Below are 288,358 nucleotides of genomic sequence, written 5' to 3'. Positions count from 1 at the left end.
CTGACTCAGGGAACCAGCTTGGCCACCACCTTAATTAACATTAGCCCAGTTAGGCTGACTGGATTCTCAGCCTCAGAACTATAAGATAATATGTTTTTGTTATTCCAAGCCACTAAGTTTATGGTGGTTTGTTTACAGGAGCAATGGGAAAATAACCCAATTGTTAAGATGGTAATTTTTCCAAAATTGATTTCCAGATTCAACAAAATCCCAACATGATTTTCCTTTTTCTTTTCTTTTTCTTTTTTTTTAAGGAAACTGGCAAGCTGATCCTAACTTTGATTTCATGGAAATTCAAAGATCCTAAAATACACTGAAAATGACAGGGAATTTGGAGAGATGATGAATATGCTCTAAAACCTGAGTTTGGAGATAGCTTCACAACTTTATAAATGACTAAAAATTATTGATTTGTAGTCATTTACAAAATCTCAAGAAAACAAGTTTATGAAGGATTGAGAACAAGGTCCTCACTCAGAAACATAGCCCTATTTTATAACATGGATCCTATTTAAAAAAAAAAAAAAAAAAAAGGAAGCTTTATTCTTATGATACTTTGGGCTTCCTCTCTGGGAAAATAACCTGCCGGGAATATATTCACTTTCTAAATTTGTTCACATATATCAGCTTTTTTTGTTTGTTTTTTCACCAACAACCTTTAAGAGCTTTTATAAAAATCCACTATGGAAACATTCACTTTAAATATCCTTTATTATTAATGAAGTATCATCTCAGTGTTTTCATGTTCACAGTTTAGATTGGTGTCCCCTATATTATGTCTTCTTAGAGTCATAATATCCCAGACATTGAAGGATAAAGATGTTTTTTGGTTACTTGACAGAAAACCCATGACATAAAAGTAGATACATTTCTATGCTATAGTCTACACACTGGTAAGTAAATTTTATTTTCACTCATATTCACAACTATTTTATGGTAACACATTCTATTTTTAAAAGTAAATATATTTTTTCACTATTGCTTTATTTATTGAAACATTGTCAAACTAGGGTCATAAATGTCATGATACTACGATGTCTTTCATTAGTTAAGATCAGCAGTCTCATCATATGTACATTTAAGTTAACTGAATTAAATAATATAGCCTAGAAAAAATAATACTTTTAGAAATTAAAATACTATGAAATATCATTTGTGACTTATTATATACTTTACACTACCAGAGACATTTTACATGTATATAGATACACAGGGTCTGACACAAACGCCTGTTTTTTATTTCAAAATCATAAGCAGGTAATTCTGTAACATAACAATATCACACTGAAGCATACTATATGACATTTTAAGCAAAGTGTTCAAATTAAAACTATAAATTATTACACCTATATTATTACCCTACCAACCACACTTAAGCAGGCGTTGCTTCTGCCAGACCCTATATATTGACACAGGGTTTATTCTATATATACTTACTTATAGGCAATCAGAGATTTTTCAAGGATAATTGGGCCCTATACCTACTTGGTTTTTTCTTGCCTCACTCGCTGACTTTGGTACCTAAAGCCCAAATGCAGAGCATAGAGAAGGTAAAGATACAAGGTCACACTAGCAGGAAAACCTCCTTTGACATGCCTTCCCCAGGGGCCTCAGTGCCCTCTCTGTGCCCCTCAGACCGCTGCATACTGCTCACACATGCTGCTTCCCTGGGGATGCAGCTGTCTCTCCACCTGTCTGCCTCCCTGAATAACATGTGCTTCTTTTTCATGCTCCTCTTTCATTTTATTTATCTTTGTATTCCCAGTGCCTGGGGCACTCCCGACTCTCAGTAAATATAGCCTTTGAATAGCAGCTAGTCAGAATTCAGATTATTCCAGGTCATAATTTATTGAGCATGTGGTGTTCAATAAATGCTCCAAAGAAATGCGGAACTCAAGAATGAGTGGATCCACTTCTACTGATCTCAAGGAACTTGAAGTGTGTCATAATTTAAAAATAAACTTTGTGTTTATAAGACTTTCACATTTTTTTAATTTATTTTATTTTTTTATTGTTGTTCAGTTACATTCATCCCCATTTTTCTCTCCATTGCTTTCCCCTGCCCCATCCAACCCCCACTCCCAAAGACAATCCGACAATCTCCCTCCTCATTGTCCTTGTCCATGGATCCTTTGTACATGTTCCCCTTCTTTACCCAGTTATTCCTTTCCCCACTCCCCTCACGTCCCTATCGGTTTGTTTTTCATTTCCGTGTCTCTAGTTCTTTCTTGCTCATTTGTTTGTTTTGTTGATTAGGTTCCACTTATAGGTGAGATCATACGGTATTTCTCTTTCACTGCCTGGCTTATTTCACTTAGCATAATACTCTCCAGTTCCATCTATGCTGTCATGAAGGGTAGGAGCTCCTTTTTCTTTCTGCTGTGTAGTATTCAATTGTGTAAATGTACAACAGCTTTTTGAACCATTCATTTACTGATGGGCACTTAGCTTGCTTCCAGCACTTGGCTATTGTAAATTGTGCTGCTATGAACATTGGGGTGTATCGGTTCTTTGGATTGGTGTTTTGGGATTCTTAGGGTATAATCCCAGCAGTGGAATTGCCAGGTCAAAATGCAGCTCCATTTTTAGTTTTTTGAGGAAATTCCAAAATGTTCTCCACAGTGGCTGCACTAATCTGAGTTCCCACCAACAGTGTACTAGAGTTCCCTTTTCTCCACAACCTCCCCAGCACTTACTGTTTGTTGATTTATTTATGATGGCCATTCTGACCTGTGTGAAGTAGCATCTCATTGTGGTTTTAATTTGCATTTCTCTGATGGCTAGTGATGTTGAGCATCCTTTCACATGTCTCTGGGCCCTCTGTATGTCCTCCTTGGAGAAGTGTCTGTTCAGGTCTTTGCCCATTTTTTAATTAGATTGTTTGTCTTCCTGGTGTGGAGTTATTTGAGTCCTTTATATATTTTGGAGATCAAACCCTGTTCTGAGGTATCAGTGGCAAATATTTTTTCCCATACAGTTGGTTCTCTTTTTATTTTGCTGATTGTTTTTAGCCATGCAGAATCTTTTTAATTTAATGTAGTCTCATTTGTTTATTCTCTCCTTCATATCCCTTGCCCTAAGGGACATATCAGTGAAAATATAGTTGCATGGGAAAAAGTGAAATTTTCCTGCCTATGTTCTCCTCTAGGAATTTTATGGTATCACAATTTATATTTAAGGACTTTCACTTTTTTTATCACACTTACTGTCCTTTAAGTAAAATTGTATGTGGCATATTTAGAAAGTAATTTTTTAAATATCAGTAATGCTTATTATATTTAATTTTGCATTTATAGTTCTAAAATATTAATAATAGCTAACTCTTGCCTGAGACCATCATAAGTGTTTTACATATAATACTATATATCATTTTCACACAGTACTTTGTTTACATATGCTACAATAAGTACTGTATATACACATTATATATATATGCTATAAGTACTGTATATACACATTATATTATATATACATATATATAATATAATGTGTATATAGTAGTACTCCCTTATCCATGGAGGATACATTTCAAGATGCCTAGTGGATGCCTGAAGCTGCAGATAGTAGCAAACCCAAGATACATAGGTAGATAAATAGATAGATACAGAGATATATATAGATGTATATATAAAATGTTTTTCCTAAAAATATGCACCTATGATAAAATTTAATTTATGTACTAGACACAGTAAGAGGTTAAAAACAATAATAATAAAATAGAACAACTATAACAATATACTCCAATAGAAATTATGTGAATGTGCTCTCCCTCTTTCTGATAACTGATTTGATCATCAAGACAGCTACTAAGTGACTAAGGGGAAGGTAGCATATGCAGCATAAATACTGTAAACAAAGAGATGATTCACATCCCAGGAAGGATGGAGTAGAATGGCAGAAGATTTCATTACCCTACTGGAACAGTAGGCAATTTAAAACTCATAAGTTGTTTATTTCTGGAATTTACCATTTATTATTTTCAGAATGCTATTGACTGCAGGTAACAAACTATGGAAAATAAAATGGCAGATGGGAGTGGGGGGCTACTACACATATATACAATTTATATCATATGTAAAATACTTACCCACACTCCTATATATCATTTGTTTTCCACACAAATGCTTCATTTTGCCCATTTATAGATAAGGACAGAAGCACAGGGAAGTTAGATAACTTGCACAAGTCATTTAACATAGAGGATGATATAGCCTAAATTTTATCCCACTTGTTTTCTGCCCTGAGTTTTGGCATAAAATTTTCAGCAAATCTATCATTTAAATTCCTCTGTACAAGTGGAAAGTTTAATATTATCAAGTTAACTTCCATCTAAATTCAGAAATGTCCATTTGTTCTGAGTAATTTAAATAGCAAGGGATTATAACTCAATCTGATCCCCCCAAGAACTGCAGTCACAAGAGTTGCTGATAATTGTCACATTTGAACTGCAGCTTCCCACTGAAAAAGCAAAGTCCTTTGAGGCTCAGATTCAAAACAGGGATCAAGCTCTACAGCCCACCCTTGAGTTTCTTCCATCCAAACATAAAATGACCAAATAATTAGGAGAGACCCTGTGAACTCTCCATCTATTTGTTTTGAGCAAATTAGGCCACTTGTTCACTAGTGTGAAGAAGAAAAAAAGGAATTACTTAAAATAAATTCGTGGGGATTAGGATGGTGTGCAAATACTGACATGGACCCACAAAATAGGCATCGTGCTTGCCTTCTGTATAAACGCTGCGGTTTTTGATCAATGTGGACAGTTCTATTTACTGGTGATGTATTTATTATTTTACCTTTCCTACTCTTTACAAGTAATTGAGACAAGCTACCTTAAGAACACATGTATGTAAGGTCAGTTTTTAAATATCTGAGAGAGAGATAATAATCAGAGAAAGAAGGGAGAGATTTCAATCAGCAACTACTAAGAAGATAGGTTAATGCAATTGGGAGTTACATTTAGCACTGAACTTCTTGGCAGCCAAGGCTAAAAGAGACACGTTACAAATTACGTAGTTCACGTTATCTGATCAAAGAATGGAATTTGTTCTTTGGAACACATGCAGTTTTTCCTAACATTAAATTCTAAGAGAAACTTCTCTCAAGGATTTATAAGTAATGGACAATATTAAATTAACAGACGGATAGAAGTTTTGTAAAAGATGTGGAAATTTATGCTGTTTCTTACCTTCTGAATCATTCTCTATTTTCTCACATATTTATTTGCAACTGTGTAGCATTAGCCCCTTCCCAAATAACCCAATATAACCCATTATAAACACATCTTAAACCACTATTCTTCATAAAACATTGTATCAATGGTGTATCAAGTGTGCACTATTTTTTATACTTTGGGGTTTATGGAAGATTATAATCCCTCACATTTGAAGGGATAGACATAGAGCTTCTGATTTTTTAATTCTATCAAAAAAAGTTTTCAGAAAACACTACCATCTATTATTACTGCAATTCTAAAAAAAGGGGGGGGGGAAGAAAGAAAGAAAGAAAGGAAAGAAACATATCAACACAAGGAAGGTAAGAAGGGCATAACTTCAAAATAAAGAACAGTCCCCTAACTTGAATATATGAGCTTTTTAAAAACCTGGCTACGTAATTCTTTTTTTTTCTTCTTTGCAGCAGACTGCTGACAGCAACCACATATCTCTTCCCCAATCTCCTTGTCACCAATACCCCAGTCCTGTCCAGTGCTCTCTATTGGCAAAGCTTCAGTGTGAGCTGTAGAGGAAAAAGAAAATATTTAAAGGGCACAGATCTGATTTCACAAAGCAGGCCAAAAAGGGTGAACTCAGAGCTAAGAGGGAATAAATTGGTAATGACATATCATCCTTCATATAAGCCCTCTTCCAAATTCATTATCTCTTACTGATCCCTGCAAGACTCACTTCTCTTATGCACGTGGAATACACCAGGTACACTCCTGCCTCAAGGCTTTGCCTTCCTCTCTCTTACCTGGAACGCTTGCTCCTCACCTCTTTTCAGGTCTTCGCTCAAGACCTGAGCAGGTCTTTGCTCAGGTCGTTGGCTACCTTAACACCCCCATCTCCCTCCTCTGCCTTATTTTACTCCATAACACTTACTGACATATACTAAAATACATATATAGTTAATTCACTTATTTATTTTGCTTTTTTTAGTCTCCTTTCTAGAAAATGACCTTTATAAGAATAGTGATTCTGTCTGCTTTGTTCCTGTTGCATGCTCAGCACTCAACAGTACCTGTCTCAGAGTATGTACATGACAAATATATGTTTAATAAATGGTCTTTAAAAACTTTGTTTACATAGATTTAAGTCAAGAATAATGAAAAATGTATGGTTCAAAAAATTAAATCATGTGTCCATGCAAAGACTTGTATAAGAATGTTTACTGCTTTATTTATAATAGAAAAAAACCTGTATACCATCTTTTGTCTATCAACAAAAGAATTGATGTATATTCCTAAAATGGAATATTACTCATCAATAAAAATGAATTAACTACTGATATGCAGAGCAGCATGGATAATTCTCAAAAACGTATTGAGCAAAAAAAGCCAAATGCCTTTTGGTACATACTATATGATTCCATTTATATGAATTCCATAACTGGTAAAACTAATCTTTGATAACAGAAATAAGACAGTATTTGCTTAGGGAGAAGAGAAAGGAGTACAAGGGTACTTTCTGGGTCTAGAAATGTTCTATATCTCAATTGGAGTGAAAGTTGCACAGAAGTATACACTTATCAAAACCCATCAAACAACACACTTAAAATGAGTATATTTTATCCTATGTAAATTTTACCTCAATGAAAAATTCAGTTATAATTTCAATTCAAAATTAAGTCACAAAACAATCTGCTATCCCAATTTGATGATAATCTATTAAATAAACCAGAGGCTGATGACTTTCACATTCATCAAAAAAGACTAAAGCAAAAACATAAGTTTGAATTTATAGGAGACAAGATTTGATTTCATTTAACCAGGTTAAATTCATGTATAGCTAAACAGAGACATGAGAAATGTAATTGTTTCCCAAAATCATTAAAATTTAAAGGACGTATAGTTCCCCTTTCCTCTTCCAGTGTGGCTCTTCCAGTCCTGTTATTTCTCATCATGGCTACTGCTGTTCAAGGCTGAGTACAAATACCATATGATTTACATGTGGAATCTAATTTTAAAAAAAACAACTGATGAACAAAATAGAAACAGAGGCATGGATACATGGAACAGACTGACAGCTGTTAGAGGAGAATAGAGTTGGGGGACTGGATGGAAGACCATGAAGGGATTAACAAAAATAAATTTATAGATAACACATAGACACAGATAGCAGTGTAGTGATAGTCAGAGGGAAAGGGAGGAGGGGGTAATTGGAGTTGGCTAAAGGTGGAGAAATGGGGATGAAAAGAGACTGCCTGAGATAATGGGCACATGATGCAGTATGCAGATGTTTTATTGAGATGTACATCTCAATATCACACTGTATGGTGTGATAAACCAATGGCATCCCATTTATTTATTCAATAAAGAAATAATTAAAAGACCTATAATTCTTTTTTCCTTTTCCGGTGTGGTTTTTGCAGTCTTGTTATTTCTAATGATGGCTACTGCTATTTAAGTCTGGGTACTGGTTTAATTTTTGAAAGGGTCACAGTTTTAAGGATCATGAATTACTGAAATAGGTTACCTAGGAAAATGATGGAGTTTCCCTCCACTACTTTTACAGAAAATGGTGCATGGATGAGTAATGTTACAAAAGTATGGATGACTACAGTTGGTCTCTCTGTGTACATTCAATTCTGCTTTAAGTTCCTATGATTTTACCATGTATTTGTTTTTCATTCTATTTTGCCATTTTAAAAATGATATACTCTAATTTCTTGGAATTATTATGCTTTAGATCCTTATGTAAAAATTTTTACCAATTGTAGTTAAGTTCCTAAGTTGCCTGGTCTTTCTCCATCAATATCCACCAGTCCAGATTTTGACCCATTCTTTAAGCAATTGTGACTCATTGTTCTTCTCTCCTAAATTGCATGATCAACCTACTCACTACACAGTAGAATTTGTCAGGCAGTTCCACAAAGAAAAACAAAGAGAAAAAAAAAGGAATCTAGGCTACACTTGCCTACTGGCATTACCTGGAAAGAATAAAAATGAAGAAAGCACTTTGCCACTATGCCTAATAGAAATCATCCTTGTCTCTGAGCATATTGCTATAAAACAGGAATAACAAAAAGGAAATGGAAAATTAAGATGGCCCTCAGGTAACTGGTGATAAGCAAAAAGATCAGGCTCGTTGAAATCAGTAAGAAATCTGTGCCTGCCTGCACCACCTTTTGGGCATAAGTCAATGAGAGTGTCTAAATATAGGCTCTCATAACCCCTTCTTTCAAACATGAAGGATTGATTAGATACAGGCTTGGTTATCACTTAGTCTATATGTGTACTGGTATAGACATCCTACACTAAAAATTCTATTTACCTGCATTTCACACGGTATTGCTCAAGCTTAGAGGGTCATGGAATTTTTTTTTAAAGAACCATCTTCTAACATCCTAATGAACTGATATTGCACTAAATTCCCTTTGGAAATTTCTTGTCTATGCAACATGACTTAGTCAATCATTTTGACAGAATCAGTTACTAAGTGCTTCTTAAACTCACAACTCACTTATAACAATGTTTAAATAGGTTTGTGTATTGAATGATAACCTTCCTCTGATATAAATTGGAAAAGTTAGTAGCTTAACATCGGCCAAGTGATTTTAAAGACAGAGGTTACGGGCTCCCTGGTGAACTTCAAGTAGTAAAGGTGTTTGAGGTTGCAGCTGGAATATTCCGCTCCTGAGACCAAATCTGGAATTTCCTCTTTTTCTGCACCAACTGGATTCTGCCTGTTCTGAAACCAGTATCCCTGACCCTGCTTTGGCATTTAATCAATGAATTGTGGGAATGATTGGGTAAGACAGTGCATGCAGGCATAGGTATGATGTAAATATATCCAACTGCTTAAAAAAAGTCATCACAAACAAAAAAATATGCAACTGATAATGAATTGGCAATGCTGTCTTTTTCATAATACTATAATATTTTTAATTTGAAGTATATCATGGGTAAAACGCTTGCTTCTAGAATTGCTAATGCTTTAATGCATACAATCTTTCATACTAAGTTTAGCAAAAAAGAACAATTATAATCTGAATGGCATAACTTAGCTGTAAATGGTTTCCTTATTTAAAAATCAATAACTTTGTTTCAGATCAGAAAATAAATATTTGGCATGATGATGGTCTGAGATTGTTTTCTCACTGCCAGAAGTCTTTGTCCCCCCTTTTTTTGTTTTATGAACCACTGAAAAAATTTTAAGACAACACTGTATCTTCTGATTAAAAATCATTTTTAGAATTCAGTTGGAAAAATAAAAGCCTATGAAGCAAATGTAATTGAGAATCCAATGTCATTTGTAGTACTACAATTGTTCAAATTGATTTGATTTCAAATTTATTTGGGGACATGTTCTAAAAATGCGAGCCTTTTTTTTTCCTTCAAGTTTCAACGTAGCTTATAAATGGCTCTATTTTACGGTCTAGCAGAGAGGAAGATATTTCAGATAGGACAGTGAGAGTGTGAGAATGGTGGAGGAATTTTAAAAGAGGCATTAAAAAAATAACAATGGACTTGGTTTTTCATTCAGACCTATAGGTGAGAGATAGGACAAGGCTAAGTGATCCTCTTCTTAGAATGGTTCTTTTCCTAGACAACCAGACTAAAATATATAAATATACTTGATATAACTGTTGACTAGAATTCATACAGTTAAGTATATGCCAGCCATCCAATATCCTGTGCTTGGCTCTTTGGCTCATGGGTCAATATCAAATTCTCCATACTCCCTTCAATATCCAGTTAGGAGTCTGGAGTCCACTGGGTCTAATAACCACCCCATTGCAGAACTGCTCAGATGAAACTTTTGAGACTCAGTGGCCTGCAGAACTGTAGACTCCTAGGAGGGGCACTCATTTCATTCCATCCTGAGAGATCCAGACTCTGGGGGTTGAAGTTTCAAATGGATAATTCAGGGCCCAACTCTTAGTTGTGTAATTTGGGGCAAGTTATTTAACCTTTTCTAAAAGTCAGCTTCTTGATTTGTAAATTGCACCTATTAATACTTATCTCACAGTGTCATGGTGAGAATCTAATGAACCAATGCTTGTCAAAACCCAGCACAATGACCCATGACAACACATAGAAAGTGTTATTGTAAAAAATACATTAATTATTTTAGTCCTCAGAATACTCAAGGCCTACATAACAGTGCTGGTGAGGTGGGCACCCTATTGGAAAACTACTAAATAAACTCATCCGATTCCATCATAGACTTGCTCCCTCAACAGTCATCCATTCACCCCTTCCCCTAGGTTGCTAAGGGAGCCAATCAGGCCACTATTTTATATATAGAAGTCTGTCCAGAACATTTATTGAAGAAGATATAAGATACAAGAAACATTGTACATAAGAAAATGATGCCCCAGTCTCCGTAAAAGTAGGAACCTTGAGATGTCACACAGTTCTCCCAATCACCATCAGGTGCCCCATAGTATTTTCCTCAATCTCATGAACAGTCCGAAATCTCTTCCCTTTCAAAGGTGATTTTAGTTTGGGGAATAGCCAGAAGTCACAGGACACCAAATCTGGGCTGTAGGGGGGCTGAGTCACCTGGGTGATTTGATGTTTCACCAAAATATTCTGCATGAGATGTGGTACATGAGGGGGCACATTGTCATGATGAAGCTGTCACTCACAAGTTGCCCATAGCTGTGGCCTTCTGAATCATCTGAATATTTTCCACAAATTAACACAAAATTTGATGCAGATTTGTTACTCTGCTTGCTCAGTTGTTTTGAATGCAACAGCCACACAGTAAGCATGGTCACTCAACAGGGTCAACCAGCCCCACTGACTACTTCAGTAAAGTCATCATTGTTCACACATGTGCATTCCAGTCCACTCTCCTCTCCTTGGCTGCCAGGTTACATCCATGTCGCACAAACTGTTCTCGTCATGTTAACAATGGCTGCACTTTTTCCGGACAGACACTATATATACATATATTATATATATTATATATATTTATATATACACATATATAATATATTATATATATTTACATATACACACATATATATAATACACATAAAGAGAGAGAGAGACAAACTGTGGAAAATCTAGATACAATAAAACTCCAAACTTTCAGTACTAAAGAGACAATGGAAAACAATAATCATACTAAAAAAATTAAAGAAAAATTGTTATACTTTTACAAAAAAGAGAGGAAAGAAAGAGAGAGAAAGAAAGAAAGAAAGAAAGAAAGAAAGAAAGAAAGAAAGAAAGAAAGAAAGAAAAGAAAGAGAGAGAGAAGGAAAGAATGAAAGAGAGGGGAGGAGGGAGGGAGATAAAGGAAAGGAGGAAGGAAGGAAGGAAGGAAGGAAGGAAGGAAGGAAGGAAGGAAGGAAGGAAGGAAGGAAGGGAGGAAGGAAGGGAGGGAGGAGGAAGGGAGGGAGGGAGAGAGGAAGGGAGGAAGGAAGGGAAGGAGAAAGGGAACAGAAGAAAAGAAGGGGGAGGAAGGAAGAGAAGAAAGACAGACGCTGAGCTTTCTAACAGCCACGACAAAGTGGGAAAACTAAAGATTTAAATCTCATTCTCTGCTTTAAAAACATTGACCAAGTCATCAAAGAAAATAAACATTTTTCTGGCCTCATGTTCTAAGACTTGTTTATTGGGTAAATGTCAAAATAATAAATATTGAACAACATAATGTATGGCCACTTAATATCATGTTTAGAGTTATTTTTCATTGAAATGGTATGCTGTATTGCACATATAGCTCTTCTTTGTCCCTATTCAGTCTACATTAAAAGCAAAAGACAGTGTCATAAATATAACTTTATAAATCTAGGGTCATGGAGAGTTGAAGTCCACATGGAGATCATCAAAGAAAGAGTCAGAGTTCAAGGTCTTGCAGGGGTTTAAGCTGTTCAAAATGAAGGTAATTAAAATAGAGGATATAAAGAAGTGTGGAGCCTGGTAACTGGGGAGGCCATCAGTTTGGATGTTGAAATACCTAACCAATTCACAGACCAGATTAAAGTCATCTAGTTGTCAGATATTAAAAGGTTTTCTAGGAATTATGTAGATGACAGAATCAAGAATAGAGGAGGGAGGGTAAGAGAGAAAGTAAACTAAAGAAATATACTGAGTGCTTGCTACATGCCAGGCCCTCTGCTAGATGCTTTTCAGCAGTGACTCATTCATCTTCACAACCACCCAGAATAGTCTTACAGTGGTGAAGGCCAGTGTCAAACACATTTGTGCTCCAAACTGCTCTCTCTGCACCCTTTCAAGTGGATCATGAAAATGACCCGTATGAGCTGCCCAGGAGAGTCTCAAGAGAAAGTACCACAGAGGAACAAGAGCTATGCAAACCTTTATATTCTATGAATTTCAGGCACATGAAGAAAGTGTGGACTCTACAATAAGAGTTTTATGGGGAATGTGAGATTTCAGTTTTTTGTGTAAAGACCAAAAAATGTGAGAAAAGACATGAAGATGAAAAGGTAAGTAAAAGAGCAAAGGGAGAAGAGGGCAGGCACTGTGGGGATTAGCTGGCAACGGAGGAAAGGGCTGTTGGAGATCCATTAGTAATCTGGAAGGATAACTGTTGAATTTGTTAAAATAAGCCCACCCAGAATGTTGGTGAAGAGCAAATAGAATGTTGGTATAGAGCCAAGACTTTTCTGGTCCTGAGCAGCAGACCCTCGCCTCTTGTTCATGCTACCTTGCTTCCCCTAATTCAGCAAAGCAGCTGGTTGGTGCTGGGTTACCTGCCAACATCCTGTCCCTTCCACATACTCAGCCTCTCAGGAGAAGTGTCCTCTTTTGACACATATTCCCTTTTTCAAATTCCTTGCACCTGTCCAATCTGTACATTTCAATTAGATTATATCCGTTTTTTAAAACTCAGGAAAAATTGAAGACAGGGATAAGATATTTGCCCAGCTCCCAGATGAATCTAGATATAAGCCCCCACTTATTCATGTATTTATAGTCATAATTCTAGGAAAACAACCTTATATTTTATTTTTAAAATACTTAATTCATATTCTGCATAGTGGGGGATAAACAAAGCCATCTACCAAAGTGCTTCTACTTCTACTTGTAATTGCATCATCATAGGACCTTTTCTGTATAATAGAAATAATAACCATCATAAAAAGTAGTCGTGTTTTATTTTTTATATTTTATTTAATCTTTATTGTATTTTTCTCCATTACCATTTAGTACCCTTATATCCCTTCCCTCCAGCAATCACCACAGTGTTGTCCATGCCCGTGAGTTTTCTTTTCTCTTTGCTCAATACCTCCACCTCTTAACCCTGCCCTCACCAGCTGTCTTCTGTGAGTCTACCTTTGTTTTGCTTGTTAGTTCAGTTTGTTCATTAGATTCCACACATGAGTGAAATCATATACTATTTGTCTTTCTCAGGCTGGCTTATTTCACTTAGCATAATGTTCTCTAGGTCTATCTATACTGTTGCATAGGGTAAAATTTTCTTCTTTTCGACAGCTAAGTAGAATTCCCTTCTGTAAATATCCCGTAAGTTGTTTTATCCACTCAATCTACTGATGAATATTTGAGCTGCTTCCATATTTGTGTGATTGTAAATAACACTGCAATGAACATAAGAGTGTTTATGTTCTTTTGCATTAGTGTTTTGGGTTCCTTCAGATACATTTCCAGAAGTGGGATTGCTGGGTCAAAAGATAGATCCATTTTTAATTTTTTGAGGTATCTCCACACTGCTTTCCACAGTGGCTGCACAAATCTGCATTCCCACCAACAGTGCAAAAGGGTTCCCCTTCCTCCACATCCTCGCCAGCACTTGTTTGTTGATTTATTGATGATATCCATTCTGACAGGTGTGACATGGTATCTCATTGTAGTTTTAATTAGCATTTCTTTGATCATTAGTGATGTTGAGCATCTTATATATGTCTATCAGCCACCTGTATCTCCTCTTTAGAGAAGTGTCTGTTGAGGTCATTTGCACATTTTTAAATTGGGTTATTTGTTTCTTAGGTGTTGAGTTTTATAAGTTCTTTATAAATTTTGGATATTAGCTCCTTATCAGATGTATTGGCGAATATGTTCTCCCATTCTTGGGGTTGTCTTTTTATTTTGTTGATGATTTCCTTTGCTGTGGAAAAACTTTTTTGTTTGATGTATTCCCATTTGTTTATTTTTTCTGTTGTTCCCCTTGCCTGGGGAGATATACTGGACAAAAAATTTCTACAAGCAATGTCCTAGATATTGCTGATTATGTTTTCTTCTAGGATTTTTATGGTTTCAGGTCTAACATTTAAGTCTTTCATCCATTTCGAATTTATTCTTGTGTGCGGTATAAAAAGGTGGCTTAGATTAATTTTTCTGCATATATCTGTCCAATTTCTCCAACACCATTTATTGAATAAACTATCTTTAACCCATTGTATGTGCTTGCTGCCTCTAATGAATATTAATTGACTATAAAGGTGTGGGTTTATTTCTGAGCACTCTTTTCTGTTCCATTGATATATGTGTCTGTTTTTATGCTCTTTTGAATACTATGGCCTTGTAGTATAGTTTGATATTAAGTAGTATTATTCCTCCAACTTTGTTCTTCTTTCTCAGGATCATTGTTGCTATGTGGGGCCTTTTGTGGTTCCATATAAATTTTTGGAATATTTATTCTAGTTCTGTGAAATACATCATTGGAAAATTGATAAGAACTGCATTGAATTTATAGATCGTTTTGGGAAATATGGACATGTTAATGATGTTAATTCTCCCTATCCATGAACACAGTATGTGCTTCCACTTACTTGTATCTTTTACAATTTCTTTTTTCGGTGTCTTACAATTTTCTGAGTACAGGTCTTTTACATTTCTAGGTTAGGCTTGTTCCTAGGTACTTTATTCTTTTTGAAGCAATTGTGAATGGGATTGTTTTCTTAATTTCCCTTTCTGTTAGTTCATTATTGGCATATAAAAATGCAACTGAATATTAATTTTTGTAACCTGCTACTTTGCTGAATTCATTTATCTGTGTTAGTTTCTTGGTGGAATCTCTGGGGTTCTCTAGATACAGAATCATGTCATCTGTAAATGAAGACAGTTTTACTTCTTCCTTTCCAATTTGGATGCCTTTTATTTCTTCTTCTTGTCTGATTGCTATGGTTAGGACTTCCAGTACTGTGTCAAATGAGAGAGGTAAAAGCAGACAACCGTGTCTTGTTCCCCATCTTAATGGGAATGCTTATAGTTTTTGCCCATTGAGTATGACTCTAGCAGTGGGTTTATCATATATGGCCTTTATTATATGTAGGTATGTTCCCTCTAATCCCACTTTGCTGAGAGTTTTGATCATAAATGGATGCTGGATTTTATCAAATGTTTTTCTGCATCTATTGATATGATCATATGATTTTTATCCTTCATTTTGTTTATGTGGTGAATCACATTTATTGCATTGTAAATGTTGTACAAACCTTACATTCCCAGAATAAATCCCCCCTTCATCATGGTTTATGATCTTTTTGCTGCATTGTTGTATTCATTTTGCTAATATTTTGTTGAGGATTTTAGCATCCAAATTCATCAGAGTTATTGGCCTACAATTTTCTTTCTTTGTAGTGTCTTTATCTGATTTTGGAATTAGGATAATGCTGGCCTCAGAAAATGAGTTTGGGAGCCTTTCCTCCTCTTGAATTTTAGGAAATAGTTTGAGAAGGAAAGGTGTTAGTTCTTCTTGGAACATTTGGTAAAATTCACCTGTGAAGCCATCTAGCATAGGGCTTTTGTTTGTTGGGAGTTTTTTGATTACTGCTTCAATTTCATTAGGTGTAATTTATCTATTCAGATTCCCTGATTCTTCCTGATTTATTTTTGGAAGATTGTATGATTCCAGGAATTTATCCATTTCATCCAGGTTGTCCAGTTCATTGTCATATGATTGTTTATAATATTACAATCTTTTGTATTTCTTTGGTGTCAGTTAAAGAAGAACTAAAGAAGAAACATTCATCCAGATTGGTAGGAGGGGCAGACTGGCAGCTGGGGTGGAGAGAATACATGGCAAGGTGGCAGCTGGCAGATGTGGCGGGCAAGGCAGCAGCGGGTAGACCAGGCAGTCCCACATTCGCGTTCAGACAAACAGGGAGGAGCAAATGGGGAGCCAGACATACAGCTGCAACCCCCAGTTCCAATGTGGGAAACTAAAGCCTCAAAACCTCTGGCTGTAAAAATCCATGGGAGTTGCAGCAGCCAGAAAAACTCTCAGTCTCATAGAAACATCCATTGGACAGACACACATGGTCCTAGTACATACCCACCCACCCAGGAATCAGCACCAGAAGAGCCCGATTCACTTGTGTGTAGAGGGGGAAGTGACTGAAAACAGGGTGAGAGCCGAGCAAGTGACCCTTCCCCTACATACAATGCCACAGCACAGCCCTTTCCTGGCAATACCTAAAGCCCCACCCCTTATGATGTAACAGGTGCATTGAGACAAAGAAGTCTCAAATGAAAGAACAGGTCAAAACTCCAGAAAAAGAACTAAGTGACAAGGACATAGCCAACCTCTCAGGTGCAGAGTTCAAAACACTGGTAATCAGGATGCTCACAGAAATGATTATGGCCACAAAATAAAAGAAATGAAGCATATACAAAATGTAACAAAGAAAAATATACAGGGAACCAAGAATGAAGGGAAGGAAATTGGGACTCAAATCAACAATTTGGAACAAAAGGAAGAAATAAACATTCAACTGGAACAGAATGAAGAAACAAGAATTCACAAAAAATGAGGAGAGGCTTAGGAACCTCTGGGATGACTTTAAATGTTCCAATATCTAAATCATAGGTGTGCCAGAAGGAGAAGAGGAAGAGCAAGAAATTGAAAACTTAGTTGAAAAAATAATGAAAGAAAAATTTCCCAATCTGGCGAAGGAATAGACATACAAGTCCAGGAAGTTCAGAGAGTCCCAAATAAATTGGACCCAAAGAGGACCACTCCAAGATATATCATAATTACATTACCCAAGATTAAAGATAAGGAGGGAATCTTAATAGCAGCAAGAGAAAAGCACAGAATTGCCTGCAAAGGAGTTCCCATAAGACTGCCAGCTGAGTTCTCATAAGAAACCTTACAGGTAAGAGGGGGCTGGAAAGAAGTATTCAAAGTCATGAAAAGCAACGACCTACATCCAAGATTACTCTATCCAGCAAAGCTATCATTTAGAAAGGAAGGGCAAATAAAGTGCTCCCCAAGCAAGGTAAAGCTAAAGGAGTTCATCACCACCAAGCTCTTATTATATGAAATGTTAAAGAGACTTATCTAAGAAAAAGACCAAAACTACGAACAGTAAAGTGACAACAAACTCACAACTATCAACAACTGAATCTAAAATAACAAAAGCAAAAACAAACTAAGCAAACAACTAGAACAGGAACAGAATCATAGAACTGGGGATCACATGGAGAGTTGTCAGTGGGGAGGTAAAGGGGGGAGAATAGGGGAACAGGTTTGGGGAATAAGAAACATAATTGGTAGGTACAAAATAGACATGGGGAGGTTAAGAATAGTATAGGAAATGGAGAAGCCAAAGAGCTTATATGTATGACCCCTGAACATGAACTAAGGGGGGTGGGGGGAAAGTTGGATGAAATGGGGGTACCAGACATAGGGGGATACAGGGGAAAAAAATAATAGTACAATTATAATAGTATAACCAATAAAATATACTTTTTAAAAATTGAAAAAATAAGAGAAATAATTTAAACAATGGTGGTAATTCAAACCTCCATGGTCACATGCCTAGAGAGCGTGAGTGAGCACAGCCAGTAGAACCACCCACAGAAGGTTTCCATTTTCCTGTGAGACTCTTACCAAGATAAGTTTAATTCTGGCATTTGAAAATACTATTTATTAGACACTATGTTCCCCATAAGCAAAATGACCACTTCATCTGCTGATTAATCTAAGAAATTGTCTGTTCCAGTGCAGAAGACAAAATCTAACTGTTCTGGTTTATTATAGGGCAGGATGTGAGACAGCCACTGAGCAACTTTCACCTTCCATACTGAAGCTGGACCCTATTCCCCACAGGGGATGAGCTCCCAGTGAACCTCCCCACATACCACACTGCAAGCCTCACTCATACACCAGTAACCAGTGTGTCCACTTCCTGGAGTAGATATGAGCTCTTCAGGCACAGGCCTCTCCCCAACCTGAGTCTTGTCAGTTTTTGCCTGATACTTAGTAGACACTTACTAGTTATTCATAAAATTACATTTCAGGCAAAGTAGAAAGGAAGACTCTAATGCCTGATCTATGATTTTTTTTACTGGTATAAAAGATACTACAGATACAATGAAAAAGATCTTTTAAATAATAGAATTCTTATTATCTAATAGAATTAAATCAATGTTAATTCTCTGGCTGAAAGTTATACTCTACATAAGAAAATTCCTTATTTTTAGGGAAAACACATTGAAATATTTCATGGTCAAGAAACATCATGCCTGCATCTTTCTCTTAAAAGATTCAGAAAAAATTTGTGTGTGCTTTAACAGTTTATGCAAGGGAACCTGCATAAAGATATTCAGAAATTCTTTGTACTATACTTGCAACTTTCATGTAAAGCTGAAGTCATGTAAAAAGAAAAAGTAGTGTGTGGGGAGGAGGCTTTTTTGGATGGCCAAGGGTCTCTGAGTTCCTCTGCCCACTCATGCTGTAGCCTCAGTGGGTAAGAGAGATTTTCAATAGTTCTTGTCCAAGTACAAAGGGCACAAAAACCCAACAGAAAGGAAAACCCTACTGCAGGCAGCTATAATAAACTTGGATTATGATCAACCTGGGATTCTGAGAGGTTTCTTTCCCAACCATATTTGGGAATCTGGGGCTTCTCTGAGTAAGCCTTCACTGAGCAGATAATTCCAAAAGCATGAAGAATGGTAATAATAATAATAAAAACAATTATTTTTTATTGACAACTCACCTTGTGCCAATAACTGTGCTTAGAATTTTTCATTCATTTTCAAAATTCCTCACGTAGAACATGTAGGACTTAAATACTATTATTTTACCCATGTCACTGCTGAGAAAGCCCAAGTTTTTAAGGATTAATCCCAGCTACTAAGTGGTGTGTCGATTCGGGTCCTCTGAGGAACAAATGCCAAGTGGAGATTAAACATGGAAGTGCTTTTATAGGGAAAAAAACATAAAAGATAAATGGAAAACAAACAGGGGTAGGCAGGTTGAGCCTTCAAAACACAGTGCTCACAGGTCTGACTCCCTCATTCTCAGATTAAGGTTCTGAGGTTTTTACATGAATGGAAATAAGCTTATCATTTTAATGTGTTAAGAAACTAGGACATGATGGAACCTTTCCTCTGTCTGGAGAGTACTCCCTTCCATCCTGGAATGTAGTTCTTGTAAACTGCAGTCTTATTTTTAAATTCCTAGTTTGTGCTCTTATTTTCCATAAGCATATACAATTACATTATTTCAGAGATACTGCAAAATAATCTGTAGTTCAGCAGATTACCTAATTAATGAATCAGGCCTGATATCTTTCCTAGCAAATTCCTTGGTGCTACACATCAGTCTTTAATCATAAATTCATGGAGAGGAGTGTGATTCTAGCAATGATAAGGCATTAGATCCACACAGGATTACTAGAGGTCCCACTTAACATCAGGAAAAGGTCAAGCTTCATGGAGGTAAATAAGACCAAGGAGCAGGCATGGCCTTAAAAGAAAAGATTATACTCAATGCTTTCAGGCCTTTGTCAAGAATAAATTTTCATAAAAATTCAAGAAGATGTCCATCAATTATACATTTTTATTCTAAACCAATACTTTCTGATCTGGTCTTGTAGCCCTAGAAAGGTCTAAAAGTTTATATGAAGGCTGAGCATCAATGGCATAAGTAACATGCCCCTCAAACACAGGCTTTCTTTTTTATAAAAACATACTGAAGTTATAATGATTAAAAACATGAGAATATATCTTAAAACATGACTAAACTGAAGAATTGGTGATATCACTAGGTTATTTCTCAATTCATAGATACTAAAAGTGCAGCTTCCAGCATGCAACAGCCTGTGATGCATTTCTGAGTTTCAAAAAGAGATTTATATACAAAAAGATTAGGAATCTGTGCCATAGAAACAATTCCCTGGACTATTAATAACTGAACACTACATAAAGTCCCCTAGTGTCCTTGGGCCAGGCCTTCCTTTAAAGTGATATTATATTCTCACTAGATTATTTTAGGTACTTCCAAATCCACCATCAAAATGCAGAAAATCAATGCATTTACAATCTGTGAGATAAATAGCAATATGGAACAGCACCACCAGCCTGTTTATGAATGAAACAAAAAAAAAGAACTGTGTATTTATTTGTGTATTCTAGAAGCACAATCTAGAGTAAAAATTCTGTGTGGACACATCTCATTTTGGTGATCAAATCTGATTTAGTACCAGTCTATTCCACTGTTTATGAATCCTCATAGTGCAGTATAGATTGGCAGCACTTGAAGGGATACAGAAGTGTGGACAGTTAGTCTTTTTCACATGTAATGCAATCATTCAGAAAACATCCAGTACAAAAAAAAAACAAACAAACACATAAGCCAAAGCTGTTCAGAGAGCATCTAATGTTTTGAAATAACTAAAAGTACTTTTCCAAAAATATAACATCTGAGAAAAAAATTCTTGGTTATTCAGTAGAGACTTTATGCAAACGTAAGACTGGGGTCTAACCTGTGCTCACATCTACATCATAATGAAGCTGCTCCTTCTCCAAACTCTGTGCACCAGATATGAAATTGTTATATTACTGCTCATCACAAAATATTTCAAACAACTGCATTTATTCTACAAATATTTATTGAATGCCGACTAAAGGTTTGCCATTGTGTTAGATACCAGTGGTACTGTGATGTGGCAGGGATAGACAGAGGCCCCCCAAAATTCATACTCCTTCTTCCAGTGTTGAGGTGTACCTAGGAAGTGGCTTCCAAGCCAGGAGTTACAGTTCCCAACCCCCCTGACACCTTAGGTGTCACCATGTCAGTAGTTCTTATCAGAATACGTTTGAAATAATGTATGTCACTTCTGGGTGAAGGTGATTGCTTATAAGTGGGTCTCTTCTCTACCCTCTCCCCTACTAGAATCAGAGGACTCTGAGAATCCTAGAGGACAGCAGAGCCGCAAGATGGAAAAAGCCTGGGATCTGAATACCCATGTGGAGAAAAGCCATTCACCAACCAGGTGAGAATAAGGAGGATTTAGCTAAGCAGAGAGGGAAAGAAAGGCAGAGGACAATGCATATATAGGATGCTCCTGCTAGAAAAGTATACAGGTAAGGGACTAAAAGAGACTACCAGGCTTCTGTCAATTTCTCAGCAAGTTGCCACAAACCGTGCAAGACTGGGGTAAAATCATCAGAGCCATCAAAAAACAACAAATTCATATTAAGATAAAAAGAAGGGCAAAAAATAAATGTATAGTAACATCTGTTGCAACATGGAAGTCTTTGGTATTTTTACTCCATTGCTCATTACATTGGTTACCATTGTTTTGTATATTTACGTTTTTATCTAGTATGACCTTGCAAACTTGAGATTTCAAAAAGTTAAATGTTCAAAAGTAGGGCTACAAAGGAGCCTAATTGTTTACAAAATATTCAAAATCTAATAAATATATATTAGAAAAAAATTTAAATATGTCTTACCTCCTTTAATTTAGAAGTTATAAAATTAGTCTTTGCATGGGCTCCAAGGAGTCTATGAACCTCCTGAAACTACAGGAAAAAGTCTATGGGTTTCTGCATACATGAATTTTTCTAGGATGGATATCACAGCAAAAATCCAATCCTACGCGATTAAGAATTAAATAGACTAGTGTCAAGAAATATTTAAGAGGACGAAAAAAGGAAAAAGAACCAAACACTCCAAATGATGCAAAAAAGAAACATTAATAAAATGCTAAATTTTAAGTGAGGAGTAATTAAGCAAGAACAGGTTTTAGAGACATTGGCCCATCCAATAAAGTCAGGATCCTTCTAGTTATTATTTCATTAATATAAACAATATATCCTCAAAGGCCAGATTTTATTTTTCTTAACAGATTGGTAAAGGAAGAAATTAGAGTTAAAAAATTAAGTGCCTTTTTCAGAATTTGTAGGAAAATCCCAAAGACCTCTCCAGTTACTATTTTTTCCTTTTAATTGTCTGATTATTCCTTTAACATTGAAATAGGTGCCAAGAGAGCCCTTTCCCTCAGATTTTAGAGCTCTTCTGTGTATTAGAGTCCAATGTTTGCCGTGATTAACTTAATGAGGTAGTTCTTTCACAGTAGCCAATATCCACATTCTGCTCTACCTTGAAAAAAAACAAACAAACATTTTTTATAGCCCCCAAATTGCAGACCAACCAGTCTGAGGGATAATCTTTTAGAATTCTCTGTGATACTCTTTTCACCAAATTTCGGGATCACATTTTCCAACTGTGTATCTGACATAAGCAGAAAATAGTTTTCAGACATGACCTTTCCACTGTTATAATTCATCTCTTTATTGAAAACTTAGATATAGTTTGCAAGATCTTTCTAAACAGAAGATTCATCTTTTATTCCACACACAGGAACCTGTTGCTAAATTTAGAAAGAGATGCTTACTGTCTAAATGTTGACAGTGCTTAATCAAATTCCAGTAAGTCAAGAAACTACATTTTGTCATTTTATCCATGGCAAAGTGGGCTTAAGAAGACTAGTTCATCGTACAGGTCATGACATTGCTTTTTATTATCTACCTTGAGAAATGTAACTGCCAAACTAATTGGCAGATTCGTACTTGCTGATTAGTACACTCTTTCTGAGCCTCTAAGAAACAGGCAAATCATTACCTTAAGGTTGTTTGCTGACATGGATCCAAACACAGGGAGATGAATGATTTTGATAACTGGTATTAATCAACCTATGGCTGTTTTATGGGTTCAGCTAAAGTCACAGGTATGTTTGACAATCCAGAGCCCATTATATGGGTGGACTACTTTTCATCTCAACCTGGAATGTTAACTGGTTTCCACCACCCACTTCGGAACAGAGAACAGAGAGCTAGTTGCTTACCCCAACACCGATTTTTCTCATCTTTCCTAGGAAGAGAATCCTGATTTTTAGTTGGGCATATTGTCACTCAGAATTTTAAAAATTACCTTTCACCATATGGGATGTGACCATATGACTAAGTATAAACAATGATGGATATGATGGAATGAATGGTTTATAGCAGACCAACATTCTCACTGAGAACAGTTAGAAAAGTCAAATAAAATGACAAAATAAGTAAATATGAATTTATGTTTAAAGCCATCATTATAGGACTACTAAAACAACCAGAATTAGAAGAGCCAAGATTTTGGAGACGGAGAAACAATGGAAAGGTGAGCTGATCATTTGCAACTGCTTTTTCCCTGAGGGTATTTGTCCATTCCAAGCTAGGGCAAGAGGCTGAGAATCTAAGCCTTGCACACACAGATGGCAGCTGAAGGCTGGCAGATTAACCAGTAGAGATTCTGGTAGTTCCATGGGGCCACATAGTGAAAATTGGAAATGTCATGGACCAAGGCAGAGCGTGGTGGGAGAACGTACCATTCACCAAATTCTGAAACTAGACAGATTGCAGACTGAAATCCCTGTGATGACCTCTGAAAAAACTAATGAAAAAATGTAAAGAAAAAAATTAATAGAAGGGAAAATGGAATGATTAAAATTGCTCAATGCAAAAGGACTCAAGAAAAGAAAAATGTTAAATAGATATGTCAAATAGAAGTCTGATATATTAAAGCCAAGTATAATAATAATTATAAATTTGCAATGAATCCATTACAAATTTAAATTCAATAATGTAAATGAAGTGAATACTCCAACAATTTGGAAAGATATACAGCAAACTGCTAACCTGACACCTTTGAGGAGTGAACAGTGTTTGGGAAAGAATAAGAAAAAAAATTATTTTCCAAAATTGGTTATTAGAAACATTCCCAGTAAGTATAAGAGATCTATCTGGAAAAAAAATCCAACCACTGTTAATATAACGAGTCTGTATGACATCAATGTAACCTGGCAGTTAAGGAGAGTGGACTGGAATGCACATGCATCAACAATGATGACTCCACTGTACTAGTCAGTGGAGGGGGTAGACACTGTTGAGTGAGTGTGTACTGTGTGATTGTTGCATTCAAAATGACTGAACGAGTAGAGCAACAGATCTGCATCAAATTTTGTGTTAAGCTTGAACATTCCTCCATGGAAACTATTCAGATAATTCAGAAGGCCGCAGCTATGGGCAACTGGTGATTGACAGCTTCATCACAACACACCTGCTCATTCATCATATCTCATGCCGTTTTTGGTGAAACATCAAATCACCAGGTAACTCAGCTCCCCTACAGCCAAGATTTGGTGCCCTATGACTTCTGGCTTTTCCCAAAACTAAAATCACCTTTCGTTTTTTTAGGAAAAGGAAAGAGATTTCAGACCTTCGATGAGATTCAAGAAAATGCAATGCGGCAGCTGATGGCGACTGAGAGAACTATGTGAGGTCCCAACATGCCTACTCTGAACGGGACAAACTATGGACATTGAACATAAGAGAACTATGTAGAATGTTCCTTGTATTTTGTATCTTCTTCAATAAATGTCTCTATTTTTCATAGTACATGGCTGGATTCCTTCTGGACAGACTTTGTATTTCACTTTGAATTTAAAAGAAGAGAAAGTGATAAAATATTTTATCTATCTATTCATCTAGCCAAGTATTCTATAAGTTTTATCCACTTCTTCCTATGGGCCTCACACATTTCATGTTAAGGTTATTATATGGTTTTAAAAATTATTATTATGTTAAGATTCCACCATTCACTTCGTTTTCTAACAAGTTACTGCTTGTATACGACAGAGGTATGAATTTCGTCATGGTTTTTCTTGTAACCATCTACTTTCCTGGAATCATTAACTGAACTAGCACTCTTTCAGACATTAGGATGCTTCATTGTCTTGGGCATAGTGGTGCACCTGTCTTTCTACTTGGTTATGAATATGTGCGATTCTGATGAACTGTTGGAACCCATTTCTACCTGAGACTGTTAGAGCTGATTACTTTTTCATGTTCTTGACATGGGTCTATTGTTTCTGGGATTGCTTGTCTTAACTATAGTTCCCTGAGTTCTTTTCTATTTACACAGATTTTTAAAAATCTAGTCTTTATAAATAGACACTTTATTAACAGATCAATTAAAATGTCCACATATATGCACTTCATCCACCAGGTGCTCACTCTCATGCTCTGAGGTCCTTCTGCTCTGGACATCCAAGCTCTCTCTGGTTGGTGCTTGCTCTCCTGACACCGTGCCTCAACTGGCCACAAAGGGGCCTAGACCACATGCAACAATGCTGGGTTGGAGTGTTCAAGCCAACCGCACCTAGTAGCTGGAACAATCTTTCTATTCGGGCCTTCATTAGGATGCATTACTCATTCAGGGCTAAATTTCTCCTTGCTGCTTCCTATGGTTCCAGGCAACAATCTGATCAGTAATAATCTGGTTTCCATGATCCTGGGGCTCCATCAGATCTGGTTTCATTGCTCCAGGGGCTCCCTGAGAGTTTCCCAAGCTGCAAAATATTCTGGAGACGGCTTATTGGTGTGCTGACAAAATAATCTTCTGCCAGGTATGTAAGTTTTCAAAATCCTTATAATTCTAAAGTTTTTATTTCTTACTATTCTGTTACATCTTGGAGCATTTAGTCTGTTCCTATGAGATACAGGAAAATCCAATACAGTTCAGTATTTCTTAAAAATATATTGTTGACTGATTTTTTAAAAAAAATTTTATTGTTGTTCAGTTACAGTTGTTCCCATTTTCCCCCCATTGAAAAGGAAACCAAAAACTAGCCTACCATTCTAAGTCCCAGGTAACTTATATGGACATTTTTAAAAATTAGAGTAATACATGTAATAATTTGAAAGTAAATAACTGAAGAACAAAACAAAAGATGAAGGGTATATTCATTAATTCATGTATTTGCAAATATGTAACCGTAGTGACTGCTGTGACCGGACCAGAAGTAAATCCCAGATGCTGCAGCCATTGGCAGTCTGTGGCCCTCCACAGTAAGTCCTTGTGATCTGAACGGAAAAGCCTTATTAAGTAATCTTGAAATGTTTATTTCCTACATTGTATCAAAAAAAAAAAAAAAACCCTCTTGTTCTTAGACTTGTCAATCATTAGTCCAAAGACTGATAGTAGTTTGGTTTCCTTCATGTCAAATGCTCTTTATGTAAATGTCATCCATTTCTTCCATGGGATATAAAGTGAGTTCCAATTTTATTACTCACATGCCTTTTAAAAACAATATATTTTTGTCCTTTAAACTTAGCAGAGATGAGAAAGAACACTACATTAGATTCTAGAACATCTGTATACATCTGGTAATGCTGACCCTGTCTTGGTGTTTTTATTTCAGGCACCTTCCGGTATAATCTATATTTAACTCCAAGAAATGGTGGCTATTTTTTTTTTAGGAGCCAGAAACAAGATCTGGGAAGAACCCAAAAAATTACTCAGTATAACTCCCCATATATAGGGAGTCCTTGGGGAGCAGAATCCAAATCTACCTGAATTTTGCCCATAGTGCCTAGCATTTAGAATTTGCTCTATAAATGTTCTGTGAATTGATTGAAAAGTCATGACCATTCATAAGGGATTACTTACACCTCAAAGATTTTTCAGGTGGATCATCACGCTCTTCATGACAAAAAGAGGGGTCCCCAGGCCCTGGCCGTGTAGATCAGTTGGTTAAAGCATTGTCCTAATATGCCAAGGTTGTGGGTTCAGTCACCAGCCAGGGCACATATAAGAAGCAAACAGAGCATGCATAAGTAAGTGAAACAACAAATCAGTGTTTCTTTCTCTCCCTCCCTCCCTCTCCCTAAAAATCAATAAATAAAAAATGTTTAAAAGATATTTTTTAAAGGGTCACTAGGCTCTGATTCAACAAATGAAGAATCAGTCACAATGTTGGAACCGTTGTAAAGTAGCACACAAGAGAACTCAGCTAAAGTACTTTGCAATGTCACAGGGCAATAGTTGTGTTTAAAGGATATGCCATTCAGAAGGCACAAAGTATAAGAGAAAGTGGGGGGGACAGTCTGCAGTTTGAAATGACAGACTTCCTCCAATGACAATTACCATTTAAAAGACTTTCATATCCATTTTTATTCAAATATACTACCTTTGTAGTCATAGTAACCCTTTTACATTTAAATTTGGTTGCAGCTGCAAGTCTACTTGAGCCATTCACTTTATTCTCCCTTCCTAATGTACCAGGTTTCTTTCCTCTTTGCTCTTTCTAATGGAATCCACTGTTGCACTTTTTTTCTTCTAACATATTGGTGCTCCCTAAAAGATGTTAAGAAATATAAATATAGTATTATATGAATAATAAAATTAGAAAAGAGTTTCCTGGGCTAATAGGAAAGGCTAGCAGATGTTGCTACATTCAAATATATGGCAGGCATCGAGTTCTTACATAAACTTCAAACCTATTGCCTTCCTTTTTTCCTTATTACTGGAAAGGAACACCACTTCACTGACTTAAATTCCTGAAATTATAAATGGTCCCATTTAGGGTATAAAATTTGAGAATCAGGCCAGCAAGGTTGTCCCCAAAAGAGGACAGAATACAAATGCTAGAGAGACTTTAATTTTTTTCCCTTTCATCTCATGTATAAAAGAAAATCTCAAATGAGATACAAGGCATTATAAAAAACTAACATTTTCCTCTGTATTTTCTCTTTTAGGATCTGTTTTGACATCTGATTTTGTGATTACAGAAATGGATTTTCAAATCTGTTCTTTTTAGAAAGAGGCATCAAAATTCAGAGCAAAAATAAACCTCAGAGTTTGCCTAGTCCAGAGTCTTCATTGTGCAGGTAAGAAATGAGCCTACAAAGAAATGAGGAACCTACTCAAGGTTGCACATGTAGTTAACGACTTTAAGTGAAAACCCCAGTTCTTGATCTGTATGTTATTTCCATGCTATGTCTAGTCTTCACACTAGGCTGATGCCACTAAATTCCTTAAAACCTTAAATTTCAAGACTTTGGTTTTTGCATTATTTTTTTGGATAATTAAATTAAATAATATTCTTTATTCTGAACTATCCTAATCCTTAGTAAATAGCATGCTCTTTCTAATTTCATATGGTTCAGCATCCAAAGCCAGAGTGAAATGAGGAAATTAAAAAGTCGGGTTTAATATTTAGGAAGAAAAATTATTGATTTTTTCATTCAGTATACTAGCATTAATCCATAGCAACATTTTAGGACAGGCACTTTATTGGGAAGCTGGTAAAAGGAAGCTAATAAAGCTGATGCCTCAGTGACCCACACTTGCCCAGGCCCCTTCCAAGGCCCTATTAGTAAGTTTGCTTTTTGAGAAAGGAGGCATGAAAGTGTTTGAACTTAAGTCCACACAAACTCTGGACCTACCAAGGAAAAAACTGACAAGTTAATAATCTGGATGCACTTGAAGACAGGGGTTCACCAAAAACTAATCATGTTAACCTAATTTCTTACTCTTTTTTTTTTTTTTTTGGTTGCTTACTAGGTTAGTACACCAAAGTATTGAATTTGTTCAGTCATGTAACTGATGTTTATTAAGAGCCTTCTATGTGTCAGGCACGGTTCTGGGTTTGGGAATAATACAGTAACACCGTACCTGTCCTCACAGAGCATAGTACCATGGAACTCACCATATATATCTTCATTTAGAGTACATATCCTAAGATGTATTTTTGAATAAAATAAATTAACATGCTTTACCTGATAGCATTCTTGGCTAGATTTCTTGTTAAAGGAATGACCAAGCATTAAAATATTCATTCATGATTCACATAAACTTGGACAGCAATCTCTAGAAAAATAGCACAGGGAGCATCACTCTATGGCATTATCTTGTTCATTTATTTAACTAACTGCTGAATGTAAAACACAAGCATTCTTTTTTTTATTGTTGTTGTTCAAGTACAGTTGTCTCCATTTTCCCACCACCACTTTCTCCAGCCCCACCTACCACCCCCCCACCTCCCACCCTCCACCCTCAGTCCCCACGTTGGCTTTGTCCAAGGGTCCCTTACACATGTTCCTTGATGACCCTTCCCCTTAATTCCTCCTTTATCCCCCTCCCACCTCCCTTCTGGTTACTGTCAGTTTGTTCTTTATTTCAATGTCTCTGGTTATATTTTGCTTGCTGTTTTGTTTTGTTGATTAGGTTCCACTTATAGGTGAGATCATATGGTATTTCTCTTTCACTGCCTGGCTTATTTCACTTAGCATAATGCTCTCCTGTTCCATCCATGCTGTCATGACAGGTAGGAGCTCCTTCTTTCTGCTATGTAGTATTCCATTGTATAAATGTACCACAGTGTTTTGAACCACTCATTTACTGATGGGCACTTAGGTTGCTTCCAGCACTTCACTACTGTAAATTGTGCTGCTATGAACATTGGGGTGCATAGGTTCTTTTGAATTGGTGTTTCAGGATTCTTAGGGTATAATCCCAGCAATGGAATCGCTGGGTCAAAATGCAGCTCCATTTTTAGTTTTTTGAGGAAATTCCAAAATGTTTTCCACAGTGGCTGCACTAGTCTGCATTCCCACCAACAATGTACTAGGGTTACCTTTTCTCCAAAACCTCCCCAACACTTACTGTTTGTTGATTTATTTATGATGGCCATTCTGACCTGTATGAAGTGGTATCTCATTGTTTTAATTTGCATCTCTCTGATGGTTAATGATGCTGAATATCCTTTCATATGTCTCTGGGCCCTCTGCATGTCCTTGTTGGAGAAGTGTCTGTTCAGGTCCTTTCCCCATTTTTCAACTGGATTGTTTGTCTTCCTGGAGTAATCATGTGAGTTCTTCATTTATTTTTAAGATCAAACCCTTGTCTGAGGAATCTTGGAGAATATATTTACCCATATGGTTGGTTCCCTTTTCATTTTGCTGATAAAACACAAGCATCTTTATTAAATGTATAAATGGAGATGATAAGTCAATATGATGAAAGAGAAGGTGAAGACTTGTCAATATTTTCCATAAAATGTAGTGGGCTTTCATGAAAGGCTATTCCATTATTAACAATACTATACCCCTTTGCAATGTTGTGTTGACAGGTCTCAAGAATAATATGATAGTATGTGTTCAATTCACTCTGATAGTTTGTCAAATTAATATGTCAGCTTTAGTAATTGAAGTATTTCTTTTTTGTAAAGTTAAAGACTGACATCTGTGTTAGAATATCATTTATTAAAACCAAATCTCCAAACATCTGAAAATCATTTATATAATATACCCATATCAATAGAATAAAGGACAAAAACAATATTATTATCTTAATATATGCAAAAAAAGCATTTGACAAAATCCAACAATTCTTCATGATAAAGAGCACTCAGTAAACTAGGAATATTAGGGAACTTCTTCAACCTGATAAAGGTTATCTATGAAAAACACAAAACCAGCATCATATTTAATGATGAAAGATTGAATGTTTTCCCTTTGAGATCAGAGCAAGACAGTTCTTGCCACTTCAATTCAACATAGTACAATATTGGCTGTTCAGTCCCAGGCAATTAGGAAAGAAAATGAAAGGCATCATGATTAAAAAAAAGGAAGTAAAACTCTCTACTTCAGAATGACATGATCTTGTATATAAAATAATCTAAGGCATCCACTAAAAAACTATTAGAATTAATAAACAAGTTCAGCAAGGTTGCAGGATGTATGATAATATACAAGTTAATTGTATTTCTATACACTAGCAATGAACAATCCCAAAATTAAATTAAGAAAATAATTCCATTTCTAATAACTTTGAAAAGAATAAAATGCTCATGATTAAACTCAACAGAAGAGTATTAAACATGTACTCTGAAAAGCTACAAACAAAACATGTTGAACTAAATGAAAGAAAACCTAAGTAAATGGAAAGAATTCCCCATTCACAGATTGAAACACAATATTGTTAAGATAGCAATACTCTACACATTCAAACACAACCCCTGTTGAAATTCTTCCCTGTAGAATTCTACAAGCTGGTCCTTCAATACCTATGGAAATGCAAGGGACCTTGAAAAACCAAAACACACTGAAAAAGAGCATCTTCCAGAACTCACACTTCTCTATTATTTTACATTAGAAGATGTTTCAAATCACAGTCCATTGTCAATGTCATTTTTTCTTCACTAAATATCATTTTTCATCACTAAAAACAATTGAATTGTACCTTTTAAAAAGATGAATTTAATGGTATATGAATTACATATTGATAAAGATTTTTTAATCTCAATTCTTTAATTCATGATAATTCTTCTCATTTCTTAAATGTTAAACTACCCCCTTTCATAATTTCTAATAATAGCATAATTTCCACACTACTTTTCAGCTCTAGCACTATAAGCTGCCAATTGAGATGCAAATATTTTTCTAATTTTCATTATTTCATTTCCCATATCTTCCAAAATATTGGGTAATTCTCTCTAATGTTTATTTGATGAGTAATAATAAATATAGTTATCAAGAAAGCATTTCTTTTATATCTTTAAATTCATCATCCAGAAATGATTTTAATATGGTGGCTAATTACCAAATTAAAACATCCAGATTTTTTTTAATTATGGTTAAAACTCCAGACTTTCTCTCTAACATTACTCTGGCATGTCTGTATGAAGCTCAGTAAAGTTTTCATGTCAATATATTTCACTAAAGTCATTTTTGTCTGGTGCCACCAACATAAACCTTTATAGCATTTCAGATCTTATTGATGTTAGCTCCCCAAAATTAAGAAAGAAATCCAATTCTCTTCAAAGTATTAAATTTTTCATTTAAAGGAAATTATTCTACTATATTTTCATAGAGTAAATGTTTAATCAATAATGATTGAAATTTTAGTGTCTTAATTTATGATTTCCAAGAACTAGTGTTCTTATTATAGTAGATAGATGTTTTTAACAAGCCATAACTACAAATATAGATTGTACTTAAGTATTCATATTATATTATTATTTTTTGAAGTTCTATTAAATATTCATGTCTAAAATTGTCTGTTATTTTTAAGAATTTTCAAGTAAATTTATTTACTTTTTCAAGAATTTGATGTTTAAAAATTTTTTTCTTAATGATAATTGTAAATTTACTTGTTTAAATTATGAAATTTAGCACATGATTCTTAATCCAAAAAATATTTACATTTAACATTTTTACTTTTTAATAATATAATTTTATATAATTTCTTATACTCCCACAGATCTAAATTATTCTTGTTAATTATATTTAACAGAAATTTTGAAAAACATATTTTATTGTACCTTCATTCCAAGTGTTTGTGTTCAACGTTTTGTTATAAATCCTTATATTTCAAAATATTAAAATGTACATTTACACATGAATTACAACACAGCAACTAAAAAAGAAAAATAAAAAACAATTTTGGATGGCAGTAGCAACTATAATTTCAGGATGAAAATAAACTGGAGATCCTCCCAAAGCACAGAATGTTTTATAAAGAATATGCAATCTATCTGCACTGTTTACTGGACATAGGCCAACTGGCTGTAGAGTTACAACTATTTCTCAGATGTTGTTATGACAGGTGGCCATTTATCAAGGGTTATTGAGATATTCTACAATATTTCCCTAGAATTTGTAAATTTATATTATTGTTTATGTTATAAATTAACTTTACTGCTTACCACTGTTACTAAAATAAAACTTACCAAGTGGCATAAAGAATTTCCATATTTTAACAACAAATCTAGCATTAACTATCTGCTCTAAGTCTGCTTTGGCCTCTCCATTTAGGTGACAACAGAATTACCCTTAGTAAAGGAATTATCTCCATTATAGTCTGATGTGTGTTTGGTACAGAAGACTGACAAAACAGGAAATATTTAAGGGAAAACAGTGAGCTTTCCCCAATACTTTTGCTAAGAACTTTGACTAAGACATGGCTGAAGGCTCATTGGTCCTCCCTGTGGATTGATCCTAAGGAAGAATCATCACTGATTGTGAAGAAGTGAAAACATTCATAGAAGAGCATCATCAGAGAAGACTTATCCTCCCCATCCAACCTGTGAGAGAAAGATACACATTAATTCCCAGAGTTTCCAACAGCAAGAAATACAAAGAAAGATAAACAAGGGACTCATTCCACTCTGAGTCACATGTGCAATGATGTGTATTGCAGTGTTTATTTATCATTGGGAATCAACAGAAGAGTGACAGAGGAATTGTTAAATAGACTTATCCATGTATAATAAAATGTTCTGTAGGCCTTTAAAAAAAACTAGTCTTTCAGTTGGGTAGTAATATAAATGCATATGTTCTTCATTTGCCTGACTGAAATTTCTCCAAATCAATAATAAAACAAAAGACACAGACAATACTATGGTGATTACCAAAGGGGAAAGGGGGTGAGGGAAGGTAGAAGAGGATAAGGCAGGGGATAAATGGTGATGGAAGGAGACTTTACTTAGATAATAAATTATAGAATTGTATATCTGAAACTGATATAATTTTATTAACCAATGTCATTCCCATAAATTCACAAATAATAAAACAAAATCATATAGTCAAGGGAATTCCATCTACAATGAAGCCAGTATATGGCTCCATTGAAAACTACCAATTATAAAATAAAATATGGTGATATTTGAACAAATTAAGAGAGGGTTCCAAAAAAGTAATACATAATATTCCAGAGCTCAATGATATTTCCTCAAAATAAGTGACAAAGCCTGAGAGATCTTACCTCTTGCTTGGAATAACAAATATTGAAGATATAGGCTCCTGGAAGAGAAGCTGATATATCTTGGTGCTGCAGTTTCTCATCATACACTGGCAAGGCTGGAATGGTCAAAAGGTGAGGAAATATTATTTTCTCACACTTCAACTCTAATTTCACAAGTAGTAACTTGACTAATGTTCCCCCGCCCCAAATTCATGTCCACCTGAAACCTCAGAATATGATCTTTTTTTGGAAACAGAGTCATTGCAAATGATATTAGTTAGGTAAGGATCTCAAGATGAAATCATCCGCGATTTAGAATGGGTCCTAAATCCAATGGCTAATGTCCTCATAAGAAAAGGAGAGGACATAGAGAGACACACAGAGATGAAAGCCATGTGAAGAAAAGAGACAGAGGATGAAGTGATATGGCTCCAAACCAAGGAATGTCAAGAGGTGTAGGGACCCACCAGAAAATAGCTAGGAAGAGGTAAGGAAAGGCCCTCCACTGGAGCCTTCAGAGGTACCACGGACTTGCCAACACCATGATTTGACTTCTAAGCTCCAGGACTGTGAGAAAATTAATTTCTGCTGTTTTAAGCCACCAAATTTGTACTAATTTCTTTTGTGAAACAGAGGTAACTATTATATCACATCATATGGATTGTGATGAAGAAGAGAAGGGGGATTTTTTTTATAAACTTAGTTTTATTCAGTTGATCAAACTTCAATAACTTTCATTCTTTGCTTTTCTTACACTCTAGTTTTATGGAAAAAGGCTTTAAACCTGTTCTGGGAGCTCTCACTATATTACAGTACCTTTTAGTTTTCTGACACACAGTAGGTACTTTAAAAATACTGAAATATTGAATAGCTACATTAATTTTTTAATAGGCTGAAAGTGATATGCATGGTATGCTTTTTACAAAAGACATTTTTAAATTTTTAAATCATGTTTATTCTATTAGTTGTCTCAATTTTTCCCCCTTTGCCCCACTCCACCCATCCCACCCCACCCCCCACTTCCACAGTCAATTCCCACACTGTTGATCATGTCCACGGGGCATTCATACATGTTCTTTGTCTAGTCTCTTCCCCTTCATTCCACCATTGTCCTTCCCCATCCCTTGTGGTCACTTTCAATCTGCTCCATGTTTCCTTGCCTGTTCGTTAGTTTATTTTGTTCGTTAGTTTATTTTGTTTACTAGATTCCACTTATAGGTGAGATCATATGGTATTTGTCTTTCACCAACTGGCTTACTTCACTTAGCATAATATTCTCCATTTCCATCCATGTTATCTCAAAAAGTAGGAGTTTCTTTCTCTTTCTTTCTTTCTCTTTTTCTTTCCTTCCTTCTTTCTTTCTTTCTTTCTTTCTTTCTTTCTTTCTTTCTTTCTTTCTTTCTTTCTTTCTTCCTTCCTTTCTTCCTTTCATCCTTTCTTTTTCTCTCCTTACTTCTTTCTTTCTTCCTTAAATGCATATTGATTTTATTTATTTTTTAAGTGTCAAAATCCATTTTAAAATACTAAAAAAGTTAAATCCATTGTAAGTCTCAGCAATTAAAACAACATGACACCAGCACAGAAATAATCAAGTAGATCCATGAAATAAAATGAACATTCTAGAAACAAAGTATACATATGTCCAACAATGTAATATATGATTAAAATGATATTTCAGATCAATGGGGAAAATAAGGCTTATTCAATAAATAAGGTGCATGGACTACTATTACTTGAAATAAAATAAATATAGAGCCCTATTTCGCACATTATACAGAAAATATTAAGGTGAGTTAAAAATCAATATGTAAAATCTAAGGAGTTTTAGGAGAAAATACAAACTAATTTTTTCTTACCCTTAAGTAAAATATACAAACCCAGAAACTATAAAGTAAAATATTGACAATATGGCTATACTGGACATTTAAGACTACAGTAAGTAATATACATATAAAAAAGTTAAACGACAAATAATAGAATGAGAATAAGAGATGTATTGGCCACACATCTAAACAAGGGTTAATGGGGGTTTTTTCAGAGAAAAAATTCTACAAACATTTAATCAAAAAATGGATAAAGAATACCTAAAAGTCATTTAAAGCTTTTTAAAAATAATAGAAATAGGCAAGAAATATATAAACACAGGTTTAATTTCAACAAATACAAAAGTAATGATTAAAATAACACATCACTGTTACAGATTAATAAGTATTAAAAATATTGGTAATATCAAGTATTGGTGACTGTAAAAGGAACTGGGTATTCATAGACTCTTTTTCTTCATCTTCTTAAAACAGTCCCTTTAGCATATTTTGCAATGCTGGTTATGTGGAGGTATATTCTTTTGGCCTTCTTTTGTCTAGGAAACTCCTTATTTCACCTTCCATTTCAATTAAGAGCCTTGCTAGGTAGAGCAGCCTTGGTTGCAGGCCTTTGCTTTTCATTCCTTGGAATATTTCTTGCCATTCCCTTCTGGCTTGTAGTGTTTCTGTTCAGAAGTCAGCTGCTCGCCATACCAGGGCTCCCTTATATGTCACTACCTGTTTCCCTCTTGCTGCCTTTGGGATTCTCTGTTTGTCTTTGATATTGCCATTTTAATTATTATGTGTCTTGGACTAGACCTCATTGGGCTCCTCTTAAATGGGACCCTCTCTGCTTCCTGGACTTGTGTGACTTTTTCTCTCCTCAAGTTAGGGAAGTTTTCCATCATGACTTTTTCAAACAGGTTCTCTATCCCTTGCTCCTCATCTTCTCCTTCTGATATCCCTATTTTACAAATATTATTACATTTCAGTTTGTCCTGCATTTCCCTAAACGCCTCTTCATTCTCCTTTTTGAGTCTTTTTTTATTTTCTTGCTCTTTCTGGGAGCTTTTTTCTACTTTATCCTCCAGCTCACTGATTTGATCCTCTGCTTCATCTAGCCTGCTTTTGATTCCTTCTACTGTGTTCTTCAATTCGGAAATTATATTCTTCATTTCTTCTTGTCTCTTATTCATAGTTTCTATGTCCTTTTTCCTGCTAATATAGTTTGTAGTAAGTTCCTTGTAGTTTCCCTGTAAATGTTTGTAATTCTCTCTTAGCTCACTGAGCTTCCTTAGAAGTGCTGTTTTGAACTCAATATCTGATAGTTTCCTTGCCTCTATTTCATTTAGTTCTCTTTCTGAGGATTCCTCCTTTCCCTTTGACTGGGGCGGGGGAGAGGTATGTTTCTTTGTCTTCCATTATTTGTGAGTCTCTTCTTTTTTGCTTCTGCTTCTTAAATTGGTCTGTCTTGATTTCCTGACTTTGTGATGTGAACTTCTATGGTAGGAGACCCCTGTTTTTTCTTTCTGGATATGCCTTGTATAATGTCAGATGTTGACCCTGTCTGACTCTAGGCAGTCTGTTTGAGACTTCCAGGAAGTCTCTTCTGTCTGTGGTTGTCTCCTTCAGCTGTTAATCTAGTCACTCTGCACTCAGCAGGTCAGCTTAGACACTACAGGACGGGATGAGTTCCTCCTGAGGGCAGGGTTATTGGGTCCTCTCATGCTGCTGCCACTCAGGGGAGTGGTCTGCCTGAGCAAGATGGTTACTGCTATATAGGGGAGGAGTCAGCACCGGGATCCTGCCAGCCACTCCCTCTGTTCTCTCCCCAAAGCCTCCCTCTCCTGTCTTTCCTCAAGCATCTCTAGACCACTCTGTGCCCCTTTTAGCCAGGGATCTACTACCCATGGCTGCCACTCTGCAATTAGTAGTCAGGTTTTAGCACTACTGGGCGAGGGCTGAGTCCCTCCTGGGGGCAGGGATATTGTGTCCTTTCATGCTGTTGCCACTAAGGGGAGTGGTCTGCCCGAGCAAGATAGCTGCTGCCATCTGGGGGATGAGTCAGCACCGAGATCCTGCCAGCTGCTCTCTCAGTTCTGTCCCCAAAGCCTCCTTCTCCAGTCTCTCCAGGCGTCTCTAGTGTACTCTGCAAGAGGGGTAATATTAAGCAGATTTGCTATGCTGATAAAGTTGACTGAATAGAAATAAATATCAAATGATTAAACACAACATGTCTGGAATCTATTACCCCTCACTATGAGCCCCAGAGAGAGATGAACCTGCCCCCAGCTGACAGCCAGAAAGGAGAGACCACAGTTATGTAACTGCATGGAACTGAATCCTGCCAACACCTGAATAAGCAGGAAACATATTTTCCCCTAGAGTCTCCAGAAAAAGTGCCTTGCTAACACCTTGATTTTAATCAAGTAAGACTAGACAGGACTTCTAACCTATAGAAATGTAAGATAATAAATGTATATTGTTTTAAGGCACTAAGTTTGTGCATGTGTGTTATAGAAACAATAGAAAACCAAAAAATCAGGGGTACAAGATGGGGCTTAAAATAGGAAACTTGGTTGAAAGTCTTAAAGTAGCAATTAGATCTCCAAACACCCTTGCCCATCCTTCTACCCTGACAGAAGACTGGAGGATGACCCTTTGAGGATGCTCAACAAGAGTTGTTCTAGAACATTGGTTCAAGTGTGAGTGACCTTAAAGTCTATAAATTGAATAATGAAACTCTCTCAACCTCTTTCCTTGCTCAAATATCTTAATGCTGACAGGAGTTTGTAGAAATCCCCTATGGAAAAATAGATCAGCCCACGAAAAGTTACATAGAAATATTGATGCCTGTGTTTCCTGCAGTGAAATAGTTAGGTCTCCACTTGATTACTTAATAGTACAGCCCTCTACTTGACAGTTCTCATCCAAGAAGGAGCCTTTGTTACCGTAGGAAGTTAACTAGTTATTAATAGGAGAACAAAGGGAATTAGACATTGAGTTTAATAAAATGGGGAGTATAAGCCTGCTTGCTTAGCTAAGAAGCAATAACATTTACAAATTCATTCACACACTCCAGGGAACTGCCTCCAAGGAAACTTAATCCTAGGAGTACAGGAAATCTCTCCAGGAATACTGTCTGCCCTCTCGTACCATATTGTTGGGAATAGGGGGTGCAAACCATAGAGGTCTGTCAGTCTAGCCTAGGGAACAATAGATTGGCTAGGAGGTGGACCCATTACCATTAGAAGCCTGCAAAATCCTGGAAAGCTGATTGGTTATTTTGAAAAAGCTCCTGGTTAAAAATCCAGGGGAATCAAAGAACTCGCTCTCTCTCTCTTGCTCGTGACCTGCACTCACCCCATGTTCTCGCACATTCTCTCTCCATAGCTAGTAGGCTTTAAAAGCCATGTGGCCAAATAGCCTCACAGACTTTAAGACCAGGCTCCAGGTGGGAGCCTGGATACCTCAGCACAGCAACAGATTGCAGCCAGAAACACAAGCTAAACTAGCCAGATGCTGGACTGGACTGAGCTTTAATATGGCACAAGATATTTGGACATTGACTCTATTTCTTGCTCTGATTTTCCATTTTAGGACTTTGAATTAGCATTTTAGCGCCTCACTCTTAATTATTAATATAAACCAAAGTACACCAGATATTTTAGAAAGGCTGTGATATGAAAACTAGGCCAGATAAAACAGCAAAGGTAACTTGTAGGAAACCAAAACTTCAGGGAGAAGAAGAAATTGTGCAATAAGCTATAGTAAGTATTCTCATTCATTCAAAGATATTCGTTGAACACCTAATATACTAGGTACTCATTGTTCTAGATGTTGAACATAAAGTAACGAACAAAGAAGAAAAGTCCCTGGCCTCATGAAGCCTATATTATATTAGAGATAGAAGAAAAGGTACTAGACCTAAGATATAGAAACAGAAAACTATATATAAAAGCAACATGCAAAGAACAAGATAAAGCTTTTAAAAATTAAGAATATAATAAGCTGAAATTTTTTAACTCAAAATGTTTTAATTGCAGAATCAGCATGAAAGATCAAAATCAAAACAATGAGACTCCAGAAAACATAGAGCTAATGAAGAGAAGATAAATATTTTTTAACATAAACAAAAGTAATCTTCTGGCCTTGGCTGATGTGGCTCAGTGGATTGAGCACCAGCCTGCAAATAGAAGGGTTGCTGGTTCAATTCCCAATCAGGGAACATGCCTGGGTTGCAGGCCAAGTCCCCAGTTGCAGGTGCATGGAAAACAACCCATGTTTCTCTCCCTCTCTTTCTACTCTCTCTAAAAGCATATAAATAAAACCTTTTTTTTTTATTAACCTTCCCAAATGTATATGAGTTTCTAGGGCAGAAAATAATGAATGGGAAAAGACCCACTCCAAGCCTCATCATTGTGAAGTTTTAGAACACTACGAATAAAGGAAAGGTTCTAAAAATCATCTTAAAAGATAAACCAGATCCCATCAGAAAGGAATGGGAATCTGAATGGCATCATGTGTCTCTATAGCAATAATGGAACACCAAAGACAGGAAAGAAATAGATGGCTTAAAAATTCAGAGGAAAGACAATCTCTAACCTAGAAATGTACAAAAGCCATACTTTGAACAGAATGTGGGGGTAGGATAAAGGTATACAGACACAGCATTCAAAAAGTCTTCTCCCATGCCTTCTTCTGAGGAAGGTACTGGAGGCTGTTCCTTGATGAACAAAGGCAGAAAGAGGATTTGGGAAACAGAGCTTTAAACAAAAAACAGAAGGCAAAGGGAATTCCTAGGAAGCCATCCACACAGCAGGCCTACAGAACTATCAGTACATAAGACAACAACCAGGAGTGATGTCTCCTGAGGGAAACAATGAAACTGGTAGGTCACCTGATAGTTTGGAAATTCTGTCAGAGAGTTTGGGGTGAAGTACTATACTATGCAGCTCACCTAACGATTATGCTTGCATAATTGAAAGAATATATTATTAAGTATAAGTTGTTTATATTAATTTATTCAAAATGGTGACACAGCTACATTGAAAGGATGAAGAGAAGGTTGAGATGAGGACTTCAGAGAGGGAGTGAGTGGGGGAATATTGTTAAGTGGAAGAAATCCTTTTCTGCCATACTAGGAATTCAATAACCAACATCCGAATCAGAAAAATCAGGAGATAACAAAATGAGCCTACCATTTTGAAAGATAGTGATAAGTACCAGATAGAAAAAAATAACTGAAGAGCTAAAACCTTTGAAAATGATTATTCCTGGGACCAGGAAGCAGGAGTTATAGAGAGAAAAAAAAATTTAGTTTTTCAATATAAAGTTTGTGGTAATATTTGGAGTATTTGAAAACTCAGTATGTTTCACCTATCTTCCATCTTGATTCCAAACAAATTAAGAAATAAGCAAAAAGGAGTGACAGGTAGAAGAGAAACTATTGTTACCATAGGTAGTTAACTAGTTACTAATTTTAAAAAAAAGAAGAGAGAAAAGAAATTAGACATTGAACTTAATAAACTAGGGAACATGAGCCTGTTTGCTTCACCAGGAAGCTGTAGCTTCACACCCCAGGGGATCATAGCATTGTTCAGCCAAGGGGATTAATGCTCCTCCCTACCTTCCTGCAGTACCAGACCTTTGGGAAGCACAAGGTGCTTGACCATAGAGGCCTGTCAGTCTAACTAGGAGGTAGACCCATAAAAAAACATGCAAAAACTTGGGAAATTAGTTATTTTTTTAAAAGCACCCAATCTATCCCAACTCCAAGCTAATATAACCCCAGGGGGGAAAGGACCTCACTCTCTGTCCCTGGCTCTCCCTCCCACCTGGTGACACACTTGACCCATTCACTCATGCGCTTGCGCTCTTTCTCTCTCTCTCTCTCTCTCTCTCACACACACACACACACACACACACACACACACACACACTCACCTGCAATCATATGGGTCTAGCAGCTACCAGGACCCACAGCAGATGGCATGGGCTCCAAAGGACTAAACTTTAATATGAAGCAGAAACTCTGGGCACTGACTTTTGGTTTGGCCTTGCTGAGGACACAATTGGACTTTTTCTATGGGGGGAAGGAGGAAGATGGGAAATTGAAGACTCCAAGGGCAGCTTCTATTCCCACTCAAATAAATTTTCCCATGCCATAATCTTCCATTCATGGGTCCTTGGAATGCTTTCCTTGTGATTCCATGGAACAGATTCATTTCCACCAATAATACTATCACCAATATTACCAATACAAGCTAATTTAAGGAGATGGTGAGCATGAGCACCAGACTTATTAACGGAACCCCAGTGTTGGGCCAGGGGAGGCTTAAGGTATCAGGAGCCCACCATCACACAGGTATACTTTATTTGGAGGGGGGAAGGATAATTGCTGAACTAAACAGCTTGAGGCCCCTGAGCTGGGAAAATGACTTGTGATGCATTGATTTCATTTTTATGAATTGAATATAACTGAGTAATTTATTTCGGTGTTCAAAACCAAAGGTACAGTACTACATTCCTTATCTCACAGTTGAGGATCAAGACAAACATCTCTTCTTCCCCATTATTTTAAACTATATTTCATATTGAAATTCTGAGCCATACATAGATGCAGAGAGAATGTAATTAAGAAGTAAGCCAGCAGGAGCACAATTTTTTTTGAGCTCTTAGAAAGAAGTCCTCTTGCTTGTCCTCTGAATGGGTTGTTCTGACTCTGTGCCTCTTTCCCAGCTAGTCTCTCTTGCCCATATTATTTACCCTTATTTCCTTGCTGATGTGGCTCTGAAAGGCAGAGGGGCCACCCTCAAGGTCACTCAGGAAGTCTTTGCTGGAATCAGGGAGACAGACAGTGTTTTAGATTCCAGGTCCATGGATGAAATCAATAGACTGCTCTCTCCCTCTCTCCTCCCAGCCCTGCCTTAGTACTGTTTCTACCTTGGTGCTTAGGAGCCCTGAGCTGAGCTGGTATTGCAAAAATAAACTTAATTTTGTGCTTCCTGAGCATTTCAGCCTGATAAAATTTGTCTCTAACATAAAAATCACAGGCATTCATCATTTCTCATCTCTTAAATAGATAGAAAAGAAAAAAGAATAAAGAGCCATAATTTGGGTGTGTTGCTTTAACTGCTGTTGCTGAAACCACTGTCGAAAGCAAAGTAGCCTTTGCTTGCATCCCTCAACCCCAAAGAAATTTCTTTCTGCTTTTATGATTCTCATTAAACTGGAATGGGGATTCATTTTTTTTTTTTTAATGAGCCAAATGCAAAGGAAAACAGAGTTAACCCAAGGTTGGGGGCCTGAGGAGGACAATTTTTAGAAAACACCAGGATTTTATTTTGATATTTACACTTGTGATTTTTAAATAAGGAAAATGGATCCTCTTAGGAAGTAGATAATTATCCTAGATTGTAGACCAGTTGGTGGTAGAAAAAATCCACAGGAATCACCTAAGCATGTAATCCCAACAGGAAAAATGCAACTACTTCTTGGTTAGGCAGGGACTAAACACTTTAGTCATATACAACGAGGATTAGTATAAAGAATTTGACCTTTGGAGCGAATATTGGGTACAAATGACAGCTACTTGATATTGGGCAAACTCCTTACCTTACTGAGCCTCAGTTTTCCATCTGTAAAATGGGAATAATAATAGTGATACAAGTTATGAGATTGAAGAGATAAGTAAAAACTTCTTGTTCATGGTAGGTATATAACATGTGAGTTCTCTATTTTGTTGCTTCTATGGTCTACTGTGGTAGTCATTAGTGCTGGCCACCAAATCTTTTCAGTCTTTCCCAAGCACGCAGCAATTACATTTTCTTTCTCCTTGAAGATAAATATGACCATGCAATTTGCTTTAGCAAATGATATTTGAGCAGCCATGATGTATCACTTCCAAGGTGAAGCTTTAAAAGCAAGTATAAGATTTTCCATGCATTTTTTTCTCTCTAGACAGCAACTGGCAATGTTGCAGACAGTGACCAGCTTGGGGTCAGGAATGAGGATGACACAGCAAAATTCACAAAGGGCAAGTATTGTGAGTGAGAAATAAAAACCTTTGTTGTTTTAAGCCACCGTGGTTATTGAGCTCTTTGTTACTGCAGCATAACCTGCACCCTCATGTTGACTCACTAAACTTTAAGTAACTGCATTTATCAGCAACTTAATAATTCATTCCATAGATATGTGTTATACAAATCCCAAGCACTGTGCTACGTGCTGAGAAATGCGTGATACTGATTTCTACCCTCAAGGAGCTCATGGTAAGGGGAAAAGAAGAGGGTTATTCAAGGGAATCTTTTAAAAATATCCCCTGTTGATTCTAATGTTTAACTAGAGTCAAGATTGGGAAATACTGCTTCATGTATGCTCTGACTGCCTGCAGAAATTGATAACAGAGAAGCTGGAGATTATAATAAAAAGGCAGTAGTGTGTGAAAGGAGAATGAAAAAAACAAGCACTTAAACTGACAAGGTAAAAACCGAATATTTCATCTTGTCCCTTAGATGTCTTCAACTGGATCAGCTATCTCTCTTCCACCTTCCCCTCATAAAAACTTACTAGAATTGTTGTTTCCTTTAGGCTAAAAGTCAAGTCAAAACAATGTAAAATTACTTAGTATTATTACTACAACTACTCCTCCTCCTCTAGAGCCATTTATTTTTTTAAAAAATCCCAAAGATGTAAAGGAAAAGGCCAAAACAATATATTTTCAATGATGGAATTGTAAAGCACAGTGCCAGTTGGGTATATCATTTTGGACGGGGGGAGGGGACCTTCCAAAACCTATCTTAAACTATGTCATCCTATGTTTCAATGTGATAAGGATACGAGTGCTTAGTAAATTATTAATGAGTATCCCTTTGGCAGTTTTCATTAAGGCTTCCTCGCCTACCCCGACCCCTGAGGTTTTGGTTCTTTACTGGTTTGGGACATATTCCTTTGCTTCCTCATTTTGCTTGACTCTGTTGATTTCTGGGCACGAGATAGAAGAGCCACCTTCCCTGTCTTGAAGGAGTGGCCTCCTGCAGGAGATGAACTCTATCCGTTCACTTTGCCCCTAGCTCTTGACTGCCTCTCAAATCTTTGCATTTGTCTAAATAACCCATTTTCTTTTTAATGGCTCCCAATAGGCAAAGATGTGCCAACACCTGTCATTGTCCCAAAGGGCAAGGTCTCAGTCAGCACCTAGATTCAGGCTAACTGGAAGCCAGATCCTCAGGCAGCAGTTTTTAAAGTATGCAAATATGTACTGTCCTATGAGAAGGCAAGCATTAGTCCCACTGGCCACAGTGTCGGTCAATCTAGAGGCATCCCCTGGGCAGCCGTCCCAAAACTCGGGCCGCACCCCTAGTTATAAAGCCTTGTCTGGGAGATAGTAAGGGGCTGTAGCGAAGCCGAGGGAGAGCGCCGAGCTGTCGTACAGTGGCCAATGTTCCCTGACGGTCCATCCGACTGTAGGCCCGAAGATGTCCCAAACCTGAAGCCAGCCCCTCAGGCCGAAGCGGCAGGACAAGTAAATAGGCCTCTTCCACAGACAGACCAGGGTGTGTTTTAGTCTGCTGTCCGTACCGTGGCCTGGGGTCGCGGCCTGCCATGAACCCTCTCTCCGATTGTTTCAGTACCAAGAAACAGGAACACAAGTCCCCCCTGGCCACCAGGGCCTGGAGATCCACGGGCACCCCCTGGACGGGCCACCCCCTGGGCGGGGCACCAGAGGTATTGTAGAAGCTCCTGTCTGGGACTGGCTTTCTGGAGCGGCCGAGGGAAAGCCCAAAGCTGGCACTGCCAGTTTCTGTTCGCAAGAGCACCCAGCAGGCCCCCAAACATATGACCATTAGACGCCTATTCCCCAGGGCAAAGCTCCAAGTCCCCCAAAGTCTCCTCTCCCACACAAACTCCGGGAGCACCTCCGTGAGCACCTCCTCGAGTGCTTCTGCGCTGGGCCCTCAGGCGGCGGAATCCCACACAAGCGGAGCACTTAAGCAGCTGTTTGTCGGATTGTTGTAGCTATGGGTCTCAAAGCTAATTGTTTTCCAGGCCCATCCCTCAAGTGCAGGACTTAAAAGATCGAGGTGCACAAAGTCGGGTTCAAACCCTTTGTTCCTAAGGAGAAGCTCCACATTTGGGCTTCACTGCCGACCACGTGCTGCTACACTGAATGGAGTGTTCATGGTGAGATTGTGTCCCAGCATCTGCTACCTAATGGTTAGGAGTCTCTCTCTCAGCCAGTGTTTTGGTGTTTTTTTCACAGGAAGATGCTTCTTCTATAGTGTATATTTGTTGTTTTCTTGGAACAAGGTGAGTTCCTTGCGTCGCCATCTTGAATGAAAACCTGGTTCTCTTTTACTATTCAGTTTTCTATTCAAATTCCTTTATTAGCTTAAATATGACCGCCATGCTTTTTAAAATTTGTTTGTTTGTTTTTTAAATCTCTTCTCCAGAATTACAAAAAGAACCAAACATTCTTAACTGGTCATTACCAATGGCTCCCATAAACTCTACATTCAAATGAATCATACAGTTAATAGAAGGGTAAACATGATGCTACCTAATGTTTATACTTATGCAGGTATCTAAAAATAAAAAAGAATTTGGCTCTTTAACAATAACAATATATACAGAGAAATCCATTGATTATTTAAATCTCTTAGCAAAGGACTTGGTCAAGGTTACTGTTTGACAACTTATCATTTGGTTCCTGTTTTCTTTACCACCAGACAATGAGGTCTTTGTACCTGGGAGACCTACAGGTGTTGGTCAATTCTACTGTTTTCATATTGTATGACTTGGACAAATGATAAGCCATGCTTTTCTCCATTGCTATGATGATGGCAGTTTTGGCTTTCTCCACTATCTTGGAAGTAGACTACCAAATTCAGCTGTCAACTCTTCCGTTCAATGTGGATCTCACTGAGATACTATGGAACTCTGTATCAAATATTGCCAGTTGCGTACCCAACATTTGTTTTACCCTTCTCTATCACAAAGAGAACACTGATTTTCTAAATGGTGACTAATAGTCCAGTTAAAATATTCTTCATACTCCCTTGCAGCTAAGTATGGCCATGTGACCATGTTGTGGTTAATGAAATGTAAGGGAAGTTTTGATAGTGCCCCTTCCTTAACAAAAGCAAAGCCCAGCAAGGAGACCTTCTGTTTTTCACTCTTCATTCTTTCCCTTCTTCCTGCCTGGAACACAATGTAATGTCTGAAAGAGGAAACTATTTTGTGGCTAGGAGGATAAAAGACATACATTACGAAAGACAGATCAAAAGATTTGAGTTTCTTGATGGTATTGTTGAGTTATTGTAGAATACCCTGGAAAGTCTGCATTCAGACTTCTTGTTACATGAAACAAATAAACTCTTATTTGGTTAAATCACTACAGATGAGTTTGTATTATATGCAGCCAAGTACAAACCCCAACCAATACAACCTGCAAATCTAATAAGGTCTTCATCTAGGACTCATCTGGACCTCAGTCCCCTTCCCATCAGTGGAGACTCCAGGTCATTTTTGGGGTATAGGAGGAAACAGCTGGATAACATTTATAAAGATCCTAGTAGGAGGAATGTTACATGATTATAGGGATATATTTTTAAAAATATATTACGATCTTTTTCTTTTATTATTTATTTACTCCTCATCCAAGGATATGTTTATTGATTTTAGAAAGAGGGGGGAGAGAGAGAGAAACATTGATGTGAGAAAGAAACATCCACTCGTTGCCTCCCATATATACCCTGACTGGGATCAAACTCTGCAGCCTAGGTATGTGCCCTGACTGGGAACCGAACTCACAAGTTTTTGGTGTGTGGGACAATGTTTCATCCAACTGAGCCACCCATCCAGGGCACAATCTTTTTCTTTTAAGCAGAACCCTGTATACAACATCTCTCCTGCCCTACCCCACCCCTACATAGCCAGAAGCATCCATTGCATCAGGGAAGATTAGAATTGTTAGACCAAGAAAGCAAAGACAAAGGCAAGTTAAAAGTAAAGCTTAACTGATTACCATGAGGTCCAGTTTGTACAAGAAGGACAGAATAAATGCATGATTTTTAAACAAACAAAAAAAATTCAAAATAATGAGTTTATTCTCTAATCCATCAGCAGTGACCAATCATTATGAACTTGTAGATATAATCATATTTGATGTATTTGCAACATTGTAATTACCAATTTTTGGTGCTCGAATTGACCCATCCTTGCCTAGTGGGAGCTTATTTGAATTGGTTTTTAGTCTTTTTGACAACCCTAGTGTCTGATACTTTCCTTGATTTCTATAAATATTTACAAACAAAATGATACGATGTCTGGGATTTGCTTTAAAATGATGGCGTGAGAAAAAGGGAGTATAGATGAAACAATTGGCCATGAGGTTCAAGCTGAGTGGTGGCCACATGTAGGTTCATTGGGCTCTCTTCTTACATTTGTATATGTCTGAAATTTTTCAAAATAAAAAGTAAAGATAAGGTTCAGCCTATAACTTCCAAAAGAGGACCTCGAAATCCTTAGCAAGATAATGGTCTTAAGTTCCGGACTTTGATGGGAGAAAAAGATTTAAGGCTTTTCTTGTATCGAGGGTAAGTGTAGACGAGGTCTAAGTATAGAATTGTACTCAAATTCATAGGGTATGAGCTTTCTGTGTATGACCCACATTCCCCCCAGTCCCAGAAAGGCATTTTAAAAAACTTTAAACAAGTGGAAAGCAAATACGAGTGTGGAGGGTAAGGAGGATAGAAAATCTTCATTGAAAGTTCCAAAGGTTTCTCAGGAGTTACTGTTGGCAGTTTTGGTGGTGGTCACAGGGCTGGGTGTCCCTCAGGAAATGGTTTGTCTCATCTGCCTCCACTCTTAAGCCCAGATTCTTGCCTCTAATCTCCAAAAACTCATTCATTTTCTTGTGGTCAACGGGTTCTTGCTTTACAAACAGAGCAGGAAAGAGCAGTGAGCTGGGAGGCCAGAAGCCAGCAGCTTATGAACCCTGTAACTCAAGATGGCACTGTGTCTTGGGTCTGTTGCATTACACATGAAATAATCCTTCAGTGTTCCAACCACCCAAACCCGAGACTCCAGGAACAGACAGCCCTGCAGGCCTTCATGCCTTTTCACCCAACATCTTTTCCACCTTTACACATTACATCACCTTCTAAAGAAATATATGACTGTTGTCACTTTTTGCAGATAACTAGGGAAGCGGTAACCCGGCATAGATGACACCAAAGTTAGCAGCACACTCAGGCTTTGGGAATCAGGTGCGACACCGACCTGTACGATTTCTCATCTCTGTCCTTGCCCGCCTGCAAATCCTGACCCCAGTTCCCACTGCGGAGAAATCTCCTAAGAGACGGCTGCCGGCGTCGCCTCTGCTCCCAGGGGGCGTGGAGGACAGGACGCGGGAGCTGGGCGCGCTGTGGCCACGCTCCCCGCGCAGAGCCGAGAGGGAGGGGCCGGAGGGGGCCGGGCAGCACCAGAGGCGGCGCGCCGGGCTCGCCGCGGCTCAGTCTCTTTCCGAACCCTGCCCCGGCCGGTAGGAGCGGGGGCGAGCGCCAGCAGAAGCCGGAGCCCGGGCCTCGGAGTGGTAGAGGGCTGGGGAAGGCGGTGGACCGGAGCGCGGACAGCGCTAGGACCCCTGCCGCGTGCGCGTCCTCCTGTCGATTCCGGTAAGTGTGGGAGGCCGAGCCTCTGCCAGGCTTGGTAGCTGCATTGGTCGTTGTCCCTGGAGCCTGGTTGCGCGCATCCCGTTGCCGCGTCGCAGGCTCACAGGTGGCTCCGGGGTGGACCTGGGTGCCCCAGGCCCCACAAGGAGTTAGTCAACTCTCTCCGTTCTGGGGCGCGGTTTCCGAGCCCCAGCTTCTCCCAACCAACTGCCCTTGTTTCCGGCTCGGGGTGGGGGGCGCACGGAGCGGTGCTTCTTTTCCCCACCTATACCCACAAACGATTCGGGGAGATGCGGGCCAAGCAACGCTCCAAGCGGCATCTCAGCTCCTGGCTTGCTAATGGGACGTCTGTCCTTTAGTTTTATTTTCCTATTAACCCACCAGGGAAAGTTTGGGACCACACAAGGCGAAGTTGGGGCGCAGCCAGGGGCGCTCTTCGCCGGCAGAGGCCGCTCCCATGGAGCGAAGCGGTGGGTTTGCAGGTCCAGCCTGGCGCTGGCTGGAGCCGATAGTGCACCCTGGGAGTTGAGTCAGTCTATGCCCGTTGCCCCGGCTGGCTGGCTCAGCACTGTCTGTGACAGTCCCCGGAGAGCTGTGAGTCGTTTAATCATTCGTGCTATAAGTATAGACATCTGCCGGCCAGCCGGGAATCTCTTTGACAGGCGCGGTTTATCTCAGCAATAAGAGCATGTCCTCCTGGTTTGACTTGTGCTCTTGCTCTGCAAACCTGAGCTCTAGCTAATCTCAGTGTTTAACTGGTATGTGTTTAATTAGCTTATTTTACACCTGCGGTGATCTCAGCGAACGTCTCTAAAGTGAAATCGTTGATAATGAAAAACAAAAAATGTTTTTAAAGAAAGGGAGAGAAACCTTGAGAATATCAGCTGTGTGTCTGATGGTTATTTTACCCATCTCCTCTGTGGGATAGAGAATGAAAACTGCTTGGATATCTATCCTACTAGAAGAATCAGTGCTGGACTATTTTGGGCAGATCTTGTGGATGGAGGTATTGCTGCAATTTGCATATTGTTTATGAAGTACACATTTAGTTTCTTGAAATAGCCTACTTGCTAAGAGTTATTTCATTTACTAAGTTGTCTGTTTCAAATATGACTAAAGATTGTTTTTAGAAATGAGCTTTAGCTGAAAGCATTGTCTAGATGTTCCAGGAAGACAGTTTGTTCATGTCGAAAATTCTATTGTAAACTTAAATTTTTCAAGGGCTACTTTTCTGCAACTGTTATAGGAGAAGCTTTTCATGAAAAAAATAAGATCCTGATATCTTTATGTGTTCAGGAAAAGATTGCTCTCTCCTCCAACACTCAACCCTTTCCAAATGACAGATTACATCAGAAAGGTGTACCTGCATCTGGAATTACGTAAATGGACTAAAAGAAAACAGTGAATAATTGTTGTCAAGTAGGTATGTAGTTCTAAAAGAAGTGATATCTTTCTAGCACTGGAGGAGGAGGGTTATTTATTATATGACTTAAGGTGGAATCAACTGATAGATGTTCATCTATAAAATTTTTATACGTAACGCACACATCTACATTTTCTACACCAAATATTGAATTTTACCCAAGTGTTTGAGTTTGTATATACATTATTGTAAGTACCTATAGTATGTTCCACATTGTATTCTTAGTGTTTCGTGTGCTTTAACTCATTCTTAAAGCAATCTTTGGTGTTAGACATTGTAAGTGTCCTAATTTTTTAAATGGGAAAACTGAGGCATAAAAGAGTTAACTCACACCGCTATAGGATAGGACTTTATCATATCTACAAAGTTCTTTTTGTAAAAAAAAAAAAAAAAAAAGAAAAAAGAAAGGAAGGAAGGAAGGAAAAGACATAGTTTATGATTTACTTAAACTTGTTTTGTTTTTTTTTTTAAGTGTAAATGTCAAAAGTATTCCCCGTGAAGCACAGGAATCCCTGACTGTGGAAGTGCCTCACAAACACCATTGACTATAAAGCAAGGCAGAGTATGAAAGAACCATCTGGTTGATCTTACAATTGGAAGACCACCACATCACCAGAAGACCCAGGATGGATCTCCACCAAAGCACCACCATCACTTTCCTAGAGAAATGGTGTTCAGATAAGTCACCATCTGGCTGCAGGAAACATTATAATGTCAGGAAGAAACTGAAGTTAGTTCGAATCTTAGGTCTTTTCATGGGCCTGGTAGCCATCAGCACTGTCCCATTTTCAATCAGTGCCTTTTCTGAGACAGAGACACAGAGTACAGGAGAGGCCAGAGGTGCAAAGGGCCCTAAGGTAGCACATGGTTACCTTCAGAGAACTCTCTTAGATTTAAATGACAAGATTCGGGATTATACTCCACAGCCACCTCCTTCTCAGGAAGACAAAGATGAGAATAGCACAGATCATGACCAAGGAAACTACCCAAGAGACATCTTTTCCCTCGAGCAGCGAAGAAAAGGCGCCATTGTTCTCCATATCATTGGTATGATCTACATGTTCATAGCCTTAGCCATTGTCTGCGATGAGTTCTTTGTTCCTTCTCTGACTGTCATCACTGAAAAACTGGGCATCTCTGATGATGTTGCTGGAGCCACCTTTATGGCTGCGGGCGGCTCAGCCCCAGAACTTTTCACATCTCTCATAGGGGTGTTTATTGCCCATAGCAATGTGGGCATAGGCACCATTGTGGGCTCAGCAGTGTTCAATATCCTCTTTGTTATCGGCATGTGTGCTCTGTTTTCTAGAGAAATCTTGAATCTGACATGGTGGCCACTCTTTCGGGATGTGTCCTTCTACATCATTGACTTGATCATGCTGATCATATTTTTCCTGGATAATGTCATCATGTGGTGGGAAAGCTTGCTTCTCTTAACAGCTTACTTTGCCTATGTGGTTTTCATGAAATTCAACGTCCAAGTAGAAAGATGGGTGAAGCAAATGATAAATTGCAATAAAGTCGTCAAGGTGACAGCACCAGAGGCCCAAGCAAAGGTTGGTGGTGGTGGTTACTTATTTAATGTTCTGAATTATTATGTTTTTGAGATCTGCCATTTTTTAAACATGGTGTTTTCGGCTGCAGTATTAGGGTATTAGGCTGCTTTCTACAGTTCTCTTATAGCCGGGCTAACATGGCAGTGAGAAAAATAGAGTGGGAAGGGAAGTCTTGTGGATATTTACTAAATTCTCAACATATTTATTTCAGAGTAAAACACTTGTAAATATAGATAACGTAAGTATCCCAGAGCAGACTCAGAAAACACAATAATTTATCTCTTCTTTTCTGAAAGTAATGTAGTGATTTTGTGAGCAATTTAATTTTCACGGGAAAGCATGTGTGTGCGCACACGCCTAGTGAGTTGTACAGCTTTTTCATTTTAAATGCACACATGGCAATTACTATGAATCATTTCTTTAAAGATGGGTAAGGAAAATATTTTGTTTGTGTCACCTCTATCTTTCATTCAACAGCCTAAGGCCTAGCAGAAATGGTCATTGGAGTGCATCATGTCTGTCCTTGATCCACTCAATAATGCTTCAGCTCATTCAGCAAGGAGCTGATTGGGATCCATTAAAGAGAGTCATTGGCAAGCCGTGCTGCCTGCCTCTGTAGCTCCATGGCCCATTTTGCATGCCATGATAAACATCACCCAAAATATTTTTATGATTAATTTTGAGGGATTTTTAGTGACAGTAGCGGCCATGCTACCACTTAGATGGTGAGCGAATTGGTAGAGAGCATAAAAGAAATTGTTCTGCAAAAATGTGACTTCTAACATTGGAATGTTGTCTCTGAATGTGATTTTAAACAGAAAACTAAAATACATATGCACACTTCGTACTAACATCTGGGAAAATTCCCATGTATGCAAAATGTTGAGTGGAAGGTGAGATATTTTGTTCAGCGTGGAAAGAAAAACACTATACTAATTTAGTATAATTCCTTTATGGTCAAGTTTGATGACCCATCCATCATTTCTGTAGCACCCATGAAATGGAAGCAAAGTGCAGCAAAGAAACCACCAGTAATATTTCTATTTATTACATGCAAAAGAGAACTGTGTATTTTCTAACGTTTCACTCAGGATATGGTTGTTTGTTAGAAACTATAGCAAGAAAAAGTAACTTTGCAATATACTTGCCAATTAGTATTCAAATGTGATAACTTAGTATATATCCTTGAGGGCTTAAGACGGGGTCATCACTGAAGCCCCTGTCCCTTCTCTAATTTTGTAGCCAAAAAGATGACCCCTCAAGTCCTCTCCTCAAGCCTGATTAGTAGTTTGAGTGGTTTGCATTAACAGTCTGTGTTTATCCCAACGAGAGTACTGAACAAATGCCAAGGGAAAAGCATATCTTTTAGAGGCAAGGAAATGATTTGGTGTCTTATAAATATCCTGGGCATATCAAGGGTAAAATGTCTTTTTGAGAATGTTAACACTTTTTTGTTCTGTTAACTCATAGTGGAGCTTCATTAACTTAAGACACAGGCTCAGCTAAAGATTATGTTGGTGACATTTATGAAAAAGGAATTTGCAGGGCAATGCAATGGTGTATTTCAGATTGCAGGGGGATTTTGAATTCTGATTGGGGGCGGGTTTCATGCACTTGGGAATAACTTTTTAAATACAGTTTACAGACAGTATTTAATCAATCAGAAGCCATTCATTAAAGTAGCTTTAGCAGGATTTTTACCTGCTATGTTAAGTGACTGTTATGTCATTTTTATGATCATTTAAAAGTCAGAAACTTAGGCTCATATTCCTTAATGGTCATTCAAATCCATAATTTAGTGCTATGCTTAATAGAATGTGTATTTTAATTTGGAGATTCTGGGTTTACCTAATTAAAAAAGGAAGGAGGTTATATTCATGACTGTTACTCCTGTTTCTGATTTTCCTCCAAATGTGTTCATGTATTATTTTCTTTTTAGCACCATATAGTTTTAATTTATCCCTTTTAACTAGTATTATTTCTTTTGGTCTTCATTAACTAGATTAATTATAAATATTAAGAAAACATAATTTTTTAAACATAGCAATGACTTAAGAAAATTTTTTTTTATTCTGTAGAGAAAGAGGGAGAGAGGGAGGGAAAGAGAGAGAAAGAGAAATATCAATCAGTGGGTTGCCTCCCGTATGTGCCCTGACCCAACCAGGGACTGAACCCGTGGCCTAGACATGTGCTCTGACAAGAAATTGAACCCACAATCTTTTGGTTTCCGTGATGATGCTCCAGCCAACTGAGCCACACCAACCAGGGCTACATAACTATGTCTTATTTGGTATTCAAAATGCTTGCTTGTTTGGTAAATCAAAAATGCTAGAACATAGTTATACATTTTTAGGTGGAACAGTACATAATGGTGTGTGATTTCCTTCAGGAAATTTTACCTTGTCAATTTCACTGTTTTGAATTATTGCTGAAAATTTTTGTTTTCAGCAGTTAGTCTTTATCATTCTCCTGACTTCAGAATCTTACAGAGATTTTGCTCCCCTAGCACTATAAACATAAGATGCCCTAAAGATAGATGAGTCCTTGAGTGTGGCCATATAATTCTCAGATCTGCAAAGTTGATTTCTGGCTGTATACCCCACCTTTCCTACAGAAGTCAATACTTCTAATATCATCAGGACACTCCAAAAGAAGACCCTAAGCCAAAATGCAGCCCTCAGTGGTGTCTTCACAGAGAGAAATGTGTTCTACATGAAGTTAGGAAGCAAAATAGTAAGGATGTCTTCATGCAGAGCCACTACATTGTCTTATTTGCACAATTATGGGGCATAGGAGTTTGAGAAATAGAGGAAGCATATTTTAGATACTTTCGTACAAATCATCAAAAGTTCTTGCTAAAAAATCATCAGCTCTGCTGAACTCTCGTCAGTGAAATATCTTTGAAACTACTTGCTTCATAGACAAGTTGAAAATTGTAATTTGGTTCTTTTATTGGTGATATATGTCATGGAACAACTGTGAAATATGGAAAAATGGGAACTGGTATTTTTTTCATAAAGTAATAGTTGTGATAGTTTTCCATTCCATTTAATTTTCTTCACCCTGTGTGTTTTTTATTTATAATTATTTATTTTAGTGATAATATTATCCTTCTAAAAAAAATGTGTAGTATCATGACATGATAAAGGTACCCTGGGCTTTGACTCAGTGAAAGAAGGGATTTAACCCCATAAATGTGAAAAGCCCTGTGAACGCAGAGAAGTCACATTAACACTCTGAGCCTACTAATGAAAGTAATAGTACCTATTTATAAAGTTCAGAAAGTTATTAAATGAAGAGTGTTAAGCAGCTAACGCAGTGCTTGGCAGTTGTGCTTTCAATAAATGTTAGTTTTATTCCTTATCAAAATAAGTTACTTCAAATTTGAGAATTTAAAACATTCCTTGAAGGTTGGAATTTACCCCTGTGAATCAGTAAGTTAAGCAGGCCATGTTGTCCCTTAGAGGCAGATATTATTTGACATATTATAATATTTATAAGCCCTAGTTCATACACAGTTCAGTTCATATACAGTACAGTTCAGTTTATATTATTATAAACTCCAAGGAAACCTCCAAATGCCTTTGTTGTCCTAAAATTTTATTGCATAGAATTTTGCGTGAAATAAGTAGGCTATCAACTGGGGTTTAGAAAGATCTTTGCTAAGTAGAGATTTTTGTCTTAATGGTATTTTTATTTATAAATGATTGAGATTCTCAACTAAAACTTTCTCCATAGCTGATTAGGAATAAGTCTGAATCCTGAAGGATATGAAGCTGAGGAGTTTCAGAGCTTCAGAGCATTTTGCTATGCGCGTGGCTGGCTGCTGAGGTCTGTTGATCTGCTATGGTGCTAGGCTGTCATTGGCCTAGAAAGCAGCTGTCCGTGGTATTTCCCTTCTTCTTGACTTGGCAATGTAATCTGACAGCAAGTCAGCCCCGTTGTAATGAAGGGAATAGTCTAAATAAAGATGCTTAAAGCTGGATGGTTGAGGAGCAGGCTGCTTAGTAATTTAGGTATGTCTTGCTTTATTCAGTTTGTGTGTTCCTGAAAAGTTGTTTGTAAGCAGGATTTTTGCAATTTAAATTGTTATGAATGTTCATGGGAAAATCAGAATTGAAATAATGGTATAAATATTCCTCATACAGTAAAGTATTTCTTATAAACCACAAATAATTTTATAAATATGAGTGTATAGTCTCAAACTTGCTTAAGGCACAAAATATGTTATAAAACTCAACCTTTGCTTCCCCTGCACACCCAGTAAATAAACTAGTAAAATAATTGTACAAATTTCAAGGAGAGTAAATTAAGGTTGTCCTTATAATAAGTAAAAGGATATTATTACTTAATAGACTTGAAAACTCTGTTCTTCTCAAAATAAAATTTAAGCATTAAAATTATTAACAGACTACATGCCTGTGAATTACGTAGGGATACAGAGTGGCACTATTTTCCTTGTTTTGTTCTCCTCTACTTATATTAAAAGCAAATCTTTCAGTTACTGCATATGATTCAGAGAGTGAATAGGCATTTTGAGAGACCCAGAAAGTCCAGTGAATTTTGATGCACAGAGCGCACATTCCCATGGCTGTTCGTCGTGCTACTCTGGTTTCTCCAGCAAAAGATGATCCAGGGGTTTCCAACCTGTGGCCCGCAAGCTGCGTGTGGCCCAGGATGGCTATGAATGCAGCCCAATACAAAATCATAAATTTACGTAAAACATTATTAGATTTTTTTTTATGATTACATATCACAGTGTATTTCATGTGTGGCCCAAGACAACTCTTCTTCCTCCAGTGTGGCCCAGAGATGCCAAAAGGCTGGATACCCCTGAAAATCTGTGAATCTTTCTGGCAATGTTCAGAGGAGGCATCATTCCACATACCTCCCTTCCTCTTCTTCTTCCTCTCTGCTGTCCCTTTATCTCCCTCCTCCTCCCCAAACCCCCTTTTCTTTCCTTTTGTGTTAAAACCAGATAATTTGTATTTTAACCTTAACAAGGATTGAGATTTTTATGTTAAGCTCCTCTCTGGCTGTTGAGACAAATACACATATAAACTGCAGATTTGACTGCTTTAGCTTTTTTCATTCTTTTACTTTCAACCCTCTTTGGTTTCAGGTAATTCTCTAATAAACAGAATATAGTGGCATTTTGTTTTAGTTTATTAATTATTACCTTTTGACTGGAAAGTTTAGCTTATTTACATTACTGTGATTACTGTTACATTTGGACTCTTTTCTATCATGTTATTGTGTACTTTCTATTTGTTCTTTCTCTTTCATTTTATATTTTTTCTTGCCTTTTTTTGGATTGATATTTTTTGTAAATCTGTTTTTCCAACTAATAGTTTGGAATTTATATGCCTTATTTCTATTCTTTTAGTGTTTGCTCTAAAATTTTAACATGTGTATTTAACTCAACATTGTATAAATTTAATATCTTTATACTCCTGCTAAACAACATGGTATAAATTTAATATCTTTATACTCCTGCTAAAGTTCTAAGACCTTAGAACTTTAATTCAACCACCTCTCTTGCATTGTGTAAGATTTGAAATGCATGATTTAAGTCCTACCTTGATATTTTATAACAGCTTTACTGAGGTATAATCTTCACTTTTAACCCTACAAATTAGACTTCATCACTATACCATCAGTACTTTTAGATTTATCCATGTTTTTCTCAGTTTCTGCCCCCTATTCTGTTTCTCATATCAGACTTCTTTCCTATGACTTTTTTCCCCTCTACCAACTTACATTCTTTATCAATTCCTTTAGCAAGACTCTCTTCAGGTAAATCCTCTTGATTTTTATTGCTTAGCAATGTATTTTACTTTCATTCTTGAAAGACAGTTTTGGTGGATAGAAAATTATTTCTGCATCCTGTTTTGAAAATAAAATTCCACTGACTTATATTTTTGCTTTCAAAAAAGTGCTGTTCGTGGAAATATTGTTCCTTTGTAAGAAATCTGTCTTTTCTCTGACTACTTCTAAGGTTTCTTCTTTGTTCTGGGGGATCATCATTTTCCTTATATGGTTTTTGTCACTTATTTATCCCCTATTTGTGATTCATTATACCTTCTGATTTTGAGAATTAATACTTTTCATCAATTTTGCCTCATTTTTCCTATAATCTTTGAGAATTCTAATTAGATATGCCGTCTCAACCTATCCTCCATGTCTTTTAAGTACTTATCTTGTTTTATAATCTATGTTCCTCATTGCATTCATTTCTTCATATCAGCCTTCTAGTTTCTAATTTTCTCTTCAATTTTGTCTAATCTGTTCTAAAGCTCATTGTTCAGTTTCTGTATTAATTATTATATTTTTCATTTCTGGAAGTTTTCTTGTAGCTTTTTTTTCATTTCTGTCTGGTCGAGTTCCATTGTTTCTTTTCTCTTCATGCCTTCTTTTATTTGTCTAACCATGTTAAATATATTTATATTTTATAATTGATATTTCTAGTGTCCATATCCTTGCAGGCCTAGTTTTGTTGTTTTAGTGGTTCTCAACTGGGTAAGGTTCCTTCTTTATTTTAGTGATTCTTTTATAAAATTTTTAACTCATATTTGTTGCAATTTTACCTGTGGGAAGTCATTGAAACCCAAGTTTTAAGTGCATTCCTCCACAGAGGACTATATTTTTCTTTCATCAAATGCCTGGGAGCATCATAAACCTGAAAACATTCTAACAGAAATGTATTACTTTTTTCTATCAGGTGGTGTGAATTCAGACACCAAAACCCCACATGAGTGAGTGTGTCCTTAGAAATTCTTAAGGGAGACTCTTTTATTTTTCTCCTTTATTTTTTAGTACCACTCAAAACCAAGACCAAACTAGGTACATCTTGCCATTTTCCTTTCCTAGGCAGATTTGTTTGTTTGTTTGTTTGTTTATTCACCTTCTAAAAGTGCCAACCCTTCAGGATTTCTGGCTCATTGAGAAGGATGTCACTGAACTACTTCCTCTGTTTCAGGCCTTACATTTATAGCTTCTAAAAACCTTGGTTCTAGGCAAGTGGGGATAGCAAACACCTTGAAGGCAAAGCAATATTTGTGTTTACTTGGTGTTCTGGGTCCTAAAAAATTCTTCATTACTCATTAACATAGCTGAGTAATTAAAAAATACATTTAAAATATAATGTCCAACATGTTTAGCTATAATATATTAAGAAGGTTTCCCTGAATGTTTAGTCCATCATATTGCCAGAAATGTATGTTTTAGACTGTAGATTTGTGAAGAGATGATGCAATAACAAGGGAAACTGATAGGGAATTTGAATTGTATTCTCTCAGAATGTTTAACGCAATCTGACCATCATAATCTGACCAAAAAAAATTCTGCCAACAAGAAATTTTGAGTCAAATGAAACCTAGGAGGTAATTCTAATAGTAAGTTATATGGGTCCACTTTAAATTTGCCTTTTAAATATTTTTACCAAATGCTAATATATTTATTGTACATGATTATAAAAACACATCAATATAAAATATTAAAAAGAACATTTAAAATAGCCTAAATCACTCCATTGTACCATCCAAAAATAATGGTGCACATTTTTGCATGTAGTTTTCCAGATTTTGCTCTTTCTCACACACACACATATTCACATATATACCTATATACTTAAGTAAATTGGAATGATATTGGATATGCACAGCTTTAAACTTATAGGCAATAATATTTTAATAGCGTTTTTAACTTGGCTTATTATGAGCATTTCCTGATGTGACTAAATGTTCTTCTAAAATGTTATCCACTGCTTAGCTTTATCATAAACCAGAAAGTCATTTTCATAGTATAAATTACAGAAACATACAAATACTATTAAAATGCTAAAACAATTAGTCTTACACATGAATTTATGATTTTAGAGAAGCAGAAATTCTGAATCAGAGTTTATGAGTTTTTTAAAGTTTCTGCTATATTGCAACATACTTGGCAGTGTTAACTTACAATTTTTAATATTTTCCAATTTTATAAGTGAAACATAGCATTTCATTGTTTTAATTTACATTTATTTGGTTAAGTGGGAAATTGAATATTGAAAAATATGTTTTTTGAGAATTAAAATTTTCTTTTATAGATTGTCATATTCCTATGTTTCCTTTGTGTCTTCTTAAAAGTTTGTCATGGTGACTCAAAGATCTCTTACAAATATATGCTGAGAATCACTAACTTTAGCTCTCATCCCTCCCCACATTCCACACCTAAGTAAAGCCAGGAGGTTTTTGCAGTTTTGTTTTTTTTTTAAGGATGAATTATTCTGAAGGAAGAGGCCTTGTGACCCAGGAGTTGGGAAACAAAGTTCCAGGGACTAGGATGTAGCCCAAGCATGTGACCTTGGAGGATCCTGTACTTTCTAGGACCTCTATTTCTTCATCTGGAAAATGGGAGATTTAACCTAGATGACCTGAAGGATTGCTTTCAGCTTGCCATTTCTGTCATGAGAAGCTCTAATACTTACTGGTCCTCTCACTATGTCAAAGTAATACCCTAATACATTTACCTAAAACAAAAAAACAGATTATAACCATACTCCTATCACCAAACTCTTTTTCTTAACTGGCTTACATGTAATATTTTCATGCAAATGATTTATTGGCTTGACCAAGCAATAATTCTAGCATGCTGTGGGAGGTAGCTCTTCCAGACAGAACATCTTGCATGGGAGAAAGTCTTTTAAAGTTTACTGCAGGACACTAAGCCTCCTCAGCATTTGTGGCTTTTGGCAGTGAAAACCCCACTTGGCAGCTTCATGTGCTTCCCTGGACTGCTGATCTCTCCAGAGAAGAGAGGGACTTGAAGACTATTCATGTGCTTACTACCTGGTCCTTACTTCACGAGCACTCTGAAACATATATCACATCAGGAATCTGAGCATCAGAAAACATAAATGATTGCCTCAGGTCCAAATTTAGTCATATTAAACTCCTTTTGAACTTGGCTCCTAAATGCATTCTAGTTCGGTCTTCTCACTGGATAACTGGGAATGAAGACAACGCAAACCTCCAAATTAGATCACATTTCATATTGGCCTTTGTTAAGTCAATGGCTTTCAAGTATTTTTTTCCAGGACTCCCACCTAGAAATATATTTTACATCTCAACAAGTATATACATGCACACATACATGTTTACATATGCACATAAAAATAAAATCTAAATGTATGTCTTATATTTTCTATTCTATTAAGAATACTAGTTTCAACCCTCTAAAATAAAGTCACAACCCACCAATGGGTTGTGACCTAAGGTTTTTTTCAAAATATCATGTTAAGAGATTTCTTTTTTTTCCTCTTCTTCCTCGTAGCAGGGCTGCCCTGCAAAGCTGTGCTAGTTCACTGCACCACGTCATCTGTCTGACCAAAGGGATGCATAGGGTCAGGAATTCAGACATCACTCTGCTGGACAAGCTGTGTGCTTTGATGTGGGACTGTGGCTGCCCAGAGAAAGGGGTGCCCTCTTTTCATTCATCAAGGGTGCCTTTTGGGGCCGATGGTGGCCTTGCTTCTTTCCCTCACCTTCTTCCTTTTATAATTGACTATTTAGACTTTCAGAGCCATGGATCCACAGGGGCCATTAAGTACATGTAAATCCTTGCTCATTTTCATGGTCGAGATTATTTCAGCCACTTAGAGCTCGAGGCACATGTTGTTGCAGCCTCCTCCCCCAACACGCACTGTCTGTGTCCAGTTTGGTAACTGGCTGATGCAGATTTCTGCGGAGTCCTCAGAGGCCAACACGTAGCAAGCTGTGTCTTGCTCTCTGGCTCTGACATAGACTCTTTGAAGGGTAAGGAAGGTGCAGATCAAAACATGATGTTCTCCCTGAGTCTCAACTCATTCTTGGTTCCTGATAAACTTGTCATCAGGTGGAAAAGGAATGTGGATAAACAGGGAGGTATGAAATGAAAGAGAAGCAGAACCTTGACAAGAAGACCAAAGTTGCATTTCAATTAGATTGGTTTTCTTTTTATGACAGACGGGATTTGTAAACCAAATGATGCACATACAATTTCTGTGCTTGTAAAGCAGGTGGGTCTGGAGAGGGTCTGAGCATGAGGCCATATTAATGTCATGTTTACAGCTCTAGAAGATGCACTCAGAACCTGGCATTGGCAGGAACGGAGCCTGAAGAGATGGAGTTCCTTTCATCTCCTACACTGGCTAGCCAACCCTGGTCTAGGCACTTTGTCCCAAGCATCCTCTTTTTAAAAATAAAGGAGCTATTTTATCTTCAAGGTCCTTCCCAACCCTGATAACTCCGTGCTTCTCTGTTAATAGGAAAGAAACAAGTATGTGTCTGTAATTGTGGACTGGGCAATTGAAGGAGTGGTCAGATAATGAAGCCCTGAACTTGCCTTCTTCAGAGTTCTTTTCCAATTAAGAAACCCAGTTAAAGGGGATTAGTTTCTTTGGAGGGGTTATGAGGGCTTCTTTACCCACCTGTAGGACCTTCATGGAAAGGATCAAGTGAGTTACTGGTGCTCTGTAAGTAACTTTCTCTTTTACTGCTTGATGGACATTGAGCTGGGCAAGCAGGTAGAAATACAGGTTTTACCCTGAGCAGCCCCATTCCTGCCACTTAATCTGTCATCTATTGCCCTGACCACTCATGTAGGTTGAGTCCATTTCATTTTCCCCTGCCACCTGTTAGCAATCATGTAGATGTTAAACCACTTCTGTTATTTTAGGCCTGTGGTAGGCGCTGGGCGTTGGTACATTTCAAGAACCCATGATTTAATTTCCTGAGAAGAAATATGATGGTTAAAATTTAACACAATGTAATTATTATTTGTGCCTAGGATAGTGTGACCCTCCTAGCTGTGTGATCTTGAGTACATTACTTGACCTCTCTGGGCTTCTGTTGACTTGTTTAGAAAAGAAAAACAGTAGAATTTCCCTCGTAAAGAGGCGGTGAATTTTGATGAGACTGCATGGGAAAAGTGCTTAGTAGAGCATGATCCCATCCACCCACCCAAAGATACTCTACTTTTGGTCTCTTGTCCTCTGAGTCCCTTGCCTGTGCTACTAGCCTGCTCTCTCTGAGTCCTGTGTCCCCTACAGTTTGTTTGCCTCCTGCCTCACCTCCTGGGCTGTCCTCTCTATGCCTCCCAACCAGCCACCTCCCAACCAGCCATATGAAGGTGCGGTTTCCCCACTAATCCCTAACTAACGTCAAATCCTCAGTGTTCGGACTTGAACCTGCTTTCCCGCTGTTCTTGCACAAGATTAAGAGAGGCAGTTTCCCTGTCTATCAAACTGAACCTCACTCAGCCGTGAAAGTCTCTTGAGCCCTCCTGTCACTGCCCTACAAACATACTTACTCTTTTCTTTCATATATCATCAATATTTGGGCTTAGCTTGTCATGCCTCCATTCAGTCATGGCTATGCCTTACATCGGCTTGTATTTCCCGCTTTGGATTGAATCACTCCTCTTGACTCAGGGACTCACTAGTCCCATTTGCAGTGTTTGGTGCCTCGCTCATGGGTAAAAGGGCAAGGGGCCTTCAAGATGTTGATAATGGTAGTGATGAGTGTTCATGACAAAAAGCCTGGGCCCAAATCAGACTTTTGGCTGGGCTTATGTGTTAGAGTCAAATGGCTCTAAATTTATGATTTAAGAAATAGGAGTCATTAGAAATTCTCAAGATGCAAGTGTGGGTGTCAGGGCAGCCACATCTCCTAGCATTATATAGTATTTCCCTGTTGACTTTTTAACAACAGTTTGTTTGAGATTTAGTTCACTCTCGATGGAATTCCCCCTAAGTGTATAATTCAGTGATTTTTAGTATATTCACAGAGTTGTAAAACTATCACCATTATCTAATTTTAGAAAATTTTCATCACCTCCTAAAAGACACATTATACCTATTAGTCATCACCCCTATTTCCTCCCACCCCCACCAACCCCCAGTCCCTGGTAGCCACCTGTCTACTTTATATTGCTATAGATTTGCCTTTTTTGGACATTTTATATAAATAGAATCATATAATATGTGGCCTTTTATGTCTGACTTCCTTCACTTAGCATAATGTTTTCAAAGTTGTAAAATCCATGTTGTAGCCTTTCTATGGCCAAATATTCCATTGTATGGATATACCACATTTTGTTTACCCATTCATCAATTTACAGACATTTGGGTCATTTCCACTTTTTCGTCATTCTGAATAATGCTGCTATGAACATTTACTTACACATTTTTATGAAGATATGTGTTCTTAATTCTCTTTGGTATAACTTAAGAATGGAATTGCTGTGCTATATGCTCACACTATGTTTCACATTTTCAGGAACTGCCAAACCGTTTTCCAAAGTGACTGAACTGTTTTACATTCCTACCAGCAATGTATAAGTGTTCCAATTTCTCTACATCATTGCCAGCATTTGTTGTTACTTGCTTTTTTTAATTATACCCACACCAGTGGATGTGAAGTAACATCTCACTGTGATTTTGATTTTCATTTCATCAAAGATGCTGATGTGGAACATTTTTTTCATGAGCTTATTGGCCATTTGTGTATCTTTGGAGAAATCTCTATTCAAATCCTTTGCCCATTTTAAAATAGGGTTATTTGCCTTACTTCTGAGTTTAAGGGTTCTTTATGTATTCTGGATACAAGTATCTTATCATGTATATGATTTGCACATGTTTTCTCTTCTTGTGTGGGTTTCTAAGGAACGTGCTCCACAGAAGAGGCTGTTTCTGCGTTGGGGAACCCTGGGTCTCCAGGCCCTTCCACATTGTTCTCTAGGCATTCTTGTATCTAGAGTGACTTGGGACTCTTGGATAGACCCTAAAGCTGCCTCTTCCCCTTGAGTTGGTTTTGAGAAAAGATTGATCCTTTTGAAGCTAAGGGCTGGAGGAAGGAAGCTCCATGGTATGCTTGGGTTCCAGGGATTCCTGATTATGGTGAACCAGGGAACATGAAGTTACTCGACCGTCCCACCCAGGATGCTTGTCATCTCACTGCAGTATCACCCTGTTTTACCTACTCCTCACTCTTCTCTGTGTTATCTAAGAGAGTTTCTTGTCATCAAATACCCTTCCCTATGTCTCGTCAGGAAAGCAATTAGGCCGCTGTCCTTCACTTCCATATGTGAACTTTGCACATTTTGCTGTCTGAACTTTAGCACTTAGCTTGGTACATCTTGGCTGAGGGCCAGTCCTGCTCATCCTCCTCTCTCCCTCAATATAACCACTCCCACTTCAGGCCCTAAGAACATTTGCATCCATCTTGAACAAAGCTTCCTAAATGTTTGGAATTATATACAGTAAATAATAATACCAGTAATGATCTACTTTGTCATTGTCTAGCCTAAACAGTAATTGCACAAACCTGATTAATGAGCACACTCCGCGGGTAAAGAGAACTTATCCAAGCAGTTATGCTTTGTACAAAAATGCACATTTGATTCAAGCTCCAGTGGTTTCCAAGGCACTCAGGAAACACCCTCTCTCTCGCTTTTACTTGCTTCAGCTGCACTGTAACTGGTGACATTGTGGATGCAGTTTTGTGGCCCTGAACAAGAGGCTGATTTATTTAAATAGGTTCAGATGTGCCAGGCTGCTCTTTTGATGTTTCGTTTGAAGAGCCATGACAAATCGGCTGTTTTCTGCTGCCTTTTATTTTAAGACCAGTTAAGTGGATAGCCACAAATAGTTCTGACCTTGAAAGTCTAAGCGAAGGTGAGATTGAGAGCAGGCTTAGGAAACATATGTTTTGGCACGTTAATGTTCTGCAAGTCACACACACTTAAGAAAAATAAATAGAACAAGACAAGATAGTGTTGTGCTTGAGGAGGAAGAATTAGAATGACCTGGAAAATAGCTCCACATGCTTCACTGGTGGCTAATCATAAACTGTGCTAAAAATTAATCCAATTCTGTCTCACTTTACTGTGGTTCTGGGAGACCAGCCCCAAGTGAGGTATGGCCAGTGATGCTCAGTGCATAATCACTTTGGATCAGCGTCTCTGCCGCACGCCACTACTGAGCAATGCCTCCTTCCTCTCTGCAGTCCCAATACTTGCTTTTAGTTATTTATTTTTAGAAAAACAGTGCTTAGAGTACCATACCATCATTTCAGCTTGGTGGTCTTTTGATTGTTTGTTTGTTTGTTTGTTTGTTTTTTGCAAATGTGGATCACAGGATGAAACTTCTCTAGTTGAATAGCTTGTTTTTAAAATATTATCAGCATGGGGCTATGTATTAAAATTTTTTAAGTCCTAAAGTTAGGTTATAGAGTTTTAAATAGGTTTTTTAACCATTTGAAAAAATAATAAGTATTTTGTGGTGGGCTCTGAGCTGCTTTTCTGTATCTTTAAGTTGAGCCTAACCAGTCCAAAGGGGAAAAAATTGCTTGTCAAAGAATATTATTGATTCACTGGATGGTCATTGCTAAGTTTTAGTTTCTATATACCTTTTTTAAAAAAATTTATGTTTCTATTGCCTCATTAAATGATCCAATATCTCCTGAGTTATATATGTGTTTATCTGTCCCCAATATTCTACATCAAGAAATGGGAACAGATGGCTTTTCCCTCATCTTGTGGGATAGTGTGATAATTAATGAAGTGATAAGAATGGATCACTGTCTGAGCCCATGTTCAAATGAAACTGTTGACACAAAGAGATAGTGGCAAATGCTGAATGAGAATATTAGGAAATAGGGCTAGAGTGATTTAAAATACATTTTTATCACAGGGTTCAAATAAATAGTCTTTACAGAAAGGGTTGCTCTAATGTGAATACCCTGAAAAAGTATTCATGTAGTCATCTTGAGAAATTAATAAAGTACTTTCTGGCATATTTGTATATGATTGTAATCTCACAAACTTACATTTATCTGGAAGTCCTGTATCCAGCTGTCTAGAATAGAACCAAGACCCAAAACCATGAGGACTTTTGAGCAGCCAGGTAGATACCAGAAGATGAATGTTTTAAATTTCAAGCACTTAATCATAGAACTTCTTGAGATTCTCTATGAAATTTTATTTACTTTTACCATATACAAAATTCAAATAAGTTAGGTTGCCTGACTTCTAATCCCACAAAAAGAAGTTAGAAGCAGCCAACATAATCTTAAGGAGCAGGGGATGCTAGACTCCTGAACTGGAGTAGACTCTTATGTACACGCTGATAGTCAGACCTGCTACTGGCCTAATCGCTGTCTTTAAGCAGATTTTCAAAGGTTTCCTGCTTTAGGCAGACCAATTAGAAGAGGCACATACCTTTCAAGTGTAAACAACCCTATGCATGCAGAATCTGATGAAGAGAGGACACCTGAATGCAAAGAGAAAAGTGCCATCTCCTCTGGGTAGGAAAACAGAATGCCCACCAGGACCCACAGCTTCGTATCTGGGCTGTGCAGATATGAAAGGCATATGCTGCTGCCCTGCAGATTACATCACTAAGATAGCCAAGGGCAACAAGAATTAGAAGAACTATAAAACCACTCATAAATATATCTGCCTGGGGTAACTAAGTTCAAAACAGAGTACTCTGCCTTTTCATGACACCTATGATCATGAAAGTGGTAATTAATGTTGATAATGTCCATAGAAATGTTGAGAGAGTCTGAATCATGTCCATTTTGTCTTGTGCCAGAGCCAATGGAACTATTGAGACAGACTACAGGATGGGAGAGAAGTGACCTACATGGTCACCTAACTAGTGCCAAGATTCAGGTGGGTGATAATGGTGGCCTGGCCAAGGTGGTAACAACAGAGGCAGTGAGATGTGATAAAACTCTAGACATATTTTGAAAGTACAGATAACACAATTTGCTGATGCATTAGATTCAGGGTGTGATAAAAAGAGAGAAGTCAAGAAAGATACCAAGATTTTTGACCTGAGTAACTGGAAGACTGGAATTGCCATTGATAGAGATGGGGAAGACTTCAGGAGGGACAGGTTTCCAATGGAAGTTCAATTTTGAGTTTAAGTTTGAGATCTAAGTGATTAAGTAAAACATCTAAGTGGAGATACTGACTAGGCAGTCAGAGATGAGCCTGGAATTCAGAGTAGGAATCGTGATATTTGGAAATCATGAGACTCTAGAGATTATGCAAAGCCATGGGACTAAATAAGATCACCCAGCAGTGAATGCAGGTAGAAAAGAGGTTAAAAGCCTGAGTTCCAAGGTTTACAGCATTGAGACAGGAATGAAAATGAGGAAGAGTTGCAAAAGATCCTGAAAAGTGGCAGGTGCTGAGGAAAAAAAGAAACTGGGACAAAGAGGAAGCCAAATGAAGAAAATGTCTAAAGGAATGAGAGTGATTGTGTCAAGTAGTGACCTCGTAGGATGAGGACAGAAAATTGGACATCAGATGTAGCAATGAGTCCAGACAGAACATCAACAAGGAAAGAGTGACCTTAAATGATACACTAGATCATGGACTTAATTGATATCTTCAGAGAATTTCATCCTAAAGCAGCAGAATATGCATTCTTTTTCAAGAGCACATTGAACATTTTCTAGAATAGACCATATGTGAAGACACCAAACAAGTCTAAGTAAATTTAAGGAGATTGAAATCATATCAAGCATCTTCTCTGACCATAGTGGTATAAAACCAGAAATCAATCACAAGAAAAAAAATTGAAAACACACAAGGACATGGAGGACAAATAACATATTACTAAACAATGAATGGGTTAACATTCATCAAAAGATGAATGTTAGGACGAGTCAAAAGATACCGTGAAAAAAATTAAAATGAAAACACAACCATCCAAAATCTTTGTGGCACAATGAAAGCAGTCCTAAGAAACAAGAAATCTCAACTTTACACTTAAAGGAGCTAGAAAAAGAACAACGAACAAAGACCAAAATGAGTAGAAGGAAGGAAATAATAAAGATCAGAGCAGAAATAAATGAAATATAATCTAAAAAAAAATACAAAAGATCAACGAACCTAGAGCTGGTTCTTTGAAAAAATGAACAAGATTGACAAGCCTTTAACAAAACTCTTCAAGAAAAAAAAGAGAGAGGATCTAAATAAGTAAAATCAGAAATGAAAGAGAAGAAACAACTGGCAGCAAAGAAGCTACAAAGGATTGTCAGAAAATATTATGAACAACTATATGCCAACAAATTGGACAACCTGAGCAAAAAAGATAAATTCCTACAAACATACCATCTTTCAAAACTAAATCATGAAGAATTGGAGAGTCTGAATAAACAGATTGCAGCTAGTGAACTTGAAGCAGTAATCAAAAAACTCCCAACAAACAAAAGTCCTGGACTGGATGGCTTCACAGGTGAATTTTACCAAGCATTCAAAGAAAAACTAACACCTATCCTTCTCAAACTACTCCAAAAATTTCACAAGGAGGGAAAACTTCCAAGCTCATTTAATAAGCACAGCATTATCCTAAATTGAAAACCAAGTAAAGACATTACAAAGAAAGAAAATTATAGGCCAATATCCCTGATGAACAAAGATGCTAAAATCCTCAACAAAATATTAGCAAACTACATTCAGCAATACATTAAAAAGATCATACACCACGATCAAGTGGGATTTATTCTGGGGATGCACATTGGTACAATATCTGCAAATCAACAAATGTGGTACATCACTAAACAAAATGAAGAATAAAAATCATGTGATCATATTGGTAGATGCAGAAAAAGCATTTGATAAAATCCAGGACCCATTTATGATAAAAACTCTCAGGAAAGTTGAAAATAGAAGGATTATACCTCAATGTAATGAAGGCTATATATGACAAACCCACAGCCATCATCATACTTGATGGGCAAAAATGAAGTGTTTCACTTAAGATTGGGAATAAGACAGAGATGTCTGCTTTTGTTATTCTTATTCAACATAGTTCTAAAGTCATAGTTACAGTAATCAACAAGAAGAAGAAATAAAAGGCATCCAGATTGGAAAGGAAAAATTAAAACTGTCATTATTTGCAGATGACGTGATACTGTATATAGAAAACCCTGAAGATCACACACACACACACACACACACACACACACAAATTATTAGAACTGATAGATGAATAATTCAGGAAAGTAGTAAGGTACAAAATAAATGCTCAGAAATCAGTTGTATTTTTATACACCAATAGTTTATTATCAGAAAGAAAAACTAAGAAAACAATCCTATTTACAACTGCATCCAAAAAAAATACCTAGGAATAAGTTTAACTAAGGATGCAAAAGATGTATTCTTGAAAAATTATAAGACACTGAAGAAAGAAATTGAAGAAGACACAAATAAGTGAAAGCATATACCATGTTTATGGATAGGAAAAATTAACATCGTTAATAGTTATACTGGTCAAAAGCAATCTACTACTGCTCAAAGCAATCTAGAGATTCAATGTCATTCTTATCAAGATACCTATGGCATATTTCACAGAACTAGGACAAATATTTCAGAAATTTATATGGAACAACAAAAGACCCTGAATAGTCTCAGAAATCTTAAGAAAGAAAAACAAAGTTGGAGGAAACACACTACCTGATATCAAACTATACTGCAGTGCTTTCATAATCAAAACAGCATGGCACTGGCATAAAAATAGAGATCAATGGAACAGAATAGAGAGCCAAAAAATAAACCCATGCCTTCATGTACAGTTAACATTTGACAAAGGAGGAAAGAACATACAATAAGGTAAAAATAATCTATTCAATAAATGGTGTTGGGAAAATTGGACCGATACTTGCAAAAAAATGAAACTAGATTACCTTCTTACACCACAGGCAAAAATAAAGTCAAAATGGATTAAAGACTTAAATGTTAGGCTCGAAACCATAAAAATCCTAGAAGAAAACATGGGCACTAAAACTCAGAGATTTTTTCATAGCAACTTTTTTTTCTGATGTATCTTCTTGGACAAAGGAAACAAAAGAAAAAATAAACAAATAGGACCATGCACAGCAAAGGAAACCGTCAACAAAATGAACAGATAATCCACTGAATGGGAGAACATATTTGTAATGATACATCAGAAAATGGGTTAATACCCAAATTTATAAGTAACTTATACAATTGAACACACAAAAAAACAGACCATCCAATTTAAAAATGGGCAAAGGACCTGAATAAGCGTTTTTCCAAAAAGAACATACAGATGGCCAAAAGACATATGAAAAGATGCTCAACATCATTAATCATCAGAGAAATGCAAATTTAAACCACAATGAGATACCATCTCACATCTGTAATAATGGTTATCATCAATAAATCAACAAATGACAAGCATTGGTGATAATGTGGAGAAAAGGGAACCCTCATGCACTGTTGGTGGGAATGTAGATTGGTGAAACCACTGAAGAAAGAAGTATGGAGATACCTCAAAAAATTAAAAATGGGACTGTCTTATGACTCAGTGATTCCACTTCTGGGAGTATATCTGAAGAAACCCAACACATTGATTTAAAAGAATATATGCATTCCTATATTCATTGCAGCTTATTTAGCCAAGATGGGTAAGCAGCCCAATTGTCCATCAGTAGATGAGTGGGTAAAAAAGATGTGGTACATTTACACAATGGAATACTACTTGGCAGTAAAAAAACCAAAACAAACAAACAAAAAGGGAAATCTTACCTTTAGCAACAGCATGGATGGACTTGGAAAGTATTATGTTATTCTAAGCCATTCAGAGAAAAACAATTACCATGTGATTTCACGTGTATGTGGAATCTAATGAACAAAATCCACTAACAAAATCTAAACACACTCATAAATTCAGACAACAGTCAGCCCTTTGCAGGGGAGCGGTTCTGGATGAAAAAGGTGAGGGAATTAAGTGAAAAAATGAACTCATTGACACTGACAATAGTATGGTGATTATCAGAAGGAAGGGGGGTGTGGGGAAGTAGAAGAGGGTAAAGGGGAGATAATTGGTGATAGAAGGAGACTTGACTTGGAGTAAATATACAGATGATGTATTATAGAATTATATACCTGAAACCTTACAATTTTATTAACCAATATCTCCCCCAATAAATTCAGTTAAGTAAATAAAGCAATGAGGAGGCCATTGATGACTTGACAAGAGCTGTAGGGGTAGAGTGGATGGGGTAAAAACCTGGGTAAAGTGGAATCAGGAAATGGGAAGATGAGAATTAAAGATATATGTAAGGGGAACAAACAAACAAATGGGTGCAAGCTCATATAAAATGTAGGGTCAACAGATCTTTATTAAGTCAGAAAAAAGTCAGAGCACTTTTGTGTGGTAACGGGAATGACACAGCAAAGCGGGAAGATCTGATGATGTCACTGGGGGAGAATTGCTGGAGCACGTCCTTGAGTAAGTGTGGAAGAGGAGCAAGATCGTGGCATAAGATGCCATAAGACGTGGCTTGCAAAAGTGCCACTTAGTAAAGGGTGAAGCCAGGTAAATGCATGGCTGCAGGTAATGGGTGGTTTGTTGGAGGGACTTGTGGAAGTCCTCTTTTTTTTTGTTTCTGTTTTCTCAGCAAAATAGAAAGCAACGGATTTCCAAAACTTGATCAAAAAATGCTTTGATGAGTAATAAGATCATCTGTCAATCACACTGACATTCAACAAAATAAAGTTTTGTGGCTCAGATTGATTCCAAAAATCTGCACTGCTTGGAAGCCAAAAAGATAAACGTTAGCCCATCTTATTTTAAAAGATCTCATTATTTTTTTTAACAGGATGTTACGGGGCATTTATCTGCAGTCCAATGAGCCTAAAGGGTGGCTTTCTCACTTCCTCAGGAGGCCCAGTTATGCCAGCACACGGTTTATGATAGAAACATAGAAGTCAGTGAAATATAAGCTGCATTAGGGCAGGAAGTTATTTTGTTCACAGATGAATTCCTAATGCCTAGAAAAGTGTTTAACAAATAATAGGTGCTAAATAAACAATTACTGAATGAACGATTGATGCCAAGCCAAGGGCAACCGGAATATTTTTTAATTAAAAGGATGGTTATCAATAGTTTTAAATGGTCTGTTTCAACATTTTCAATCTTTCATCATTCAGCTGAAAATGTCCATATGGCTACATTTCTGCCTTTTCCCTCCAAACACTTCATTCTTCAAAACTGACTGAAGAATATTGCTTATAGCTCTATTTTTATGGGATAATTTCGGAGGCTTTTAATCCACAAATTCACTTTGCAGTTGAAAAGCCAGCAGAATGAAAATCTTCCTGATCCTATCTGGTCCAATCTCATTATTAAATGGTTATGGAGATCAGAGTTTAATGGGTAAAATGCCGGGAACCATCTGTTGGTGAGTGGACACCTATAGTGAGAAACCAGATACGGTGGAATTTGAAAACAAGGTCCTCTGGTATTTAAGTTATGCCAACCTGCCCCCATATGGCAGGCATAGTTAAGAATCAGAAGCTAAAGAGAAGTGTTATACCTTGTTTTCCTAGTTTAGGCGCCTGCTTAATCATCTTTTCTTTAATCTTTGTAAACAGTGGGATCTCAAAGTAAGCTAATTGTTCTTTATTTCCCTTTGCCTGGCAAGATGAATGTCTTCACATAAATCAATAGGCTACATACTGATTGCTGTGAAATTTTGACACAAAATAGCTGTGCAAGCAGTCTATCCCAGAAGCCTCAGAGAAAAGGTACATTGCAGTATGGGGTAAGCTATTCAGTCAAGGAGAATAGATCATTTTACCTCAGTAGAGCAAGATGTATTGTAGCTCCAACTTGTCTCATTAGGAATTATTGACAGACACTAATGATTATTAGGGAGTAAAATAACTTTCTTGAGGTATTAGATTGTAGTACCTTTAAAGGAAATCGTCTTTCTTATTAAGAACAAACCAAACCTGGCCAGGATTTCCCTTCGCCTTGGGCCCCTCATGTGCACAACCCTACTCCATTGAAGGATCTTTAAGGTGAACACTACTTCCGTGGGACTTTCTAGTTCCATGGGGCGACAGAAGAAACCATGCTCCCTTGTTTCTTTTTAGCAAGGAGAATTTGTTCGTCAAATAATGTCCTATTCTCTAACTCTCAGGCTTGTTTGTTTTTCATCAAAGGCCTAATGGAAACAAAAAGGGAAAGTCAGAGTTTGATATTAAATAGTCCCAATTTCAAAGTGCAGTACAACTTTATGAACCTGCCAACAGGTTATTTATCATTGTCCCTTCCCTCCCTCTTCCAGAGAAGGGCGCGGTTTGTACTCATGTGGACAAGCAAATGGTGATGGGGACTGGCGTTGATGGGTGTGTCTTGTGCCTGTATTTTCACCAATTTAGTTCAGGCAAAAAGCTGGACCTCGTGTCAATCGGCAGGTCATAGGTTATTTTCCTTCATGCTCTGTAAACTAGTTCTTCCTGTTTGACATTGAAATTACCCATAGACACTGTGGTGAAATCTCTTGTTTCCCTGTTGGTATATCTAGATCCTTGTCAAGATCTTTACTAGGTTGCATGTGATTTTAAAAGATGAGGAAATCCCATTGGCTAGTTGGGGTATTTGGGATGTTTCTTAATTTAAATGCTTAGCTTTCCTATTTTCTCAAGCTGTTTTTTAATTATCAAAAGGATATTTCTGCTTTGCATCTATTTGCTAACCAAGAAAAAAATAACTTTCTAGAATTTTAGGTATTATTTTAAAGCAAAGAGAAAAGAAGGAAGAGGAGATGGAAAAGAAGTTGCATTAGAATTTTTTCATTCTTCTTTGCCAAATTTTGAAGCAGTGAAATTTTCTTCCTTCCTTCCTTCCTTCCTTCCTTCCTTCCTTCCTTCCTTCCTTCCTTCCTTCCTTCCTTCCTTCCTTTCTCCTCACCTGAGGACATGCTTACTGATTTTAGAGAGGAGGGAAGGAAGAGAGAGAGAAAAACATCGATATGAGGGAGAAACATCAGTCGGTTGCATCTTGACTTTGCAACCTTGACTGGGGTCCAAACACACAACCCAGACATGTGCCTTGACCAGGAATCAAACCCACAACCTTTTGGTTTCTGGCATGAAAGTCCAACCAACTGAGCCATACCAGCTAAGGCAAAATTTTCTAAGTATTGATTATTTTTTTAATGCAGCCAGGATTTTGCTAACATGTTTATTTTCATCAAAAACTCTCAAAAGTATTAAACATATTGTGTGCAAAATGCAAGACAGACCTCATGCTCAGCTCTTGGGGTACCAAGATAAATGAGACAGAGCCTTGCCTTCAAGGAATTTATAATCTATCATTGTTTGGCCAGTCAATGTGAGTTGGCAAATTGAATAGGCCGACTCTAGAATTTTGAGGTAAGCATTTATGTTTTTAAGGGGCTGCAGTGAAAGCCTGGGGCATGGATTCCAAGCTTTGGTTTTCTACATTGCTGGTACCATCATCCACTGTCCCCAAAGTCTTCCCCAAAACTAGCATTTGCTGGAAGGATTACAGAAATATGGTCTTTTTCTGAGTGAAGTAAACAGACTTAAGACCCTTTCAAAGAGCCTTATCTGAAATGGAGCCAGATAAAATCTGGTTTTCCAGTTCCAGAATAATCTTCAGTGTCTCCCAAAGGTGAACTAGTTGTCACATAATAACATATTTGACAGTGACATGGACTCATGCTGTGCCTAGACTTCTGACCTACAGAAACTTATAGATAATAGGTGGTGGTTTTTTTAAGTCTCAAAGTTTGTGGTAATTTGTTAGACAGCAATCGAAAACTAATATGGGCAGCCATGATGTGAACATTATATAAAATGCTATCCAAAAATAATGGAATATCAATAGCTTTGAGTATTTTCAATGAATCACCATAGAATATTTAATGCTATGGTTTTCCTCTTATTGGAGTTTCTGTGAAATTGTTTTCTTTTTTCCTTTGTTTATGTCATTTTTAAAAATTCTTCTGCAGAAGGACATGTCCATTTGTTATAATATTTATTACTTCTCAACTGTGTATGTGCCTGGCCCTCAGTTGGGCATTTGGAGGTAAAATCTGACTAAGTCCTGGTCATTGCACACCAGGAGCTCACAGACATGAAAGCAGATTATTTCATTCAGTTTGGATATTCAAGTTTGGAAGTTATAGCTGGTTACATAGGACGCTGGAAGCAGGTAGCATTTACCTTGATGAATTTGTCATGAACACAAACCTGGCTCTCACCGAGTGGACTCATAAACCTGATTTTGATGCCCCATTGCAAAGAGATTGTCTCCCAGAGGTGGACTTGAATTGCCCAAGCTCATTATGTTTGCTGTCTATTAATACAAACACATTTAGAGCCCACAAAAATACAATGAGAACTACATCTCTAAAACCGAATGGAAAGCTCAAATCAGCAAATCAGTGCCTTATTATCCCCCAGGAGGCAAGTACATGGAAGACAAAATTATAGTAATCAGGGTGACAATCTATTAATTTACAATGAGGAATTAAACTATCAAGTTGACTGGCCTGACCAGCACATAGGCTCTGTATAGATGACAAAATGAGAAACCAGGTTGTGGCATCATGATGGACTTAAGAAGTGTTGTTTTGCCTAAATGCTTGACAGACTCTTACCACAGCAAGGATGACCTTTCACTTGCTCAGCCAAGATTCCCTACCCCTGGGATCCCTTGGACAGGCCTGGTGAACTCCGTCTCAGTGCAATACCTTCTGCTCTTGCAATACTTCCACCCCTGACCACCTGTTCGCTCTGCATCTATGTTTCCACTTAATTATAGTCACTTCTAAGTTCTTCTTCTTTAAGGTTACTCCTAAGTCACCTTGACTGGAATTCGGGGTATTCCTATACTCTTTATTCCCACATTATGGACAGGACTCTGGGTTTGCGTTCACAGAGGGCTAATCAATACAATATGATAAATACTGGAATAGAGGTGTACAGAGGGTCCTATGGGAGCTTGGGGCAAAATTAAAAACCTAACATTTAGTGAATTTCTACTACAGATTAGGTACTGTGGCAAGCTCATATAATTCATAAAAATCCCATCTTGTAGGAACTGGAGATTAAGGAATTTGTCATTATTACAAAGTGAGTAAGAGGCAGGACCAGGTTTAAGCCCAGGCCCTCTGAGCCCAAGGTTTATGTTCTTAACTGTTGTGCTCAGCTGCCTCCCCTTAGGCTTTTAGTCTTCACACCCACTCTGAAGGATGGAGAGGTATATTGGTCTGGGCCCAGTTGCAGAAAATAGAAATCACTCTATTGTTTTAAATAAAGTATTTCAATGCAGGAACTGGGTGCTTACAAATTCTTTGGGAGACCAGGAGGAACAGGCTGGGTCTCCAGGAAAGACTCCCAAAACAGTATAATAAGACTGGCCTGCCAGATATGCTTCTGCTTCTGCCTCAGTCAAGAAGGTGAGGAATCAAGAAGCAGACATTGGAACTGTTGCATTCTGGAATAAGCACCAGTGTCCTGCCTCTAAGCACTGTGATCCTAGTCACTAAATGCTAGAGTTTAATTTTTTTTAAAAAATCCTCCTGTGACTTCCAGGAAAAAAAGGCAGAAATATCAGAAGCATAGCCTCCACTTCACTTTCACCTTCTAAACCTAGTTTGAGCTCCTAAAGGATGCCCTATGCCATAACTGCAAGGGAGGCTGAGAAACATCACTGTTAGATTTTTCCAACCACTGCAGTTCAGGAGGTCTTACTAGAAGGGATACAGAAGAGATGCTGAGCAACAGTCGCTGTGTCACTGGGGAGGAGTCCTAGGCTGCGGTCACACAATGTACCTGAGGGTCACACTACCTGAGAGATAGGCTGGTCACGCTCTAATGAATTTGTCACTCTAAGCTCTGTGTTCATGGCCTTCACCATCACCTGTCATTCTCTAGCTCAGCCTAGATGCTGAAGGCAGTTTACAGGAACAACTTTATTGAGAAACTGGATCTTGAAGGAAGGGTGCACTGTGGTTCTGGGAAGGCAGTGAGTGTGGCTGGGCCTGGGATGGCAGGCGGATCCTCTCTCTTACTGTGCCACTGAGAGCGTGACCCCTTTTGCAGGATCTCTGAGGAATCAATGCAGTGGCTTATCTTGATGAAATCTACATAGTGAGATTTCTCACCTCTAGAATGCAGTTTAAATTGTTAAGTGGAAAAGGACAAGGTCCATTTTTCCCTTATTTAGTTTTTAAAGTGTCTCTTCCTTGCATGCATGTTCAAATGTATGATTTAATCAACCATTTGCATACCTTTGTGGCTAAAAAAGACTGTTCTCTCAAAGTTTGGTGGTTGATATCGATGGGAGATACCGGTACACGCTGATTGTTGGAGTCAGAACAAGCTTGTGGGAAGCATCTCCTGCCCCTTCAGTGGCAAAGAGAGACATCTGGGGAGACTGAGTCACCCTCCCCACCTAATCCACATCAGATGTTGTAGGATGCCCACTCAGTCCTCAGCTTGGTTTTCTCACTAGTATGTTCCTTTGGTGGGACCATAGTTTTGAAGGAATGTTTTAGTCTAAAGAGATGACTAATAAGCAAATACTGTGTTTGATGGTTAAAAAAAAAAAGAGAGAGAGAGAAACTTCTAAAGCAAGGAAGTATAAAATGATACTTGAAAGAGGGAGGTTCGGATATCATTGTTCGCAATAAAGTTACTTAATTCATTCCTATAAACAGAGGTCAACACAACATTACAAGAAGATGGTAGCTGAAAAACAAAGACTGGTTTTGTGCTAGTATGACTGAAGTTCCCAATTGCATAGGATATGGACAGACTGGGGATATTAATAGTTTAGGGACATAAATTTTCCCCCATGCTTTTAGCTATGCTCACCAGCACTTAGTACCCTCCAGAATAAGAGCTATCTCTATTCTTAACAGCTTTATTGATGGACAAATGATATTAAATTCAGGGTTTCAAAAATGCTGGGACTCGGGAATCTGAGAAATCAGGTGCTCTGCCCTTGGGCAGCACCAGCTGAGGAGAGAGGCCTGGTTAGGTGAGAAATGACACAGCTGTGGGCTCCTGTCCTCTCTGCCTGCTGAGTGAGGGGAGCACTGTTGGCCTCGGGACATCAAAATGGGTGTTTTGTGTCTTCATACAAGGCTCTCCTCCCTCTAACCGGAGTGTGCGAAGAAAAGGAGAGGATGTGATAAAAAGTGAGTCAAAGTCAAATCCCACTCCTGGGACCTGACAGATCAGGGGACTCCTCCTTTGAAAGCTAAAACTTAGAGATTCTGGCATTTCCATTTGTCTTGCATCTGATGTCTGCCCTCATTTTGTCTGATAATCCATATAGAGAACTTGGAGCATAGTATAGTAGTCGGGAACTTAGATTCTGAAACCAGAGTGTCTTGGTTCAAAAATCTGACTTGGCAGTTTATTATCCATAGGTCTTTGAAGAAGTCACTTAATTTCTCTGTTCCTCAGTTTCCTCACTTATAAAATGGGTGTGATAATAGTTCCTACTTATGAGGGTTTTTGTGAGGATTAAATGAATAGATTACTCACACACACACAGCCTCTAGATGTGTTAACTATTATTGTCCATGTGGGTTCTTTATTTCTCCCTTCCCACAACCATATGAGGTAGGTCTTTATTAAGACTATTTTACATAGGAGAAATAGCAGCTCAGTGACTGTGAGTTTGCCCAGATTGACAGGGCTCATAAGGGGCTGAGCCAGGGTCCAACTGCCCAGGATTGCATGACCACACAGCCTGTGCTGAATGGCATTTTCATCCACCTTGACAGACTTAACCCTCGAAGAAACAAGCATGTTACCTAATGGGCAATAGGGAATCCTTGTCTTTTCTCATTGAGATCCAGTGATAACCCCTCATTTTCTGGGTCAGACTTGATCTCTCCTTCTCTTTATGAACCCCCATTGTTGCCCTACATTTGATTCCTGCTAATACACAGTAACTCCCCTTTCCAGGTTTTCGTATCTGCCAAGAAAAATCCCCTGCCTTCCTGTCCCTATGTTGGATCAAGTCCTTATTCTTTCTCTACCTAATTTTTCTCGTCTCTGTTCTTTCTTATTTCTTCCCTGGCAAGCAGCTAGCACTGATATCACATAACCAAATACCTGTCAGGCATTCTTCCAATGAACACTTTTAAGGTTGAATTCTGCCTTTTGACAACTTTTTAACTACAAAGAAAGTGGTTACTGCATTGCACACTCTAATTTTGGCAAGGGAATGATTTTTTTTGCAGAGAAGCAGCTGGTGCACAGAAAGGAACAGGACCAGTTCTGCCTTTGGAGGAGATTAGGTGGAATCATAGTACATGTGCTCCGAAATGCCTCATTCAGCCACAGCCTCCCTCTTATTGCCTGGCAAAGTGCATTCTCCTGTTGGCAAGGAGCTGTCTCCACCACTCTTCTGATCTCAAGCCACATATGTGCTAAGGAAACAACCAAGGTCCTATCTGCAGTGCGCGGGAAGGTGGGCCTGGCCTGCTGCTCATGTGCAGGAGTCTAATGAGTGAGGGGAAAGTTAGGGGCGTAGCTGTAGAATTACAGAACTCTCAGCTGCTGGTGTCTGGGTCCCTTTTTTCCTCCCCAAATTCTCTAGCTTCTCTCCCCTCTCCCTTATATTGGTTGAAATTTCTTAGGATGAAGCGTGTAGATCAGGATTCTCAAAACTGGCTGCACATGGGAATCATCTGGGAAGTTTTACTAAGATCCTCCAGCCTACCAAAATTCTATTCAGTGGTTCTGGAGTGGATCTGAGTATCAGTATATTTGGACTCTGACAGTCCCAGGCTGGCAGCCTGCCAGCATCCCCAGACCACTTTTCCGTCTGTCAGTCATGTGCCACCTCCTTGTGAGGTCGGACCTCAAGTTCCATCCCCTGCCTCTTCCTTAGTTCAACATGTCGTAAGGAACCATCCCCTCCTCACAACCAGCCATTTTCTTTTTATCTCCTCTTCTCATTGCTATATGAGACAGCTTTCTAAAGTGCAATTCTGAGGACACATCTCCATTTCTTAAAAACCTAAGCAGTTTTAAATTCCTAGAGAATAAAATCCAAATTGCCTCCGGGGAGGCACACAGGTCCTTTAAGGTTTGGCATTGGTCATTGTTTCCAGCCTCTCGACTGACCATCCCTTCCCCAGCAACAGATGGTGCCAAACTGCTGGCTGGCTGCTATCTGATGCTCTTTTCCGTGAAATGACTTTGCACAGACTGTTTCTTTACCTGGAATGTCCTCTGTCGATTCTGCTTTTATCTGGCAAGTTTGTCCTTCTAGACCCTGCTCAAGGGATGGACCGGCTTCTGGTAAACAACTTCCTTCTCCATTGCAGATTTAGATGTTCCCTAGCCTGCTCACCCACAGCATGTTGTAACTGCCTTCACTGTGGGGCTTTGTACTGAGTATAGCTATGACACGGTTGTCTTCTCCAGAGGACTAGGAGCATGGGAGCAAAGACTTACTGGACTCATCTTTGAATCTCTGAGACTGCACAAGAGGGTTAGGAAGAGGGAATGAATTAAGTATTGAGCATGTTGCATGTGCTTTCTGAGTATTCAGGTTTAGGCAGAAGTGTTCTTTACACTCCTGGGGAGAGAGGAACTGCTGTGCCCCCGGGCCTTTCTCATCTTTCCAGTCAATCCTCCCATATTCTGGACCTCTGAGGAAACTGTATCCTCCAACCAGCTTCCCAAACTAGAAATCAGAGTTATCTTCAAAGATTCCCTTTCCTTGATCCACCTTCCCAACACCAGTCTACACCAGCAGAATCCAACAACAGATTCTCCTTGTCCAGAAGGCACAGGTAACTAAAGTTCTTGGCTTGAGTTCCTAGAGAGCCCAGCAGCCGCATGCATTGTTCCCCAACTTGGAATATTACATTGGGCTTGATCACAAAGCGTGATCTCAGATGGAAGACTTTGGTTCCTGGTCCCCACAGTAGAATGCAGTGCAGTGCAACATGGACTTTACACTGTTAAAGAAAAATGTCCCTAAGTCTAAGTGTGGTGGGCATGTGAACTCACTGCTGCTGTGTGGCCCCCCAGAGTCTTACCTAATGAAGATTGCTAGATAAAAATATAGGACAACTGGTTAAGTTTGAATTTTAGGTAAACAGTGAATCATGTCTTAGTATAAGTATGTCCCAAATATTGCATGGGACAAACTTATACTAAAAATAATTCCTTGTTTATCTGCAATACAAATTTAACTGGGTATCTTGAGTTTTTATTTGTTAAATCTGGCTACACTAAACTCAGCCTACCTTGGACATTTCTTGCAATGCATAAAATCTCTTCTAATAAATAAATGGCCCTTTTGCCTTTAGCACAGGGGCAGACCAGCTGAACTAGATTCTTGAGTGAGGTGGTACTGGTTCTCTCATTCCACATGCAATAAACTCAGCTTTATTTCTTCTTTGTTTTGTTTTGTTTTTGAATCTCTGGTGATCTTTGTTTTATCCTATGAACACCCCTTAAAAAGACAGACACCCAACCAAATGTGAAAGCAGAGTAAAAAAAGAGATCCTGGTTGGTTTTATAGAATTCAAACAGGAAGGTGAGCCAAAAGAAATACATTATGTTCCGTTTCTCTACCTCCTTTAAATAGAATTAGTGAATACTGATGTTTTTCTGAGGATTCTGTGGGTCTGGATTGTGTGCCTTTTTATTATTTATTTCAACCTTTCTCCCCTAAGAAGCGCCTTGGGTCAGTATCTGAAATGCACACATTGGTCTTAATGATTCATGACATTCTTAGGGGCTCACTGATGGCATCGGGAAGTAAATCTGGATGCTCGTCGTGCCAATTAGGTGTGTCTCATCCTCTGCCAAAAGGTCTCCAGGGAGAGGGAGATTGCACAGTTTGGTGCAGCAACCAGTTTGAGATAGGAGGAGGTTCTTCTGGTTCCTAATTTAACATAAACCCACTTCCTCTTGCACGCTCTCCATTTGAAATGAAGAAATGTACTTGTCATCCTCCCTGTGATTGAACTTTATCTTGTGATTCTTCCTTCTGCATTGAGGGCTGCTTTATCCTTTCTGGTTAGGCCAGTGCTATCAGGAAGCTGAGAAGGTGTTTTCTGACTGTGTTGTTAAAAACAACAACATACAGTTGGGCTTAGCCTACCGAGATAAAGAGTTGATGAATATTGCTGAAAACTTAAGGTTAAAAATACAATGATCATACTCCATATGGGTATTAATCCTATGAGTACATATTAAACTAGTAAATGTCTCACACAACATTGTGAGAGAAATATGTTTACAATAAAAAATTACAAAGATCATAATTTTGACACTAACCAGCCACATCTGGCATCCATCCTGCCCGTTCCTTTCTGTTCAGCTGCGACTGCACAGAAGTTTAATTAAACATTCTCACAAAGAATCCTCAACAATTTTTTCTACCACTTACACCACTACACCAACGGACAGCCAGTGTTAAAAATTCCTGTCATTTCTTTATGTAATTTACAAAGGAAGAAAATAATGTTTTGTTATTTTGTTGAGCATAAAGAAGCCAGTGTCTGATGGTAAACAGAAAAATCTGTCTGCTTGTTTGTGAGCACCTGTGGGAGCCAGGGAACCAAAACCTCGGGTCTGCTCTCCTGCACACCATATTTATACCTGCTTCCGCTGAGCTGACTGTGAGCTGCTGTCAAATGTTAATGACTTTGAATTTTTTTTTTAGTAAATAATTCAATAAATACCCTAGGAGGCACACATGATATCCACTGTTGCATATCTCTTTTGTGAACGTGTAGCTTTTGCAAAACCAGAAAATAGAGCAATTTATATAGGCTAAAAGGTTGAGTATCAGCCCGGAGCACAGGCTCAGGAGCAAGGCTGCTTACATTTAGCGTCCTGCCGTGGCACCTCTGGCCAGCCTTGGATTCTCTGGCAATTTATTAACCTCTTTGTGCCTCAGTTTCTCCAGAGTGGTGTGGGTGAAATGGGTTAACACAGAGCAGCTTTGTCAGTCCCTAGCACATAGCTTTCTGCATATGTCATGTGCATACACCTCTGTGTGCCCTTGTGAGTGTGTTCTAGCAGCCTGTGGTGCCCTGCTCATTTGATCTGTACTTGGGTCATGTGAAACAGGTAGAAACACACGAGTTTATAGAAGACATTCATAGTAAAAGTTAATTTTCAGATAAGGAAAGAAGAATTTGCTTTGGCTAATCTCATGAAAGGCAGCATGGTATGTCAGATAACAATAATTTCTGTGATTAACTTCTATCAGATGCCTATTATATGTCAGCCACTGTGCTAAATACAGTGGAACTTTGGTTCTTGAACTTAATTTGTTCAGAAAACTGTTTGAGAAGCAATTTATTCGAAAACCCAATCTCCTTTGTTGCCTGAGAGACACGTGACTGACTGATCACACAGGTATCAGCATGAGAGAGTTGTCTGGCAGAGAATCGAGACCTGAAGTTTTGTTAGATAACCGAGGCATTTTTTTCCATGAACAACTTGATTGAGAACCAAATTGTTCAAGAACCAAGACGTTCGAGAACTGAGGTTTGACTGTACTTTATCAGACACTTAGTCCCCTTGTAAGTAGGGTTATTATCCCTGTTAGGCAGGTGAGGGAATTGAAACTTAAAGAGGTTAAGTATTTGTGTATCTACTTCCATAATATAACATAAAGCAAAAAATAAAAAAAAAGCAAGTTGCAGATGTATATTATGAAATCTTTTATGGAAATATTTTAGAGAGCTACACATGAATATAGTGAGAGAGGTAGAAAGTAAAGGTGTAAAAAGTGCATGGGAATGATAAATAGCAAATCCAGGAGTGAGGAAAGGGAGAGAGGAGAATGGGAGGGGGAAGGGATACAGGGGAGCTCCACCTTTACTTGTCATATTTTCTTTCACACAAGTGTCAATATGGCAAAATATTAAAATCCGAAGGTCAGGCAGTGGATTCACAGGTGATTGGTGTATTCTCTACACCTTTTTGAGCGTTTAAAATGTTTCATAGTTTTAGAAAGAGGTTCTATCATTGTGATCTGGAGAGCAGCAACCCAGTACTGGCACATAGCAGATCATCAACAAATGGGACTGTTCTTGGCAGTAGGCTTTTTTACCCTATAAACACTGATATAAACAAACTGTTGATTTCACTGTCGGAATTGCATTCTAAAGTGAAGATCCAGCAGGTTAGGAGTTCTTACAAGAAACCCCAAAAGGAACTCCCGCCATCTTTGCAAATATTCTTGCTAGTGGTCAAGTGTGACTAAAAATAAATATCTACAAGCGCACTAAAAATGTTCTTTCTTTGTCAGACATAGCACTTAGCCCGGCCTCCCCAGGAATCTTCTGTGGGCCGTTGGCCCTCACTTTTTAAATATGTAAGATAAAGAAGGGAGGCAGGAAATACTGCATTTTAGAGTAATACTAGAATCTGGGAAAAATAATTTTCCAGGTTGATAAAAAATTAAACACCCCATTGCATGCTCTTGCGTACATTTTATAATTTTTGGCTTATTGCAGAAGCCGTATCAATTTTATTGACACAGTAGATTGTTATAATGGAATTTTATTATTATTATTATTGAGTTTCAATACAGTTAGCATGAGCCTACACACATTATTGGCAGTTGGAGTTGCCTCAGGCACCCTTAATAACAAAACGATATTGAATATTTTCATATCAAGATTAGCAATTTCCCATCTGTTATGGCTACTAGGAAAATCAGCAATGCTAATTTTTTTCATTTAGGATTTACATCTACTTTCAGAGTTACTTATAACTTTGATGAACAAAAAATAAATAAAACATTTAATTTATTCAACAATGATTCCACTGGCAAGTTGCCATAAGTTCTGAAAACAAGGGAGCTACTCATCTCCTGACAATACTATGCAACTGAAAAGAAGCTTGTCCTAGCACAGGCCTGCACGCATGCATTTGAAAAAGACAGAAACAGTGCACAATAGTGGGTGGTGGAACTCCGGGTAAGTTTTTTCTGCAACTAATATTGTCGACTCTTACAAGTAGAAATAAATGGTATTTCTAAAACATAGAAAGAAAGAAAAGGCTGAGATTTATGTTAGTAAACCAGATAAATATCCTTACCTCTGTCTGACACTTTATTAACTATGATTTAAGAAACTCACAACTTTTTATTGCTACTTTTCACTTTTTTAAAAAGATTTCTTTAAAATTTATTTTTAAACAGAGGGGGAGGGAGGGAGAGAAACGTCAATGTGTGGTTGCCTGCCTCTCACATTCTCCCCACTGGGGGTCCAGCCTGCAAACCAGACATGTGCCCCGACTGGAAATCAAACCGGTGATCTTTGATTCACAGGCCAGCACTCAGTCTATTGAACCACACCAGCCATGGCTAGTTTTCACCTTTATAAGATGGCTAAAGGGGGATAATAAGCTTGTTTAGCTTGCCTTGCCTAACATGTAGGCAAAACCATTTAATAAAAAGTGTTATGTTGATACAACGGCTTTCCCTGGCAGGTAGAAGAGGGATTGAAGTAGGAAGGTGAGATACAGTGAGGAAAATGAATTCCCTTCAGGCAGGTATGTGTTAGGGCAGAGGTTCTCAAACCTGCAGGCCTCACAGTCACCTGGAGGTCATTGACGCAGAGATGCTGGATCCACCCGCAAAATTTCTGATGTAATAGGTCTTGGGAGGGACATGAGATTCTGCATTCCAAGAAAGTTCCCAGTTGTTTCTGGTATTGCTTCTATTGGGATCACTTTGAGAACCTGTGTTTCAGGATATGTAAAGGTATATACATGTACACAAATATTGCAGACTCTTCAGTGACTAAACGCTTCCTGGTGACTTCCAGGAGTGTACTTCTTGGTGACCTTCAGCGTGAAATTATATTGAAGTTAGCTAAGGGAAGAGTCATGGGTATGGAAAAGAAGTCAACAGAAACTAGTTGTTTGGGAAATTTGAGAGTGACATAACATATAAATGGGAAGCAGAGTCAAATGAATATTTAAACACAAGGTGAAACTTATGGCTGGGGCCATGAGGTATTTGCTTGACCAATTCACAGTGTTGTTCAGTGTTGTAAACTAGTGGCCAATATGTAAAAGTTATCAGATTACAGATGGAAATCCAGATTCCTGCCTGCTTTTGAAAAATCAGACGTGGCAACTTGGGTCATCATTCCCACAGGACAACTGTGGCTGCAGCCAAGTGATCACTGCTCCCTTTGCCTGAGGCTATGCAGTTAAGTCATTTACCTAGAACATTTTTATATTGTGTAAACAAGTACTGATATGGAATGCAAAGTCCATCTGTCTTTGTTGGTTATAACCGAGCTTTCAAAGAAGTCCTGCTTCACAGCAAGTGCTTTGGGCTACTGCCTCTGCCCAGCCCCCACCCACACACACCCTGTCCTCTGCTCTGGGGCAACGGCAAAGTCTGAGAAATGCCAGGACAGGGAAATACTTCCTCCTTCCAAGTTAAACTTACAGTAGTATAGTATCATTGTTTTCAATATGCAGAAAATCAGTGTTGCCTGTATTTCAAATATTGTTTCCCTAAAAAGCAGCTGATTAAAATTCTGAAGAATTAATAAGGTAAATTACATATTAATGTATGACCAACTTCCCATGAACAGAAGAATGAATGAGGTTATAGCACAGAAGGATTGACCCTATGCCATAACCTCGGGTGTAATTACCCAACTCAGCTCTCACTGCTTTCTTAGCCCAATACTGGTTTTAACTTTGTGATTTTTGATGTTGTTGTTTTGTGAGAGATGTGAAACACAGACTTTCTTTATTTTTCAAAATAACAAGTTTTTCTCAGGCTTATGAAAAAAATCAGACATTTAAATTTTTCTTAAGTCTTTCATTGAAACACGAAAGTGCTCTTTGGTTTTAATTGGAAATACGCATGTCCCTTTGGGATTTCTGCCTGTTGACAAAGGATCTGAGTGGTTCCACTCCAAATGCAACAAGATGGTTCCATGAAGCTGTCATCCATTCCAAAGGTAGTGTTGCTTTCTCACCATTAGAAGGACATTTGTGACCCTTAGAAACCAACTGACCCAATGTCCTGTGAGATTTCACTGAGGGCAGGTATGAGGACCGGGGGTTAAGTTCGTGGATTCCTTTCACAAGTCACTTCTTAGTTTGCCTTGTTCTTGAAAGGAGAAATGCTCTAGCGCTCTTTAGAGTTCCTTCATGAAAGGAGGACCAGGTTAGGAGTCATAGGCCAGAGTCTAGTCCCTCTTTGGCCACTTATACACTTGAACTAAAGAGAGGTACCAACTTCCCTATACTTAAAAAAAAAATAGAGAATGGGTCTGGGGAAAAGAGCACAGAACAGGAGTAGTAATCAGACCAGCTCTTTTCAATAAGACTAATGTGAGAATTCAATGAGGTCATACTAATGAAAATGTTTTTGGGGGAGAAATCATGCTATATACAAATATCACATGTTAAATAGAATACCAAAGTGGCCATGTTTAGGGTATGTCTCAGAAAATTATTCAGACATTTCTTTTCACAAGAGTATTGATTGGACACAGCTACTTGTGTTCTAACAAAAATAGAAAATTAAAAAGTTTCTAATTTAGGAAAATACCAATGGGTTGATAAGAAAGCTCTGAGATAATTTCTGTACCATTAAAGGCTTTATCTCCTGTTTTCACACCATCTGAAAAGATGGGCAAATAAAGAACAGACAGTAATATGAAATAGATGAGCTGCCAGTTTCTTGCCTTTCATTCTTAGTCTAGTCCAGGTAAATTCATTAGCATTTACTGGATTTGCTTCCTTAGGATAATGCCTTTTCACCTTTCCACAGTATATTTTAACTAAATTCCCAACAAGTTGCCCGTTGTTTTTATCAATACCCATTCATATAATAAGCAACTTTCTTTTCATCTGCTTTTAAGTCAAGCACTTAACTTATAGCTTTTGTATGTTTATGACACCAACACTTTGATGATAGTTGCTTCTGAGATAGAATTTGGCTTTTTTGCCACTGACTTTCAATACTGCCATATCAATTTCATTCGCAATGTGAGGCTCTAAGAGAAATAATGTAAACATGTGAAAGATGTGTGGCTTATAATTCAGATATGTTTTGTTGAAAATTATCCCTTTACACATGTTAATCACAGTATTGGTTAGGGCAAAACTCAATTATTTTAATTTTCAGTAGTCATTTTTTAAAAAATAAGAATTGAGATAGCTAAAAATTCAAAGGGAGAGAAACTTGTGGAACAGACTGAGAGCTGTCAGAGGAGGAGGAGCTGCGGACTAGGTGAGAAGGGTGAAGGGATTAAGCAAAGGAAAAAAAAAGAAAGACTATGGTGATTGCCAGAGGGAAAGAGGGTTAGGGGAGGTAGAAGAAGGTAAAGAGGAGATAAATGGTGATGGAAGACTTGACTTGGGGTGATGAATACACAGCACAAAAACATACATGATGTATTATAGAATTGTATACCTGAAATGCATATAACTTTATCAACCGTTGTCACCCCACTATAGTCAATTTTAAAAAAAATATTTGAATCTGTTGTTGCTCTGCTTAGCTGGAATGAGAGTGGGAAGAGGAAGAGGTTGTTGATTTTTTTACACAAATGTATGCTCAATAGGAGAAAATAATTCATACTTTTATGTCAAACATAGAGTCAGCAAGGGCAGAGTATAACTCTTGAAGCTTCTGTCAGTCAGGACCCAGTCAGGAGACAGAAATCTTACCTGTTATTTGAACAGAGCAAATTTAACATGAAGAATGGTTAACTAGGTAGAAATTTGTTAATCACCTCCAATGTAAGAGAACTTTAAGGCACCAGGCAGGTAGAATTGCAGGAAGCAGCTGCCACTCTCAGGTCTGGAGAAACAGGGAAGAGACTAGAATTATTAAAACTTAGAAACTCGAAAGGGGGGATTCTCAGCTGATGCACAGTCTTTGAACAAAGAACCGTGAGCCTGGCTCTGCAAGAAATGGCATGATGGATTCAGCTGCTGCAAAGGAAAGGAACTGCCACCCTTGGGGTGAAACTCAAAGGATCAGGAAAAAGACAGGAAGTAAAATGGAAAGCGATTCCCTTCTTTCTCCCTCCTACAGGCTTCTGGTCTTCCTCTAGCTCCCCTTTTTGGAAGAACCAGAGTCATCTGGGACTTTAGAAACCTAGTATGCTAAACAAACAAAACAGAAACAAACTCATAGATACAGAGAACAAAGTGATAGTCACTAGGTGGGAAGGGAGTTGGGGGAATGGGTGAAAAAGTTGAAAGGTATTAAGTACAAATTACTAGTTATAAAAGTAGCCATGGAGATGTAAAGCACAGCACAGGGAATATAGTCAATAATATTGTAATAACTACAAATGGTGTCAGATAAGTACTAGACCTAACTGGGGTGATCACTTTGTAAGGCATGTACCAGTAAATGTCTAATCACTATGTTGTACACCTGAAACTAATATAATATTGTATGTCAACTTAATTAAAAAATAAATTTGAAAAAAAAAGAAACCGAGTTTGCGGAGCCCCATTCCCAGCTTCAGAAAGCCAGGATATAGACGGGTGGGATTGGGGCTGAGAGGCGGTTGCTTCACTGGCACAAAAGTTTTCAGACAAGAAGGTTGGCTGATGTCAGCAGCAGAAACTGAAATTACAGTTCTTTTTTTAATCATTTTTTATTTTTATTTTATTACAGTTGTCCCAATTTTCCTCTTTGTCCTTCTCTGCCCATCCCACCCCGCCTGCTGCAGTCAATTCCCACACTGTTGTCCATGGGTCATTCATACATGTTCTTTGACTAGTCCCTTCCCTTCTTTTCATCATTATCCTCCACACCCCTCCCCTCTGATCCCTGTCAGTCTGTTCTATGTTTCCGTGCCTGTGGTTCTATTTTGTTCAGTAGTTTTATTTTGTTCATTAGACTCCTCTTGTAGGTGAGATCATATGGTATTTATTTTTCACTGACTGGCTTATTTCACTTAGCATAATATTCTCCAGTTCCATCCATGCTGTCACAAAAGGTCGGAGTTCCATCTTTCTTTCTGCTGGATACTATTCCATTGTGTAATTGCTGGGAATCTACCCTAAGAATCCAGAATCACCAATTCAAAAGAACTTATGCTCCCCTATGTTCATAGCAGTGCTATCTATATACAGTAGCCAAATGCTGGAAACAGCCTAAGTGCCCATCCGTAAATGAGTAAACCTGTAGTTCCTAGGTAGAGTGAGGTAGCACTCCAGAAGCCAGGAAAGACATGCAAAATGTACATCATCTTAATTGCTGTCCTCAAATGGCATTCAATTTTAACAGTGTTTATTTATCTTAAAATGGAGGCAGTAAAATGTGATTCAGTCTGAAAGGGCAATAAATCATAATGAGGCTATTGTAGGTCTCTGTGAATGATTTTTAGAGGGCCCTTTTAAGTTAACTTTATTGGGGTGATATTGGTCAACAGCATATAAGTGTCAAGTGTACAGTTCTATAATAAATCATCTGTATATTGCATCAAGGGCTCCTTACCTACCTAGTCTTCCATTGTCCGTATCTATGGGTCCTTCATATATGTTCCTTGACTAAATCCTTCACCTTCTTTCAAGTAATCCCCACCTTCACCTTCTCCCATTTTACTGCTCTCAGTCTATTCTGTGATTCTATTTTTATTTTAAACATGCAGACAGGTGTGTCATGGTATCTGATTATCATTTTAAGTTTGATTTCCTATGTTATATTCTAAAAGCCTTTTTAAAAAGTCTTCTACATGTAGGTCTATAACTCACCTACAATTAAACTTTGTTTAAGATATGAAATGTGGGTCAAGATTTTTTTCCCTCTATATGGATATGCAATTGACCTAGCACTGTTTATTAAAAAGATTATTATTTCATCACTGCACTACAGTTCCACCTTAGTCATAAATCAAGAGATAGCACAACTGTGAGTCTGTTTATGGTTTCTCTATTTGTATGTCCTTGTGCAAATACCATACTGTTTTTTTTGTAATAAGGATTGAGGTGTCTAATGGTGTACATTTTCAAACTTTGTTCTTCAGAACTTTTTTGGTTATTCTTGGCCTTTTATTTTCTTATCAGTTTTCAAACTACCCAATAGAATTTGTATTAGGATTGCACTCAATCTATAGTTTTATTTGAGTAGAAGAGACTTCTTTGTAATATTAAATCTTTTATACACAAACATTTTGAATCTCTACATTGATTTAGACTTTTTACATTTTTTTAAATATTGTAAATTCCTTTGTAGAGGCTTTGCACATCTTTCATTGGATTTATTTCCAGACATGATTTTTATAGACATTTGACATTTTAAATGAAATAATTTTTAAATTATTTTATTTTATGTTTTTTGCTAGTATATGGAAATGTAATTGATTTGCTAAATTCAGTTACTAATTCAAATAGTTTATTTAAAGATCACTGTTGCCCTGACCAGTGTGGCTCAGTTGGGCATTGTCTTGCAAAACGAAAAGTCACCAGTGCAATTTCCAGTCAGGGCACCTGCCCAATTTGCAGGTTCTGTGCCCAGCTGGGACACACGCAAGAGGCAACCAAAGGATGTTTCTCTCTCACATTGATGTTTCTCTCCCTCACTTCTTCCCTCCTTTCCCCTTCTCTAAAAATAAATACATACAATCCTAAAAAAAAAAGTTAATTGTTTTTTCTATATTCACAGTCATGTTGTCAATAATGACAGTTTTATTTCTTCCTTTCCAAGCTTTATACATTTCTCTTTTTTTCCCCTTGCTTTATTGCACTGGTTAAGACCAATACTGCTTTTAGACCAGCATATCACAAACACATGCTAAACACAATAGATTTATTTTAAAATGTATGGGCTCTTCCCTCACTTGGAATCTGTTACCGTAAAAGTTCACTGTTACCCTAACTCCATCTAGCCCTAAAAAACCTGTGCTCCACATTTCTTGCGTTGTCTTCAAAACAGAGGTGATGGCATCTTGATCCCATTGCAATTTGTGATTTGTGCTTACATTGATAATGGGGACAAACACTGCCTGGCAGGGAAGGGAGGTTGGAGTGGCAGAAGCACTTAGGTAAAAGGCAAATTAATTAACTTGACAAATCTATTTTCCTAGACAGCATGAATGCATAGATTCCTTGTATAATGAAGTATTGTTTACTTCTCTTTGTGCTTATTTGTAGTTCTGGGGATTAGTAAGTTATACGTAAAAAAGCAACATTTTTTGCAGTAGTCGTACATCTCAGCTAAGGAATTTTACATAGGAAACAATTTATATTACTCTTGAAAGTAAAGGGTAGAAAATTCCAGGCAAAAATTAACCAAGAGAAGCCTGGTGTAGCTGTATTAAAGTTATTATTACATTTTGTTTGCACATTTATTATTACATTTTGGTTTCCTCCATCTATTTTATTATTCTCCTATTAAAACTACAGAGACTACATCATGCGTGCTTAAATTACTGAAGTCCGATATAAATGAGGACTTTTATCACTTTCTGGACATCATGTAGTAAGAAGCTTAGAATATTTTAAATCCATTTAATCTCCTCCCACTTTTCGTATTACTGTTTTTCATGAATTTTAATTCTAAAGACATCCTTGCATGGCTCAAGCTGTTTTGTTCAGTCTCTGCTCACTTCCTCAGAGATCCTTGCCTGTATCATCATAATTATAAAAAACCTCACCCACCCCTTTCTTTTCTATTCCTTATTTTCTTTCCTTTTTCTTCAAGGACTTATCACCTGAAATAAGATATTTGTCTTTTTTCTGTTTCTTTCATTAGAATGTAAGCTTCATAAAGGCAGAGGCTGTCTACGTTTTTCACTTGGACTTGGCTCAATAAATATACGTAGACTCACAAATGTAGGTCAGATTTGCCCAACAAGGGCCATAGCCACAAACTCTCAGGAATGAGGAAAGCAGGGACCCACATAGTGCCGGAAAGCTGCTGCCAAGCACAAGTCAGAGAATTTTTATATCAAGAGAAGTTGGGAGGCATGCTAGGATCACTCCAGAAACAGCTAGGTGGGCAGATTTCCTCTACTCATGTTTCTCATTCACTCACCCATTTCCTGAACACCTGTTCTAATCTGGTCACCAAACTAGGTGCTGAGGGCTGTGCTAGACTCCATGCTGTGTGCGGTAAGCAGCATTCTCCATACAGTTCTTTCCCAGATCATCAGTGGAAACGACCTGCCTGAACGGTGAGAGGGAGTAATGGACTGCATAGCTGAAGAGGCTGTGGTAACACAAACCAATAGTTTTTCTGCTCTGCTGCTGAAGCATTCTTGGGCTGAAGGAAACCAAGAGCTTTGATCCTGATACCCTTAGATCGCAAATGTTAAAACGTATACAAAAGACATTCACATGTAAATGTACTGAGAACTGGTCCCAGAAGACTCTAAATCCAGAGCCCCTGGATTTATAGTGCCCTGATTTCCTCATTGCTAAGACTCAAGAACCAAAGGCCACCACTCCTGGAAACTTGGACCAGGGCACCATTCAGGGAGCAGATCAGGCAGATGCCCAATGTTTGCTTGGATCCGTGTTAGACTTTTTTATTTTTGAAGTACCGGTTGTATCTTAAGACTTCTAAACTTTCCAGTCACTATTTTCTTCCTTTGGAACAGTTGGGCCTGAGATGGTGAAAGGGATACTTCCCTCTGGCTCTTGCCCATTTCTGAAATTTTTTTTAAAAAAAGGTCACAGGTTAGTTCCTAGGTTTTACTCACAGTTTGGCAACTGAAATTTAAAAAATCAGGGTTTTCCTTCATATTTGGGGCTGTATTTGTTTCACATGTTCAGTTCTTGGCTTTATCTCCAACCTGACAGGTTGGTAGGAGGGCAGCTGGTCCTGTGATACAAAGTGATCCAGCAGCCACTTCCTCTGTGAATGGTCAGCCCTGAAATAGAACCGATCTGGGTTCTACATAGGAAAAGCAATTGGCATTTGCGGGCAGAGTAACCACATGGGAAGAAGCAGGCCGGGTGGAGGGGAAGAGGTAGATCTGGGGCTGTGATATTCGGATGATACCCTAATGCACGCCCAGCATTGCTGAAGCCTCCTTACAAGACTGCCAGCTCTGAAGAAGTTGCTCGGATGGATGGATGTGCCTGTGCCTTTTAACAGCCAATATTTTTAGTATTTCCGCAAGTGGTGGTCTCAAGGTGCTCTCCCAGTTCAAGCTATGAATAAGAGTATTTTCTGAAAGCTAAATGAGCTGTGTGGAGACTAAACACACACCTCTGCCTCTTCAATGCCCGCCAGTGGAGCTAAGCCACTCGGAATGTTTGTTGGGGCAGCAGATGTAACTGGGTGCTTATTGGGAGTGAGGCACTGAGCTGAATATAACTATGCAGATGTCTGCACCTGCCCTTTTTTGGAGATGTCCAAACATTCATTAGGAAGAGAACTTTTTTTAACCTAACAAGCAACTCCTTCAAGTTTTATATTGGACATCCATAAAAAACATAGCAATAGGTATTGGTTTTGAGCACCTGCAATGTGCCAGCGTTATCTCCAGGCTTTTCTCCAGGTTCCTCAAATCCTCACACCCTTGCCAAGTAGATATGATTAGATCCACTTCACAGATCAGGAAGATATGCTCAAGTATTTAAAGAAGTTGACTCACAGTGAGTAGGTTGCAAAGCTAGGGTTTGTATGTAGATCAATTTGATAACACTATGTGCCTTTAGGAACTGTGTTGGTGACAATTCACACCACGATTTAGTCCCTGTAACTCTTTATGGATGTTTGAACTGCTTCTCTTTTTCTCCATAAGCAGGTGTTCAACCAGGGCTTCCACCTCTCTAGTCCAGTTTAGGCTGCAGCCTGTATAGAGGGGTCACACCCCAATTAGAAGTTTATCTTTTTTGTAAGTTATTACTCAGGCAATGCTGAGGTGCAGTCCATTTTCTTCTCTATAGTATTCCCCTTCTCTTCAAGGCAAGAAATAGAGAACGCTAAGGTAATTCAACTAAGAGGTGAATTTTCAGTTCTTTAATTCCTCACCTTGAATATGCACAGTGGCCAGGGATTGTGGTGTCCCCTTACATCGAGCCAAAAGCAATTTCACTTGAATGCACTGTTGGCAACAATCTATATCTTTTTTTGATGAGTTATCATCATCGTCATCATCATTGTTTGATAACAGTTTTATTGTTACTAAAAATAGAATTGTTATGTACTTTCATAAATATATTTCAAACACATATATGTAATTGTAATAAATGATATTATAATAAATATATGGATTATAAGTATTCAGGCAGTCCTTATTCTTCACATTTCTCGTGTAGCTGCGATGCAAAGTGAGAACACAGTTACAATATGGATGAGGGTCCACTAATAGGTTGCTGTGCAAAGTGAGAACTACCTGTCATCACCACGTGTTCCATATCAGCTACACACCTGGTGCTGTATTTGACGTTTTTACCCATGCTATGTATATTGGTTGGCTTTAGCTGCCGTAACAAAATACTGCAGGCTGGGTGGCTTAAACAACAAAAACTTATTTTCTTACAGTTCTGGAGACTAGAAGTCCAAGATCGAGATTTCAGCCCATTTAGTTTCCAGTGAGAGCTTTTTCCAGGCTTGCAGACTGCAGCATTTTACTGCGTCCTTGCATGGCCAAAGGAGAAAAAGTGAGCTCTTTGATGTGTCCTCTGTAAGGTCATCAGTTCTACAGGAACAGAGCTTTGCCTTTATTACTTCATTTAACCTTAATAACTTCCTTATAGGCCCTGTCTCCAGATATATCAGGTCCTTGGTTAGCATTTTTTTCATTCAATGTTGTTTCATTATAACATTGATGAGATACAGTAAGAACTTTACTCTTATTAATGTCAATTAGCCTATGGTAAAATTGGTTTCTTTATACTTTGTTTCACTTACAAGTTGTGGAACCAATGGATGATGTTAAGTGAGGACTTGCTATCCAGTCACATTGGGAGATAGGGCCTCAACATATGTATGGGAAGAGATATAAACATTTAGTCCACAACACTATGTATAAAATCCTCACAAGAAACACTTTTGCAAATGGAGAGGCTGAGGCACAAAGAAAGTCAGTCATAGTGGCAACTCATGGGAGAGAAAATATTCTAAATGAGACCTGATTTTAAAATTCATACCTTTTCCAATAGCTAGATCATTTCCTAAACTTTATTCAGTTGCTCAATATTAAGACAATATATAAATAAGAATAGCTAACCTTGATTTATCAGTTGCCTTGTGTACTATGCTAGTTTGTTTTGTGTTGCTTTGTTTTAAAAGATGTACTTTAAGAAAAATCAATTTCATGTAGCATTTAAACAAATAGATTATAAAACAAAATGAACAGAAAAGTATGGAAGTTTTTAATTACAGCCAAGTGCTTGAAAGATGAGTATCTGTTTTTCACATTACCAGAAACTTTTATTACCAAAGGCAAAAAATAACCCAAGCGCTATAGGATTTAAGTGTAGAAAGGAGGAGTGAGTGATGGTTTATAACACTATTAAGTGTGAATTTAAATGCACTCATATATGCTTAGCAAAGATATACAGGGCATAATAATTTAAATGTAATGGATTACTTTTATGCAAAAGTAATATATCCATATTTTAAGCAATTCAAGCTACAGAAAATGTATAAAACCCATATAAATATGCATGTATTTTAAACAAAACTGATTCAAACTCACACAAGACATTACATTATATAACTTGCTTTTTTATCTAATATTTAAATTAAATAGGTTTTCATGTTGCTACACATAGATTTATCTCAATCTGTGTAACAACAATCTAACATTCCTTAGTAAGGTTGTAATATAATTTGTTTTAAACTATTCCGCTATTAGTAGACATTTAGGTTGTTTTCTACAATCACAAATATGTGGCATTGAACATTTTAGCACTTCCATCTTTATACACAGAGGCAGATAAGTTATGTAATTTATCTGTAGGATAAATGCAGTTACTACGTCCAAAGCATTTACATTAAAGGTGTTGATAAACACTGGCAGATTACCATCAAGAAAATTTTCATTTAACATTTTCCAAAGACTCATTCTCTATCAAGTGTAATGAAACATTGTCATTGTTCTCAGTGTATTGCATACCTTTTCTTTTGGTGACATTTGATCAGAAGTTTGAAAGAAGTGAGGGAGATAGCCATGCCACTATGGAATATGCTAGCAAAAAAGACAATCTGAGCATCTAGTAAGTTTACCTGCATGGATTTGTGTGAGATGAACTGACATTCATTGATTGGAATGGTAGCTTCTTTCTCCTCATTTTTCCAGCTCATTCAGCAAACACTGAGTGTCTGCTGTATGGAAGGCAAGGCAGTGGGCACTAAGATTGTTGCAGAGATGAGTAAGATAAATATAGCTAACTCTAAGCTCATGAGCTTTAGTTTTCTCTTTTCAATTATTTTTTTTAATTTACATACAGCAAAATTCATTCCTTCCAGTGTACTTTTTTGTTTTTAATCCAAACCTCAATTCAAATAAATAAAAGGAACAAATATTTTGCTATTGAATATGCCCTTTGCTAAGGCTTGAATGTTTCTATCCTCCTAAAATTCATATACTGAAAACTGTGCTTACGTCATGAGGATGGAGTCCTCAAGAATATTAGTGCTTTTACTGAAGAGATGCCAGCTCTCTAGTCCTTCCCTCCACAGGAGGATTCAAGGAGAAATCTGCGACCTGGGAGAGGCCCCCCACCTGATCATGCTGGCACCCGGAGCATGGACTTCCAGCCTCCAGAGCTGTGAGAAATGAATGCCTGTTGTTTATAAGCCACCCAGTCCATGCTATTTTGTTATAGCAGCTCAAACGGAGTAAGGGCACCTTTTCCCCTGTTAGTGAATAAAATCAGCTAGCTTAGAATTCTTTGAGCTCTGCACAAAAATTGAGGAGCCTTCCAATATCTGGAGTTTCCTAAATCAACAATCTGTGCAGTTAAACTTATTTTTTGATGTAAAATGTTGGTTACACTTGTTTTTGGTTTGGTTTGGTTTGGAGGTAAGCATTATGCGGCCTTTTCTGTCTTTCTTCCCCCAGAGCTGAGAACCTTCTATAATCATTACATGTGACAACATAAGACTTTTTCATTATAACACAGCAGAATGAATAAGCATTTTAATGAAAGTCATCGTTTCCTGAGCTAAAACTACATTACCAACCTGGAGCCTTGGAAAATGCTAATACTTGGTATATTAAAAGGACAGCCAGCTCAACCTCCTTAATGCCCATTTGCCTGAATTTATGAGATATCATTCTTTTCAGCTTGGCATTTTTTAAATTACCCAGCTGGGAGTGAGTAAAAAATTGTTTTTCTGTTACTAATTCATTAAAAATGTCAATCATACAGAACAACACAAGTGAGACCATCTGCCTTCCAAAAACCCTTAAATACCCAAAGAGCAAGAGGGCTGCCCCCTGATCCTGAGCTGAGACTGATGCACTTAACGTGGAGACAGCCCCCGGGCCCAGCATACCTGACCCCACTCCAGCTTCCCACATTTTTTACCTGAGGAGCAGCTGAACCTGTCTGAGCATCCACCATTTCACTTGAAAATAGCTAATGACATTGGTCTTCCATGGCGGTTTAGGTCCTTCAGGTTAACCTACTTTTTTTCTCTTTTGTGAACATTCAGAAGTGTGCCATGAAGACTGAAAGAAGCTCCTTTACCCACTAACAAACAATTGGGAATGATCTCAGTTTATAATTTCTGATTTTTAATAGTAAATGACCATGTTTTCAAATAAAGGTAAAACTGATATGATCTTTTCTTAGAAGGATACAATGTAAGTTTTAATAGGGTTGTTTTTCAGATAGAGCCTTCTTTTCAATAATTAGGATAAATGAATTTTTAAAAATTATTTTTCATAGATAAAGCAAAATGACATGAAAACCTAAAAAATCTGTTGGAGAAAGAACTATGTAGTGTTCATCCTTCTAACAAATACATACAAGTGTCTTCTACATGCTAACCATTGTTGTAAGGGCTTAGGTTTCTGCAAAGGCCAAAACTGGCCCAAACCCCTGCCATCTTGAAGCTTACCTTCTTGTAGGGTACAAAATAAGTAAATGATGTCATGCTGGGATGATGCAAAGTGCTGTAGACAAAAAAAGAAATAGGGAAGAAGGTTAGGAAATTATAAAGTCAAACTCTAATGCAAAAAAAGAAATGCTGATTATGAGTTAAGCATGTAAAGCAAGTTATTTAAGGCCACCTTTCAAAATCTGGATTGTATCTAAAGCATTTTTTCTTGCTTCCCGAGGGAATGACAGAAATATCACTGTATAAAAATCCCCCTCTTCTTTGCTTCTATCCACATAAAAATGTCTGGTATATATGCCAACTTAAGCTAGGACTATATAGCATTAAATCAAATCATATTTACTTGATAAGAAGTTAGGTGCCATAACTCCTCCAGATACAGAATTGCTGTTTTATTTTCCATATAAATAAAGTGACACAATCTTTACTTCCTTTCATTCAGTGCCTAAATGAAATGGGAACAAGTAATACTCATGGGATTGACTTCAGAGGCCCCTGGCAGGATGAGGATCTGCCATGTCCTACCAAGCAATAAATACAATATGATCTTTCTGACCGAAGAAAAAAATCTAAGATGTATCCAGAGCATTCAGTGTAATTTTAAAGCTGATCAGAAAAAACTTTCTTTGGTTTAAAAGAAAGGCTGGGGGCGAGGTTGGGGTAGGGAGAATGAATGGGGATGGGAAGAGACTGCCTTGGGCCCTGGGCGCACAATGCAGTGTGGAGATGATGTTTTAGAGTTGTGCACTGAAACCTGTATGATTTTGCAAACCCATGTCACCCCAATAAATTCAATTAAAAAAATGAGAATATGAAAAAATAACAAACAGAAATAAAAGAAAGGCTCTATAGATTAGGTTGAATTTGCCTTGGGTAAACAGATCAGTTCTACAGGGTACAAAAATATCCTATAGAACAGTTGGTGAACCACAGATGAATTGAACTAAGTTAAACATATGTGGATCACTCTATCCTGTAATGATTTTAAGTGAGTCATCTGCATGACAACTAGAGATTTAGTGCCAAATGGTCATATTTGCCAACAGGAATTTGGTAATCATGAAGATAGCACAACCTTGGTTCCCACTCTTCTGTCCAGGGAAGCTCACTGAGGTCTCCGCACTCTAATCACAACCTTCTCCTCTGTCTTTTCTCCTGTTTTAAGGAGAGAGGGGTGCCTTCTGATTGCTGTTTGGAAGCAACAATGGCATTGCAATTCTATTTGCTTTCATACTAAAACAAAACAAAAGGAACAAATGAAATAGAATAATATGGATTCATACTAATACACAAATGATGGTCTTTTTGTTTATGAAATGAGATTTTTGCCTTCTCCTTTTACCTTTTGTGGTTGAATACAAGATATGCTTGAAGTTGGATTCTCTTCCAGGCAATTAGAATGTTGTCATTTCAGCAAGGAGACTGCCTGTTGAGAAGAAGTGTAATCCTTTGCCATGTTTAGTGTGAAATGCCTGTCTGCATAATGAAAGGCCTTGCCAAGAAGTGACTCTAGAGAGAATGGGTTTTGAGGTGTTGTAAAGGTGAGGAAGAAACCTTGATCAGCACACGTAGGCTTTGACTGCTTCTTTTCCTCAATGAGGGTGTGGATTCCCTAGAGTTGGGTTTGCTTCAAGAATCAAGAGATCACAGTGTTTGTAAATATTCCTTGTTATGCAGTCCATGCACTAAGGAAATAATAGTTTTTTACTCCAATACTATGTAAGTTTGGGTGTAAAAGGGCCAGGACATAGCATGAGTTGGCTTTCTTTCAAATCTGACATACCTCTATTCCAGAGAGAATTGTGGTAGTGGCAGTGCATCCTGGGAGTAATGGAAAAAGTGCCTGCTCAAAGGTATGCCACATCTAATTCTGACCTTTGTATCCATATCCATTCAGCATCTTCAGGAGCATGGAGAAGGGAGTACATGTAAGCCATTCCTCCCAAACTCTTGCCTCTGAAATATCACACTAACAGTGACCTTCATATATACTTTTTAAAAAATTTTTAGTTATTAAATTACTGTTGTACCAATTTTTCCTCCTTTGCTCTCCTCCACCTAGCCCATCACCCACTCCCACAATTGATCCCCACACTGTTGTCCGTGGGGCATTCATATATGTTCTTTCCCCTTTTTTCCTAGTCCGTTCCCCTTTTTTCCACCATTGTCCCCTCCCACCCTCCCCTCTGGTCACTGACATTCTGTTCCGTGATTCCATGCCTCTGGTTCTATTTTGTTCATTAGTTTATTTTGTTCATTAGATTCCTCTTGTAGTTTAGATCATATAGTGTTTGTCTTTCACCAACTCAACATGACTAGCCATGAGAGAGATGCAAATTAAAACCACAATGATATATCACTTCACACTGTCAGAATGACTGTAATTAATAATCAATAAACAACAAGTGCTGGCAAGGATGAGTAGAAAAGGGAACCCTAGTGCACTGTTGGTATGAATGCAAACTGGTGCAGACACTGTGGAAAACAGTATGAAATTTCCTTAAAAAATGAAAAATGGGACTGCCTTTTGACCCAGTGATTCCACCACTTGAAATATACGCTAAGAATCCCAAATCACCAGTTTGAAAAAACTTAAGCACCCCATGTTCTTAGCAACACTATTTACATATATAAATATTTACATATTTTTAATGCTGCAATTTTTATTCATATATCATCTTACCATATTATTGTGTATATTTCCTTTAAAATGGCAAAAGTAAATGAACACATGAAATAAAATGCTGTGATATATATAAGTGAAGCCCTGACAAGGTAGCTTATTTTATAGATAGTTTACCTCCAAATCTGAGAGCTTTTATCAAAACATTCAACAGAATGTATACACATTCCATCCTAAACTAAAACAGACTAAGAATAAAATGTTGAGCCAAATTCTCTTACCTAAACTATTTGCTTATTCTGAAGTAGGCATTGTTGGATTGGCATTAACTCCTTAACTACTAACGAAACAACTTACTGAATTGTATATAATTACAGTGTGCAATACAAAACTAATCACTTATCAGATGTACATTGTGCAAGGTATACTCCAGGCACTGTTGAAATTTTGAACTGGATACTTCTTTGTTGTGAGGTTCTGTCCTGGGCAATGGAGGATGTTCGGCAGCATCCCTGGTCTCTGCCCTCTAAATACCAGTAGTCCCACACCCTACAGTTGAGACAACCAAATATGTTTTAGAATTAGAACATCTGGAGGTAACTGGATTGGGTGTAAACTCTCTGTTCTCCATTTATAAATGCCACAAAAAAAATTGTCATTGTTTTATTGAAATAGAAGTAATATATCAGACCTTGCATCAATAATATTATCTTTTGGCAGGACCTTCTCCCAAATTCCCTCTCCAAAAAATACAAAATGCATGTTAAGTCATTTAGAAATTTTATCCTATTCCCAATTCATCTTTTTCAGATCAAAATTCTGCGTAGTTAAAAAAAATATTTGTTGAATCTTCCATGTAGTTTTACCTTTGAAAACAGCACCTTTCTCAAGGGAAATGACTTGTTCAAATTATGTCATGATTGAAAAACAGATGTTATCATATACTTTTCTCAGTGTCATTCTCTTCCTCCTTGCATTCCTCATTAAGTCTGATTGAGCAATAATCAGCCAGGCACTTAACCAAGTATATGAAATTCACCAAACTTTGTGGCTCTGGGTTATTCAAAAAAGAAGTCTTCTATGAAGACTTACCCTTAAATTCTTGTTCAAATGAATTACCATTCTCTCCCAGTTATAATAATTGTATCAGTATCAATATCACTGCATAGCAAATTAAGTTATAAGTTTATGGCAGAAGTAGAAGTTGTGTTTAGATATTAATCTCATGTAAATGTGCTTTAAATCATATTATACCATGAGTTAGATTACTTTATAAATTAAAGACATCTAAAAAGTTCAGTGCTCTCAACCAGTATAATTTTATGAATGCAAATACTCAATCTGGCAGAATAGTCATATCATCAGAGATGTACCTTGTATAGGACCCAGTACCTAATAAGTTCTCAATAAACAGTGTTAAATTAAGCTCTTTATGATAATCTCTGTACTAAAGTGTGGTATATAGAGGACTTTTTGAACTGCAAATTTTGCTTTAATGGTTTGTTTTCACTTTGACTCTTGCCCTGGACTTCTTTTATTAATCATTAACAGAAATTCTCTTAAAAATTAGTTTGCAAGGCGAATTCCATGAACAGGACAATAAACGATCTGTCTCTATCCGATTCAACTATACTGGAAGGTGAGTTAATAGCCCTAGTATGTCTTAGTGTCCCTTCTAGCTCTATAATGAATCCTAATGTCATATGGCAAAAATTCCTTATTTCCGAGAGTATATTAAAATTGCTATAAGAAAATGAAAATTCAGTGTATAGCTTTAGACAGAGTTAAGAGGAGAAAACTTTGTAAATTAAATGGAAGATGATAGAATGTTTGGGATATATACACTTGTATTAAATGTCATTTTTAAATCAGGGGAGGAGTATCAGATGTTCTGTGGGGTCATTCTTTTCTGGTGCATCTCATTTTTCTCTGTTGTTACCAAAAACATGAATAAATTAAAACTCCTTCACATGTATGCAGACAAAATAGAAAGAGAGTAAGTGACATGACTGCTAGATAAAGCAGCACCTAAAATAATTGCCATACACTATTTGGCGATTTATAATGAAATAGATTATAGGAATGTGCATGATAAAAGAGACACCTGCCATTTAAAAACAATATAATTTATTTTAAAATGGATATGTGCACACTGCTTAGATTGACAGGTCTTTAAATTTTGAGGATAATTTTATCATTACCACCCCCGAGCTCCAGTATTTTATGTGCCGTTTGCTTTGGGATTTTCCTTGAATTAAAAATTGAACGATCTTATTGCGGTGCAGAGAGGATTTTATTACTTTCAGAGGTGACCTTCCAATTCTATTAGAACAAGAAAATAGCCTTTAATAACGTCACTCAAAACCTATCTTGCCAAACTGACTTCACTTCATTCTAGCACCTTCAAGTAATCTAGAAACTCTTCGACATTTCTCCTTCACTCTGCCCTTTGCACCTAGACTCAGTAATAGATGTATGTGTGCCACAGTTGTCTGGTGGTCTTCTGTACTGTTTTGTTTGTTTGATCCTGCCACTTGTATTTTTGATCCCCCTGCCCTTTAAGTTGAGAGTATCTTGAAGATATGGATTTAATACCCTGTTCCTTTGTAACTTTGCAGAGCCTGACTCAGATCTTGTACCTAAATGGGCATCTGGTAATGTTATTAACTGGTTCTTTCTGATAAAATACCCATGAGTCTTTTAGAGATTGTCATGATTTATAATGCATTTTTAGCTATTTAATAACAGCTACAAAATGAATATTAATCTACTATTTTCAGCTTTCCTGTTCAAGATATAATAGTATCAAAGGAGACAGGGATTCTTATTAATGTTACTATGTAACAAGTCATAATATTTTTTATTTTAAAGTGATACCAAAATATATGCCCAACCTAACATTCTCAGCTCAGCCCAAGTAACTCCTATGAGGGCTCATTTTTTATTTCAATAAAACTCCTAATCTCATAAACTTTCCTAGGTAACATTCTTGAAGGTGGTATATGATTTTACCTGCTTCAGGATGCCTTAATCCATTTTTTTCACCTAAATAAATCTATTTACACCACCTTCTACTATACATGAAACAACTTAAATACTGTTCTCTATAATTTTCTTTTAAATATAAACAAGGTCATGGAAATAGCATGTACAAAAAATATACTGGCAGTTGGCAGGTAGTTTCTGGAATGCCTTCTCCTCTAGGAGGGATTGTAGAAGCAATGGGATGTGAGGAATTTGGTAAAGTATCAAGAAAATAACCTCATATTAGAAAATAAAGAAAAAGGTGTACAAAGTGGAGTTAAAGAAATGAGGTCTATTTATCTGAAGAAGAGCAAAAAATCTTACTAACTCAGTGACTATTTTCAGTTGTGTGAAGAGTAATGGCCATTGTTTTCTCTGTATATATATGGAGAGGAAGACTTAAAAAAAGGAGATAAGCTTTAGATAGCAAAGATTAAGTTTAAATAGGACTAAACTATACCCCACATTAAGGCTGTTCTATGTTAGAATGATTTATTTACAAGGACTGTAGAATTATTTCATTAAGAAGTCATAAGAATTAGGAAGACACATAAGTGTCTGAAATGATGGGGCCTAAATGACATTTTAAAGAGCCTCCTATTTCAATGGTTTTTAAGATTCCTTTCCATTTGTTATTTAATTTATTTATTAACTTCCATGATTTCATCAGATTTATGATCATCCCATGATTAAAGCTTTTCAAACCTTCATTGTGAAAGAAAGAAAAAGACTTTAATCTTTGCTTATTTCATAAGAACACTCATTTTTGTCCCCTTTCCTCTGTGTTTTTTTCTTTTATTGTTGTCACTCCAATAAGTAAAAATCACTAGCTCCTAAATAAAAAGTAATTCCAGATTTGCACAAATATTCCTCTAGACAGTATCAACAAAGGGTCAACATTTTAGAATATTGATAATAGAAAAGGGTGACTATCACTGAAATTTAGCCAAGATAATTTTGCTCTGGGTCTTCATGGACATAAAGAATTGATGTTTTCTAAAAAACCAGAGACATGAAAATAAAGAACAAACAGACAGTGACCAGAGGGGAAGGGGAGGGGTATAATGGGGTACAGAAGAAGGATCAAGTCAAGAAACATGTACAAAGGGCCCATGTCAAAGACAATGGGGTGGGGATTGTCTTTGGGAGCAGGGCTGGATGGGACAGGGGAGAGCAATGGGGGAGGGGGATTGGGGACAACTGTAACTGAACAACAATAAAAAAGAAAAAAGTAGTACTAAAAAATTAAAGAGGGCAAAAAAAAAAAGAATTGACATTTTGATTTCAAAATAAACCAGGTGAATTGTATTTTCAAAGTGGAATTTTCAGAGTGCAAAGAATTTCTGGATTAGATGATTAAATGCTGTTTTCCAACTGTGTGTGTGTGTGTGTGTGTGTGTGTGTGTGATGTTGTAAAGAATTTTTAATTCCATCATGTTGATACAACAGTGATTTTTTTTAATTTGTGAAAGAGAATAGTTATCATGAACTGAAACTTGTAAGAAATTGGCATTCCTATAACTCAAAACAACACTCCAGAGAATTCTTGGGATTTAAATGGCATTTTGTATCAAGCACTGTAGTTTGGAAACTTAGAGAATCAAGTCAGGATAATGTTAACTTCAAAGAAATATGTGATGCTGGTAGAATCTTTGAAAAGTATAACACACACACACACACACACACACACATTGTTTTAGAACTACAGAAAGAAAATTGAGGACATGAGTTTCTATTTGTGTTGTTATTCATTTGAGTCAAAATACATTGGCTCCTCATGGGCTACACCAAGATGATTTGGTTTTGTTTAATTTTTTATTTTTTATTGAATTTATTGGGTGACATTGGTTAATAAATTGTGTAGGTTTCAGGTATACAATTCTACAGCACATCATCTGTATATTGTATTATGTGCTCACCACCTCAAGTCAAGCCTCCTTTCATCACCATTTATCCCTCCTCTATCCTCTTCTACCTCCTTTACAGTGAAAGTGTTTTATTTTTTAATACTTTCAGTGTAAAATATCCCTATTCTACACACTCTGAAAAGCTTCAGCTTTATGGAGGACTCGTAAGCACCATGGACAGCTTCCAGTGTCTTTCTGAAATTCTATAGTTCAGCACCGCAGAGGAACAAGTTTAGAATAAATGCAGGGCTCATGTGGTTCACTAGTTCACTGTGAATTCCGGCCCTTGCATTTTCTCATGACACTGTCTCAGGCAAGCACTTTGATCTTCGAAGGGACCCTTCCTACTTCGTTGTTGAATAGGTTGTGTGCTATCTTGTGCAGGTCCTTTTGCAGAATATGGCAAATTATTGTAGATTCTCAGAAAGAGTCAAATTAATGGTCCAAAAGCCCTAACTCACCCTCACTCAGTTTTGGTTGGCACACACAGAGGTTTTTAAGATGTAATATAGCAAGAAAAGAATTGCTTGTATTGATTGGTTCATCGTGATACTAGTATCTACAAGTTTATCTCAGGCCAGCCTCACCCATGTGTGTTACCTCCTGTGACACTGTAAGAATGTGTGTGAACCATATCATAGAGCTCCAAAAAGAATTTGTGGAGACCTTATAGTTGTCTCAGATGAAAACTGAGACCCTGAAAGATTATGTGGTTTGCTTGAAGTCACATGACATTGTATGCATGTTTTTGCTAAACATGGCTTCTAGGTGTGATCAACTCTATTATATGCACTAACATAAACATGGAGAGAGCATAGTCCACGAAGGAGGATAACAACATGAGGCAAAACATTCTGAGTCTTTGAGTTGGTTATATGAAATTTGTTTAGGTTTGAAATGAATTTTGCTTCATCAGAGAATTTGCTGATATTCTTATAAGTACTCATTTGATCTTAATCAGAAATGAAATTTGCCATAAATCCCTAAATTTCAACCCAGACTGCTTTTTGTCTTTCTTTGCTCTGCTTCTCACCTTCTGTACTTTTTCTCTTCTGCCATTAGTGGGGGATTAGGTGTGAATCCTCAAGCAGTCCACTTCCTCTCATTTGTCAGCCTCAGCTCTTACCCTGTACACCAGGAGTCTGAGAACCAAGATGGTAAAAGCATCTTGAGAGAATTGAGCATCATCTGAGATTATTGTAAATAACTCAGAACAAAAAATGATGTGAAATAGTGTAGGTCAGATGTAAAACAGTATAATCGTACTAAAGAAATTAGTGCTAAGTAATGAATCATCTACAAGTTTTTCTTATCTGCACTTCCTCTCACACTGATTTGGTGACAGGAATGTTGCAATAGATCTCGAGGAATAGTCAGACTCTCTGACCTGAAGCTCAGTGCTGGTCACCAAGGAAAAGAACGTCTTGTGACTGTGAGCACCAAGATAACAAACTATGCCTCAGAAAACTCCTTCAAACAATAAAATCTTAGCAGTACATGCCCAGAAGGGAAGCTTATCAGGAACTTGGGCATTTTGAATAATATATGAAGTGGAGGTGGAAAGGAATTGGTGACACTCACTGTGCAGAAGACTTGGTTGGTTTCTGCCAATATTCCATTTGACATCTTGTTGCAGATAGGTTCCTCGTTCTCATACAGCTTGAAATGTGTCAAGGAAAATGTGTCCCACTTTCCTCCAGTGAGCTCAAAAATTTCAAAAGGCAAAGCACTGGTGTAAATTCAGAGAGTCTTGAGGGAAATAAGTTGACATTACACTTTAAAGTTGCAGAAGCCAAAGAGGAATGAAAATGGGTCATCTTTTAATGAGCTAATAGAAAGGCATTTCCTCAGCAGGAACTGGTGATCCAAGTATTTTTACATGCATGAGATTCATCTCAGTTCTTGGCATTCAGGGCCTCCAACACAGTGACCATAAGCCTGGCTGGCCGTAAAGGACACAAGTGCCAGTCTAAGTAACAGAGTGATGCTGTCACAGCATTGTCATCCAGTTGTCATCATTGTCTTCCTATATCCCAACCCAATTAGCTCTTAACACATGCACATGTTGTCTTTTTGTACCTATAATTTTGAGTAAAATGTTCGTGGAGTTGAGTCATTGAAGGACAATTCTTTGACCCTTTTATAGAAAATCTTATCCCAGTATAATCACTGCAAGAGGCTTCAAATTATATTAGTCTTAGAAAAAGAAGAAAATTTGCAGAGACTAGCTAAGAAACTAGTTTAAAAGCCAGATAAAAAATTCAGAATCTCAGGTATTATACTGGGCCCACATCAAGTGCACTTGTATTGTATGACTTTATTGTTCATAAATTTAACTTTTAAATTTTGATGACTTCATATAGACTTCAATTTTTCTAGAATTCTAAAAGAAATTCTAAATTTTCTAAAAGAAATGAAAGAAGTAGCTTTGTCGTCGTCGTCGTCGTTGTTGTTGTTGTTACAGTGTTCTTAATGATCCCTCAGGCAAATATTTTGGCAGCATCTTTTTATTGATAAATGCATTTCATCCTCATTCTTTGAAAATTAGGTATCTATATATATTGCATATGCTAATTCTTAGTTAATCAAAATATTAAATTGATCTAACCATTTCATCCAACATCATTTCCAAATAAACTGGAATGTATTGTGCCGTGTATCAAGCACTTTTCTCCCATGGGACCTGGTATGGTCTCTTTCTGATCTAACATTCCTATTTTCTTTTCTGAAAACTTGAGAACCAGTGAGTCAGCACAGTATATTCAATGTTGCAGAGAAATATACTGCAAATCTTAGAGCCTTTTGGCCCATTTTCCAGGGTGCTATTTGTTAGCTCTCACCTTCTGATTCTGCCACTATATTTTGTCAAGTGATGTGACTGTACTTGGCATCTCAGGAGAGGCTCTCCCAGTCCCTGGCAAAGTGAACTGCAGTAGTTCATCCATTACCCAGAGCTCAGGTGTCAGATTACAAACAACTGTGAGCATCTGGAATGGCAGCAAACCAGGTTTGATGGGAGAAAGGGGAAGCATTGGGGACATATAAATATGTGTATTAAAGGATTTTGTCTGGAGTAGACAAAAGTAATAATAATAGCTAGGGGTTCTAATCCTGAAGCCCTGAAACCATTCTTGCTTGTGTTATGCTCAGCTTCACAAAACGACTCCTGTTCGTAGGTCATCAACACACACACACACACACACACACACACACACACACACACACACTCTCTCTCTCTCTCTCTCTCTCTCTCTCTCATGCATATTCAATGATACAGATATTCTATTGTAAAAGAGAGGGAAGAATTGTGTGTTTTGGAAGATTTTAATCAGTGAAAACATGGAAAATGTGAAAGTAAAATTATTTAATTTTTAAAAGTTCTACTTAATGTATTCACAAGTTATTCCCTAAAGATTCTTGGGAGCTGAGGTTTTGTGACCTGTCATTTAATAGGTGGCTAGATTCAGGTTTTATGAGAGTACTCTGACCGTTCACAGAGATCTACCAGCAGTCAGCAGATATCTTTACCTCCTCTGCAGAATATTCAGTTTTTCTTGGTACTTGTAATTCCTCTTAAATGCTTGCAGTTCTTTCCAAAAAAAAAAAAAATCAGCTTCTTAGAAATTATCTCCTATGTCTTAAGGAATTAGGGAAGAATACAACAAATTTTCTGGGTGGGAAAAAACATTGAATCTTAAGGCTAAGGAAGGACTTCAGTACATGAATAAATGTGCTAGGGTTGGAGTCAGGGTAATAGTGAATTGATAGGCCTATACAGTAATGCTAATAAAAGTCTCTTAGAAACACATTTGGTTTGTGGAGGACAAATGCAGGTCTTTTTAAAGCGCTTTTCCAATTATGAAAATGTTTTTTGTTCAATAGCAAGAAATATCAATGTTTATAATGGCTGAGAACATTATTTCTTGATGATATGAAATGACTGTAATTTTAGGTCACAAAAGTGCATGCTATTCATAAATGTGGCTGGCGAATATATTTCAAATGTTTTACTTTTGAATTTAAAGCATTCTTTTAGAGACAGTGAGTAAAAGTCTGTCCATTATTAGAAAATTTTCTAAAAATTTGTCATTGTTATATACAAAACCAATACAAATTTTAATTGCTAAATTTGGTTGAAGCCTTTCTGTTGGTGACATGTCTCCGTCACCTCCAAATGAGAATGCTCTGTCTCTCTTCAGCTTTCCAGTGAGTGCCTTCTTCATTCCTTAATTTATTTAGCAAATATTTATAAACCATCTACCAATTGTCTAGATGCTGGGTGCTAGGATTACAGCAGTGAACAAAATAGGTAAAGACAGAAAAGAAACAAATAACTATTTAATATAATATTAACCAGTGGTAAATACTATGAGGAGAAATAAAACAGGGAAAGGGAACTGAGAAAGACAAGTGTCTGCTTTAGCCAGGGTTTTGAAAAAATTCCCCAGAGATGGTTTTTGAGTACAGATCTAAATTAAGTGAAAGACTGACTGAATCATGCTAATATCTAGGGCAGCGATTCTTAACTTGGTGGCGGGGGGGAGAAGTTTTGCCTCTCAAGGGACTTTTGGCATCTGGAGACCTTTTTGGTTGTCACAACGTGGTCAGTGTGGGAGTGAGGGGGGTTTGGGTCGGGGTTGCTGCTTGCATCTATTGGGTAGAGGCCACAGATGCTGCTAAACATCCTAAAATACACGGGGCAGCCTTAGTAACAAAGAATTATGCAGCCCAGAATGTTAGTAGTGCTGAGGTTAAGAAACTGATTGAGGGGAACAGAATTTCAGGCCTAGAAGGAACTAAAAACACAAAAGACTCTGAGATGGGAACTTGCTTGGCACATTTGAGGTAGACCTGTGACTGGAGCACAGTGACAGGGATTTTTAGCCATGAAAAGAACTTAAAGAATAGCTTAGAGCCATGTTTGTGGGATAACAGTCAGGACCTCTACTTTTCCATTCTTCACCGCTACCACCCACTCTAATAAGCTCCTATTCCACAGCTGTTCAAGGAGAACTAGCGGGCTTTGCTAGCGGTTGTCCAGGGAAGCTGACTCTGGGTTTTTGTGGGAGAAAAGGATTTTACATACTTGTTTACCTAAAGAGTAAGTTCACTGCACCCATCTTGCCCAGTGAGGAGGGATCTTATAACTGGCTCTCTAAAGATCAGGAAGATCACTCCATTGAAGTTTTAAAATGGAGCTTTTCTAAATGGTACTCACTAGTCTCATGTAGTATTTGAATTTAAATGAAATGAAATAAATTAAAAATTTCAGTTCTTCAGATGTACTACCCATATTTCAAGTGCTCAATAGCCACATGGCTACCATTTGGACAGACCAGGTATGGAGCATTTTTATTATTGTTTTATTCAGAAATACTGTTGTCAAATAATTAATTATATAAGGAAACTTTGAGCAGTTATTTCCTTTTGTGAGAAATAAGGAAACTAGAAGCAAGGAAGATCACCTGATACACCTAAGGTAACTGGATCAGTTTTTGCCCCATAAAAAACACTCTAAAACTTAGTAGCTCAAAACAGAAATTACTTAGCTTACAGCTCTGTGGACCATTAGTTGGGCTGAACTTAGCATGGCAGTGCTTCTGGTTTCAGTTGTGTTAACACTGCTGGGTCTACTGCTGAGTTAGTCGGGAGTAGTTGGCCTAGGACAGCCTCACCCATGACGACTTGTTCTCTCCTCTTATGTCTGTCATCTCTAGAAGACTACTCAGGGCTAGTTCACATGGTGGTGCTGTCAGGGATCACAAGAACAAGAGCCAAAGCCCAGAATTGGGGCACATGCATCATTTCTAATTCATTGCATTGGCAAAAGAAAGTCATACCACAAGTCTAGGTTTAAAGGGCAGAGAAACTGACCCTTGCTGGGAGGAGCTGCAAAGAATTGTGACCATTTTTAAATTTACTACCATCCCATTGCTAATAAAGTTGAAAATTGGATCTCAAACTGAAGTCTGGTATGTCTAGTGGTGCTACTCTAAACTTCTCAAGAGTTTTTTCTGTCCTCTTTCTCTGATATCTATGAGGCCTTTTCCATTAAAACTTGTGTGTTTGATTTCCAGGCAATTTAGAAATTTTAAAAAACAAAACAGAAACCTTGAATTCTAACAACTGGTGTATACTTAGTACTCAACTCACTCTCTTTTATTATCCTACCCAGGAAAATGACAGATACTTTTAAGTAAACAAAGAATAAACTTTATTTTATAAAACATAAAGGAAGAATTCTGAGCAAATATTTCAAAACATTGATGCAGATGATAGCCCCCCAAAAATAATTATCTAAAGCACAAGCTTAATTTTGGAAATGGAAATACATTGCGGGAAATCAAGCTAAGAAGCTGGAGCACAGGGGAGTCTCAGAGTAGGGACAGAATATGAACTTAGGGTCAGTGATTCTATAGTCAAAGAAGACTGTAAAAGATTATGGCCCCAGGTAAACAACATAGGTGTTAAGTAGACTCATTCAACATGGCTAGAGTCAGTGTTTTCTTATGCTTTTAATCTCTTTGAAATTATACCCAAAATTCTGCTGTGAAAATTTGAACATCTTTTCTTGAAAATAAACTGGCAGAATGCTTTAAAGGACTTAAATGTTGTTACAATTTTCTCAGAATTTCCATTTCAAAGAGTTTATATAAACAAATGCTCAGATATACAGGCAACAAGAAATCTCCATGAATATTAATTGCAATGATGGTTATTAATGTAAAAAATCGGTAACAATCTAATTGAGCAATAATAATGCAATCAGTGAATCAATTATCCTAATCTTTAAAAATAAAGATTTTTCTCCCCTTGGTTTATTTTTTTCATTATATTTTATTGATTATGCTATTACAGTTGTCCCAGTTTTTCCCCCTTTGCCCCCTTCCACCCAGCACCCCTCACTCCCTCAGGCAGTCCCCATACCATTGATCATGTCCATGGGTCATGCAAATAAGTTCTTTAGCTACTCCATTTCCTATGTTGCACTTTACATCCCAATGGCTATTTTCTAATCACCTATTTGTACTTCTTAATCCCCTCACTGCTTCACCCATTCCCCCCAACCCCCCTTCCATCTGGCAACCATCAAAACTCTCTCCGTATCCATGATTTTGTCTCTTGTTCTTCTTGTTGTTTACTTAGTTTGTTTTTTAGATTCAATTGTTAATACATAGGTACTTTTTTCCCACTTTATTTTTCATAGTTTTGATCTTCTTCTTTTTCTTAAACAAGTCCCTTTAACATTTAATGTAATAATGGTTTGGTGGTGATGAACTCCTTTAGTTTTTTTCTTTTCTGGGAAGCACTTTATCTCCTCTTTGATTCTAAATGATATCTTTGCTGCACAGAGCAGTCTTGCCTGTAGGTCCCTGCTTTTCATGATTTTAAATATTTCTTGCCAATCCCTTCTAGCCTGCAAAGTTTCTTTAGAGAAATCAGCTGACAGTCTTGTGGGGACACCCTATAGGTAACTAATTGCTTTTTTCTTGCTGCATTGAAGATTTTCTCTTTAACTTTAACCTCTGCCATTTTAAATATGATATGTATTGGAATGGGCCTCTTTGCATCCATCTTGTTTGGGATTCTTTGCTTCCTGGACTTGCGTGTCTATTCCCTTCACCAAATTAGGGCACTTTTCTTCCATTATTTTTTCAAATAGATTTCCAATTCCTTGCTCTTTCTTTTCTCTTTCTGGTTCCTCTATGGTGTGAACATTGGAATGCTTGAAGTTATCCTGTAGGCTCCTTACACTATCCTATTTTTTTGGCTTATTTCTTCTTCTTCTTCTTGTTCTGATTGGTCGTTTTTTGCTGCCTTACATTCCAAATCATTGACTTGATTCTCAGCTTCATCCACTCTACTGTTGTTTCCCTGTAAATTGTTCTTATTTCAATTAGTGTATCCTTCATTTCTAACTGGATCTTTTTTATGCTGCTGAAGTCCTCACTAAGTTCCTTGAGTATCCTTATAACCAGTGGTTTGAACTCTACATCTGATAGATTGTTTATCTCCATTTTGTTTAGTACATTTTTTTGGAGTTTTGATCTGTTCTTACACTTGGGCCATGTTTCTTTGTCTCTTCATTTTGGCAGCCTCCCTGTGTTTGTTTCTGTGTGTTAGGTGGAGCTGCTGTGACTCCCTATCTTGGTAGTGTGGCTTAATGTAGTAGGTGTCCTGTAGGGTCCAGTAGCACAGCCTTCCCTATCACCCAAGCTGAGTATTTGAGATGTGCCCTTCATGTGAGTAGAGTACACCCTCCTCTTATAGTTGAGCCTTGATTGCTGTTGGCAGGTCAATGGGAGAGATTTACCCAGGCAAATCAGCTGCAAGGGCTGGCTGTTACCACTGACCACCAACCTCTGCCCTCTGTGGAGGGTCAGCTGTGCAGGAGGAGGGTGGTGGTACTCCTATGTGGTCTGTAGCTGGTCCTATGTGGACTGGGTGTGCAGGCTCTGGGGTTTCCTGTGTGCTGCAGGCCAGCGTCAGCCCCAACCTGTGTTTTGCCTGGGGCCACCCTGCATGAGCTGTAAAGCAATCTGAGATGGCTGCTACTTGTGCTTGGTTTGGAGGTGCCCCGGTGAATCCACACTATTAATCTAGGCTGGCTGCCGCTAGTGCCATGCCTGGGGCCACTTAACAAGATGTACAGGGCGTGGGGCCTTGCTGAGGCTTATTTGAGAGCATTCTGGAATTGGGAAGAGTGAGCCAAGACCAGCCGTTCATATGGAAACACTGTTAACAGCTGTAAGTTGGGTAGAATGGAGCCTCAAAGGATCTCTAGGGTGGAGTAAACAGCATTAGCCAGGGTAATGGAGTCTCAGATATAGCGCCAGCCTGCCAGCTCTGTGGCTCTGTTGGGGAAGGGTTCAGAAAAGGCACAATGGCCTCTGCCCACCTTTTGTCTAGGAGAAAGCTGTCCCCCAGCTCCTGCCTTGATGTCAGACACTTCAGTTCCTCCCTTTATGCCACTGGTGCCTTTCAAGCTGCTACCCCAGTGCTGGGGCTCAAAGGAAGTGAGTCTGAGTACATCTGTGTGTGTGTTCTTTAAGAGAAATTACTTGGGGCTCCACAAGTTTCTTTTTCTTTTTTCCTCTGGCCCCTGTGCATGTCCTCCTTGGAGAAGTGTCTGTTCAGGTTCTTTGCCCATTTTTTTAATTGGATTGTTTATCTTCCTGGAGTGGAGATGTGTGAGTTCTTTATATATTTTGGAGATCAAACCCCTGTCTGAGGTGTCATTGGCAAATAGCACAAGTTTCTTCCACTGACTCAATCCCTGCTGTCTTTTGCAGCCAGAAGTTATGGGGACTTACCTTCCTGGCACGGGAACCCTGGGCTGAGGGGCCTGGTATGGGGCTGGGACTCCTCGCTCCCAGGATATCCCTCCTGAATTTTTATCCACCACACATGGGTGTGGGACCAGCCCATTCCATATCTCCACCCCTCCTATCAGTCTGGATGAAAGTGGTTTCTTTAATTCCATCGTTGTTAGATTTCCATGCAACTCAATTTCTGATGGTTCTAAGTGATGGTTGTTCTGTAAATTAGTTGTAATTTTGATGTGGTTGTGCCAGGAGGTGAGCCATGTTTACCTATGCTGCCATCTTCTCACATCTCAAACAAATAAAGTTTTTTTATAAACAGCAAAATTAATGGGATAAAATGATCAAATATATATATATATACTTTAATTCTAATTTTAAATAATGTTTATATCTTCTATCATGAAATGAGTTATTTTTGCAATCAGAAAAAATGGTTTTAAATTTTATTTTACATACTACAAAATATTCAAAAACCATTCACCTCTGAGGAGGGTTAGATTCAAATGCTATTGCTTTTAAACAAAAGGTCAAAAATTTGCAGAGGTATAAATAGATCCAAAGTAATTCATGAATTTATCTAAATCCTTCCCAATGCAACCTTTAAGGATGGTAAGTTGATGAGATGTTTTGTTTACAAATAGAGTTCTATTTAACTTTTTTAAAAAGCAAAAGAAATCTTGAACCAATCCTTTTCAGAAACTTTAGGGACAGGTCTCAGCTTTTAATGGGGGTTTCATGTATTTCACTCATGAGTATTCTTAGTCTTCTTAGATTTACTCACTATGGATCTTATTTTTTTACATTCAGATTTTTTATTTTCATTGTAACCCTTTCTTACTTTAAAAACTTTACATGGTTAAAAACTCAAACAGTACACAAATGGTAACAGGGAAAAATAAATCTCCCTATCCCAGATCTTCAGTCCCCCAATGACCCTTCCCATGAGGACACTGTTAGACACAGGCTCCCATCATCAGTCTATGACATGACTGTACAAGTATTTTTAAATGTATAGACACCACACTCCTTTCTTTCCACAAATAAGACCATATTATACACTCTGTTTTCCACCTTTTTTCCCCCTACTTTATTTGAAAGATGATTTCATATTAGCACTTAGAGATCGTTCAGTCTTCCCAAGAACGATATGGAATCCTGGTCTTCAATCTTGGGCTTTAACTGCCCTTAGTCTCCTGGATGGTTTTCTAGGTTATTCTTATCCTGACCTTCTTCAGGATCCTCACACTAAGACCTTTCATGACTTCTCAGAAGGACAGATTGCCTGGTGTTGTTTAGGGGCACAATAAAGATTCCTTTTACTATCACCTGGGCTCTTCTTATGGTGAGTAGGTGACAGCCAGGTTTATGCTTATTAGCTAGCCCATTTTCCTCAGTTATTTAAAGGATTAGTCATGGGGGATCCTAAAGTCTTTTCAGAGGTGGAAACTTGATTTGGGAGCTTCTGATTCTGAGTCCAGTTGGCATTTTTTCTCCTCACTGTGTAATTTTCCACTTGCCCACACTGCAGCTTCTGTTTTGCTTTTCTGCCCATACACGAGAGCTTGTTCTAAGCTCTCAGTATTACTCAGTGCCTCTGTTTTCTAACTTTAAAAATAAGTTTAAAGAACAAAGAATTGCAGATATAGATTTCATATTTCTACTTAGCACACTATATGTTACGTGCTTTGGTTTCTTTAGTTAGATGTCATCCTTAAATCCCAGTCAGTGCCCTTATATTGTACAGGAAACAGGTCTGATTTAAAAGGATGAAAACCCAGATACAAAGTGGGCTCCTCAGTCAGCAGAGTTTACCCTTACTCATAAATTTGCTGGGATCTTGGTTGTGGATGCCTTTAAAATCTTCTTTAAGTGCTTAAGACAGTAGCTCTCAAATTTTGTGGTCTCAGGTTGCCTTTACACTCTTAGAAATTATTGAGCTTTTGTTTATGTGAGCTGTATTTTTCTATATTTACCATATTTGAAATTAAAAGTGAGAAAGAATTAAAGCCCAAGGAAAAAAATGCATGCACATAGAACATTAGCCATCAGAGCAATTGCATCATTACAAACATGCAGTCTCTGGAAAATGCCAATGTATGCTTTGAGGGAATGAGAGCAGAAAAGGCAAATACTATCTTAGTATTATTGTGAGCATAATTTTGACCTCACGAATCCCCTCCATGGCAATGCAGTGACCCTCAAGGCTCCCTAGGCTTCACTTTGAGAACTGCTAGCTTATCGTATTAATTCGAAACAATTGCTTTTTAAGGAGAGCCAAGCATTTTGTGTCCAGAAAATATTTTTTCCACTGCCACTGACTGAATCATCCCTTGGCCTGAAGTGACTTTAGATCTCCATGAGGAAGACAGGAAGGAAATAAGCGTTTATTCACCGCCTCTTCCGTCATCCCCCACTTTCAGTTAATCCCCAGTCATTCATCCCCTTCCACTGACATTGGCCTCATTCAGACCAGGATCATCTCCTACCTGCATTAATGCAGCAGCCTCCCCGCTGATTTCCAGTCCTCGCCTCTTGCCTCATTCCTTCCTCCATGCTGTGGCCAGAACACTCTTCCTAAAACTCCAAACAGACTGCACCTGAGTCTGACAATTCACATTGTCCTTTGGATAAGTTAGACTTCCTCTTCATGGCTCCCAGGGCCCATTCATGACTGGGCTCTGCTGACTCCTCCAGTGTCACTTCTCTTCTTCCCACCGCCCCCACCCACTAGCCCAAACCCAGATCCCAGTTATTTTAGTTTGCCAATCCCCTGAATAAGCATCCTCTTTAAGTGTGGTATTCCCACTGTCTGAAACCTTATTACACTGATTAAATCCCTGTGGGTTGTTTTCTACCAGTTCAGCCTGTTGGTTAATGTTTATTTTTTCCCAGAAAGAACTCAGTGAAAACATAAAAGGAATTAAAAATATTTTTTGGAGCTTTTATTTTTTAAAGAGTCATGTTCATAGCAGAAAATACAGATAAGCAAACATGGAAGAAAGTTTAAATCTTTCCATTCCACACTCGGGATTTTGGTATATGTTATCTGCCTGTCTTGCTGTCTGTCTTTTACTGTATGTGTCTCTCTTTCTCATTCTTTCATATCTATGAATTTATACACATTTTTAAAATTTTCCCAATGTAATATCATACAGAACTAATTTTTGTGAAGTCAGCCTGTTTAATTGCCCTTTAATTGCAAATATCTTTCCATGCTACTAATCATCTTCTTTGGTGCTTTTCCAACTTTAATGCACTGTGAATCACTGGGGACTTGTTATAAATGCAGAATCTCAGACGTGGCTCGAGACCTACTGAATCAGAAACCGCATTTTATTAAACTGATAAGAACATATACTACACATATGACCTCACTTATAACTGGAATCTAATGAACAAAATAAACTAACGAGAAAAATAGAACCAGATACATAGAAACATGGAACAGACTGATAGCTTTAAGAGAGGAAGAAGAAAGGGGGGAATAGAGAAAGAAGGGGAAGGTATTAGTCAAAGAACATTGATGAATTACTCATAGACGTGGACAACAGAGAGAGGATTTAATGTGGCAAAGAGGGATGGGCTGGGTGGAGGGAGACAAAGCGGGGAAAAAATTGGGACAACTGTAATAGAACAAACAAAAAAAAGAGAGAAAATACCCCACATTTTAACAAGTTTCAGATGAAGGTGATGCTATTGTTCTGAGGACCACATTTCCGTAGCTGAGGCTGACGTACGTGCTTTCGGACGACTGCTCTGTCCCCAGTGCCAATGCATCGTTGTGTATGTAACTAAGCCCCCTGTTGTCAAACAGCAGTGTTATTCCCAGTGTCCCTGTAAGCAAGAGGCACATCCAAATAAATATTAGCACACGTCCATCCTTACTTCCTTGGGGGAAAAAAACCTATGAATAGTAAAGATTGTACATCTTTCTAAGGAAAATAATTTATTTTTAAAGAGTGCAAAACAGTAATTAATTCCATCTCAGAAAACAAGACTAAAATGTAGCAGTGGAGCTTCCTGTCATGTCTGCCTTTCCCTTACCTGCAGTGAACCAAGACAGAGCTTTCTTTTATGTTTTTGGTAATTGTGATCACGGCATTGTTATTATTTGAAATGCCTTCCTTCTGTCTTCTCTTTAATTCAACTGATTTTACCCACACTTAACATGCAGTTCCAGTCTCACTCCAAAAAGTCTTCCCTAACTGTCCAACTTATAGCGACCTTATTTGCTATTTGTACTGTTATTCCCTGGGCTAAATATCTCAAAGCATACGTATTTACTTTCTCTTGATGCCATTTAAATGTATCACTTGGCATCTCTCCTCTCCGTGACTGGATTGTGAACGGCTTGAGGGACTGGTCTTGAGCGCACTTCATCTAGAGCCTCTGCAACACCTCTCACAGGAATTTACACCAGAAAGGGTTTTGGCATGGTAGAAAGAAAACCCAATTTGGAATGAAAAGGCCTGTGTGTGAGGCCCAGCTCTGACCTTTACCATCTGTATAATCAGAAAGCAAGTCATGTAACCTCTTTGAGACTTAGTCTTGTCATCTGTAAAATGGGAATATCTGTGGCACTTACCTACCAAATCACTTAACAAGGTTATTGTGCAAATTACCATTATAAACCATCATTCTCTTTCCCAAAATCTAAGTAATTCAGTAAAAAGTCTCCATTTGGAGTGTATTTGTCTCTACAAAGTCTATTTCACATATGCAGCGCACATTGTTTCATATCCCCTATAGCCCTCACACTAAAGAGTGTATCTTGAGCTCAGGAACCTTTACCCAACAGCAGTATCTAACAGGAATTAAGCAGTGTTATTTTTTTTTCCATCGCATTTATTCTTTTTGTGTTTTATTTCAAGCAATCAATATTAGTTCTCTAGTTACAGTACTGATATGAGGTTCACTTTTTAAATAACATTTAAGTTTTTTTTAAAGGCAAGTCAATTTAAAGTCAAGTGGTTGGTAAACATTAGAGCATAACTTATGAAAATATGACAAAATATCATACTGATGTTCTAAAAATGACAGAAGGTTGAGAAACTTCTAGCTATGGGAAGCCACCTTCCAACTGTAAAGCAATATATGGATATTAGTTGTTATTTTAGCTATTGTTATATAAACCACTGGAAGGCCAGTTCTGCGGGTGGTTCTCCAACAGAGCCCTAGACATAATAGATTCTCTAGAAACATTCCACAACTGTGACCTGAAGCTGACCAAAAAGCCAAAGTTCTGTTAATTCAGACAAATGACTATCCATTGTTTTATTTGCATACACACATCCAAAAAGCATAGAGAAGAGAGTTTGTTTCTAATAAAGAAGTTAGATATAAATGTAGTAAGGGAATTGATCAAAGTAACTTGGATGGCTCAACATGTACCAGTTGCAATTGGGAGCGAGTAGAGAGCATGTTACTTCGCAACAAGATCTTTCTGTTTATTATCAAAAACAGTATTTGAGGAGCACCTTTTGTACAGAGGATACTTTGCTTAGAAACATTTGACAAAAACCTGCATTCATGGAAAAAACAAAAGGTGTACTTTGTTCTGAATTAACACGATTACTACTATTGTATTAGAACTCACAAGTTCACATAGAATTTTTCAATTAACTATATGACATCTCTCAAAGAGGGGGCAAGTCTTATGAATTCTACCTCTAGATAAAGAAATGAAATCAGCCAGACATTAATGATTAGACAAAGATCATATGGTTATTTACAGCCAAAATGAAAAACAAAAAATTCTGACCCTGTAGACCTCTTGTAATTTGGTCATTGATATCCATCCAGGATAGGCTTCTGGGACACTACATCTTCTGTAGGCCTACAGAAGATGACCCGAGGGATTAAATGGTTTGACTCAATAGTCCTAGGTTTGGATTGTGCCATAGTGGGATTAAATTAGATGAGATGAAATTAAAGAGTGGGATTAAATTAAATTAGATGGGATTAAGATGAGGCCTGATGTATTTGGTTTCAAGAGAGTGGAGAAGAATGAGTATTCAAAGGATGCTGACCACTTCTTTTCCTTCTTAAGCATTTCAACTTTTAATGAACAGAATATGTATCTTAGTGATCCTTACAAGGCATAACATGTTTACATATTTGGTTTCTGTTAACTATTACTGTTACAATTGCTTAGGGACTAGAAGCCTGATAAAATATGAATGAGATAGCCTTATACAGTGTGTTGGGGTTTTTTTTTTCTATTTGCATCTCTTCCCTACTATACTCATTACACTTTCTACTCTTCTCTGTATCTGAGGATGTTGAATCCTGTAAAGTAAGCAACTGGGGTTCCAGTTGAATTTAGCCTATGCCAGAAGACAGGAGGATGGGAGGAGACTGTTTAGGCATGACCACAGTTCCTGGTGAATAGGGCCTCTAGTATGGATGCAGCTCCTATTAGACTCTGCAATATCATTTTCTGCCCTTACTCTTCAAGTGTTCTACTGTTCCAAGCTGCCCAGTGCCCACTCCTCTGTAAATCACTTCTTGAATTTCTCTTCTCTTTATAATCAAAAACAAAGAATGTGGTGATTAAAATCTAAGGTCCTAGAGCTGAACCAACTTAGTTCCAAATCCTGACTCTAACCATATCCCTAAGATTCTGGGCAGTCACTTGATGTCTCTGATCTTTGGTCCAGTTGTAAAATGAGAAGAATAACAGTCCTTATTTTATATGCTTATAACAAGGATTTAATGTGTTGTTTTTTTTTAAAGAATGTATTTAGAACGGTGCCTGCCTATGGTATAAAAAGTACTAACAAGATGAAAAATATTTCTGAAAGGAAAAGTGTGAGCAAATGTTTAGACATTTCAGGCCCCTTTGGGGTTTATAATCCCAGCTCTGCAATGGAAGTTATTCTCTTACTTCAAATGATAGCAATACCCTTTAAATCTCTTGTTTCTTTCATTAACAAGTTGTTATTATCAAAAAAGTTCTAAGCACAACCTTTCCCATTATGTCTCAAAGCCTTCTCATAGAAGACAGTCTGCTCCTCTAACTAACATTTTTGCTTTGTTGTCCTAATGGCACCTCAGCTAAAATAGAACTCAACAGAGCTCATTCCTCAGAATTCTAAGAGATGCTGTAAAACACATATGCGGTAGCCTGAATAATGACACCCCCAAAATATCCATGTTCTAATCCGCAGAACCTGTGAATGTGTTACCTTATATGGTGAAAGTGACTTTGCAGATATGACTAAATTAAGGATATTGAGATGGAAAGATGTCCTGGATTATCCAAGGGACCAAAGTAATTTCAAAAGAGAGGCAGCAGGGTCAGAGTCAGAAAGAGATTTGAAGGTGCTGTACTGTTGGCCTGAAGACAGGGGAAGGAGCTAAGAGCCAAGGATTGCAAGCAGCATCTAGAAGATTGAAAGGCAAGGAGATACATTATCTCCTAGAGGCTCCAGAAGGAACATGGTTCTGATTGCACCTTGATTTTAGCCCCACAAGACCCATTTTGGAGTTTTGACTTCCAGAACTGTTAGATAAATTTGTGTTGCTTTAAGCCTCTAAGCATTTTTACAGCAGCCATAGGAAATGAATACAATATACCTCCAATAGTTCTTTCACCCAAAGGGCAAGTGAGCTGGAATGTTTATGTATTGACTCCTATGAGTCATTGGCTGAGGGCTGCTGGGTGTGGGGGTGTCAGTTCTTCAGCTGCCTGGTAAAGGGAGGTAGACACTAGCAGTCAGAAGTCAGCCAGAGCACACTGAGGTGCTAAGGCTCCAGGGGAATGATGGGACACCAACAGAATCTGCCACAATGTGCCCCTCGTCTGCTCTTCTTGTCTAATCTGCCTCCACAGTCATCTCCCCTGTAGTTCAACCTTTCCCTTCAACTTCCCAGCACCTTGCAGAATAATCTTCACAGAACAGGGAGGGCCTTAAGTGAGTTGCTCCCTTTCTCAAATATCTTCAATGTGTCCATAAGGAAGATCTTTACGGAAGGAAGCTCAGGGGTCAAATAATTAAACATAAGGCTGGATCGCCTGATACTTTAATCTCGATCCCTGAACTTCTAAATTTGGACTTGCAGAAGGGATAGCGGATGTACCTGAGTATCTATTTGTGTACAGAGTTCCAGGCTTGGCATATGAACCTTTGGAGCCTTGAAATGCAGATCCCTTAGGTCTGCATTCCTTAGAATAGCAGTAACACCATGAGGAAGTGAGAAAATTGATTTGAAAATGGAGAAGTTTAATTAAAGAAAACATTTAAGATGTGCGGTTGTCAATTGACACTGGCAGTACCAAGCCTCAGAAACTCTTGAGTTCTGCACATTAATGGAATGTCACACATATATTTAGATAAATGCAGAATCTAAGGAGACCTAGTGGCTGAAATAACTTCAGTGCACCAAAGCAAGGACATTCACCCTTCCTGCCCTGCCTTCCCCTAGTGGGAAGTGCTTGAAGCTGCAGAGCCTTTGTATGGCAGGCTTCAGGCTCCAATGACTCCCGTAACGTTTGTCCACAGCGCTCACATTGATTTTCCAAAGCTATGCTGAATTTGTGCTAGCTATTGGTCCAACCTATAAATGGTAGAGAACTAAAAAGATAGTTTAGACATTTTAAAAATATCAAAAATAAATAGGCTTTAAAATGAGAACAAAAGGTGCTGATGCTGGAGTTTTTTCATCCTTCCTTCATAGTAAGGGTAGGGTGGTGAAAGGTGGTGTCTAAGAAAGACAGGAAACTGACCTTGACTGAACACTGCACAAGGTGTTTAGTTCACATTGACAATCTGGAAAAGGTGTTAATATCTGCACTTTACAAGTGATGTGGCTAAGGTTCAAAGAGGTTACGTAATTTGACTGATGTCATAAAACTTAGAAGTGTCCATTTGAGATTTGGGCCTCAATCTGATTCTGGCCTCTGTAATCTATCTTATCTATCTCTCATGTAAGACATAACTTGCATTTATATAGTATTTTTCTAAGCATTTTTCTTATGTTCTCTTTAAACTTCATCTGTGAGGCAAATATCAGTTACCACATTTTAAGGATAAAATTACAAAGGCTCAGAAGTGTTTCTCTGAGGGACTCAGCCAATAAGCAGTGAAGCAGGTCGGAATCAGGAGGCTCCACTCTTGTGGCCTTTCTAGTCCGTTGCTGTGTACAGATCAGAAGGGGTTGAGTCATGATGACCGGAAACCAGTTGGTAGCAGACAGTTCATTTTAGGGGATCAATCTGGTCAAAAAAATTAAGACTTGCTGTGTCTTTTCCTTAATTATTAAAGTAAGGGAATCACCTTATAGAAAATTTGAGCAACACAGAAAAGAAAATTTACCTGTAATATCACCATCCAGAATAATGAGAAGTATTGTTGTATACATGTAATGCAGATATGTATATATATTGTATTTTTAGGAAACTAGGATCATGCTATGTATAGTTTAATATCCTGGTTTTCTCATTAACATTTGCTGATGAGTAGTTCCCCAGGTCATTAAGTAATCTTTAAAAACTGCCTTATATAACAAAATGTTGCATGAACATAACCTTAATTTAGTTACACATTCACCTACTGTTGAACTTAGATATTATTCCTGGTTGTAAACTATTGCACATGATGCTACAGCTTAGGTATCTAAACATAAAATTTACATTTCCAAAAGCAGTAGATGAAAAGGCCAATTTCTCTTCCTGGAGTGTTGTTATTTAAAAACTTTTGCAAGATTGATAGGTGAAAAAATTTCATTTAAGTTACATTTTACAGATGGCAGCCACGTTGAACTTGCATCCCCACGTGTACTTTACCAGGTGTTCTGATCCACACTCAGTACCAGGTTTGTTTCTGTTCTACCACAGTCCTCAGAGACTCCGCAGTAGGCACCAAGATGATCAAATAGTTCCCAGAACTCCTACATCAAGCCAGTGCCAGCATGAGAGAGTGAGCACCTCTGGGCAGCAATGGAGTGTTTATTTCTCTTTCTTGTTCCCAGATCTTGGCTCTGAGCCAAATTCATGACAGGTTTTCAATGCATCAATTAAAAACATTTCAACAACATATTCTAATTCTGGATTTCTAACTTGCTCTGTGACTTGCAACAAGTTAGGCCACCTCTCTGTGCCTTCATGTCCTCTGTGCCTTCAACTATAAATGAAGGGAAACATGTGACATTCTGTGTGAACTAAGTGCCACAGAAATGCTGTAACTTCCACATGAAAGATCTACTATATGTGTGTGTGCGTGCACGCATGCGTCACCTAGCCAAGATTCCCTTTCTGCTCCACAGAAGGTGGCAAATTCCACATATATTAGAGACTTGGGCTTATAGTTCCTTCCCACCTTTCATGTTGATAGACTGTGGCTAGAGCCCATTTCATTTTGTTTCTCTGCCCAGTCTCAGCGTCTAGCAGAGTGCATGGCATTTAGGAAGTATCAGTAAAAAGTGAAGGAAGGAAGAAGATCATTAATGATGAAGGGATAAGTGGAATAAGGAGAAGAGCTGGAAGAGATCATCTCAGAGGTCCTCTTCTTCATTACTGTTTTAATTTTGCAAACATGTGAATCCACACTAGTGCCCTCACCTTAGACACACTTGCTAGAATCAATTTAAACAACTACCTGGGTGAATTTAATATGGTAAAAATTCACCATGTTAAAACATTTTTTCGTTTCTTTGTGCTTTGCTTTGTTCTAATACTTGTCATGATCTTGGTATATATTTACTAATCAAGAAGGATGGAGTTTTCATTTTTAGAAGACATATTCCAAGTATGAGACAACAATTACATTACAATTTTTTCTCAGATGAACTTTGTAGCCATATCAAAAAAAAGTAGTTATCATTTTCATTTCCAAAGCTAATTTATTTTTTAATTTTTTAAATTTAAGTATAGTTGGTATACAATATTTTATTATTAATAACAGCCTCAGGTATACAATAAGTGATTTGATATTTTTATACCCCACAATGTAGTAAGTACTAATGAAGCCAATGAAAACTGGGAAGTATAAATTGTCTTCTTTGAAGAACTTTTTTCCTAGATAATGAATATGTTTATTTTAACCTACTAAATGTACATATTTTTAAAGTTTTGCTACTTGGTGTACAATATTTCTAAATACATAGTCTTTCTAAAATTTAAGAATATTAAACTAATCTACTCATAACCTTTCTTTATGCTTTTCTCAATTCCCAAATGATTGATATAGTTAGAAGAAATTAGTGCCAAAGAGAAAAAGACAATTGTTATATTGTAGAAGTTACTACAATTTTAAAAACCTTTGATACAACCACTTATCTGAGGGACTTAATTCACTTAGGAGATCTCAAAGCATTGATAAACATGTTTTTTTAATTTCATAGAGTTTCTATTTTGGACTGCAACTACTAAATGCCTAAAATATTATAGATTTCTCTTCCTTAGCAATTAATAATTTTCCCTAATAGTTTATATACACAGCATTTAGAATAGCTGGACATGGCATATAACCTATTGGGACCTATCTGTAAAACTTTCCAAACAAGTACATGACTTTGTTATCTCCTATACTCTGTTATTAGAAAAGAAAGACTTAATTCAATGTAGAATGATGCCATTAAGGTTAAATTTAAATTAGGTATTTGAAATTAAATAACTGATATTTTTAAAAGCCTATATATTTCAATTGAATATTTTAAAGCATGCGCTTTCTTGACTACATTTTAAATGTCCTTAGAACAACTGTATTTAGAATTTAATTCCTAATTCATGAATGAAATTCATTACTTTTTACTGGATGCAGTATTTTATTTTGATGTTTCTGAAGATATTAAAAATAGTTTTATGTAATATAATTTAAAAAAGAGCAGAAATAAAAGAACAATATCAAAAGCAACTGTAAACCCAAAATATACCTTAACAGATAAAACATTATGAAGTTGAAATTCTCTGTATACCTCTCCCAGTCATATTTCCTTCCTATCCACCCTCAAGAGGGAATCTCCACCTGGAATAAGGTAGACATGAAAATGTAAGCCTCTATAAGCTTAAAGATAGGTACAAATCCTTAAAGGATGTATAGTAAAATTTTACATGTTTCTAAAGTATTATAAAAGCAGTATCTTAATGAATGAGGTCTTTTTCAATTTGCGTTTTAAGTCAATGTTGTATTTGTAAGATTTATTTATATTGAACTATACAGCTCTGTATCATTCATTTAGGCAGTTTATGGCATTCAATCATATGAATAAACTGCAATTAATGTATCCATTCTCTTTTTAGTGAATAATTAAAGTGTGTCCAGCTCTTCTGCTAACGAATAATGCTACTATGAGTAAAATGTGCACCCCGCCTAGTGACATGTGCAAGAATTTCTCTGCAATAAATTCCTGCAAGTAGAACTGCTGGGTCACAGTTTGTTCAGCTTTGTTTGCTGGATATTTCCAAATTGCGTTTCAGGGTTGGTTGTATCAGTTATAGTTTTTCTTTTAAGTTTTTTGCAATATCTCTGTTTCCTTCAATCTTTTTTTCTTATTAGGTTGTTTTTGATATTAGAGTGGTGTTTGTCTTGTCTCTGATTTTCATTGTGGAGCTCTTCTCAAATGTGTGGTAAAGGGTCGGCCATTCCTATTTAACTGCAAAAGAGCCAGCTGAAGTCCTGTATGAGTGATGGATACAGGAGACAGGTATTAACTGTGGGCTTCACTCTAAGGCCGGGTTCTTTAATAGCAATGCTATCAGCATTTGGGGTTAGATAATTGGTTGTTGCGGAGGCTGTTATATGCACTGCAGGATGTCTAGTAATTTTCCTAGCCTCTACCCAGTAGATGCCAGTAGCACAACTCACCTCTAGCCATGACAATCAAAAATGTCTCCAAATGGCCCCTGGGGATAAGCCCCCCAAAACAGGAAGGTTGAGAACCACTGCTCTACTATGAATAAGTAGATGGCTGACCTTTTTATTTGCCCCAAATTTAAGTCTCTAAAAGCCATTTCTCTGGGGTCATTCACTTTCTTCAGAAGGGCTCCTCTACTCTTCTCTCCTTGATGGAAGGGGAGCAGGGAAGTCAACCTGATGAAGGGCCTGGTACAGTCTTTTACCCCGTCCTTCGTTTTCACCCTGCACTCCATGCAAACCCTTGGCTGTGTTTGGTGGTGCCTAAGTCCAAAGCCTCTTAGATTAAATTCCCTCTGATACTCAGCCTTCTGTCTCCGAAATGCAATCTCACCTGTCTGAATGGTGTAGGAAACAAGGATTTGCAATTTTTTAGCTCTATAACATTGGCATCATTAGCTTTATATAGTATATCTTTGTGCACGTCTGAATGCCTTGTGATGAATTCCTAAAAGAGGTTTTAAAAATATATGCAATTTTAAATGCATTTCTCAGTATATGCATTTTTCACCCTTGATACATGTTATGCATATTTATCTAATCACAGTTCTCTTTTTTCCTTTGGTCAGCATTAACATTTAGATTAGTCTTTAGTCTCTTAGTTTCCCTATAGCATTTTCTTTTCCAGAGAATAAAAGGAAAATAAATTGAAAATCCTCAATCAAACAAGTATTAGAAAATATATTTTTGTTCCCCCCTACTCCTTGGATAACAAATCAATTCTCAAAGAAGATAAAAAAAGTTGAGGGAAATTTTTTGCATTGGTAGGGAGAAAAAAATACTTATGGAAATATAATCTGTAAAAATCTTGATGTAACCCTTCCCTCATATACAATTCCTCTTACAGAAGAATGTAAACTGAGTGGGATGCAATTGCCAAAATAATATTCTGTAGAAATACCTTTAACCCATCAATTAAATTTTATCACTTACTATTTTCCTGTACAAATAGGAAAGGTTATTATTTTTCCTAATTTTTAAAAAAAATGTTTCTTTGGAATGAGCATTGTAATGATTCAGGGCTTTATTTTTTTTTAACAGAATCTTGGTTAACTGTGTTTTAATGGGCAACTCTGTCATAGTTCAATCAGTTCTTTTTGCCTTAGTTGTGAAAATTATAATTTGAAGAGAATTTAATGTACATTAATCTTTTAAGAAAGCTTCTGTGACCATATTTTTTCTCCCTCTGACCTATTTTGAGGAAGGGGATAGTTATCTTATATGAAGAAGACAACCAAAAACTTAATTTAATTCTAACTAATGAACAAAGACACTTAGAAAGTAAGAGGAGAGGAAGAAGAGGGAAGGACAGAGGGAAGGAAGGTGGGGAGGAAGACAGGCAGGAGGCAGTCTGGCTTGAAAGAAAGGAAGGAAGGGAGAGGAGCGGAGAGGGAGAGGGAGAGAAACTCAAATCAACTTTTAAAACTCAACTCCCTCCATTTTCCTAACACTTTTCTGTACATGAGAAGCATCTGAAAAACAAAACTGACTTTTTAGAAGGAATAGAAAAGACAACTTTAGTGCTTATCAGTCTTGTCAATGTCCTGGTCTATTTTTGTCCTCTAGATGTACTTCACTGGGGAGAACACCATGTTTTTAAACCTCTCCATATTGTAGATATATAAAAGGTAAGAATTAAGGTGTTTGAAGGCAATGCTTTCATCTATTGTTCTTGGTTTTGGACAGGACCACCAATGACTAGAAAGGAAATAGTTATATTCTGTAGTGAAATTGGTGAATAAAAATGAATAAGCTAATAAACAGTTATGGTTCCCTTACTAGGGGTCAGATCCTGTACCAAAGGGTTTATTTTTGTGTGTGTTTCTCATTTCTGTATTTGTTTTTTTAATTTAAATTATATTTTATTGTTTATGCTATTAGGTATTACAATTGTCCCAACTTTCCCCCTTTAACCCCCAACCCAAACTCCCCCGCCCCCTCAGGCAATCCCCACACTGTTGTCCATGTCCATGGGTCATGTATATATATTCTTTGGCTACTATATTCCCCATGTTGTACTTTACATCCCCATGGCTATTATGTAACAACCAATTTGTACTTCTTAATCCCTTCACTCATCACCCCAACCCCCATCCCACCTGACAACCATCAAAACATTCTACGTATCTATGATTCTGTTTTTGTTCTGCTTGTTTGTTTGGTTGGGTTTTTTGTTTGTTTTTTAGAAGTAATTATTGATAGATTTTTTTGTGCCATTTTATTTTTCATAGTTTTGATCTTCTTTTTCTTAAATAAATCCTTTTCACATTTCATATAATACTAGTTTGATGGTGGTGAACTACTTTAGCTTTCTCCTGTCTGGGAAGCTTTTAATCTGTGCTTCAATTCTAAATGATAGCTTTGCTGGTTAGAATAACCTTGGTTGTAGGTTCTTGCTTCTCATCACTTCAAATAGTTCCTGCCAGTCCCTTCCTGCTGGCAAAGTTTCTTTTGAGAAATCAGCTGACAGTCTTATGGGGGCTCCTTTGTAGGTAACTAACTGCTTTTTTCTTGCTGCTCTTAAGATTGTCTTTAATCTTTAGCATTTTAACTATGAAGTCTTGGTGGGGTCCTCTTTGGGTCCAAATTGTTTGGGACTCTCTGTGCTTCCTGGGCTTGCATGTCTATTCCCTTTACCAAATTAGGGAAGTTTTCTATTATTTTTTCAAATAGGTTCTCAATTTTTTGCTCTCTCTCTTCTCCTTCCAGCAATTCCATGATTGGAATGTTGGTACATTTGAAGTTGTCCCAGAGGCTCCTTACACTATTCTCATTTTCCCCTCTTCCTGTTGTTCTGATTATTGTTTTTTTTACTTCCTTATATTCCAAATCATTGATTTGGTTCTCAGCTTCATCTGCTCTACTGTTGATTCCCTGTAAATTGTTATTCATTTCAGTTAGTGTATCCTTCATTTCTGACTGGTTCTATTTTATGGTTTCCATGTCCTTCTTTATGATGTTGAAGTTCTCTCTGAGTTCATCTACTCTTCCCCTAAATAACTGAGCATCCTTATAACCAGTGTTTTGAATTCAGCATCTGGTAGATTGCTTCTCTCCATTCTGTTTAGTTCTTTTTCTGGAGTTTTGTTCTGTTCTTTCATTTGAGACATGTTTCTTTGTCTCCTCAGGTTGGCAGCCTCCTTGTGTTTGTTTTTATATATTAGGTAGAGCCGCTACATCTCCCTGGCTTAGTAGACTGGCCTAATGTAGTAGGTGTCCTGTAGGGTCCAGTAGCACAGCCTTCTCCATCACCCAAGCTGTGTACTCAAGGTACACCCACCATGTGGGTTGTGTATACCCTCCTGTTGTAGTTGAGCCTTGACTGCTGTTGGCAGGACAATGGGAGGGATTTACCCAGGCCAGTCAGCTGCAAGTACTGGCTGTGACCACTAATCACCAAGCTCTGACCACTGTGGAGGATCAGCTATGCAGGGGCCCACTCCACAGAGAGGACTTACTTCAGCCAGCTTCTGGTGCCTGCTGAGTCCATTTCTTAAGTGTGTTCCTTGTGGAGGTGCTCCAATGTGGTGGTCTGTAGCTGTCTACTGGGTACACAGGCTCTGGGGCCTCCCAGGAAGTGCAGACTAAGGTCAGCCACTGACTGTGTTCTGTCCAGGGCCACCCAGCTTAAGCCAGAAGTGATCCACATGGCTGTTACTTATGCTGGGCTTGGAGGTACCCAAGTGAGGCCAAGCTGAGAACCAAAGCCAGCTACTTAAAGTGCCAGGCCTGGGGTCACTAAGGAAAAGTACAGGGCACACTGAGACCAGATGCTGCTTGTTTGAGAGAGTATAGGAAGATCTGAAGCATGAGCCAAGACAAACCATTGATATGGAAGAGCCACTGGAAACAGCTTGGGTGGGCCTGAAAGTTGGGTGGGGCAGAGCCTCAATGAATCTCCGGGGTGAGCAAACAGTGTGAGCCAGGTTGATGGAGTCTCAGATATGTCGCCCACCTGCCAGGTTTATTGAGAGAGGGCTCAGAAAAAGGACAATGGCATCTGTCAGCACTTCTGTCAGGGAGAAAGCTTCCCCCCAGCTCTCATCCTGATGGCAGACTCTTCAGTTCCTCCCCATATGCCTCTGTTGCCTTTCAAGCTGCTGCCCCGATGCTGGAGCTCAGAGAGAGTGAGTCTGAGTAAGTCTGTGAGTGGGCCCTTTAAGAGGAACTGCCTCGGACCGTAGCACTTTGTCTTCCACAATCTCAACCCCTTTTTGTTTTTACAGCCAGGAGTCATGGGGACTTATCTTCCTGACACTGGAATCCTGGGCTGGAGGACCTGGTGTCAGTCTGGGACCCCTCACTCCTGAGATATCCCTCCTGATTTTTATCCACCACATGTGGGTATAGGATCAGCCCATTCCATGTCTCTAACCCTCCTACCAGTCTCAGTGTGGTTTCTTTTTTAATTCTGTAGTTATTCGACTTCCATTCAACTTGATTTCTGCTTATTCTGAATGATGGTTGTTCTGTAGTCTAGTTGTAATTTTGATATTGTTGTGTGAGGAAGCGAGCTGTGTTTACCTATGCTGCCATTTTTGCAAAGGGTTTAATTCATACATAAACAGACACATGGATAGATATTCCGATGCTTACAGAGAGAGATCAACACTTTCATGAATGTTACCTCATTTTATTTTCATGAATTCCCTATGAGTTGGTCATGACTTCATTTTACAGACAGAAAGATAAGCCACGAGATTTTATGTGGTTAAGCAACCTTGCCAAAAGTGAAATGGCTAACAAGTATGTATTTTTCAGATCTGATAACTGATAGGTAGACCTTGAAAAATGAGAGAATTTAATTGTAAAGTTTAGTCACTAATCAACTTTGATTCATTTAACAATGTTTTATTGTGCACCTTCTATGTGCTGGGCTTTTGCTAGGTGCTTGGGAGAGTACACAAAGAATGCAAAGGCCCTGCTGCATACAGCTTAAAGTCTGGTGGAGGCAAGAGACAATAAATATAGCAAGTACAATAATGACAGGTGCTAGGAAGAAAAATAAAACAGTTTGAGCCAATGGATAATGATCATTAGAAGGAGGAGAAACAATTGCTCCATCTAAAATCACAAAATCCATAAGGCATCTTTTTTCTTACAATTCAGAAAGGAAACCATGTTTTATATTTTACTACTGGCATGTTTTATCCATAGAGAAACTAAAACATGTAATTGAAAGAATAAAAAGGAAGAGTTAATAAAGGTGGCTCCAGTTTCATCATGCAATATTGCAGTCCACTATCAAATAGCATCTACATTACAAACTGACTTTTTCAAGCATGACTTAAAGAAAATCTAGTCAGATCATTGTTAGTGTCTGTAAAATTAAGATGGGAAAAAAATCCTTGAAATCTGTTTTTGAAAGTCTATTTTCAAAGTTCAGGTGGCAACTCTTTTATGATTTTTTAAAGACAAATGACTCATTTCTGATTTATATGGTTTCCTATGAAGCCTAGAAAGAATTTTAAAACTATTATTTTAATTACATGTACATAATTACTACTCATTTATGACATAAGTTTGCTTTAGAGATGGGAAAATGCAGTGAACTCCTTGGTCATTTTTCATTTCTTTCTGGGGACAGGAAGTAATAGCAGAAGTACCTTTTCCAAAAGGCCCCACAGTTTACTGTTTTACTCAGTTTTCTAATTACAGTATTTGCCTGTATACTCATCTTCCCTTGGAGTATAAAGCTAAGATTCTAGAATGGTCTGAGCAAAGGGGAGGAGCAAAGGAGGGGCCCATGAAAACAGCACTGAAACTCAGGCTCCCTGGGTAATACTCAGGGGAGACAATTTTATCCTCACACTTGAGGTTTCTGATTTGAAGTCCAGCACATGCTCTGCATACGGGTATTTCACAAGGATTGGCACAAACACCACTGTGGCACTTGAAAAGATTTTAGGTGGTATGACAAACATTTTTAATCATTATATGCTTCTTTTGCCATGTACTATAAAACTATATAACTTGTATGTTAAACCCATGGTTTCTCTAAATTTATTACCTAGGATCATGAAGGAAGTATCTAAGTCAAAGACAGGTGAGTTCACTTTTAAAAATATTAGGTTGGTAATAATATAGGTAGTCCACAGGTATGGCAAAACCATGTTGGCAGGACGTCAAGAACCACGGCTGAGTGAACACAACCTTCACTGTGGTCTCCATTCACCACAAGCCCTGTGAAGACTGGTTCCATGTGGTTCTTAGTTTTCTGATAACCTCTTCTGCTCACATCTCTTTGTGCCCACAAAATGCTCCTCTTTTCTGCAATGGTAAATTTGACAGTCTGGGGCTGCCCTGTGGAAGCCCCATGAATGTGACTCTCGGGGTGCGGCAGGCAACCACACTGAGCATTATTCTGTCCTGGAATGTCTTTCTCTTGAACTTCCTTCTTGTTTGTGTTAATAAAAGATTCTTCCACAGTTTCTCTTACATGTAGGCGCATACTACACTTATGGGGCATCTGTCATTCTCTCTCAGTTCCATCTTCAAAGAGGGAGAGAGTTCCAGTGCTGCCAGTGGACTAAACTTGAATAAAAACATCTTGAATTAGGCATCTGGTGTCTGAAATGATCTTGGGCAGCTTCAGAGGTATTCATTATTTAAAGATTTGTCACATGACCAAGCTGCTTGAAAGTGACACTTCTGCCAGGGCACATTCACTCACACACACACACGTACACACACACACACACACACACACACACACACACACACAAAGAAAGGGTGTAGACCTCCCTTGGCGGGGGCTGCATGTAGTTGATCTACACTTTCCAATTCTGCCAAGGTCCACTATGCACTGTGCACAGCCATTATTTAGCACTAGGTGTTGTGTTATTCAATGAGTTATAGAGGAAAATGATTGGGAACCAGACTGAATTCCAGGTTCACCACTTACCAGAGTTCAAAGTGGCCTTGTTCAAATGATTTGTCTGTTTTGGGCTTTAGTTTTCTTCAAAATAGGAAAAATTATACTTACCTTATAGAATTAGTTATGAGGATTAAGTGAGAATATATAAAAGCCCAGAATACTAATAAAAAATGTCTGTATTTGTTTAAACAACAATTAGGAAAAAGGAAACATAGTGGCTTAGGAAACTGAATTGTCCAGTAGCTGCAGGCATGGCTGGATCTAAGGAGGCACCAGCAGTGCATTTGGACTTTGCTGCTCTGTGTCTCTGGCACTCAACATTGCTTTTTTTCTCAGTTGTTTTCATTCTCAGGTTCTTTGTACAGCAAACAAGAAAGGCACTAGCAGCTCTTTGCTTTCATTGCATTAGCCTAACACCCCTGTCTTACTCCATTCAGGCTGTTACAACAAAATGCCAGAGACTGAGTAACTTTTATAAATGTATTTCTCATAGTTCTGGAGTCTGGGAAGTCAAAGATCAAGGTGCTTGCAGATTTGGTGTCTAATTAGAGTCGCTTCCTGGTTCACTGAAGGCAATTTCTCACTGTAAGCTCACAGGGTAGAAAGAGTTAAGGAGCCCAAGGGGACGGTCTCTCTTATAAAATAACACTAATTCCATTCGTGAGGGCTCTCCCCTCACGGTTCAATCACCCCCCAAATGCACCACCTACCAACTCCATCCCACAGGGCATTAGGATTTCAACATACGAATTCAGTGACTGCTGGAGAGGGAGGAGCGGGTGTTAGTGGACACGCAAACATTCAGAATATAGAAGTCCCCAAAAGAAAGTCAACTCCTCTTTCTGGTGGTTTGTCCAGCAAACCCAGCATTTAACCAGCATGAGTCAAATGCCCAACCTTCTGCCAGTTCCTATGGCCAGAAAGTGGATACACTCACCGGACAGGCCTACGTTGCCTGTTCCTGTGATACTGAAGGTGGGGTCCATCCCCTCCCAAATCAAATGGATTCAAGGTGGAAAAGAGCCGGGTCCTGCAAAACACCTGAGGTGCTGTTTCCAAGAAGAAGAGAAGTGGATGCTGGTAGAAGAAAATATCAGATCTAGTATGAGGCTTTACAGAGAGAAGGTGGCCAAAAGTGGAAGTTTTTGTTTATGATGATTACGTTAGATGTGCCACAGTGACAAGCCTTTCCCACTCCATGTCAACTGGCCTGTGGCATTAACCTTAAAAACTATAGTAAACATGACATCATATATCACATTACCATTCTCTGTAATACTGAGCATTAGTCAGATATGCTGAAAGAAGAGCCCAATAATTCCTTAATATCCAAATCTCTTTTACTAGATCCCCTTACTAATGAAAATATCAAGTCATCAGAGTTGGATCAATCTTATTGAGACTAAATCGAATAAAGTTATAACCTGACCTTTAGAGAGAAGCTCAAACCTTTAAAAAAAACTGTAGGGTAAGTGGTTGATTTAGTTATTATTTTTCCTCTTTGGGGAGTCCTCGTATAACCACAGCACTTCCTCCTCTGGAGAAAAGAGTACTATCTAGGAAGCCAGCAAAGCTGCACCATTTGGGGCTTAGAGCACTTCTGGGGTAATTAGCTCTGCTGAGCCTCAGTCACCTGATCTGTAAAATTGCAATAATGATATCTGTGTTATTAGGTCATGTTGAAAATGGAATGAAGTAATAAATAACTAAGAATATAACTGATATCAGTGCCTTGCCTAATATATGTTTTTTCTCTTCCATCTCAATCAAGGGCACTTTTATTATAAATGTATAGTCTTAATAAATTTACGTTAATTTGTTTCACAGAATTTAAAGTCTCAAATTTATGTAAGATGTGACCTGAACTAATGTATATTATACACTCAGGGGTAGCACTAACAATTTGCTGCAACTGAACGCTCTGAGACACTATATTTATTCAAATGAATAGATTTAGAAAATTTAAATTCTGGGAGCTCCGTGGCATCAGGGGACATGCAAAATAAGGGAAATTTCTCTGGCTTAGAGAAAGATGTGAATGTTGGGGACAGATAAGAAATCCAGAATCAGTGAAATGATAAAAAAAAAAATTTTCAAATGCACTCCAAGTATACTTCCTTAGGGAAAGTTATTAACCAGGAACACATTCTGATTTGTGTCTTTAAAGTGAAGATAAAAAACAAAACTCACTCTAAGGAAACTTGCTTTCTCATCAGCTTAACTGAAGTACAACTCTCTTTTGAAACAAAGAAACAAATAAAAAAATCCCCAGCAATTTCCTGTAGACCTCAGTCACTATTTGCAACCATTTTTAGATTTAGCTTTCAAGTTCAGATTTAACAGAAATGTATCAGTCTGCCAAAGGGTACTCAGCATCTTATCAGCAACATTTTCATGTGTTCCCTCATTTTGATTCTGCCACAATACAACCAAAGAGAGATGTGATTCTCTCATCAAGCAGTAAAAGAAACTGAGGTTCTGGAGAATATATGTGGCGTGCCTGAAGCCACACAGGTAGCAAATCAGAAAGCCAGGGTGATCAAACCCAGGTTTTACCGACTCTAAATCCAAAGCTGTTTACATAGAATATTAATACCATATTCTAGACTAAAATTGAGTTTTTTATTTTTCACATTTAACAGCACCTTTCTTCATTAAGACTTCTACAAGCTGAACAAATTGATTTGCAAGTTATTTATAGAAATAATTTCACCCATCACTGAAAGCCGCCTTTGCAGAGCTTTTCAAAAGCAAACAGAAATATTGTGTGGCAGTTTAATGAAATGGAAAAAAGAGAAATTATTGGAAACTGCAGAGTGTGTATGCATAAACACTGGAAGACACATGTGTGGAAGGCGCACACACACTGGAAGCCTCCACATTCAGCTGCAGGGACTAACGTTTAAGTAGCACCGGCTTTTGTGAGCGTGTGTTTTATCATTTTCCAGGTCCTCTCAGGGTCAGGGATCCTGCCTGGTGTCATGCGCATTAGATCACCAACAGCTTTCTTAAATGTTCCCCCAAAATGTTTTTAAATGCCCCCATTTAACCACAGGAAGGCTTCTCTGTCTTTCTAAAACTCCCATTCTACATGTTCTCAGCTAGATTTCTGTCGCCCAGTGTAGTGATTGTTGCTACTTCAGAGGCTCTCACTGGAAGCCTCCAATTAATACAAGTGAGAAAATGAACTCAACATTGCTTAATTAATGAACTTTGGCCACATCTTTCATGTAAAAAATATGAAGATATTTCTTGGAGATTTAAAAAAAGTTCAGACCACAATTTACAAGCAGGACACTGGCTGCTGAATGTGTAAAGCAGGTCACTTGATCAGTATGACAGCATGTGACCAGACTGAATGGCCCTCACCTTCTCCAGACCCTTCCGTTTCCAAAAGAACAGTGAACTCCTCTGCACCCTTCAGAATACAACTCGACATTCGTGTCCTCCCCATGAAACCTTCTCAGGTCTCTGTGCTGAGGCAGTCACTCCTTGCCCTTTGCTCCAGTCACACTCTATGAACGAAAACCTGTATTTCTCACTTCCCAGTTTTGTGATGGTTCATGTCCATCCATCTGTCCCATGAAACTGTGAACTCCTTGCCCACGGGGGCTTCGCTTTTGGTGTTTTCACCATACTGCTTATTATAGTGTCTGCCATACAGTAAGCGCTCAGTGGTCAACTTATTGTTCTTTAAAGTGATGTGCTCTCCTCCCTTTGGCAAATGTCCTGCACTCAAATTTTATATCATCATTACTAAACACACAAAAAAGAGGTTTGTGAAGCTGAATATTCATTGTGGTTTTCTTGCTTTATTGCAACCTTAGTTAATCTGCATTTTTTTTTTAAGAAACAGCTGCTTTCTGTTTTATTTTGTTTTTTAATCCATCTCACTTCAAGACACTACAGCCAATCACTATGCATATAGAGTAAAAAGAAGGGAAAACAGATGTAAACCATTACTTTTTCTGAGGTTTCCCTTCGGGCCCGATCTTCAGAAATCTTTCATATCTTCCGCCGCCTGCTTAGAATAAGTACAAATAAGTTTCAACAATTATGTATTTTAAGATCAACTATAAATGTATCTCTCTGATCCCTTGAAAGATGCCAGGCTACGTCTTAGGGTGCAGTCGTGGTCACGAACTCTGTGTTCGTCGCGCTGGCCGCACCGCTGCTGCGTCGCAACACAGAGCGTGCGGTAGCACTTGGCCGTGGAAACAGGCCTTGCCTCTGGGGACCTGGGCATACCGCGGTCCCGCAGGTGAGGCTGCTCCACTGTGGAGTTTGGTATTGAAGTGGTTTCTTTCCCCTTTGGCATTTTCAGTTAAAACTTACAGGAAGAAGAAACGGACTTGAAGAGAGAGGATTGCTATTAGGAGAAAATGCTATCTTTATTCCTTCTAGTATTCCTTTGCAATTTAATTTAAGGCAGTGTTTCTCCCACTTGGGTTTACAGAATGGCCCAGGTGTGTGCAGTGAGATACCTAAATTTTGTGTGCCACTCTCTGCTACCAGTATCGAGAAGAAAACTAAGTGTAATTTCATGTGAACTGCTCTAGACATTGGGAATCTTACTCCAGGCCCAGCAAACATTTCTGGTTATTTATCACTGCAAGTCAGCACTGTTAAAATTAGAATCTCACCTCTGGTAAGTGTTCACATAAAGCACATTCATGATGCAGGATAATGAGCTTCAGAAGCCTCTATCTAAGGTCCCAGTTCCAATTAATGTGTGGCAGAGAGAATTGCATAAGAAATGTCAACAGTAAAATAAAGCTGGTTGATTTGGGCAGGAGAAATGATGATAAATCACCCTGGCGGAACCCATCAATCAGTGCCTATTTCTGTTGTGTGAAGGAGTTGTTTTTGCAAACTGGTATTTGTCATTTCCCTCTCAAATATTCTGCAAACATAATGTACTATTTCCCAGAAAAGGTTGACTGAATGAGTCTCTAGAAAATAAAACTAAATGATCTTTCCATTCATTAATCTGTAGATACTTAATATGTGTTTATGGTGGTCATCTTAGCTGAGAACAAAGATAATAGCCAAACCTGCTATTGTTATTTTAGCAGGCTCAGTTATTGCCCACCACTTTTTTTTTTTATGGTTGTGCTACATAGAGGGTGTCTTGCCTCCAAAACTTTTTTTAGCTGAGTAATGTGAACCAGGGACTAAGAAAGAGAGACACCAAAATCCCAGTGAGACCTCGTTTCTCCTCTGGACCACCGATGGTTACTTTCTGCTCTGTACCTCAGACCCCAACTGGGGTGAACTGGGGGATACAGCAGCAAACTAAAGAGACGATAGTGGTTCCTGCCCTCTTGGAGGTTCCTTTGTAGAGGAGAAGGTCAGAAAAGAAACAATATAAAATTAGGAAATTAGATCGGATGTTAGCACGTGAAGCAGAAGAGAGAGGAAGGGGATGCCAGAAGACCAGGGGGCTGAAATTTAAACTAAGGTGGTCGGGGAAGGCCTTCTTGGAAGAAGTGACATTTGAGCAAAGACTGGAAGGAAGTACCTCTCGGTACTCAGAGGGTACTGAGATCTACTGCGTATCTGAGGTAATAAGCATTGTAGAGAGGATGGTCAAGGTCAAGACCCTGCAATGTAGCTGGAGAAACAAGAGCGAGGAAAGATGCAGTCAGAGAGGCGAGGTGGAGGTGGAGGGCGCTTGTAGATCCAGAGGGTCTCTGTAAGGGATTTGGCTTCTGCTCTGAGGTGGGGAGTCCTCTAGAAGGTTTGCAGCAGAGGAGAGACATGTTCTGACATTTTGTACAAGATCACTCCAGCTGCTCCACTGAGAGCAAGCTAAGTGGAGCAGGGACAGGGAGACCAATAAATAATTTGGAAGCCATTGCCCTTATTGGAGCAGGTGGCAGCAGTAGGACCTCAAGAAGCAGTCAGGTTCTGGACGCATTGTGAAACAAACATGCTCTCCCCTGCCATATATTTGGATTCTTTCAAGGTAGCTGGAATTTCCGAGCATTTATTGTGTCAGCTCTTGATCGAAGAGAAAGAAGTTTGTTGCTACTTGTAATAGGGAGCTTTTCTCAACATTGTGAAATTGAGTCACTTACAAATGTTTTGAAGCCATGAATCTTCCCTTAATATAGGGCTTATGTGAAAGATTATAGACGCAAGAGACCCCCAAAGTGAAAGTCATACCCTCATAACTTTAAATATAAAATTACAGAGAGAGAACTATCTGCATTTCCCATGTTTAGGAGAGTGAAATTAAAGCATTAGTGATAACTCAATCACTTTAATGCAAAAACATTCTGCAAAGAAATTTGGAGTTTCAGTAGAGCCTCAACAACCACGAAGAAGTCGCTGCTGCAACATCAGAACTTCTATGTGGTCTGCTTTCTTCATTTTCATCCTTGTCTTCAGTCTTTGGACAGTAGGTTTGCCTGGTAGTGGGGTAGCTGAGCCACGGTCTTCTCTGCCCTGACACCTGCTTCCGTGCCTTTGCATATCTGACTTCCATCTGGAGTGCCCAGATCTCCGCCCCTGTCAGGCTTCAAAACTCAGCCCAAGGGTCACCTCCTCTGGTGGGGTTAGTTGCTTTCCCTATTTGCTTCCATCACACCCGCCCCGCCCCACCCCCGCTTTACAGTGCTTCCCTGTGCCACTAGGTGTCTGTATCTGCCTTTCCCTCTAGACTGGAAACTCCCTGAGGGCAGGAACTCTGTCATATCCTTTGTTCATAGCTCCAGAGCTAGAATAATAGTGCTGTGGCATACAAGAAGTATTTAGTGTGTGTTACAATTTTTTTTTCAAAGAACCCATAGCAGCTAATCATTTTATTGTTAGATATTCACATTTGCAGAAATCAGTAAAGGTTCTTTCCTGTGGTAATAAGAATGACAACCATTTATTATGAACATGCCATGTCCCCAGTACTGAGAAAGGGACATTACAAACATATTTCTGTCAGGCCTCCCGCCACACTTTGAGGAAGGTATCTTTATTTCTCTTTTACAGATAAGGCTATTTTGGAAGTTCCAGAACACTTGGTCCACGTGACAAACCTGGGGATGGAGAGAAGGAAGGAGATTAAGCACTGATCTGGCTGATGGAATCACCAGAGTTCGGTGACTAGTCAGACCTGGGCAATGAGCATGAAGGCTCAGGACAGCTCCAGGCATTGGGCTGGATGCTGGAATCATTAACCAAAGAAATGAAATGTGGGAGGAAGAATGGGTCTGGATGGAGAGGTAGAAAGGAAAGATCTCAGTGCAGTCAGTTTGGAATATTTTTATTTTGAGACACCTGAGAAAAATACAGAGGGAAATAAACAGGATAAATAAAAAGGAATAGCTTTTGTAAGATCTCTGGCTTTTTTTTTGTTGTTAGCAATCTCTTCCTTTCATTATGAGTCTTAAGAATTTTATTTTCTCTTTTTACATGATAACTCATTTAGGTTGTTTTTAAGTAACAGGGGGATTAAGTTACTTCTCACTAGTACAGGCATCTAGATTTATCACTCTCTCAGCTGAAAGAACAGATCCCAATTCTACAAGTATAAAAGTGCCTGATTTTTATTAATTTCTACTGAGCATTTTTATTTTATATGTTTTAAGAAAAGAAAATTGTGTATCTCTGAGAATGTGCACATAAATAGCACCTGTCATAGTGGACACACTGTGCTTTGTAATAGATAAAATGTCCTGGACAAAGAACATAGCCCCTCTTAGGGAGCAGTTTACTGTCTAAAACCATGAAAGGCACCAAGTAATGTAACCTCAGGGGAAAGGACAAGGTGTTCTGTATTGAACAAAACTTAATGGTTTTAGTAGCCTGTCAGAGGGGGAAAAAAATCTGTTAGGGAAGAGAAAGTGCTATTTTATTACTGGTACATGCTGTTCCCATGAATTGTTGGAAATAAATACATACTCTCTACACTGCTGAGCTTTAATTCATTTACATTACCTGTTTAATCAAAATGTTTCATTTCTTCTTTTTTTTTTGCGACATTGGAGAGATTTGCACTGGTCCTTAACCACCATAGACCGCACAGCTTCCCCACATTTTTCTTACATTTCATTGAGGAAACAAAACAAGGTTTCCTCTACCTGATTGGGAAATAATGAGAATTAAAAGATCTGTCATTGAAGGGCTCCAGGAGGAAGTGTTCTATTAATTATAAAGTATTTTATAAAAACTATCCATGCATCATTTGCTTACCATTGCTCTTTATGTGTATTAAGCTCACATTTTTATGGATGAGGAAACTGAAGCCCAGTGGGGTTCAATGATCTGCCCAACACCTCATAGCTAGTGTATTATCACATCAAGGCTCATACCTACTTTTTCCTGATGACCTTCAAGAACTCTGCAACCGATTCATTTCAATGAGTCTATGAAGCCTAGAAAAATCACAGTAAACGGTTCCCTTCTTCTCACTCCGGCACTGCCACCCACCCAGGCCAGAAACGTGGCTTCCCAGATGACTGTCCTTCATGCTAATCCTAAATCCGGTATGTTGGCAGTCATAAATTTCTTTTCGCCCCTGCTGCTGCCACATGAGTCCAAGCAGGCTCAGTTTCACCTTGGACCACAGCAGAATCCCCTGCATCTGCCCTCGTGCCTCTTCAATCCCCTGTGGCCACAGCCATGTTCGGAAAACTTTCCTCCAGTAGGTTGTGTCATTCCCCTGCCCGATGCCTCTCACTGGCTTTCATCGAGCGCAGGCAGATCAGATACCAGCAAGAGTGACAGCCTGCAACATCAGTAACCACACACCAGGCAGCCTCGATGTTCTGTGAGGACGACGGTATATCTTTAAATTGGAGAACTTGGTGTTTGTGTTCCCGGTGTGTCAGTTTCCTAGGGCTGCTATAACAAAGTAGAACAACTGGGTGGCTTACGACAACAGAAATTTATTTTCTCGCGGTTCTGGAGTCTAGAAGTCCGAAATCAAGGTGCCAGCAGGACTGTGCTCCCCTGAAGGTTCTGGGGGAGAGTCCTTCCTTACCTCTTCCTGCCTGCTGGTGGAGGTCAGCAGTCCTGGGATGGTCTGGGACAGCTCCAACCATGGTGCCAGGCATATGTGTGCAATTGGGTGACACTTAGGCACGCTTCAGTACAGAGGGTGGCAGAAATGCTTAATGAGAGAGAAAACGAGAGCCTCAGTGAAAAGCAGGATGGGCACAGTGAAGCCGTTTTTTGCGCTCCGAAGCTGGAGTGGACCCCCGTCCTCTGGCCGCCTGACTGCTGTGGGATGTAGAGCCAGGGCCTTCCCTGCTGTTCTGATCCAGCCCTGTGTCCCCAGGAGCCTATTCTGTTGTCAGGTCAGGAAGCATCTTCTGTTACTATCCTTTATGTCTGACAGGGTAGGGAAGAGGCAGATTATCCTGGTGAGCAGACAGAGATGGAAGAGATGCCTGGCTTTGTGTAGTGCTTCCTCTACCATCTGCAAAAAGAATACAGCTGAGTGAGGGTTTGTTTGAAGCCATCAGGAGGCTATTTCTCTAGAATTTTGTTGTGACTGGGGCACAGGCACAGATACCAGCTTCGGGGACAGACCTGGACTCTCACCTTTCCTCAGGCATTCACTAGCTGTGTGATCTTGGACAAGTCTCCTGACCTCCCTGAGCTTCTGTTTCCTTCTCTCTGAAATGGGGTAATGATGTTTCCCTTGCAGATTAGCCATGAGAGTTGAATGAGATGGCATAAGTATGAAAAAAGTGCTCGGTGAGTGCTGGATTCCATCTTTCCCACTCACTTTTCCTTTCCAGGGAATGGCCCAATCTCTTGAACAGTTAGCCATTTACCCGCTTTGCAGGTGACAAATTCAGAGTGTATCTTAAGTCAGGAGCCTGCTTTCTTTCAAAAATATAAAGATAAATTAACATTTTCTTTAGCACAAATTATGTACTGTTCCTGCACTGATTTTATAGGTGTGGTGTTTGATATTAGTGATCTCAAACCAGTAAGACATAGAATGCACGCACAAAACAACTCATAGGTCAGTGAATGGACTGACAAGCAAATTAATTGTGAGAGTTCAACATAAGTCCTGATAAAAGATGTTCCCAAAATAGGCATTTAATCAATTTGAGAAGTGGCAGGGGATGGGGTATTTTTTGTGAAGTGAAAGGAACATCCTGGCAGAAGTAACAACATATATCAAGACCATGAGATGGTGAATGGAATTCCAGGTGCAGGGACTAGAGGCAGCTCCGTGTGCTCTGTGGGAGAATCGAAGCATAGCCTTTGGTCTCTGCCGAGTGCTTGTGAATTAGCTGAGGGAACTCGTGTACGCCTTGGGGGAGGGATTACTAACACAGGATCCAGTGATCACTGCAGACTGCGCAGAAAAGACACGAGTGTGTAACTCAAGGAGAGAGAAATTTAACACCAAGCACTTGATTCCCACTCTGTGCCAGTCACTGTCCTTGTTCTCGAGAATCACACAGTCTACGGCCGCACTGTCCAGTATGTCACTACTGAGCTAGTCCAATTGAGATGTGCTGCTGTAAGGATAAAATACACTTTAGTTTTCAAAGACTCAATACAAACAAATGTAAATATCTCATATCTCATTACTAATTTTATAGCAATTATATGTTGAGATTATACTAATGTGTATAGATTGGGTTAGGTAAAATATGTGATTAAAACTAATTTTACCTGTTTCTTCTTACTTTGGTTTTCTAATTACTGGTATATTTTTATTTATATATATTCTAATAAAAATTGTATATATTGAATATGTACAACATGATGACTTGATATATATATATGCATAGTGAAATGATTACCACAGTCAAGCTAATTAACATATCTCCTAGTTACCCTATTTTTAATATGATAAGTATGCCTGAAATCATCTAGCTTATCGTTTTTCTAGCATTTTGATGTAGTGTTAAGTATAGTCCTCATGCCTCTTGTCACTTTTTAACGTGGCTACTAGAAAATTTGAAATGGCATGTGTGCCTCACATTGTATTTCTATTGGACAGTGCTGGCCTTGAGATGAAGAGGTCTTGGCATGGGGTGGCAAGGAAGGACATGGAGCTTTAACCTCTCTGTGGGGATGAGCAGGGCTCAGGAGCACGTAAAAAAGAGAAGGGTTTTCCAGGAGGAGAACGATGAGTGTGTAAGCACCAAGGTGGAATGCGCAGGACGTACTTAGGGAATCCTGAACGGACAGTCTGGATGGAGCCCGTGAAAGACTCTCAGTGGTATTTAGATAAAAGGACATATGTTGGACATTCACACTCAGATATGTTGATAGGCTTCCTATGGATAATAAACGGGAAGAAGTGTTCATCACTGTCAGTAATAATGGAAAATTACAAAAAGAGATTCCCTGAATTTTTCATTTTTGATGGTTTTGTAATCCAGGGTTGCCCTAGGGAACATTAAAATGGTATCTCATGATTAAAATTTTGAAAAAAATGAAAGGGTTGATTATTCTTGTCATGCCTATTATTTGAACTTTCTCAACCTAATGACTTCTTGGAGCTATAAATATAAATATGTTCAAGGATAATTTGGATGAAGGCACAGGTGACAAACCCCTACATGAGGCTCTTAAAAAGGAGAGTTAAGAAACGTGTCTAGCCTTGGCTGGTGCGGCTCAGTGGACTGAGTGCCAGCCTGTGAACCAGTGGGTTGCCGGTTCTATTCCCAGTCAGGGCACATGCCTGGGTTGTGGGCTGGGTCCCCAGTGGGGGACACATGAAGGGTAACGACACACTGATGTTTCTTTCCCTCTCTTTCTCCCTCTCTTCCCCTCTCTCCAAAAATAAATGAATAAAATGTTTAAAAAAAAAAGAAATGTCTCTAATCTTTCATGATGGTGTCTTGTAAAACAACTAGATAGGGTTCCCTGTGGCAAGAAATATTGAGCTGAATTGATCCAACATGGTATTTTATTGTTTTATTCTTGTGTTTAAAGTACTTAGGGAAAAAGATATCCCTGGACATGATGATTTGACAATAGTTGTTGTCTTTTCCTAAATCATCCAAAAGATAATAAAGCAAGAACCTGCCTTGATGCTGTGTTGAGTACTTTATCTAGTAGTTTATATGGAAATTTCCATGGTATTTAGGGATTCATATGCTACAAGAGGCAATGTGGTAAGGACTGATCATTGTGGGGAACATCAGTTGAATAATAAATACACAAAAATTCATGGACATGAAAATGTTTAAGTCAAGGATAAGTTACTTTGTTGTATTCAATGAGGAGGGATTACAAGAAAGGCTGTAATTCCTTTACAACCTTTCTTCTCAGAATGGTAAGATTTTTACCCTGTTTCACTTACCTAGCAAACCCATGGAATCACATAGATGGAGTTTCTCATGGCAGAGGAAGACAAGTAATCCCATATGGGAACTTCTTCCAAACCGTTCGAAGACGAGTTCCTGAGCAGGATTGCTAATGGACAGGTGCTCGTGTGCTAGCCCTTGCCCAGGGGCCAGAATTACTGCATGTCTCAGTTCAGACAGGCCCACTTTCCACACCTGGAGTCCTCATGTCTTAGTATGTTCCCTTTACAAAAATGCAAAACCTCTCTAAGCCTTAGCTTCCTTATCTATAAAGCAGGGTAGTAACAAAACCTATCTCATAGGAGTGTCGTGAGGGCTACATGACATAGTCTGTGTAAAGTGCCAAGGGCCCAGGGTTTGTTTTCTTGGTGGTAGTGTTGGTTGTGCTGGGAGTTCTGGTATAAGCTTCTCTTTTATATTATGAGGAATCAGGAGGTGGTTTTTGTCAGAATGAAATGCTTTTGTCCCCAAGTTTCTAAATATTCCAATTCCTAACACAGTGTTTTCCCTGCTGCTCCATAGTAAAGCATGACTCATTCTGAAAGAGAATTTCTTTGCCGTGTTTTTTGGCAACTCCCTGACCTGCCCTTCTCGGTAAGACATGGAGCCGCTTCCCTTTTCTTACTTTCACTCCTAGCTGTAGAGATTTTGGAGAACTCTCTCATTTCTGGGTGAAGAACATTTTAAATTATTTCAAGGAAGAACTGATGTGATTTCATTGGTGCCCTCAAAATGCTTGCATTGATCATCAAGAGAAGGGATAAAGCATGAGGACAAATATAAACACACCAAGATGTAAGGGTTAAGTCACCAAGAATCTCCCCCTCACCAGTGTACCTGCTTCTATAAATGAGTCACTTCTAAAAATAGTGACATTCTTACAAAACGAAAAGGTAGAGAAGTAATTATCGAGACAGTAGCTTCCTCTACCTGCTTCCTGGGCTGGAACGAGGGTCTACGGAGGCTCCAAGATGGTTCCCAGGGTAGAACAATCAGAGATCCTCAGTGACAAAGGAAAACTTTCAGATCCATACCTTTAATCTGTTTGCTTTTTATTTCTTTTTCATCTGGAAGAATTGCAGCTTGTCAAGCAGCCGGCCTATTTGCATTTAAAAGGGACCTGGTCCCCTCCCAGTTCCCTGCCCGCTCGCCTTAAAAATGAAGATACAGTCCTGTAGTGTTAGGCTTTGATGATAATGAAGGTCAGCGCCTGAGCCTCTGCCTGGCTGTTTTCTGACTGTGTTTATGAAAAGCTCATGAGCATATTTGAAAATCCTGTACCCCCATGGACACTGGCTTCCATGTGTCCCTTTCTGGGTATATTTGTGCCTTTTCGAGAAATCAGCTTTTTTGAGTTTACTCTTCACCACAGCTCAGCCAGTTAACACAGACCCAGCTAGTCTAATAGCGAAACACCAGCCATGTCATCGATGCTGAAAATACAGTCTGCAATATTATGCTCAGACCAAATGGCACTCAGGGAGCTAATATAAGCACTATACACATGTTATCAGTAGTGTTATTAATATTAGCATAGAGGCTAAGCACTTGACTTTTTCTATCAAATCTCTGGGTCCAGTTCCTAGCTTTTTTACCTTAGGATAATCAGGGTCCTAGCAGAAAACATGTTTTACACTCAAAATAAGTAATTGAGGATTTAATAAAGGGTCTGTTTCCAAAGTATTATATAAGTGTCTTATTTTCCTAGGTATGCCAAAACAAAACACCACTAACTGAATGGCTTAAAACAACAGAAGTCTATTGTCTTAAAGTTTGGGAAGCTAAAAGTCTGAAATCAAAGTGTCAATAGGTCCGTGTCTTCCCTGAAACCTGAGGAATTCTTCCTTGCCTTTTCCTGGCTTCTGGTGGTGGCCAGCAGTCTTTGGTGTTTATTTGCCTGCAGCTGTGTAAATTTAATCTCTGCCTTCATTCTCCCTGTCGCTCTGTCTTAACATGGCCATCTTCTTATAAGGACTCCAGTCATACTAGTTTAGGGACCACCCTACTCTTTAACTAATTACGTCTGCAATGACCCTACCTCCAAATAAAATCGCATTCAGAGGTACTGAGGATTAGAATTACATCTCTTTTTGGGAGGGACACGATTCAAGCCAAAACAGTAAGGAAACAGTAAGAATCAATAAAGTACCTGGGTTCATCTCTTGCTTGAAGGTGCAAGGAACAGAGCGTCCCTGGAACCCTCCGATTACCTGCGGCTGTAGAAGAGGACTACCTGATGGGAGCTGGAGGGAGACATTAGGGAGGGAATCAAAACCACTGGCGACAGACAGCGAGGCAGGAGGGAGCTAGGAAAATAAGCATTCTGGCCATAAATAAAATAGACTGGCCAAAAACAAGACATCATCTTAGGGTTCTGAAGGCCAGACTGCATATCAGATTTGAAAAGAGGCCAAGGAGCTGGAAAGAAAATGTAGAGAAATAAGAACAAGGAACATCAGAGCATGTGAGTCTGTTCTGAGGACTTTAAAAAAGGGAAGAAAATACAGGAATCTTCCAAATAGGAAAAGTAAGAATCTGGGAAAGAAACTGAAGGCAAATCAATACACAAGGACAGAAGGTAGGAAAAGGATTTTAGAGGGGGTATTTGAAATCAAATAGTAATAAGAGAATTGAATGAAAAAGAGAGAGACTTGAGATGGAAAGTGAGACAGCAGAATAAAGATTTTTAGACTGGCCAAAAACAAGACATCATCTTAGGGTTCTGAAGGCCAAAATAAATAAGATAGGGTGTAGTAGCTGCAAATACAGGATAAAATTAGACCAATGTATAAGGTCAACAGAATCAACCTCACAGAGCAATTTAGACTTCCCCGGTATAAGTTTTTAGTATTTCTATTTTCTTCCTTTTTTTTATATTGGTTGTAGTCTTGGCAACCACAAAGACTCTGTATTCTGTTCCTCATGGTATCTTACATAGCAATTTGACTTAAATGGAAGCTCTCTCTATGGAAATGATCCGTTCCCCAGATTCAAAGAGAAACACAATCCAGTTCACAGCACTGGAGCTGACAGTCTGAGGTCTTGCACAAACGATGCTAAAAGGGCCCACTTGTCATAATTACAGCCCAAGCTTCTGAAATCCAGCAGGAGAATGTGATTCGGGCTCTGCAGGTGCAGTTAGAGCTTGTGGCCACTGTGATCCTTTCTCACAATCAACTATGGCTCATTCAGATTCAATGTTAAACACGTGGTTTTCGAGTCACTGCATCTGCCTCCCATGCCCACAGGAGGCATCACTAGACAATCTCAGCAGCCTCTCCCAGTGAGCCCAGCCAGATACGAACTTAAAATTGTTCCCAGAACAGGACTCCAGGTCACCTCCATCTACCAATTGTAATTGCCTGGGAAGTGGAGACTTATTTGGAACCAGCCTTTGGAGAGTATTTTCTGTGCTTCTTAGAAGATTATATGACTGAAATTTGTATCACTGGGGAACTCTATAAATCTGTAGTAAAGAAAATCCTTCACTAATTAATGCAATAATTTGAGGCTATGTTACAGGTGTGTGAGGCCCCGGGTTTTAGCCAGCCTCATCACTAAACAAGAATTAGGAACAGTTGTGTTTTCCAGATAATTGAAACCTGTTTACTCCAAGTACCATTTCTGATGGAAATCTTTCTAAGGAAAACTCATTATACAATCCTTTGCATGAGAAACAGAGTACATTAGATATCATTTTTCTCTTGATTTTTAGAGAGAGGGGAAGGGAGGGAGAAAGAGAGGGAAAGAAATATAGATGTAAGAGAGAAACATCGATTGGTTGCCTTCCATATTTGCCCCAATTGAGCATGAACCCACAACCTATGCATGTGCCCTGACCAGGAATAGAAACAGCGACCTTTAGTTTTGTGCAATGGTGTCCAACCAAGCCATACCAGCCAGAGTGATACAAGTTAAACTTTATGTTTTTGTAACATATTTTTAAAAATTTTGATCACTTTTATAGATGTCTCAGAAACGTCTCTTTCTATTAGCTCTTACAGCTTTAGAATGCCACTAGGTCAGCTTCTGGTGGTCTCATTGCCTTCCAATTTTCTGTCTATTTTGCAGTGCTCCCTGTCTCTAATTAGGCATTATGAAAGGTTATCAAAGACCCCAAGTAACTAAGAATGTTAAGTCGTTAGCCCATTTTCCATAGTACCACAGTGAAGTGGATGGGTTTTGTAAGGAATATGCCCTCACCAACAGTGATAGATACTTTTTTTTTACATACTTCTGAACATAGAGGTGCATACATTCTTTTGAATTATTGTTTCAGGCTTCTTCATATATATTCCCAGAAGTGGAATCACTGGATCATAAGGCAGTTCCATTTTTAATTTTCTGAGGAATCTCCATACTGTTTTCCACAGTGGCTGCATCTGTCTGCATTCCCACCAGTAGTGCCTGTGGGTTCCCTTTTATCCAAATCTTCACCAACACTTGTTTGTTGACTTATTGATGACAGTCATTCTGACAGATGTGAGGTGATATCTCATTGTGGTTTTAATTTGCTTTTCTCTGATGATTAGTGATATTGAGCACCATTTCATATGTCTATTGGCCATCCGGGAAAGAAACTGAAGGCAAATAAATAAACAAATCCTCTTTAGAGAAGTGTCTATTCAGGTCCTTTGCCCAATTTTGATTGGATTGTTTATTTTTTTGATGTTGAGTTTTATAAGTTTTTAATAAATTTTGGGTAATAACCCCTTATCAGATGTATTATTGGCAAATATGTTTTCCCATTCAGTGGGTTGTCTTTTCATTTTGTCGAAGGTTTCCTTTGCTGTGCAAAAACATTTTAGTTTCATGTAATCCCATTTGTTTATTTTTTTTATTTTGCTTCCCTTGCATGAGGAGATATATCAGAAAAAAATATTGCTACAAGAAATATCCTAGATTTTACTGCCTATTTTTTCTTCTGAGATTTTTGTGGTTTTGAGTCTAACATTTAAGTCTTTAATCCCTTTTGAGTTTATTCTTCTGTTTGGTGTAAGAAGGTGGTCTAGATTTATTTGTTTGCACATGTATGACCAATTTTCCCAACACCACTAATTGAATATACTATCTTCACCCCATTGTCAGTTATTAACTCCTTTGTAAAATATTAATTGACCATAGAGGCATGGATTTATTTCTAGGCTCTCTTTTCTGTTCTATATGTCTATTTTTATGCCATTACCATGATGTTTTGATTGCTATGACTTTGTAGTATAGTTTGATATCAGATAGTGTGATTATTCCAACTTTGTTCTTCTTTCTGATGATTGTTGTGGCTATTCTGACTTTTTTGTGGTTCCATATAAATTTTTGGAATATTTGTTCTAGTTCTGTGAAATACATCATTGGTATCTTGATAGGAATTGCGTTGAATCTAAAGATTGCTTTGACTAATAAGGACATATTAATGATGTTAATTCTTCCAATCCATGAATATGGTATGTGCTTTCACTTGTTTGTATCTCCTTCTATTTTTGTCTTTAGTGTCTTATAATTTTTCTCGTAAAGATCTTTTTACATTCTTGGTTAGATTTATCCCTCAGTATTTTTTTTGATGCAATTGTATGTAGCATTTTTTTTAGCTTTTCTTTCTGATAATTATTGGTGTATAAAAATGCAACTGACTTCTGAGGATTTATTTTGTATCCTGATACTTTACTGCATTCATTTTTCAGTTCTAGTCATTTTTTGGTGGAATCTTTAGTGTTCTTATACACAGTATCATATCATCTGCACATAATGACAGTTTTAGTTCTTCCTTTCCAGTTTGGATGCCTGTTATTTCTTCTTCTTGTGTGACTGCTATGGCTAGGACTTCCCAAACTATATTGAATAAGAAAGGTGAAATCAGACATCCCTATTTAAATCTTAAGGGAAACACTTGTAGTTTTTGCCCAATGAATATGATGTTGGCTGTGGTTTTGTCATATATGGCCTATATTACGTTGAGGTTTGTTCTCCCTATTCCCACTTTGCTGACAGTTTTTATCCTAAATGGGTGCTGGATTTTATCAAATGCTTTTTCTGCATCTATTGATATGATTATGTCATTTTTTATCCTTCATCTTTTCAAATGTGGTATATCATATTTATTGATTTAAAAATATTGCACCAACCTTCATCCCCAGAATAAATCCCACTTTATCATGGTGTATGATCTTTTAAATGTATTGCTGATTTCCATTTGCTAATTCCCATGCAGTTTGGGAATTAATTTTCTTTCTTTGTAATATTTTTATCTAGTTTTTGAATTATAATTTTCTTTCTTTGTAATGTCTATATCTAGTGTTGGACTTAAAATAATGCAGGCCTCATAAAATGAGCTTAGTAGCCTTTCCTCCTCTTGAATTGTTAGGAATAGTTTGAGAAGAATAAGTATTAGTTCTTTTTTGAGTGTTTGGTAAAAATTCACCTGTGAAGCCATCCATTCCAGGACTTCTGTTTGTCGGGACTTTTGTTTGTTGCGATTGTTGTTCAGTTACAGTTGTCCCCGTTTTCCCCCATTACTCTCCCCTGCCTTACGCACCTCCCACTTCCCACATTAAATTCCCGTCTCGTTGTCTTTGTCTTTGGGCCCTTTACACATGTTCCTTGACTTGACTCTTCCCCTTCTTTTCCCCATTATCCCCCTTCCCCCTCCTCTCTGGTTACTGTTGGTTTGTTCTTTATTTCCATGTCTCTGGATCTGTTTTGCTCACTTGTTTGTTTTGTTGATTAGGTTCCATTTGTAGGTGAGATCATATGATGTTTGTCTTTCACCACCTGGCTTATTTCACTTAGCATAATACTCTCCAGTTCCTTGTTGGGACTTTTTAAATTATTCCTTCCATTTGATTCATTGTAATCTGTCTATTCAGATTTTCTGATTTTTTTCTGATTCAGTTTTGGTAGATTGTATGTTTCTAGGAATTTACCTGTTTCTTCCAGGTTGTCCAATTTGTCGGCATATAGTTTTTCATAATTTTTTTTATAATTCCGTATATTTCTTGTGTGTTAGTCATTGCTTCTCTTTCATTTTTCATTTTATTTATTTGGGTCCTCTTTTTTTCCCAATGAGTCTGGTTAAAGGTTTGTCAATTTTGTTTATCTTTTCGGAGAACCAGCTATTGGTTTCATTGATCTTTTGTGTTGCTTTTTTAGACTCTATTTCGTTTATTTCTGCTGCAGTCTTTATTATTTCCTTTCTTTAACTCACTTTGGGCTTTGTTTTTGTTTCCTTTTGTAGTTCCTTTAAGGATAAAGTTAGATTGTGTATTTGTTATTTTTCTTGTTTCTTTTTTTTAATTAATTAATTTATTTTTTCAAATACATTTGTCTCTGCCTACCCCCCACCACTTTCCTTTGCCCCCTCTCTCCCTCCCTCAACTCTTCCCCTTTGGTTTTGTCCATGAGTCCTTGCTATATGTTCCTTGCCTTTGCCCTTCCCTTCCTTTTCCCCCGCACCCCCTTCCTCCTTGAGGTACTTCTGTAATGCTGTGAATGTCCCCCTTAGTACGGCTCTCATTGTGTCCCATAGATTTTAGGCGGCTGTGTTCTCATTTTCATTTGTTCCAAGGTGTCTTTTGATTTCCTACTTGATCTCATTGTTAACCCATTCATTGTTTAGTAACATTTTATTTAGTCTCCATGTGTTTGTGTGTTTTTAGGTTTTTTTCTTGTGATTAATTTCTAGTTTTATACCAATGTGGTCAGTGATGATCTTGATATGATTTCAATTTTCTTAAACTTATGGAGACTTGTTTTGTGCCCTAACACATGGTCTCTCCCAGAAAACATTCCACATGCACTTGAAAAGAATGTTTTTCTGCTGCTTTGAGTTGAAATATTCTAATATATGAATTAAATTTATTTGATCTAGTGTGTCATTTAAGGCCTCTGTTTTGTTGTTGTTGTTGATTTTCTGTCAGGAAGATCTATCCAGTGATGTCAATGGGAAGTTCAAATGCCTTACTATGACAGTACTACTATCAATCTCTCCCTTTACATCGATCAAGATTTGCTTTTCATATCTAGGTGCTCCTATGTTGTGTGCATAAATGTTTACTAGGGTTATATTGACTTGTTGGATTATTCCCTTCATCATTATGTAGTGCCCTTCTTTGTTTCTTACTATAGGCTTTTTTTAAGTCTATTTTGTTACATATAAGTATTGCTACTTCAGTTTTTTTTACCTTTCCATTTGCATTAAATATCTTTTTCATCCCTTTTAGTCTGTGTGTATTTTTCATTCTTAAGTGGGTCTCTTGTATACAGCATATATTTGGGTCTTGTTTTCTTACCCATTCAACTACCATGTGTCTTTTGGGTAGTGCATTTAAACAATTCACATTTAAAATGATTATTGATAGGCATGTATTTATTGTTATTTTATTCTTTTAACCATGTTCCCCCTTTTTTCCTTCTTCTTTTCTTATTCTTTAAGCAGGCTCTTTAACATTTCTTGTAGTATTGGTTTTGTGTTAAGAAACTCCTCTAGCTCTTTCTTGTCTGGGAAGCTCTTTATTTCTCCTTCAACTTTAAATGCTGGGTAAAGTAGTCTTAGTTGTAGGTCCTCGCTTTTCATCACTTTGAATATTCATGCCAACCCCTCCTAGCCTGAAATGTTTCTGTTGAGAAATCAGTTCACAGTCTTATGGGAGCTTCCTTGTAGGTCACTAACTAACTGTCTTTCTCTTGCTGCTGTTAAGATTCTCTCTTTGTCTTCAACATTTGCCATTTTAAATATCATGTGTCTTGGTGTGGGCCTCTTTGGATTCATCTTGTTTGGGATTCTCTGTGCTTCCTGGACTTGTATGTCTTTTTCCTTAACTGGGTTAAGGAAGTTTTTAGTCATTATTTCTCCAAATAGGATCTCGACCCCTTTCTCTCTCTCTTCTCTTTCTGATATCCTATGACATGATGTTGTTATGTTTCATGTTGTCCCAAAGATCCCTTAAACTATCTTTACATTTTTTATTCTTTTTTGTCTTTGCTGCTCTGATTGGGAGTTTTCTGCTACCTTGTCTTCCAAATCACTGATACAATCCTCTACTTCACCCAACATACTGTTTAAACCTTCTAATGTGTTCCTCATTTCAGATACTGTGTTCTTCATTTCTGATTCATTCTTTTATATGATTTCTACATATGTTTTCATGCTTTTGGAGTCCTTACTAAGTTCTTTGTGCATCCTTATAATCATTTTTTTAACTCTACATCTAATAAATTGCCTGCTTCCAATTCATTGAGCTCTTTTCCTGGAGATTTCTCCTATTCTCTCATTTAGAGAATGTTTCTTTGTCTCCCCATTTTGGCTGCTTCTTTGTGTTTGTTTCTATGTATTAGGTAGATCTGCTATGATTCCCAAACCTCATAGGGTGTCCTTACGTAGTAGGTATCCTGTGGGACTCAGTAATACAGTCTCCTTGATCACCTGAACTGGGTATTCCAGAAATGTTTCTTTTGTGGGTTACATAAGCCATCCTGTTGTAATTGAGTCTTGATTTCTATTGGCCTATTTATATGTGGAGTCCACCCTCAGTCTAGCTTACTGTGAGGGTCAACCCTGACCGCAGTGTATATGCTGCTATGAGGTGCTGACCACATGTAGTGGAAATCACCTTTGGATGTGCTCCTTGTGAAACTATTTGGAACCTGCTCTGATGTTGTCTGAAGCTGGTCACTGGGTGTGTTGATTCTGAGTCTCTTGGTAGTAATACTGGTGCATGCCAATGTCAGGAAACACCATTTACTGGCCCTGGGCAACCTGCTCAGAGCTACAAAGAGATACACAGTTTTTGGCTGCCTCTGCTGGGCCTAAGTGTGTGGGGGAAGGACTAAGTTGCACAACAATGGCAGCTTTTACTGGCACCAGACCTGGGAATAGTTAGAAAAAGTCCCAAGGCACATCAACATCCACCTCTGCCTGCCTGCCAACTGCCTGTTAGGCTCAGTCACTGAGAGCCTCTGGTGGTACTGGAGGTGTATGAGTTAGGTTCTCAGTGCGTCACCAGGTAGGTGTGAGTGGTATTCACAACACCAATTCACCACATTGATGCAGGTTAAATCTCAGTGCCAGCGCTGGATCTGAGGCTACTCAGCAGATGTCCCAGGGTGTACTGAGTCTAGCTGCCACACCCTTGTAGTGTGGCAGGGTCCCAGGGAGTCATCAAGTTGAGGCCAGAACTGTTTATAGGCCCAAATAGACAAATATTTGGCCATGTGAAGGGAGGACTCTGCACCAGTCAGGCATGAGAGGGGAAAAAAATGGCCCCTGTCCAAGAGCCACACAACTTAGTCTATCCCAGATTCTGCCAGAAGTTTGATCTGGCAGGGCATGGCAACCAGGAGTCAGGAGGATGGGGCTAGTGGATTTCCTGTGACGGGGAGGTATCAGTCAGGCTTGGAGGATGGTGATGGTGGTGTGAGTGGTCCCCATCCCAGAGCCACACAACTCATTCTGTCCTGGATTCTTCCCAGACCTTGGCAGATGGAGCCACCAGGGGCTGGGCAGCTGGACCTGTCAGGAGCCTAGAGAGCGGGGTTAGTGGATATTCCATGCAGGGGAGGCACCATTGGTCAGTTTCATGGGAGAGTGAAGGGAAGGGCTCCTGCCCCAAAGTCACTGGCACACCTTAAGTCTGCCCAGACCTCTTACACTCCAGCCCAGACAACTGACTCCTAAGCAGGGCACAAGCTTTGCAGCAGGGAGCCAGAGAGTGGGGCTATTGCATTCCCCAGGTTTGCCATATGGAGGGGAGTGCTCCACCTAAGAAAGTGGGAGAGGGACTTAGCATGGGAATCTTGGCAGCTATTCCTTCAGCACTCTCCCCAGAGCCAGAAATCCCAGTCTCTCCTCATGTAACTTTAGTCCATTTCACCCTCCCTCCACCAGAGCCCACGGTGAGTGGCTGTCGATAAGATTTTGTGCATTGGCTCCTTATGAGGGCTCCTGTGTCTAGTAGACTCCCATCTGTTTCTGGCGGACAGAGTCCCTGCTGATTTTCACAGCCAGATGTTATATGGGTGTCTCTTCCTGGCTCTGGTGCACTAGACTAGGGAGCTTGGCTTGGAGTTGAGACCTCACACTTCTCAGGGTGAACCTTTGCAGCTGAGATGTTTTTCCAGAACCTCATCTGCCACCTGTGGGAGGGGGCCCAGCCCTTTTTGCATCTCTGCCCTTCCTACTAGTCTCCATGTGACTTCTTCTGTAAATCTTTTAGGTTGTTTTTGTTTTGTTTTGTTTTTTAAGATTTTATTTATTTATTTTTAGAGAGGGGAAGGAAGGGAGAAAGAGAGGGAGAGAAATATGTGGTTGCATCTCACGTGCCCCCCATCTGCAACCCCGGCATGTGCCCTGCACTGGAAATCGAACTGGCGACCCCCTGGCTCACAGACTGGTGCTTAATCCACTGAGCCACACCAGCCGGGACTGTAAATCCTTTGTTAGGAGACTTCTCCAGCTAGTCTTCAGTTGGTCATTCAGGTTGATTGTTCTATATTTTAGTTTTAAGTCCAGTTCAGTCCTGGGAGGAAGTGAGTGTAGCTTCCACCTACTATGCCACTGTCTTGGATTCCCCCAGTAAAGCTGTTTTCAAAAATCAGGTGTAGCCTGGCTTAGAGGTGGTATAACCCACAGAACACCTTGAGAGTGAGGAGCAGCTCTGAAGACCAGCAGCTGATGCTTGGCACAAAGCATGAGGGGATGCCAGCACAGATGTAACCTGGCTGGAACACTGACTGTGAGATTGGAATATTTATTCCAAAAACATATACTGCACACCTACTACATACTAGGCACTCTGCTAGGCCCCAGATATATAATAATGATAGAGCAATCACAAAATTAAAGTCTGGATTTATAATAGCACTCTGAACTGAACTCCAGCTTTAGCAGATATTTCTACTTTACTTCTACTGATATTTGGACTATTTTTATATCAAGCTTGTCAACATAGTTATTTGGGAACAAAGCTTTCAGCACAAAGAATATTAATCAGTGTTGATAAATCATGAGGATACCAGTCCACATTGGTAAGGATATTTATCCATGTTGAGTGCTAGTTTGTAGTTTTGTTCATTCAGCACACTTACTATGCATTTAAAATATTGTCAGACACTGAAGAAGACATATATAAATGAGTCTCCCTCAAAAGTATTATAAACTAGTACATGAAAAAAACAATCTTACTGCTCTGATCATAATCAAAAATAACATGTGACAAGTATCCTAAGAAATCATCAATGTGCTACAGCGCTCAGGAAAGGGTGAACTCCCTTCTTCAGGGAGATTTAAATGACGAATCTTGTTTACTCTAGATTTTTTGTTACTGAGTCTAGGTCCTGAGAGCAAAAGGCCTGTGCCATCAAGGGAAGCAAGTGGAGGTGGGCTTTGGGCAGCCTGAGGAAGACTATGTTTTTCATTGGTTTCAAAGTTTCAAGTTGGAACACCAAAGGTGAACCAAAGCCAGGTGAGCAGCCTCATAGAACTAGTTGCACTTTACCTGTCACATATTGATACAAAGCAAAAAACATGGAAAGAATAGCATGAACAGAAGCAGAAAAGGACAGTTCATGTCATGTCATGTTGTTCCCATCATCATGGTACCTGGTACACAGTAGGAGCTCAATAAATATTGGTTAAATGACTTCAATAGGTGAACGAATCTTTGAAACTACTGTGATCAACAGCAAAGGGGAAGGACTGAAGTCAAGGACACTAGTTTTAAAGAGGCATGAGAATCCTAACAATGGTCATTGTATTAGATTCCTATGACTGCTGTAACAAATTAACACAAGTTTTGTGAGTTAAAACAACACGTGTTTATTATGTTAAAGTTCCAGAGGCCAGAAGTTTAAAATCAAGATGTTGGCAAGGCTACGTTCCTTCTTGAGGATTCAGGGGAGAGAGACTTCATTTCTTTGTTTTTTTAACCTTCTAGTGGCTGAACTGCACTTCTTATTTTATGACCCTTTCTTCCATCTTCCAAGTGTATCACTCCAACCTCTGGTTCTGTAGCCATACTTTTTTTTTGTCTTAATCTAACTCTGTTGTCTCCCTCTGAATGGGACCCTTGTGATTAGATTGGGCCCAACCAGATACTCATGATAACCTCCCAATCTCAAGATCCTTAATTGAATTATATCCACAAAATTCCTTTTGCCATAATAAAGGTAACATATTCACAGATTCCTGAGGTTGGGAAGAGCATGGACATCTTGGGGGGCCATTATTCAGCCTACATTGGTGATATCAAATTCCAACTTCTTTTCTTTCACCAAACAAAAAGCCAGAGACTAGAGGAAGTGCCCAATTGTCAACACAAATAAAAGCGAGAAAGTAATGATCAATAGCCCCTAACAACATGCATATTAAATATAAGATACTACTAATTAGCTTTAGCATTAAAGATTCAAAAGATCTAGAATTCCTCCCTAGTCACAAGGACATTTAGTGAGCATAATCTTAGGGAACAAAGTAGTATGGGTATCTCCTGCAATCAACCAGTTTACTTGAGGAGGGATTCACTGACCCCTGCTCACAGAGGACCGCCCAAATAGGGGAGAGACACACAACAATTTGCAGAGAGAGGAAACTGGCTTCTCTTTGAGAGAAATTACTATGGCCAGAGATGAAAACTGAGTTGTAAGAAAGCAGCTGACACCCCTGGATTGCTTCACAGGGACGCATGTAAGAGTTAGGAAGGGGTAAGCACTTTCCAGCATACACTGTCATCAGTTTGATTATCCCAATCATTTTTTAGGGCTCATTAGCTTAGTGTCTCACTCTTCTCATCTGCAAAATAAAGACACTGGTTAGATAAAACAACTTCGTAATTGTTTTAAATCTAATTTTACAAAGTAATGATAGTTTACTAATTCTCATAAAGTAACACTCAGGTGAGACTGCAGGTGTGGGGAGGTGAGGGGAAAGGAGAGGGAAGCCTAAGTGAGGAGGGAGAATTTTCCAATTAGCAATCTTATATGTTTCTTAGTGCCTTGATGTCATCTCTCATTCATCCCAGGAGCACTCATTGGTTTCAGTGGGTATTGGTGTTAAGATCATGGCTTCTACGTTAGGCCCTATTCACCATATGACCACGGACAGATTCCCCCATTTCTCTCTGCTTCATATTTTTGCCTATAAAATAGACATAACAGTAGCATCTTTGCTACTGGATTATTCCAAGAATTAAATCAGGCAATATATGTAAGGAGCTTAAAACAGTAAATACTTACACACTAAGTACTTTTGTAAGTATTGGCATCGTTATTATTAGATGCTGTTATTGCCAACATGGCTCCTAGTTGGGATGTTGTAGCTTTACTAAGAAAGTTTATTTCATACCATATTGCAAAAGCAAATGAGGTAATTAGTTCTTCAGACCTGTGCTGTACTGTTACATCCAGATCTGAGCTTGATTCTATAGAGGTACTCATTTTTCAGTTTTCAAATTTTAGAAAGCAGTCCATTATTCAACTTTGAGTAATGCAGACATCCATCCCATCAATGCAAATTGACCACTTAGCTAAGAGGTCTCTTCAAATGTAAGTTCTAGCGTATAGTTCTCAATTTCAGAACCATTTCAATCCTACAACCAGAATTGACTATTAATGCTGGCACCAGCAAAAAATAAAAGCTGCCTTGGCTAGGTGGCTCAGTTGGTTGGAGCCTCGTCCTGTACACCAAAAGGCAGCAGGTTCAATTCCCTCTCAGGGCACATTCCTAGGTTGCAGGTTTGATCCCTGGTTGGGGCATGTATGGGAGGCAACCGATCAATGTTTCTCTCTCACAAAGATGTTTTTCTTCTCCCACCCCCATCTTTCTCTCTCTCTCTAAAAATATGTTTTTAAAAAAGGGAAGCTAATTGTGTAAAATTTTAAAAACCTGTGAATTAATTTCTATTTTAGTTGTAAATCTTGTTTCTTGTTTGTTTTTTATTTTTATTTGTGTGTGTGTGTGTGTGTGTGCATGCCATGTTTTGTTTTGTCTGCAGATGGCTTGGCTGTCTACAAAAAACTGGTCTATTCAAACACATTGCTGACTGTTTTAATGAGGCCAAGGTCACAGTTTCAATTCCCATTTGACCAGTTAGCTTTGCTCTCTACTCCCTTTCATAGTCACAGGCCGCGCCTTCATCATCACATCCACGCTGTGTCCCATGAGATACGAGCATGAGGGGAAAGATAGACTCTAAGGGCTGGTCCACAACCACAGGTCAAGCTTATGGTAGGACAGTGTCCTCTGGAAATGTCAGCTATGATCACTCATCAGATTTTCCTTCTTTGTGTTTATGTGATCACCACTTCATCATTTTCTCTGGGTTGGATCCCTACAGAAATCTATTTTAGGCTGTTTTTCTTAACCAGTAGACTAGATCATTTCAGCATCCATCCTTATTACTGCCAGAGTAGTCCCCTGGGACCCAATTAGTACCATTATTTTTTTTTCTTCTGGAGGTATTACGTCTTTGGTTTCCTACATTTTCAGCTCTAGAGTTGGTTGCCAAGGAATCTGCTAATAACAGCTAATATCTATTGAGCACTTACCCTGTGTCAAGACCTTCTACCTGTGTTATCTCCTTTAATCCTCAGAATAGCCCAAGGGGTAGAACATAATTTTCCTTTTGTGCAGTGAGGACTGAGGTTGAGAACAGTTATGTTGCCACTTGTACAGTCAGTCAGGATTCAAACTCCTGTAGCCGCTTCCAGATTCTGCACTCTATAGCTACTGTGCCGTGATACTTCCCTGCAAATGTGACACTCTGGGCAGAATAACTAGCAACTGGGTGATTACTGCAGATTCACACTGCTCTGAATCGGAACCTAATTTGGGTGGATGCCATTATATTGTGCCACCCTCTTTTGGAACTATATCCCAGATGGCCACCTGGCAAACTATGCTAGTTGGACAAGCTCTCTGTGTCTAAAGTTGAATCTTATGTCTTTTTATTGTCCACACTCGTAGTTGAATCATATGCCACTGGGGGCAAGTAGACTATTGTCTGGACCTCAGAATATTTCATTGTACAAGATGCTTGAACATGCTTGTCCTGGTAACGCAGTGAAACCTATATTTGAGGAAGCCTTTGATCCAGATGTACTCACTCTGAGGGTCAGTATGTGCTAGACCATAGTTTTGGAAGCAATTTTCAAATTCTAAAAGAAACCCCACATTAAAATTCAAACACAGTGTTCTTACTGACCCTCTGGCCCTTAAATGAAGATATATGGTTCTAGTGACTTAAGAAGCTGAATGGTACATCACTGCTTTCTTTTTTAAATGCTGTAGTATTTCAGATCTTCCTATTGATTTTGAAATACCCAACATATTTTTGTGCAAGACGATTCAAGATGCAGATGAACAAGTATTACCTTTTTAAAAAGCAAAGAATAGCTTAATACTTCTCAATTCTTATCATAAAAGTAAATATAAAATGCCTACTGCCCCATCTCAAGGAAAAGTTTCATGTACCTTGATTCTCAAAACTACTTAGCTATAGCTCCAAATCTCTAAATATTTAGTGTTTACAAGTTGAGTAATATTTGGCACTGATTCCTTTCTAGCATTTTTTAAAGATTTTATTTATTTATTTTTAGAGATAGGGGAAGCAAAGGAGAAAAAGAGGGAGAGAAAGATCGATGTGTGAGAGAAACATTGGTTGCCTCTCCCACGCCCCCAAACTGGGGACCCAGCCCACAACCCAGGCATGTGCCCTGACTGGGAATCGAACTGGCAACCATTCATATTGCAGCCCAGTGTTCAGTCCACTGGGCCACACCAGCCAGGGCTGATTTCTTTCTAGAGCTTAAATAGGTTTGATTGATCCTTAATCTTGACCTTTCTAGATTTCCCCATTTCCCATCACCCACATCTTTTGAACAATTGCTGGGGTGGCGGTGGGTGGAGTTGTTTGTTTTTAATTGATGATGGTCAAATTTATTAAACCCTCTTCTTTTGGAATGGATATATTTAGGCCTAGACAGTCTGAGTAAGACCAGTTTTATTAAATAACTTTGAGTCATTTTCTCCCCTGTTCTGGCTTTCCCAATCTGCCAGCACATGTGGGTGGTACACAGTCTGTGAAACTGAACACAGAGCGACCCTTCATATAGATTGTTTTATAAACATAAAAGCCAATAACCAACGCTAGCCCTTTAATCTTAGAAGTGTCCTTTTTATTAGGTGTCCCTTCTTGCAATTGAACCAATACCTACCTAGTACTTCTCTGCTCAACAGAATTAAATAATGTTTTCCCTATTACAAATAATGCTCTTACAAGTTGTCTCCTATTTGGGGCTTTCTTCCTAAAGGTGAATTTTTTTCACTTCTTTTTAACTGGTCTCATTTTATTTGCTTGTTTATAGCATTCTGTTATGTTGGCGCAAGTTCCAGTTTTAGCCAAATTGATTATTTTTCTTATCTTTACTTTTTCTCTTTCTCTGGTCTGAAATTCTTCCCATAAGCAGCATCCAACACTTGGGTGCTTGGGGGTTTTTTGTTTGTTTATTTGTTTTTGGTTTTGTTTCTCAATTTCCCCGTCGAATCTTTTGCTACTTCTCTGAATTCATTAAATCTAACATTTTGAAATGTATTTATTCTTGTTTGGCACATTTTCCTTCTTTATTAGAATTGGAGAGATGTGGCAATACCACTTATTAATTGGATGGCTTTAAACCAAGTTGTTTAACCTTGCAGCCCATCTGGAGAATGAGGATAATGATGTCTCCCTTACTGGGTTATTGTATCAAGTATATGAACTAATGACCGCCCGCTGCCTAATATGGTTCATGACACTTCAGTTAATGTTAGCATGATTTCTATTTATGAGAACTAGTTAATAGGTCTGTCTTTGGCAAGTGGCTTGTTATCGTTTATACTTTTTACTCGCCTTCCACAAATGCCCCTTGCCACTACCACCAATAGGAGGAGGAAGGAGATTCGAACTCAGGGTTCACAATGCTTACGTGAATAGCCAGTGTAAAAGAGATGTTGTCTAACTCCAGAGAGACCTCCTATAACCTTGTTTATCAAGGCTTTTTTTGTGTGCCGCTTGTGAAATCAAGCATTTTTCCATCTACCGGTAAAAGCTAATGATTCTCATAAAGAGATAAGAACCTGCATTCACTTAACGGATTGGGGTTAATAATAGAGATATAAATGATACCCAGCTGATTGATTTTGTAAGCACTCTTTCCTGGTAACAATAAATATTGTTTATTTCCCCTTTCATCTTAATCTAGAAATGTTCTTCTTTAGTTTATGTTTATGTGGTTCCACCTTTAAATGATCTTTAATGCCATTTCCCTGTTTCTTTCACGTGACCCTTGGTCAGGGTGCTGTTCTGAGTGGTGCTTGCTGCCCCAGCGCATCAGAGGGGCATAAGTCATATGAGAAAAAATAGCCACGAACATCCACGTCTTTTCCATCCTTCCCACTGCTCCTTACTTCTCTAATTTTAGAGACCTGTTTGTGTCTTGTTTCCTTTGGCCAAATTTTCAATAAAAGAGATTTAGGAAATACCAACACAGACAGACCATCTGTCAGTTCCCCGAGATAAAAAGGATGACTTTAAAGAGTTTCAACAGCTAAATGTTCCTATAAATACTTTTATTAAATCCTTAGGTGTTATGGGAGAGAAAAACTTTTTGTCGAGGAAGAAGTCATAACATTGGAGGGAAAAATTAATAAAAATAAACTGCTAAATTAAGGCAGACTATGAATACTGCTGTAATAGAGAAATCCTCATGGTAAGAAGGAAAATTAATTTTACCTGGGAAGATCTCGGAAAGCTTCATGGAAGAGGTGAGAGTTAAAGGATGGGAGGAAATTCAACAGTCATCTAAAGAAGGATGGGCCAAGGGTAATATTCCAGGGAAGTGATACAACTAAATGACTAGCAACTTCTTTCCCTCAGTGTGTGTGTGTGTGTGTGTGTGTGTGTGTGTGTGTGTGTACACAGATATGTGTCTGAGGATGGGGGGAGGAACTGTTCCGTGAAATACATGCCTGCAAAGATTGCTTACAGCCATATTTTTAAGGCTATAAAAGCCACAAAAACTTAATTTCACTCCAAACATGCCCCAAAAGATAACATCAGGGAGCGGGGGAAATTGGGGAAGTGTTTACATCTTATTCCTGCCTGATTAGAACATCCTGGAAAAAGGGAAGCTTGTCGTTCATTATCTATCGAAACCTTCCTGGTGGAACTGTGTGTCTGCCAATCTTATCCCACGCAGTTTGAGGCCTGCACACCGATCTCTTCCTCCCAGCAGTGACCTTGCTTTAAAAGGCGAACCTGTCCTGACATCACTGATGTTTTGAATTCAGCATTCAGCACTTTAGAGGAATTTCTCTCTGAAGCAAAGAAAGTGTGTCAGCCCTAAAGTGGCAGCCCCCCTGCTTGCTGCTGAGAAGGGTACGGGTTTTCATGATTATCAGTGGCAGGGGCAATTTCAAAGAAGAGAAATTGCTCGTTGGATGAAAGCACAGTTTCAAATCTTCAAGGGGAGTCTGAGAACAAGCAAGAAACTCAGGTGGTTTCTATTTTACTTTGTGAGGAAAAGAAACACATAAGATTTGTATATGCACTAGAATGTACCTGTTTGACTCTTAGTTATACAAAATAGCTAGAAACCCTTGCATTCTGGCTAAAGCTCAGATCCTGCTGAACTGTTGGGCCTAACGTAAGTTACCTGAGAGCAATGATTGTGTTGTTTTACATCATTTCCAAAGTGATTTCATTTACATCATCCCATCTCCTCTTCCTAGCACTCTGAGGAAGGATTCTCCTAATGCTACAGCTGGGGAGGGTGTAGCCAGAGAGGCTGAGAGCTTTCCCAAGATCACACAGGTGAAAAGACTGGGAACTAGACCCTGACCCAGGTCCAGTGCTCTTTGCATTTCAAACACATCTGCCTCTCGAGGGGTCAGCACCTTTCTTTTTAAAAAGAGGCAACTGGACAAGGACAATTCCCTCAGAGATTCCTTAGAAACCTGAAAAGTTTATTTTTGTGGTTCATAGTAAAGAATTAGAGCCAAGTCTTCTTTCTTGCAGAACCAACGTAGGGAACCCAAAACTGGGGCGTGCAGTTGGCCAGAGGCCGGGCTGCTTGGGCTACCGGAGGTGCCCCTCACCATCACCCAACCCCGTGCTGCACTTGACCTCAGACCTACTGTCGTCGGGACCCTCCTAGAAAATGTTCATCCTTTCCACCTTCTATCCTGAGCCCCATTTTTCCCCACCCTTCTTTGGCATCATGTTTTTAAAACACGCATTTATTTTTTGCTACCGTGTTTATCTTGTTATATGTGGAGAATTTACTCCGAAGTACAACATATGTTCTCATTTTCTCTTATAGCCATAAACCCACAAACTAATATATGCCAAGCCATAGTCCTGAATAATTAATTGTAACAATGCAGCATACTTCATGAGGAGCAAAACAATTTTAAGTTAAAAAATATCAGTTTACAGTCAAAAAACAATGTAAGATATTCCTAAGATGGTAGAAATGTCAGAAATATTGATCTTTACAAATGAATATGAATAGAAATTATATTTATATAGTAGCTAATGTAGTGAGGAGTTGGACGTATTATAACATCCAGGAAAAACATTTTTTTTGTCCTTGGTAACCTGCCTCCTTTGTTTACACCTTTACAGATACAGCTTGAATAGTAAAATTCTTCTTTTCATTGGTGAAGGTGAGGAGGATCTAAAGAAGCTATACAAAACAGAATGTAATAGAATAGGATGATTGTTCTCATCTTTATGTATTGTATGTATCTTATTTTTCTCAATTTGTTTGATGCCTGTTAAAAATTTGTTTTGAAACTGTCAATTCATGGTTAGTTTGTGAAAAAGATCCTATGTAGGGAAATGAGCCTTTTGACTTAGAGATCACAGAATGAGAGTCCTAATAGAATCTTTCACCTTCAAATATTACAATACAAACATGTAACATTATTGATGACAAATATTCCTGATGAAGAATTTTATTTTCAGAGGTTTATAAGTACTCATTAATCAAAACATGAAAAATGAAATGGTTAGTTTTTGAAAATTATAAAAACATAAACATTTTATGCTTCAAGCATATTTCTTATGTAAAAATATAGAGAAAATACGTGTAAGCTAAGGGCAAGTGAGGAAAACAGAACTGTAATTTAAAAATTTTAAAGCTAGAATTGATGATTAAAAACACAGACCCTGAGTTCAGATCTCAGCTCCTTCACTTATTACAACACACTTTGGGCAAGTGATTTTATTTTCTGCTTCCTCAGCTTTCTCATTCTGGAACATGGAGATGAAAATAGAACTTAGAGGCTGTTGTTATAAGGATTCAGTGAGTGAATTTCTGTGGAATACGTAGACCGTTTCTGGCCTTGAGAGCATGCAATGTCCCCTTAAACAATTATAAACATGTCAGTTTAGTCTGACTGTTCTTTTTTTATTTTATTTATTTATTTATTTCTAGAGAGAGAGAAATGGAGGAAGAAAGAGAGGGAGAGAAACATCAATGTGTGGTTGACTCTCACATGCCCCCAACTGGGGACTTGGCCCACAACCCAGACATGTGCCCTGGGAATCGAACCAGTGACTCTTTGGTTTGCAAGCCAGCACTCAATCCACTGAGCCACGCCAGCCAGGGCTGAATGTTCTTATATCTCAAATCCAATCTTCTGACTACATTCATTTGAATCTGAATGTCCTAATACCTCTATTTACTTATTCCCAGAAGAGCAGAAATCAACAATTCTAAGCACCATCTCTCTCCATCACCAATTATACCAATACTTGCACCATCAGCATTTCCAACTGGGCCCCTTATTCTCACTTTCCATAAATCCTTGGTTTTTAGATGAGAAATGCCATTCCTCACTAACCTGCAAGTTCGCAACTCCAAGTTCATCAAGTGTTGAGATGGACTAGTGTGTCTTCAGGTGTGAAGTATGTAATAGGCAGTTTATTATTCACAATGATTAAAGTACACAAGTTCATAAATTTACTTTTACCAATTAGGTAGTTTCAAGGTTTCTCAGTTACTTCAGCCACAATTAATTGAGTCCCAAGAAACTTCCACAAATAAGAAGGAGGCAAAGATGTAAAATTCTGTTGAATCCTACAGTCCATGGACTAAGCAAATCACTGGTCCATAGCTGTGCAAGTATCACACGTGTCATTGTCACGTGTTTCAGAAAAAATTGAAAGTTGAGAACTGCTGTCCTAAGCAATATGTTGATAGTGATATATTGCAAGTGCTTTACAAACTGGAAAGGCATACACAGATGTTCATAGTTATTTTTGGCAAATATATGTTACAGACAGAAGACTCAGACATGACAAGCCTGCTCCAAAGGATGGAAGAATGTTTGGAGCAGTTGTGCTGGGGTGCACAGGGTCTCTGGCGACAAGGGCCTCTCATCCATCCCCTGGAGCATCTCTGGATTAGACCCACCTGCTGGCACAGCAGTAACAAGCACTCCAAACACACGGGCATATAACCTCAAAGAGTCTGCGTTAAATTTGCTACCACTTTTAAGGACATTTCCACCAGTTACTCAAATTTGATGGCGATGGCAAAGTATGGAGTAGAAGGAACATATCATAAAATAAGCTAGAGTTTCTTCTACAAACAAGATTAATGAAAAACATAACATCTGGCCTGAATAATGGTCCTTTGATTTCTACAAACAGTTCAGTTGGAAAGAAATATTAAATCTGGTATTTTTATACTATAGAGTCCATTGAATTTTGTAAAATGCAGGTATAAGTAAAACAAGTATTTATAGTTTTAAGCATTTAGAATTAAGATAAAAATTCTTTATCTGAACATAGTCAGGACAGCTTACATGTGATATGCAAAGAGCATTCAAAATCAGTTATTACTAAATCAAATCCACTGATTTTTTTGTAAGTAGGCAGATGATTAATGAATTCATTCAGTTCTGTAAGGAACATTAATACCTTCTCTAAAAGCAGGATTTCAGTCATGAAACATAAAAAGTCATAGCATCACAAGCCCATACTATATGCCACCCTTAAAAAAAGTTGAACAACAAAGAAAACCCCAGCAAATTCCATTTGGTTTTTATGAGTGGGACCCCTAGCTATTCCTTAGGCAGCCTGTGCTTTAGCGAGCTTGGCTCCAGAGTGTACTCTAAGCTTGGAAAATAGACGTTGTGGTTTCAGTACACTGCCACCTGGTGTCAACCCTATGCCAGGCCATGGCTCCTGAGCCTCACATTTTGAACAGCTGAGCATTTTCACCATCCCCCTCTGTCCAGGCCACCTCCCAGATGATGACTAGACACATTGTCACTAAGGTTACCCTGCTCCCTCCAAGATCAACCAGCCTCATCTCCCAGGTCCCACTGCAGTATTCCTTGCCCGGCTCCCAGATCCAGACATGCGGACCCAGCTCTGGATGTGAGACTGTATGTAGTAGGCCTAAGGCTGGGACCCCTTCTAGCCTCTGTCCCAAGTGGGGAGGCCCAGGCACATGAGGAACCAGTTCATTCCAGCCTGTGTCTTCCGCTTCCCAAAAGCCAAACTGGTTTCCCTCCTTGCAACCTGTCCTGGGAATTTAACACTCCTATTTACAGTCTTCCCCTCCCCCTACCACCCCAGCTCCTTCCATCTGGAATAGATCCTACACTAGATATGTGGAAGCAATGTCCTCTCTAGGCCTAGTAAAGTCAATGGTGATTTTATTGAAAGAAACGTGGAGACATATTTTGGCAATAGAATTGATGGAATTTGCTGGTGGATTGGATGTAGGAGAAAAGAGGAGGAGAAAAATTAAGCTAGACTCCTAATTTTTTGGCTTAATCAGTAAGGTAGATGGTAGTGCCATCCTCTATGAAAAGGTAGATGGAAGATTCACAGGCTTGTGAAGTAGAAATAAATATTTTCAGTGAACATGTGTTGCTTTTATAGTCCAAACACATACGTGTTATATGAAGTGTTAAAAATGTTTAAACAACCTAAAATAAGCCAAAGAAATATGAAAAGTGTTTTGTAACATCTAAGTGTGTGATTGGACTGATCCCAACAGCGGAGAGAGAAAGGCACCCATCTTAACGTCTGTGAAAGTAGACTTTGGCCTTGTGAGTCTGTTATGCCCACTAAACATTGAATGAAGATGGCAAATTGGCATGTGGATGTGTGTGTTTAGAGGAGACAAAGTCAGAACTACAGATGTCTGTTGGTGGTATTTAAGGCCAAGGGATTGTTTGAGAACAGAAGAGGAGAGTCCTTGAGACAGAGGAAAAGAAGTCAATGAGGTAGAAGGAAAGCCATAAGAGAATAGGAGGAGTAAGACAAATGTTGGCATGTCCAGTGAGATGTGGGGACAAGGAAGTAGCCATTGTCTATATCACAGTGGTCTTTGATAACTTGGACTAGAATAGTATCACTAGACTAGTGCATCCGCCTCCTGACTGGTCTCCCAGGTTTCATACTTGACCACCCTCCTATCTACATAGCAGGGAGAGCCCCTTTTTAAAACAAATCCCATCAGCACTTGCTTGAAAGCCTTCATGGGCTTACTTACCATTTGAACTTAGAATGAAATCCAAACTCCCAGGGCTAGACATAGGGTGAAATGAGTGAGGCACAAAATTTAAGAAGACACCCAAAATCTTAGTAATCAAGATAAATAATATATTAATGAAGTAGCTTTTAAAAAATGAAATTGGCCCTGGCTGGTGTGGCTCAATTGATTGAGCGCTGGTCTGTGAACCAGAGGGTCTCAGGTTCGATTCCCAGTCAAGGCCGATGCCTGAGTTGTGGGCCAGGTGCCCAGTTGGGGGCGCGTGAAGGCAACCACACATTGATGTTTCTCTTCCTCTCTTTCTTCCTCCCTTCTCCTCTGTCAATAAATAAATAAATAAATAAATAAATATCAAATTGGCAAACTATAGCCCAAAGTGGCCAAACTACAGCTATTTGTTTTTATACATAAAGCTTTTATATTACCAGAGCCAGGACTAGGGTGATGTGAGTGAGAAAAGGTCATCTAAGTGTGGGGTTGAAGCCTGCCCTGTCTTTATTTAAAATATTAATCTATGGGTTCATCATGGAATTTTTTTTGCTTTCATTTTGATTTTTGAAATATTGCATTTATATCACTTATATTACTGAGTTTTTGGTGCCCTCTAAATTTTGTGCATGATGTAAATGAGACATTTTCCTCATCTTTGCAAACCCCATATATACTTTCCCGTGAATGTGTTACTTTCATGATCAAAAACATAAATACTAGTTTAAGCTTTTAAAAATGTTTAAGCAACCTAAAATAAATCCAAAACACATAAAGGCGTTTTGCACAGCAGTACAGAGAGAGTGGCATCCAACTTTAACATCTAAAAAGGTGAAGATTCAACTTCTTATTTTCCAGCTAGATCTGATCTTATGCAGTGAGTGCTCAGCGAGGCACATGGATTAATAACAGCAGGAGAGCCATTTTTAGATAAAACTGATGATGCTTTCATGGAAAAGTTCCAGGCAGATTAGTTGTATAACACATAATGCTCTTGACTGCTTAAATATGCTATGGAAATACTTTTATTTTGTGACTTCTCAACAGAGGGAAGACATTTTTCTTAGTTAGCTGGTTACCAACCAAAAGAACTGGGCAGCTTTCACTTCTTTATTTATCTGATAAATCCATGTTATTATACTGAAGCACTAAGGACCTTGGAAATCTATTAACAAACATTTTTTAAAAGTGCATATGGTTTGAGGTTTGATTCATAGAATAAATATCTGTAGGCTTTCCAAGTTAATAAAAAATATTTTCTTCCTTCTAGCATCTCTCCCCTTTTCTCTCATCTCTATGCTTTATGTTTTAAAGGTTGGGTTGCTTCCTCTGTGAATAACTAAATAAGTGGATTTAGCAGGGCCTAAAAGCTATTGACTCTTATCTTAGTTAAGGTCTTATATTACAAGAAATGTGTCTATCTCAGTTTCCCTACTCAAGCTTTAAGAATTCCCTGCTGCAAAGTACTGTCATCATTATAACTGGAAATTGGTTATCCAGATATTACAAATGTAACACACATGTCCAAACAAGATCATTGGTGAGAAAGACCTGGGTGTGTTCCACACACATAAATGTCTCCAAATTACTTGCCTCGCTACTCAGTTGTAATTTCTGTCATCTGGCAGGGTGATGGTTGGCATGATTAGTGGGTAGCATGCTGTCCCTCGTCATGGTGACTGGGCAGAATTCGGAGGGAATATTGAGATGCATGCAAGGCCCCTGGAGGCCTACCACCACATCCTGTTGGCTGAAGCAACTCACAAAACTAGCCCAGATAAAGGGGAAGGGAAATAAGCCCTAAGCTCTATCCCCTGACGAAGTGGGTGGGAGGAGGAAGCCTGCAGTCACTGTTGCAAAGGTACGTGGATACAGGGAGGGGAATAATTGCAGCAGCCGCAAACAAACTACTGCAATTAATAAAGTGGGAAAGCCCACCCAATTACCTAAAATACAGTCGCTTTACCTGGTGACTTTTTAACTAGGTTATATCGGGGAGGGGATGGAGAGCTGTGAAAGAGAATCTTTGTTTTGGTAAAACCACTTACAAATTCAAAATGGCAACTGTTTGATGATAAAATGCAAAACCTGAAGATTACTTCTCATCTATCTGGAATGATTAATAACTGACTTGCGCAGCTCTCCATCATTCCATGAAGTTGAAATTTTTGGCCAAGGCTTCTGAGCGATTCTGAGTTTATTCAGGGCTCGGAATTTCAACCCGACCATCTGCTGTCTCTGAGTTAGGTATCTAACGTCTAGTTATAGATTCTTGTAATTTTTTATTCTCATACATGGTTTATTGACTGCTTGTAGGGATCTAGGGACTTGACATGTCACCGTATTTAATTTGATAAGCAACAGCCCTCCGACAGCTTTCATCTACATATCACACGTGCAGGAACTGAGGCTCAGGGGGCCCTGCGACAACGAGCCGGAGGCCGCAGTCCTAGGAATGGGCCGAGCCAGGGCCCTTAAAGCACCCTCCGTCTGCAGTGTCATCCCAGGGCCTTGCCCTCTTGAATCACACCCTGCTTGTTTTTAATACTTAAGGTTAGAAATATATGTCAAAACCTAACTCATTGGAAAATGATAATCTATTATAAAAACAAGCGAAGTAGGAATTCTCTTAGATATCCTAGGATGCTTCAATGCTTATGTGTAAATCTCTAACTTGATGGAGGGTACAGGTAGAAAGAAAATATTAAAATCATCTGCTAATAGCCATTGGCAATAAAGATAAATTCAATTTACTAAAGCTTGATTTCCTATAAAACTTCTTAAGACTGCATGTATTGGATGAAAAGGGGATCTCATTAGGAGAAAATAACCTTTCCTCATTCAACTAAGTACTGTCTGGTGACCTGAAAGTCTATGCCGTACCAGGTTTGAATACACTTACTGATCCCACATAGCCTCAAGCCTACAGAAAAAACAGGGCCAGATAGTCCTGGGCATGAACCCCAATTTTATCCAGTACTGCATCTGTGGCCATGGCTATTTACTCAGCCTCACAGAGCCTCAGTTTTTCCAGCAGTAAAATGGGATTGATGATGCTTATGGAGCTATAAATATTAAATGAGAGAATGCATTTAAATGAAATTGTTCAAATGCTAAGTGCTATTGATTTGTCTCTCACCTGAATTTTTCAACAGAAACTAGCACAAAACACAACATAGCCAAAACCACACAGTACAGCTAACTTCACAATCATTTACTGTTCTTTATATTTGTATATTTCACACCTCTCCTTCCAAAACTGAATATTTATAAAACAAGATGTAATGGGAAATAACATTCAACAGACAGGTTCTAACCCCAACTCCTGCTTCCTGAGTAACTAGGTGTCCTTACCCCATCCCATTGCTTCATCCCTTTGAGCTTCATTCACTTCCTTCCAGCTACAAAACAAAGGTGATCCTCATAATTCTGCTAATACCATGAGACAGCGATGTAAGAACATCTAGCACAGTACCTAGCACTTCATTCCCTTTGGCATTTACCAGGACATGCTCCTGTTTCCAAAGGTCCTGGAGGTGAAAAATGAGACATTTCTCCATTTTCTTCCTCATTTATTTTGGGTTTTTATGCTTCCCTCGTCTGTGTTTCTTCAAGGTGAGCACAGTCACAGTTGTAAACCACCCAAAAGGCTACAAAGCCTTGGAACAAACACAGTCGGACAAAATGAGTGCCTCATCTCCAGAGCAGACCTTGGCCCTTTGCCTGGCCTCTGCCCACTGAATAGAATTGCACCATCTGCAGTGACATTTAGATCTTTTTCCTGAAGAGCTGGAACTAATTGAGAATGTGTCAGTGTGTGGAACGTGCTTTGTGCTGCCTTCTGCTCTAGCTGGCCTCTGCCAGGACCCACTTCGGTGGCATCAGGCTTCTAATTGGGTAGACTTGAGGGGTCCTTGAGGAATTCCTCCTTTCTGTCAGTGAACAGTTGATAATTTGTGTCCTTTTTAATAACATCCTGCAGCTTCCACAGGATATTTTGAAAGCATTAAATCGGTGATTCTTAGCCTTTTTAGGGTCACGGACCCTTTTGAAAATCTGATGGAAGTTATGGATAGTCTTCCTCCTGCCCCTGAAAATTCGTATACAATCACAATTTTACACAGTTTCAGAGATTTCACAAACTCCCCCTGAAATCCAGACTGCGGACCCCAAATTCCAGCAATAGATAGTTCTCGTATTTATGAATGTCCGTGTGCTCCATATTGCCACCAATACGCTAATATCAAACAGCAGCCAGGACAGAAGTGAGTGTTTGTGTCTAAAGCAAGTTTTATAAAATGAAACAGCCTTGGCTGGTGTGGCTCAGTAGATTGAGTGCCGGCCTGCAAACCAAAGGGTCGCCAGTTTGATTCCCAGTCAGGGCACATGCCTGGGTTGCGGGCCTTATCTTAAGTTGGGGGCACGCAAGAAGCAACCACACATTGATGTTTCTCTCCCTCTATTTCTCCCTCCCTTGCCCTCTCTCTAAAAATAAAGAAATAAAATCTATAAAAATATAAATAAAAATGAAACAAACGATTGATCTGTGCTTGCAGGTTGATGGGATAAGTAGGGAATGGAAGCGGTCTTAGCAAATAAAATGGATACTTTGTGTTACACATGTTAATAACTAACCTTGGGACAAAATTGTAAACACAAATGTAATTGGTCATGTAAAAAACCACCATCCCCCAGGAGGTATTAACCTGTGAAAGCAGCATGTCGCCTATTACATACACACAAACTGCACACACGATATTATGATTATATAGGAGAATGCCTATATCCTTGAAAGGTAACATGTGAATGTTTAGGGATGACGATAGCACAACCTCTGCATCTTACATTAAAGCAATTTAGAAAAAGATACAACTACATACATATATTGATAAGCAAATATAGAAACTGCTAACAATCACTAAATCTAAGTGGTGGGAATATGGCTACTCATCTAGAACTGTCTTCAGAAGTTCTCAAATGGCAAAAGCCTAGGAAGAAGGCTTTTTTTCACAGGGCATTCCTGTGTCATTGTCCCTTAATTCTGCAACAGATTTTATTCCAATGCTGAAACCAGAATAGTGCTGAATATTTGGCCAAGAAGATGGTGCTGACTATCATATGTGTACCTCCTGGCTCCGTTTGACAGTAATGCAGTTAGGATTCCCAGAGCATATCTTTCCCATTGCTGTGACTGCAGGGCTACATCTGTTTTTAGTAGTACACAATTTCCATTATATTATTGGCAGATAACAGATAAGATATGCCCTAGGCCATCACAGTCACTATCTGGAACCAGAAATGTTATTTTAAGACTCGAACCTCCAACGTCATCAGTCCATTACTCCATCAACAAAAATAGAGCACTGTCTTTACTTAATGACAGATCTCAATTTCATCTTTCTTTTTCTCTATTTTTCATAAACTTTATCTTATGACTATAGGGATGCATGACATTGGAAATTATACTTCATTTTTAAAATAAATTCATGTACTTTTTGTTCAAAGTGAGGCTAATGATTTCCTTAAATAGTTTTATGAAGATTAGATGGCTTCCATTTTTTTCCATCTGTTCTTCATGGAAGGCGAATTTGGAGTGTTTACATTTATTGGAGAATGCACAGAGAGTGGTGCATTGGACCCAAGGAAGTGTAGTCATTGGGAAAATGTGGTTTCAAGGTAGACTTCCTGCATTTCAGTTCACTGCCTCCACTTACTACCTGTATGATGACTAGCCTTCCACTCTTGCTCTTTAAAATGGGTATAGTGGCAGTTGGACATTCAAAGAAAAAAAGATCATAACCAAAACTCATGTTTTATACAAAAACTAACATGGATTATGGGCTTAAGTATAAACCATAAAACTAAAAATTTCTAGGAAAAAAATAGAATAACGTCTTCAGGACCTAGGACTAGGCAAAAAATTCTTAGGCACACTACCAAAAACCAATGCATCGAAGGAAAATTGATAAATTAAAAACTTCTGTGAAAGGTTATTAAGAGACCATGAAGAGAATGAAAGGACAAATTACAATTGGGGAGAAAATATTTGCAAACCACATATCTGGCAAAGGAGTTGTGTGTGATTTCACTTACTTATGATTAAACACGCATTTACTGTGCATCTAACACCACTATGCTAGGTACTGTGGAATAATATACAATGAAAAAAGCATGGTTTCTGCCCTCAGAAGGGTGCTCAGTAATGAGAAAGAGGTAAGACAGATAATACAAAAGAATGAATCAAGGAGCAAATGGGACACCCACAGAGTGGGAATGGAATATGGAAGTAGCCAGGCAGTGTTTGAAATAAATGTCTTCGTGTGCCATTTTCTTGGTTTCCTCCTGCCTCCCTTGGGAACAGGAGAGCAGATCAGAGAATGGGACCAAGTCTCGATATCAGTACATTTGATGCATCATTTGATGCATCATTTGACACACACACACACACACACACACACATACACACACATATGCATGATAGAACATTTGTTATATACTTGACCTTGGTACCCTTTTTTGTTTCCCAAAGGTTTAATTACATTTTCATTTATATTATTAAATATTTAAATTGAGTTTACATGATACTCAGTTGCTTACTGGGAATTCCAAAACTAAATTTGGCAAATCTGTCATCCCTATATTTTTGCATGTATGGAAATTGTGTCAGAGTTCTTTAGGAATCAGGTGCTGCTTTGGTGCCAATGAAATTTTTAGGATCACATGTTAAACTATGGTAGAGAATTAATATGTTGTATTCATGAGGTTACACTCTATCTAGTAGACCATAAAGGTATAGGTATCAAAACCACAAAGTTACATGATGTTATATTATATTCAAATTATACGTTTTTGTTCTTAGAGTTCAGGGTTTCTTTTTTTCTTAAATCTTAAATCTGTGAAAGTATATTTTTAATTGGCAAGAAACTTTGTTGCCAATAATATTGTCCAAAATTAAATTACACCTTCCATTTTATCAGTTTCAAGATGTTTTTTGAATATCTAGTGTCCTTTGCTATATGTTGTTTACAATTTTATAGACACAGTTATGTTCTTTATATTTTTTGCTAGCTTCTTCCCAAACCAGAATGTAACTAAATCCAGCATTGATAACATAGTCATAAAGTATGATTACAGAATTGATGGTTTGGTCACAGTTAATCCACTTAAGTATATCCTTAAATATAACACTTAATATTTAGTGATCTAACTACTACCTATTATGTCTAGTTAATTTTATGATAATAACATTCATTCTGAAATGTTACTCCATAAAAACAGAGATTTTTGTCAATTTTGATCACACATTTATCCCTAGTACTTAGAAGAATGCCTGGTATATAGTAAGAGTCCAATAAATATTATCAAATAAATATTGTTAAGTGACTGAATGATCTTTATTCAAAACTTGCTACTCAGTCTCAAATTGATACTTCAGACTCAATAAATGTTGAGCTTTGAGTTGTTCTTTCCCTGAAACAAAGAAATAGTCCTAGTCCTTCAAGTGACAGAAATAAATTGAAAACTGGACACATGTGCTTCCAGATAAACTAAATATATACCAGTATCACATGGCCACAAGTGATAAATGGGACCACCAGAGGGCCCCACGCTTCCCAACTACTGCTGAGCTATAAACTCCTTAATACAAGCCAGTTTGTTGCATGGATATAAGCTAATTCAGTATTACTTGAACCTGTGCCACTGTGACGGTCATAAAAAGAGCCTGCATGACCTTCAAGAGACAAGAAATAATAATGAAAATTCATGGCAATGGTAGGTAAGTCTGTGACTGCTGGAAGAGACCAAAGATAAGAAAATGACTATACTTTCTCTATTCCCAGACACCAACCTTTTTGTACCATATAAACACAAATGAAATCTGCCGTTCTTCATTCACAGAAATCACTTGGCAGCTATTTTCTGGCCTCCATTGAAGTCAAAGCTCCTAAATAGTTTTTAATATACATAAATTGGTTTTACTGTATTTGCAGTCCCAATGTCTTCAGTCTCTATCACACGGTCCACTGCAAGGAAAATTTCACTTTCCCATTCCCCCAACACTTAAAGAGGCTCTGGAGCCCAGCTGTCTTGAGTTTGTATCCCAGCTCTGCCACTTACTGGCTCTGTGGCCTTGGACAAATTGTCCAGTCTTCATCGGCCTCAGGTCCTCATGTATTAAAGGGGACAGGAGTGGCTATGATAGTTATTATTGTGAAGATTCAGTAAGACATTTTGTATGAAGCACTTGGTACGTATTGAGCTTTCAATAAATACTATCCATCATTTCTAGAATCTGCTTTATTTGCAGCAAATTATTCTGTGTTGTGTCCAATGCCTTTATTTGTTGGGCCTTTTTTTTTTTTAAATTCAGATCAACTTAGACACTTTTCTTTGCGGGGGAAAAAAAGAGTAAGGCAATCCAGAATGAATACGTGAATGCATTTGGGGTTCTTTTTTTTTTAAATTTTATTTTAATTTATTTTTTCAAATACATTTGTCTCTGCCTCCCCCCCACCACTTTCCCTTGCCCCCTCCTTCCTTCCCTCCCTCAGCTCTTCCCCTTTGGTTTTGTCCATGAGTCTTTGCTATACGTTCCTTGACTTTCCCCTTCCCTTCCTTTCCCCCCCCCCCCCACTTCCCTGTTGTCTCTGTCGGTTTCTTTTCCTTTCAGTGTTGCTGGTCTTATTTTCCTTGCATCTTTGTATTGTTGGTTAGGTTCCACTTATAGGTGAGATCATATGGTATTTGTCTTTCGCCCCCTGGCTTATTTCGCTTAGCATAATGCTCTCCAGTTCCACCCATGCTGTCGCGAAGTTTAGTACTTCTTTTTTTCTTTCTGCTGCGTAGTATTCCATTGTGTATATGTACCATAACTTTTTGATCCAATCATCTACTGATGGGCATTTAGGTTGCTTCCAACACTTGGCTGTTGTAAATTGTGCTGCTATGAACATTGGGGTGCATAGGTTCTTTTGTATTGGCGTTTTGGTGTTCTTAGGGTATAGTCCCAGCAGGGGAATCACTGGATCAAAAGGCAGTTCCATTTTCAGCTTTTTGAGGAAATTCCACACTGCTTTGGGGTTCTTTACTAATCACAGGAGATTCGGGTGACTGAAGCCAGAATACCACTAACAGATCGTGTTTGATTGGCATATCAAAATGGTTCATCAGCAACTGAGAGAATTGCTTGAGCAATACAACAAAGTATGTTAGCAAGTTCTGGATTATTCAGGGGGCAGTGAGAGATGGCAGTGGTAGTTGGGTTGTTAATTCCTAAATTAAGTGAATTAACCAGGTATTTCGTATCCTGAGTACAGAAATAGCCTGAGGCACTTCCTGCTTCTCTCCATTTATAAAATGCGGATTACTGTCTTCGGTGTACCTACTTAATAAGAAAGATTAAAATGAGGACTCTAAGGAGTGGATCTAAGTAATCATCATTACTATTAATTCAGCCAGTGGAGCAAGCATCAAAGGAGCTTTGGTTACTGACATGGAACACAGTCCCCACTCTGCCTGAGTGGCCTCACTCTTCCATGCCACCAGGTTGCATAAGTAGCCACAGTAGGGACCATGGAGGCATAAGGTGAATATTGTTCTCAAGGACCTTACAACCTTTAGAGTACGTGAGAGGGTGGCCGGAAGAATTGGGTGCAGTATGTGCCCAGTAGAGCTTACCAATTCCATGAGAAACATTTAAAGCTCCTTTTTTTCCCCAGCTTTATTGATGTAATTGGCATACAGCACCCTGTAAGTTTGTGGTATACAACATGTTGATTTGATCCATTGCAATGGTTATCACCAAAGGGTTAGCTAACACCTCCATCATGTCATATATAATTACCATTTCTTTTTGAGGTGAGAACACAGATCTACTCTCTTAGCAACTTTATACTATATCACTCAGTATTATTAATCATAATCACCATGCTATACATTAGATCCCCAGAATTTATTCATCTTGTAACTGGAAGTTTGCACCCTTTGACCAGCCTACTCCCATTTTCCCAACCGCCAGCCCCTGTAAACACCACTGAGTAAAACTCTTTTAAAGATCTCAGCTAATGCTCCAGTGGGGTGTATCAAACAATTATTTAGGATGTAAGAAAAAATACTAGGATTCTTCTATTTACTTTTATTTGAAAACAAAGAAAGAGAAGAAATTAGTTCATATTTACTTAATGGTTGAAAGTAGCAAATAAACTAGATAGAGAGATAGATAAACATTTATATTAGATATATATACCTATGTATTTCTTCAGAATGTTTTTGTTAATGGCATATAATCAATAAATTTTGCAGACACTGATTATATGCAATTAGGTAAATTTCAGCTCATCAGTTATAGACCAGTTTTGCATCTTGAAGTCACCCTGACCTCTTGGCTACTGAGTACTCCCAAATTGTATTTCCTAACAATTTTAGACAGGATCACAACAGATGCTTCATCTCATCTGTAGACTAGCGGCCTACTCATGGAAGTGAACTTTTTTCCAAATGTTGAGGGAACCTTATTTTGTTATTTATCCAAATTGTGACGTTCAGCAGTTAGGCAACACACGCAGGCACTCACACTGACGTATTCACAAACCATCCCACACAGCCTGGCTTCCAGGAATCAGAGAACTTCTAGTCCAGAATGCCAGCCAGCGTAGGTTGGACTCAAGCCTACGCCTGTGCCCATCCGAGTCATATAGTTCTCTCTTTCTGCTCACAAGCAATATCCTACCAAGTGAAAGTGTTGACCAGAAACCTCCAGAATTTCGTGGGCAGTGAGATCCTTTTGGTTCAGGTTTGGCTTCTAGCTTCCCTGAGTCATCCAACCTCCAGAGCTTCCTAAACAAAATGAGGCTCACTAAGGTACTGAGATATGAAAAGCTGACCTAGCCTGGTCATTCCTATATCCTGACAATGCTCATTCATGGGACAGGGGCATAGTAAGAAGTCAAGTCAGGAAATATAATCTGTTGCATATCCCCTCCCTCAGCTGCCAAAGTCAGACATGTCCAATTAACCATCCTCTAGTGTCCTACATGAACCACCTCTCACCATCCTAATCAATGGAATTTTCCTACTTCCCATACAAACCACGCTGTTCTTTTTAATCCAGTTCACTACCCTGAGCCTACTTTTGTCATATAATTTGTCATTATTCTCCTTTATGGCTCCTAATATTAATAGTAATGATAATAGAGCTAATTCATAGTGATTACTATGTACCAAACGTTGGTCTAAGCACTTTACTCGTATTAACTTTTTTAATCCTCACAGCAGCCTCCCAGGTACTTACTATTATCATCCACATTTTACAGATGAGAAAAAATAAAGCATAGAAAGATTAAGTAAATTGTCAGAAAGGTCACACATCTAATAAGTGACAAAAGTAGGAAAATAAACCCCCAGCAATCTGGGCTTGAATTCCGTATTCTTAATAATCTTAATAATCTTATGACATCACTTCTCATATTATATTACTTCTTCTCCTGTACAATTATTTAAAAGGCAAAATGTTGTTTCTTAACTGTATCTAAGCAATTTCACTGCCATTCGCTCCATTTGGGGGCATATCTATTGTTCTGAGATTTCTTCCTACTATCCCAAATATTCCATGATCATAAGAATTATTCAAATAAATTATCAAAATGCTTTGTTTCCAGAATGTGAGCTTCTATTACCATGGTTTTTACTTAATTTCTACCCTTTCTAAAAAAAATTTGGTAAAATCCAGCACCAATATAGGATAAAAACTCTCAGCAAAATGCGGATAGAGCCACAACATAATAAAGGCCATATATGACAAGTCCACAGTCAACCTCATACTTAATGGGGAAAAACTGAAAGTATTTCCCTTAAGATCAGGAAAAAGACAGGGGTGTCAGCTTTCACCTCTCTTATTCAACATAGTTCTGGGTGTCCTAGCCACAGCAATCAGACATTAAGAAGAAATAAAAGGCATCCAAATTGGAAAGGAAGAAGTGAAACTGTCATTATTTACAGACGACATGATACCATATAGACAGAAGTGTAATGATTCCACCAAGAAATTAGTAGAAATGATAAATGAACTCAGTAGAGTAACGGGATACAAAATAAATATCCAGAAATCAGTTGTATTTTTATACACCAATCATGAACTGTCAGAAAGGGAAACTAAAAAAACAACGCCATTTACAATGGGAATCAATGCAAGCACCCTGCTGCGTTCCTATGAGCCAGTTGTGCCGTGGGTGTTCCTGCATCCTGGCTGCGCCTTCAGCACTTCATTAATCTTTGAGATTCTTACGTTCCTACAGGTTAGTGATATTAGAATAATTACCCAGCAGCTAGTGGTAAAAGTAATTTGAACTTAAATCTCAGTGTTTTTTTTTCTTTAGGAATTTATTTAATCTCACTCTTCTTAATATTTTAGGGAATATGTTAGGACACAGTAAGGGGAGAGAGAAGGAGATGATTTTGCATTTGATTAAGAGGTTCTAGGGTTTATTTCCTTTTACATTTCAGATTTCAGGCTTTCGTACTTTTTACTAGTCTTCCCAGGGGCTTTAAGGTTTATTCATCTTTAACCAGGAGAGAGATGGCAAATGTTTTTGCTCATTACAGGTAAATCGTATTGAAAGAAAAAAAGCGACATCATTTCATACTTCTTTGTTAATTTTTGAAATGAGAATCAGTCATTCGAATTGTCCTTCACTCAACCTTTCTAAATTCTAGGACATTAAAATTAATGTCAGTTAAATATTGGATTAATATTTCTAATTACTGCCATAATATGCTTTGGATTTATGACAAAATAATCATACTTTTAAATTGGTTTTCTACAGACTGTAGAGTACTTCTAGGTCCTTGACACAATGAATTTAGGCACATTTCACAGGATTTAGTGAAAGGTTGTGGTGGTGGACATTTATAGTTGTTACTTGACTGTTGAGCCAAATTGCTTGTCTTCCTATATCTGTTGCCAAGCCACTGACCAGAAAAGCCACCCCTAGTTTACACACTTGCTTTTTGGCATATGAAATTGTCCCAGTGACCCATTTGATTATGTGATTTGCAGTTGGGCAATTAAGAGGGGCTGTGTGCCTCTGATGCAGCTGAATGGCACAGCATCTGCCTAATGTTTTCGTGTGACATGTGAAAGTGTAGGCCTGTATGTGGGGGTACGGCTCTGTACAAATTCACGTCGAAGCTATGCTTAGTAGTCAAGAAAGTTATTTCTCAATCAGTGGCCTTCAAGGGTCAAAGGGAGTGAGATTTAAGAACTTGTGAATGATCGATACTGTTAAAAATGCTTTCTAAATGAGCTATATGTTTTATTACATGAGGGGCAAGGCACTTTCAAAACAGCAAATAGATAGCAAAATTCCCATAAGGAATTGGAGTTTCCTCCAGGGAGAGTAACAGATATTTTATTAGTGGCAATATCCCAGTTGCCCAATTACTCAATTACTTGCAGTAATTAGAGAGGGGGCCAGATTAAATTGCATAAAGGACTGAGTTACACAGTACTTTTTTATGCAAAAGATGTGTTTCTTACATCCTGGCCTGGTGGGTCTGCGTTCGTGCGCCAGAGCTCTAACATGAGACCCTTTGGGGTGGATTTTATGAATTTTTAAAAATATTCCTCAAGAGTGGCTGTGTAGCCCTGACCGGTGTGGCTTAGTTGGTTGAGTGTCATCCTGCAACGCGAAAGATCACCAGTTCGATTCCTGGTCAGGGCACATGCCTGGGTCGCAGCCTGGCCCCAGTTGGCTGGGATATGTGCATGTGTGAGAGGCAACCAGCTGATGTTTCTCTCACACATTGATGTTTCTCTTCCTCTCTTTCTCCCTCCCTTCCCCTCTCTCTAAAAGTAAATAAATTTTTTTAAAATTCCTGTGTTTACTATGGATTTCGTTTAACAGATCTTTCCTATATCTGGCACAGCCTTTGAACTGACCACCAGGAATTGGGCTTTCAAATGTATGATGTTTTGATGTGTGTAAAATTAGGGGGATTAAAAAACAAAATGAATAATAAGAATGCCAAGATTTATCCTTAAGATCATATTGCATTTTTTTTAAGAAGCTGTCTTCTGTAACGTCCGATGGGTTAGAATAAACTTGCCAAATGTTCAATAGCCCTGAAAATAAATTCACAACACCAAAGCCAACTTAAAACCCAGATAGTTAGCTAAATAATCTAGTGGTTAAAAACACTACAGGTTATGCACATGTGGATCATTTCTTTGTTGCCTTCACTAGTTATTTACAACATAATTAAAACTTCTTTAAAATTAAATTCCTAACATAGTCAGCTGCCCATTGCCAAGACTGTGAGGCTTTTTTCAAGATGCAATTAGAGTGAGGCTGAATCAGGTAAATGTCAGGAATTATCAGTAGACATGGGAAAGCCCCTGAAAATGAGCAATTACTATCATATGTCACATTTTTCATCTCTTCTGCTACAAGGTTACATAAAAGGGAAGCAGAGGGGTGTCTTACTGGCCTCAGTGCCATTTGTGTGTATACATAAATTTATACATTGTAACCTAATGTGTATTCATGCCTGCAAATTACACTTGAAAGAAAACTAACAATGTCAGCTCCTACACATTAAACAGTGGGAGGTTTTGTATAGGATTCAAGACTTTTCTCTGCACTCAGATTTTTCTCTGTAGCATCTATGTGCAAGGTATTTCTTTTCATACTTTGCGTCTTATGATCCTCCTTGCTTGTGAGAGGAAAAGGAAGTCAATGGGGGTAGGTATTTTTTTTCTTCCTTTCAAACCAAAATACAGGCTTGGATTTTTTTTTTTCTTTCTTCAAATGTTTTCTTTAACTATATTTTTTAAACCAAAGTCTCAGCTGGTGATATTTTGCTCTTATAAAGACTACCCTTTTCATCCTGTTTCTTCATGTTTTGTGGTATCAGTCCCAGCTCATAATTATTTTCCTCCCATTTAGCCACAGGTGTACATTTGCTAACTGAAAAGGCGTGCTCTAACAGTTAATGTCGATGTATGTCCAAAGGCTGAGCTGGCTTCACTGGATAATTTCCCAGGGGATTGTTCTGTATAATGTAGGGCCATTTGTTGAGCAGTCTGATGTGGAGGGAGAGAAAATGAAAGGACCTGCCAGACAGAAATGGGATCATACAGTGCCTTTAAGAGCAAAAAAAGAAAATCAAAGGGCAATTTCAGGGCCACTCCAGTTCCCCAAACCTGTGCCTAGGAACTAGGGAATCAGGTCTTTTTTTAATTAGTAACTCAGAAAAGTTACTGAGAGAGAGCCTCAAATCAGGTTATGGCAAATTTAGAAATGCCCGTGAGCTATGCTCAGAAATTACCACCGATCCAGAATACTTCTATAGGTGCCTGAGAGTTACTAATTCTTCAAGGATCTACAAAAATGTTTGGAACCAGAAGGAAAAAAATATACATTGATATTGATTCTAAAATCCAAAAAGGTATCTACAAGATTATTAAATATTTAATTGAATGTTTACAAAATGCTTAATATCGACTTAAGTATTCTTCTTAAAAACGGCATGTGAAAATGAATTGTGGATTCATTTTTCTCACTTTTCAAGGTTTTGAGCATGTCGATCATAAATTAAATGAATTGCGCCCTGGTTTGTGTTGCTCAGTGGATTGAGCGCCGGCCTGCAAACAGAAAGATCGCCGGTTCAATTCCCAGTCAGGACACATACCTGGGTTGCAGGCCAAGTCCCCATTTGAGGGTATGCGAGAGGCAACTGATCAGTGTATCTCTCACACATTGCTGTTTCTCTCCCTCTCTTTCTTGGTCCCTTCCCCTCTCTCTAAAAATAAATAATTTTTTTTAAAAAGGAGTCCTGCATGATGCCGGGACTTCAGTTATTAAAAATAATAATAAATGGATTCAATGAATTGCATGTAGCCAATAATGTAAAAATTTTAATTTTTACACAAAAATGTATAATTTAGGTGGGATGTTGGGGTCACTTAATGTTCTTTGTATGACATGTGTGGCAGGACTAAAAAAGACAGCCTGGGGCTGCTGAGCATTTTAGAACTCTGCACCTGTCTGCTCGCCTCCAGGTGTGTGGTTATTCTTGAAGATGCAGAGCAGCAAAGGCTGTAATGAGAAAGACCAGAAGGCAAGCCAGGGCGAAAGGTTCTAGTTTTTTCTTGCTGTGTGCAGTCATAGCTGAGAGGAAGTCACAAAAGTAGTAGTCTGAGCATGAGGAAATTCACAAGACACCTACCTACCTCTACATCGTTGGAAAGATCACAGGAAAGTGCCCCAGTTCTTTTGAAGAGGGAGTATTCACATTACACTGGGGAAGCAAAGCTGCCCAGTTGGGGCATGTTGATAGAACTCCTTTGCCACCTTTGAGTTGCGTTCTCTCCCAACAGGCCCTCACATGCCCCTACGTTTAGTCAACTTTTTCTCAACTTGACAAATGTATCCATTTTTAGCATGAAAAACTTGAAGTGGTGGGAGTAGGAAAGAAGGTGGGTTATCTGAATTCCATGTGTCATGATCCTAGTCTAATTCAGTGACCTTACTTCTTCAGGCTTTATTTTTATTGACCTCACGTGGGGCAGTGAATGTTGACTCCCTTCAAAAGACGGGGGAAGTGACATTTTCTTGTAACCCTCCCAGCAATAACCACTAATAACAGTTTGGTATAATTCTTGCAGAGTTTTTTTTTTTACATATACTAAAGTATTATTTTTTTAATCAAATGGGGTAATAAATAAGGTTTAATTTTTTTTTTTTTACTTAACAATGTCTTAGATATTTTTTCCATGTCAATACATGTATACTCACTTCATTCATTTTAAAGACCATGTGGTATTCCCCTGCATGGCTGGGGCCTTAAATGATCTAACTGCCTTCTATTGCTGGACATTTGGGCTGCCCATTCAACTTTGATTTTTCAGGAGAATATACCATGTGCCTAAACAAACCATTAAATAGTAGCGAGAAATACACACTCTCGGCCCCCTGTGTTGACATAATCCTTCCCAGGAGCAGAAAGAACCAAGTACTTCCCTATATTGATGATTGTTATTAAATGTAAAACCTATATGTGATTCGTTGTTTATTTATTTATTTGTCTTTGTTTTTGCTTTTTTCTCTCCCGCAGTCATCTACAACCAGGGACAAGGATGAACCGACAGTGCCGGTAGGAAGCAGTGGCCCTGTCTGTACCTGTTCGTGTGCCTGTGGAGAGTGCAGGGTGGGGGGAGAGGTGGGAGGACGAGGGGCTCATGCACTTAACGAATAACCCTTTCCCCTGGAATACTTAAGTGGGTTAATCTGCTGCTGATGTGTGTAGGCTTTGGCCCGTAATTAGGGTCAACTGAACTCTGACCTTCACTGACACGTTATCTGGGGGACTAGGTTCCAAAAAGTTGGAGTTCTGTCTCATTTGGTATAAACTTTTTTAGGAGTTGAGATAGTGAAGTAGTCCCAAATTGCATGCCAAGGGACGCTGAGCTGATATTTGGGAACAGTGGCTGGGTGGGGCAGGGAGAGGAGGGCGTCTAATGCTTGATACCTGTTTTCTCTGTATATGTGCATGCACCTAATTTTTGGTTGTAAATTTCTTTTGGTTCCATAAGAAGAAATGCTGCATGAGACCTGTATATTCAATGTATATTTAATACCCAAAAGAATGTTTTACCTTTTTTTATAGATATAATCCCCTGCTAATAAAGATCTCCAAAGCACAGTTCTTCCAGTTTATCCCAGTAAGAACCGTAGTCCTCGTGGTCACGCCCAATTATTAACAACAAGCACATGTTTCAGTTCCTATACAATTAACACATCACATTTTGTATTGGGGAACATGACAAATAAATGACCTTCAGAGTTTTTGTGTTCAGCCATCAAATAGTGATTACATTTCAAATCTATTCATTTCTCTTACCCTTGCCCCTAAAATATTTTGAATATTAAACATCTGAATCAAATAACAGAATTTATTTTGAAATGTTACAGATTTTTAAGGCAGAAAGGACCAGGAATAAAGATACAAATGGCCCCCTCCTCCCTCCTCTAGTGCTCAAAGCAAAGATTTATGGCCTTCAGTGAGCACCGATAGGCTATGCCAGGTCCAATATTGGGTGTGCGGGGGAGGGAGAGACCCAGTCTTTCCCCTAGAGGAGCTCATGGTCTGGCTCACCACTGAGACACCAGTAATCCCCTCTGATTCTTCTGCAAACCATGTAGAATTGGGAACATAATTTCTAGTAGGACATCAATTATAATAAAATCACAATAAGAAATCCAGATATTTCCGTGTACTTCATGCTGACATTTTACACATGCCTCAAGGTTACTATAGGTTTCATATTTGTCTCCAAACATACAGACCATGATCGTTAGTTAGTAAGTATTCTTCAGAGTAAGAATCCGTGGGCAATGGTTCAGAAACACTGTCCACGTTCACCAAGTTAACCTGATTCTTTTTAAATTTAGTGGTGTAATGTGTATCTTAATACTCTAAAGGTAGCTTGGTCTCGGGTGTAGCACTGTCCAAGGTATTTGATTGTGGAGTCCCTAATGGGACTTTTCTTGGGAAACACCTTGAGGATCTGAAGTATGATGGACTATTCTGGAAAACCCTGCATTGTAGAGTGTAGGAAGGCAGCAGGAAACCTGGCCCCAGAAAAATATCATGTCAAGATTTTGGACCAAAAGTTCACTAAGAAGTTAATTTTGCTCACATTACATTACCCATCTGTAGAGTGTGGCCTCCGGAGTGTCTTCCCCTGGGATAACCAACACGAAACCAGACAAAGGGAGAGAAAACCATTCTTATACAGGATAAAAATCTGACAGTGCAGATGTTTTGGTGTTTTCTTTAGATGGTTTGTTTTTAAAGATTAAGAAAAAGAGTTCGTTGGTAACCTCACCTCTAGAGGTTCATTCTTCCTCTCTTACCAGTCAATTTCATTTGTTTGCCCAAAGGATCACTCTGGTAGGAGTCCATGCAAAAGAAACCCCTCTCCCTTAAAGTTAGGAATCTGCTTTGTAGATTCACTATAAGTGGTTCTGTCTCTTTAAAACCACACTTAACACAGACCCTAGAGATTCATGGATTAAAGCTGTGGTCCAGGGGAGAGACGAGGAGTCCCAGGATATGTGCAGGGTGTTCCTTTGGGGAGCAAGGAGAAAAATTAACACCCCTGTCATTTCCTTTCTATTTTATTCTTCATCATTTCCAATTTTCAAATGTTTTCTAATATATATGCTCATATTTTAGTATGAGTGTAGATATAGATAGGTATAGATATAGATAAATATAGCTATAGCTACAGATATAGATATAAGTATGGATGCATACATACATACATACATATATATATACATATTTACTGATTGGGTGCACAGTCCAAACATTTTAGAAACTGCCCACCGGTTCGGATAAATTTTGAGAGAAGCAAACTTGAGATCCATTCCTCTATCCTCCATTTTTTGTCCATGTGAATTGGACACCTCATTTCATTTCTCTGAACTTTGTCTAAAGACAAAAATAACAGTATCTAGTTCTTTGGGTTCATTTTGAGAATGAGATAAACTAATGGAGGTAAAGCATTTAGCACATCAACTAGCATTTACTAAGCTCTAAAAAAATGGTAGCAATTTATTTAGTAGGAAAGGATGTGAGAAAGTCATTCCTTTGGGGAATTTGAAATGTACTTTGAAAATCTTTGGTCTTTAGTGTGTGACCATGTGACAGAAACAAGTGATCACCAGACAAGGTGAGGACCTTATCTGCAATGCATTTGCCATCAGTTTCCGAGAACTAACAGCATCCCTGTCTGATTTCTCTGCTCAGACGAAGCCACGTCTCCAGCGAGGTGGAAGCTCTGCCTCCCTCCACAACAGTCTCATGAGGAACAGCATCTTCCAGCTCATGATACACACCCTTGACCCACTTGCTGAAGGTAAAAGTCAGGCTTTAGTTTGTGAGTTTGTTTGGGGGAAGGGGAAAAGGGCATATTTCTCTTCATAAAACATGTTTACACTTCCATCACACAAGCCTGCTAGTGTCCTTGCATTTGGCATCTTCCAGAGGAAGCCCTGTGCTTTCTCTTCAACAGCTTAGTTCACAATCGGAGACTTCTGTACCAGTAGAATATTACATTCATGTGTCTTTTGGTTCTGTCTTTTGATTCCTCCAGTGTAAATACAGTTTATTATGAGACAGAGAAGACAAAAAGGCTTCTCTCCCTTCAGCTAGAGTGACAGTTCTTTTTCATCATCCCTCCTAAGTCCTGAAATAAAATTATATACTAAGATAAATTGTGCATCTTTAAAAGAGAGAGAAGAGAACTCATGCCTTAGGAGGGCTGAGAGTAGTTTTAGGAACGATGTTCACTGCTGAACATTGATATTGTACAATTCTTTGGCAATGGGAGGGAGGGACATGAGCTTCTAAGCATCTAAAGAGCTCTCTTTAAAGTAAGTCCTTAGGAACAGTCGCTGGAGCCCCAAAAGGCCTGATTTCACCTTTTCGGGAAATGACACGAGCCATCGCAAAGAATCTTTAAGTTCTTCCAAGTTTTACACATTCACAATGAAGAGAGATACATCAAGTTCCTTAAACTGCATAGCTATCCTAAAAGATAATTTTTTAGGTAGGTAGATATCTGATGTGTCAAATAAATATCAGAAGGGGTTCGCATATCACCAAGTCTGTTCTCCCTTCATCTGTGGACCTTATAATTGGGCCTGATATTACACGGGGACTAATAGCCTAGGAAAGAGGTCTCTACCCCTGAATAAACACGTGGGATGAGAGTGTCAGATCATGTCACCTGAACCAGAGTTCATACCCAATACAAAGCTTTGCTAAATACTGTCAAAGGCACAGGCAATCCAGAGATTCAGATGAAGTAAAGAAAACTCTGGGACCTCAAGAATGGCTCCCCAGGCCCTGGCTGCCCTCATTGACACACAGCACTCCCCCATAATAAAAGGGGAGGGTCAAGGGTCACCTCTCATTGGGGAGTTTTTCAATGATGAAAAATTGCTGTTTTGTACACCGGAGAGTTGTATAGCTGACGCAATGTTCTCCAAGGAGCCCTGCTTCGTAGACCCTGACTTCTATTTACTAGTAGTCAGACACATCCTAAATATTATTAGTCTATTTACCCAGAGGCCCACTTGACAAGCAAATTAGATCTGGTCACTAGCCTTGTCTTCCTTCTTCCAGAAGCATCCCCAGAGAAGGGAGTGAAAGGATCACAGGTCAACTTCCTCTCAGCCACTGAGCCATTATGTGACTTTGGGCAAGTTACAGTCTCTCTAACAAGTACTTGGTTTCTTCATCCATAATAATAGTCAATTACCTCTATTTAGCACTTCACAGTTGACAAAGCATTTTCACACCTATAAACTTATGCTTCATAGTAACACGTCATAGATAACGTTGTTCTAATTGCATAAAATATTATACCACCAAAACATATCACATTTATCTACTGCTCTCTCGGCCAGCACTTTAGTCCAAGCCATCCTCAGGGCTTACCTGGGTTTCTGCAATAGCTTCCTAGCTGGTCTTCCACATTCTCCACTGCCTTCTTCTTTGTACATTTTCCACACAGTAGCCCAAGTAGTCTTCTTAAAACATACATCAAATCGTGTCACTGCTGCTTGTAACCTATAGTGGCTTCCCACAGCTTTTAGGAAAGTTGTGAAAAATTTGCCATCATCAATTATCTGCCTGTTTCTCCAAACTCAATTTGACTCACTTTGCTTTAGCCACACAGGCCTTCTTGTCCTGAAACGGGTGCTTCTTCCCTGCCTCAGGGTCTTTGCATAAACCACCCACAATACTTCTCTTTCCCCCACCTCTTCTGTTTTTCCTGCTTTGCCCCACCCATTCTACAGCACTCTGTCTAAAGCACACTTCCCAAGCATCCACTATCAATCGGGGCCTCAATCCTCGTCTGTCAATGCACCCTTTAATTTTTCTTCATTGCTCACATTACAATTTGTGTGATTATTTGTTTACTGCCTGTCTCCCCCAGGAAACAGTAAGTTTCTCAAGAGCAGGGACTCTGTTTATTTATTAGTTGTCCCAAAGGTCTAGCAGAGTACCTGGCATATAATAGCTGCTAAATCTTAGAAAGATTAAACGACTTGGCCAAATTCATGCTTTTGACCTGATATTGACTCAATTTCAAATCCCTCTAAAGCCCCATGGGTTTAAGATTGTATCTTGGTTACTTTGAGCCACTATCTTTTTAACCCCATCTTTGTGAAAGGCCATGGGCGAAAAGAAAAGAACTATTTTAGCTGCTCCAACTCGATTATGAACAGACAACTGAGTATATTTATTTTTAACAATGTGGTATTATATAGTAATTAAGACAACAGGCCCCAAAGCTAGGCTTTCTGGCTTCAGATCCCAGCTCTGCATTTACTAGCTGTGTGACCTTGACCAAGTTACTTAAGCTTTTTGTACCTCAATTTCTTCATCTGTAAAGTCAGGGTGATATAGAATTATGTCTACATCACAAGGTTGTTATAAGTATTTAAGAAGTGAAATATGGGGAGGGTGGAACTGGTTGAAACAAGGTAAAGGGATTAGACAAAGAAGATATACACATCACACACGGGCATGAACAACAGTTTGGGGATTGACTGTGGGAAGGTGGGGACTGGAAGGAGGGGGGCCAGGGAAGAAACTGTAATTTCATAACCAATAAAATTTTTTGAAATAAGTGCAATATACAAAGCATTTAACACAATGTCTAGCAGACCATAAGTACCATACACAGGTTTAGAGCTATTCTGTTCCGTTATTTTGAAAAAAAAATGCCACATATGATTTTTTAATTCAAAATATTCAAAAGGCTATGGTGAAAAAATAAGTTTTATAATTCATCAACCTCCCAATTTTCTTCAGTCCTTCGGCTCTCCCCAGAAAAAAACACAGCTACCAATTTCCTGGGGCTCCTTGAAGAGATGTTCTATGCACATACAACTCTGTGTGTGTGTCTGTATGTGTCTGTGTGTGTGTGAGAGACCTTGCTCACAGGTCTCAATCTAAAGTTCTCTGTTTTTTGTTCGAGGTAGTTCAGTTTCTGATAGGACCTTTTTTTTGTTATTTCTGTTTAGTAAGAGAGGTCATTTTATTTCTGTGAGATGAGAGAAAGTGAATCTGGGTTGTCTCAGAGTTGGGCCACCAGTGATTTTCTGGAACACCTGGCCGTTGCAGGGCTGCACTGCAATTAAAGTGTGTGCTCCTGCTGTATCAATATGTGCCTTCTGGATCCGGGTGCCTGATGTCAAGGTGAAAGCTCTCCCTGAAAGACGTGGAGTGCTCCAATGGTGTGAACCGGAGAGAACGCTGAGAGCCATCATCAGCTCTGGACTTGAGTGATTAGGAAATATGGAAAGCACTTCAGTGCTTTAAAATTGTTCCACAGCACGCAGCCAAGAAAACAGATTGCTTTGGTATTTTCCCCCCAAATTCACAATCATTTTCCATTCTAAGAACAGCCAAAAAAATTAACCCCACAGCTCTCAGAAGTAGTCATCTCTCTTTTAGTTTGCATCTTATCATTTGAATTCACATGTCCTTATGCCAAACTGTCACCTTAACAATGTAGAGCGTGCTGGTTACATCACCAAGGAGATGACATAAACAAGGCAGTAGCTTCCCTGTTGCACTAAAGGACAGTTCATTAGTGTTCCTGGCATCCACCGAGCTGAGTGGTGCTCCGCGGGGCATTCGGTCAGTGTTCACAAAGGGAAGTTTTCAGCTTCATTTGAAAACATCATCTAGGACAGATGGCCTATTGAAAGACACTTCCCTTTGTCTCATCTGTGCCCCTCAGGTGTTTTTGTCTTTCAAACCCCAGAGTTGAGCCCTTGCCAAAAGGGTTCATTGGTGGTTGGTTCGGCCTCTGAGCCTGAGTCACAGGATCTAGCAGTGTTTGTATTTCAGTTGTCTATCGATATGTAACAAAGCACCCCAGACTTAGTGGCTTAAAACTACCACCATATTGTTTATTGCTCATGACCACATGGATCAGAAATATGGGAAGGGACCAGTGGTCAATTCATTTATTCCATCTGATATCAGTCGAGATCATTTGGTGTTACTCAGCTAGATGGACAGGTTAGAAGGTCCCAAAGGGCCTCACTCACACATCTGGCACCTTTGTAGGCACAGCAAGAAGGCTTTGCTCAACTGCGCCCTTCCGATTCTTCATATTGTATTAGGGCCTTTCCACATGGTTGGACTTCCTACGTGGCAGCTAATGGTTCCAAGAGCAAAGCCTCCAAGGGGCTCAGGAGAAGATGCAGAACTTCTAATGACCTAGCCTGGGAAGTCCCAGAATGTCACTTGTACTGTATTCTATCAGTCAAGCAGTCATGAAGACCAGCCCAGACTAAAGGAGAGGAGAAAACTCTCTCAATGGGAAGATACCAAAGAATGTAAAATCACCTTTAATCTAAGCCAATCTCAGGAACATAGATCACTCATTGGGTCATCTGTTCACTATCCTTTAGTGTGCTCTGGGAAGACCACACAGTGTTGAAGGGACAAAGCCATGGTCAGCCTGCTGCTGGTAAAGGTTTAGTTCAAATGAGGCTGAGCAACAGCTTTCCAGGGCCTCAAAATTCTGAACAGGACAGTGTTTGTGAAAAGAAGGAATCTGCTTAAGGCTCATTTGATTGGGTAAATGGTTGGGATAAAGATTGTGTTCCTTTTATAAGAAAGCCCTGGAGAACTAGCATATTGGCCTTTGAGATCACAACACAGCTATCTGAATAGCTCTTTCTAATAAATTTAGTCCCCTGTATTGATTTTAACATTTTCTCTAAACAAGCCATTATACTTACCCAGATATACATCTTCATGAACCTAAAACAAGGACACTGGATGTAGCACTGTTGAAGTGAGAAGTAGCTACTACTATCAACTTGCCTAATAATAATAGCACCAAGTAACATTTGCAGAAGGCTTATAGTCCAGGCATTATGCTGAGTGTTCTACATAAACCTTTGCATTTAATCCTTACTCTATCCCTACTCCATTATTCAAAGAAGGACATTGATGTAAAAAGAAGATGTGTGCTGCCTCACTAAGTGACACATGAAGTAAATGGCAGAGCCAGAATTTGAATCTGTATCCGTCTGATCCAAGATCTGGGTTTGTAATTCTTATGCTCCTCTGCTGCCTATGTAACCTCATGCCCAACTCAGTGTTTCTTGTTCTGCTGGTGTAGACACCAGCATAAATACCAAGAGGCTTGATCTGTCCCTGGAACATTGAATTATACATTCAGTCTGTAAGATGTGACTTTCCCATGTATAAGCCTTTGCAGCAAGAGGTAACATGTCACAGCCTTAGCTCTTCCATCACATCCCCCACACCCAGAATTGCAGCACCGCTCATGAGTCCCCAGTGCACCTCCCTCTTATCTCTTGGTTTTTGCTCAAACACATCAAATAACTGTTGGCCTACCTGTCCAGGAGGTCATAGGTACTAACCTACATATGAAAAGAAACCCCATAGCCAGCTCTGCCACTCTGGCAGAGCCCCGATGACTGGGTGATGACATTGGAGATATTGATGTGGGAACAGGACAGGTGGAATAGCATTAGAGTTTGGCCGTGTAGCCTGTGTGGTCAGCATGTGGTCTAAGGGTCAGACTGCCTGGGTTCAGATCCTTGCTCAGCCTCTTGCTATGAGACCTAGAGCAAGTTTCTCAACCCTCGTCAGGCCTCGGTTTTTCCACCTGTAAAGTGGGATAATGATAGTACCACCAGCATAACTCCGTGATTGCTATTACTCTGCCTTTTAGGGCCATGGTCTCTTCATCTGTAAAAGGTAATAATGATAGGTCCCCTATTGGGAGCTTATTGGGAGTATTCAATACAATAATACCCCAAAAGTATATAGTTACCACTCAGTAACTGTTGACAATAATTTTTCAGTTAAAATTGTGTTCAATGTCATACAATAAAATCCAACTGTAGTGGCCCAACTTAACAGCTTTTTGAGACCTTATTTTTTAGAGCAGTTTTAGGTTTACAGCAAAGTGGGAAGATACAGAGATTTCCCATACACTCCCTACCCCCACACATGCGTATCCTCCCCTGTTATCAAAATCACTCACCAGAATGGTACATTTTTTAACAAGGATGAACCTACATTGACACATCATAATCTCACAAAGTCTATAGTTTATCTTAAGGTTCATTCTTGGTGTTGTACATTCCATGGGTTTGTAAAAATGTATAATGACATGTATTCATCATTGTAATATTATGCAGAGCATTTTCACTGCCCTAAAAATGCTCTGTGTTCTACCTATTCATCTCTCCCAAATCATCCCAAATCACTGATCTTTTTACTATTTCCATAATTTTGCCTTTTCTATAACGTCTTATATTTAGAATCATACAGTATATAGCATTTTCAGATTGGCTTTGTTTTTGGGGGTTTTATTTTTCTTACTTAACAAGAAGCCCAAGAGTAAACAGCCCAAGGCTGGTAACACAGCTCCACCCTGACTTTAGGGGCCCAGTCTCCTTCCGCTTTTTCATTCTTTCTTCCGGACTATGTTTCTCTCATCCTCATAAGATGGCAGCTACTTCCCCTATCATATCTGTATTCTGGAAGGAGAAGAGAGTGCAGCTGCCTTTTTTTATCAGGAAAAGCTTTGTGTTCCCAGAAGCAGACTTCTACTTCCATCACATGAGCCAAAATATGGCTATATAACCAGCCTGACTTCCAGCAGAGCCAGCACTGGGCACTCTGCCTCCCCAAACATGGAACTCCATGGGAGACCCCACTGAAGGTCAAAGGTGCTCCTCTCTTCTTCCCACTCCTAGTAATCTTCATCCTGTCTTCTCAAACTCCAGATTTACAGAGAGATGTGATGTTCCCCCTTCTTCCTCCCTTTTAAAGGGCTCTCTACTGGCCCGTAAATCCAACTTTTATACAGCGGCCCTGAATCGATCCCCAGAAAAGACATGCCCTAAAACATGTCATCAAAGAATCCTGGTTCCCTAAAACACAGGGAAATTATATCCCCCCTCTGTTCAAAACCATCTCACCAATAGTAAAATCCCTAACATTTACAGTGGCCCTAAGGCCTCCTGTGACTTGCCTACTTTCCTCTTCATGTCTCTCCCCTCTTTCCTTTATCTCTCTTTAACTGTGCTCTCCTCCCTCCTTTCCTCCTCTCTCTCAGCCCTGCTCTCCTTCCTCTCATGTGTCATTCCCTTTGCTTCACTTCTCTGGCTGCCTAACAGCCCCTTCTCACAAACTCCAACCGCACTCCTGCCTCAGGGTCTTTGCATGTGTCCCTTCTTCCCCCAGACAACCAAATGGCTTCGACCTTCCCTTCCTTCAAATGTCACCCGATTAAAGAAGCCCAGCTCGATCAACCTTTGAAAAAAGAGCAAAATCAAAACAATAATAATAAAACAGAGTTCTGGATATCCCTTACCCAGCTCTATATTTCTCCATAACACTTAGCATCATGAATGTATTTATTTGTTGTGTGCTGCCTGCCTCCACCCTTATATCGCCAACATGGCAGGACATGGGGCAGGCTCTAATCTATCTTCAGGGCCCAGCACATATGGGTCCCCATAAGTATTTGCCAAATGGATTGAATGAGTGCTTGCCTTTATAACATTCTGCTAGAGAACTGTATTTCTCTGGCATGTAGATTGTCTTAACCCATGTCCTGTCAAAGGCTCCTTGGTCATGACCAACAATGTCCTATTTGGTTGATGGTTGTCTGTGCAGTGGTAAATAGCAGTCACATCTGCTGTGGCCACTACTGTATCTCCAGCCTGTAGGATGGTACTGGCACGAATGAAGTAGATGCTTAGTCAACATTTGCTGGATGATCGGGTAAATCTCCCTGTGGTTCTGAAGCTGCTACTGCAAGGAGAATGTCTGCTCTCTGCCTCTCATCTTCTTGAGTTCTGTTCACTTCTTCCTTTTTTTGTTTTCAAACTCTTTGTTCTTTTTTTATTCCCTTCCCTTTTCTTCCCTTTGATACACTGTCAGGACTTTTATTTATTGCATTCTATGGGTCTAATACTATATATCTAAAAAATCACAAGATTCTAAGAAGTTTATTGTTTTAACCATTCATTTATTTTATGAATACAAATACATGTAAAATAGTATCTGCCATATAATTTGGTATTGAGTGGTGTTTAAGAAGGAAACTGCAAAAGAAACTTTTCATTCTGTTTTATGGATTCTCGCATTTTCTCTACAATTGTAGTAATTTCTCTTTCCCTGTGGAGTTTCAGAATTTGATTTACATTTTTTTCATTATAACAACAATTTTATTAGTAATAGAAAAATTTAACAAATAAATGAACTTTATACCTTAAGAAACACAAAAGTAGAATTCATACTTGCCTCGTGGGCCTGTAATTGAACTGAAGGATTATTTAACTACAGAGCTTGAGACAATTCAGAACACCAGGTCCCCATGCTTGATATGTAATTCCTTTGAGACCATTTTTTGTGACAAAACCATGAGAATCCTGTAATGAGACATCTGAAAATGGCATCATACTGAGTGTGATATCTGCCTTATTTACTATTATAAAAACAGGAAAATTTCCCCCTGGTAAATTCACTTCATGTTATCAGTTGGTCTCTGCTGTTCTCACCTTATATCCAACACATTTATGTTACATTCAGATTGGCTGGGGGGTGACCCGGGAGCATTTCTGAAGGATGGTTCTGCTCCCTCCTTTCCCTCTTCAGCAGCTATTGTGACATCCTGGTGCCCTCTCTCCCGGTTCCTTATCAGTCTGGCTCAGGCAGTGAGATTGGACGGGTGGTTTCAGTGACCTGAATTCCAAGATGTTTTGATGGTAAAAGCCTCACAAATGAGTAGCAAATATCTATTTTTTACCATCTTTCCTTTATCTTAAATCATACATTTTAAAAAACGTATTTTTATTAACGGCAGAATCCCACTGATAAAGGGGTTCCTACAGGATAGAGTAAATAGTCTTTGTAAACTGTTAGAACTATTAGGGGTTTATTCACCAATAAATTTAATTTAAAAAGAAAAAGTTCACTCCTACCAGATCCTTTATCAGTGTGCCCTGCTCGATAGCCTTCCTCTAGACCATCAGTAACATAAAAGAAATAAATACCCCACTCACAAATGTGACAAAACCATAAAGTACCAAGGATTCATCCTAAGGAAATGTTTAAGAACTTCATGGCAAAACAAATAATAGTTTCTGAAGTACATAGAAGACTATCTAAATAATCATTGACATGTTAGAAAGTTCTCCCCAAAGTAAACTCTAAATGCAAACTAATTGAACTCTAATCCTAATTGAAATAAAAAAAAAAGATACTCATTGAATTTAACTTGATTTGTAAGTTTATATGTAAATAAGAAGAGCAAAGACTCTTTTCACAAAAAATAACAAAGGAAAAACATACTAACAAGATCAAGATGTATAAAGCAGCAGCTTTTAGATACTCTGGTTGAAGTATTTGGGAGAAAGGGGAAGAGGCAGCGGGGATCTCCCCAGAGCCGCCCCTGAGGAACAGGGACAAGGTGTGAGCACCATTGTGCTGTGCAATCTGTTAACTGCTCTTGGTGAAGTTCTGTGGGGGAAAGGAGAGGGGCTTCTTGGAGCACTAGCATCACCTAAGTGAAGGGCCTAGGCCCTCTTTCCTGAAGGAGTGAAAGTACACTTTGTGGACACAATTTCACTTCATGATAAGTGCGGATTGATAAACTACGCTGGGAACCACAATGGCACTCGCACAGTGCGGAGCTGGAGGTGGGTGCAAAGCAAGCTCTCTGCACAGGGGAACTCTGCTCACCAGACCTTGAAGAAAGCCATCTCAAGTGTGGATGTGCAGGGCAGGGTCATCCAGAAAGTGTTCCTAGAGAAAGTGAGCTTTGAGAGCAGTTCTCGAAGGAGGTGAAGAGCATGGGCAGGGAGAGGTATGGAAATTCAAGGTATTGAACTGCATTGCTCGGAGAGATCCAAAACAGCTATGTATTTTGGCCCAACCAAAATGGGGCTCCTTTGAGATGAGCAGACATTTGGCTGTTTGTCCGCTGAGCTAACATTCTTGCATTCTCTCCTGTTGGGCACGCTAGGTCTGTGTGTGTGTGTGTGTGTGTGTGTGTGCGCGCGCGCGCTTTGTGTGCTATGACTTAAGTATAGGAAGCCAGAGACCTAAGAGATGGTGAAGAGGAAAAATAAAAATGGAACTTTCTAAGTACCTACTCTGTGACACATGCCTTACAGGCATCTCATAATTCTCTCTCAACAGCGGCTCCGGGAATTACTGTGAGCTTTGCCTCTGAGGAAACTGAGATTCAAAGAGTGACATTACTTGCTCAGTCACCCAGCTCCTCAGTTTGCCTTCAGAGCCTGAGTGCTTTTTACCCACCCAGGGCTCTCATCGTAGCCACACATGTCCATCTTCTGTGTACGTAGCCATCCATGTCTCCATTTTGTAAAACTTTCCCATTCTTTAGCATATACCTTTAGTGTTAACTTGAAGCTAACACTAAGGTTGCACTTCACTTGCTTACTGGTTTTCTTTTTTCTTACCAAACAGCAGAACTTGTTATCTCCCCAGCTTCCATTTTATGTCATAGTATGCCCTATATTGGGAATTATCAGAAACCATGCTCATTGTTTGCCTGGAAGAATGTCACCATTACAAAAAAGAGCTCAGCTCTTTTCCTGGCAGGACTTCCCAACCAGGACTCAGTAGCAGGACGGGTCTCCTCACTTGTCTCTTGATGACCTTATTGTCCATGTGAATATCCAGCCCTTGCCAGTCTATGTGGAGGTATTTTTGTGAGATTTTGCTGCATTTCTTTTCCACTTCACAGGTTTTTTTATTTCTTTCATATGTTCCTCTTTTTAAAAACAGCTTCAATATGAGCTTTCATAAATTGCCATTTGATCCCAGAAGAAAGTTAGTTTCATGCCTATTTCATTCAAAATGTGGAGAAGTTGTCCCTGAAAGGCAATATTGTAACCTTTCTTTCTATCCCAAAGCATAGATCAGTTTAAATTAGCAAGAAAGATGGCGGTATGCAGCCTCAGCTGGTAAGCAAATAGGCAACAGGAGTGAAAATCTTCTCTTAGAGGAGAATAAAATCCAATCTACCAGCCATGTGTTTTAATAAGATGACAGTAGTTTAAGTGCCTGGAAAGAAGAAGGAAGGCTATTAATGCCTCTCATGGAGGAAACACAGGGACAAGTTAAAAAGCTCTTCTCTTTGGGGAATAGTAAAGCACTGCGCTCAGATTTGAACATCAAAGATGGTTGAAACTGAATCTCTCTTTGTGTGTTGTACACATTATAAATATGTGTACACTTGGGGCATGAAGAAAATGTGAATGGTTTTACTAGAATAAATGCTTTTGGGTATAGGGATGGGTTTTCTTTCTCTCTCTTCCTCTCTCTCTCTCTCTCTCTCTCTCTCTCATTTGTTTTGAGGTAAAGGACACAAAGACATGTGGCCAAAAAAAAAAAAAAATTCTTCTGATGGCACTCAAGTATAGACATAGCGCAAAGATGGAGAAAAGACAAAGGAGCATCCACAAAGTTACAGCCCCATCTTTGTTCTCTTGAACTTATCACATGCTCAAAGATGCAGTTAGAACACATTCAGACGGGAGGATTCAAGAGTTCCCAGAGGTAGAGACCAGCTGCCACAAGCACCAAAGGGTGGAGGCAGTCACTGAAGCTGAAAAAACACTTTGATTTTACCATCACCTGATCATTCAGTGTATGCTGATAATATACATATCTATAAAGCATGTAGACCAATCCAGGCATGTCATTCGTTCTATATATTTACCAAATAACTTGCTTTCAGGTTTTTTTTTCTTAACCATATTTTTAGGCAATTTTCAATTGTTCATTTATCTTCTTTCTATTTTTCCTTGAAAAGAGGCCTATTCACCATGTGATTTTTAAAATCCTGCTAAGCCTGTCTATAAGGTAATGTGGGGACTGGTGTTTCTGGCCATCTGACTTTCAGTTGAGCAAAAGTGATCCTGAAGTTGTATAATTATAGTTCTGTATTTACAAAGTTCTCCCATCCTTTGTGCAATGAGAAGAAAATCAATGCTATGTGGTACTCATTTCCTTCCAAAAAGTCTCAATTTTACCTGGTCCATAACTTTAAGACATTGTTCAGACTAAAAAAAAAAATCCTTTCCAACATATTGATAAAAATCTACAAAAGCAATTACTGTAGTAATTTTTTTAGTCTTGCCAAAACATGTATACTTATAAGGCCCTGAGTCGTCCTACATCATCAGAGCTCTGGTTCATTGATGGGCATTTGCTATTTAACCTAAGGTGCATAATGCACTTTTTTTGTGAAATATTTCTTAATCTTCTGCCCTACCTTTGTATCCTGGATTTTAAATTCATTTGTATAATCCCACTTTATACAATATGATAAGTGGGAATAATGGTAAATGGATTTACACTTAAAACCAGTGAAATTTAGATGATTGCATGAACATTCACTCTACTCTCAGTTTGATCCTTTAAATTCTTCATAATTCTGGGTGATTCTGTTATGGTAGCAATCCATGTACTGAGTAAAATGGCATCTTGGACAATGCTCAAGTGTAGAATAATACATAATTGTAAGAATAGTTTTGAATTTTAATCACTTCCACATCAGTGGCATTAATTTCCTTTCTATCTTCCAGTCTTTTTTCCGTCAATTTTATTCTGTTCTCATAGTCTCTTGCCTTTTCATACTTCTCTATTTCCCCATTGCCCTTATTCTCCCCTTGCAAGACCGGAGGTTTTTTATTATTTTTTTCTCCTCCCCTAGGAGACTTTTCCTGTATGTTTTTCTGATATTGTTTGATGCTCAGTGCATCAGAGGGCGAAACTCAGCTGTGCTCACCCAATAGCCGGATATAATTTAGCACTGATTCTCTCTGTCTGGCAGAAGCTATTAAATCCAGCCAGGCCGCAAGATGGGATTCAGAAGAACATCCAAGTTATTCTTTTGCCAGAATACCACATCCATTCTGTGCCCCAGTGGTTTTTCCATCTCCACTTCTAAGATACTGTCACTGTTTCATCTTCTGTGTGCTGAGGATTCTTCTGATGGCGCTGCTGTGTGATCTAAATTCTCTGGCTTTACAGAGGTGGTGAAGGTGAATCCAAGAGTTGAGGTCACAGACATTTTCCCTTCACAGGCGCCCTGCCCACAGAGACGCTGAAGACGATATTTGAAACTGCAGAGTTTGAACACTAAAATAGAAGGAGCCATAGGCATCAGTACCAAAGGCAACTGGGCTGAGGAAGATTAACACAGCACTATTAAATAGAGATTTAATTCAATTCAGCGGGACTTAATCACCTGCAGAGTGCCAGGAACTCTGCTGGGTGCTGGCATTAGCCAAATGAGTACTTGATCCCTTGCCCTGAAGGGCAGAAAGCAGATAGTGAAGGTACATTTGATGAGCACACAACAGGACAAAGTGACTTACACTAGGGTTGGGGGACAGACAGGAATGCTGCCAGCAGGAGGGAATCTCAAAACTGGCTTCTAAGTGATTAAATAAATTAGGAGACCTAATAAAATTCCTATGCCAAAAGACAGTATGTGTGGAATTTAGGGGTCTATTTTCAGTTTATGTTTTGAAAGGCTTCTCCTGGTAACAATGTGAAAGATAGGTGGCAGGTGCTGGGAGACAGTAGGTGATAAGAAAGATTAGGGAAAAAGTTCAAATGAGACAATTGCAGTAGCCTCTGCAAAACCTTTGAATAAGGTAGGGGCAGTAGGAATGCAACAGAAAAGACAAGAGTTGAGGCTATTTGGGGGTGGAATTGATAAGGCTTGGTGACTGGTTGGGTCGTGAGCATGGCTTATAGAAGCATCAGTATCACTTTAGACCCAGTCCTGTGAATCTTAGTCACATGTAGTATAACCAAGCTCACATTTCTGTGAAAAAAGATGGTGGGCCTCTCTGTATACATCACCTCATAAGCTCTTTTTCTTAAAGGAGCAGGAGCACCTGGCCACATGGCTCAGTTGTTTGGTGTGTTATTCCATGCACCAAAGAGTTGCCAGTTCAATTCCTGGTCAGGGCATTTGCCTGGGTTGCAGGTTCAATCTCTGGCCGGGATGCCTACAGAAAGTGATCAGTTGATGTTTCTCTCTCACATCAATGTTTCTCTCTCTCTCCCTTTCTCTGTCTCTAAAAATCAACAGAAACATGTCCTTGGGTGAGAATTAGATAGATGATAGATAGATAGGTAGGTAGGTATGTAGGTAGGTAGATAGATAGATAGATAGATAGATAGAAAAATAATAAATAAATTAAAAGGGAGTAGGGGAAGAGAATAAAATACTTTGTCACTTTTAAGACTTAGTAATAATGTGCTTGTTTCCCCACCCCCAAATTTGATAAGACTTAATCAGAAAGTATCTTCTGCTTAATTTTGTAAGTATAATCTTTCAATTTGCAGAAATGCAAAAATTAACCCAAGATGTTAGAAGTTGTCATTACTAAAAATGGTAGCTTTCTAACTCCCTACAAACACACACACACACACACACACACAATTATTAGGAATATGTTTTAGAAACTTGCTATTAGAAGAACTCAAAACAGATTTTCTGAAATAAGAAATAAATTCCAAATGTTGCACGGATGGTATCTGGTTGGTATTCTACGTTCTTTGCCATTCAAACCATATTCTTTCACCATGTTTGACAATATCATTTTTTCCCCTGGAAACTAGAGCTGAAAAAGAAGAGACCAGAAAAGGGTATTAAATATTCATCCACAACTCTCAACAGATGCCCATAGAGGCAATAATAATGTTGACTGGAATAACTGACATTTATTGAATACTTACTGTGTACAAGACACTGTGTTAAGCATTTCATATAAATTAATATTCAGTTTTCACTACAATCCTATATATGTATATATAGGTTCTATTATATTATAACCTTATTAAATTACAATCTATTCTAGTATAATCATTGTCCAGATAAGGACGCTGAAAATTAGAGTAGTTAAATAATTTGCCCAGGAACAGAGTGAAGTAATTGATGGAGTCAGGTTCAAAACCAGGTTTGTTGAACCCCAGAACCCACTCTTTTAACCACTGGACTATACCACTTTCCAAAACAGCTGAGTCCCTTTTGAGCTTTTCTTTTTAAAATAGAAACTTAAAAATCTGTATATTATCTTTTGTCCTGAGTTTTATGTTCTTTAAATATTGCCAACAGTCTCCATGTGTCTAATATCAGATAATATTATACAAGAGACTATGGCATTCATAGACTTCCTTTGATGTGACATAATTAATCGTGATTTTGTCATTCTTTAACCCATTTCTTCTATAATAAACTTATAAAAAGAATGCTAGAACAAGATTCTAATCCCAGTAGTCACTTATTGTGACTTAGGGGCCTGGACACGCATTACTCACTGGGCTTCGACCCCATCTTAGGATGATAGCCGACATGTACTGAGGACTTCCAATGTTCCAGGCATTGCATAAATCCCCTCCAACAGCACAGTAAAGGAGGACTAGAATTACCTGAATTTTACAGATGAGGAAACTAAGGCTTTGAAAGACTATCTTACAACAAAGTCACACAGCTAATAAGTAAAACCTGGATTAGAACTCACCTCTCTTGGCTCCCAAACTTGTCCTGTGCTACAATATCTCCTTATCTAACATGGTGATACGGTCTCTTGATACCCAGTTCACTCCAATTTTGTGACGTCAGAAGAATGCTATCTATGGGAGCACCTCACTTATCTGAAAGAAAACCAATAGGTGCCTGCCATATATTTAATAATAGCTACCATATATATTTCAAGCATACCATGTGCCAATTATGTGTTAAGTACCTATAATTCTCAACCCTGCTCGACAACTATTATTGTTCCAATTTTACATAAGTTTGACAACTGTGTGTCAAAGATGCTGAGTAACTTGCTCAAGGTCTCATGACTAGTAAGCAGCAGTCCCTGTTGTCAACTGAAGGTCTGCGAGGCTCCAAACTACACATGGTAGCGCTGTCATGCTATCTTTTTTTTTTTTTTTTTTTTTTTTGCTTTCTTCCATTCCTTTGGGGAAAAGAAAAACCATTGTGACAAAGTATCAGTGATAAAATTATCTTAAGATTGTTATTGAGGTTTTTAATCACACAATTAAAAGGATGCTCATAAAAGCCCAGGAAATCTTTTTTTTAGCCACAGTTTTGGGTCAGTTCCCTTGCTTAGGTTGCTCATTGTTTTTCTTTAAAAATCTTTTACAGAAACCTGCTTGCTCTATCCTGTACTTTCCCTACCCCTACCCCAACCCACCTTAAAAGGAAAACAACAGAACAGCAGCACATCCAGGTCCCATTTTTCTTGCTTGATCATCCAGAGCATGTAAATTACAGTGAAATATGGCCTGAGTCAGCTTCTCACAGAACAGAAATCAGTACGCATTGATATTGCAAAGCAACACCACATAGGAGCAAGGCTGAAAATTAGGTGACAAGTTTGTAAGAGGTCAGAGTATCTGGGGACTCACTTGGGCATTTTATTGTGAACCATCTGGATTGTCCACAGCAATGACTACACATTATTGTTCACTGTTCAAGGATGATAATTCCCATATAATTATATGGTACCTCCATCTGTGATCCGAACCTGCTTTACAGAATCTCCCTCTTTATTTTCCATAGTCCAGATATTTTCCTACAAGATAATTGGGAATAGTTAACACCTACTAGGCAACTTCTATTCCTTCCAAACATAATACTTAAAACAAACAAAAAAATCACTCTGTTGGCTTGTCTGATGTCAGAGCTGGCTGGGCAAGAATATGCAGAAAGGAGGGACTTAGGCATGGGATCATGCAGCTCCATCAGCCAGACATGGGCTCCATCTTGGTGGACCCAGAGGAGCCTGAGGTGATTAGACTCAGTTCTTTCCAAAGCCAGAGATGAGCAGATTGTGGCACCTCCACTGAGCCAGAGTCCTTGGCCTTCTGGAGAAAGGTTGCCTAGCAGCAAGCCCTCCCAGTTCCAACAGCCTAGGTGTTCCCATTTGTTCCTTCATTCATACAACTAATATTTACAAGAAAATTGGACTAAGCACCCTAATTTTAAACCAAAGTTTACAAGTTGATGAGCCAAATATGACCCGGAATGTTTTTTTTCATTTGGAATTAGTTGCTAACATTTAAAACTCAGGATTTTTCACATAAAAATCCAAGGATCTGGCTTCCCTTGAATAATTAGATCTATCAACACTGTGTCTGCATCTGCTCAGAAGCTAGAGCTGAGTGACTGCTGCCTCTTCTTAGGCAGCATTGTCTGATTTTCCATAATCACCACCAACCTCTATTGTTGTCCCCAGCTCACTTTGCTCATCTACTTACCTGGCACCTGTGGTTCACTGCTGCTTTATCAGAGTGCCTACTGTGTTCTAGGCACTGGGCCGGATGCTGAGGATCTTACCGACTCCTGATTTGTCCACCAATGTAGCATCAGTATTTCCTGGGGCTGGGGCCTTGGAATGCTATTTGCAGATGGACATAAACAAGGAAATGCATGTAGAGAATGGGGGAGACAGAAATAGCAGCAGTAACAAACAAGTGTGCCTGGGTTTTCAGGAAGCTTGAAAAGCAAGAGAGAGTGTTTTGTGAAGGGGTTCGATTCGGAAGGCATAAAAATCAGGTGATAAATTTCTAACAGATAGCCGTATGTGTATGTTCATAAATCCTACTTGAAACTCAATAGCTGATAGAGTATCGCCCACAAGTTCAGCCCTTTATTTTCATTTGCAAAGTTCTGGCCTTGCTTTCAAAAGCCTGAGAGATTTTAATTTTATGGAAGAAACAGAAATACTCATTAGCATAGATTTGGAAGAGCTGGATGTGAAAAGAACTCCATAGGGCAAAATCATCTCTGTTAACACCTTGAGTGCGACATACATGTGTTCCCACATGTTGAGTGCAGCTGTCCCTCAGCAAACGTGTACACAATTAGGAGCCTCTTAAGGAAGTTTAGCACGAGAACATCAATCCCCCACAGAATGTTAAGCAGAGCTGCTGCTATGAGTCAGTACTTCCAAAGCTTTTTTTGAGTGAGATTTTAAATTTGAAGGTTAATATATTCTTTTCCTTCTGACTTGAGTAAGAAGTGAGGATTTGTGGTTGTTACCTCACTTAACCTCAATGTCTAGAAGTTTTTTTTAAGTTAAAAAAGATTACTTGCCTTGGCATGAACTTTGATATAAAAGAATGATGACCAAACAAAGCCTTTTAATGAAAAGCAATTAATTTTGGTGGTCCATGCATTTTTTGACATGAAATCAAACAAAAAGCTTAAAATTGGGCTGCACTAGAAAATACCTAACTCACAATTCGTGTTTACTTTGATGAAAATTTTTCACATGAAGAAACAAGTGAAAAATGTTTAATCAAGATAACCTGCAAGAAACAAATGGTATATAGCTCTACAAATATAAAGGCCTTAATGGTAAGGAGTGGGATGGGAAATTGTAAATACCTGACTTTCATACTACCCATTCTCAAAACTTTAAAACAAACACTTCTACCAAATAATAAAAAATAAATTCACAATTTTTTTAAAAAGCTACCCTAAGGCTAAAATATAAATTCTGCAAAACATGGTTCTAGAAGTTAGCCAGGGCAGCCTTTCACTAAACTGAAAGTTCCTTTTCTGACAGTCTTCCTTGTAGTTCAGGGAAACAGTCTAGGGGATTTTGTTGACTTGCACCTGTCAAGAGTAGACATTGACATTGGTGCTCACCCACAGCGATGACTAGAGTTTGGATAGGATTGAACTACCTTGTGCTGGGCTGAGCTAGATATTCATGTTGGACCTGTGGCAGAAAATGAAGAGAGGTACCAATTATTGAGGATGTCTGTGCCACCCCAATGCAAAGTCCTTATAGACATGCTCTCATCTGACCATCCAAATACCGTCCTAACAATAAGTATGTTTTGCCCTTGTCCCTACTTGACATTCGAAAGAACTGATGCTCAGAGAGGGTCACCCAGCTTTTAAGTAGTAGAGCCAAGCTGTGAAGTAGCTGTCTTGTCTCACTCAGGAGCACTCTTAACCTTGATAGTGATGTTATGGTGTCAAGTCAAGAAGCTTTAGGTTCCATGTCTGAATTCCTGACTTCAGCAAGTCCAGCGAAGTTCAGCAAACCAAGGCATCCTAAACCTTACTGTAATTTGAAAGCTTTGCACTTATATTCTTTATTTAAAATTATGAGAGGTGCATATAATATGAGGAAAGCACAGTTCCAGGTTCTGTTGGGAGGGACCTAGAAAGTAATAGCATCTCTGCCACCAACATATGGACAACACAGTTGGAGAGACAGGCTTATGTGCAAATATTAGAAGGGAAGGTTCTTAGGACCCAAGCTGGAATACTGGTGGTCAGATGAATGAAGAGCCTACCTTGCATGTCCTGCTCCCATGGCTGTGCTCTCTGTTTTGACATTCCCTATAGATCAGAGAATCAAAGAGCAGGACTGGTGAAAATTTTTTTTTTTTACGCTGTTCCCGACATGAATATCTTTGTTACTGAACAATAATTATCTACTTAAAAACCTCTGTAAGTAGTGTAGAATTTGTTTTAACAAATCTGTATAAAATACCCAGTTCTCTAAATGCTCTGCTCCATGGCCCATGGGTTTTCCCTCAACTCTTCTTGGTGGTGCTTGCAAGAATAAGGCTGCCCATTATTGATTGCTTGGTGGGTATAATTATCTTACCTACACTTCACCACAACTTTCTAGGGGTGATACAACTATGCCCCTTTATAGCTAAGAACACAGAGTCTTAGGTGAAACCAATTTGCTCAAAGCCACACAACTAATAAATAGAAAATTTGGTGTTCAAATCTACAACTTGGCTTCAAAGCCCTGTTCTCAACTTCCACTCACTACTGAAAATAATACTTCAATGGGTATGAAACAATCCAGTAACTGTACAAACCTCTTTGATAGGTATTAGACAACTTTACCAAGAAATTACTGTCTTCAGTGAGAAAGCCTTAATTTTTAGGTATTCATGTACAGCTCAAACCAATATCAAAAGTAAAGTAGCTCTTTGATCTTAAAAAAAAAAACCAAGTTAATCATTTTACCAACAGCCACTTAAGTAATAAATACTTATTCTCATTTATTTCTCTACCTCTGCTTTTCATTTTAATTAAACAAACTCAGCATAGATGCTTCTATTGACTTTTGTTGTACAAAAGGGTACCAAAAAAAAATGGAATTATATTCTGAAGGGCATGCCCCTGTAGTACATTCTTCTCCCACTAGGTGACTGTTCTAGGAACCCATGTATACCAATGTACCACCTAGTGTTGTTGTGAGAGGCTGCATTTGGCTGCAGTGAATTTTTTTGAAGACTCTCTCAATGTATTTTCCCTTTTCATAATGAGTGATTTATGAGCATACCTGCCCACAACCACACTGAGTGTTCAGTGTTTTTCGACCAAAAAAGGCATGACTTCGTGCCCGACCCTCCCTATTCACCCGATTGCGCCACCACTGAATTTTTAAATATATTTTATTGATTATGCTATTACAGTTGTCCTGATTTTTCTCCCTTTGTCCCCCTCCATCCAGCACCCCCTGCTCTCCTGGGCAATTCCCACACTGTTGTTCATGTCCATGTGTCATGCATGTAAGTTCTTTGGCTACTTCTATACTGTACTTTACTTCCCCATGGCTACTCGGTAACTACCTATTTGTACTTCTTTTTTTTAATTTTTAAAAAAATTTTATTTATTTATTTACTTAGAAAGGGGAAGAGAGGGAGTGAGAGAAACATCAATGTCTGGTTGCCTCTCGCATGCCCCCAACTGGGAACCTGCCCTGCAACCCGAGCATGTGCCCTAACAGGGAATCAAACCAGTGACCCTTTGGTTCACAGGCCGGCACTCAACCCACTGGGCCACATCAGCCAGGGCACTATTTTTTTATTTTTTAACTATATTTTATTGATTATGCTGTTACAGTTGACCCATTTTTTTTTCTCCCCTATATCCCCCTCCACCCTGCACCTTCCCTCCTTCCAGAATTCTCCACCTTAGCTCATGTCCATGAGTTGTACATATAAGTTCTTTGGCTTCTCCATTTCCTATGCTATTCCAAACCTCCCCCTGTCTATTGTGTACCTACCAATTATGATTCTTATTCCCTGTACCTTTTCCCCATTCTCCCCTTCCCCCTCCTCGCTGATAACCCTCTATGTGATATCCATTTCTGTGATTCTGTTCCTGTTCTAGTTGTTGGCCTAGTTTGTTTTTGTTTTTGTTTCTGTTTTTGTTATTTGGTTCAGTTGTTGATAGTTGTGAGTTTGTTGTCATTTTACTGTTCACAGTTTTTGATCTTCTTTTTCTTAGATAAGTCCCTTTAACATTTAATATAACAACAGCTTGGTAATGATGAACTCCTTTAACTTTACCTTATCTGGGAAGCACTTTATCTGTCCTTACATTCTAAGTGATAGCTTTGCTGGATTGAGTAATCTTGGATGTAAGTCCTTGCCTTTCATGATTTTGAATACTTCTTTCTTGCCTGGAAGGTTTCTTATGAGAAATCCGCTGATAGTCTTATGGGAACCCCTTTGTAGGTAACTGTCTCCTTTTCTCTTGCTGCTTTTAAGGTTATCTCCTTATCCTTAATCTTGGATAACAATTATGATGTATCTTGATGTGTTCCTCCTTGGGTCGAACTTGTTTCAGATTCTCTGAGCTTCCTGGACTTGCATGTCTATTTCCTTTACCAGATTGGGGAAGTTTTCCTCCATTATTTGTTCAAATAAGGTTTCAATTTCTTGCTCTTCCTCTTCTCCTTCTGGCACCCGTATGATTCATATGTTGCAATGTTTAAAGTTGTCTCAGAGGTTCCTTATCGTCTCCTCATTTTTTTGAATTCTTGTTTCTTCATTCTATTCTAGTTGAGTGTTTATTTCTTCCTTCTGTTACAAATCATTGATTTAAGTCTCAGTTTCCTTCCTTTCATTGTTAGTTCCCTGTATATTTTACTTTGTTCCATTTTGTATAGCCCTCATTTATTCTGTTTTGCAACTGTAAATCATTTCTGTGAGCATCCTGATTACCAGTGATTTGAACTCTGCATCTGATAGATTGGCTATCTCCTCTTCACTTAGCTCTTTTTCTGGAGTTTTGATCTGTTCCTTCATTTGGGCCATATTTCTTTGTCTTGGCGCACCTATTACATTGTATGGGGCGGAGCCTTAGACATCCGCCAGGGTGGAACAACCCACTTCACTGTGCTGTGGCACTGTATGTGGAATAGGAGTCAGAGGTACTGTATGTGGAATAGGAGTCAGAGAGGGAACAATGTGGGGGAGAGAGAAGAGGGAGAATGGGGAGATAGGTGCAGAGATTAAAAAACATAATTGGTAGGGACAAAATAGACAGGAGGATATTAAGAATAGTATAAGAAATGGAGAAGCCAAAGAACTAATATATGTGGCTCATAGACATGAACTAAGTTGGGATTGCTGGAGGGGAGGGAGGTATCAGTTGGACCGGGGGCAAAGGGGAAAAAATTGGGACAACTGTAAAAACATAATCAACAAAATATACTTAAAAATAAAAAATAAACAAAATAAATAAATAGGCTTTTCTACACACAAAGGCCATATCAATGGGCACCAAAAACCAATGATGTGCCAGAGCCAAACTGCTAAATTTTCAGGAATTTTGCAAGTTGACTGTTAAACAGTGTTATTAAAAATTAGTACAATTAAATTACATTAAAAACAAAGGTAAACAATAAAAAAAGACCATGTTCTAGCAGGCTGGTTTTCTTCACATTCTTCTCTGCCTTCTCTTTAGTAAGCAACAAACACAGTTCCTTTCACTTGGGCAGGTACTGTCCCCTTGCCCTCCTTCCTCACTGTGGTTTGCGTTGCTACCTCATCTCTTTGCTATTCAGTTTTTCACTACTCTTATTCCTTCTCTTCCACCATTTTTAGTCTATTTCTTGATATGTTCTGTTCAGTTCTTGTCCCTCTGTCCCATTCACCATCCAAGGAAGCAACTGAGAAACAATCTAGACATTGTCATAGCAGTGAGAATGTGTGAGCTATACCAGACACAAACAGTTCCAATTTTGACCACGTAAAAATAAAATATTTAAAGAATATGATTGTATTTATTTATACCTGGTTCCACAAAAGACAAGGTAAAGAATAATCCCTTCTGCCACAAGCAGATGTTTGAGAACTTGGGATTAATACAGGAAAACAAGTGTGTGCACACAGAGGTTGCAGCTAAAAAGATTCATTAAAATGCAATGGTGCATCTTCACTACATAGAATATGGTTTACACCCCGTTTTGAACACAGAGCCACCCACGTTCTGTTTCCTGAGCAAATGCTAGAGAATCTTAGCTGCTGATTCTGCTGCTTTACCTCAGAGAAGGAGTAGAGGTTACAAGAAAATTAGTTGGCTGACATAATCCACCAATTTACTGCAAGACTACCCATACATGCACACATATATTATGCATAAAGCCACCATCAGCACATGTTTAATATTTATGAAAGTATTTAGATATTTTAAGAATTCCATACTTGTGCAGCATCATGTATGTAATAGACTACTATTCTTAAAATACCAGAAAAAAATTATATATTTCACTGAAGGCAATCCCCAGAAGCCATGTTTTAAAAAAACTTGTTATTTACACAAAATTCAGTTTTTCATTGAAGCATTTACATCCTTTGTCAAGCATCTGACAAAATCCAGAATAGGCCACTTTTTGCAGAAACATAAAGATAAGATCATTTTTCTGCCCAAAGCATATTTTGGGACTGATGTGTTAAAATTAGCTTTAGGTAAAATTTTAGGCACATGGAAAAAGAATATGTATAGAATGCATAACAGAAATATAAAAATAGAAGAATATCATTGTGTATTAATCTAGAGCTTTCATCTCGAACATAAAGCCCATCAATTATTAGTTGATTCATATGTGGATTTTCCATGGCTGCCCAAGTTAATGAGTCATGGAAGCTTTCTGCAGAATCACAGGGGTATCTCTCAAGTCTAATTAATTTCTTGAAGTTTATTGGGAAAGTGTTATTACAACCAGAAAAAAATATATTATTTTTAATTTGTTCACAATGTTGTTTTAAAAATCTGGAATTTTCAGATGAACAATAATAAAGTTTCTATTTCAGAAGCGAAGTTAAAAAAACAGAAATGGTGCATCCATCCCTCCTCACCGCACACCCCAAGCTGCCCCAGCTGCACTCTGAGCAGCTGACCCAGGACAGCTCGCTTTCTGCCAGTGGTTTCCATTACAGGGAGTCTTTTCATGATCCGCACACAGGAGAGGCTGCTAGTCACCTCCTGCCACCTGTGGTCTACAAGCAGCACGTGACGCCTTGATCTGGGAGTTGTGGCTGCTTTGTCACCTGTCAGATCCAGGTGGTCTTCCCTGGAAATACTCTTCCCTCTTCCGCCTAGAGTACTCTGCACTTTTCACAGCTCCTCCAAATATGCTGCACCCATGGTATTCAGTGTTTTTTGTCTAAAATGTTAGATGGAAATATAAAGGGTTTTTCATTGTTGGTGTTGCCAGGTAGGCTTCCTTAATCTCTAAGAAGTTGTTCTATTGCAGAAGAGCCATGACATGAACTTCTAGGACTGCTGTTCCATGTCAAGGAATCTGGTGTTCACAAGCCTGAGTGAGCCCGGACATTGTCCTCATTCAGCCCTTCCTCTTGGAATGTCACCTCTATAAAAATTATAGGGCTAGGCTAAACCTGGTATGAAGTTATCTTTGCCAAGTATTCTGTTTCATCAAATGTTAAAATCACTGTGTCCTATTCTGTAATGCAGGGCAACATCTTATCCACAGTAGAATAATATATTTTAAGTGATTTCTGAAAACGGGACGTGAAAACTGTCTGCCACATGGCCCATGTTTGCACATCTCTATATAGTTACGATTGAGGAATTTGACAGTATAACTCTGAATCTGATTAATTAAGAATGTGTAAAAACAAAGTTCTTGCATTACAGCTCGTTCCTTATCTTTGTGTCTTTTACTGTGATGTTGTAGAACTTGGATCATATGGAAAACTAAAATATTATGACACAATGACTGAAGAAGGTAAGAATGATTTTAGAATTGTATGCATTGGCTTTTTTTTCATTTACGGTGTCTGTTGCTTGCCCATTTTTTAAGTCTCTTTTTTCCTCTTTGCATGACTTCAATGACATTGTGTGATTTATTATTCTTTTCGCGTTTTTGTCTAGTTTTTGCCATCACATTTATTTGGAATTGGAGACGTGCAATACCATGGGTAATCATGTTATTCCATTCAGATGATCCAAGCCATCTCAATTGTGTAACACCCTCAAAGAAATGGTGTCAGCAATGTAAAAGCAAGCACACGCCTACTGTGTAAGCATTGGTTCCTCCACATGTTCACAACAACATATAAAAACACATCCAACCAACACTCTTATAATATGCCCTTAATTTCAGAGAGGGGAAGAGATTCCTTTGATATTCTGATTTATGCAAAGCACTAAGCAAGCTGAAGTTATTCCGAGACCCCACACCAGCTAGAGACCTGTTTCTGCCTCAGGAGGCTGTAGGCTCACGCTCTCAGCTCCCGCAGTTCCAGTTGACCCGTCTAAGGGCACTACTGTGGGAGCCCAGGGTCACCATTCCAGCCAGTAGAATTGTATATATTGAGATGCACCCTCTGAGAGCTTGAGCATGTCATTTTAACCGTTGCCTGTGGGTAAGTGAAATCTGACAGAGATTTATTCTTAAATGTATTTACTAATGAATTCCAGGAACTATCCTAGAGCACAACCTTGCCCCAGTCAGAATCACTGTTCTGGAATCAGTTCGCCATGGGACAGCAATTTGGAAATTTTGCATTCTCGTAAAGGGGGTCATCCGATTGCCCTATCCCCCATCTCACCCCACACATACCACCACCTTTTGAATAATAACTAGTATATATAAGTTATGAAGACATTTGAGGTTTTTACATGAGTTTTACACTGATATTGACAAGAAATCAGAAGGTGCCCTAGCAGGGGAATCAACTATTTTTATCCCTCAGCATTGACAGAGAACTCCCAAATGTGTTGCATATCTTGTTTTCAGCTTCTAGTGTTTCTAAGTTGCCTCAGCTTGCCAAAGATTTCCTAGCTGCTTTGCATGCAAGAACATCTGACGGCCCTTAGAAAGGGGAAGCCCCTTCGCAGCCCCCCACCACTCCGGCTTCTGCACAGCACCGAGGTCCTTCTCTGCTGTCATCCCTGTGATGTCCCCTAAAGCGGCAGCCATGAGGATTAGGGTCTCGGACTGGGCCTCTTGTACCCCAGGGCCCTCCCAACAACCTGGGGAAATGCAGACCCTTTGGGGGTCAGAGCCCCAAGGGCACAAACTACCTATGAGAATAAGTGTCCCACCAGTGAGAGGATAGAAAGAGCAACCCACACCGTAAAAGAAGGCCCCTGTCCCAGCTGTTCTTTTCATTCTATGTCTTCCGATCACTTTGATTTTTAGTGGTAATTGGCTTGAGAAGCCAAATCTTGAGATTCACTGACTTTATGATTTGATTAGTCCTCTAGTATCTCCCGAGCCCCAGCCTCGGTTCCACGGCTCAGGTGGCAGGTAGGTTGGTTAGCTTCTCCCTGACCTGTCATGACCTGTCACTTTCTTTACTCCATTCTCTCCTTTGCCTTCCACCCTTAGGGTCCCGTAGCCAGGGCAGCTTCTGCCTCCTTGTTGCCTCAGTTGCCCCATCTCTCCTTTCTCCCATTTCTTTCTTTCCTCTTTTCATCTCCAGTTGAGCAAGCATTGCTGTCCAAATGTCCCCTTTCTCCTCCTCCCTACCCCAGATCACATGAAGTTGCAACAATGGTACTTCCACTCTGATGATTTCCCTTGATAATGGCTGGGCTTTTGAGGCAGGAAATCAAAGTCAAAATCATGTCTGCAGTGATAACCATGGTTGGTCCTGGCCCTGGCACAATGAGAAATTGTGTTCAAGGGCCCTCGCCGGTCACCTTAAACATTTCTTCTCTTGACTTTCCGATCCCTTCATGAATACCCCTCTGTGCTCTGTTCTTAGCTGAACGTGTATCCTCATCACAGTGACAGCTAATGGTCACCAAGACAGCATTTTAAAAGTGCATTCTATGAAATACTAGTCTCAAGTGATGTCACTAGGAATTTTGTAACAACCCAGAAAGAAAAAAAGCAAGGTTGATTCCAGGGTTAAATAAGTGGGAGAGCCTCTAAGTTAAGCTGAACAGGCTTCTTCACCATGTGCCTTGGAGCTGTTGGTACTACTGTGCACTGGGGCACACAGCGAGCCGCAAGGAGGAATGGAGTTCACAGTACTTCCCAGACTTCTTTGGCTAGAACCCATCCTTCCATGGAACCTGGTGTGGGGCTGTTTTGGAAATGCCGATTCAGGTGTTATCTTTCACCTGGAATAAGAACCTCTGTAAGATTAACCTTTTAACCCATAGCAGTCTTTCTCAGTACTCATAGAGAGGATACTTTGGAACAGAAGGTCTCCATCGAGACACATCAAACCATGCCCTTTGGCAGCTGCACCCTTGACAAGCCAGGCTTGACTTAAACCTAAGTTGGAGATTTCATCTAAAAGGCTCATCACTAGCTCAGGGACCTGAGACCTGGCAGCTGCCATGCGGGACTTCTTGAAACTGTCAGAGGCCTCTCCCCTCCTATGGAAAATATTAATAACTGTGATTTATATCACTTCCATGTTGTGCAATTTAAGGAAGTATAATTAAGATGAAGATGTTTTGGGCAATAGTAGACTACCTAGCCTTCAATAAAAATTCCCCTCTGCTTAATCATTTCTTTTCACAATTTTAGGAATGTGACTAGCCTTCGAGCAAACCTTTATTGTAATTGCCCAGGTGACTAGTCATTATTTGTAAGTATTCTCAGGGAATTCTCTGGATGTTGGGTAATGTCAGCTACTTGCAGTGAGGCCTGTTTTTCTTCCCTAAAATGAGTAAAATGGAAAGATGGATTATATATGCCACCCCATCCTAAGAGAAATCGAGTGATGATTTCCTAAATATAGAAAATTGTTCTGCACATATCAGTTTGTTATTTTAGCACTTCCTCTGTGAGAGCTACTCTGCTAGGTGCTTTGGGAAAAGATTAAAAGATAAGCAATTGGCGCCCATGGAACTTATAGACTATAGACAGGCAGAGAAACAAAACACAGCAATCTCTGGGCCACCAGGAAGGAAGCGATAAGTACCATAAGTATGCAGAAGAAGATGACAGACGACAGGAGTAGGAAAGATTAGTTTCAACGGGGAGGGAAAATTTTGTGGAAACAGTGATCTTTGAACTGGCCCCAAAGGATCAGTAAACATGAGTTAAATTGGGGAAGAAGGAGAGGTAAGTTCTGACCTACCAGGCTGAGAGATGGATGAATGGATGGAGAAACACCAACCCTTTACTGGGTGCCTCCCACTTGCTAGGTCCAGTACTATTGACCTTATATATTTTATGTTATTTATCCCTTAAAATGATCCCACAAGGTAGGTTTTACTGAAGATGAGAAAACCAAAGCTCAAAGAAACATTTTATTAAGATGAGGAAACGAAGATTCAGAGAAGCAGCATGATTTGCTCTGGGACTCAAAGATAGCACGTTGTGATGTAGGTAGGACCTGCACACAGAACTGCGTGCTTCCCCGCGCCCTGCCCTCTCGGCCCCCCTGTGATCAGCTGTACAGCATGGTGTGAGGACAGCACAGATGGAGTACAGAGTGGGAAGGAAGGCTTGACAGAGACCATATTAAGGGAAAAGTTTGAGCCAAAACTCAGAATGAAGACATCGTAGAATGAACAAGGAGCTATTGAGTAAAACATAAGCCCTTCCTTGAATACTTTACCATAAAAAGCTTATTTTAATAAAACAATATACTGACTCTTGGACACTGAATAAAATCATGATATTTTTGCAAAATTTTTTCTTGCCCTTAGGGCCTTTCTCCTTTCTTCCTTGTCTTCAGGTGCCCTAGAACCTAAACTGGACCAGCACCCTGGGCTACACTCAACCTCCTCTCCCATCCCAAGCCAGTCACAACTACATCCACTCATTCAGTTACGCCCTCATACATAGTTAGTGCTGGCTGGGTCCGACAACGTGTCACAGTATGTCACAGGCACTAGAGTGGGTGCAAGGCCTGTGGAGATTAAAGGCAGCCCTTCCCCTAAAGAACTCCCACTCTAGAGAGGGACACAAGCAGGGAAATGACTGGCGGATGGGCAGAGCCGCGGTGCCGGAGGAGCCCAGTGGAAGGCATCTCCACTGCCTCAGTCCTGCTCCCAAGAGGACAACTGTCTCACGGGCCACCTGACACTGCTGTGTTCACTTAATAGTAGCTTGAGTGTGTGCTCTGGACAAGACATTTTACTACACTTGTTAGATTAGCAAGCTGCATTCCTCCCAAGGACTATATTTTCTTCCGCAACAATATGTTTCCAGAGATGCAAACATATGACTCTAGAAGTAGTCTTTCGGTGACCTCGGGTCCCCCTACATGAGCAGCCATCCCTCTTTCTCCTTGTGGGGTGATACTGCCTTTTCTTGGTAAAGCAATATCCCATTTTACTTAAAGCTAATAACCCATAGTTCATTTCCCTTCTGCAGATATGCAAATTTCATGCCATTGTCACTCTGGACAATTCTCAATAAATTGAGCTTGGCTTCCTTGCTAATATTACTCTAGAATGAAAATATAAGAAGCTAGTTAAAAGAAAAAAATTTATGCAATAGTACAAGATGAATTAAAAGAAGAGACCTTTTCACCAATGGCTTTATAAAGAACTACTAATGTTTGTCTTCACAGATAAATATTCTTAGAAACATATAGGTAGGCAGGCAGCTAGGTAGGCAGAAACCCTAACTAATTCTTGCAAAGAAATGATGTTTGGGTAAAGTAACCTTGATTGCACTATCCTTAGACATATAGCCACTAAACAGAAGCCATTCCAGAAACATAATTTCTCCACCATTTAAAAAGTCAATTTTTTTTATTTCTATAAGAACAAAAAGACAGAAAGTTGTAATATCAAGTGCAAAAATTATAATGATCTTTTCCTCAATGAAATTAACACTACTATTTCATGACAACCAACAGCACTTGAACCAAGCTGAGAAAATAATTATGTCTCCCATGAATGAATCGTGGGGCCCTAAATTAGGCGTGTGGCTGAGTTTTGAAAAACCCCATCATTTCAAAGAAACAAAAGCACCTCCAGGTCACCTAGTCTAGCCAATTATCTGACATTCTTAATTGCAGTGAAATAGTCCAGTACTTTTTCAAAGAGAAATTGAATTTTGGAACACCATTTAACAGTGTTTTTTTATTGCCCAAGGTGTATCCTCTGCAAATTTAGTAATAAAATAAGTCTTTGCTGTTATCTGTGGCCTTCACATTATATTTTAATCCTTGCTTGAATATGAGACTTTGTTATATATACCGATATAGCAGTTAGGATAGATTCCGCTGTATATAGCAGAAAATCCAGATTAAAAGTGTCTAAGTCAGATAGTTTATTTCTCTCTCAAGTAAAAGAGGTCCAGAAGCTATACATGGCAGATGTGGAGGCTCGACAATAATCTAAGACCCAGGCTCCATCCATCCTTCTGCTCCACCATCCTTGTATGTGGCTTTCAACCTCAAGTGCACCTCATGGTCCAAGATGGAAGCTGCTAGAGCTCCAGCCATCACATCTGCATTCCTGTTTTGTCTTCTTTTTAAGGAGACTTCTTTTTAGATCCTCCCAGTATAACTGCCCAAAACTGTTACATGGCTACACCTAGTTTCAAGGAAGTTTGAAAATGTAGTTTGTTAAACTGGATGATTTACTGTCCCAAAAATTTAGGTGTTATATCTTTAGGAAATGAAAAGGGAATAGATACTAGATAGGCAACGTGCAGTGCCTCCACAAAAGAAAAAGACCACTTGTGTATAACTGGTCGATGTTGATGGGGAACACAACGTGGAGACAGATGAGATCAAAGAATTGTTGCAGTAGACAGATAAAAAGTGATGGACAGAAAGTGAGATGCTTCATTTCAGGAGCCTTGGAATGGTGCGGTTATTGCTACTGGAGAAGTCTAGGGTCTGACTGCAGGAGTGGGTGGAGAAGGTAAGCTGGAGGAAAGAGTAGCTGGCAGTAACTAGGTTAGGACGGCGAAGAATCAAACGTTGCAAGGCCCACCCATGTAAAGTTACCAAGGATAGTGGCAGGAGTAACGGTGGAAAGAAAAATGCTGCACTGGGTTCTGATGTCTTCAGGAACTCAGGAAGGAAGTCATTAGATGTGGAGGTATTGGCTTGTGCTTCAGAATGAGGAAAAAAATGGCCCAGATGTAGTGAGGGTGGGGGGATAGAATATGCGGCATTTGGAGAGACAAGAAGCTGACAATTTCAAAGTCCACAGGAGAAAGGGGACCTTTGGGAAACAGCCAAGTTTCAGTTGGAACAAAAAGGCAAAGGGAACATTCAGAGAAGAGGTTAGGGACCTAGTTGATTTATTGACATCTGGGATGGGAGATTGAGTCAGGTCAGGGATTTTCAGAGCCACGTTAAAATGAAGGTCTGAATGCTGATGGATGATGACCCAGAGAGGCTGTGCTGAAGTAGACAAGCGTGTAGCATGGAATGAGAGCAATCTAACAATGTATTAGAAGTTCTTGCCTGGGATTGGCCCAACAGACAGTTTGCATTGATAAAATAGGGTCTGTCTTTCCAAAACAAAGGAGCTTAAACACTCATTTATATAATAAAAATATTGCATGCCTATAGAGGTAGGTAAAAAGCAAACACTACATAAGACAATAAAGGTTACTTTTTCTTTTACCCCCGATTCCTTTCATTCCTTAGAGTTAACCACTTTTATCGGTTTTTTAACATATTCTCTTTTTTTCTATACCGTGTTCTATTCCTGGCTTTTGTTTATTAGTATGTCTTGGAGATATTTCTGTATCAGCACTTTCAGAAATTCCTCCTTCCTTTTAGCAGCTGCATAGTATTCTACTGTGTGGTTCCTCCATGGTGGGTTCAATCAGTCCCCTGTTGATGAACATTTATGATATTTCCATTTTTATTTATTCATCTAATTAATGCAACAGTGCTAGATGAGCATCTTCTTTGCCCACATAATAAACTCTACTGAGCAAGTGATACATATCATAAGTTCCTAGAAATAGAAATACCAGGTCAATAGATACACACATTTGAAATTTTGAAAGACATTGCCAAATTGCCCTCCAAAGGAATTGTACCATTGTACACTTCCACTAACGGGAAGTGAGAGAGCCTTGCACAAATTTACATAAGTTCTCTGACCAGAGATTCAAACAGACTTCGTTACAAAGCAGATAAGCGTTTGTAACATAACTGCCTTCTAATTTACTTGCTTTAGAAACCTGAATTTTTACCAAAGTTGATTTAAAGTGAGGGTACGGTTAGGATCAAAGTCTGTCCTCTCATAGATGACAAGGCTGTTCCTCCTTCACAGACTATCCAGTTTCCAACGCAGCATGTGCCCTTCTTTCCTCCAGACCATTCCCCACAGAAAGTCTGAGCAATGCACTGCAAGCTAACCTGCTGCCTTCCAATTACCAAAGTGGAGCCCCGTTGTGCACAGACACCATTTCCAGTACCATGTTGTGTTTCATTCATTCCAGGTTTATGGTTTAACTCATTCAGTCCAACTTTCCATAACCAGAGTTCTTTTCTGGGCTCTTGGGAACAGATGCTCTTTGTAAGGCTGGGCCTTATCCAAAAAACACATGTATTTAACTCACTAGTTATTAACCGCATCACTTTTTTGAGATGTATTCTTAAAAGTATCTCCCTGGGGCTGGATTTGAGGAAGACAGCAGCCTGGTGAACATGAATAACCAGATTATCCAGCTTGAAACCAGCATCAAATCTGTCGGAAAAGACCAAGCCAGCTGTGTGTGTAAATCCACGGTCTTCCTGAAAACCAGGACCAAGGAAGTCTTCTAATTAGAATACATCCAGCTTTTCAAACTTCACTGCATCTTATTTTCATGGTATAAATTGTCAGCAGTAAAAGCAGAAAGATTGGACCTGACAAGTAAAGGCAGATTTGCCACATTGCCTATGGAGAAGGTGTTAAGTGGTGGCAGAAGGCAAACTGTGGATGCTTCTTTTGATCTATTTCTGACATCCCTAGAGCTGAAAATGTTAAGTTGCCCTCATTAGTCATACTTGAATACTGTTATTATATATTAATAATATAATTTCCCAGCCCCATGAAGCTTTTTCTTTAATTAAAAAAAAAAAAAAAAAAGCTGGGATCTGTTTTACCAGAAGGCTGGCATGTTCAAATAAGCATGGTTAAGTTTCTTTTCTGATTAAATCTGAAATGAACTGAATCATCTCATTTTAGTCATAGGCCACAAAACCTCCAGTCATTTAGTCAAGAACTCTCAACATGTGTTCACACTTCTGTTGCAAACCCATGTTTTAAGTGAGATAGGCAGACATCAGTTGGCAATATAAAGTTGAGGATTCAAGAAAATAGAAACTGAGAATACGTGACAATTCACAGACATGTGAAATTCAGGTGGCAGGAGATGTTGTATGTACATGAAACAGTGGCTGCTACTGAGTAAATGTTTGCCATATCTAAAACCTTTCACTTTGCAACACGATAAACAATTGGATAATATATAGATTCATCATAAGAAAACTGTTTTTTTAAGTTTCGTTTTTTTACATGGAAGCCAGAGTAACCATGCAACACATATTTATTGAGCACGTATTATTTGCCAGGCTCTGTGAACAAATCAAAACTCTGCCCCAATGAATAGATTAATATTACAACTCATCTGCGGAGAGATATACCCCAGAAATGGGCCTTGGCAAACTGACTCAGAAGAGATCTTTCCACCCAGTAGGTGGTAATGGGGTTTGATGTCGGCAAATCTTGGGATCTGAATCCTTCCTTAATAAAGTGATTCTTTTCTCATTTCCCTCATAGACATCCACAGGGTGCAAGGGATGGGAACAGGAGGAAGACAGTCATTGAAACCTTTTATCTGGCAGCCCCTACCTGGCTCAGAACTCCTGAGCTGAGATCAAACAGACCCCTTTGAGAATTTCTGTGTGTGGGCCATTTGTATCTGTGTATATGAGAGAGAATTGTTCAGAAAATTAAGTTCCTAAAATAACAAAGCAGATGACCTAAAATGATAAAGAACGTTAGCTCTCAAGCAGTGTCAGCCTCAGCTAAGGTCAGTACGTTTGCCCTTTTGCTGAAGCAGCGTATGCTACCACCTGATACCTGCTGCAAGTTTCTGGGTTTGTAAAATTCCAATTTTGCCTGACCTTGATTAAATTATGGGTTTTTGGGTTTTTTTTTTAATGGTCTCAAAAAGGACAGACATTAACTGTAAACACTATTAGACTTTGGAAACTCAATCACAGCGTTAACCAAAAAAGGCATTCTAGCGAGCTTCCTGCAGCTGCTTCTGACCCTTCTTTCTCTTCCCTCAATGGGAAAGTGAACTCTGAATTGATTTTCATATAGCAAACACTCCAGCACCTCAAACATACACAGACATACACACCCATTTCCTTCTTTGTTGTTTGTGTTAATGTTGGTACGTTCATAAACCCTTGCTGAGGACGGGCCTAAGAAGTAAGCACTGAGGGGATAGACAGAGGAAAAACAGCATCCCTGCCCATGAGGGGCCCACAGGCTGGTTGGGGAGAGGGTCCGTACACGGCCTCTGAGGCTCCATGATTACTGCTATGATAGGATAGGCAGCAGGGCCCTATGATAGAGCAACATGCCAAGGTGCCTTGCCCATCCAGGAAAAGGGCTGAGGGAAAGCTTATTGAAAGATAAGATGCCTAAAGCAGAGTTTTAAAAAGAAATAAAGACAAGCAGATAGGCGTGGAGCATCCCAAGCCCTGTGAAGGATAAGCGGAGGGGTGCCAGCAATGCAACTAAAAGCTGGGAAACCAATGAGAGGTTGTAACCAACATCCAGGCTGGAAAGGTTGTATCTAAAGTGTTCAAAGTTAGAGTCAAAAGGGACTTGGCAACTAATTGGATGAGGGTGAGAGATGACCGGAAAATGCTGGGTGAGTGGAAATCACCAAAGGAAAATACAAGCCGAAGAGCCAATTCCTCAGAAGGAAGATGACGTGGGGTTTGAAGCATGCTGAGTTTGACCATCAGAGGGACTTCCAAGTGTAGATGCTCAGTAGCCCATTAGATAAGAGGACCTGGGCCAGAGATCTGAATCTGGGGACCATTGACATGCAGGTAGTGATCCACTGGGTCCTTTGAGAGAATGTGAGGAATGAGGAGGAGCAAGGAGGAGCCCTGAGGAACAGTGACATTGACTGTGCACTCTGGGGAGTCCTTGAATATCAAAGAGGATTTCGAATAGAAGGGTGAGGAATGTCAGATGCCCCTGAGACGTCCAATCACATGGAGGCAAATAGTGGCTGAGAGTAGTTTCAGTGCAGTTGTGCTGACAAACGCCAGGTGTAGAGTTTGGGAGTGAGGAGTGGACTCCCAGGAGGCGGAGGCACCCACATAGACTATCTTTGCCTAAGGGTGACTGTGAAGGATCGCGAGGCTGCGCTGGAAGGCAGCCTGCAGTCAAGGGGAAGCTGAGGGAGATGACCACAATTCTATGCCGAGGGGAAAGGGAAGGATTGAAGCCTGAAGATGATGGATTAGGCAAAGTCTCTGGGGAGGAAAGAAATTGGAAGGAAGGACAAAATATTGATCTTAAAGGTGTCAACTTTTGAAAAACATTGGAAATCTTCCTAAATATTTATGAAAGCACTCTGATATTTCCAATATAAAGTGACCCTGCTGGGCAAGATCATAGAACCAATTAAACCAAGTCACATGTTGACAGCTCTGTTCTTTACACACAACTCCAACGGTTATTAGGGAAAATTATTTTTTAAATTCTTAATAAGGAAATCTGGCTTCTTCATTTCATTGTATGATGTGTTTGGCCGCCACTTGAGATAACGATTATGTACATAGTCTCATTAATTACAGGAACTAGTCCTTTAATTATGTCTATAAATACAACTACAATTAAATTACGTTAATCATTTTTATTATGTGGCACATTCACAAAGCATTTACTAAAGGCAGTTCACAAAACACTTCATTACAATACTACTTTAATTTCCATGAATATCACTGTAGTCTTATAATAAATGTCTTTACATGATGCTTCACAAAAATTAGAAAAAATAATTTAGAGGTTATACTTCAAAAATAGATTTAAGAATAAATGAACTCCATGGTCTTGGAGTTTTTTGTTTAAGAGGAAATTATTATTTTTAATGTCTAGCTTTTAAGAATAAAAATAAGACAAGATTCTATTAGGTGAATCTTCTGCCCTATGAGGGCAGTTTATAGAATGGAAAAGGAGTTTATTCCTTCAAACTGCTAGGTAGTGTCTTGACTTATGGAACCTTCACTGTTTTCTGAGTTTCCACACCCTCCTGAGAGGGGCCCCACCATCAGAGCATGAATCTTAAGTCCTTGTTTCTTGTCTGTCTCTGGCTCTAAGCTGTTAACTCTACAAGGGGATGCCCTGGATCTACCTTATTCACCAAACACTGCTTGGTACGTAACACATATTGGTTAATATATGCAGATTGGAAGATTATTTGTAATTTGTACTGACTTGAAAAGAAAGCTCAGACTTCCCAGTGGAGCTTCACTGCAATTCAGTGAGTGCCTGAGATGTGCCAAGCATTATTCTAAGACACTTCTTGAGGGAATCAAAGATGCCGGAGATCTCCTCCCAGAGAAGCCTGCCCTCTAGTGGGGAAATCAGACATGTGGGCAGCAAACAAGGGCTGTGATGGGGACACAAAGAAAGTGCCACGGGAAGGAAGGGTGTGGGTATGGATAAAGAGAGCTTCAGGTCCAGCCTTCAGTTAGGCCTTAACCAATGATGAGCATCTTAATAAGGAAGGAGGAGCCAAAGCCCAGCTCTCCCAGCTCCGCTCCCTGCTGTGCTTGCTCACTGCCGATCCTCTGCTAAAACAAAAGCCCCTTTCAGCCCTCACATTGTAGGTCCTGAAGAGATGCGGGGCGGGGGTGACTGATGTGCCCCGCGGTCTCCCACCTCTGGAATAGGAACGCCTAGCCCACTCCATTTTCTCCTATTTACCTACAGAAAGTTCCTGGAATCATGTGGACTCTCAGCCCCACTGGGCCATGGGCTTGGGTAGGCCTCTAAGGATTTACTTGTTGGTTGTCATTAACCAACAAGAAGCATGTTAAATAGTTATAATCTCGTCTGGAAACCACAAACACAAGGATTTATTGAGCCCTGCAGGGTGCTGGGGATATGGCCGTAAACAAAACTTAGGGAGGATGGAAATCCCTACCCTCCTGGAGCTTGGCTAGTGATGGAAAGCAACAAATAATCAAAAGTAATAGTGATATAGTATATTAGATAGTGATAAATTCTTTAGAGACAATAAACTAGGGATAGGAAGTGCTGAGAGAAAAGCTGCAAATTTAAATAAGCTTCTCAGAGAAGCCTCAAAGAGAGGGTGACATTTGAACAAATACTTAAAGGAGTTGAGAGTGAGCCCAGTGAATCTCTGGAGGAAGAGCATTCCAGGTAGAGGGACCAGCAAATGTCATGGCTCTGAGGCAGGATAGTGCACAGTGTTTTCCAGAAACAGCAAGGAGTCCAGCACGGCAGGAGCAGGGTGAGCTGGGTGAGGGAAAGGATATGAGGCAGAGTGGTCTAGATGAGCCTCGCTGGATAGAATCTTACTGATCACTGTGAAGACAGTGGCTTTCTCTTTGACCTGGGGAGTCACCGCAGGGTTTTGCACAGAGAAATGAGTGGTGTGATCTGATTGACTGACCACTAAGGATGCCAGGATGAGATCAGCCTGGGGAATAGCCAGGTAAAGGTGGGAGGGGAGACTAGTTAGGAGACTAGCAGAATTGTTTCTACCAGGCCTAAAACTGGGTGGGGCTGGGTAGGGGGGGTGAGATTCAGAAATATTTTTGAAGTAAAGACAGCAGATTGCCTATAGAGTGTGAAAGAAAGAAGTTCAGGATGATTCCAAGGTTAGTGTCTGCTTGTTGCCACATCATGTCTGTTGTGTGGCTTCTCAGATTGATGACGGAAGGTCTGCCTGACTAGAGTCCATGCTTCCAGGGGGGAAAAAAGGCAAGGAATAAACAGAAGGAAAGTTCAGGTGCACTTTTGCTTTTAAAGCTACCTGCCAAACTTTCAACTACAAAGACAGAGACAGGAAAGCCAGAACTGAAAACAAAAATAGGTTCAAATATGCAATTTTCAAGTTTCCCCTTCTGCTTCATTTTTTTTTCTCTTCTACCAAACCAAGGTCTGTTCCCAGAGGGGTGTGTGGGCGCCCCCTCTGCATCTATGCACCCATGCATCCCTTTCGTCCCATCTTGGCTGTGTTGCTGATGCTCAGATTGTTCTGTGTCAGCCCGGAGCGAATCTGATTGCCAACCCAAGGCTTCCTTATCACAGCCCTGGTGGAAAAGATGTAAAGGAATTTCTAGGGGTCGTTTTAATTAGCATCAGGACAGAAGGAAAATTCCTTTCCTTTGAGTGAACAGACCCTCCAAAGGTTATTTTGCGAGGCAGCTTGGGGTTTCTGTTCTACATCGGAGTGATTGAGTCAAGGATTTGGATCCCTAGTTGTTTCTCCAAATTCATTCTTATTCACATTAGGCCCTTATGCTTTGATCTTTTCCTCCCCAACCTTCCTACCACCCCTTCAACACACACTGTCCTGAGGACGTTCAGCTGGCATTCTTTGGCAAATCGTAGACCAAAGTAAACTATATTAAAATTGTGCACTAGGTTTTGACATAGGTGCCTCACAATTTAAACAGAATTTGCTATTTTGAGATTTTAAGTATACAAATATCAATAAAAATACAACTTAAGTTTTACACTGAAACAAAATATATTCTTTAAGGTACCTTAAAACATGAAAAGTACTAAAAAATGTCCTGATTCTTAACCCCCAGGCACAAAGCTACCATGTTTCGTAGACCTCTCCCTCAGTGTTAGCACCAACAATTATGCCAACGTGGAATTGGCGCCTAATCCCTTTACCACCTAGGTCTCCTGCCCCTGACACAGCTAAGCATCAATTCAGTTTTGAATATCAATCTTTTTGTTTTCAGTAATTGATAGGAAAAATATCCTGTCATTCACTTTCATAATAATAATCCTTTCTGAGTAAATCCCTGAGCACTTACAGTATCGGCGCCCGTCTAAACCCCTGATGTGCAGTAATGCGCTGAGCCTTCCAACAACTGCATGAGATGGGTGTTCTCTTGATTCCCCATTTCAAAATTCAGAGCCTAAGACACAGAGGAGTTAAAACTATGGAAGTTAGAAATCAGGAAATTCTCCTGAGCCGACTCAAGTCCATTGTGCGGCTGCAGTAGCTCCCTGCCTGTACTCTGCCTTCCCCAGGGAATGGGAAAATGCTGATCATCAGTATGCCTTTTTAAGATTGCAAAGGTATCAGTGTTTAAAACACAAAAGGGCAGCTCCATTACCTTGACCTTCTCAATCTCGGGAAGATATAAAGTGATCCTTTTCCTAATCAGTTTTGGAACTGACTTTGGAGGACTCGTTGAAACCTGAACCCCAATCCAACAAGGCCCCCAGGATGCTTAAACTATCAGATGAGGATGTGGCTAATTCCCCAATCCTGCAAGTGTGGATTGAGAAAAGGGAAGATGTCGACAGTTCTCCTAAAGCAACTCAAGACCGCATCACCCTTGCCCCTGAGCTTCTTGTTAGTTTATTTTTCCCTTTCCTCTTACTTACAGATTTCTTTCAATGCCAGGCATTGTAACAAGCCCCTTACACATATTTTCTCCCTTAAACTGTGCACTTGACTCATGAGCCAATGCCATTAGACTCCCTATTTAATGGTAAAACTGGAGCTTAGAGATATTCAGGAATGTACCAAAACTCACCCAGCAGAACAAGTAAGAGAGGCAGGGCTTAAACTCAAATCTACCTTCCTCTAAGTCACATCCATTTAGTCACAATAGTGTGCTGTCCCTGCCACACACACCCCTGCTTGGTGTCCTCCCCAGCTTGTGGCTTCAGGCTGAACGGGTCCTGAGGTGACATGCCTTCTTACCCCGGGGGTCACTCTGAGAATCACAGGTTCTGTGATGGCTTCTGCCCCACAGACCTCATGCTCACTCTCGTCCTATTAGCCTCTGTCTCACAGCTTCTCTCAGAATGCGCTCTGTGCGATGCCAGGGCCTGTTGGTCTGGGCCGCGCAGCCTTGCTGTGTCAGGCTCTGCCCCACCACCCTCAAGGAGCACACCTGTGTGCTCAGTTCTGAAGGCAGGCCTTCAACTGCTGCTTTTCTAAAAACTAATCTTTTTCTTCTGTTGTGGTGATTTTTTGGCGGTGACATTGGCTTATAAAATTATATAGAAACTAATCTTTAAGTGAAAATCCTTTTAGGCTGTGGAACAGCCATTGTCAGCACTCAGGATGTGGAATGGTAATCAGGTCAAGCTAACTGGGGCAAAGGTTGAATTAAAGCAGTTGAGGAAGGAGGAGGAGGAGGAGCTTTGCCTCCTGGCAGGCCCCTAGGGTAAAGCCCAGAGAGAACAAATAAGGCTGATCCCTTTCATCTTTCTAGTTAGCTTAGAAAATGAGGTGCTGCTGCAGTGGGAAAAGTGGCAACACCGTCTAAAAAACCCTCGATGACCTGTTAAAATGTTGAGAACCTACAAAATGCACTTCTACAATCATTTCCTACCCTTTCCTCACAGCCCTTTTTTAGAGAATTCGATGAAACCAGCCCACCCGTGACAGTGACCATCACTGCGATATTTCCTGGCAGAGATGGCTGACCACTTCCACACTTTTGGGTCTCTTTTATAATCATTTCTCTCTGATATACATCTAAGCTATCAGAAGGTTCTTGTAACTACAAGCAATATGCAAGTAACTAGCTTCTGTCAAATGTTTTCTCTGCCATGATTCATCACTTCGGGGCATTACCTGGATTGGGTTATTTCAGGTTTAATTTCCACAGGCTTATTTGTTTCCTCTGTTGAATGCTTTCTTGCTTTTTTGTTTTATATATAATTTTAAAATAGCAATGATTAATCATTGTTATTTCATCGTGCTGCTGAATGACCTCGACTTCCAAGAATGACCCTGAGACCACAGAGCGGTTTTATTCATAGAACCCTCATCTCCTAAAAAGTTTCGGAACTTTCTTTTTTTCTCTTCTGGGCTTTCCAGTAGATGATTTGAGTTTTCTTCTACAGGAAGTGCCCCTCTTCAGGCTTACATCAGGAAAGCATCTTGCATTCATGCTTCCTGGGCAACTGCCAGACAATCACAGCCCCCGGCCTACCTCCTCCTTCCTTGAATTCCTTCTTTTTCTCTCCTTTTTCTTTCCTTTCTTGTTCCCTTTTACCTACTCTTTTTCCTAGACCCCAGACTTTCTTTTGCTTCCCTTTTTCCTCCCAGAGTTTCTCTTGGAGATTAAGTAGAAACAGCTAAATTCAGAATACTTTCAGCACAGGGGACCTGATGCCGACCTTCAACTCCCTTCGCAGATGGGCGTCGTGCCCCTGACCTCATCCTTCCTCCCTGCTCATGAAGCCCAAGCCACGCGGAATGCTGTCCTTCCCACCTCCTTTGAGAGTGTGCCCTCATTACATCCCAGAGACTGCCTTTGTGGTAGCAAAGCATCTGGATTATGACTAGTGGAGCTTGTGAGCAGAAAGGACTCTGTCCTGTGTCACGGTCACCCTTTGCAGTGACTTATCTCACTCTCCTTTACAGCTTCAGTCACTCCCAACCAGTCACACAAGTCACCACAATGACCACACCCTGTGATTTCCACCCGTGGTTGGGGAGAAGGGGGATGGATGCCAACCTGCCATGCTTCATCCTAGGAGAGACTCTCCAAGAGAAACATTTTGGGTTTGCTTTGCTTTGCTTTTGGTCTAACTAGAAAAGTAGAATGAGATCTCATGTTAATACAGTGCTAGAAAGCCCAACAACCAGCAAACATCTAGTAGGGAAACTGGAGGGGTTGTGGTATTTTCAGGGATACATCATATCCGAATCTAGCCAATAATCAGTCAGTTTAAAATGAGGCTCCTTTCTACCTTGAATGTTCTGGGAAAGGGGAATGGAGGGAATCAAGGATTAAAGAAGAAAGAAAAATGTATTATGGTTCATTAAAGTCTCCACTTTGGCATGCTTTTTTTCTCTGCTTGTCGCATGCACTCACCCATTAATTAATGTCAATAATGGGAAAGAAATGAAGCGTTATACTTGTGGTACAGCTGTTTTAAATGATTACTTTGAGAATGGTATTTTTCCAGTACCTTTCTCTAAGCATCACGGACATTACTCGCCATGCTCAGTTGATCATTCTTTGTCCCAAATCCCTAAATGGAATCAGTTGTCTCCCTGATGCTTTAACTGAGCTGACTCAGGTAATTTGGAAAGCTCTGATGCATGCTCCTGACTTGTTTAGATACTGCAATGTTAATTACGATAAATATTTGAAAACCAAAGTCAAATCAAAGGGTCCCTGGGCCTGGCTTTCCCTTGTCAAAAGCCAGTTCTGAGATAAGCATTTAATTTCAGAGCCATGGCTATGCCTCCAGAGCAGCTCTGTTTCTTTGGACTTGTTTTGGATCTCAGCTGTAGTAGGAGTTTTAGTGGTCACTGTTGCTTTCATTTATTTTGTAAGCTGTTGGGAGGGAGGGAAGAGGCCCAGGTCAAACTTTTCGTCTGTGGTCTGACAGCTTGAGATTCTCAAACAGAGAAGCGAACTGAAGAATCCACAAAGGTAAGAAAGAATCCTTCATGCAGGGCACAGGGCGTTTGGATTGGACAGAAAGGAGTGGTCACTGCTCTAATGCAACGTAACTACAGAAGCCACGGGCCTGCTGCACCATTGCCACGGGCCTCTATTTTCCTCCTCATCCTGTTTCCTTCCCACCACTTTCTCTTGCTTCAGGGAGGTTCAGAGAAAAGGCTTCAATCCTCCACAAGATTGCCAAGAAGAAATGCCAGGTGGATGAGAACGAAAGGCAGAACGGGGCTGCCAATCACGTGGGTGAGTCCAGGGAGACTTGGTCCAGCGCCTTTCCTGGAGTGTGTGGAGGGGAGCGGAGAGCAGGACCCAGTCTGGGCGCCCCAGACTCGGTGCAGACAGAATCCTGCTGCTTAGCCCTTTCCCAAGTGTCAGGTATCTGCTTCCCCTGGTGGGTACAGGCCATGGATCGACGCTGTGTGTCACCTGCGCTGGGGGAACTTCAAGAAGAGTAAAATGATTCTATGAGGAACCTGAAATAAAACCACTCATAAACCAAACATCTCTCTTGAACGCTAGAAAATCACTTTACTCTAGGGATTCCACGTAAAGAGGACACATACACCCCCATCATTTACTGTTTAACAAAAGGTGAAATTCTTGCCTGGTAACCAAATTTTATACCTATGACATTACATACAGCACACCCACTGATTTACCAGCTGGTTCACTTAGTGACTCCTAAATGGAGTGGCAGGATCCCTGCCAGATGACACAGCCTGCCCTTTCTCGAGAATTCAGCGATACTAGCCCAGGTCTTTTCTGGCTGACTTTTTGTGAGCTCCTGTGTGACTAGATCAGATATTCAGACATCTTTCTTTAACTTGGAACATTACGTTCCTCCTCTCCTGTCTGTAACTATAATAAAGCTCTCTGATTCTAAATGCAAACTAAATTTAACCCAATCTGGATCTAGGCTATAAACGATGCTGTTGCCAAAGATACTATAATTATCTGCAGACAAAATTCAATAGCGTTCCATTCAAAATACATGCCACTCCTTAGAAGTGTTTTTGGCCACTCCCGTTACTCTGACTTCCAGCTCAGAGGCAATCTTAGGCCAAGAAACAGTCAAGATTCTATTGGGTATGGAAAAAAAAACAACTGGAAGGACATACACTAAAGTATGAATAATAGCTACTTCTTGGGGTTGGGATTATGAATTATATCTGTTTTCCCTGCGTCCTTATGCTTCTGTGAACTTGGACTCATTTTTTTGGAATGAATTTATCTTGCCGTTGTATTATAAAAATGCAAAGCCACACCACAAAAGTCTAATTGCATAGGCTGAGTTTTGCTTGTGATATTTAAGTTCGATTACACAAGCTATTTTTCTGCACCACTTGTTGATTTTTGTGGAATTCTTGTGGAATGAGGCAGCTTGGAGCACAAGACTTAGATGCCTGAGTCAGTCCCAGTCCTCCTCCGAAGGAGACTTGGATTTAGCCCTTCACGAGGCAGTACGACGCATGATTCCAAGGATGCTTTCCGTGCAGACTGAGTCTCTGAAAGACTATAACTAAAAAAAAATAGTGTGTGTCCAAAACACATGCTTTACAAAGTGAGTCCAAGATTTATTTTCACATGTTCTTTGGTGATGAGACCTCAGACTGCTGTGTAAAATCACGTCATAAGCTAAGACGGGCATACTCAGACGTTATGCCTGGGAGGTTGTTTCTTCTCATCTGTTCGTGTCTTTTCTTGAACATCTTAACTCCATTTTGGTATCCAGTATCCTGTATTGGTAGGGTCAAGTTTGGCCATTGCAGGCTGATCTTAAAACTATATTACTCCAGCCAATAGATCCCCAAAACAGAGTTTTTCTATTCCCCAATACTTAGTATTTTTTAGTTTAAATAAGTGAACCAAGCATGCTAGGATAAACTGATGTAGCTACACACAGCAGAACATCACATGCATATCACTGTCACTACTAAAAACATGGAAAAATAAAATAAATTGGAGTTTTTTTGGCTTTCCATATGTAAATATCTTTATGCCTCTGTATTTCACAACTAAATACATACATAAACAAACATTTCCCTATGATTTCCAAAAATTGGCGGCTTCAAATCCAACAATTTTTGTGTAACTCTCAAATTATTTTGAGTAATATTTCATCGGTGAGAAAATTTTTTAGTTCTTCTGAATTTGCTAGAAAAAGAAAACATTTGATATACCTGATCGCTCAGGTCTGATTCTGATGAGCATTCGATACCCTTGGCACCCCCGACCCTGAACCACACAGCCTCACTGTCTCCTGGAACCCAAGACTTTACCCTGCACAGCCAGAGGGTCTAGAAAACTTTTAATTTCCCTCCCTCTGAAGTCATGGCAGACCTCGGTGGTGCCTGCACACAGGTCACCTAGAGCTGCTCAAGAGAGCAGCCGTGCTGAGTATGCTCAGAAGCCTGGGGAGGAATGGTACCAAACCCTTGCCATTTGGTGCAGCCCCAGGCTTAGCACCCCTCAGAGACCACCATCTCCTCCCTCAGCCCAATATTTTAGGATATTCTTTCCAATATGATTCTCCCCCATTGACTCCAGTTGCTTTCTTCATCACAGAAAAAATCGAGCTCCCGAACAGCACCAGCACAGAAGTTGAAATGACGCCATCCAGTGAAGCTTCGGAACCTGTACAAAATGGAAATCTCTCCCACAACATTGAGGCCGCAGAAGCCCAGGTAGGGCCTCTTTTCATTGTTTCTCTGGGCCACTGTTTTCTGATATCTAGTAGAGCACCACAGAGGCTACATTCTCCCTGGAAGCCCCAGCTCCCACGGGGGAAGACACAGGCAGAGTTTTATTTATCCCTTGTGTGTATTTCCCCGCACCAGCCCAGGGCCCCACATGTGCCACGCTCTCCATCTATTAAATAAATACACATTCTGTCAACCACTGTTTCTCAGGGCCAGGTTGGAGGACTCACGCAGACCCCTGGGCCATACCTCAGACTGATAAAGCAGAATCTCTGGGAAACATCACCCGGGATCCGCATATTTAAATTAGCCTCCCAGGTGATTCTTAATGCATGATAAAGTTTGGTAGCTGCTGCAAGCTAATCCTTTCTCTGTGTCTTTAAGGTCAGGGTTAAGTAACAGAGAAAACACAGCCATCACACGTTGGGGAGCCCTATTTGGCTTTCCCAGGCCCTGCAGCTGAGATAGTTACAACACTTCACATCTCCAAGTACTCTGTGCCACAGATGGGGTAATAGGCTCTATATATATGTTTTCATCTTTAAACCTCACAGCCCAAACTATAGTTATTTAGTATCTCCATTTTATATTTGAGCAAGCTAAAGCTTAGCAAGGTGAAGTAGTTAATCAGGATTACCTAGCTTGTAGATACCAGAGCTGAGATCTGATCTCAGGACTGTCCAGATAGAGCACCTATTCTGTTTCTACCACACAACTCTGCCTCTAACCAAAGTTGCTCAGAAAAATAAGCAGGGAAAAAAAAGTAGGTGGTACTTGTTAGATTTCTGGATCTCTTCCTGATCAAGTGGATCAGAATGTCTAAGACACGGGTCCCAAACTTGCATTTTAATCGGGTACCCTAGATCAGTGTTTCTCAAACTTTAATACACCCATGCATTTCCTGGGAGATCGTGTCAAGATTCAGATTTGTAAGGTCCAGAGTGGGGCCCAGAGTCTACAATTCCGATCATCTCCCTGGTGATTTGATGTCACTGGTCCAGGGACCACACTTTGAGTAGAACTACCCTAACATCTGAGACGCACTTCTCAGGACAGGATTTTCCCAATGAGATGAAAAGTTAATGCCGTGCCACAAAGAGAGGCCAGACTACAGTGAGTCAGTGCCAGCGCTCTCTCCACCTGTGTACAGGACACACTCTGCCACAGAAGGAGTTCGCAAGTCAGGGAAAAACACTGATTGTCTGTTGCCCTTATTCCTTGAAGGAATATGCAAGGAAAATTTCTTCATAGAAAGGAAAGAAAGATGTTGAGCACCTTTCACATACCTATTTGTCATTTGTATTTCTTTGGAAAGACAACTATCTAGGTTGTCCTTTTTTTTTTTTTTTCTATTGAGTTGTAAGCATTCCCTATATATTATATATTTTGGGTATTAACCCCTTAAAAGAATATGTACAGCTTGCAAATATTTTCTCCCTTGCATAGGTTGACTTTTCATTTTGTTGATTGTTTTCTTTGCTGTGCTATTCACAACATATACTTCTACCCAATCATCACATTGTACACCTTAAATGTATAGGATCTTATTTGTCAATTATACCTCAGTAAAGCTGGAAAAAAATAACTAAAGGAAAAGATAAGGAAATGGCAGCTCTTTCTGCCCTTGTCTCCTCTGCCTTCTGGGTTCTCACCCTCCTGCCCAGAGCCCTGTGGTCCCTTTGCATTAGCTCAGGGGTGAGCTGGCAGAGCGACTTATGTCCACATGGATAGGCAGCATGTGGCAGCAGGAGGCAGGCCCCGAGGACGTCTGGTCGCCCTTGGGGATGGCACGATCACAGGTGTGTGGAGGGCAGCCTGGTCACTGTGCCTCTCCATCTGGCTGGCAGAGGGACATCTGTGCCCCCCACAAGGGAGCACCTTGCTACAGGGGAGTAAGTGAGTCCCAGCTGATCCCTCTCTGAGCCAAGGTCTGACCCTCAGGTCTCACACAGAGGAACAGGACAGATTTGTACACTACCCTGCTACACTGAGAGCTCAAGGCCAAACAGGCCTTCAAAGGGCCGCCCACCAGCTGGCTGCAAACAACGTGGTAGTGAATTCCACATCCACCAGGAACGAGTACCTAACCTCACTTTAGTTTCCTCATCGGCGAAGTACAGGTAATAATAGTGCTTGCTTCGTTAAAGTTATTAGGAGAGTTACATAAGATAATGTACATGCACAGAGCTAAGCGTTTCCATTTATATTATATGTTCATACTTACCATATAAATAGCATTAAAGGTATCCCTGCCCCAAAGGAGTTCCGTGTAGGGAAAATTAAAATTTATTGTATATATAAATAATGCTTGGAGTAGTCAGGATGTAATAAGTAAATAAGTAAACATTTGTGGTAGGTATATTATTATGGTCCAATGTCTGTACCAAGTGCTCTGGGATGTAAATATAAAAGTTTCTTAGAAGAGGGAACATTTGAGCTGGGTATTGATGGCTGAGTAGGAGTTTGTCTCTCAGAAAAGGAGTAGGTGACCAAGACGATAATATGTGCCTAGGTATAAAACCTTCAGATGGCAATTCATGTTTAGTGATTGGTAGGAAGACCACTGGAACTGGAAACTGAAACATAAGGTGAGGAGTGAGGAGACATCTACCAGGATAGGTTAACTGGGCTGATATTCTTCATCTGTTCAGTCAGAAAATTTTTAGTGTTCATCTAATTACTATGTGTCAGGGGATGTGCTGGGCACTGGAGATGCTCACATGTTCTGGCAGAGCAGAGAGACTGCGACAAAAACCAAGATATAATTATAGATGGTCATAATGGCCATGAAGAAAGTGAAGCATGATAATGCAGTGGAGGACAGGTAGAAAAGCCCCTTTTGGTTGGGAGATGAGGGAAGGCTACACTAAGGAGGTGGTGTTTGAATGGAGACTGAACTCCAAGGAGCCAGCCAAGGGAACAGTGCCCACAGAGGCAGAAATGAGCTTCGCTTGTTTGAGGAACAGAAGAGTGAGTGGGGCAGGAAGTATGGAGCGGAGGGAGTAAGGATGGTGGCAATGAGGTTGGACAGCAGGACCGAGCAGAACTGGCCCAGCTTGTAAACTGTGATAAGGAAGTTGACTTCCCTCTAGAGCAGCAACAAGCCATTGAGGGTTCTAGTTGTGATCGGCACTTGTAAACGATCCCTGGGGCTGTGGTGTGGGATTGGACTTGGAGGCAAGCACTTGTATACAGGAGTGGAGCAGAGGTCGCTGCAGGAGTTGAGCTGATGGCGGCAACACACCAGAGCAGTAGACGTGTGGTAAAAAGTACATGGATTCTGAAGGGCATTGGAGGTACCACCGAGCAGTCTGAGCTTCCCCTGTTGGGAGACAGGAGCAGGGGCAGCGTCGGCTTTGTAGGACAGGTAAGCCAGCTCTTTCAGAATAGTTGAGGAGGGGCCAGAATGGAAGAAGGCTTGATACTGGGTGGTGAAGTAAGAGCCTGTTTGTTCAAGGATCAACAAACTACGGTCGGTGGCCAAATCTGGCCTGCGGCCTGTTTCTGTACAACCCATGAGACGAGACTGTTTTTACATCTTTAAAGGTTATTTTTAAAAAGCAGCAGCATATGTGACAGAGACCATATGGATCGCAAAGCCTAAAACATTTACTATCTGGCCCTTTACAGAAAAAGTTTGCCCACCCCTAGTTTAGACCATCTGCATTCTTTAAAAAGAAAAAAAAAAAGGATGAGGATGCTCTTCATGTACTGATGTGGAATTAGTTTCAATACATGCTGTTTGGGTCAGCTTTAGTTCAAGCGGTTACTTCGTCATGGCAGTCACTATCACACGCTGTTAAGTGAAAAGGGTGGCACGCCAAATTCCATTCACACTATATTTGTGTGAGAGGGGAAAAAGGAGGGAAGCAGCATAAGCATTTGCTTGGGTTGCTCCTGAAGAAACTGGCCATGCCAGTCACCTCCAGAACAGTGGCCTGGGTAATGAGCAACCAGTGTGAGAGAGAGGCTCCAGTATGCAGTCTTCTGTAGCTCTTGAATTTTGAACCACGTAATTGTATTAACTATTCAAAAATGTAATAACAACAAGTGAGCTAAATGAAAACAGAAACAGTATGCTTTAGTGGTTTAAGAGCGAAGACTCTTGGAGACAGGCCACATGAATTCAAATTCCAGATCTGTTACCAGCCGCGTGACTTGGGACAAGTTACTTAGCCTCTCTGTTCCCTACATTTTTTTTCTGGGTGAAAAAGGGATAATAACAGCACCTACTTCATATTATTGTTGTGAGAATAAAATGCTCTTAGCAGGTCTTGGCACACAATAAGCATTGCATCGGTGTGTGCTATTATTAGACACACTTAGTAAATCTTTTTAAAATCTGCTCTCAAGGTCCATATGACAATGCCTATGGCGTGGATGGCAGTGGCTGGATTTTGGGCTGTTTCTGAGGCTGAATTGAGAAGATTTGCTGTTAAATTAGCCACAGAGAGTGAACAAGAACAGGAAGTTGTAGAGGATGCTGAGGTTTCTGAGCTGGGAAGATAGGGTGACAGGGTAAATGGCGGCCGTGACTCCAGAGCTAGAAGAAGGTTGTGAAGTTGGGGCCAGGCCACCCAAAGCGGTGTCACAGAAATTATTCAATGCATTTATATTGTGTTAGTTTTCTTTCTTTCCCAGTTGTGTTTTTATCAAGCTCCATGAACAATGAGGTGGGCATCCCGACTTTGTTAATGGATGTGAGGAGCCCCATATGCCACGCGCCTATCACTGGGACTCTCCTGAGAGCCTAGTTTCCTGTAATTCACCTGTTGTTTTAAAACCCAATTTACAAATAAACTAATTTTACATCAACAGCTCATTTTTGATAGCTTTCTTCAGTGCAGACTTTACACTGGCAAAGAAAAGCATTTTAAAATATTCTCACAGAGGAAGCCCCTTTGCAGGAGTTTTTGCTTCATCTCTGTATTTTGTGGAACCAGAAAATAATCTGACTTCTTAAACGGCTTAGTGTTAATTATCTTCTCCCAATACCTACTGACACAGTATTGTTGATTCTAACATAGAGGGAGCTGATGTGAGCTGCCACTGAGAATTTACCAACCTTCCAAATGTTCAATGTTAGGAATTCATCCAGGTAGGAAAGACAACTTGAAGAAATATTCTCTCCACCCAGAACCCAGCATCTGTTTATATTTCAATTCCGTCGGTCTAGATGACAGCCAGGTGCTTGCCCGCGACCGGCTTGCTCCGCGAGGCTGCTGGCCCTGGAAGGGGGAATGCCTTGCAAATTTTGTAGATTCTGAAATCTGAAAATCTAACTTGTTTTTAAATTGTGTCCTGCATTTTAGTGTATTGTGAGATTTCTTTTATATGTTGTAGCTTTTATTTTATTTCAGCTCTAAAATTTCTCTCTGTCCTTAGGGAGATCAGAGTTGTCTTGCCTTTGGTTAAGAGTTGCCCAGATCCACCAGTGGGCAAACAGATTTATATAAGAAAAGCACATTCTTAGGAAAAAGAGAGAAATAAGTTTTGTGTGTGTGTGTACAAAGATAAATAGGTAGGTAAGTAGATAGATAGATAGAGAGATAGAGAGATAGAGAGATAGATACAGAGATTGAGATGTGTAAAATGCAGGCTTTTTCTTATTTCCTCACTTTACAACTTAAATATTACCTTATTATGTTACATGCTTCCTATCTCCCTTTGAAAATTCATCCCTGACTTCTTTCTCCTCAATCCAGCATTGGTCTTTACCTAAACTCAGTAGAATTTTTAAATCTGCTTTCAAAAAGCCACATAGTGTTGATAAAAATGTTTGAGTATTATGTGACTATGTAAAGGATGAGTAGGGAAAGATGATGAAAGTGACTGTGATTTTAGATTTCTCTAAAAAAAAAAATTAAAATATCTCTCTTCTATTAAATGTGGATCTCTGAGTAAAAAAAAGCATCCTTATCAAAGACAGCAGTTCATTTTGGATTATTGTTGTTTAAAGTGAGAGCTATGATTTTAGAGCCCCTTAGAGAGACTTCATAATTAACATCAATCACATACATTTGCTCTGTCAGGGATTTCCAAGGTTACCTAAGTAGATAGCACCTAGAATCCATATAACTCTTTCTTTCTAAAGCATTCCCCTTAGGCCCTGTCTGGTATGGCCCAGTGTGTTCAACTCAGCCTGTGCACTGAAAGGTCGCTGGTTCAATTCCCAGTCAAGGCACATGCCTGATTCAGGGGCCAGATCCCCAGTTGAGGACATGCTCTCCCTCTCTTTCTGCCTCTAAAAATGAATAAATAATATCTCTTTTTAAAAAATTTAAACAGTAAAATAAAATATTACCCTTAGTTAGGAAATGTTTATAATCCTACCAGTGGTGAGTTTTCACAGAGTGTTTGCAAACCTCAAGACCTCCTACTATTCAAAGAACAAGTATCTGTTCTAAACGATTAAGGTGTAATAACCAGGTCCACCATTTTTAAAGCTTTAAAACAGCCAAGGGCCACATATTAATGAGATTATTCGATCTCTTGGAACATCAGTGAAACATAAGAATATTCCGGCACCCAAGAAATAGAGGCTTTGGTGGAAAGTGGGGCGACATCGCTCTGTGTGTGACTACCAGGCAGGGCTCAGGGACAGGTGGACGGAGGAAAGCCAGGGCCTGTGGGTGAAGGACAAGATTAGCCAAAGAGTCTCCATACCACTTAATTTTTTTAAGACCTAAGGCTTTTTAGATCTGTGATTGCCTCTGAAAAGAAACTCATGAGTATCAGAGAAAACCCAATACAAACTATAAAACAAACAAAAATAGAAATTACAGTGTCTTACCTACCAAACCTTAGCACATGGGTTCCATTTCTGGAGAAGATAATATTTTTTCTTTCAATCTATACACGTATTTTTTTAAGGAAAAGTTAAGGTTCAGTTTCTATATCTGACAACCTGGACAGAATTTACCAACTGCTTAAGATGTACTCAAGGGCCTTGTGAACACACTTAAAAATAAAATAGATATAGATCCAACTTTTGCATTTCTGCCTAAATTTGAGGATTGACAAAGAATTATATATTCACTAAGAATCTTACTGTTAATTATACTATTTGTCATTGTGTGCTTTCTGAAAGTTTGAAAAATGTCTATTAATCATTCACATAAGATACATTAGGGATGATTAATAAAAAGGAAAAAACTCCATTATCATCCTAAAAAAAATACTGACATTAATATTACTGTTCCGATGAGTAACTCTAATCCAATTGATCATTAAATCATGAGAATGATTTTTGAATTATTTTTTATGATTTCCCAGTTTCTTTTATGTTGGCTTTTCTTTTATGATTTGTATCAGCAGGATTTACGAAGCCAATGAAAACTATGAGAAAACCAATTTACAATAGCAATACAGAAAGAAACCTATCTTGTCAGTAGGTTGCACCTCAGAATTATTTGGGTAAAATGCAAAGTGAAGGAAAGCAATTGCATTTCACCAGACTCTCCAAATGCCATTTTACATTATAATAAATGGTTTTTTGGCTTCTGGGAAAACTAACATCCAGACAGCTTCATCACTCACAGCAAAATATTTTGAGACCTTGGTTTCAATTCAAAAAATGTAGCTGCAAATTAAGTTTTTTCAGGTTGCCAATGCTTAGTGAAATCTTATCATTTTGTGTTTACTATGCTAAATTTTTTATTGTATTTTTTCCATTTCAATTTATCCCCCATATACCCTTTTCTCCTTCCACCCACTCCCCTGCCCCGCCTGCAATCGCCACTTTGTTGCCCGTATCCATGAGATATGCTAAATTCTTCGTTAGATTTTTTCCATCTATATGTAAAACAAACCATATGATAGTAACATAAGAAGAGTGAATTATTTCCTGTCACTAGGAGAGCAGACATTTATCACTTTTTAAAACCTCTGCTACTTAAGTGTTAGCTCCGTTGGTTTAGCTTGTCCACACGGAAGGCAAGACGAAAGTCTCGCTTGTACTGCCTACCAGAAAGAGATGCTTTTTGACTTACCCCTTTTTGACTCATCTCTTAGAAAAGATAAGTGACAGGCACAAAGAAGATAAGAATGGAGTGAAGAGAATGAGGGGCATTAGTAAAAAATACAAATGCAAAGACATTGAGAAACTAAGAGAACAAAAATAAAGAGATTTTTCTAAGACTCAATCAAGAATTAGTGGAGGGGGGAAGGCATTTGAAAAAGAAATTACAGCAAGTGAACCCAATGACATATTGCAAAGTCAAAAAAATCTATTTAAAACTGACATCTTTAAAAAAGATAAATATGGCATTTTGTTATGGCAGCCCAAACAGACTAATACACTGACTATATGGATATTATCTTTTTATCTTACTTCCTTTGTACTAAAGCATGGGTGTAATTTAAGCCGACAGAATGGAAAGCACTCTGGAATGTCTTGGGAGGCACCTTCCGCTTGCCAAATAGTTGTTGGTTTCAGAGCCTTTCACTTTATTAAAGTGTGACTGTGCATTTTTGATGGTTTTACCTTTGAGAGTTCCAACTCTATTGTTTTTAGCTCTGCACAAAACACAGAATCACAAGGTGTCACAATATTTTGAGTCTTGCCATCTGTTTGGAAGTTTTATTTCTGATAGAAACTCTACTTACAGTCTACCTCCTGAAATAAAATAGCATTCTCTCCTTAGGGCTGTGGGATTTTCCCTTTCGTGTTATTTATTCATCTTACCTAAGAGGAAAATTAATTAGATTGTTGACATCACTACAATCAATGAATGCTCAGTAAATGTTGGATGAATGGATAGATGGAAGGACACAATTATTAGTTTCCACTTTCACATAATATAATTGAGTTATAGAATATTATGGCTGAAAGTATCATATTTCACCTAGTCAAACTACTTTCTCATGAATATCTGTGAAGAAATTTTTCCTTAAATATTTATTAAAAATAGTAATAATAATAACCAACATTTATTGTTTACTATGTGCCAGACACTGTTCTAAGTGCTTTTTATGGGTTATCTCATTAATTCCATAACAGCAATAATGTTGTAAGAGAACATTCTGGAGCAGAAGTAGGTCTCTGTCTATAAATCCCTTCTCCAACCATCCCCTCATTAGGTAAGGTGCTGTCAAGGTTCCGTCTCTCCCCACAGCCTCCCACATGCGCACTATACAGACACACACACCTTTTCACCAGTTCCCAAGGAAACCTAATTGGAAAAGTAAAACATGCCACCTCTGTGAAAGACAGTATTTTTAATGCTTCAGTACTGAAAGGGAACAGAGGTAGGAGGAGAAGCAGAGAGTCCATGTTTAAAGAGGCTGTTTTGTTGTGCATATTCTTCGCTGAGGTTCTGTTGGACTTTTGAATGCTGGATGCTGGAGTCTGGAAATAATCCACCTCCTATTTCAGTCCTTGCTAAAGTTAGCCTCAGGAAAGTTTATTATTGTAAAGGGCATAATGCATCTTCTATAGTGTTCCCTTGAGATTCATTTTAGAGGTAGCCAGTGCAGGATTATTCCGTGGTTATGGGAATCAGGGGGCACATCAAGCAATGGAATACACATAAAGTCTCAAGGCCTCATTTTGGCCATTGGTATATTTGGTTCTCACCTCCTTCTACATTAAACCTACGGTAAATTCCTGCACTTTTTTCTTGGACAGAGATGTTAAAGAACAAGTCTTTCTTCTTTCCCTATATTTGAAGTTCTGACATTCATTGAAATCTTATCAGCACTCACATTTCATCTTCAAAATTTGTACCTGGCTCCTTGGAGATATCATCCAATTAAATGTCAATTAAATGCTTAGTGTTTGCTATAGCTGGCATTTTTGGTTTAATAGGTCAAATTTATTATAAAATAAAGCTGGGAAGCCTGGCGTGATTGGACATAAAGCACATTTATACCTATTTTTAAGATTGAGAAATGGAGGCATCATAGAATGGAGGAAGAGCCTTGGGCTTGGAGTAGGAGGGTGGTCACTCAGGCCCAGCCTCGCACCGTGAACTTCCTGCGGCATATCACTTCTTCTCAGGGTCCTCATCTGTCAAGTGAGGAGGGTGATCTCAATAAATCAGGGCTCTTTAACTCTGAAATTCTAGGTCTCCTCTTGGAGCCTAAAACTCCCATTCTAAATGATTGCAGAGGTATGTGGTTGCAGCTTGTCTTTCCTGAGCTACTGTTATCTATGCAATGAATTGCATGACAAATTCTTGGACAGGAGGGTAGTCCAACATTAAAGTAGTCTAGGGGTCAAAGAAGTTCTGCCTCACAATGGCATGGTTTTTAACTGCTGGAGCCTGAATGGCAATGAGGTACACCAGGACCAGATGCCTGCAGATATGTATTCCAGCATTTCCATTGATTTGCCTAAGGTCACACAGCTAATTAGTCACAGAGATGAGATTAATGGCAGAAGGGAAGAGAATCAACATTTATTGATCCCCTCTCTGGTCCCTGCCAGACCCAGTGGATCCTACAATCACCTGAGTTTCTATCCCCAGTTTACAGATGACTGCCTCCCACATAGTCTAGACATTTCACGTTTTGTTAGTGCCTTTTTAAAAACTTGGTTGAGTATGACATTTTTAATATTCTTGATGCACCTACCCAACCTCACTTCTTAGGCTCAGAAAAGTTTTTATGGATCTAGTCACCCTCTTACTCCCTCTGGACTCTGCTGGTGATTCCCAGCATGCACAATACTCTGGATGCTTTGCAGCATGTGGTCATCTTTGTGCATCTTTGCACATGGGCATCTTTGTGGCCAAACAACGTGGAGATATAAAGTGATTTTTTTTACAGATATAAATTATAGAAATAGCAACAACAAATATGTAAGGACCATTCTCTTTAAGTAGAAATAAAAGTCACTTAAAGTCTTCACCTTCACCCAACTTGATCATAGCCCAGCGTTTTAGAGTAAACGAATTGTATTTTTACATGGATAGTTAAGGGCTGACATTTTATTTTATTCAGCATCATGCAAAACTGAAGGGGCTCCTCAATGAGAATAGGTGGCTCTCCTAAGTGCTGAAGTGCATGGTCCTTTTGTGGAGAGACAGAGGAGTGAGAACTTTACTTCCAGCTTGAATCAAACCCCAAATGAGCTAAGTTCTAAGTAGGTCCAGGCTATCCTCTGAGATTGCTTCTTGTTGACTGAAGATGAGATGTTATTGCCAATCAATAAAGCTGAACTTGAAGGTGGCCTATTTTCAGATGCCTCTGGGCTTTCATTTTAATTCTCTGATAGAAAAGATTGCATTAAAGTGGACTCACCTTCACACTGAAATCTTGCACACTGCCCTTCAGAGACAAGAATAAGAAATTGGGATGCTTCCAAGAAATATCTTTCTTGCTATAGATGCAACCTCTGGGGAGATCTAACGTTTATTCTGGGGCTAACTATCCATACCAGGCCCAGACAGGAACAGTGTAAGGCACACATACAAAAAAGCCAAACAGGTTCCCATATTAGTAGACTACAGACAGGCTGCTGCTACTCCTCCCATGTGCTAGATAAATAAAAATCAAAACAGGTCGATTGCTTCAGAGACCTCCCAGTAGATGCTAACTGCCTCCTGGGACTGTCCTCTTCTGCCTGTAGATGTTCTGTGGCCAGACCTCCAGGTTCCAGCCTTCAGTGTTGATAAGTGAATTCTAGAAGGATTTTGTCCGTTTGTTACAAGTTATCACTTAGAATAACATCTCCTGCCACACCATCTTTGCTAAAGTTATCCCCAAAATTCCATTACAGCATTGAGGAATCTTAGTTCTCGGTCTGCCCCACCTTGTTTCACAAAGGTTTGAGGCTGCTAACAAAAATACACACAATGAAAAGGGATAAATGAATACTTTTGAGAGAATTCAGCAAAGGATATGAAGGAAAGGAAAAGAGTAAGACTGGAGTGAGGTACACTGTGATTGCTGGATGGGGGTTGCAAATTTGGCTGTGAAATCCCCAGTGGAAAGCAAAGGAAAAATAGCATCATTTGCCTGATTCACAGTATTTCTAAGACTTTTTCAAAGTGTCTCAAAAGAAGCATGGCTTTTTCTGGTGCTGAGATATTTCTCCCTTGATTCCTCACAAAGAGAACACTGGATCTATCTGGCTAAGGTTCCATTGTGAGCAACCAAAAACCCAAAATAACTGTGGCTTGAGTAAAATAGAATTTTAGTATAAGCAGTATAGGCAGCCCCAGACTAGAATGGCTCTTGCTGGGGTCAGAGGCTCTGATCCTCTTATATTGTTTCTCCAGTTCATGGTCCAAGACAGCTGTTCAAGCTCTGACCAAATGCCCCCATTCTGGCCAGCAAGAATTGGGAAGGAATGATGAAGGACACACCTCCACCCTTTACAGGCACATCCTGGAAGTTGCAGAAGAACCTTGGGATTATGCCCCAGTCAGTCAGAACCTAATCACATGGATATACCTAATTGCAGGAGAGGCTGAAAACGAAGTCTTTATTCCAGGCCTAGGTAAAAGTGGGCTCGCTATCACTAACGCAGATGGGCAATGTATTAATTTGCTTGGGCTGCTATAAGAAAATCACTCAGACCGGGTGGCTTGAACAACGGAAAGTTATTTCCTCACAGTTCTGGAGACTGGAAGTCCAAAATCAAGGTGTCCTTGGGGTTGTTTTCCTCTGAGGCCCTTTTTTCTGACTCCCAGATGGCTGCCTTCTTCTGTGTCCCCACATGGCCTCTCCTCTCTGCATGCAAATCCTTGATGTATCTCTGTGTGTCCTACCATCCCCTTCTTATAAGGACACCAGTCATTTTGCCTTAGGACCCACCCTAATGGCCTTGTTTTAATTTAATCACCTCTTTAAAAGGACCCTACCTCCAAATACAGTCACATTCTGAGGTGCTGGGGAGTAGGGTTTCAACATATGCATTTGGGGAGAACACAATTCAGTCCATAACAGGCAGAATAGATACTGGAGAACAATCAGAAGCTCTTGCCACATTTTCTGCCAGCATCTCTGTAACTGGGTAAATATGTTTTTTGGAGCCATTTGTTCTGTCTCCCCTTTTAAATTCAAGTCTCCTGGAAACCAAGAGTCCTAGAAGACAGCACACTGCTTTGCACCTAAAGGCACTCAGTGCACATCTGTAGGCAATGGTGGCTGCTGCCCAGGGAATCACAGCTGCAGCAATTCTACCCTCTCCTCTTCCCACCACGCTGCTCTGAGTGCCTCAAGGTCTGACGGCCGGCAGACCGCTATGTGGGAACTTAGAGTAGTGTGTTTTAGTCTCCTTTTTTCCATATCAGAGATTGTAAAGCCCTAAAGCAGTCATTGCTGGCCCTGGTTTGGCATAACTCTAGGGCTTCTACAGACATTCTCTGAAGATTTCAAATGACTTTAAACCCTTATATGAAAAGTTGTTTGAATTCTTTTCTGGGTCACTCTAAATTGTTTTGTTTTCTATGGACACCACAGAAATTTTAAGGAGTAAGGATGGGTTGTTGCAAGGTCCAAGCCATGGTACCACAACTCCAGGAAAAGTTGGAAATTCAGGTCCCTAACCTCAGCAGGCGCTCCCTGGGGCTAAGACTAATGAACAAACCAGCAGCCCCAGCTTCGGCAAAGGCCAATGGACCCCAGCCTTGGAAAGGAATTTTTTTCCACTTTTCTAATAATTTTGCAAGCTGTCACCCATTGAACTAGAGTGAGATTGCACTTGGAAAGAAGACAAAGACAATCTCCCTTAAAATATACTGACAGCCTTGCTCCCAAGACACCCCTCGAATCCACCCCAGGGTTCTGGGCTCTTATACTTCCCTATAGCAGGACTGGTCCCCCAAGAAGCCCTTAAGTCCCCATGAGGAGCACTAGTTGTATGGCCTAAGACATAGTCTCTCCTGTCCACTTCTGCCCTAGCAACAGCCACCTCAAATGCATCTTTTGGAAGCTGTACAATATAGCTAATTGTTTGAGTTGGACAGTAGTGTATTTAGAGCTTATGCATCTAAATAGACAATTATTTTCTGCTCTTTGCTAGTGGTACCGCCTGCCTGGTGACTTTGGCAGATGGAGAAAGGATCTAATCCCGTAGGTTATAAGCAGAAGGGTTACTGATGAAATGTCACCATCTGTTGGTGTCATTAAAATGATATGAGTCATAAAGAGTTGCTTATGTTTTTTTCTCACAAAAAGGTTAGCTTAGAGTTTAGAAGAAGTTGCTATAAATTGCGGGTGGTAGTGGGAGACCAGACTGGAGTGTCATCTCTGGAAGGGCGAGGAGCCTAAATCAGGTCAGTTTGCTGAGTCTTCAGGGAAGGGCTGCAAACCTCTGACTGAATAACACCACCTGTCTTGTTTGAGACAGGGTGCCTATTTGGAAGGACGCAACACCTCACCTCTCTCATGGTCCTCCCCAATTCTGAGGCATCTATCAGGTGGGGAGGGGAAAGTCATTTATTTGGGTTAACTGGGAGGGAACAGTTAAAATGCACCTGTGTCCTTAAGCTTCATTGGCCTCGTTACACAGAGATTATCCATATGGCCAGCGGACACTTTGGGAGGCTGGGGATCTCAACAGGGAATGATATTCTTTCCATCCGCTGTATCTCCTGTACAGCACCACCCACACTTCCATCAGGGACAGGAGCCGTCAGAATGGAGTAAAGAAAGCAGCGGGTGAACCACCAAGAATTGCATAGCAAAGGAAGGAGCTTTTGGTTTTGTTGACTTTACTGATTTTCTGGTTTCGATTTCATTGATTTCTGCTCTCAAATTTTAAATCTTCTGCTTACTTTGGGTTTAATTTGCTCTTCTTTTTCTGATTTCCTAAGGTAGAAATGTAGATTATTGATTTTAGATCTTTCTTTTTTTCCAACATATTGCATAGCAAAGGGATGGAGAGCGTGAGAAGTATATTTAATGAGGATCCAGACGACCAAAATAAACTGCGCCAACTTCCTAATTCTGCTTTATTACCTAATCCTCTTAATCCCCTTCTATTTGCTGTTTATAAACTATTTTACCTACTGCCAAGGACATATGCCCAAAGAGAAAGAAACTATTATTACCAACCTTTTCCGGTATGGCTTAAAATTCCTTTTTAATTATTGTTATTATTTTTAATTTAACTCCTGTAGAGTGTGGGTGATTGAGTAAGCCACTACAAATCCTTTTGGCACTATTATGATTTAAATTATAAATAAATATAATGCTCCCTCTAGTTTAGTCCTTATCCCCTATCCAGCTGTCCTGAACCTGCCCCACCTGCCAACTCCTTAGGGAGAGATGTGCCGGTGGGAGTCGGTGCTGTTGCCTGAAATAGTGCGTGGTGCTGGAAGCAAAGCCACGGGGGCAGGAGCTTTATGAAGCCCGTGCGGTTATTTATATGGTCTCAAAAGGAAGCATCCTGGAAAAGTTCCTGCCGATATTTTTAGATCTGATGCTTGGTCCTGCTGCTGCACTTTCATTTTTAAACAAGCAGGGATGGAAGTGATAGATGCTGTCTGCAGGGCTGTTTTGGAGGTTTGGAGGGCCCATCTGACAGGCCAATGGTCATCCTGCCAGCGCCCAGGTCCACCTTCTGTCTCTTTAGCTCTGGGACTTCAAAAGCTGCTGACTTCAGCAGGTGATGAATAAAACCTTGGCTGCCTGCTGCCAAGTCGGAGACTCTGGCGTTTACCCGCTCCCCGCCGGCCCCAGGCCTTGTGCAGCTGACACTTACAGGTTGGGGCCTTGCTCGCTGTCCTCTGTTTCTCTGAGAATGGGACTTATGTCTGCATAATAAGCCTTTGGCTGGAAGTAAAATGGTTTAGATTTTAACAAAGTGATTAAACTGGTTAAAACTCACAACCACACAATAGTGCATGAGCTTAACTCTTCCAAGGCCGCTGAAGGGAGGCGAGTATTGTTACTGAATTATTGCTATAGCTACTTTCATTTGCCCACTCAAAATCAGTGCTCTAAAAATAAATAAATAATAAATATTTTAAGTTTTTTAAAAAATATTTTTCCCAAGGATTTCTATCATGAATCCTGCGGCTTTACACTCAAGGAGATGGGAGAAGGGCAAGGCGGGCATCAGGGCCGTTTGCTCTGCAGGCATGATTTCTCATCAAAAGCTCACGGATCATAGCTGTAGCCCATCCCAGTTGAATGATCAGTTCATTTGAGAAGCTGAAGAGTGTTCAGGAAGGAAAAAGAAAGTTAAGTCCTTGTGGCTGGGCATTGTATCACTTGTCCCTGGGATTCAGACTGGGACAGGTGGGATCCCCTTGCAAACCTACAAAACACATGGATAACATTTCTGGGATGACACAAGAAAAATTCTGAGGCCCAGAACTTTCACCCGTTTCATACTCTTGCTCTTGTGGCCTGTGGACATTATCAGTGTTTTTGTTTTGTTATTTATTTTTTCCCTCTCTCTCTCTACAGCAGCCCACAGAAACAGGTGATGATGAGGAAGACCAGCCTCTCAGCCTGGCCTGGCCTTCCAACCCCCGCAAGCAAGTCACCTTCCTCATTGTTCTCCCCATAGTGTTTCCCCTCTGGGTGACCTTACCTGATGTCCGCAAACCTGTGAGTAGAACATTTCTGAACTGATTCCTTGTTTAAAAGCATGGTATATAACAGTATGCATAGTTTGCTTCTATTGATCTTAAAGGAAAAGGGAATAACATAAATACATGTGTGTGATTATATATGCCTGAAATTTATCTGGAGAGATACACAGTGTTAATGACTGTTTGGGCTACTGATTCTACATAACAAACCACTCCAAAACTTAGTGGTGTGAAACAACCCCCGTGTTATGCTGCTTGTGAATCCTGTGGGCCAGGAATTTAAATAGGGCACTTTGGGGCCTCGGCAAAGAAGGCTTGAATGGCTAGGAATGACCCACATGGCTGGGGCTGGCATCATCTGGAGACTTCTTCACTGACACTTCTGGCGCCTGGGGGAAGAGGTGATTCAAAGGCTGGGCTCAGCTGGATTTGTCTACTGGAAAGTCTAAACATGTCCTCTCCATGTGACTCAGGCCTTCTCACAGCACGGTGGCCTCAAGATAGTCAGCTGTCTTACATAAGAGACCAGGGGTCCAAGAGTGCACCAGCAGCACCAGGTGGAAGCTGCACGCTGTCTGATGGCCTGGTCTCAGAACTCACATAGACTCACCGCAACCCTACTGCAGTGGTCAGAGCAGCCATAGTTTGTCTTGATTAAAGGCGAGGAGACAAAATGTTTACCTAAACTCTGGAAGAGTCATAGAGTATATGACGCTCTTGATAGGAGGAGTGTCAAAGAATTTGCAAACATGTTTTAAAACCACCACAGTATTGTCCTTGAGGAGGGGAACTGAAGGTCTGAGCAGGAGGGTGGCTCACATTTTATTGAATATTTGTATACATGGATTATTCATTCTATTCAAAATATAATTTAAAGAAATGCATTCATGTAGCACAAATGTCTGTATGTCTAATCCCCTTCCTTTATTGCTGTCATTCATGTAATCAATATTATTTTCTACCATTATTGTATACTGGGTTCTACGAACATAATACCATCTAAAGATCAGCAAAGTACAATCTGAATGTGGATCAAATCAAAAGAACATCCCCTCTCAGTGTTGTTAAACCGGGATCTAAGGCCATTCATTGCTACTTAAGAGTAAAGGAACTAGTGAAAGATAAGAAGAAAAAGCTCTACTTGTTATTATGGCCCTACGCACGCATACTCATTCTGCAAAAGTGTATGGCTACTATGTAGCAGACTCTGCCCTAGGTATTTTAAATAAAATAATATTGTGAAATCCTGGGAAATAGTCAGTGTATGAAAATATGTAAATAATTGGCATAAATAGACAAGAACTTAGGTACAAAGAAGTTAACTAACTCAGGCCTGCCCACTTCCTTGGGGATGGAGCTGAGATTCAGTGTCAGGCCTGTTTGACCACACACAGCCTGGCCTTCTCATGTTTCATGATGCCAGAAGGCGCTAATCTGCAAACATTTCTAAAAGCATTTGAAACAGAATACTGTGATAACATCCGACATAATTTAGCATGAGTCTTAAAAGTCCTGTGATGATCCCACTTTCCTCACTTTGAAAGGACAAAGGAAAACCCCTGTGTTATTAGCCTGGCCTATAAATAATCCAGCCTGGTGGAGAGCCACGTCTCGTCAAGGCCAGGCCAGGCCAGGAAAGGACCCCCTCATGTAAGGACTCCCCACATTAGAAGTTTCCTAGTAAACTTAAAGCCATTTAGATTTCTTTATTCAAGACACAATAGCAGAGCATGTGCTCTATGCAAAGGCCTGGCCCCTGGAAACCCACAGCCCAATAGCTGGAATATGTACAGCTTCTTCTTGGCTCACATCACATATTTCTGAAATGTACGTGCTTACATGTGCCTGCTCGCTCACTTGCTTTCTCTCTATGTTCCCATTGCTCTGTTTAGCCCAGTACTTTTATTCAATCCCAGGGAGGAAAATCGTGCCTAGTGCGGTACAGCTCAGAGGAGAGTGGGCTGATTGACTAATAAGAGGATGTCCGCACACAACCACTGAAACAACCAGGAAAATGTGCAGGAATGGGAGGAACATGTCAATAACTGAAGGCTCTCGGGCTTGGGTGGGACTCCTAGAGAAAGGGCCGACAAAATGCTCACCCTCTCTTTCAACTGAGCTAGGAGGACAAGGAAGTTGTTTGAGAAAAGTCAAACCTCTCAACTAGTAACTCCTGGATAACAACCAAGACTCCACTGAGGCAATAGTTACCTGGGTCACAACAACTGTGCTGGCTAATGCTGCAATTCCCAGGGCCGTGAAGCAAGAAAATACAGTTTCCATGACACGGCAACGCCATTGGCAGGTCACTCGCTGTGCAGCACAGCTAGAGAGCCAGCCCCTGCAGGCTGGGCTAGGTTGGCCAGCGGGGCTTTTGCTCATGGCAGCCCCAAATGACATGCTCTAGATTTCCTGGCAGCCGTGACATTCTGCGATTAAGGAAAACATAAAGAGATAACGTCAATATGATATTATAAATTTAAGGTGACCATTTGCCCCAGTTTGCCCAAGATAGTTCCAGTTTACTCTGAAAACACACTGGTTTGGAGGTGAATTACATGGTTATCCTTTACATATACAAAATGCCAACTGGAAGGAAGTACTTCCTCACATACTGCCACGAGGGCCTCTTGAAAAATTATCCAGAAAAAGGAGAAGACAAGTCGAAAATTATTAATTAAAAGACATTTGCTATTCCTCAGGGCCTGGCCACTCTCCCTCCTCAATATTTTTTGAATTACCATCGAGATGACCATTCCAAACCTTGACAATTATTACAAAGAAAAGATGATTTTTTAAAAAATGTATACATCTCATTTCAGAATAAATAGCACTCCCACTTGTTTTTATTTCCACTTTATTTATATGCAAATTATATGACAGTGTTTGTTGTATTATGCACACTTCCAGCTCTGATAATTAGCGTGGGCTTCACTTTTATTGTTTTCTTAAATTAATGGGTTTGTTTTGAAAGAAAAAAAACCCCTAAAATGTAAGCCTTCATGAGGAACATGTCTTTGATTAAAATTGAAAATAATAAAAGAAATAAAGTCTCCAAAAGTTACAGTGTCTCTTGGCCTAGGATGGGTGTTCTTGCACATCAGTTACGTATCTAATGAGGTATCAAAACATGATTCATCAGAGTTAGGAAGATACCTGAGAACCCAGCAAGGTTTTTGCAGTTTTTATCATACACTGATCCATTCTCCAAGTAGATGTATTATATCCACTATGTGCCAAGCACAGTTTTAGCAAGGATTAAATGATCACTAAACCCAAAGAAGTTTACTGATTTGTCCAAGCACACCCAGCCGGTAAGAGGTAAAGCTAAGGCTCTAGGCCAGGTCTCCACAATCCATTTCTCCTCCCTGAGCACTTATTGTGTGCCAGGCACTTTGCTAGACATTCTTTGTGCATAAATCCTCAGACTAATTAGATACTGCTATTCCCCCATTTTACAGGTAAAGAAATTGAGGCTTAGAGAGATTAAATTATTTGTCTCAGGGCACATCACCGGTAATTGGTGAGCAGGGATCTTAATATCAGTCCTGTTAATTCAGAAATCACATTTTTAATCTTTAATAGGATTGTTTTGGAGAACTTTGTTAAATACATATGCCCCAGACTGTCACACAGAGTAGATGCTCAGTGAATATTTGTTGAGTTTAAATCAGTAAGGATATGGCTGATTTGTGCAATGAGCTAATGTTCAGCAACGTTTTGCAAGCCAAGAAAATATCACTCTGATGTACTAAATGCTTCTAATGAGAACATTAGCTGTCAATTATACAAGTAAGCTATTACATTGGGAACAAAATGGCCGGCACATGGACACAGTTTGCTTTTTGCTAATTAGTGTTAGGCCCATCCCAGCAGATGTCAGGATGAGCCACTATTACTAACCATAAATTGACATGTCGGGCCTTGGCTGCAAGGGCTATTTTCTTCCTTCCATGGGGATTGGTAGCTAAATAACTGCACAGGTGCTACTGGGCAGTGATGTGTGGAATGAGACCATAGAGTCCAAGTGAGGGGAATAGTTTAAAAAAAAAGAAAAAAGAACCTGAGCTGTGAATCTGGAAATGGTGCAGTAGTTTGACAGTTGGGAAACACTTAACCAAACTGCTGATGCATGAAGGGTTGGTGCCTCCAAAGCAGGAATAACAGGGGAGGTTGGGTGCGGCAGATGGTCATACAGCTGGAATGCTAGTCTGTATTTCCCTAATGCTCTCTATATTTTCTGGCATTCAGAGCATAGGCTAGTATTATAATGATGATGATAATTATGTGTCTGTAGCTGAGTATGTTTTGAGTGTTATTGGCCCTGTTTTTCTTTTAGAAAGAGTTGGTAAAACCTAGATGTTAAGAACATGTGCTGTATAATCAGACAGACCTAGGTTTGAATTTTATGTCTAGTTCAAGATCTGGGAACAGAGTAGGGGCCAGCCTTTACCTACCCCTAGTTAATGATGAAGACCTGAAAAGTTACAAAGAAGAATAAAAGTTATTTTTAACCTTTATTTTTTATAAGCCGCTAATATAACACTAAACTAAGGTACATTTAGATGTTCATTCATTATCAGTTGGCTTCTTGATTAAGAATCACAAGCAACAAGTTTTGAATTAGAAAGGTTTTCACTAATACTAATTTGAACTTAGTTGCTTTAAATCCTTAGTCTGATTCCTTACTTTCTACCCTTTGACTGGGAATGTTCTGTGGTTCAGGGATATTTCTTAGATGAGAAATATATTCAAATGATATGATTTTGAGTTGTGATATTGATCAATGAACAGACATGCAAAGTACAAAAAGTAAAATAATAACTACATACTTAGCAAGTGAGCTAACCTGGAACGGGAGGAATCTATGAAATGAGACTCTCCTAGGATATGCAATTTCATGAGGTGTGGAAATGGTGCTACATTCTCCTCAACAGGATGCTTAGAATCAAGATTGCAGCCAAAATGGAAGCATAGCAGGTAGAAATGCTTCCCTTCCTCACACAACCAAAAGAAGGGTATGAACAAATTTAAAAACAAAAACCAGCCAGAACTGCCAGAAAACCAAACTACATGGAAGTCTGACAACCAAGGAGTTAAAGAAACATTCATCCAGACTGGTAGGAAGGGCAGAGATGGGAAGCCCGGGCAGAGAGGACTGGGCTGGGCAGCAGACCACGCAGGCAAGGCTGCAGCTCACTGACCATGCTGTCCCACATTCATGTGGGGATAAGCAGGGATGGACAACTGGGGAGCGAAAGAGACCACGAAACCAAGGGTTTCAGCACAGGAAACTAAAGACTCAAAACCCTGGGCTGTGAAAATCTGTGGGGGTTGCAGCAGTGGAAGAAACTCCCAGCCTCACAAGGAGAGTCCGTTGGAGAGACCCACAGGGTCCCAGCATGTACACAAACCCACCTATCTAGGAATCAGCACCTTAAAGGACACAATCCACTTCTGGGAAGCGAGGTAACTGACATAAAATGGAGCAAGAGCTGAGCAAGCCAGCAAGCAAGCACTCTTCCCAATATGACCCCTCCCCCACAGACAGTGTCACAACGCAGTGAAGTGGATTGTCCTGCCCTGGCTAATACCTAGGGCTCCACCCCTTACAATGTAACGGGTGTGCTGAGACAAAGAAATATGGCCCAAATGAAAGAACAGATCAAAACTCCAGAAAAAGAACTAAGCGACCAGGAGATAGAAAATCTATCAGATGCAGAGTTCAAAACACTGGTAATTGGGTGCTCACATAAATCATTGAGTTTGGTCACAAAATGAAGGAAAAAATGAAGGCTATACAAAGTGAAATAAAGGAAAATATACAGGGAACCAACAATGAAGGGAAGGAAACTGGGACTCAAATCAATAATTTGGAACAAAAGGAAGAAATAAACATCCAACTGGAACAGAATGAAGAATCAAGAATTCAAAAAAATGAGGAGAGGCTGAGGAACCTCTGGGAAAACTTTAAAAATTGCAGCAATCAAATCATAGGGGAGCCAGAAAGAGAAGAATAAGAGCAAGAAATTGAAAACTTATTTGAACAAATAATGAAGGAAAACTTATCCAATCTGGCCAAGGAAATAGACTTCCACGAAGTCCAGGAAGCTAAGAGAGTCCCAAAGAAATTGGCTCCAAGAAGAAACATACCAAGACACGTCATAATTAAGTTACCCAAGATTACAGATAAGGAAAGAACCTTAAAAGCAGCAAGAGAAAAAGAGAGAGTTACCTGCAAAGGAGTTTCCATAAGACTACCAGCTAATTTATCCAAAGAAACCTTACAAGCAAGAAGGGGCTGAAAAGAAGTATTCCATGTTATGAAAGGCAAGGACCTACATCCAAGATTACTCTATCCAGCAAAGCTATCATTTAGAATGGAAGGGCAGATAAAGTACATCCAAGATAAAGTTAAAGGAGTTCATCATCACCACGCTGTTGTTGTATGAAATGTTAAAGGGACTTAGCTAAGAAAAAGAAGATCAAAAACTATGAACAGTAAAATGACAACAAACTCACAACTATCAACAGCTGAGCCTAAAAAACAAAAACTAAGCAAATGACTAGAACAGGAACAGAATCACAGAAATGGAGATCACATGGAAGGTTATCAATGGGGAGGGGAAGGGAATAATGGGGGAAAAGGTACAGGGAATGAGAAGCATAACTGGTAGGTACAAAATAGACAAGGGGAGGTTAAGAATAGTATAGGAAATGGAGAAGCCAAAGAGCTTACATGTACAACCCAATGACATGAACTAAGGGAAGGGACGGGGGATGCTGGAGGATGAGGGGGTGCAGGGCAGAGGGGGATAAAGAGGAGGAAAAAAATTAGACAACTGTAATAGCATAATCAATAAAATATACTTTAAAAAATAAATGCTAAAATTCCTTTATAATACAAAAACGTATCTAAATATAAATAAATAAATAAATAATGGACTTTAAAAATTAAAAAAAAAAAGATGCTCAGAATCAAGCTCACTGATTGCTGTTCGATGGTATGTGTGCCCCTGCACCACAAGAAGGGCCCTTCTCTTCCCTGTGACAGAGCATGGCCAGAGGAGACAACACCTTCATTGCACTTAGGACACTGGAACTGTGACCTGTGACCAGAGGAAAAGGAAGAGGGCTGTAATCTACTAAATGCTTTGCTGGGAAAATTAGATTTCTTAGCACTGGCATTTCCAAAGCTCAGGGAATCTAGTCTCCAGAATCCAGCTAAACTCCCAGCTTTAAGGGAATTTGTTTTCAAAAGTGAATGTCTCCACCCCCATTCTGGAAAAAATGATGACTAACTTGTTAAACTGTCCACATCCCCAGAAGGGGTTTGAGTATTTGGCCAAAATATGTTCCTTCTAAGACAGGGGAGAGATGTGGGGAAGCATTTGCGAATAACATTGTGGCTACTCGCTGGGTCCTGCTGCCTCCCCAATTTTATCAAGCCCACTGGTTTTCAGATAGCCCAGCTAACAAATAACCTCCCAAAAGCAACAATCACTAAAAGGAAAAAATGATTATTGTGAAATTTTGCAGAACTGTGGGAATGATAATGAAAACATATTGAAAAGTTGAAATTAGTAAAGAGAACATAAGCCTGGCTTGGAGTGATAGAGACTATGTTCACCTTATGGATATTCAAAAGATTACCATGTACAAGTTTATCTTTTCCCTTTAATGGATTTCTCAGAAGCCATGGCAAAAAGTGTTCTACCTGACTGCCCAAGGTCAGCCCTTCAGACAATTGAGGTAGCTTTCATTCCAGTCAATTCCAGGATTCATTTCTCTGGACAGAATTGGATGGCATTATCAAAGAAAAAAAAAAAAGATTGTCATTCAAAGTGGAAAGCTTTGAAATAAAAAGTGTTTGGCAATAATAGATGATAGGCTCTCTGAAAACATTTTGCAAAAAGAACATCCACAAAAAACCACTAATGTTAGCACAAGCCTGGATTTCCCTAGGGTGGGATCAGGTAAGAAACATTGCATTTTGAGTGTCTAATTCCAGTTGATATTTGAAGGAACTTGTTAAGTGTTCATACTGTAAGTGTGAGGTTGCACAAAGTCCAGTGGTAGAGGCAGAATTAAGCATTACTGTAATTAGGCATGGAGAACAGGACAAAAAACATCCCCAAGAGCATCTACTCTGCCATCCCATGGAGAGCAACATAGCTGGGCATCCATCTGTTCCTGTCTATATGTGTGGTTCAGGTGTCCTGGACTGGCCATCACCAGGCATCTATAGAAACTGTGGTGATGGCTTTTTCTCTGTGGCTTTTCTTGACCACCTATGAGACTGGAAGATAAGCTAATCTATTTTTTAGTCTTCCCATTTCTTATAAAAAGTAACTAATCCCATAGGTTTTCTGGCATATGAATTATTATGATACATGGGTTGAAGTAATAAAAACTGATTCTGATGAACTTGAGCAGAAGAAAAAAAGGGAGCAGGAGAGGAAGGGAGGACATGGAGTAGTTAACAGATTGAAGGCAAGGCTGAGAAACCAAGACTTGGAAAGGGCATCTGAGCACCCAGCAGCAGGAATAGACATTCTCTTCCAGAGCTTTCCATCTCAGGCACTAGCTTTGCAATAACTTGGCTCAAACCAATTCCACATTCCCAAGAGAGAATCTTACAGTCCCAGCTTGCCCAGGGGTGGTAGGGCTTTTTGACTGCCAGCACTGGTGGATTTAGCTTTGGACTATCAAGATCCACCTCAGCTTATAGCACTGACACTCTCCGCTCTTCTTGGTTCTCTTTCAGTCAGCAAGGAAGTTTTTTCCCATCACGTTCTTTGGCGCCATCACCTGGATCGCAATATTCTCTTACTTAATGGTTTGGTGGGCACACCAGGTAAGACTGATAGTGACACTATCTACCTAGTGTTGCTAAATTGTTTTCTTTTATTTTTTTATTGAATTTATTGGGGTGACATTGGTTAATAAAGTTATGTAAGTTTCAGGTATTACAATTCTACAATACATCATCTGCATATTGTATTTTGTGTTTACCACCCCAAGTCAAGTCTCTTCCCATCACCATTTATCTCCCCTTTACCCTCCTCTACATCCCCCGCCCTCTTTCCCTCCGGCAATCACCATACTGTTGTCTGTATCCATGAGTCTTTCTTTTTTTTCTTTGGTTAAGCACTTTACCCTTCTCACCCAGCCCCCAACCCTCTAATGGTGGTCAGTCTGTTCTCTGTATTCATGAGTCTGTCTCTGCTTTGTTAGTTTATTTTGTTCACTAGATTCCACATATAAATGAAATCATATGGTACTTGTCTTTCTGTGGCTGACTTAAATAATTCTTTGGATATATTCCCAGAAGTGGAATCACTGGGTCATAGGCAGATCCATTTTTTTTTTGAGGTAACTCCATATAGCTTTCCACAGTGGCTGCACCAATCTGCGTTCCTACCAAGAGTTCATAAGGGTTCCCTTTTCTCCACATTCTTGCCAACTCTTGATGTTTATTTGTTTTGTAGATTTTATTTATTTTTCGAGAGAATGGAAGGGAGGAAGAAAGAGAGGGAGAGAAACATCAGTATGTGAGAGATACAGTGATTGGTGGCCTCTTGCCCACCCCCAAATGGGGCCCTGGCCCGCAACCCAGGCATGTGCCCTCACTGAGAATGGAACCAGCGACCTTTTGGTTTGCAGGCCAGCACTCAATCCACTGAGCCACAGCAGCCAAGGCTGTTGTTTGTTGATTTATTGATGATAGCTATTCTGACAGGTGTGAGGTAATATCTCACTGTGGTTTTTTAAGTTGCATTGCTCTGATGACTAGGGATGTTGAGCATCTTTTCATATAGCTATTGGCCCTCTGTATGTCCCCTTTGAAGAAGTATCTCTTCAGGGTCCTTTGTCCATTTAACTGGATTGATTGGGGTTTTTTTGTTTTTTGTGGGGGAGTTGTTTTTGGGGGGGAGTTTTTGGTATTGAGTTTTTTAAGTTTCTTATAAATTTGGATAATAATCCCTATCAGATATATCAGCAAATATGTTCTCCCATAAGAGTGGGTTGTCTTTTCATTTTGTTGATGGTTCCCTTTGCTGCACAAAAGCTTTTTAGTTGATGTAGTCCCATTTCTTAATTTTTTCTTTTGTTTCTCTTATAAATTGTTAATCAACATGTTTGCTTTCTGAGACTGTCACAGTATTGCATCTGATGAGACAAGTTAAATATTTCAGGACTAAAGGAATTTGTCCACCAAACTTTCCCTTGTCTCCTGGCCTGGAGTCAAATCTGCATAGCCCCAGGCAGGCATGTGAAGGAAGGCAGGCAAACCTGACTGCTTCTTGCCCTCTGCAGCCTGAAACCAGGCCAGCTCAGGCCTGGGAGGAATGTTGAGGTTTTGCCTGACTCAGTGGCACTTAATTTCTCTTGGGCAGCTATTCACATTCTAAACAGCTTTCCTTTGTTTTTTTTTTCAATTACAGTTCGCATTTAGTATTATTTTGTATTAGTTTCAGGTATATGCATAATGGTTAGCAAGAGCCTAACCCGGGTCTCCCCCATAATAGACAATCATATATTTTACAAAATATTTCCCCCTATATTTCCAGTCCCCACCTGGCACCATACATAGTTATTACAATATTATTGACTGTATTCCCTATGCTGTACTTTTATATCCCCGTGACTATTTTGTAACTATCAATTTGTACTTCTTAATCCCTTCACCTTTTTCACCCAGTCCCCTAACCCCTCTCCCCTCTGGCAGGCATCCGTCTGTTTTTTTTATTTATGAGTCTGTTTCTGTTTTGTTAGTTTATATTGTTCTTTAGATTCTACATATAAGTGAAATTATATGATATTTGTCTTTCTCTGACTAACTAATTTCACTTAGCATAATACTTTCTAGGTCTATCCATGTTGTCACAAATAACAAGATTTCATTCTTTTTTTATGGCTAATATCCCATCGTGTATATATACCACAGCTTATTCCATAGTCTACTGATGGACATTTGGGTTGCTTCCAGATCTTGGTTATTGTAAATAATGCTGCAGTGAACATAGCAGTCATATATTCTTTCAAATTGGTGTTTTGGGTTTCTTTGAATATATTTCCAGACGTGGAATTGCTGGGTCATAAGGTAGTTCCATAGGCTCTTAGGAAAAGACCTAAAGATCGAAGGGTCTCTTCCTTGAGTCTTAGTTTGTAAAAATGATGATATATTTCACTTTTACCATTTTAACTCAATACCAGTCATAATGCCTGTCAAAAGAATAAACTCTCAGGAATTGTTTGTTACACAAATGAAAGAATGAGATACAAAGGTTTTATGTTCTCAGAGACAATAGTGGTACCTTTATTGACGGATACTATGTGCTAGGCAACTCACATCTCTTTATCCTTATAACTTTGACAATTGCCCTGGACAATTTGTACATAGGTAGGAATCCTGTGGAGAAGGTACTATAATTATTCATAGTTTACAAATAAAACAGTTAAGCTTACAGCTAATAAGAAAATTGCCTAGGATCATACAGGTAGTAAATAGCAGAACTGAGATTCTAACCCAGGACTTTGAAACTCCAAAAGTCATGCTTTTAATCTCAATTATAAAATATCTAAATTTAAAACTGCCCACTTGTATCCTTTGTTTTATATAACCTTAAAATTATTATACTCCTTAATTTAAGTAAAATATAGCAATTTAAAATAAGGAAATATACACCAAGAACATATATAGAAAGATATCTCAACAAATAGTGCTGGAATAACTGGATTTCCCTATGCTAAAATGAATGAATTTAGATTAGAACCTCTACCTCACACTGTACTCAAAACTTGACTCAAAGTATATCACAGTTCTAAATGTAAGAGATAAAACTATCAAACGTTTAGAAGAAATCATAGAAAATCTGTATAATCATTTGTTAGGAAGAGTCCTATGATATAATGCCCAAACATAATCCATAAAAAAATTTTTTTGATTAATTAGACTTCATCAAAATTAAAACTTTGCTCTTCAAAAAACACTTAAAAATAAGAAAACAAACCACAGACTTAGAGAAAATATTTGCAAATTATATATATACACATATATCTGATAAAGCACTGTATCCAGAATATAGAAAAATCTCTTCAAGCTCATTAATAAGAAGGTGTCTACAACAATCGTAATTGAAGATGGAAAAAAGATTTGAATAGATATTTTACCAAAGATGATATGCAAATGGATAATAAGCACAGGAGAAGATGCTCAATATCATTTTTCATTAGAGAAATGCAAACCAAAACCACAATAAGATACCACTTCACACTCACTAAGATGGATGTAATAAAAAATATAGCCAAAACAAGAGTTGGAAAAGATCCTTTTATATTTCTGGTAAGAACATAAAATAGTGCAGTCACCTGGAAAAACACTTTGACAATTCCACAAAATGTTAGACATCAAGTTACCATATGATCCAGTGATTCCACTCTTGATGTAAACCCAAGAGAAATGAGGACATCTACATAAAAATTTGTACATATATATTCATGGCAGCATTATTCATAATAAAACAATCCCCCCAAAATGAAAACAACCCAAATGTCCATCAACTGATGAATGGGTAATTAAAATGTGAACTATCTATATAATGGAATATTATTCCACAGTAAAAAAAAAATATGAAATATTGATACATGCTGCAATGTAAATGAACCTCTAAATTTTGTTAAGTGAAAGAAAAAGCCAGTCACCAAAGATCACATGTTGATGATCCCATTTATATGAAATGTAAAAAATAAGCAATCTATAGAGACAGAAAGTAGGTTAATGATTGCCTTGGTTTAGGGAAGTAGAAGGAAATGGGAAGAAGCTACTAAGGAGAATGGAATTTCTCCTTGGGAATAAAAAAGGAGTCACTAACAAAATTCACTGGAAATGTTGGCTGATATACCCAGAGTTATTTCCAGAAGATATTTTATGTTATTACTGAAGTGGCATTTAACTTCAGATCACTCTTCTTGGATATTTCCCCCAAATCACTGGTCCCCTGAAGTTCTCTTTGCCCCAAAGGCATTATTTTCCACTTTCATTGAGAGACATTTGCTACCAATACCTGGCAAGAATTATTGTGGAAGTGGGCTGCTTCTCAGCCTTCAGATTTCTAGGCTAAAATGATTTTTTTCCACTTATATAATGGCCTTTCCTAAAAATCATTTTTATTCTTTCATGTACTGAAAATGAAAAAAGTGGGGTTTTTTTCCTCTTGCTAGAATATGTTGTTTCATAGCTATTTCTCTTTACCCACCCTAGGAAACATAATTATACATCCTTCTCTTTTTAATGATTATCTTAATGCAACCATCTTATTTCCTTTTTATTCTCTGTAGAAAAACACAAATAAAATGCCAAGAACAATCATAATCACAGAAATATGAAGAGAACCCTTGCTTTCCAATAATGGATGAGAAGTGTCTCTTTCTTTTCTCCTATAAAAATGTTCTCTTTTAAAACATCCACACAGCTGATTGAAAGAGCAGATTCTGTTCTAAGAAGTCTAGCTCTAATTCTGTCATTTGTGCTTTTGAACTATAAAAGCTATAAAGATAGCAAGTACACCATTTAGTGTTCAACTATTTTTGTATCCACAGTTTTAGCAATAATAAGTGCTATTTGATACAATTATTTGGCTACTATTAGGCCAAAAATAAGTGCCCTACACATACAATGCTTTCTGCATGTTTTTCCTTTGCTTTTGTTATTTTAATGCAATTTTTATATCATCAGTCTTTATCCTAGTAAATTTCATGTGTGATGAAACCTATGGTTAAAATCTATCCTGCAACTAGTAATGAGAATTTAATTCTAAAAGTCAAATAGGACTCTGTGTCTCACTTAGTCAATATGACATTTTTGAAAATCCTCCCTAAACCAAGGCAGGAAACTGCATCAAAGAATATTAGGAACAGCACTGGTTTTGGATTCTGAGTGGTTCTATTATTACTTCTCTTAGAAATCAAGGAAATTCTCCCCCAAGAGACTACCGATGTCCTTTCTAGCACTAACCTCCTCTGAGGCTCCCCAAAGCGATCCTGGATGCTGCCCCATCCAATCACCCATCATCGCCTTGCCTCTAATTCAGCGGTCACCTTCAGTGAGCTTACGTGGACGTTCTCCTTCACGGAAAGTGTTTTTAGAGACACACAGATCCATCAGGAGTTTGATGTACAATGAAAATTCTTCACTGTTCAGATGATTTCCTACATTGTGGACTGACCCCACTAAACCAGCTTCTGTCTCTGCCGCCAGACCCCGATGGCTGGCTGTGCACTAAGTTAAAGAGGGAAAGGAATAATATCAGAGGAGTTTTCAGAGCTCATACTTACTGAACCTTTACTTTATGTCTGATGATGTGCTCTTTGCTTTATAAGCATCATCACACATAGTTATCACAACATATTATTAGCCCCATTTCACAGATGGGAAAAATTGAGCCTCAGGGAAGCTGCCTACCTTCCACTAGGACTGACAGGCTAGGATTTGATCGCAGGGTTCTCCAGATCCCAAGCCAGTGCTCTTAACCACACCCACTCTACCACCCCTCTTTAATTGCTGCATTTTCCTGTTTTAGTGGCATTCAAACATAGATGGTTTTTGAAACAGTCACAGCTTTAGAACTCCCTCTAAGAATTTAAATTACTATGAATGTATTAGATTGGAACTTATTGAGGCTGACGATCGTTGAGTTAGCGTCTTTACAGTCTTTGAAAATGTTTCACTACAAATCTAAAAAAACAGAGAAGTCCTGAAGGAGAATACTTTGTTCAAGTAGGGTATTCCTGTGCAAAACTTTTATTTAAGTTTTTCTATCAGAATCAGTGAAAAATATACCAGTAAAATCATCTCCATATGCAGACTAATTTATTTATTCAGCAAATAGGTATTGAATGCCTGCTATGTGCCAGGCTATGTTCTGAGTAATAGGAAAACCACAGTGAACAAGGGTAACAATCCTGCTTGAATGGAACTTACTCTCTAACGGGGAGCCGTGAATCTGGGCACCCTGAGGACAGGGTAACCCAGCTCACCAGGCTCTAGAGCAGCATGACCATAAAAATAAAAATAGCTCCCAACTGTGCTTTTAAGCTAGTGAGAACTAAGCTATCACTTACAATTTTTTTTAAAAAAAAGATTTAGAAATGAGTTTATTTTATGCCCTGAAAACCTTTATCCTTACATGCTACTTCTGCCCTTTAAATTTTTTTCAAAATTGCTGGACATCATCAGTTAGGCTGTTGGAAACCAAATTGAAAGCATTATCTTAAAGGTTTCCAGTTCACCAACTCCAGAAACTATATAAAGCTTTTCAAAGTCTGAAGAAGACAAGTTGCTCCAGAGAACGGAAGAGCTTTCATCTGAGGCTAGACCAGCTGTGCCTGTAGAATTCATCCATGTTAAAAAGCAAAAACCAAAAGAAAATATGATATCCCCTTTGCCTTTTTATAATGTGTACCATTTACTGAAGGTTTTTTCACAAATTATCACTTAGTCCTCACAACTACTGTGAAGGTAGGTATGATCAATGCCACTTTATAGATAAAAAAAAAAGTGAGGAACAAATACATTGCACAATGTGTTCAGTTAGCAATAGATCAAGTACTTGATAAATGCCAGAGCCACACCTTGGACCGAAGTCCTCTGATTGACTAAATGATGGTTTCCTCACTGCTGCCTTGCGGATTTGCAGTTCTGTATTATGACAACAAAATCACCCCAGATCAAGTCTCCTATGGAAATGGTAGTCTTAAGCATATAAGAGAAAGTTACAGACACTTAGGATATGTTCAGGAAAAATGGGGATGCTGTGTGTAACTTGTTCACCTTCTCTGGTAAATCCAAGAGCATCAGCCACAGGATTTGATGCCATTGTCAGGCACTGGCTCCTGAAGCCTCTGACCAATTGGGATTTATTACTATTACTATTATTATTATTATTATTATTATTAATTTTAGAGAGAAAAAGGGGGTGGGGAGAGAGAGAGAGAGAAACTCGATTTGTGTTTCACTTATTTATGAAGTCATTGGTTGATTCTTGTATTTGCCCTGACTGAGGATGAAACTCACAACCTTAGTGTATCAAAACGACACTCTAACCAACTGAACTACCTGGCCAGAGCCCACTTGGTTTTTATAACTAATTTTCTGCTTCCCCTGCCCAGTCTTAGTAAACCCCATATAGAGGCTGTCCTCTAGCCCTCTATAGCTCTTTCTTGAGATTTTTCTGTTTCACCCTTATGAGATTCCCAATCTCTTGGGTCTAAGTGTCCTCAACTCTATGGCAATGGCTGTGGCTCATTTCAGCACTCAGCTCAACCCAGGGTAGGAAATCATTAAAAAAAGGTTGTGGTTTTGATGGTTTCTTGACTACAAACACTCATATATTTGTCCTTGTCATCGCTTTTAGGTTGGAGAGACAATTGGCATTAGTGAGGAGATTATGGGTCTGACCATCTTGGCTGCTGGGACCTCCATTCCTGATCTCATCACCAGTGTCATAGTGGCCCGGAAGGGGCTTGGGGACATGGCTGTATCCAGCTCTGTTGGAAGCAATATTTTTGACATCACCGTAGGGTAAGTAGAGATAGTTTTATAAAGGTACACACCGACTTCATGACTGTCTTTGAATCTGTGAAGACATAACCAAGGTCTCTGAGCCCAAAACTAACCAACATCAGTAGAAAGTAAAGACCGGGGGTACCATTCAATTTCACCAAGTCCATTTTTCATTTTCGGAGAACCTGACGAAGAATAAGTTATCCCTGGACAGGCAGAAACACATTCCTGCAAACAGAGTGGATGTTGTAGGAAGTACTTTAAGAGAATTTCACTTATATAATTGCATTGGCTATGTGTTATGATTATTCAATATTCAGGCATACTGAGATGATCTGGTAGATTCACTGTATATTTCTTCATATTCTAACTCTAAATAAAGTCCCTAACCAGCCTCAGGTGAGATTTAGATTGTAAATAAAGCAGATTAGAACAAACATAAGCCCAGCAAAATATTTCAACTCCTTCCTTGGAAAATGCTTGTTGGTTTGCATTATCATTTGTTTATCTGTGCTGGTGAAGATATTCTAGTTTTTCTGAAAGTCAGAAGACAAGATCTGTTCTTACAGTTAAGTAAACTGGAGTTCTCAATGTGAATAATCTCTAAAGATGGGGAAGGGCGCTGTTACTTCTATTTCCTCTAACTTGTCGAAAGTAAAATTAGTCTGATAAATAACCTGAGAAAGTAAAACATAGGATGTTATCCTGTATTCTCAGAACTGGGCTCTCGACACTTGAATTTGGAAACTCACTAAAATTGATCTACGCTCTCATTGAACTTGTTCAATATTTTTCTCTCTTATACCCTTCCATTACCTAATATATGAGATAATATTTTTTTCATTCAGTGTCTACCATGTGCATTGTACTTACATTTATATCCCTTTAAACCACACAGAGATCTGTAGGGTATTGTATCATCTCTGTTTTTCAGATAAGGAAACTGAAGGGCACAGAGTTCACACAACTAGTGAAAGAGGTAGCTGGGATTTGAACAAAGTCTGTGCTCTGAACTATAGCACTGCCTGGCCATAACATCCTGCTTTGAGTTTTCATTCTCTGAACCACCTTTAAGTTTCAAAGGTGCCCTCTCCTACCACACTTCCTTTCTTCGCGGGCCCTGTCACTCAAGAGTCCTTCCTGCCTGTAAAACTCCAACTTACCCTTCCAATGTCAACTAAAATGAAGGCTTCTTTGATTCTCTTGGGCCTGACCTGGGAGCTTTTGCTTCTGGATACTTTCTGCGTACCAGCTCTTGCCATGATCATGTACATCAGTCTGCTTGCTACACTGTGAACTCCCCAAGAGCAAGAAATTACCAAAACCTAATACATTGCCTAATGTATAATAATAGCTTGACAGATGGTTATAGAATGGATGATGGGTGGATGGATGGACATCTTGAAAGGAGTATGTTTTAAAGGAAGGGTATCCCTAATATAAACAGTGTTCCTCAGTTCTACTGCCTACACAATTAGACTGGTTTTCTTGATCACTCTCCTGCAACAAGGAAAACAAAATGTTCTATAGTATAAAAGAGAAAATCCTAAAGATTGAGAAAAATTACAAATGTTCTAAGTCATATTTGTTATGTTTTTGAAAAATAAATATTCTAGGAAATTGCAAGATGCTTTATGTTCATTGTTCTTAAATTGTATATTTCTAACAAATGAGAGTGTAAAGAAAAGTAACCCCTAGTTCTACTACACTAAAACAACATTTAGCTTTTGTATGTTTTCTTCCAAATATTTCACAAAGTTTTCTTAGGGAATATTCACTTTTGACCTCTTGGAGGGCTTTTATTTTTCCATTTTAAAGGCATTTATGCTTGGGATGGAGTAGGCATCTATTAGTAAATTAGTAAATCAACCATTATTCTAAGCTTCTTCATAGCTCTCATAATTAACATTGTATGGCTTTAAAATATTCCATCCTGTTGTTTTTTCATTTAACCATTATCCTTTAGTAAGATCTTTTTATCTTTTCCAATTTTCTACTCTTGTAAGTGTGTCTATGAATAGTTTTACACAGAAAAACCTCCTCTTCTAATTATGTTAATTAGGATAAATTTTTTCAAGCAATATTAATTAATTAAAGATTATGAGCATTTTAATGGCCATTGATGTATATTTTTCCAAAAGCTCTATCCGAAGAGTTTATAACAGTTTACAAAGTCGTTGGCAATGTTTTGAGTGTAAAAGTTCCTATATGGTCTTGCCTGCATTTTCTTTTGTGTAAGATTAATACATACTCACAGTAAAGGATTCAGACAATACATATAAAGCATAAATAAAAATCAGTGATAATCCATCACCCTTTTTAAATGTGTATGTATTTCACATTATTAAAAATACATTGCTATTTTTATATGTATTCTTCATTTTAAATATAGAATTATATCATAAGTATTTGCCTGCATCTTCATAGTTTATTACTTTTAATAACTACATCAATTATGTCAACTAAATATTTTGCTATCTAACAAATTCCCTTTATTAAAGTTTAAAGTATACCAAATTTTTCACTACTCAAAATATCACTGAAATGATTATTTTCCTGGGTAAGGTTGTATCTGCATTTTGAATTATTCATTATATTCAGTCCCTGACAGTAGAACTGATAGGTTAAAGTATGAAAAATGTCGTTTTCCCCCTAAAGGATTTTTACCTATTTGCAGTGCTGGTGTGCGTGCGTGTGTGTGTGTGTGTGCGTGCGTGTGTGTGTGTGTGTGTGTGTGTGTGTGTGTGTGTCTAGCTTAACAGCCCATGGGAAGTATAGAAGAAGAGTTCCCCCAAACAAGTCCCAGGAGAGGTTTTTGTATCATCACCACCAGACACTACCCTCCCCTTTCTTGTCTTTCCATTGGGGCCATACTGTGCCAGCACTGCCCCTTCCTGCCGAGAGCTGGAATTGCACCTTATTTCCTGTGATGGCCCTGTGGATCCCTCCCCTCCTGACATCTCCCCCGTGGTAGGCGCATCCTAGCCAGGCTATAGTGGGCAAAGTGCCTGTAAGTGATCACCATGGGGCAGTCTCATCAATCACTCCAGCGTGGCCCAGGATAACCTGGGTGGGGGCCTGCATGTGCCCAGCCCTGGGATTTCTAAGATATATAACACATGGGCTCTACCTTCACACGCACACTCCCTCCAGCAGAGGAGACGGGTGTATAAACTCACTGCCCCTTTCACTTCATAACTTCTCTCAAGCTATCTGCTTTTCCTTTGGACAACTTTGTGTTTGAAAAGGGCACTTCCTCTTCCACACCACTGAGGCTAGGCCAAAAATGAATCTCCTTTAGCCTTAGGCTGTGCAGAACATGAACCCCCTGAGTAGCTGGGTTCCTGTTTCCCTAAACAGCATTCCATTGTTAGGCTCAATGGGTAGAACGTGACTGCTTCTCACTCCGCCCTGCGGGGAGGCATACACCGCTGAGTCTTGCATTGTCAGGCAGGAAGCTCTCCCACGGAGTCCTTGCCCGCTCTCCTGGTGTACCAGGCTCCTTTCTGATGTCTTTCACAGTCACCATTCTGGTTAGGAAACAAAAGATGTTATCACATTTTAAGAGTCAAATGCAAAGAGAGAGAACAGGAATAAGAAAGCATAATAAAGCTTTTTAAAATCACATCACAAATATCAGACTCCCTCTTCCTTTCAGAAACGTCATTTTTTAGTGAAAACGTTGTCACATCTTTTCCAACATAAACTCCAGGCAGCTATATTGTATTGGTCCCCACCATCATCATTTATTTTCACTTGCTTTTTAGGTTGTTAATTAAGTCGTTGCTATTCTCTCTCTCCATTTAAAAAAAATAATTTTGCCCTTTCACTGCTGACTTCTATATCTTTTCTCCATTTGTCTTCTCCTCCTCTCACCCAAATCCCCCAGTTTACCTCTTTAGGTTTAAGAATCATATTTTCATCTCAACAGGGAAAGAAACAAAAATTATTTCAAATCTAATTCAGAAATCACCTGCCACGGTCGTATTTTTTATTTTATTCAACTGTAGAACAAATTTCTCTCCATTCTGTCTAATTTGGTCAGGAACAGATAAAGGTTTTTAAAGTTCACCTGCCTTTCTTATGTGATTTCTTGGGCCAGACATGCCCAAGGCAGAGTAAGCCAAAGAAGATACCCCTTTCCGATTATAGATTCCAAGAAGCTAACGTTTTGTCACAGGCCTCCGTCAACATGCCTGCGCGCTCCCTGCCAACCCTGTTCTCTCCTTCACAGGCTCCCACTGCCCTGGCTCCTGTACACCACCATTCACAGGTTCCAGCCTGTGGCCGTCAGCAGCAACGGCCTCTTCTGCGCCATTGTCCTCCTCTTCATCATGCTGCTCTTCGTCATCCTCTCCATCGCCCTCTGCAGATGGCGGATGAACAAAGTGCTGGGCTTCATCATGTTTGGCCTCTACTTCGTGTTCCTTGTGATCAGCGTCCTCCTGGAAGATAGAATTCTTGTGTGCCCGGTCTCCATCTAGCACAAAAAGCCATATCTTGATGGTTCCTCCCCACTCTGGGCTCTATACTCTTTGACATCTGGAAGAGAGGCAGCTGGCACACAGCGCCAGGCATGCAGTGTCCCTCCTTGGCAGACATGAGGAGGGGTGGACTCCCAATGGACATGCTCACTTCACATGCTACGTCCATCTGGCCTAGTGACATGGCTTCACGCAAGAGACAGGGGACTGTCCATCTGAGGCTTCTCTCCACTCACCGTTGACAGGTACTCCTCGCTGGTCGGAGGTACATTTGTTGTAATGATGCAAACGATGACAGAGGCTGTGTATATACATATAAAATATACATAATATAAATAGATGCACATGAACATGTCCTGCCTGTTCCTGTACTATACCCCTCCTTCCACGTCTATAGAGTAATACAGACCTGTATACAAATACAAAGAAAGAAACATTATATATTTAAAATTATATATATATATATAAATACGAATGCATCTTTTCAGGGATAGCTCTAGTATATTTATAATACCTATTTGAAGAAGGGCATCAACCTTCTGCCTGAGCTTTACCCCTTAAGTGCAAGAGGTAAACTAATGAAATCATTGCTGTGACCTTCAGCCTACCTTGGACTTACTGGGATCCTGCTTGGTAAGGTGGATGTTTTAGGGAAGGAAACAGGGTTCAGGAGAGAGGGCTGGGTGGAGAGGGGCTGTAGGGCCCTGAGCTGAGCCCTCCAAAACATTTCCACACAGGGAAGACTCTCTGCCCATCCCCACTGGAGTACACTCACCAAACCCCACAGGGTTACTTGGGGTAGACAGAGGTAAAACCCCGACTGGGTCAATACTGGTCGGGGGCAAAGGGAAGTAACCAGGGTTGGGTTTATTTGGGGTTTTTATGAATATATATATCGCCCCAGCATGCAAGTAGAAACTATTATTGCAAACCAAATTAGCACTCTTCTAGGACAGCGAGACTATGTAAACTGAACCTATATTGTGCCAATGCATGTCTCATTATCATCAAAAGAAGGGAGGCAAGATTAGCTGTGATTGTCATTTAGATGTATTTCGATGCTAAGGGCTCACATATGATCAATATGCTGTCAAAAGAGCCTGGATATATAACAAGAAATTCCATCTAGTAGAAGCGCTTAGTGAGACTTGCCACCCAAAGGGAATGTAAGGGCATAGTTCTTTAAAGCACCCTCCAGTGGGGTCATAAAGGGCTGCAGTGTCTGAAGAAATCATTATTCCTTAAATAGAACTTAACTGACTCCAATCAATACTGCGTGGGCTGAGGCAGCCTAGAGATGTTTGGAAAGGCATTTGCACAACAGGAAGTTTTCTGAATCCTATGTCTAGTGATGCCAAGACCAGGATGTAGCTAAAGTTCATGCAACAGCCATATCTCTCCTGCAATCAGGACCCCATCTGGGACTCTTTCTAGCTTACAAAGTACACTGGAAACTATACTCAACAGCTTCTTTACGTTAGCTTCGAGCCAGTCACTCCAAGGTTTTGATTTTCTGACTTTGTTCAGCCGTCATCGGATATTTCCATTCCATTCATTCAGTGCCCCCAAGTTCTGTTTGACTGACACCTTTAGATTTCTTCGATCTATGTGAATAGAAAATAAAACCAGCAGGGGAGAAAAACAGGCAAACTAAATTGATGAAAAATTCATAGTCTTTTATTTCCCCAAGTTATACTTTCCCTAAAATTAGTTGAAAAAGTAGAGGATGGCTCATTGTTTGGTGCTCGTCCTACAAAGTTGGCACACACCATGTATGAGGAGCTATACTGTATGCATTCCTGTCTCTGGTATGTTGTGTCACTGATGCTTCTATGACTGTTGTGAGCACATACCTCCTAACAGGGCGAAAGGATGCAGAACTCACAGCTGAAAAAAAGAGGAAGGGACACCTGACAGCCCCAGATCAAGCTCAGTACTTGTTCCACAAAACCTCAACTCACCCCGCAGAGCATGACAGTAATAGTCAGTGCCCATCACTGCTCTTCACCCACAAGCAAAAAAGCACTTTTAAGGGGAGGCCCACTGGGGAGGCAGGAAGTCAAAGTGGCACCACCAGGAGACTGGCTTGCAAGCAAGTCTCTCCAACTTTGCAAAGACTGGTTTTCAGTTGTGTGGGAGAAACCAGAGTCTCATTCAGACAGGGCAAATTTTGTATTGAGGCAAGAATGTGTGCCAGTTCCTTTGACTGAAAGAGAATGAGTAAGTGAACTTTTAATTAAAAACTCTGCTTGTTTTCCCTGTGCATGACTTGAAGGGAAGCAGAGTTGGTTATTACATGAATATGTATTACTGACTGGTTTGTTATTTGAAAGAAGGTTTGAAGAGATGACTTGGACTCCACTACAGACAGACTGTATAAAACCAGAAAGGACAAGGGAGGTTGAGTGCAGCCCTATTCTTCCTCCAGCACTTCCTGATACGCCCCCTGCCTCCTCACTTCTTTGTATTAATTCCCAGATCACAGCCAACACTCATCCAAGCAGCCATGGAGCCTATTTCCTGGCCTGGGAGCCCCATGCATAGGGACTGCTGTGGTCATTAATGAAAATCTGTACTTGAGAAAGCAATACTTCAAGGCCCAGTTCCCATGTCAATGATGCGCACTGAGCATGACATACGACTGCAGTGTCCCCCGCGGGCTGGTATGCAGGCACCTTCTCCCGGCCACTGTGTGCCCTGCCTTTCCCCTCATTATGTGCCTGTGAGGTTCTGTGCTCGGCTAGGATAAATCTGGAGAGAAGTGCCTGGGACACAGCAGTAGATCTTTAAAGGCATTAAGATCATTAACATAAGAAAAGATTTTCCACATCATAGTTTCTTTCCTAAGCAGGTCACCTCTAATGCCCTTTCTGCATGCCTGTGTTTATACATATATAAATATATAGCTTTATACCAGATCTACATGTACATACACAAAATCACCTAAATCATCACCCTCTGACCCAATCACATTCAGGATTCAGAAGCAGGAAGCATCAAGTTTGCCACAGTGAAGGAAAAGGAGTTGTGCTCACCAACAACCAAAGGGGACATTTCTCCCTGGCCTCATAGGGTTTGTTCTGTGCATATGTGCTTACCAAGATACATATGTACCCACCCCATATATTTTCCCACCCCTTGAATATAGATTTACAGCCTTACAGAAATGGTCAGCCATAGCCCTAATGCTGGAGAGGCAAAAAATACACAACAGAAAAGTATAGGGAGAAAAATTTGGACCGCAGATACTCTCTTTACTTCCCTGGAGCAGGGTATAAAATATTATCAAAAATTCAAGAGCCACCTTCTTACTGCTCACTCTAAAATAAATTAGCTGCACCCAATTGGTTCCATTTACCCACAGCAAACCAAGCAGGTCTTGCTTGCTGTCACCTTCCCTGCCACCCTGGGCAGCCTCAGAACAGGGGAATGCCCAAACAGAACCTTCTCAGTTGCATCCGGGAATGCCCGTGCTGAGTCCAGCTGCCCTCTGAGCCTGCCTAGTTCCTGAAGAACTGGAGCTGCAGATTAAAGGTGTTTATGCAGCCTCCCAGGCTGTACATAAGCCAAGCCAAGCAGGACAGATCAGCAGAGCATGGTACCTGTGCAGGGAATAAGAGGCAGGGTTGTTTATCAATTTGGCAGATGCAGAAGAATATCCTAAAGCCTTTTCAGAAGATTATAAAAGAGTCAGGGACTGTTTCATATTCAGAAAAAAAATGCTTTGTAAGACTTCTAACAGGTGTCACCTGACAAGGGCCATTATTATTTACTTTCTAGGGAAGACATGAATCAGGTGGTTTTGAGCCTTTTCAGCAAAACACAGCTGCCTCGCTGATGAGACGTTTGATAATATTAATGTACATCCATTCCTGGGCAGCGAGAGAGTTGGCAAACTATCGACCATTGCTCACAGCTCTTAAATTGTCTCTTCCGTAATAGTGAGATAGGAGATGAGCTCTGTAGCGGAGCCCGCCTCCCACAGCACCTTAAGAGAAAGCTGACCACAGGAACGACAAGAGATAGACCTGTTGGTCAGGCAGACAGTTGGAGGAGATAGGACTTCTGTTGAGTGTTCTGCTGGAATTACTGCCTTGGAATATCTGACATGGGTCTGATGACCTATATGAATACAAGCATTTCAAAAAACTTTAGTATGCTTTATTCCTTGCATCTATGAACACACACACACACACACACACACACACACACACACACACACACAAGATTATGAGGATGCCATACTTCCTTGCCCCTGGACTGCTTTTTACTCTATGAATTAAGTGGCCATATTATATGAGGCATCTCTGTTCCAAAAAAAAATAAAGGGAAAATATTCTCAGGGTGATTTCCAGAGAAATCAACTATCTCCTGAAAGCTCATTGAAGGAGCTAATGCTCATTCTTGCTAAGCCAGATCTCCCATTACCACCTCGCTTGATATTTTTAAGAGACACACTCTCAACTCTAATAGCTGCCTCAGCAATATTGTCTTCAATTAGGGCTTGTCATTAAGAGAGAGTTCGTAGAGGGTGGGAGAAAGAATAAGGAAAGGAAAGAAAGGAGAAATTAATTTACTTTTACTGGGGTTCCCAAGAAAGCAAGTGTCACATTGATATATATCCCTATGTAGTTTAAAATAATTACAAAAGTCATGCTTTTTTTTTAACCAATTAGAAGAGAGCCTATATAGATCTATGTCCCAGATAAAAAAATGTTTCCCTTTTCAAGAAGGCCTTGGGAAAGATAGGTAATATGCCCCTGGTTCACTGTCTATTTAGCTTTAGCTTCTTGCCTCTGGATTGTTGTGTTTCTTTTTCAATCTCATAGCTTCACATTATTTGAAATGTATAGCAGACAAGAAAAGCAATAAAGAGCACACTCATAGCCAGCTAACCTTCATTGTTTAGTATTACATCATCACGGTATTTCTTTCACTTTGCCATGCGGCGAATGGAGAATTTGGACATCTGTAGAAATCATAGGCAAACCCGTGTTTGCTATGGAAGTAATGCGTGCTTTCCACTGAGGCCACCCTTAATCTGTGTGCTGTCATTTTATATGCCTTCCTACACACAGAGGATCAGCCTTGCTCAGAACCACCTGAATTTCAGCAGCCTTTGACCTGACTAGCGACAATTTTCTTTCAAAAGAGAGACAAAGAGCTATGCAGCACAAACCAATCCACAAGCCAGCCGGTTTTTTAGAGACAAAAATGACCCTGTCATTATGACTGGATAGACAACTATGTTCAAATGGGTGAGAGACTGTGCAGCATCAAATTATCTGAGCTGAAGTACTTTCACTAAATGATTGATGAACAGACTGGAGCCCTATAAATAATTTTTTAAAAAACAGATAAATATCTAAGTCTAATGGAGGGTCATGAGATTTGCATGGAACTTGCTAAAGGTTTGCTTCTGTTCAAAGAGTCTGTCCAATGGATAGCCCTAATCTAAAGGAGAGCCCTTTTGTGGGAAAGGAGTCCTAGCATAGCTGTCCCTGCTGAAGCCTAGCCCGTCGACTACCAACATTAACAACCATCAGTATCAGAAAAGTCTCCTTCTAGGTGAAGCCAAGCCCTTCACATTGATGACTTAGCCTATTTTTTTCTCTTTGGCAGAAAAGAAGTGCATCTGGGCACTCTTTTCTATTTACCCTGACATAGTTAGGAGTTACCACTTTGTGACTCCTTATTTTCAGCAAAAGTATCTTTAGACGTTTACTTCTGTGTCATTTTTCCTGACCTTCTTAATAATTTTTACAGATGTCTACTAAGCCTTTTTAAATGCTTATGTTGTGCCTTGGCTGGTGTGGCTCAGTGGATTGCACGCTGGCCTGTGAACTGAAAGGTTTCCAGTTTGATTCCCAGTCAGGGCACATGCCTGGGTGGCAGGCCAGGTCCCCTGTTGGGGGTGTGCAATCGATGTTTCTCTCCCTCTCCTTCTCCCTCACCTCCTCTCTTTCTAAAAATAAATAAATAATTTTTTAAAAGAAAAATACTTTATGTTGCTCTTAAATTATGGAACCCTATGGCTAATCATGACACAAGTATAACATCCTGAACACAGATGAACTAAAGCCTCAAACCTAACACTTTGCTCCCTTTTTGTGGTCCCCTCTGTAGCTCTTACCTTTTAGGGAGTCATACTTCATTGCTAATTCATGCTAATCTCATGCTCCCTATGACTCTTTATCATTCTTCTAACACATCTGGATGAAGCCAGTACATTTCTCAGTTTGCCCCAATGCCATTTGAATGGGTGTCTTACCAACTATAAGCCGCTTGGCCTTATAAAATCTCAGCCTGCTTATTTCTAACGCCATGTCCAGTTTTCAAGTTCAGGATGGACCCAGTGCTTACTCCCCTTCAAGGTTGTCACCACCAACATCCCCTGTTTACTTGCACTTCGCCAGTTTAATGAACATTTCTCCGTCTCATGAATGTGAATATTTAAAAACGCTAGACTACTGCCCCAGGCATCTTATGTTTTGTACAATTGACTGCTTCTTGGGGGTGGGAGCATCCTTCCTAACTGCTAATAAACTGAACAGAATTCACAGTCACAAGACAGCAGAGTAGCAGAAATACCCTAAGTACACCAACAGGCATTTATCCTCGGGTGAAAAGTATGAACACTAAGTGCAGCATTATCATAAGTGGTGAGCTGGAGAGATCAAGCTCACAAAGAACTCAGAAAGGGGGAGGCACCCCTGGAGATCATTCAGAAACTCTGGACCTGCACTCACCTGCCTTGATTTACCAAAGGGAATTTGTATTTTTCTTTAAATAGGAAACAGGGGAAATGGTTGGACGTCCTCTTATCACCCAATATTGCAGTGTGTTTACTTCCTTGTGTGACAGGCTGGATGGAAATTGAAACTTTGTGGGTTGATGTCCTGGCCCAGGCAAGTGGGCTATAGCTCACCAAAAGGGTGGGAATTTGCTCCTGCATTCTCTCACACTGCATTGCATATTCCTTTATTAAGGAACCTGTCTGTAAGTTACTAAGGCCTTGGGACTGACAGTGTTCTAAAACACTCAACTAATCAAAAGAGAATATTTTTAAAATCATGTCACACATACAAAAAGAATGAATGAAGTCTGAATCCCTGAATCAAGTTGCTTTAAGGATGAAATTATATGCGTGAATTAAGAATAGATAATTCCTTGCCATTTAATTAAACAAGTTTTCAATTCTTCTCATCAGGATAAAACCGAAGGACAATGGATGCCTTTTGGGTTTTTTAATTTTAATATTGCACTTTATAGTACTTCATAACAGACAATTGTCTTAATTAAAGCCATAAAATACCAATAATGCATATATTCAGGGCTTCTGAATATAGTCAGTTAATAAGTAGTCCATGAGTCATTCCTGTTTTGTATTGTTTGTTGTAAAATTGGAGTTTATCTCTTCTATTTTTTATTGCATTAAATTATTGTCCTAGACAATCCTAATCTACATAAATTTTAGATGTGTACTTTAACAGAACTCTGAAAATCAAAGAAATTATTTATTTCACAGAAGCATTCTTCATTTTCAAAATAGCTTGTTACACAGATCTTTTAAATAGCAAGTTCTCATACTATATTGAAAATCTTCCTTTTTTAAAATTATAGATGTACTACTTTTCAGGAACCCATTCGTTATGTAAAGTAAGGTCTACCCACATGGAGAGTGAAATGGGTAATTAGCAAATATATACCTGAGAAATTTAAGGCTTGTTTCAGTTTTTATATAAATATGGGATGGGTCTAAGAAGTTCCCTTATAAAAATGGCAAAGAGAGACCACAATTTATCAATGTTTTATGCCTAAACTTTCCATGCGAGAGCATATAAAACTGCAGACTTCATAATGCATTGGGGTTTTTTCCCTTTCTGCTAAAATACACGATTTCTGAGCTAGTATGATAGATTTACAAGTAAACATAGAGGTACCCGCAACTGAAAACTCTGGTGTCTCACTTTATCACAACTGTTCACTTAATTTGAGTGAAAGTTAAAAGAATGACTAAAATCCAGTTAATAGCCTAGAAATATTTACTGCCACTAGGTAACTATATTACTGGTATAGAATAAATATATATATTAAATTGGATGACCCCATCGGTTTTCTGCATAAATGGCCATTTGCCCTAAAGAAAGAGGCCTGCACCCAGAGCCAGTGATCTTCTTGTTTGGGCTGTTTTATGGCCTGAAGAGTTTCTCCACAGGGTGGAGGCTCTCCCTCCAAAAGTGGGAGCCTCTGTTGGCATGTTGCCCTATCGAACCCTGTGTACAGGTCTATACTTCTGCCCTGCAGCTAACCTGGGTGTTTCTAGCTTGAATTTGAAAAACTCCAGAAGCAACAGCTTCCAACTCCAAGCGATCTGCATCCTCAAAGAGCCATTGAAAATAAAAGCAAAAGCTGCCTTCCTGGTATCCTAAAGTTGCTGCTAGCACTAAAAAAAAGATAAATTATACTTTTTTTTCTTTGCACGTTTTTAAAACAGACATGTCAACATTGACCCCAACATAGACATTTTCCCTAGAACACATCAACTGTTTTTTGGACAAGTTACATTAAAAATATCAGAATGCCATTTTTGTAAAGGATCTTTTTAGGGATAGATGTCATCTTATGCTTCCCTAGTTTGTCTCCATTTTCATGAAGATTTGAGCCCCTATCTTTATCCCTACAAGAATCCAGCTGATGCAATCCCAAATTATTTTTGTCATTTTATGTGTGTTTTGTTTATTATGAGCAGTTTTCACTGGACAACAAGATGTATGGAAAGTTTGCATCAGTTTATTCTCTGTGAATATGTCTGTACATAGACTGAATGCTATATTTATTTGTACAAAGGCTGTTTGGAATAACGTGTTTCTGTCACATGGACTTCACTCTGATAAAGGGAGTTTATTGTGTTCATGTTACAATTTCCACAGCTTTGTGCTTCTACTACTGGTAATCAACTCATAGAATATCACTTTATGTAACTAAGTCTCCTCTGTGTGAAATATAATAGTAATAAAATTGACTCAAAAGAAGTGTTGTTTTGGTTTTGGAATACTCCTTACCTTCAGCTAACGGGACTCTCAGGAACTCCAGAACTGACACACAGCCGTGGAAGCTTCACTGTGAGAATTCAAAGGAATAGAAGGGCAAGCAGGAGTTACCATTAATTATACCTACCATTTATTGCATGCTTACTCATGTTATCTGAGCTTTTTTAAATATCTGAGGGAAAATTTGTGCACTGAAAGGACTTCTCTAATCATTGAACTTTAATTAATTCAATATATTGAAATTATAAATTCAAAAGCCAAATGTTCCCTAACCCTTTAAGTTCATTTTAGAAGTCTTGTTTTAAATCTCATACTTGCATGCAAAAATGAGAATTCAGAGCCACTTCTTCTTTGATTATACTCAATTCACTGAAAAGTTTAAAAGATTAAATTCAAAATAATTAACCCAATTCATGAATTATATTCTCCCAGGCACTTTTGAAATTTTACACATTTAACATGCCTAATTCTCATAACCACTCCAAAAGCCTGACAGACTTACAAACCAAAATAAAAACAAAATCTCCCTATGTTCCTAAGCAATTCCTATTCATCTATCAAACTTAAATAAAATATAGTAAACCAGGCAATTTTTTAAAACTATGTTTTCTATTTTATTTATTTAAATTTTTTTAAATTTATAAATCCTGTTTATTCGATTACAGTTGTCTCAATTTTTCCCCCTTTACCCCGTCCCCCGGCCCTACCCTCACCCCTGCTCCCACAGTCAATTCCCACTCCGTTGTCCATGTCCATGGGTCATTCATACATGTTCTTTGTCTAGTCCCTTCCCCTTCTTTCCACCATTGTCCTCTTTCCCCATCCCCTCTGGTCACTTTCAGTCTGCTCCATGTTTCCATGCCTCCGTAATCCAGGTAATCTTAAACATTTAAATATCATTTACAAACTTAATAAGTCTAGTACACCTTTAAAATTAATATTATGAGTCTAATATAAATTACACATTTCAAATTGTAATCAGATTATCTAATAAGCCACATTTATTTCAAACACCTTAAACTACAAATACATTCCACATATTCCAGTGATTATAAAACACACCTGAACCACATCAAAGTATTAATACTATAAAGTTCATTTACTTCATTATCTCTATATGTCTATAATTTCTTCCTAGGCTTTGAAAAGTCACCCAGCTAATGAGCAGATTTACCATCTCTGACAGGATAAGATGATTGAGCCTGGGTCCCAATGTCATTATTTACCATGACATGTCTGTCCCTATGAACTACCAAGATGAGTCCACTGGAGCCCAAAGGAATCATGTAGCACTCAGGCTTTAAGTCAACTCTATCTCATGTCCATGGAGGGTCCCAGCCTCACTTAGCCTAGGCCTTGCGGCTGGAGTTTTTTGCAGTCCAAAGGGCATCATTACCATTACCTTTTTTTAAATTAAAATCTCTTTTAAAGTTTTGTCTCATTGTTTGAGTAGGTGAACTCTGTAGCCGCACTGGGTTAGAGCCAGTCGTTCTATGCCACTGGAGCATGCAACTAATCTCTTCGTTGCTTGATTGGATTCTTCATTCTGTTTATAATTTTATCGATTGTTCTGACCACAGTTCCAAACATCATATTAACAGCTAAGGGTCTACTCTAATGCTAAATACTTTGCATACATCATTTCATTTAATCTTCACTAAAACTCATTAAGTTGGATACCATTATTGGTCCACACTTTACAGATAGAAATATGAGGTCCAAAGTGGTTAAGTAACATGCCCAAGTTCACACAGTGTCAGAAATTTTAAAGTAAACCTGAGCCTTTCTGTTACCCAAATTGGAGGGAACATAGTCAAGTTTAAGAAAAGTTTGAAATCTACACTCCTCTCATCTTCCTTACTTCCAAAATGAATCCCACTTCTCAGAGAAAAGGACTTATGAACTACTTGATATTTAGGAAAAAGGTATGATGACATTTTGACCCTGCATTCAACCCAGTGATGGTTAAAAACTCTGGGGCTTGCCCCTAACGGTATTCTCAATGTTTGAGACTGTCAACATTTTCAGCAGAATGATATTAATGTTTATTTCAGGCAATATTCACTAAGTTGATTAAAATCTTTGATCAATTATTTTTAAGGACACTATTTTCCTCTTCATTTTAATGAAATTTTCATGGAAACATTGCTTCCTGTGTAAATTTTAAAATAGGGACTCAATTCGTCAACCAAGTTTTGTTTCTATATTCATATCAAAATGTTTACCAATCAGTTGTTATGGGGAATCTTCTTCATTATTTCTGAGTCCAATTTTTACTGGTACAGTTTTACAGACCTATACTTCACCAAGAAAATTTAAGTTTTCCATCAATATTTCATTCACAACTCTCTAACACATTT

At 39.1% G+C, this 288,358-nt stretch overlaps 1 protein-coding gene across 4 annotated transcripts; it reads left to right on the top strand.

Moving 5' to 3' along the window:
* Positions 1–49,342: 49,342 nt before the first annotated feature.
* On the top strand, positions 49,343–285,939 carry SLC24A2 (solute carrier family 24 member 2). Of its 4 annotated transcripts, none has more exons than XM_054583204.1 (11): positions 49,343–49,440; positions 51,333–52,416; positions 190,803–190,841; positions 193,503–193,611; positions 218,816–218,866; positions 236,847–236,945; positions 239,268–239,386; positions 255,767–255,910; positions 264,662–264,751; positions 272,313–272,479; positions 276,696–285,939. In XM_054583204.1, exons 2-11 carry the CDS (start codon positions 51,487–51,489, stop codon positions 276,943–276,945), a joined length of 1,998 nt encoding a protein of 665 aa, XP_054439179.1. In that variant the 5' UTR covers positions 49,343–49,440; positions 51,333–51,486; the 3' UTR covers positions 276,946–285,939. The 4 variants fall into 4 exon arrangements, with proteins under 4 accessions (XP_054439179.1, XP_054439182.1, XP_054439180.1 ...); XM_054583205.1 differs by lacking the exon at positions 49,343–49,440 and adding an exon at positions 50,363–50,443; XM_054583207.1 differs by lacking the exon at positions 218,816–218,866.
* Positions 285,940–288,358: the final 2,419 nt, after the last annotated feature.

Source organism: Pteronotus mesoamericanus, unplaced genomic scaffold (genome assembly GCF_021234165.1).
Source record: "Pteronotus mesoamericanus isolate MK-2021 breed Mesoamerican mustached bat unplaced genomic scaffold, CSHL_Meso_final contig_73, whole genome shotgun sequence".
Taxonomy (NCBI): Eukaryota; Metazoa; Chordata; class Mammalia; order Chiroptera; family Mormoopidae; genus Pteronotus; species Pteronotus mesoamericanus.
This window is presented reverse-complemented; position numbering and strand designations above follow the sequence as displayed.

Excerpts from the sequence above, each read along its gene's own strand:
- SLC24A2 (XM_054583204.1), top strand. The coding sequence starts at position 51,487 with ATGGATCTCCACCAAAGCACCACCATCACTTTCCTAGAGAAATGGTGT. Across the intron at positions 52,417-190,802 it reads CACCAGAGGCCCAAGCAAAG|TCATCTACAACCAGGGACAA; the intron begins GTTGGTGGTGGT and ends TCTCTCCCGCAG. Across the intron at positions 218,867-236,846 it reads TGACACAATGACTGAAGAAG|GGAGGTTCAGAGAAAAGGCT; the intron begins GTAAGAATGATT and ends CTCTTGCTTCAG.